General features: G+C 40.5%; 4 protein-coding genes and 1 long non-coding RNA gene across 13 annotated transcripts; 3 read left to right on the forward strand and 2 right to left on the reverse strand.

Annotated features, from left to right (window-relative positions):
• Positions 1–82548: 82548 nt before the first annotated feature.
• On the forward strand, positions 82549–120190 carry LOC118226313 (serine/threonine-protein kinase N2-like). The gene is made up of 22 exons (XM_035415849.1): positions 82549–82930; positions 93271–93571; positions 102175–102329; positions 106113–106236; positions 106619–106761; positions 107455–107668; positions 110738–110923; positions 111986–112095; positions 112693–112836; positions 113102–113177; positions 113844–114003; positions 114504–114627; positions 114830–114966; positions 115230–115305; positions 115420–115511; positions 115613–115789; positions 116189–116251; positions 116524–116600; positions 116769–116911; positions 117197–117304; positions 117818–117898; positions 117992–120190. Exons 1-22 carry the CDS (start codon positions 82910–82912, stop codon positions 118193–118195), a joined length of 2916 nt encoding a protein of 971 aa, XP_035271740.1. The 5' UTR covers positions 82549–82909; the 3' UTR covers positions 118196–120190.
• A 7597-nt stretch (positions 120191–127787) lies between these two features.
• On the reverse strand, positions 127788–139934 carry LOC118226471 (kynurenine--oxoglutarate transaminase 3). 6 transcript variants are annotated; one of them, XM_035416122.1, is made up of 14 exons: positions 139810–139910; positions 135372–135478; positions 135018–135082; positions 134760–134904; positions 134160–134309; positions 133861–133947; positions 133638–133763; positions 132722–132842; positions 132529–132605; positions 131685–131774; positions 130891–131077; positions 129082–129155; positions 128802–128888; positions 127788–128169 (listed from the first exon to the last, which is right to left on the reverse strand). In XM_035416122.1, the coding sequence occupies exons 2-14, from the start codon at positions 135474–135476 to the stop codon at positions 128110–128112; spliced, it is 1374 nt and encodes a 457-aa protein (XP_035272013.1). In that variant the 5' UTR covers positions 135477–135478; positions 139810–139910; the 3' UTR covers positions 127788–128109. The 6 variants fall into 6 exon arrangements, with proteins under 6 accessions (XP_035272013.1, XP_035272010.1, XP_035272012.1 ...); XM_035416119.1 differs by lacking the exon at positions 139810–139910 and adding an exon at positions 138172–138945; XM_035416121.1 differs by lacking the exon at positions 139810–139910 and adding an exon at positions 137428–137565.
• An 8105-nt stretch (positions 139935–148039) lies between these two features.
• LOC118224510 (volume-regulated anion channel subunit LRRC8C-like) lies at positions 148040–158366 on the forward strand. Its single transcript, XM_035411980.1, has 3 exons — positions 148040–148320; positions 151879–152021; positions 154575–158366. The coding sequence occupies exons 2-3, from the start codon at positions 151884–151886 to the stop codon at positions 156834–156836; spliced, it is 2400 nt and encodes a 799-aa protein (XP_035267871.1). The 5' UTR covers positions 148040–148320; positions 151879–151883; the 3' UTR covers positions 156837–158366.
• A 9328-nt stretch (positions 158367–167694) lies between these two features.
• On the forward strand, positions 167695–188011 carry LOC118226175 (volume-regulated anion channel subunit LRRC8D-like). 4 transcript variants are annotated; one of them, XM_035415569.1, is made up of 2 exons: positions 167695–168034; positions 181781–188011. In XM_035415569.1, exon 2 carries the CDS (start codon positions 181783–181785, stop codon positions 184339–184341), a length of 2559 nt encoding a protein of 852 aa, XP_035271460.1. In that variant the 5' UTR covers positions 167695–168034; positions 181781–181782; the 3' UTR covers positions 184342–188011. The 4 variants fall into 4 exon arrangements, with proteins under 4 accessions (XP_035271460.1, XP_035271462.1, XP_035271461.1 ...); XM_035415571.1 differs by lacking the exon at positions 167695–168034 and adding an exon at positions 168708–169171; XM_035415570.1 differs by lacking the exon at positions 167695–168034 and adding an exon at positions 169178–169669.
• Positions 188012–198723: 10712 nt separating this feature from the next.
• Positions 198724–205835, reverse strand: LOC118224545. The gene is made up of 2 exons (XR_004764663.1): positions 205772–205835; positions 198724–199147 (listed from the first exon to the last, which is right to left on the reverse strand). It is a non-coding gene; the product is annotated as an uncharacterized LOC118224545 (long non-coding RNA).
• Positions 205836–288358: the final 82523 nt, after the last annotated feature.

A 288358-nucleotide genomic window follows, 5' to 3' on the forward strand; every position in this document is an offset into this window, starting at 1 on the left:
TAAGGATGACAAATGATGTCAGCTGCATCCCTTCTCATATCAGTTATAACACTAATGCCACTACAGGCTGTGGATTCAAATAATGTACTCGTTTTGATCACATGGTCATAATTGTAACTGTGTTTTCCCTTATGAATGGGTCAAGGCATGATAAGGCACTCAGTGCAAATGACATTCCAGAAGAATCTCCTGCAATATACTCCCTTGTGGATGCACATAAAAAGCAAGATAAAATAAAAAATCAGGACCTTTAGTATAGTATTGGTCTCAATACAGCCTACAGTATTTCACCTATCTGGTGCCACAGCAGAAGCAAAGTCAGCCTCACTTGCTGTTTTTAGTAGGCGGTTTTGTAATCAGTCCTCCAATGGCAAGATGCTAATACAGAATCCCTTTTTTGCAACAGGGTAATGTGAGCTGATTACAATTCCATGTGAAGGAAGTCAGCATGACGTCAGTCATAATGGCAAATGAACGGGAAACTGCTCCATTGACTTCATGGGAAAAACATAGATCCAAATAAAATTGTTTGTATTTCAAGTTAATGGTTCTATTGAGATGCTTTCCTTCTATGAAACACTAATGTAAGTGTTTTAAAAAATTATTTTAAAACTGAAATGCTGGTGAATAGAATTTCTAGTTGCACACTGTCATATGGTGTGCTTCACTTGAACTGTGTGGAAAAGCAATAATGAATAGGAAATGTCCATTGACACTAATAAAGTAGCATAAAATATCATTAAATTATTGTGGAAATCGACAAAATCAATAGAAATATCTAGTATGATCTGTCTACTCTTTCATTCATCATTTTTAGATAATTTTAGGTAATTCATTTAGCTAACTAATGCTAACCTGTTACGATACTAGTTCTCTAGTATCACTCTATTATAGTTCACCAATTCATTCTGTAATGTAAGTGTTACATTGTTTTTTCCGTGATAGTTATTAAGCTAATCCTGACTCAGGTTAACAGGTCTTTTGATATAATTGTTTCTGAAACAAATATTTATTAGTTTTTCAAATAACACAATTTTGGTCTTTTTTCAGCTCGTTACTGCTGCTATGTAATTGTGCAAGTAATGTGTTGCATCAGTGCCTGCATCTTGGCAAATGAGGAACTATGCTTGGTGTTCTCCAGAATTATTCCTATCCTTGGTAAAGATGAGAAAAGAAATATGTATGAAATGAACAATACAGGTAATGAGCTATGCTGCATGGTAATTATATTATTTTATATAAATACATTTGCTCAGGGATAAAGATGTTTTTTTAAATAAATAATGTGTAAGATTTGCACATCTTGCCCACACACAGTGAGGCAGATGGTTTGGGAGGAAAAGAAAAATTAAAGGGAATTCGAGTTGAAGATCTGCACATTTTTGTTACATCCTGGGGACACAAAGTCTCCAAATATACAATCAGATGCCTCCTGCATGCCAATGGGCCTTTTGGGGAGAAAAATGCCTCTTTTAGGGGAAATAACAAAATTTAAAAAATGGATTTTGCTAAATTGCAGTGGAACTTCAGGTGATACGATCAGATGAGACCAAAATGAAGCTTTTTGGCCATACCAGCAAACCAACAAAGAAAGTATTTGTGCAAAAAGTCTCTCAGAGTTGATATTGGAAATTTTTATCTTTCCATCCAGCAGCTTTGTGGTATGTTAGAGATTTCATTGTCTACAAATAAGTTAACCGGTATCCTACGCACACAAGGTACATTATACCCAGGGTTCGAGTTATAACCTGAGCTTTGTGGGGGGTCTCTAAAATAACTAACGTTAGGGGTGGAGATAAATAAATAAATAATAGCCTAATGGGTGCGCTTTTTTATATACAAAAATACACACTTAATTACACATTTAATTTTCACTGTTTGAACGCACACAATTTACAGCCTGCTTCTCTAAGGCCTCTTCCGCTACCGTTCTCTTCTGCCGCTTTTCTTGCTCCGTAGCAGCGAAGCTAGTGCTAGCTGTCATGCTAGCAAGTGAATTCCAGTTGGTAATGTATTAGCGACCCCCAAAGATGTAGAATTTTACTGCTTTCATGGGAGCTCAGACCCCTCCTTATGGGAGCTCAGCTCCCACTGGCTCCCACATAACTTGAACCCTGATTATACCTAACATCCTGCTTTGCCTAATCTGGAATGGTCATGACATGTGTGAACAGGCTTGATGCAGAACATTTCTGCATTGGAGACCTATGAAAAGCACTACCTAACCCAAATAATTGAACCCGACAATGTTGTGGGCTCCATATGTGAAAGAGGCAAAAGTAAACCACTCTTGTGTGAGTCAAAATGCTGGAGTCTATTCATTAACAGAATTTACTTTACAAGCTTACTATGGTTGGTTTCTAGTTAATCACATTTTATTCACAGCTAAATATCTTGTTTTAGGTTAAAATGATATCAGATACACGGACAGCATATTTAAACTGAGCTTTAGACTAAAAACTGTCCAGCTAACAAAGGGCCATACAGACCTTTATTTATTTTTATTTTTTTTATACTGGTCTTGAAGTTATTTCTGCCATCAACATTCTGCATCTTTTGAAATGTGTTTTGCATTGCCTTGCATTTATGCTTGTTTCATTTATCACTGTCATTTTTCTCTGTTGCAAAGAACTTTGAGCTTCTGTCTGTATGAAAGGTGCCATATAAATTTTATTATTTTTAAGTTGTGAAAATTAGCACCTAAAATGGTAGACAACATGCTATGATTGTGCCATAGTCTACACTACTGTTACTATAATTGCACACACATACTGAGACACACACATACCCCCCAAAAACACAGACACACATACACGAAGACACTTATATTACTGCTTTCTCAATTACTGTGTGAATTAACCTCCAGTTACAAAATTTCATAACCTTTACTGCCCTCCTGATCAGGTCAAATCTGACCCTATGGCACTTGTCTTATCACTCTGTTCATGGTGCCTCTCTGCTGAAGTTTGATTACACCTCTCTGTTCTTGGCACAGATTTCCCAGAGGACGACTCTCTTCCAGGGAGAGTAGTCAAGCCCTGAAGCACGGGAGCTCTAAAGACAGAAGAGCAGTCGTGATCACATGACATCATGTGCCCAATCGTATCTTAAGAGGAGGTACTATACTGACCCACTTGGTGAATGTAAGCCTCAGCTTTGCTTGGGTCTGTCCTATCCCAACATAAGTCACCAATACTAATACTAGACAAATATTGTAGAATTGTAGTAGAATGCAGTAAACCAAATAGATATTGTCATGCATGCATGTATGTTTGTTTCCCAATAAATACCATCCAAGTACACAGCCCCTTTACCAGAAAATACATCTTAAATATTTGTTGCATTCCACAAAAATGTACTTACTACTGTACCGTGTATCCCACTGCAGCCCTTCTGGCCTTCTGCTGGAGAAAAACAACTACATCATGTGCAACTGCATTTTCTGCCATTTTTTTGGTCTTATAGTAACAGATGTCCAGACATAATCTGTAAATTGGCCTCTTGGTTCACCAGCTTCTATCACACAAGGCTTCAGTACTTGAATCAAAACATTATGCCTTTGTTCATAATTTAATACCTGAAATACACAATTAACCCATACCTAATTAAGGACTTCTAATGTCAAAATATATTCTTCTAAAATGTAAAGACAAAACAAATCTTTATCATAACACCATTTTGCAAATGAAATGATTCTGTAATAAACATTTAAAGGTTAAGTGATTTTAATATGATCTCCAAAATACTTCAATCGGCTATATACTTTCCCAAAGCCTCATCTAAGAGAGCTTTGATTCAAAGCACCCAATTAGATGCAACAAATTTCTAACCAGAGTAAAAGAGCATTGCCCATAATGGTTAAATAAAGCCTTTTAGATAATGATCAATTTAAAACCAATCCTATTAACATAAATGAGTTCTGATTCTAATTTAATTTTGAAGATGTGAAATCTAATTAGAGGAATGTGAAATTGAACCAGAATGTATTTAACATATTATCAAAACTATTTTCTGTATCAAATTCTCTGACATTTCACCTGGGCCTCAGAAAGGTTGCACATGCAAGTTAAATTCACACTTGACAAGAAAATATTTACGAGATTTACACGAAAGCTTTATTTTCTCTCCTGATTATGACAGGGCATCTATATTCTGATTGTTTTCTACCTGCTATTGTTGATCTTGTTATGTTGTACCAGCCTGTTTTTTGGCTGTTGTGGGTTTAATTGCATCTTTCTCTCATGATGATATTTTCAATCTGGTCACACAATACACCGTTTGAAAGTGTTACACCTCACGATTCTATAAACTATTTTATGATGCCAATGTTTTAGCAAAAACTGTTCCTTATTTTGTAACGTGGGGTGGTAAATCCAATGAACAAAGTGCATGGTCATTTTTAGTCCCAGATATGTGCCAACTCTCTGATAGAAACCTTGATAGAATGTCCATTGTTTACTTAAAAATTCTCCAGAGAAAATATCATTGTTGTCCATTTTGCCATTCCATACATGCCAAAAATATAGCGTACAAAAGAATGTTGTTAGGTCCAGTTTGTATAGATTTAATATATTTTATAGTAATGAACTTACACGTAGCTGGTGCAACCCAGACCAGTTTTCTAATCAAAAATAAAAACATTTTAACAGGGGCATATACATGAAACCACATGCCTTTTATAGCAATGTTTTATTTGTATAGGATTGTATAAAATGAATATAGTTTGAGACCCCAACATGTACCTTGAAAACACTTTAAAACAGGGAGGTGAGCTGAGTAGCATTTCTCTGTCACATAAGATGTGACATTTACTACCACAGCATTTGTCAAGATACTTTACTGCACGAGGACTAAAATGAATAGTGGCTTATGACAACAGAATGAATATTACTCATATTTCAATTGAGCAGCACTGAGGACCAAATAGTTTCAAGTTGTTCATACAAAATATTCTAAAACAAAAACATGCTGTGAAGACCTTTCACATGGGAAGAATTTTCAATGAGGCCCATACTTCAGCAAACTTTATTACATCGGAGCTCCTCGGGCACTGCCTGACACCCTGCCAAATGTATGAACTTTGTCGTGTGTTCCCAAGTAAATTTATTACGGGAAGCCTCAGCAGCCCTGCCCTGGCTTTCGTGTTTGATTAAGTCATGTTTCACGGGGGAGAAAGTTAAACATTTCAGAAAATATGATTTAATGCGTAATCTAGTAGTGACATGCGTGGTCTCCCTAGTCGTCTGCATCGTAATCTGTTAACGTGTCGGGAGAATGGCATAGCCCAATTCAGCTTCGATACAGCCTTGTTTTAACATGTGCTAAATAAGCATCGACGGTTCGTGTTTCTATTCGTATGTTAAGAGAAGCAAAAAAAAAAAAGTATATCCTCAACTTGAAGGGTCTTAGGACTCTTTCTCGGTTTGTTTGGCCTTTGATATTAAGTGGCAGAAAACAAAACATAGTAACATACTTATATTTGTCAAATTCAGTTGAATTAACTACGCTTTGCTTTGTTCCTAACAAACAGGTTTTAACAAACGTTGCTTTGAGTTTCTGCACAATACTGTTTTTGACTGTTGATTTATGCAGTGAAACACTGAAGAAAATTCAGAAGAGCACATAATTATTATTTATACATTATGGGAAAGTATGACCAAAGTAAAACCTTGGGTGACATTTTTTTTACAAATTGAAAATATTATGGACATTTGTACAATTCTTCACAAAATGAAACTATTCCAAATAAATTATGAGCATTTAGAATATATATTCTAAATATATATATATATATATATATATATATATAAGTTAGATATATATATATATATTTTTTAAATCCATTCATCACAGCAGCTTGTAAATATCTGTGTGTATTCTTTTCTGTTGATTTGGCTGTTTGTTTCATCTTGCAGCCCTGGAAGTTGCTTGTCTTAAAATATGTATTTAAAATACAGAGTAAGCAAGGGAAGTTATTCAGCTGCATTTATCATAGCTAAAATCACATTTTCTCTTCCCATCAAATATTAATTTCAGACAGTTCAATAGGGTGAATCATATTTTTACATAAGAAACAGCTTGTGGTTTTATTGAGCCATTTCAAAGCCAATAAAAACACTTTTATAGAGACTTTCAACTGAGATTACTGCCAGAAGATTTTGTATGCTTACAAAAAAAAAGATAATATAATTGATTTGATTTCACAAAGCTCTTCTCTGGATCAGGGACCAGTGTCAAAAGGCACAGCCACAGAGTCAATTCAGGAATCGGGCGAGTGCTACACGGTGTACAGAGGCCACCGCCATGTCACTGGGTTCCCTGTAGTAGGAGAGAAACTACATTGATATCGAGCAATATAATCTTTGCCTTGTAATATCTAAACTATAGGTTTCCTCACTACTGACGCCAAGATGAGACACAGCGCTGAGGGCTAAGTAATAAAATCCCATGGATCCTCCAGCGCAACCATGTGACAAATAATATCCAACTTTTATTAAAGACGGAAACCCAAGGCCTCGCACCCTTATTGATTCCGAACAGATTTTTCGGCACCCACAGCTAAGCAATCAAGACGAGGAGCTCACCCTGGTCATCTGTGAAAGCCACTATTAGTCTCCCTGTGAGCCATCGAGATGAGGCTGACACCTCATAGTCTGGGGTGAAGGGATGTCAGGACCTGGACAAGACCAATCAGAAAATACATCTGTAGGGCCTAACAAGGCTGGACCAGAGGGGATATTTGAGGATGGGAAGGGGGCGGGGGGGGGAGGGTGGAGCAGGGGATCTAAGTCTCCTCAGCGAGGTTCAATGTGCTAGCGGCGCAGGGGAACGCGTGACCGTGGCATGCAGTAAGGACACACCTCCATTAGCGTCTCCGCTCTGCCAGAGAACAGCCCGATACAGTGGGCCGAGATGACAGGGTGATAAATATAAAACCACTATCATCAATAAGGCCAGGATGCAAAAGCACTTAGTTTCAGCCTAAGTAACTTGCGGAAAGTTTGGTTTCAGGGGCCCGTGCGTCATCCATCACCTCTCCTCTATCCGTTGACACAGTAATTGTGGGATATCTGGAATGCAGGTACAATGCAAGCTGACATTTGGGGGGGAGACGGAATTGTATGCAGTGCAAACTCATTAAGGGTACTTTCTTCTTAAAGCCCGCTACTGTTTTTGGGTTGCAGGCACGGTCCGTTAAAGTTGATTCCTTCAACCCTTCGGTGTACTCAGACCCAACATTACTGGGAGTAGGTTCAGTTTAGCTCAGATAGTTTTGGTAATCTCTGTTTAAATGCTCAGTTTTATATGGAACGTTGTCATATGGAAATTCATTCAAAAGACTGGAAGCAATCGCCGTGATACAAACAAACATTTTCTTAGCTGTAGAATCAACTGCAGTTTAAAATGTATTTAAGCATTAGAAGAAGGTGCTTTTATTTTTTAAACTGTGATATGTGGATATGCTCCATTTAGTACACGTGCCGTATGCAAAAGTCCCTGCTAACCATATCCAATAAAGGTGCCAATTACATGTAGGTTAAACATTTCAGATGGGTTGCTATGAAAAAAACTTGTTCATTAAATGGAAATGTGTCACCAAACAGGATGAAAAACCAAATCGGAGCTCTTCAATTAAGGTAATGCTTTGGGTAAAGTTTGAAATAGGTATCACGTTGGGCTGGGGAGTTAGGCAGTATATATTACAATGGCATTAAAAGCCTTTCAATGATTTAAAGACGTTTATTTCCTGTGTAAATCCCTCCTTTGGTAATTGATGGATGTTAAAGTCACTTTACAAGGGCACTGTGTGTATTTTATTGGAGCTTTTTAAATGATGCAGTGTAGGAACTGGAAATATATGTCACCACAAATAATAAAAATGTTGATTTTGGGATGTTCCATTTTTCCTGTATGTCTGTTTACAAACCGGTCTTTTCAGGAACATGTGGTATTATACCTTTTACACAAGATAATTCTTTCCATATGCACAAGCTTAATAAACAAAAGAATAAAGGGCAATATACAATACAAAGAGCAGCCTTTCGTGAAGTGTCATTGGGTGAAAAGTTGACGAAGTTCAAAAAGAAAATATATTTTCTCAAAAATATTTTATTTGCTGATTTTTCTGGCCGCATACTGTACAGAGATGGAGTTATTATTTTCACAGTCATTATTACTCAGGTACTGGTGGTTGAAATAGAAAAGTTCACATAAAGTTCAGTCTGTCAGCAATGTCATTTGAAATCCATACGTCATTTAAGTCAAAGAACTGAACTGCCTGTTGCGCTGTTTTGTTTGCCAACAAATAATGAGCTTGAGTCATTCGCACAAACCATCTCTGGCTGTCACGCCATGACGAGGGGCCGCATAGCAGACATCGAAATGCTAAAAAAGCATTAAGAGGAAACGGAGACATCCTGTGGTATTTGGACTTCATTTCCCCACTCGCAATGCAGCAGGGCGCGCGTGGAGGCAATCCAGGCGCCGCGAAGCCACCGCCCGGACACTACGTGTAATTAGACTTCAATATTGGCGGCCATTTGATACGTAGTAAATTTACTTTGATTAACCGGTCTTGTTTGTTAAAAGCTCCCATAAACATTAGCGCGCAGCTCTCACCGAACAGATCAGTGAAAGATTAATGAGACACAGGCAGTACGCTGATTACGGAGGAGCGCTTTAATAAACCCTTCCGGCTCGAAATTATTTAATGCATTCATGCTCATGGAGGCTATCTTGGTGGTCAACTTGACCATCAGTGTATTAATATTGAGAAGCGAAATGCGCGGGAAGAAGAAAATATTGCCCGGTATGAGATAATTACCTCTCCAGCTTGACAAATGGGGCGATGCATATGTGCGCGCATGCTTTGCAGAGCCCCTCACCGTGCTCCCGTAAAACAGGGCCGCGTTTCGTCTTTCGATATAATTGCTGTGGAGATGTTATTCCGTGTTAAGGCGTGAAAACATGAATTACAGATTGATCACGTGAGCAAATACGGCTGGGCCGGTCGCAGATCACGCTGTGATATTTGGAAAAAGCTATTGGAACTCAAATATGAAACAAAAAAAAAAAAAACAGGGAATTAATTATTTGAGAACTTACGCGCATGGGAGGGGAAATACAAAAACATGAAAATTAAATCAAACGCAGAACGCGGAAAAAAAAGGTTGTCTGTAGAATCCTTTATTGCTGTTAGGTGCAAATTTTTTCATTCGGTCCAGAAATCAATTTGTGTGGCTTGACCTCTATTCTTGGCCATGCAAATACATCTGTGAAGCTCTACCACGGAGTTCTCTTTTGTCCATATTGTGTGTCCCTCCATTCGTCTGCTTGGAGTGCTTTCACACAGAAGGCTGGACATATTCATAGATTTACTGTAAAAAGAATTACACCGAAAAGTCCCCAGGGTTGGATTAAATCAAACCCAAAACCCCCTGTTCCCAATTATAAAGTGCAGAGAACAACTGCCCTTTTTCTAATAATGCAGCACAGCGCACATTATTTCATTCTTTCCCCCAAAGCCGTTCTTCCCTGTGTTACATTTTCAGGCCTTGTTCATTAACAAGGAAAATGTGGCCAAATTTGTTTCTGGTTCGCTATTGGCTCACTCGCCTCTCTTAGCTGCCGACACATATGTAAGCAGACACAGAGAGTGTATGAGCGGTGTGACTTTTAATATGATGCTTAAAAGGGGTCCACTTTTCCCTCGTGGTTTCAGTGGAGCATATTTCAGTGACTATGAACATAACCATCTGCCATGAGGATAAACATTTACTTTCTTGGGAAAAATCCTACAAGATGCAGCGTACAAGCTAATAACTAATATCTATTGATATCTGATGTAACATTTGAGGGAAGTGGTTCGATGCAAATGGATAATACTGAGAATGTCATGAGATCCCCTGACAACTTTCACTCCAATAATCGTTTTGGCCAGAAGGTTTTGGTTAAAAAAAAACAAAAAATAAAAAAAAACATGTCATTATATTAATTTCAACATTCTCCTACTATATCCTTCAGTGTTCACAACTGTAAAGGTGACTCTTGGCTAAGTCTGTTTGCACAAATTGAAACAGCATATACATTTCCCTTGTAGTAGCCATTTCAATACAGTCTTAGGCCCTGGATGTTTCTTTCCCATGAAACCAATGAGCGAATGGTGTGAACAATTCATAGCTAAGAATAATGTGTAACTTGACAGATGCAAAATATTTATGTCATAGATGTAATGACAATGATTGTATTAAACACATTTTATGCACTCATGTCGTAGGCAACATGCACGCTTTTGAGAAAAGAAGTGACAATCTCTGGCAAAAACATAAAACATCAGGTGCCAACCCTCAATTCACTTAATACATAGAAAAGAGGACTATAAATACTATCTGTGTACTGACAGAAGTCCTATGTCCTCCAGAAGTCACTTCCCCTCAGCCTTGCTATTCATATGCTGACAGAAGCTATTGCATTACAGAAAGAGGCCACATATGCATTAGTCTGTGATATGATTTAAAGGTGGTCAGCTTGGTTAGAGAATCCTGGATATAGTATTAAATATGTATTTCCTTCTAACGCTGACCACGCATAGCACATGTAGACTGGCTGGGTTTTGTTTTATTATTATTTTTCTTCATTTTTTGTTTTGTTGATAAAGACAGTTAAATTATTTCCCAAATCTTGTTATTTCAAAAAGAAAGAGAAAGCCATACCATGGTATTTGTTCAACATTCAGGACCCATTTCTGGCTTTTGCCATAAGGGACTGAAGTGCATAAAAATACACACATTCTTAGTTGAGATGCACATGTTTAATTCTGAACTTAGTGATCTGGTCCATCCTGTGAGCCAGAGAATATAATTAAATCAGTTTGTCCCAACAAGTGATTGCAAAAGGAAAATGTGAGCTCCAATTCCACAGTTTTTTCCTTCATAAAACGCTTTATTCAGTGCTGCAAGGCATTGGTGACTTTAATTATAAAATAATTGGCAATATATGCATTTAAAAAGGTTTTTGTTTCCATGTGTGCATCTGTTGCTTATTACAATCTTTTCATTAGGGCTCTTGGGACATACTCGGGAAGTAAAACTATAATCTGCAGCGTTAGCTTGAAGTAGAAAAAACAGCAGTATTTCCACCTCCATGTTTGTGAACCTAATCATGTGATTCACATAATCAAGGTAAGTGTTGCTTTGTGATCATTACATTGACTTTCAGTTCACTGGCTGAGTAGCATTCCCAGTGGTTGCCAGTAATTTTGAAAATTGTAATATTTGCAGTGAAGATAAGACTATTTCTAAATAAATAAATTATTATTTAAAAAATATATAAGAAAAATATTGAAATGTATATATATATATATATATATTTTTTTTTTTTCTTTTTCATTACATTGAAGGGGAAAAAGGAATATAAAATTGTGAGAACGAGACATTTGAAAATTTAATTAAAAGACAGAGTAAATGGCTAAATGCAAACTGAGCCTGCCTCTCTAATATTTTCAGCAGAATGTTCTATATTTATACTTCATAAAAACAGAAGGCCGTTTCAGTCTTTTTGCACATTACTCTTGGTACCTTGAAGAAACTACCAGAGGAGGAGCTACGAGCTCAAGCTATGACATACAAGGAATGTAAATCTGAAATCTAAGTAGATGTTGAGCTATACTGCTTAATAAACAACTAAAGGTACCTTAAAATTAACTCTAAAAGATACAGAAAGCCAGCGTAATTCAGAGAGGATAGATGAAATGTGCTCTGTTCTCCTTGTTTTGGTTAAAATTATGTTTGACAGTGTTTGCGTGCTAGGCTCAATATATGCAATGGTGGACCTTCATTAAAACTTAGTTTCAAGAAGTTGGTTAGGGTGGAAAACTTAAACCAACCAGCTTTTGTTAATTGCATCTTGAAAAAGGAATAGCCAGTGAGGTCCCACAATGTCATTGTACAGCTCATGGACAGCATTCAGCAGCGGTTTGGTACTTCTGGTACTTTTGGTTGAATAGTTCATTCAACTGAACTGAAACAAGAAATGTGGATTGACAGTTCTTAGTCTGTAAAAATACAGCTCTTGGTTATGCCCCTTTATTAATGACTCACACAAGTAGACCCGTCTGTCTCATCTTCAGTGATTGTTCTGGAGTTGGCCTATTAGCCTTGCATGGTCCACAGTGCCTACTTGATAAATTCAAAATTTTAATGTTAACACTTCACATTCATTCCATTCTTTTTTTTTAAGCCAAAGCTGTACTAACGTTTCAGTTTTAGTTTTTTATTTTTTCTGTTGCTCCATTAAATGACTAAATAATAAATATTGATGATGAAGAAGGAGCAAGGACTCAAACCCAGCCAAAGAGCAGAGAATAACACAGTTCACCTTTTTTAAATTGATAACTTATAGGGAAATATCTTGAACCAAGTTACATCTCAAAGAAATATGAACAAAAAAAAAAAAACTTTAGCAACTAGGAGCTTTAACACTTTATATAGTCAATAAGTAATTAAAGTTCAGAAGGGAAGATCACATCCTTTTGTATTTTTTAAGCTTCATTCAGACGGGAGAAACCAAATGGGGTTTCAGAGATGGAATCACAATACAGAAAGTATCAAGGCTCGGAATCAAACCCCCAACCATGGGGGAAGGTGGCGGGTTGTATATGGGTTTGAGTCAGGTCTGCACCACAGTCTCACCGCCAGTGTCCCTTTCCCAATGTATTCCCCAGAGGTCAGTGTCACCCATTTGAATGTTAACGCGCCTGACTTTCATTCCATTCTTTTTTTAAGCCAGTCCTGTGCTAACTTTTCAGTTTTAGTTTTTCATTTGTTCTGTTGCTCCATTAAATGACTAAATAAACATTGACGGCCATGATGACAAAGAAGGAGCAAGCGATCAAACTCAGCCAAAGAGTACAGCGTGTTTCTAAACGTGTCCTTTGCCAGATTCAGATAACCATTGAAATTGTAGGGTTTTTAATTAAATGTACTCCCTGTTCTTTTTCATTAAAATGTTGTTAATTAATGCTCAGCTGCAAGGATATTGAATCCCCCCAGCATTCTGCACTTATAATCAATCTGAGAAAGTAATAATATACAAATTAAAACTGATATTAATATTCAGAAGATTGTGTAGGAGATTTCCACTTTGGAAAAGATTAGAAAATGCTTTTAAAACTAAACTAAACTAAACTGTACACCTGCTTGGATGATCTCAGAGGAAGAACGGACACTTTTTTCCCCTGAAAAGAATATATACAGTAGATCAGCTGCACCAGACCAGAGTAAAATGTTAGATTTTCAAGGATCATTACCTTTTAATATGTGTGTGTGATTAAGAGGGATTCAATTAATTCACATTCAGCAGTGACCAGAGAAGTTGGGGTTTTCCAAAAGGACAAACAGTGCTGTCCAAGAAATAAACATTTACTCGTTACTGAAAGACATCTTCTTAATGGTATGTTGTTATGAGTCACTTGCCTTTCACAGGTGTAGTTTATGTTGTATAACTTGAACAAAATGGTTTCTTTTATTTATTATAGGAAGATGGCCTTCCCTTTTTTTCTGGTATGTATATCATGAAAAGAAGCAAGTGGGGAGAAAGCTGAAACATGTTATTAAGGCTGCCTGTAATAATAAGGCTGATCATATTTAAATTGAATTAATTATCTTTGATGATTTGTAAATGAAAGGTAAGACAAATTACCTTCTTGTACTTTGCACACTCTCCTTTTAATGCCCGGCCAAGTAATTAGGTACACTCTTGAAACACAGAACCTATCAAGTCACATTAATGGTTTTGTTGCCGAAATTAATTTTGATATAAAAAATTACATTTCTGACCATAATCTCCGTTACCCAAATGAAATATTAACCAAAAACAATCCGCGGCTGAAATGAAATTCATCCTTTGAAGTGTTTTTATTAATCTTCTGTGGTGTGGAGGTGCTTTAAATTCAGCGAATGCGCACAGTCCCACCATTTCAGTGCACCACTTACTTCCATTTATTTTGCTGAGCATAATTCTATTTATAAATGAAAATCTTATTAAAAGAAGACAAGAAAAATTAGAGGCTGGCCTTGGATTGGTGGTGTAGAAACAAAATGAGCCGTCTAACCCAAAGTGACACATACAAATTACCTGTTAATTTCAACTGGGTTGAGGGATGACAGGGCTGAGTTGCAGTGACAGGAAAGCACCAAAGGAATGACAGCGAAGTCTGTAGTGACCAGCCGTCTCCTGCAGCCAGGACCCCACCCCCACACACACTCAGGTTCAAGGGGACTGAACCTGCCAGTCCGGTAAATTATGGATTCTGGAGTGCTTGAATTAGTGCCGGCTACCTGTGGGTCGCTGATAAAGTGTAACAGAGGGCACCTGGAGCTAAACGCTGCCGTCTGCCTCACGTGGTCGCGGGCGTAGGCCTCGAGCCTCCCTCGGCTGGACCGGGCCCGCGCCCTCCGCATCGCCACGACGACAAAGGGACGGCGGTTTGGAACGCGGCGCAGGTTAAGCGAGCCCGGCCCCGCAGCCGCTCACCACTTCACGCTGGAGGAAATCCCCGAGCAGACATTATTACACATCATGGTCATGCTGGAGAGAGCCAGATGATAAATAGCAACAATCAGTCTTGTTTTAGCGACCGCTAGCTCCAGAGGATACTCGCCTTTGGAAAAAAAAAGATTGGGAGTGCGCGGCGGCGCCGGAGCGCAAGGTGAAGCTTCGGGCCTCGCCGGAGTGTCACCTTGCGTCCGTCCCCACCTCAGCCCCCGTCTCCACTGATGAATAGCCCGTAGCTCCACGGCGCCAGCTGCGTGGGGTCACCAGAGCCTATTACGAATTAACTATTTAAAAAGGAGCGCCACTCGCAGAGACAAAACACACCCCAAAGTAAAAGGGAACAACTCTGCCAGGCAGGTGACTTTTTAAGTGAATACCTCAGTAATGGGTGCCATCCTCTCTTGACCTCCATTTACTGTGAGCTCCATAATGTTTGGGACAAAGACATATGTTTTTCTTCTTGATTTGGCTCTGTACTCCACAATTTTAGATTTTATCAGCTTTTATTTCAGGATACTTTCGTACACTTAGAACGTATAAATTACATCACTCTTTATACATAGCCCCTCATTTCAGGGCACCATAATGCGTGGGACATATTGGTGTTATGTAAATGAATGTAGTCATGTCTAGTACTTTGTCACACATCTTTTGCATGCAATGACTGCTGCAAGTCTGTGGTCCATAGACATCGCCTGATGGCGAGTATCTTTTCTGTTGATGCACTGCCAGGGCTGTACTGCAGTCATCTTCAGGGGTTGTTGCCTTAAGTTTTCTCTTCAGCATATGAAATGACTGATTTAGCCAGTAAATAATGTTTGGTTTTGGTTTTGAAAAACTAAGTTCTTGCTATAACAGTATGTTTGGGATCATTGTGTTGCTGTAGCATGAAGTGCCATCCAATGAGTTTGGCATTTTAATAGTGTTTCATATCTGTAGGATAGGGTTTTTTTTTTCATTATGGTGAGAATTATTTGGCCATCAACTGTAGAGGTTTTCCTTGGCCTACCAGGCCCTTTTTTTTTACTGAGCTCACCAGTGCTATCTTTCTCCTTAGTGTTCCAAACAGTTGATTTTGGTGAACCTAAGGTTTGGCGTATGTCTCTGATTGATTTTTTTATTTTCTTATTTCTCAGCCTCGCAATGGCTTCCTTGACATTCATTGGCACAGCTCTGGTCCTCATGTTGACGAATGCTAATAACAGACAAAGGCAATCAAGTGTAGATACTGAAAGCACTCTTATACCTGGACTGTGGAAGCAACTGAACACACCTCACTAATCAGAAACACCTGTGAAGCCAATTGTCCCAAACAATGCTGCCCTGAATTGGGGGGACTATGTATAAAGAATGCTGTAATTTCTACATGCTGAAACCAACATGTATAAAAAATACCCTTTAATAAAAGCTGAGAATCTATACTTTGAATTGTGATTTTGGAGTGAGAGCCACATCAAGAAAAATATGTATGTTCGTCCCAAACTTTATGGAGCTCACTCTAGCGGGAAGGAAAGCAGCAGGTGTAGAAGAGCACAGCAGGTCTCCTCAGGTTGACGCCATCATTGGTTCGCACAAGCTTGCATCTCTGGCCTCTTCCTCTGTCCACAACCGCACGCCATTGCTGGGAGAGGATAATGAAATCTCAGTGAGTAAAGCAGACATACTGGTCTGTTCGTGGTGATCACAGAGATGCATTAGAGCAATGGCTAATGGTGGCTAATGGTTAAGGCAGTGTTCTGGTATGCGAATGGGTGCTGTGGCTGGTGTTAGCTCTGGACTGTGCCCGTGACATTTCTGGCCAAAGGCCCCGCATGTGTGGCCCATCAATAACTACAGCATCACTAAGGGGAGGGAGATGTTTTAGTGGGAAAGATCTCATCTCATCCAAATCTCATTGTGCTCCAGCGACCCTCCCCTCGGGTGCCTACAGTTTACCTGAATAAGCTGCGCATGTCTGTGTGAGCTTAACTGGTGGCTTACAGAGTGAAAAGAAGCAGTGATAGACTTCATGTGTTCTATAGGACAGCGCATGCTAGTTATAGACAGAGAGGGTTGCAGTAATCAGCCCAGCTTACAAGTATAAATGGGCATTCCAACATAGCAGAAATTAGGGATGCATAATAATAATAATAATAATAATAATAATAATAATAATAATAATAATGAAAAGTCATACCATAGACCAAAGAAAACAACTTGATACCAAAGAATTCTTTAGGTTTCTTATTGTGCATGTCAATTGGAAAACCCATTCTTCCGTTCTTTGGGTAAGGAATGCGCAGATGGTTTCCTCCGGCCTTGTTAAAAGGAAGTCCTGGTGGGTGGGGCCCTCTGTTCATCTGCCTAAAGGTCACATGGTGCCACAACAGGGAGGCGGGCTAGCGCGGTCCACTCTGGGCCTGTTAGAGAGGAGAGCGGAGGCTCCCCCTCACAGGGAACCGATCCCCCCCCCCCCCGCCCCGTCTCACAGGGAAACTAATGAGAGGGACGCTGTGGGCGAAGCTTAATGGGCGCAGTGGTTTTGCTCTAGGCTGACTGCTGAAAATGAGCATTTAAGCACAGCCAAAGTAATTGAAAAAATGACAAGCCATACATACAGCGCGCGCGCGTGCTCAACAACACACGCGCGCACAGCACAAATTATTGTGATCATCGCTCTCGCCATTACCGCCGCCATTACTCGCCGTCCTTACAAAGCGCCGTCGGCCCGCAAAAACCCGACGGCCCGCCGAGGGGGAACGGATCGGAGCCAGGAAGAGGAGCGCAAGCCAGCGAGGAACGCTCGGCCGAATCTGCGTTTGTTAACGAAAGAATAAACAGCCCCGGTTTGAAAAAGAGATGCCCCTTATTAATGAGAAGTGAGGAGAGAATGAAAAAGGGCTCTGTGTGTGAGTCCGGTCGGCGTGGCTCAGTTTCAGGGCCTCTGATCCACCTGTCACCAGAGAGCACCTTCTAAACGACAAGCAGAAAAGGGGATGCTTCTCTCTCTCTCTCTCTCTCTCTCTCTCTCTCTCTCTCTCTCAAGACGGAACGCGACTACCCTCAGCTTTTTTCCGGGCTTTAACTTTGCTCACAGCTCCACCTGCTTGTCACTTATTGATACTGACTTTCCGTCCACCTAGACTGGATGCTACGTGCTTGGTGGGGTTAGGGCCGCTGTGAGCTTGCTGAATCTGAACTGCCGCTCACAGACAGGGAGAGCTCCCCTGTCCTTTCGTGACCCTCTGGCACACGGTGAGACAAGCTTCAGAAAGACTGAAACCAAGCTCTTGAAAAGGGCAGTAAGTGATTGCAGGGAACAGGATGTCAGTTGAAATCCTCATATTTGGCCATATTAATGGCAGAAGAGGCAATGGCAACATCCTTGATCAAGAGTAAAAATAGAAACTAGAATGGTTTCTTATTGTACCTGATTGTTATTATTTTTTATCGTAATAAGCTCCATCTTTCTAGAACAGTCAAATACATTTGCTAATAGGAGTAAAATGTTACAGAGAGTAAATTATGGGGCAAGAAACATCTTCGGAAGAGAAAATCAGATCAGGCTACACTGCTAAAAAAAAGAAGTGATTGTTTCTCCTACAAGAATGACTTCTAAATGTTAAATGGGGTCCATCAGCAGGCGTTAATCTCCATAGATAACAGACAAATACAAATCAAAACATTTAATCTCCAGAGTGCTTACGGTCTAAGGTCACGCAGCTACACGAGAGAAGGAACTTGTTTATGACACTGAAAATTGAAATTGTTGCATAAACATGATGAAACATGGGAACAAGGGGGAAAAAGCCACATGGCTCTAATGGGACCAGCCTTCCTTCAAAAATACTGTGAATAAATGCAGCTTTTTAAGACTGCAGCTGTTATGACAAACAAGTACAGAGGGGGGGGAAAAAAAGCCTGCTATTTTAACAGGAATGCAATTAAATGAATCAAACTGATCCAGCAAGGCTAATATTGGTCATTCAGGAACCCTGTGCTAAGTTCAATTAGCCTTCGCCTCTCCCCAGCTTTCAGATGTAATTAAAGGAGCTTAGTTGTGCTTGACGATGCGAGCCACTTTATTTAATCACTAACATTACTTTCCCAAACTATTAATGATTTTCCAGGGCATATGTTTATGCAGAATTAGAACAGTAATTACCTTTTCAGTTAATTTGGTGCCTCTGCATTTCACACCTAGCTCCGGTGTCCTTCATTCGCCTGAGTCCTTTCAGTCGAAACAAAAGGGCCCTTGTTCTTTCTGCGTTTGTCCCCGCCAGATTGAAAACTGAATTTTGAAACGTTTAATAAACCATATCGGCCTCCCAAGTGAAACAGGTGTAGCCATTTGGGTTCTTCCTGTTTTAAGCCTCCCTGCCATGTTTTCATCGAAAAGGCTGGCACGCTGTACGCAGACAGCCACCTAATTCACGTTTCTGCAGAACGGCATAATGTTTATTATAAACCGCGAGAGTTGAAAAGTGCATTGTCTCCGTCTGCACTGGTCGGCAGATGCAAATCTGAATTAATAATCCAGAAAATTGAAGCTACTTTTCGACGGTCTGCCTCCATATTGACTTTCCCTCCCTTGCCCTGTTTTTTTTTTTTTCTTCTTTTTCCCTCACCAGCACACTACCCCCCCCCCTGCCCTCAGCAGGGTCTGCATGTCCACAGGATATAGATGTTGCGCGCCAAGCAAACTCTCCCTAATGAGAGAGACTCATCGGGCAGGTTTCAGTTCACTGCGCTTCTGCAAAGTTACAGCCACTGAAATTGTTTTAATATTCCGAGAGAATGCCTATGACTGGGTTGCCCGGGCAACAAGAGGTCACATGGCCAAAGGGTTCAAGCCCACAGTGGTAGAGCCACAATGCGTCTGATGATGATTTATTCAAACGCAGTTTAAAACCTGCAGTTTCCCCCCTCATTGCCTTAATGTAGCCGGGACCTCATTCATAACTGTCAAGAACCTATTCATCTGGACCGCGACTTATTAAGTCAAAAATTGTACATAAAATGTGTTTTTTTTTCCGGGGGAGAGAGAGGCAGCGGCCTCATTTCTGCCGACACGCGCTCGTATTCGAGTTTTATTTTGGGGAGGGCGGCAGATTGGGATCGTCTGGGGATGACCTACGGCCCGCTCCCTTGTCCCCCTCACCAGCTGAGACTATCGGAGGTGCCGCTGCACCCCAGCGTCCCCCTCTCTACCACGTAGAGTGCAGAACGGGTATTGGGGGGGGGGGGGGGGGAGCTCAGTGACAGGGCCATGCAATATTAATGAGGTGTTGAGAAAAAGGACATGTGAAGCAAATCAGCTCCTGTAGATCTTAACGCTTATAATAACTTATACATGAGGACGAGGGTTTGATTGTGATAAAGGATCGCCGCCATCACTCACAGCCCAAAGGAAGTGAACGAGTGTGTGTGTGTGGGGGGGGGAGGGGGGGGGGACAACAACAGAGGGAAAGTTCATCACGGAGTCTGCTGCGGACAGCGACGATGGACCCACCAATAGACAGCGCGGGCCACCGGGGAGAATTGAGTAAGCAGCGAAAGGCGCTTTCGAGAGCACGTAAAACCCTACGCGGCTCCGCGGAGGCGTCTCCGCCGGGTTAGCGCGGTAAAAAAACCATCGCGACGTAAAAAAAAAAAGCACAAGGGCCAAAAGTGATATCCGCGCAGGCCGGTTTCCAAAACAAATTTTTTTTAAAAAAAAACAGCTCTCGATGGGAGAGTGAGACCATCTGTGCCTCGGCAGGTGATCGTCCCGGGACAGAGGATAATGTGGGGCCGGGGCAGGGACAGAGCAGCAGGTAAACTGTCCTGCAGGGAGATGGCAGTGCCATTTCAGGCCCTTTATTCCCCACGCGGCAGAAGAGACTCTTTTGATCTGTTTTTTTTTTTCTCTGCTGGCAGCGGCAGCTCTCATTTCGGGAAAAAAAAATAACATCGACAGCCTTTCCTTTAACCATTACGGTGCAGCTACCACCCCGATTTCCATTCGGTCTTTTGATTACTGTCAATGTGGCCAATTAATATTTAGGTGGATGTTCATCACGGGAAGATGGCACATCGGGAAGATGTTTGGGGAAAAAACAGCAGCGGTGCTGCACGAGTATACTGTTGAATTAGTCATGCGTGACTTTATTTCCACCACGCCTTCTACCCCATAGTTACAACGATATTCCCCAGTGCTTCAGCTAACTCACAGCCAAATACACGGGATTCATACGAACTCCAGCGTTCTCTGTGCGCGTGTTATCATTTTCGTGCCCGGGAGACAGGGAGAGCCGCGGCCCTAATGTTCTTCAGCTAATGAAGTGCTCTCCATGTGCAGCGACCATTTTCTAGTGTGTTCCCTCGCCCGATGTTCCAGTACCCGTATCGGTGCCGGAGTCGTGCTCGCGAAAGAGGATAAGCTGCTCGGGAATATAATTGAGTCATCTAGCTGTGAAACTGACAGCTGATCTAGGCACCGAGCAGGAGCCAAAAAAAAAAATCAGGAGAATAATTAGTGTAATGAAATAGGAGTGCTAATAATTCAAGCACTCTCGATTCAACCTGCTTTCCTATGTTTTGTGGGAAAGATTAAAAAAAAAGAAAAAAGCCAAGCTTGACAATTCTTATTCTCATGGATATCTGTATAAATGCATAAGTGAGGGAACATCTTTCTTTTTTTTGTCCTCAGTAGCACCTTTGGCGTTATCTTCCCACATTTGTTTACCAGATAGCGGTGCTTTATCTCTGAAAGAAAATCGAAATCTAAAAAGCTCTAAATGACCAGAAAAAGGGAAAATTTTGTTCTGTGTGGCTCAAATTGAACACTGTTAATAACAGGGGCTTTGTTTCCATATTACTGTAGCCATTGTCTTTTGTGACAAAAAACCAAATCTGTAGCTATCAAAAGATGAGCACAGCCCAATATTGATCCAGACTATATATTTAGTAAAGTCCTTTGTGCCTGGCCTACATTTCATAACAAATATACCAAAATCAAAAATATACATTATTTTTATTTTACCAGAACCATATGAACTTTCATTCCCTGAAGGCCCTGTAATGTTTTTGTCTTTTTTATCATAAGATTTACGTCATTGTTTCTACAGCTTAATCCGTCCTACCAGGAACGGATGTGTGCTGTCCCTGACCCCATTTAAAGCATTATATGTTTCCAATAATGCGGGTAAACCTTCGATTCGTCATCCATCCTATCATAATACAATAACATGGAACGGAATAGAATGGCACATACAAGCATGACATCATGCAGTACATCACTCTAGCTGTGGGGTTAACAATGATAAAAAATAGTGCTGAGAGGCAAATTCCCAAGAAAAGTTTTTTTTTTTTTTTTTTTGATAAACCCCCCAAAAACTGTTTCCCGTCATTAGCACCATTTCTTCTCACAGTTTTTACTTACTCGCCCCCATGTTCTCTCACATGAAAAGCACTTTAGTCGAAAATATTAATTATGCAAATTGGTGGCTCGGGGTAACATGAAATGAATAGGCCTTGTGCAAATTAGACAATAAAAATTCAAATGGCCAGGAAAAAAAGAGAAGAAATTAACATCTCACTTAAAGAAGATGAAATGATGCACAGGTATACTGATTGTGGAAAAAGAGATCTTTACATAGTTTCCCCAGTTTGATCACGTTTTTCATAGGTGAAAGCAAGTTCATACATGTCACACAAGTAAATCAAATGAGTTCAAATAATGGCAATGTCATTACTTCAATTCGAACTAAAATACAAAAACTGTAACAAGACTGGGATAGGTGCAGACTTCATTCAATCAGGCATCAGTGCCAATGCCTTTAAAGAAAGATATAAAGGTTGATAAAGAAATAAAGCCTCAATTATTTAAATAGCATATTAATTTTACAGAAGGAACAATCCAAATGTGATCAGCCATATCACCTAATTTGCTCACATGAGCAATGCTACAAGTATGTTTGGGTAATTAACCAGGAAAAATTCCGAGCTTTGTCTTCTTTTGAAGGTAGTGCATGTATCGAAATAGCTCATTACAGCCGAATGAGAACCAAAACATCCAATGGGCATCTGCATAGCTAATGCCCTCATTCTGCAACTCACTGTATATGGAGGGAGGAGCTGGTGGAGGGGGAGTTGCCCTGTCCGTATCCACGGCGGCGCATCGAGCCAACCGAGAGCAGACATGGGAGCGGGGAGAGGACGGAGGGGGCGGGGTCCTCTCCACGCAGCATCGCTAACAGGGCTCCCAGGCATGTCTAATTGGTGTAGGAATCATGCCTCACAAAGATTAGTCCCCAGAGCACCCCCTTCACACCCCCTCGTAAAGCGCTGCCAACACCCCCTCGGACATTTCCCCTGGCTGTCAGTGCCCAGTATAGACTCACAGGACTGGGCAGCGGAGAGTAGGGATTTTGCCCCTGCACTTGTGGTTACGGGTTTTAGTCCCATGTGAAACGCTTGCTGCTGTGCCCTTCATTTGACTTCCTCACCTAAACCAGTGGTGCACGATTTGGGTTTAGAATTACATACACCTTTTGCTCATAAAAATGTAATGTTATTCATCTTGAACTGACCTTTTTTTTTTTTTTTTTTTACTTATGAACTACAACCACACATGTAACCTGCATGTTGTTGCTGTGGACAGGAATGAACGAGTGCTGGTTTATATAACTGTAAGCCAGAATATCTAATTGGAACTAAAACTAACATATGCACCAGCCCTCCAGATATTTATAGGAGTTGCATATTGTTTGTGCTCAGTTTGTGAATATATTTCTTGGATTCGTAAACTGCAGGGTAAATAAATAAGAATAATAGTCATATAAAAAGTATACTAATAGCAGCAACTAGGGTTGAAAAAGATGCACTTTTATGGATGTCCCTGCCTAACATTCCAGTATGAAGTACGGAATGCTTTTTACCATCAACGAGCTGCTCTACGTAAACAATTGCTCAAGGCCATTTATACAAACATGTTACACCAGTGCTATTTAGCTTCATTTTCTCACCCTTGAAAACCACCACCTCAGCCTCTCTACACAAATTAACGCTGAAAGGCTCTCCCCAATCACACTTCTCTCAAAGATTCCAGCAGATAAGTGTCTCCAATTTCCCCTCCTGAAGGTTTATAAATCCCAGTCAATTCCAAATTCCAAATTCTGGCCTTCATGTCTGACGGCAAGAGGTCAGGGGAACAGCTAAATCTCGTCTTGACATAAGTGCAAGGCCCTTTAGGAATCTGTGGCGTTTCACTTAATTAAAAGCACAGGGTATGTCAAACAGATAAAGAGAGAGGTAACTCGATCCAAGGCAAACACGGATTGTACTTTCTTCTCAGAGAAGGGAAACATTTTCACATTTTAAAGATTGGTTCTGGTTCAACTCTTGCTCTTTATTAACTTCCCTCATTTTTCTCCCCCTCATGTCAAAACACAGCTGCTAAATAAACTCTGTTTTAGAGTGCAATGCAGTATGGTTCCCTGTGGCGTCATCTCTGGCCTACCAGACAGAGAAGCAGAAGCATAACACTGTGGCCATGCGGCTGTCATTCTAATAATGATGTACATGTGTCGTGTGATTTTGACACATGCTTCAAATTGAAAGATAAAGAGCTGTAGATTGAAAGGTTTTGGCAGTCTAGCGGTGATGCATGACATTATGATGTTAAGAAAACCAAACATATTTCACCTAAGCCCATTACTTTTGTACTTCATATAAATCTTTTTTAGTAATTCAGTATAGCCTGAACTTAATCAACATTTGTCCTGAACTTTAACATAATAAATTGCAGAATTTATTTATTTTTTTCACAAACACAGTTTAAGTATTTAATACAAAAGCACTCACTAAAAAAGAAGTTGCCAGAGTGTTTGAAAAAAAAAACATTCTCATTGTGGCTCAACCTTAATTACAAATGTTTATTGAATGAAGGCAAACATTAGATTTAGATTTAGGGTACAGAATGTTTGGTGTTGGTCAGGAAGCTAGTGAGATTTGGGCAATAAAGGATACTAAGGCACACAAATGTGTGTTTTTCTGTTATACCCTTTCTCACGGTCAGTCCAACATCTAAGGAATGAGGGCAATAACCGCTCAAAAGAACAAGCGAGTAAATCACATATAAGGTCAGGCAATATGTTGTAAAACTTGGATCTGTCAGCACCTAAGTGAAATTACATGGCACATTTTTTTTTTCAATTACATAATTCAAAACAGGTCTAAAGCAAGGCAAACCACTTTTATCCATGAAGCTGGGCAACCAGGAACTTTCCAACCATAACCAAAGATTATTTAGAATTCTCTTGCCTGGGCAAGAGGATGGTTGACTTTGAGATTATTGTTTATATTTAATTATGATTCATAAAGCCTTGTCTTTTGCATGGATCTAGTGGATGTTTTGTGTCTAACTTTGATTTTTTAAAAATCTCACTTGGAATGGCATTCACTCAAAGAGCCAAACCACACCCTGCCAGCCTCTGACAATGGGCCCTGTCACAGAGCTCCTGCAAATTAAGTACGAAAAAAAAAAAAAAGTCTGGAAATTAAAAAGGAACATGCTTTGACGGTTGTGAGAGTGAGAAAAAAAACCATCTCTCTACACCCAATCTGAGTGATTATGGAAATAGAGCGACAGCGTAATAGTGCACTTTGATGGCTTGCTTCAGTCCCGCATGTTAATGCAGTTTACTTTCTCCAACTTGATCGATAGGCAGGGGTAAAGTGCTTACAAATTACCAAAAGCAAATGCGGCTCTATTAGCACACAGTACATTTCACAACATTTGCCTGTCTTTTCATTTCTTTCTCTCCGAACAAGAAAAATCCATTTGCTAAAAGCCTGCTTTTTTCCACCTGTCATAACCTCAAGCCATTTTCATAACGGCTGCTTTTGATCGTGATTAACTATAAGAAATCTAATTCTAATGTGCTGCTACTTTAAAATCTCAATCCCCCCCCCCCCCCCCCATCCTGACAAGCAGCAGTATGCTTTTTATTGGAATTGCAATATATTACCGTGTTTACATTATAATGCCATTAGGAGATGAGGAGGCTCTAGGTAAATGGAGACCAAAACAGCAAAACAACAAACAGAATGCATGGCATCCACTTGCAGCACCATCTGTGAATCATCATGCACACTCACACTAATTCTTTAAAGATAGTTCCATTCATTAACGCTTATTGTTACTTGCAGTGGCTAAGCCCTTATTACTATGCATTTAGGAAATGAGGCAAAGAGCACAGAAATAAGAGCCCAATCAATATCACTTTTCATTTTCCTTCTAATGGGCTGCTTCTGCTTTCTTTTCTTGTTCAAAAAAAGGGGGGGGGGGACAGAAGATCTCAGTGTCACTATCATAAAACGTAATTCTTCTGCAGAAACACAGACAATAATGCTTTCTCTCCTGCATATTTTAATGGCATTTGGCTAAATTGAGTATGGATTTAACATCAAAGGTTTCATGAATTTTTCAAATGAGATATTAAAGTCAATATTTCAAGTGATAGATATTTCAATTTACATGCTTACACAACAATAAAAAGAGTTTCACCAGAAGGAGTTACACAGCAGCCACAGCTGCATTAGTTTACCAAGGAAATGATTCATTTAAAAAAAAAACTCAAATGCAAGGTTGTTGCATAGCAAAGGCATGGGGCAGAACACAGGCAATGCTAAAGGCACTTACATACAGAATATTAACCTGCACTTGAATAATATTTTGGATCAGGTGAAATGATTTGCATATCCATGTTGGAGATTTCTCCTATCCTCCAGAGAGCATTAACAACATTTTCCTAATAAGGTACCTGATGGTAATTAGAATTTGACAGAACCCTACCAGCAGTTTCTGTGCGTTTGCCATTTGTAAACCTTAATCTAGATTAGATCCAATGACTTCACAGTGATCTCACATCAATTAATACATCAAAGATGGCCACTGGACTCAGTTTGAATTTAATAAATAGATTTTCTTTCCCCATTTACTTGTTTTGCTTATACACATTCTGCCACATGTTTTGAGTTAAAGACAATGGATTATGCGTTGTGATCACTGAGAATCATTTAAAACAAGATGATGTTAAAACAGTCCCTCATCAACTACTGGGGTTTTGTTCCTGAATTGTCCCATGGTCATCAAATTTGCACTGGGTGAGGGCTTCAGTTTTTGGGAAAGCGGGATTTGAAGGAGCTACCCTCAAGAGACCTGCCAAAATTCTGATAACATATACATCCAGGTTAAAAATAACCATGCTCATCTTAAAAGCGTGATCACATCCATTATGCAAGAGTACACAAAGAAATCCAGGAATGTACAGACATGCCCCTGGTATGTTGTACATGTACATGTTCTGCTCTTAATATTGTAGCACCCTGTATGTAAATGACCACATATAAATCCATGGAGACACAAAAACATTATACAAATGAAAATATTTTTCCCCCCATTTCAAACCTTGTCACCAGCTAATGAATCAATATTAACATATATTAATGAATCAATATGAACTAATGAAACCTATATCTAAATGTGGATTCATAAAAAATATTAAATCAAAATCACTGTTGATAAATCCGCTATTGGTCACAGGCTATTGGCAAAGGCCTACTGTACTTCAAACTATGTTACAGTGTAGATAATATCAACCAAATCACTACAGAAAACATAAGATAATTGTCCTTTTCCAAGACAGTGTTTGGTTGTAGTACGTAAATCATTAGCTATATTGAAATATTCCGTACAAAAGTCCCTCAACCCATGGAATGCATGAACACCCTGCTCCCAGAACCATTATGTGGGGTCCAAGGTTATGACTCAATAGCTTGGCTCCAGATGAACCGCAGACCAAGTAAGCTCACCAAATTCAGTGCGGAAATATTTGAATGGCTGAAAGTTCCTAATGTCTCTCTCTGCACAGACAGTGAAAAACACAATCTGTCATAAGAAACACATCTGACAGACAGAAGGAGTTAGATCTGGAACCAAAAAATTGGTGCTAAGTGGGAGATCCCAAAAAGAGCAATGTTTTTTTTTCTCTCTCTCTCTCTAAGCCATGTGAATGTATATGAAAGGTTTAAATCATATATCACACCTTCTGCTGAGCTTCAGCAAGTGTTAAAATACTTCTTCAAGGGTACCAGACAGCTTGAACAGGGCTGGAATGACACACTGAAAGATTAAGGACTGAAATTGCCTGTACTACTCGCAAGTTTCAGAGGAGAAAGGTTAAGACACCAAACATTGATCACACTTTCCACAGAGAACAGATATACAGATAGCATATTCAATTATGCATTTACATGCCGTAAGCTAACGTTTGTATCTGGGGTTACTTACAGAGCCTACCTTCACTCATTTTCATTATTTTCAGCTGGAATTTTTATGAACAATTTTAGGTTATGTACCATGCTCAAGGGTAAAGTAATTATGCTTGACCTAGAGTTCAAACCTGTAACTGTCTACAGATTAACCACGGGCAAAATCTACTAAGCAACAAATGAAACATGCAAAACATCACATACAGTAGACTGTGTATTCTGCAACAAAATTTTTTTTTTTTCTTTTTTTGTAGGCTTGCCTTAACTGTGCAATATATACTGTTTCATTTAAGTCTCTCATAATGGCTGCCAAAAGCAATCTCTGCACAGCAATATAGGCCAGGAAAGCTACTATTTGGTGGAGTTGTACGTCATGATGATGTACAATTCTCACCTTTCTCATTTTTCAAGAACAACAATGGGCAGGTGATTTGAATTTGGAGCTTCCCCCCTCTTGACTTCCCATTCTAGACAAAGGGGGCAGTGTATGAACTTCACAGAGAGATTCGGCGTAACTGCTGTTCCAACTGTAAGCAGTATTAGCTTGCAAGCTAGTGTAGTGGACTCGATGGATACAGGAGCACATTAGCAAGGTAGACCGGAGTTACATTAAGGCAGCAGCACCGATCACCGAGAAAATGTCACAAGACACATCACTTGCTAACTAAAAAATAACTAAAATGTGTAGTATTGCTAATCATGTTGCTAACTAGCTAGCTAGCTTCAGCATGTTTGATTCAACACTTTAATGAAACTGCCCGAGCTGTCTAAAATTAGCTTGCTGTTAGTTACCTTTTGCTACCTACTACATCAATATGCTATGATCTAGGCACAGAGAGAAAGTGCTTAAATTTCTCAATTAAAACTCTGAAACATCAAAAAAAAAAAAAAAAAAGTTACTGTATGTGGTAAAAAGAAGGCCAGTAGCAGAGGCAGACACTAGTTATGACTGTCCCCTGTGCAAGACCAGCTGCATGCAGGCTGGTCGAAACGTTAAACAGTCACTGAAACAAACATCACAACTAGCAAGGCCAACGGCCTACACATCAGATCAAAAAGCTCAAACAAGAAGCAGAATTGGCCACAGCAGCTCACTTGTAGTAGGCTAGGCTATTTATAAGCCCACAATGCGTATGTTATTAATTCATAGATTTCCCAACACATTACCGGGCTAGGTGTTTGTCTGACTTTAGAAGACCACTAGCCACAGTGGCCGGTGAGCCAAAAAGTTTATGTCAAGCCCTGATCAGAAGCATGTGTTTCAAAAAGAATAACACAGAGGCTTGACTAACAAAATGCTTACTGAAAATATCTGACCCCATACTTGTGGTAGAATGACAGTGGAAATTGAGATAATTGACTCAAACATCGCCGACAGTGTAGCACATGAAGTGACTACAAACCCTACATTGAAAATATTCCATTTTGAACTACATCTGGTAATACCGCAATTTGATTTGTCAGACCCACACACTTCTTCTCTGTCTTTATCCCATTAAAATGACAAGTCAAGCAGGTTGTGTGCATTTTGCTGTTGATGTGTCAATTCAAAAGCGACAAAAAATGGTAATGAATGAACAAGAGACAAACGTGATATTTTTGTCAGATAATTTACTGAAACGTATTCATATAGATGTGGAGAATATCCATGTCAACTCTCCTATGAGGGAAATTCAACGATGTAAACCATATATTTCTCCTACCCGGGCTTAACGCCTTCAACTCCTCTCACAAATTCTCCCTCACCACTGGTATTCTATGAAAACATCTGTTCTTGTTGGATATGTTATAACAACCAAATATTTCACAAGTCGTGACCATGTCTGAAATAGCTTGCCACAGGTCAACTCCATAAATCGCAACTCCATAAAGCGCTCACCCGTTGTAGTCCATAGTAAAGCAGGTACCTAGAGCATGCACAGTTGTTTGGGTCTGTATCTCTGCACTCACAACAGATACAGAGTTGTCTGAAACTGCAGCTCATTTTAATCAGGAGGAGAGATGCTCTTCTACAAATGAAAGAAAAATCCAGGGTGGAATTTCCCTTTAAGGTTTGCTCTATTAATCTTTGTAATTGGACTAAATTGCTGGTCTGTGGCATTATCATAGAACTGCTGAGAAAAGTACATCATGTTCAATAATTCTAGTTTGAGTTTTAAAACAGGAAGTAAAACAGGAAGAATGAAAGCTAGTAGTACGGTATTTAAGAGTCCCCTTAAACTCCCTTAACAGGTTAAAGTGACAATCTCGAAGATTTCAGTTTCGTTCTCTATGGCGGTGCCAATGGCGAGAAGCGGTAATTGCAGGTGTGTTTTTGGACCTCACTTCCCATAGATCCAACCAGTGTCGCCTGTGTGACGTCAGTCAGTTGGCACGCCAACTATAACACTTACTATTTACTGAATAAAAAACGGTTGTTATAAAAGTAACGTTATGTACATACTCATTCGTTGTCTAACATTAGGGTAACTCAAGATGTCTTTACACTGCCGAGCCGGTTAAAATGCCGTAGCAAACCTGGGGTAGAATTAGTGATGATCAATTTCTGCAAACGTTCTTTATCCACCTTTTGCCCGGTATGAACATCTTTACACTGCAGAGAAGAATTTGCGGGATTCGCTGTGGCTCGTGCAATTATGTATCTCGTGCACAATAAGCAGTCTTTTTCGTGAATGATTGTTGTGTGGTATTTTTGAAACAACTGCCTTGCAAAATGTTACCCCTGGTGTTTCTGGTTTTGCTAGCTAAACTGTTCGAGAATAAAGCTGAGCTGGGTGTTAAATTAGCGATCAGAACAAGAAGAATAAAACAAAAACAAAGGAGATTTCATCAAAAAGGGCATAAAGGCTGAAGTAACATATGAGGAAGCATAATAAAATAATAACAATGCTAAACCCGGCACTGCTCCACATACCCAGGCTTTATTCCGATCATTATAATATATTGATGAACTCGATGGCAATGCAAATAACGGTTAAGGCCAGTTCAGATCAATGATTCGCAACGAGGCGAAACGGTTTTAGAATTGCAGAGAAAATTGCAGCGGTGTGAACTGGCTAGTAGCAGAGCCGTTTCCTGCCCTGAGGTTTTAAAAGACCGTCCTTGTCAAATCGCCAAGTGCAGTTTTAGAACGTTTACAATCGGACGTCTTGGAATTTTGCAAGTTGCACCCAGTCTTGTTGCGAATCATTGATCTGAACTGGCCTTAAGTTAGCTACATTGCAACGTTGCAACAAGGTAGCATTGCATTCGAGAGACGGTTTGCGAGGTCGGTACCGGGCGGTAGCGTGAGCTAGCGTTTTTTTCTAATTGTTAGCTGACATTAGATTGTGTTAATTACATTAGCTAGCTAGCTAACGCAACGTTACCTGATATGAGAGATGGATACTGTGTGCAACGTTGTCTAAACTAATGTTGTCTTTCTTGACATGGTCCGGTAGCTAGCATTAGCTGTGCAAATAGCTATGTAATTTAGTAAAGTTACATTGTCATTAAATGTAATACGAAATCTACATCAACAAATAATATGATCTCTCATGTTACACAAAAACTTTTTAGGGTTCCATAACTCCCCCAACCCCCTTTTCTCTGTTATTGTAACGCATGCAGACACCGGAAAAAACAGCACTCTGCTCACACACAAGTGAGTTGAAGAGCGAGCCTGTTGCGTTAGTTCCGCCTACCCTCTCTGGCGGACCAACCACTGATGGGTGATGAAAAACGCGTCGCTTGTGATTTTTTTCCCGGGAATGTCGCCACAGACACCAATTTTTTAAATCATGAATTATGATAATAATAGTAAAAATTAATATAAGAATAGGCTCAATCACCATTGTGTTACCCAATGCAGCGATAGATAGTGACTTAAAAGACATTTATTTTAATGAAAATCTTTGAGATTATTACTTTAAGACAAATATAGACAGGCATAGAAAAACAAATACTTACAATATTTTTTCTTTTTTTGTTCCAGAACCAGAAGTGTTAAGTTTTACTCTTGAAATCAAAATTTTTCTTTGTAATATTTTTTCTTTGCTCTCAATCAAAAATGTTTTGCTTGATATTTTTGACACTAATCTATGCCAAAAATATGATGTTTTGTTTGATGCTCCTGACACAAATCATATTCTGTTGCAGAGCAGCAGTAAGCAACATAGCTGAGACATCTTCCCAATGGACAAACTACCTCCACGCTACGTAGGAACAATTTCCCTCAGATGGAGCACGACAGAGCGCTTATGTTGGCCCTGTGTAACTGCGCTGTCTGGGAGAAGACGGCTGTGGTATTTGGCATGTGCGTTCATCTTTCAGAGACAAAAATAATTAGAATTGAAAATTGTTTCAAAGTTTCAAAAAATTGTACAACAAAGTAGAAGAGCTAAAATATTTGTTTCTTTGTCTGTTTCTGGCTGTCATTTACATAATATTTCAACAAATCAGTGTTTCGGGGATAATATCATGCAAATTATATACTGTATTAAAATGTATCTCAAATTAACAGTAGCGTCCTTTCAAATACCTAGTACCTCTGACACCTGTCTTCAGCATCAGGGCCTGCCTTTAAGCAGTGTCCTACAAAGACATCGCGCACACACCGCTTGCATTTTCCGGGGTGTGTAATATTCAAAGGACAGCAGCATCAGTCCCATCTGCTGCCTCTGTTGTAATCACATTAATTAGAGCTCTGGGGTTAAACATTGTTCAGTTCTTTGGCCTGTAGTCTCTGTTGTGTTTTTTGTTCTTTTTGTTTTGCAAAAGGGCATGTGGAGATGCTGCCTAATATAAGAAGTTGTCTGCATGTTAAAAAAAACAAACACTACTAATCCAACCTGGTCCAGGTTCGACTGTGACTGAGATTCCAAGATGCAACAACCAAATGGCAGTCGTGTCACTAAGGAAGTGAAGTTTCAGCAAGCGGGGTTTCCTTCACCTTACGCAAGGCCCCTACTGGTCAGTCGTGGGCCCACTGACTTTCTGTGGCAGCTATGTAAAAAGTGTATGTATTCCCCGATGCGGAAACTGCACAGCTCGACTTCTGGAGAGAAAAATGCAGCAGCTGCTAGCACATGCTTCAGAGCACACACGTGCAAGTCTGCACTCTCTGAAATTGATGGAGGACGTTGCAGCAATGAAATGGGCCTACAAATATGATTGTGCATACTATATCAGGAGACAAAAACGGGGGCCAAAATTGTTTATGAAATGGTCTATAAAACGCATATTTATGATCATAATGCGACCATTTCACTATTTTCGTATACAATTTAATCATGCTAAGAGGTATGACATTGAATAACTACACTTATAATTAGAACATGCCCTGATTCTAGAATAAAAATGCAAACAAGCAAGCTACTGAAGAACCGACAGCAGAATCAGCCACACAATATTGAAATAAATCCTAAATTGACCCACTGGGGTAGTTATTCAAAGGAATGCTAAAGGATTACATTTAAACAAAGTATCTTGATTTCAGCTGAACAACTATAGGAATATAGTTATGATAATTTCATAATTTTGAATACCCATGAAAATATGTCTATGGTAAGTATGTTTCATTCAACCTACTAAATGCATGTATTTTGGTGTTTCTTTTTTTAAATTTAACAGTGGTGATTTTCTGGACACAATGTAGTTGAAACACATAAAATAATTTATTTAAAATGACACAATATATTGGCCTGTTTTGCAAGGCAGAAAATCCTATTGATCTCTAACAATGGTATCTAAGATATTACACAAGGTATATTTTGCATATAACTAACTATTCAACAATAAATTATATTAAGAAATATATTTTTTTGTTACTTCAGAAGAATTGCGAGTAAGCACGTAAAAAAACACAAACACATGTCAGGTATAAATCATGAATGAACAGCCATCTTGAATAGAATAGCTAGAGACAATGATATTTATAGTTGCTTTTATTGTAGCGGTAAGGGGGTAGGGACAGAATTTTATCCACCTAGGTAATCACATTACATTAGCTTATATTGAGTTAATGCTTTCTCCATAAATTAGGAAATACATAAAGATGCTAAATTGATAACATACTTGCTATTTTTTCATAGCTGAGGATATACAGTGGAAGGCAATATCTTTAATAGAAGTGCTTGGTGCAAGGATATGGACGTCTAGATCTGACAATGACGGAGAAATTTCAGTACCAGCTCAAATGGTAACTATGGGGTTTAGGTATCAGAAGGAAATGGACTATGAGTAAAGATAATGTTATGGCCATAGATATCATAGTGAAAACGTATAAGGTAATTATTATACTGATCTCTAGAGACACGTGCAAGTTATTTAAATTTAAATCATTAAGAACTGAATTGGCAGTTTAAACCAAAATAATCTTATTTTATGTGAATATATATTTATGACTTGAGAATTCTTGAATATACTTTAGAGCTACCGTATATTCAAGAGATACTTGCATATAACTAGGAAATCATTCCGAGATTGATACAAACCAGGAATGAACTTAATAACTGGACTATAATGTGATCCCTTTAGTGAAAATCATATTAAATTAAGCTAAAATAAAGGTAAGAAAATAAAATTGGAAAAAGAGATAAAAGTTTTCGGATCATGGAGGAGGCGCGCTTCAGGGAACAGCCCGGAGGTGCCCCTCTCCCTGAATTCTCCATGCCTCATCCTTCATCCTCAGCGCTCGTAATGTCCCGTCATTGGCACAGTTACACCTGAACACTCTGCTGCTGCCAAACACCTGGCTTGATCTTCCACTGTCCAAATGAAAAATAAGCATAATCTGCTTTTTGAGGATACAGCAAATGAGGGAGCTCATGACAAATTATCTGGGATATTTTATGTAGAAGAGACACTCAGATACAAAAAAAGGAAAAAAGAAAAAAAACATTAAAATCCAGGTATCTAGTAAGAGAGAGATCAATGTAGAAGAGATCGATGGGTGCATGTACAGCTAAATGCACAGGTATTGGCACAATTTCTGTTGTTTTGTTTTTGGTTAAAGTGCAGACTGTCAGCTTTACTTTAACATCCATATTGAGTGATCCACATAGGAATTACAGCCCTTTTTACACATAGTCCCCCCCATTTTAGGAAAGCAAAAGTAATTGAACAAATTAACATAATCTCAAATAAAGTTGTCATATTTAGTACCATATGAGATGCTGGATATTTTCCCTAGTGATGCTCTGTCAGGCCTGTATTGCAGCAACCTCCAGTTCCTGTTAATTTCTCGGGCATTTTGCCTTCGGTCTTGCCTTCAACAAGTGAAGCACAAGTTCAATTGCATTCAGGATGGGTGATTGACTTGGCCAACCAAGAACATTGCAATTTTATTCAATTCCAAGTCCTATATTGCTTTAGCAATATGCTTGGGGTGATTCTCCTGCTGCACGGTGTAGTTCCATCCGAGGAGTTTGAAGTGAATCCTGAAGGTTATCCTGGTGTAATTTCTCTTTATTTTAGCTTTTAACACTATTTTTGATCTATTCCTAAATCTCCTGTTCTTCATCTTTTCAACAGTTGAAAAGTGGGCTTTCTTCACAATTGAAAGTATTCTTCAGTCATCCACTACGGTGGTTGTCTATGGTCTGCCAGGTTGTTTGCCATTGCTGAGCTCACCAGTGCATTCTTGCTTCCTAACAATGTATAAAACATTCATTTTGACATAACCGTAGTTTGGCTATGTCTATGATTGATTGATTTACTTGTATTTATTTATTGATTTTTCAACCTAATGATGGCCTGCTTTACATGCACATCTTTGGTCCTCATGTTGAGAGGCAACAGCCTACCAGGTTGTTTGCCAAAACCGAAATTGACCTTACATCAGGACCTTTCTGCAGAGTCATGTTGCAAGCATCGAGAATGTCATGGGGTAATCAAACAACTGATAGATCAGGACGCGTTTCTCTGTGTCCTCTATCAGGGCTCCTTGCGTTATTGTGATACCCTGCGACATGCAAACAATTTCATTAAACGGGAGCTTAATGATACACCTAGGTTCACGTAATTCTTTTTCTTGCCATTATTGAACGCTTGATTTGACCATTTTACGTGGAGGTAAGATAAAATGCCAAAACACCATGCCTATAAGACCATTAGCCATTACTTTGTGTTGCTAGACAAATGCTGCCACCCTAAGGATAACAAATGTTTGTAGGCTATACCGTAAGTAACTGGCAATAAAGATTTGGGTCTTTATATAGCCTATGTTTAAACTGAGCCATGCAGCTCTTGGTGCCCTTCGCAGATATATTCAATTTCTGATTCAGTTTTGAGATGTATCATTTCTTACTGGGAGTTCAAATAAACTTTGGGTTTTTGCTGAATGTGTTGGGGGTTTGGCTATGTTGGCATAGGGCTAGTTGTGGTGTGCTTGGTTGGAGATCGGTTCTCAGGCTTTGGCCGTTGGAGTGCGGAGCCATTTTGGAGCTGGAAGGACTCCTAATCCATGAGATGGGGGGTTGTTTTTCAGGTTCTGATGCAGCTCTGCAGTCCTTTGGTCAATCCCATTTTTGTACTGTAATATCCGGAGCTGGGTTTAATAAAACTGGCACAAAAGGCTCATCAGATGGGTGAATTCAATCACCCCACTAAATCAAAATGTTTAACGATTCTGAAAGCATGCAAGTCTTTGCTGGTTTTCATTCATTGTGGATTTACTTAGTCGATGCTCTCCACTCTCTGAATATAGGGAGGGTTTCCATTCTAGGCTGAGTGAAACAAAACAAACCTTAATGCGCTACACTACAAAGTGACATCAAAACAAATATAAAACATCTCTGCACTAACCGGCTACTGCTAAGATTAAGGCAGCTTTAATGAAGTTAAACAAAGCGCGGCTATTGAAACCCAACAGACTGTGAAGCTCTTATTGGAAAACTGGGGATCCGAGGTAAATAAATATTAACTTGAAGAGGACGGCAGACAGAAAACAAACAGCTAGGGAAAATATATTTCAGGAGAAAAGGGATGTTTAAAAGTGCTGACAACTTAAGGCAGATGGATTTGCATAACGCGTGCCTCCATCTGGGAATGGGAAAAACCTCCGCCACAGGAATCATTTAATATTTAATAGATTAGAAACAGTAGCTGCTGTTAATTAGAATTTGCACGTTTACAAATCAGCCCTGATAGCACAACAAATTATGAAATATAAGGCTGTTCCAATGGATACAGGAGGAAATAAGATGACAGACAAAGCTAATGGAGTCTCTCTAACAACAGTACTGTCAGAACACATCAGAGGACTAATCCACTTAGAACGAGACGGCAATAGAAAATCTATTTAAAATATTAAAATGCTGTTCAGTAAAAGCTTTTTCCACGAGTACATTTACTTAAACAGTTGCTTATTGCGCATGGGTCATTAGCTACTAATCCAGAGTCCTTCCAGAGTTTCCTTTTTGAAAAAAAAAGAATTGAAATTAAACTGTTAGAAGTGTTTGTTTCAGTCTCATTTCATTGAGAGAGATCTGAATGTTTTCCACCTCATTGTACTCATTCCCCAACACCAAAAAAAAATGTCTGTGGTTGTTTTGTCTAGGATTAAATTACATCTCGAAAAGATGGCTTGGGGTAAGAACCGTGAAGTCCCTGTCACAAGATTAGGAAAAGGCGCAGCGGAGAAACATTTATTAATGATAAAGGCCCAGGAACATACAGACTGTGAGATTCAGTAATGTATTAATGAGAAAGATGTCATTTCAAGCCTACGCCAACACAAACAAATGGGGGAACACGAAATACGTGATGCTCATATTGTCTGCAGTAAAGTCGCACTTTTTGAGACAGAAATGACTTAGGCCAGAGAGTGTGGTTTTAACAGTTACTCATTTTCATAGAAGTACTTTTTATCAATTTTTTTGCACTTTGCAGTGAAAAGGCTAAATTGGTTTCCATTGAAGTATTTGCACTCAACTGAATGCGCACCTCGCTACAAATCAATTCTTCACAAAAATCTGTTCTGTTGCTTTCTTCAATAGACCAGCAAGGCAGGTACGTTTAGCATACGGTATTGGATGGGTATAAATTACTGGCTTGCTGGACACGATGGATCGGTACCATCCAAGTGGGTCTGCAAAGTGTAAGTTTAAGAAACAGAGACCCTACAGTAGTTCAGTAGGCCCCGGTATTACTAGACCCAGTCCAAGACTTTAGATGCCATGACAATGATTTACATGCAAATGCAGAGCATAAAAGCCCACGTGTTAGTAATGCTCACAAAAAGCATGCCCTCATCAAGCTGACTCAAGCCTGTGGATATTTTATTTTTTATTTGCTTACTTAAATGTTAACAAAACTGGAAGGAAACCAGCCGTCTTTTAAATGTCTGAGTACTCCAGTGTCCATATTCTTCCACTACTGCCTGTCGAGCTCTTCCATCCCTCAGCATTCCAAGTAGTACTTGTCATCAAGTATTTCTGCATAAGTGGAAATTAATTTTTTTTTTTTTTTTGAAAAAATATATGATTAAAAGCCATTTCATTTTGTACACTTGAGTCAAATGCATTACTTTCTATTTTGAATGTGTGAAAGTAGAGTTTAATGGAGTGAAGTGCCTAGAGGATGGTAGTCAGTCAGGTCCAAGAATTATGCCTTCAGACCCATCATAGACCATTGTGCACACAGTGGAATGCAAAGGTTTGGGCACCCATGGTCAAATTGAATTTTAATGCAAAATTACTCATTATTAGCTGATTTTCACGTATTGAAAAAAATGTGTCATTTGAAAAAGTTTGGACACCCCGTCAGTCAGCATTTATTAACACCTTTAGCAGAAATCACAACTTCCAAACATTTCTTGTAGCCTTTACTAATTCCTTTCCCCACCCTTCCTTTCAGAACCCTTCTAGTTGAGAAATATTTGAAGGTCTTCTTGTATGCACTGCATACTTGAGATCTCCCCACAGTAATATCTGGGGACCTTGAAGGCCATTCCAAAATCTTAATCTTTAATTCCTTTAAGTAATTCATGGTTTATTTTGAGGTATGTTTTGGATAATTGTCTTATTGAAATATCAGACCTTCGCTGACTTTGGGACATTAGCTTCGAGGATTTGTGTTGATATTTAGTTGAATCAATTCTTCCTTCCAGCCACACAACCCCAAAGCATAATAGATTCACTCCTGTGCTTACTGGTTGTTATCATTCTTTATGTTTGTTTTGTTTTCCTTATGCTATTACATTTAAGTGCTTCTTTCCAAGATAACAAAGAATCAAAGCTATCCTACAAACTCGTGAACTATTAAACTATCATGTATGAACTCAGACCATAGTGACATTGCTTGTTTGTTGTTCCAATTACTCATCGCTGATGAACCCAATGAGAACAGTTTGGTTGGCAATACCTTTTCAACTCTTCGTAAACTTTTCTTGGCTTTTCCCTCCTTTTCAATTCACCAAACCATATCAGAAAGAAGTCAAAACATTAAAGAGAGACAATGCCACAATGCATTTTTTTTTCGAAGGGCATCGTTCGACCCCTCGCTGCTGCAGGGATGTAAAGGTTTGCTGAACCGCCCTTAATATAGAAACAAAATCTGTCCTTTTTACCGCGGTGGAGAGTGCCAGTAATCCCAGTTATTACCAAGTCCTTTCAAAATGTGACAGTGTGGACATTTATAATGGCAGGCCACTTTAAATTTGATGGAAGAAGGGACCGAGGGGAACAGAATGCACAGTTGGGCCTGGCTGGAGATGACAAGGCCTGAGCCTGAATTTTTTGCAAGCGAAAGAGGAGAGGCCATAGTATTAAGTGAATAAATATCTCATAAATTGCTTTTTTTTTTCCTCAGGAGAGACACATTTATTTATTTTTTCTGTAGGGTAACAACAGAACAAGAAAAAATACCTCCTTTTCCTGGTGAGTACCTACGTAGATCCAGGTTTCCTACAGACAGAAAATGGTGTTACATTAAACTACTGCAAGAGCTAAAAGGCTATGTGTCTGATGTTTACATTTAGTGTTGAAGGAATGTGGATGATTTTCTGTGGTACAGATATCCACAACTATCATGAATTACAGCACAAATTTAAGAACACAGTGATTCTAACATCAAACATCTGCATCTCTAAACATCCTAATCTCTTAAAACCATCAGATGAATTCCTTGACGAGTTTCTGTAAAGGTAATTTCAGGAGAAGGGCATTTCAGCTATAAGTTGGGACAAAAATAATTTGTTCAATTAGGTGATACCCCATTATCTATCAAACTGTGAAACCTAAATTAATGAGAACCTTTGAAGTCATAACAAGATGTCATCTTCTTTTGCTGGTGCCAAAAAGAAGAATTGTAACTCTTTAAATTTAATCTTGCTCATTTACACTTCCTCAACTATAAATATACTTTATTTTAGTTATACAATAACTTTATTTTGTTATTGTTGACAAAATTCTCTGGCATAACTATTATAAACAAATAGTTTCTTAGTGTGTGTACAGTGAGGAGTGGAAAATTCAGGTGATAGATCTGCACTTTGCCTTGCAATTGCACAGTGGGCCTTTTGTGCTGTTTCTGTCCTCTTGACTTCAGGAAGGACGATACAGAAATATCTAGTTTCCCTATATCACAATAGGCTTTCAGCACCTTGGCGGCGAGGTGCCTGAGCTGCCGCGAGGGTCACGTCTCCACAGAGAGGAGTCTGCGGCGGATCAGGGCATAGTCCTATTAGGGCGCGGTGAGAGGAGGCGTCATCCTGTGGCCTGGCTTTCCGTTTCCGCGGCGATAAGCTTGTCAGACCCGAGAAGAGTGCAGAGGCCTACTGTAATTCCCCCTCGGATGCAGCCGTCGCCAGATTTTACCCATATTACCGGTCCATCCCATGTCGGAGTCAGGAGGTATATCTCGCAACAAGATCCAGTTTCTCCAGAGGACGATGCTGTACCTGAAGTAGCACAATGAGAAGGGGTCTGTTTGGCTGAAAGTCACTTTGGCATCTGCTGAAGGATGAGGTGTTTCAGTGGTATGGTCATGAGGTCTTGTTGGCCTCACCGATAGCTCTGTACAGTCAAGGTTTGGACAAGGTCCCCTGTTATACTATTTTTTGGCAATTTTATATTATTCCACAAGGTCTACCAAACAGGGAGAAAAAGGGAGAAATTTAGCAATACTTTAAAAAATCTATAAATCCATCCATCAAATGGTCTCTCACAAGCGTATCTCCTTCATAAGCTATACATATCACATCCATAAACTCTACATAGACATCCATAAATGTTAATGTCAGTAATTGCCAGTAGACATACAGTATGGCAACTTTTTCCTATCTGTTGACCTTGATAGTTTGTATATTGTGGCAATGCCACTTGTTTATGTGGTTACTGGCCACATAAGCATTTATGCATGATTAAGCAGTGCTTCTGAAAGTACTATGTACCTCTTACGAAGCAGTTATGTAGCTCTGCATAGAAATGTTCACCAGCTGCGAGGAGGTTTACAGCTTAATAGCTCATTTAAAAGCTTTTCGAAGAAAGACAGCAACAAAAGCTTTTACAACAGAGGTTTTAAATCTCCGATGTTGTGCAGTGTACTCACTGCTACTTTTTCATGTTTATGTCGCCCGCCTATGTGCAGTGATGACGGTGACACATTCGCTACGGCAAACAGACATTTCGCAAACACGTTCATTATGTGTTCGACTCTGTATCTCAACAGAGATTATCATACATTACTCTTTCACTGGGGAGCTCCACCGCTTCGAGCGGTCCGTAGCACTAGCGCATAATTCTCCAGCTTAGAGCTCTGCATCACCGTGCTCTATGGCTCAGCCTCATTAATGTCATCCCCATCTCCACAGATGCTCATGTGTGTCACTCCCGTGGCACATGACTCTTAAGTACAGAGCACATGTGAATACGCCCTCCGCACACTGAGGAAGCAGAGCCCCTCTGAACTGCTGTCAGTAGGGCCTCCCTGCTTTCGTGGCTTGAAACTTTGAGACAAGAGCGGACAAGGAGGATTAAGACTGCAACTTCGGACTGGTGTGAAATCTACTTTATCGTGTCGGCGGCGCACTTCCCTTCAGATCTGGAGCTCTCGTAATGTCGGCTCTCAGCGTGCCGGGGCCGACTGGAAAAACCGCCCTTTCTCCAGGCCAGCCTCTCAGTCCGTCCGTGTTAGCGTCCCGCGGCGTGACTGGATTTGCACGGCACCAGCCCACTGCCCACTGCCCACACGTCATCCCCACCTCTCTGGAGAGAGCCCACGTTGCGGCGTGCCTCGGTCTTCTCAGGTCCTGCGTCGGAAAGGCCCTGTCCTTCGCCCCCGCCCCCCCCCTTCCCGGCCAACCTGGGAGACGCCCGGCCGAGCGCTCCTAAGATAAATAACGGAGGCGCGGCAGCCTGAGGGGAAGGGAGGGAGGCCGCAATTATTTAAAATGACACTGTCTCTTTCCCTCAGCGTAGGCTCCTCAGCGGGACTTCACCTAATGAAAGTTTTGATGCTAAACGCGGCATAAATAATGCGTCCTCCTCGCCGCCTTTCGCGTGTTTGTTATTTATTAGCGACTCCGGCGTGCGACCGCTTTATTTGCTTAGCATTAAAAATGGATGCCGGAAGGACGCTTCTCTTTAGCTACGGGGGGAAAACGCGCTCGCCGGAGATGATGGCTCATGAGCAGAGCACAAAAGCGGCTGTATTTCTTTCGCGGCCCTCTCCAGATTCTCAGCGCCGTCGTTTCTCGCGGATGAATCGAACAAATGCCGTGAAATGTGGCGCAAACATCCGAGCTAAATTCGTCTCGGCGGCAGCGATGAAAAGCGGGTGCGTGTTCAAAGTTGCAAACATCTGGACAATTCTGAATGGAGACACAAGACTCTCACAGTGAGTCCTTTTCAGATATGATTGTGCGCAGAGTCTGAGCGGTGATGTCATTTCCTCTTGTGAAAGTCTTAAGGCTGGCACTGAGAGTGCAGTGATATAATGCGTGGCGTTGTCTTTTGTCCGCGTAACACATCCAGACATCCTCGTCCATTTACGCTAGTCAGCCTGTAATTTCCTTACCCTGCTAATGTTCCAGATTTATAATGTGGTAATTCACTATTGATAAGGCTGCAATTCTTCAATCCCCTCGTTATCTTATTACTCAGCTCCTGTAACCCTCTGAGTCAGAAATGTTACGGATACCCATTGTTCATCAGGGATAGTGCAGGGTTACCCAAGAGAAAGCTAGCAGGGGCTTTTGAGAGGCGTGCGTTAATTGCAAATATAGTTGGTAATGAAGGTAATTATATACACCTAAAAGCTTTTAGCAGAATTATACAGTGGGCTTTATGTGGGCCTTGGAGGCTCGAGGACGTCAGTGTGGCCCACCAGAGGTGAAACGGACATGCGTGGATGTCCTTGCTGGACGTTGCATTTTATGTGCACTCTATTCTCTGTTTCATTGCACTTCAGTTCAGTGTTCTGACGGTCATCAGAGCGATTAACAACATACACAGTAAGTAAATAATACATTTATTACTCACTAAATAAAAAAGTAAATTATGTAATTCAGGACAATTTCACCATCCCTGAAAGTTAAAGGGACAAAATGTTGTGTAGTTGTGATTTTTTTTTTTGTTGTTATGCAGTACCTATGTAGCCGACACGTTAAATGTGTATACATGATAATAATGAGGCTTACATACCTGCAAATGTGTGAATGGAGTGTAAATAATCCCTCTAAACAATAAAAGTACCTTAAATAAAAGAAACAGCTTGTTATAATTCTGGGATTGCAATTGTGGTTGGAACAAAAACCAGCATGTACAGTGGCACCCCCGGAGTCTGAGAACAGCTGATGTATATAATTTAAAGATGGTAGTTTACTGTAACACAAACAGATAAAACTGCTGATGAACACCGTCAATATAAAATGTATTTCTCAGTTAGTATTCATACTGAAAATGGCGCAAGATTTAGTGTATCAGGCCTGTCAGAATTTTTTTTTTTTTCCTTAGATGCACGAAACAAGCAGAAAACAAGTGCAGTTGTGACATGAGTCACCTGCGTGTCTCTTCGTACAACGTTGGCACACGGTCGCTCTTCATATTTCATTTTTCTCTCTCTCTCTCTCTTCTCTCCTTTGCTTAATGTTCAGAGCTGGTGTGTCAGTCACAGAGTTCTAGAGTTTCAGAATACTACTACAACTCACAGGCTGTCACCTTTTCCCTCAGGCTGAAAGAAATGTAATGACAGTCATCAAAACTGTCTGATTCAATGTTTTGCCTGTATGCTGATGGGCACTGCCATACATAAACAGACTCTAAACATATTCAGCTTTACTCTGTGGTATTTCTAATGCATGACAGACTGTGTGGGGAGCACAGGATAGTGAAGGACACAAAATGGAGTAGGCAATGGGGAGAGAGCTCTAGCTAAAGGAAACTCAAACTAGGAGCTCACTCAGACCATGCTATATTTTCAGTTTTTTTTTTTTTCAGGAAGCTTTTGGGGTCACAAATGTTTGTGTTATAATTAAACAGTTAATTTGGTGAATAATTCAGCTAAGCCATAAATGTATAAAACAATTATGAAAACAGGCAATTCAGTACATACAGGTATTTTTTCATTTTTAATTTTCATTCACACAACTTCACACAAACAATGAATTTGTTTAAAACAGAATTTTTTCTTTTTCTTATTCTTCTTCTGTTTGATCTTGTCTACAATATTTATAGCATTGATCATTTAAATGTTCAGGAAAGGGCATTTCTTTCATGCGAAACAGTGTAGACAGCGTACTTTTCTCCAGAAAAGTCAGAACTGGTAACTCAGGTAAACATTTTATTCAGTCTTTTCATGATGTTTGCATCCACTGGGAACAGGAACCATCTCTTGAAGACCACACCTTTTTTTTTATTTCTGTGCTGAATTGGTTAACAATCTGTCCATATGCTATATGAAAGTAAATACACTGTTCTTAATTCCAGGTAAGTTATGTCACAATAATTTATTAAAGGTATTAAGAAGAAGAAAAAGAAGAAGAAGAAGGAGAAGAAGAAGAATTAGTCAAAGCATTTGTTTTTTCTGAATAGTTCTTACAGCTGCCAAAAATTGCCCAACAGACATCAAGTATGTAAATGACACAGAGTTTTGGCTGATATCCTGACACAGCAAATCAATGATTGCCGTTCACATAGATTTTTGATGGAGTATACCATAGGACAAATACACACCTAGCACTCCGTTATTGTTAAAGGTGGACCTATGCAATTACATGATATAATAAAGGAAATTATCTGATCTGCGAGCACTAAAAACATACTGTAGCAGTTATCTAGCAGGAGGAGAATATGCAAAGAAATGGCACATGTTAAAATGCTATTGTTCTTTCTGCACAATTCCCTCCCCAGTTGTAGCGGATGTTTTTTTTTTTAACTCAAAGGAGAACGAAGTCAATGACAGGTCTTTAAAAACAGCAGTAAGTGCCACCTGCTGGAATACAAAGAGTATTACCTCAATCCAAGGCCTGGAAATCTCTTGGTATGACTCCCGTAACGAGTGCCAGATTTATGAATTATTAAAAGAGGGGCTTAAATCATGTACGTGGCTTTCATAAAGTCATTTTAATAAATTTATTTAGGAGATAAATGTCTGTATATGAGTCTTTAGTAAGCTCTCACAACAACTGCTGTCCAACGTAATCTTATATATAAATGTAAACGTAATCTTATATATAAATAAAACTTCCCTGAAGCCGAACGCAGCCATTGCTAAACTTAAGTGGTTTTGGATTGCCACAGTGAAGGAATGAATACGAAATGACGTCTTAAGAGCTGGTGTCCATCATTTTCCTAATTAGAAAGCAGGACATGATTTACTTTGGCTGGGCCTTTGGAATTTCAGAGAGGGTACTCCAGCACACATCCATCTGCCCACCCTCATCTCACCTTTCCCTAAGGGATTCCTAGGGCTTATGTAATGACTGCATGACACATTATGTGAACCGTGTGCAAATTAGAGTCCAGGTACATATAGTAGCGTAATGCATTTCACAGAGGCTGTATCCGGCACCACAGGCACCACGGTTGGTCGTCATTGGTGATTGGCAGTGTAGGTCACGTTAATGTCTGCCAGTCTTGATGGCGTGGGGGCAATGGCTCCACAAAGATGGCCCCCAGAAAGCTCAAACTTCACGCACAAGTGATGGCAGTTACTTGTGGCCACTCTACTCCAGTCTGGATATATATATATATATATATATATATATATATATATATATATATATATCAGGGATCAAAGAGGACACAATTACACCACAACCATTGAACTTCCAGCTGAAAATGTAAAAAAATCAGTTTAGGGTGTGATGTCACATGAATGCTATGAATACATGCTTGTGCACTTGAGATGTTTTTGTTACATAGGCACAATTCCAGATGTTTGCTGGGTGCAGAAGTCCAATGCAGTTCAGCAACAGATTAAAAAAAAAAATATCACTAGCCTGTTATAATTACACATACCCCCATGCACACTGGTCTTATTGCGTACGTAGCTTGCAAATATCCAGTTAGATTTTACATAGCATCAGTGCCATTTATAGTTGTCATTCATTGCTGGTAACATGACACAAAGAAACGTGTTGGATTCATTGTGCCCTCTATGTCACAGTGTTATTTAGCATTGAGAAGAAATCTGATCCAGTTCTGGGTCTCCCGAGTCCTCCATGCTTGTTTGAGGATCATGCTTGTCATGGCATGAGAACATAAAAACAAAATCTTAATCATAGTAATAAGAAGATCATATTTTTAAAATTTAAATTAAAAGCAGCTCTGTTTAACGTCAATGTGCTGTACTACTTGAGAGAATCCTCCAATCGGAGAAATATATACGTGGAGTGGCCACAATTAAGCAGCTGTGTTTTACTATCAATTTTTTACTACAATGCGCACACGTTGCAATAGTGCCACTCAAACATTGTGTGGATATTCTTCAGCTGGTGAGAAGATTTCTCAATCTGGAAATGAAAAATATTTTTACCCACAGTCTCACATTTAACCTCACTGCTTATGACTCTGACGGGGTATAGGTTTTAGGCAGAGGTTCGCCAAAGGTAATGCTCATATGGCCTCATTAGTGTCTAAGTCAGGCTCTGATCTGGAATGTAACAGTTAGATTCCTGACATAATTTATTCCAGGAAGACTCTAATATTAAATCAGATTTGCTTAGTACTCCAGGAAGCACAACCATAAACCCAGAGGAACCAATGGCCCTTTCAGATGTTGATGCTTCATCTTCACCTACAGGGCTGGTGCCTGTTAATGACTGGGGCAGTGGAACAAAATAAGTGCCCTTAATATTAGACTTACCAATCCACCCCCGCTCAAAAAAAGGATTAAGTTTCTATAGGCTTTTGTACAGTTGTGAAAAGCATAATTTGCCAGACAAACTGAGGTATCTGCTTCTTTGCTTTCTCTACCTCTGTCTCCTTTCTTTCGCCCTCTGCCTCATGCTCCTAGACATGAATTCTGTGGAGATCATCTGACCTTGAAACTTCAGCAAAATACCCAGTAATTGGCACAAGGGAAATAACTATTACTTTTTCAAATGGGACGGGCCTTTTCAATGGAAAGGTCACAAGCCGCAGTCCTGCACAGTGCTCTTAAAGGATACACACTGGAGCACAGTGAGGGGAAAAAAGGTCACTCGGGGGATTAAAGGTCTCAGCCATGGGTGTCAAAATCAGTCGGCTTCAAGGGAAAGCCTTTAAATCATCAGTAAAAGCAATGCTTTGTGGGAAGGAAGTGGGCGCTTTCTGTTTGTGCTCACTGTGGCATAATGGATTAGACACTTCTCCTGCCTCTGATAACTATTGACATACTCGCCATTCAAAACGTCCCTGACAGTGTTATGGTGCACACTGCGACTCTACCATTTCATACTTACTTAAGTGCAAAACCTTCCCAGGAGCAGTACAATTCCCTATATCTAAAGGAGAACACCGTGAGCCATGTGGTCTGGGCAGCACTCAAGGACCACGTTTAAAAGGGGCAAAACACTCTGTGATCGCCTAAGACTTCCTTTGTGATATTCGCTTTCGCTGAACATGACTTCAGTCACATACGCGCTCGATACAGTAACGTTTAGAATTGTGGCTTAAATTGAAGGTGTTAGGACATCTGAAGTGTTTCGGTGGTGGTAGGTTCCTTTAAAAACTCAATATGTAGCAAAACCTAAGAGTCCAGATTGATAATATTTACCATTAGCGAGTGTCTGAAATCTGTATATAATCATATGCTCTGAAGCATATCCTCCCTTTTTGTGGGTTCTGCCCCTCAGAATATTCTCTGATCACACCACAGCTTGGTCAAAGTATATTTCCGATCCAGAGGAAAATTCTCTAGAAGAAAAAATTAAATAAATAAAACATTCTCTTGCTTCTGATGGTGTTTTTTTGATGTTGTGGAATTAAGCAGCGATAAAAAAGAGCTACAAAGCGCAAAGTATGAAAAAAAACTGGGCAACATCAAAGATCCAGCTTTGAAAGACGAGAAGTCGGACAAGCGCTGGGACCTGACAATGTTTGCCTTTCAAAAAGCCTGGGCAGAAGCCACACACAACACCCATTAAAACCCTATTTATTTGATTAGCGGCCACGGCGCTAAGCCCGAGAGGAACGAGGCGTCCTGATCAAAAGGGGGAAGACCGGGATGTAATTACGGCGCCAAGGCCTTCGCACAGGTGCCGCCCGGATCGGCTGCAGGAGTAGAAAGGCCGAGGCGCTAATTAAACGCCGAAATCTTCCTCTCTGGTTCTGCAAAACGAATGTTAATTCGCTAGGCCCCGAGCTGGCGAGGCGGGGCAAACGGCTGCCCCCGTCGGACGAGAGGGGGCCCCGTTTTTCCGGAACGGAGACGCCCTGGCTGAGAAACGGGATTTCGGCAGGTTTTTTTTTTTTTTTTTTTTTTTTTTTGCAGCCAAACGCTCCACACCTTGATCCCCAGCCTGTGTCGACTTTGGAAAGGAGAAACCCTTCTGCATGAGGTGAGATAAAACTCCGCACTTCCGTAATCTCTGTGGCTGAAAGACAGCGACACAAAGCCCGGACGAACTCTCCTCTTGCTCAGGGTTCTCACCGGAGCGGGAAACGTGGGCTTTTGCACAGGCGTTAGCATGTGCGAGGGGAGATTGTGCTTTTGTGTCAAGCCTCAGAGGCTTCTGGAGAGGGGGCCCTTTTGAACATGGTAAACACAGATGGTGTAATGTAATGTTTAGACCTCTGACTGTCCATGATAAGTGCAAAGAGCAGAATCGTGTCTAACCTGTGAAATAAAGTATGACAGAGATGTGAGAGCCTCAATACCTCTGTGTGGTCTGTGTGTGTGGGTATGTGTGAGTGTGTGTACAAACACACAAAATATTTGTGGATACCTAGAAGTAGAGGGGAAAAAATTTTTTACGCTTATTAAAACTCATTAGATTTCTGTCCGAACATTTCATAGGTAAATATGCATTGTGCCCAGGACATAATTTCTCTATTTTAAAGTGTATAGGTTCACCTTTTACGGCCTAAAGACATAGATGTTGGATTCCAGGGACAAGACGACTGCATCAGTATAATTTTAAGGAAGAGCACAAAGGCACCACAGTGTGTTTGTTCTGCTGTAGCTTTGTCTCATTTTTGACATTTGAAACAATGCGATTTTCATTCAAGTTTACTATCTTGCACCAGATAAGTCTGTCTTTAAAAAAATGGGGAACACTGGTGAACTGGAATTTTTTTTTGGACAGATTTCTGACAATTTCTGACGGCATTTTTGATGTTATTCAGTTTTGCTGATATTGTTTCATAGTGGTTATTTATTAGGGGTTGGGAAGAATTATTTATATACCAGGGGGCATACACAGAGCATTTAGCTATGCGATTCTATTGAAAACTGCAGTAGGGACATTGGCGAGAATGTGTACGGCTGTAGATGTGTAGGCCCTGATACAGAGGAAGAGTGTTTGTCCTTGATGTAGGCCTGATTCACAGATGCAGGCTGGAGGCCCCACGAAAATGTGTCAATCAGCAGTAATTGCCCTCCTGGAGGAACAATATCAGACTACAGAATGAGAGCCCATGCTAACCACATGGATTCATTGCAACACCTAATCTGCTAATGAGCTCAGCTAGTTATTTTCAGCATTGCTGCAGACGACCGAGGAAGCCAGGCACAGCTCACAGTGACAGCAGAGGACAGGCTGGTGCAGCGAGTACAAATCATCCCTGAGCAAGCACACACCGGATTTCTGTACAAAGATACAGCCCTCCAGGTCATGCTCATGACCAGCAATGTAGGGCCAAATCCGAAAGCCTCCATCAAATTGGTCTCTTCAGTTGTTTTGTGTTGCAGAAATCACATCAAGTCTGTTTTTTTTTTTTTTCCACATGTACACTATATGAATATATTTGGAAATGCCATTATTGCAGTTGTGGTTCTGAAGTCCTGAAGACTAACAATGGCAACTGCCTTGTTTTTCAGACCAAACAGAATTATAGGTGAACGGACAAATTTGATTGGCTATCGTTGTTTTTGTTTTGGAATATTATGTTTCAGAATAGGCTCCCGCAATAGTTCTTGGCCAAATGGGATAGATTTATTTATGAAAGGAAAAATAAATGGCTTTCTGAAATTCGGGTCCTTTACTAGTTCGCAAAAAGAAAAAAAGAAAAAAACAAACAAACAATAGAAACAATCCTTAATGGAACAGATAGGGGAGGCTTTTTAATTATCTAACTCAATCAGTGAAAGTCCTGTGGATCAATGAATCCCCATTACACTCTGGGCCCAGCACCGAGGTTGCAACAGTTTACATTAGTTCAAACAACAAGGCGTACAACAGCCCAGTGACAGATTACTGTTTGTGGTAAATCTAATGTGGCTCCAGTGTTTGTAGAAAACACATCTTTAATTCAGGCCCTGGACTGCGTCTCTGTGTGCCGTATCACTTAGCTGACGCAACTCCTCTGAAATATTTATGGAACTTCACCATAAATGTGACTTCACGTTGGGTAACATTCATCGGCCACGTGAACGCACGTTTTATTTTTAGTATTCAATCTCTAAATGCCCAGCTGGACAGTATAAGCTGAGTAGCATCAGTTTTTTTTATTATTATTTTTTTTTTTTTTATTGCAAACATTTTTATCGTGCATGTGGAACCTCAGATTCAAGGTGTAAAACGTTGATGATTTATAGAAGATATATGTTTGCATATAAACAAGGATTCTGAAATGATTAATGCGCGGAATTACGAATGAGTGAAATGGTCGACTGGTCGTCTTTGGCATTGGCATTGGGCATGGCTGAATAAACCGCCGTGGAAGGGGGTGGAGGAGAGGAACAGAAAAAAGGAGCAGATGCTACACTAAGCTGAGGTATGCGTATAGCTGACTTCAAGTATTTTCATTGGGTATGCTGTACTGTTCTAGAATTTATTTAGATGTCATCAGAAGCTGGTTGAATATGGAATTATGTGTTGAAAGGTAAGACGTTTCCATTCTTCCAGAAGTTGCAATAAGCAGTTAAAGCCAGTGCTGTTATTTGTGCATGAGAACAGTAAGAACACCAGCAAAGGGCACAATCTAGCTGTTAGATTTTTTGTTTTTTGTAATCCTGCCAGATGAAAATGGAGATAGAGAAGAGTGTGTTCTATAAAAATTTTTGCAAACGTTTCCATGCGATGATGTACGTTGGTCTTTTTAATTGTCACTCTATCCAAACCAAATAATTCAGATGTTAGCATACGCAAAGTTTACAAAGTGCATAATAACTACAGCATTGAAATGTCAATCTGAGCAGCCACTTGCTCCAGAGACTGACCGCAGACATCAAACGCAGGTTCTCTGCTGAGCTGAAGGAGAGCAGGGTTGGCTCACCAGCATCCCTCCACCTGGCTTCACAGGTGCCCTCTCCGTGGTGGTTGCCATGACTCCACGCCGCACATCCACCAAACCTGATTTCCCCAGCCTCGACTGTGCGAGCACAGATGTCCATCTCTTCCCATCCCACAGGTCTGCAGCTGTCGACACCTGACTGGAGGGCTCACTCCAGCCAACGCTAACCACACGCGCTTGCCCGAGGAGAAAGATAGCGCCACGCAATGATGTCGAGCAGACATCTACGGAGAACTCAGGAAATTAAAAACTCTCAATGACATCTGCCAAGATGGGGAACAGCACCTTGAGTTATAAGTTTTTTTTTTTTTTTTTTTTTAATCCAATGTTATGACGGGCTTAATTTAGAAAGTGGAGTGAGTGAAATGGAAAGAACAGGTGGACAACAGAGACGAGGGATGAGTGCGTCAGTGCAGGAGGCGTCGTCTGGCGTTTCGACTGTCGCCAGACCACATGTCGGACCGCTCTGTCTTGACCTGGGGCCCTCAGCTTTCCTCTGCCCAACCGCGTGCTTTTTTATTAATGTATGACCTCACTGTCCCCGCCAAACCCAGTGGGAGTGTCCCCTTAAAAAACAGCACGAGGAGTACAGGGTAGACAGGGGGGCTTTGACAGCCTGTATGGATGAGATGCTTGGAACCACTGCTCTGACTCATGAATACATTACGTTCTATAGGGCAAATCTAGGGGCATTTTAATACAGCCCGTCTCATTCTCAGCCAAGAAAATGAAAACATACATTGTGAATTAATCTCTCAATTGATTTGAGCAGATTAAATGTTAAAGATTACAATAACCATTTTCCTCAACTGCTTTCCTCAACTGCTTTCCTGACATTTATGTAGCCATACTTCAACCAATTAGGACAGAAAAATTAAGAAGAAACTGAAAAAAAGTCAAGAAATCAATAACCATTCACACATTCAATATAATGGCCTTAGTTGGCAGAGCATTGAACATTATATGAACAGTTTATATAACTAATTATTTAGTAGGTTTTAATGTTAGTGGATATTTTTCCCCTGGAAATAAAAGCCAGTTCACAAATTTCAGGGTTACAAATATTATTTTCCACATTACAAAGGTTAGGGTTCAACCTAAAATTGGAGTTAAGATTCCATAAATGAGGTCTGTTAATAATAAGCATGAAAAGAATTATCACTACAATCTGAGAAATGTGATGTGACCTTTAGTCAGAAATATCTGTGTAAGATAATATGATAATAATCAAAGTGACCTTTAAAGAAAGTGTCACAGAGGATCAAAAACCCAGTGACTGTATTCCCCAAAGAGACCCCACAGAGCAGGCCCTTAACAGGCTCGGTGTCTTATGGCTGCACTGTGGCCCACAGGGATGAGGTTTGGGAGAAATACTGTTCAGTTCAAAAACACAGCACCCACCAATTAGCAACCAAGACCCAATAACAAAGCAGGAGAGTGATTCGATCTCAAAAGTGAATAGCTACCTAGCAGCAAGAACCTGGGTGCAGCTAAACGCATCAGACAAACGTCTCTCAATTGCGCGTTATGCCTGCAACGTGTTCATTCCACCAGCCCTTTGGGTACCCTCCGAACCAGCGGGAAAGCTCCACAACTTGTGCCTTTGCAGTTGCCGTGCGAGTCAGAAATGCGTTTGTCACCAAAGAGGCCTTTCATTCAGCGGGAACCGAACACCGCGCCGGAGGCACGCAATTAACGCGACGTGCCTCCGGATGCGTAATTCGACATGAACAATCAACATTTTAAAAATAGCCCGAGTTATGACACGCCTCACTGCCAGCTCATAGAACCGCAGTAGGAATAAATATGAGATAATTCCTTGGCACTCCGGCTCCAGCATGCTCTGTCAGTTAGCATGATGTAAACGCATTTCCAGTCTCAGTGCCTTTTTGGCGTTGGGCTGGACGGAAGAAATCGGTTCATGGGAAGAGGATTCACAAGGAGGCTCACATATGCAGATGATATTAGCGATTCGTCTACTCAGGGGTTGGCCTGTCCCTTCCACACAGACTGTTACTGCCACAACATCTGGAAACAAATGAGCAACTGTGAGTCAGGTGCTCTCCGAAGGCAGGTACAAATCACTGTTGGTATTGAAGGAAGCCTCTGTCTATCATCCGATATGTATACTTGCTAGGGTTACTGACAGGTTACTGAGGTAAATGACGGCCCTATGTTTAGCACAGTGATCTCTTGAGAATGAAGAACAATATGCAGTGACACAAACTCAAGCTTCGGGGTCTCGTCAAAATGGAAAAATACATCAGGGGATTATAGCATGTTTGCGGTTTAGAATGCATTTATTACAAACAAAATGGTGACTGTATTACCTGTACATAATACGCGCTGTGATGTAACGCAAGAATTCTAAATGGAACTGAGTCATATACGTACAATTATTGATCAGTTCACACTGTTTGGAAACCTACAATTACCAACTGCAACAATTAAACACATTTTTTATTTTTTTATTTTGTTTTGTATTTGCACGTCCTGTTTTTTTCTTTTTTCCAGTTTGGAAAGGGCACTCATGTTTGTAGGTCCGTTCAACCATATTGGTTGTCTGGGCATCATGAGACAGGCATAGCAAGCTAGCTTAGACCCTCCCTCCCTCTTTTCCTCATTGATACCATGTGCACAGTGAGCACTGGGGTGCTCATGATTTGATTCCAGACTGCGTTGTTGGGGAGCCTCAAAATATTATAAAAAAATATATTTTTTTGTATTGAATTGAGTTGGACTTTAAGTAGATCTTTCTGTGATAAAAATAAAGCTGTGTGGCCAAGCCTTGTGGCCAAAAGTATACACATCCGCCTTTTTTGGTGTGTTCTTCATGGCTCTAACAGAACACTACCCATTAATGTTCATTTTCAAAAGATTGTCTGTACACTGATCATTTAATTAACTTCATCCTCTAAATATAAATGCCAGCAAATGTTAATGATAATTGTAATGTACTGTATTGAAAAGAATGCACAATTTTGTACCACTTGATTTATATTGTCAATAATATTGGTGGATTAATGAAAGAGTTATAGAACATATTATGATAATATGAATGAAATGGAATAAAATTAAATTTTTCATCACTTGCTGTTAATTTCGGTGAAATTCTTTTCGGATATTTTCTTGAATTAAAAAAATACCACTGTTGAAATTGCATTATAAAAATGTCCAGTGTTCATCCACAACATATTTGAAATGAAGTCTTTGTTTAATAAACACATCCTAGCATGTAATGCTATGTGATGGTGAAAAACAAAGACTCACTCATTTGATTGACCATCGCTGTTTACACGAATGACCTCTGCATATCTTGAAAATATCTTCATGGGTGCAGGGGTTAAAGGTCATTCACGGAAATGATAAAAACCATTCAATGAAAATGAAACGACAAAACAATGAAATATGAAAAAATAGAAGTAAAATGGCTTTTTCTCGTATTTGCATATTTAAACAATTTACTATCATCCCCCGATCTCCGAAAGTCACACATTGTTTCACAGGGTTAAAAATGTTGCTAAAATAGGTCATTATCAGTGACCGCATGTGATTTGCAAAAAGGCGTGAAATTGCTAACAACAGCTGTGCAATAGCCTAGTGAATTATGCGCCCAGCACAGTGAAGTAGAAGTGGCAATAAATAGCTCCATTTGAGAAAAACACATGTGATCAAGGTCTATTGTGTCTGTCATTGAATCCTTATTTTTTATTTTATTTTTTATTACTTTTTATTTGTTAGTGTCGATGCAGATGCAAAAACATCATTATTCATGAAGTTAAATGATTAATTTTCTATAATTTTCCAATTAATAGTGTGTGCACTGATGATTTTGAACCTGTTACTACAGATTTTTATATCCAGGTTTTGAGGTTTGGTGTGATTTTCCATATGTTGCACAATATGTGTGTCTGTGGGAGAGAGAGAGAGAGACTATTTAAGTAGTATGTATGTCTGTATTGTATATCACTCACCCTTCAACCTGTATCATACCGTTTAGCAATCATGCAGACAACATAGCATCTATTTTGTAATTCAAGGTGTTGGATCTAAAGATTCAACATATGGTTTGCAGTATGTGTCAAATCCCTGAACAGGTTATTTACATACATTTGTTTTTCAGAGGGATATTAAAATATTTTCCACTGTACACCAAAATTTAATGAATATAGTTTTGTTCACTATTCCTCCATTTATGCTGTCTAAATAATGCAGATTTTAAAGAGGTGTTTTTGGAAAAGGTTCATGAAAAGCCTATTAATTAGATGTATTTGGGTCGTACTTTATTCAGCCAGCGTGAATAGCCTGTGTGTCTGCTTCACACTGACTCTATACAACCATGTAACTAATTGCTGGCAATTTGTCCTCTATGTCTGGATCATATTTTGCTACCAGAGAGACATCAATTTAACCACGTCAGTCATGTTTGGAGAGTAAGCAATACATTATTTTGCCAATCATAAAGCAGCAGCATAGTAAACATTTGTAGGAGGATATTTTCATTAAGTTTCAAAATGTGGAGGAAAAAAAAAAATCAAGGCTTTAAAGATCAGAAAAAAACTGCTGTTTTTTAGGTCAATATTGTGTGACTTGATGAAGGACACACGAACTATACAGACAGTCGTGTTTTCTAAATACATAACTGACACCTTCCACATTCCATTTCACCAAAAGAGACTGGAAAGAGGAGACGATAACGGATATCAAAATTAGAAGTAAATTAGATTAAAGCTGCCAGGACCACGTTTTCCGTTTTGAAAGAAGACAGACTTGCCTGTGTTTGACGGGAGCTTTGGAGAGCAAGTCCAGCCCAGTCATGTTTGTCATTTGTTAGCCTCGGCATAATTATTTTTGGTCGCATTTTATTGAGTATCTGATTCAGCTAATGAATTCTGCGGATTCGTTTCACTGCAACAATGCATCAGTGTTTCCAGTAAAGGCAGGCAGAGACGCGGAGGAGCAGCGCTTGATTTTCAAGTAAACCGATCGCACTGTACATATACAAATGCGGTCGCGAAGGGGTCCATCGATCCCCAGTCGCCATGCACTGCAATTGCAAATGATATCCGAGCCGCCACTGAGTAATAGTGTACAACCGCTGCCTCTCTCTCCTCTTCAGGAGCAATTTACAGGAGGCAGGTACCAGTAACTCTATTTATAAAAGTGAATTTTATATGCTCCCTTGTCAATGTGGACAGTGAGCCTGAAACCTCAGTGCGATGTTGGTGCCCTGTGTGTCAGTTTCAATCTTTCTGGGAATACAAAGCATGATGGCCAATGACAGTGCATGCTGTAGACAAAGTTATGAGGCAGTAGGTAAACCGAAATACTGCCAGACTGGTACAAAAAAAAAACATTTTAAACCAGAATCAAATGTGATCTTGGACCTAAACAGTTTACTATTTAGTCACTCTAGTTTTATGATGCTAAGAAGCTTCTGTACTTGTTCCGTGAGTAAACATGGTCATTTCCATCACAATTTTTCATTATATTTAGGCCTGCTAGCCATGCACGGCCTGTTCACAGAAAGTTTCTGACAGAAAGACAGCGGTTGGGACCTACAGCAATACATTAATACAAGCTGAGCCGGTGAAATTTGGCATAGGCAGATGTTGGAGAAAGGAATGGCATTATCAGCACCTTCTATTGAAGCAGTGATATATAATACGTCCCCACAATTGTCTCTAGCCAAGAGTCACACTGACAGCCATTACACTGTGCTAAAAGGGACAAAATGACCACGTTCATATGTTGACTAATCACAGAAAAAACTATGGGCCTATGGAACGATGAAAAAAGCACCATTTTGAGAAGGCAGTTCCCCTTTTAGTTCTTACACAGTTTTTTTCTACATCTGCATCTCAAATAAAAATAAAACCCATCCGTTCCTGTGATCTCCACTACCACTCCACCTACACTCCAACTCCGAATCTTCCACTCCAAACTCTGGTGGAGGGAAGCTCACCGCTGTCAGCCCACAATCACCCCATTATCAGACACCCGCATCCACGGCAACCCATGCCAACTCAAATCCCTTACGTGTAGGGAAACAAGTTCTCCGGAAGAGCACTCAGGATTCTGGTTCAGGATTTCCCTGTCACTACGCTACACCACCACCATGTTGTTGATTGTGTTTCTTCTCTTTTTTCAGGTCGGAAGATTTCATTTCCTGGCATTAATAAAAAGTCAATGTATGTTGTAATTTTGCCCTATTATTGCCATCGTCCTTCTGAATTTCACGTTAAAAAAAGTATTGGTGGGAACTGGAAATTGTAACACGCCATTATGGTAAAACAGAAATCTATTGTCAGGAAACAGGCCATTTGAATCCAGACATGGGCCCCCAAGGGGATAAACATGGGGACGTTTACAATGACGATGGCATTCTCAGCTTTCAGCAGTTGTGCCACCTTCTTAATCTGTCACAGACTTCATTTTTTTTGTATTTGCAAATAAGATCAGTACTCAAAACCTGAGGAGCCTCATGGGGCGCAGGCTTACCAAATTGTGAGCTGGATTGACACACTCCCTTCTCGAGGATTTGTTCCAATGATTTGTTCAAAAAAGTGCAGGCTTTGCGGCAAAAAGGTCCTCAAAGTGTCTGAAACCTGGTCTATTTAGCTGTGGAGGAAGAAGATACACCATGGGATAATATCTGGATAATTTTCACTCTTCCAAGAATCCCTGTCACCAGCGTATTATATGATTTGTCATAGAGTGCATTATAAATGAAACAATCAATAAACCTAAACTGTGATTTCTGCCCACTGAATGTGTTGGTAAAGATATGATATGGGACTACTCCTCGAGGAGTCCACGAGTGACATACATTTACTCTGAAATGATAGGTAAGTCTATACCCCTGCACTGTGATTTGCTTTTACTTAACAATGACAATAAGGGTGCTTCCACACCTACCTTGTTTGGTGGGGATCAATCAAATTTTTTTCTAAGTTTGGTTTATTTTGACAGGTGTGAAAGTTCCATCCACACTTTGGTGCACACCAATCAAGTGAACCATGGTTTGCTGAAAAAAAACAGGGGTCTCTGTCCTCTTCCAAGTCAACCCTAGTGCACAGTGCTATGATGGACCAGAAAAAAAACGTTATCCAGACCAATTACGGGAAATGTAGGATGTGAATTGTGGGTAAGGTGAATATTGTAAAAGGAAGGAAAACATACAAAAGCTCAATTTTATCTGTGACAACCTGGAGCAACGATCCATGCTCATGGGTGTATTAGGAGCAAAGAATGCCTTCTAGAAATATTTTCTGAATATCACATAAGAGAGCAGTTGGATAAAACCCATAAATATGCAGTTTCATTTGTGATATTTAGTCAGAAGCTGAGCGAGAGGGGGTTCAACAGAACTAGTGAACAATGCTGCATTAAAACTTTGATTGATTAGCACATCAGAATTACAATTGTGCCTGCCCCTTCTTGGATTTTGACGCATATCATGACTGATAAACAGAGGACCTTTCCCGGACTGATCATCTTTGGAACAAATCAACAATTCTGAGTCACAGTTCTGAACAAAGGCAACATGAGAGCCTGCCATCCTCTTAGCAATGTATTTATAGCAGCACGCTGGCGAATATGACTGTTCAAATCCCAAAGTCTGGACAGACGCTCATGTTGTTGGTGTTCTCCCCATATGAGCTGCTGGTAATGATGCTAGAATAAAATCAATAAAATAATGACACAGTGCATTCGATACTCCATCATGTTTTCTGTACCAAATGTATGACTGCGAACTTGAATCCCCACCAAATTTCTGACCAATCTACAAATACCCATGTGTACACATAAATTACTTTATTTACACATTGGTATGCTTGAATCGTTGCAATGTGAAATCAACCGGACTAATTGAAAAATATACAATGTAACAGTTAACTAAACTCTGGTGCAGACTTTAGCCAATGAATTAGGTGTAAAAACAGCTTAAAATGCTGCTGAATGAAAGACAGTGTAAACTGTGGCTTGCTGCCTTTACAGCAACCAAAGAGCTTTTAGTCCAATGATGGCTTCCACCCACATAACCTATACACTAGAAAATGGTTTAAATACTTTTTTTTTTAAATGTCATTTGTCGTTAGAATTGGTGACTGCTCACTTAAATAAAGAGTGACTGCTAGGATGGATGATTGAAATAATGTAAGAATGAACCTTAGATGTAATTTTTGTATTTTAAGTATATATACTGTATATTTATATACACACTATGTGTTTGAGATCCAGCCAATCCTGGACTGCAGCTGTCTTCTCTTGGTCTGTGGCCACCCCTGATTGGCTAATGACATGCCCCAGGTAGCACACTCTCATGGAACTGGTGGCACTTCTGTGGTTGCAGCTTTAGACCATTCAGCCATTTTGTAGCGGCATCTGAAAATCTGGGGAAAAGGTCATTGTCCAAGTAAATTGACAGTGAGACATTTCCTGTCCCCTTGACACCTCTGCACTAGGTGCTGGAATGTAGCAGGTGCATTATGTAGACCAAACGTAATGTGCTCAAACTGGGAACAGGCCAAGGGGGAGCCAAACGCAGTCTAAACCACCTGCCAGATTGAGCATGGGCTATCACTTATCCTTTTGAAAGCAGGTGAGAGACTCCATGGTCCAGAGAGCTGGTACACCTTCTTGTGGGTGATTGTGTTCAGGAGGTGGCAGTCGACACAGAACCTCCCTGTGCCGTCCTTCATCTAGGCTAGGACCATTTTAGCAAAAATATTTTATTAAAAAAATACTTTGCCATATCTAAAGCAACAGGTGCTTTGGATGAGGAAAAGTATATTAAATATAATTGGACTGGCACATAATGTCTCACTAAGGAAAGACCTTGATACCAAAATGATACAAAATTTCAGTCATTTTTACCTTCATCAGGATAAGGCCCAGATGAATTCAACTGCCCAAGCCCATAACTTTTGACACAAATTCTCTGTTTGTGGCCATATTTCATTATAACATAGTAAAACGCATATACTTGTATGTGATGTTCAATGCATTTATCATGGTTTTTGAAGGCTGCAAAAAATGTATTTCTGTTGGAGCTGTGTCTGAGGATGAATCAAAGGGGTAGCAAGGTCAATACTGAAGCGATCAATGAAATAATGGTCTGTACTTTTCATGACCATCCCAGAATATCTGAAAATAGGGCCTAGGGTCCAAAATACAAAACCTATCCTTTAAACCATCAGCCACCGTCATAGACCTATTCCTCATTACATCTTTGCTGCTGCCGAAGATGAACAGATCAAGCACAGTACAGACCCCGGGTACTTTAACAGTACCACCAGCTACACATTCACAGTGTGAGTGCACCTTTGGTTTCTGCACACGTTTAGTGTCTGGGGGTAAGGAAGGGGAGGGGAGAAATGGAACACGGATACAGCCAGTTGCATTCTAGTATAGTTCTCATTCCTGGTTAATGTTAGCACCTGCTTCCCACAGTATGCAAAATATGCAATACCTACATAACTATCGCGGATGTGTTTTAAGGTGCCTCTTTATTCATGATCTCTTTGAATGGCACCATCTCTCCTGTGCTCAAGGGTGATTGAGTAAGTTAGCTGCGGGATGAAATGACATTAAGCTCTTCATTCCTCCACGGTACCGCCTGATTGGTGCTCGCATTGAGCCCATTGAGTCCCAGCAGATGGGGAATCTGGAGAGACTCCCACAGTTCCATTCAAGCACCAGGGTGTGAGACATACAGACAATGTGATTTCCACACAAAAAGAGGGAGAGAAAATCCGGCCAGGGAGCAGTGAGAAAATGGGAAGAATTCCTGTGGCACTTGGCAAACAATTTCCTATCTTAGTTTTAATAGAAAAAGAACAGTATGATTTCCTTCAAATCTGCCAAGAGGATGAGCTCTGAGTATTAAGTAGATGGAAACCAACAAGGAATTTTCTAATTTCGGCTACTAATTAACAGATACAATATTAAATGAAGGGGAGCTTGCTCTGGGGGCAAATGCTTTCTAAAGATTTCTCCATTCCATTATGTGGCATCATTATCAACACTTTGCTACATGAGAGCGTAAAGAAGTGATTTTTGAACAGTGTAAACTATTAAAAGAACCAGCAGTCAAAATAGCAGATCCGTCTGTGGCACATTGCCACTCAGGGAATGCCTAAGAGAATCCCAAAGACTGCTCTTGTGCTGTTTTTGAATACTATATGTCTTCTGCTTTATGTGGGTAGGGGAAAAAAGTCGTTTTTTACAGAGAGGACAATGCCATAGTTCCATTAGCAACACTGCAACAAGGGGGGTAGGCAAACCCAACACACCCAAGTGGTTTGGTGATCGGAGTTACAGGTCAGCGTCAGCAGGTGTGCATTTACCCTGTTGGTTGCACTCCAGTTACCTGTGCGGGACTGACCTGAGAACCTGAGGACAGCTTCGGGTTTCAGGCTCCAGACCGAGGCAGTTGCTGGTGTAAGTCTGCACTTGAACAGATCATTAAGCTTAATGTGCGTACAGCCGCGTAGGGACGTGCGCCATGCCTTACTGGAGCTGTAATCCTTCATTTAAGGAAAACCAGCGACACGCTGCAAACAAAATGGCTCCAAAGGGGTCACAGTCATATTTTCTCCTGCATTTTCACATGCCCCCAGTCAAAATACGATTTTCAAATTTCCCTGTGCATACTTAGCTGATCATAATTGAATTAGTATGTATTTTAGAGCACATGGAATCATATGGGAGGCAGCACATTGGCTCCCCTTGCGATTCTCTGGACCACCACCGTTTTCTTCCATTAAAATCAACCAAGTTGCTGACAGCCTGACAAAATTCTAGGCCTGGTCCTCGAACTGAGAGTTTTCTGGTCTCTTAATATTAGTGTGATTCTGGAACTCTCTTTGGTATTACATTATTTGTAAACTTCCTGTTACGTATATAATCATGACGTATAAACCCTACTTGTAATGATGCTGCACTGACGAATCTACAGAATATCTGCTGGCACTCTCCAGATTTTGTGTCTTGAATTTCTGTCAAGTGCAAGCTCTGAATTAATCATGCACATAACTTTGTCTACCGCAGTGCCTGAGCCAACGTGAGTACAGCAAACATAACAGTGAAACGGCCAACAATCAGGTTACTGGTTATTGATCTCCAGTCATTAGGAATGAGTGTTGTGCCACTCTGTCACGGGGGCTTACTGTGTAGTGTAACCGGAGCTTAATGAGACGGCACCCAATGACTTTGCAGGCGATTGATTCTGTGCTACTTGATCATAGCATCTTCGTGTTGTCGTGTATACAACAATAATTGTTTCCCAGAAACAGAGCTTTTTTTTACAGCTATTAGTTGAAAAGGCTATAACCGAATCCAGAATATAAAAGCATGTATAGTTTGCCTGTCCTGGCATCCCACTGTATAATGAGAAAGTCAGAATAATACATGCTTCAAGATGACAATTTGCCCTTTAAACAGACTTGCAAAGCCTCCCACTGATTTCATTTCCAGAATTTTCTTTAAAAGAACAACTTCGGTAACTTCACACAAACATTTAACAAATTACTGTGCCTTGAAAATATCTCTTTTCTGCTAGAATAGTAGTCCCCACATGATCCTTGTAGAAGAGGAGCGATTGTTTGGCCTGCAAACTTGCCTTAATCAAACTCTCTGTGGCTCAGCACTGTCTACATTATCCACCAAGTTTGATGATCTTGGAGGTTACTAGTGGAGAATGGCTGCTCTGTGCCAGCACTTCTATGATGAATGCAGCTCCTGTGAACCGCTCCCCTACTCAAGGCAAAAAGGAACATACCGCAAACCCTAGATTATTATTGCTATTATTTCAGTTTGCCTCAGGTGGAGGCTTCTACTGAACTCCTATTTTCGACTCACTTAAGGGAGATCTACATTGACTATATTATGGCTATATGCAGCTTCCACAGCCTGTTCCCATGTTAGATATTTACTGGACGCACACTGTGCACTTATAAACAGTTTCTCTCATCGATGCAATATAATCTCAAGTCTCTGGAAAGGCTAGGTGTGTGTGTGTGTGTGTATGCGTGTGCGTGCATGTGCGTGTAAATTTGTTTCTTAGTGTATTGAGTTCTTATTCATTACCCAGCTGGGTCTGAAAATATTTTGTTGAATCAGACAAAAACAGGAGCTACTTTTTATTCATGTGATTCATTTAATATGTATGGGTAAGTATTTCAGTACACTGTATAATGGCAGCAGTGTTACATCTTTCTTACTTTTCAGATGATAACTTAAGGGTTAAGGGTTACAGGGTTAAAATAGGACGTATGCCTGCAGTTTCAGATAACCTTATCAACAAACGTATACACTACATTTTACATTTACATTTTTACGTATTAAGCATATGTTCTCATCCAGAGTGATTTTCACAGCTTGGATTCACACTAAGCAGTCCTTCCCTGTCTCCGGGGGGTCTCTGAACGCTAACATAATAACCTGTTTTATAACATATAATTTAATTCCATTTTATTGAATTCCTGATGCCACAGAAATGAACTATTTTCAAGTATTTCCTTTTTCGTTGGACCTTGTTTCCCATTGCCAGTTTATCATCAGATTAGACAATGTGATTTTTTTTTTTTTTTTTGGTCTCTGGTTAATTTGTGTTGTGCCAGTGATGACAATCTAATTTCACTGTGGGGGTTAATAAAGTGTCTATCGTTATATGTAATAACGCTTTATAATACTATACCAATTTTGTAATGAGAATAAATGAGACCACTAAATCTCCATTGTGTGTGTGTGCTTGTTCAGTCTGATATAGCAGCTTTTTCTTTAGGAAAGAATTAATCAAGGCTGTTTAGCAGCTGAACAAATACTTTAGTTTACCGGACAGCTCATTTATCTCTGATTTTAAATCAAATGCAGACAGAGAGTTATAGGCATAATCAAGATCTTCTGATGCCATGATTTTTGATCTTATTTGTTTATGCAGCATTTATAATGCCAAATGCTAAAAAAACATTTAATAAGAGGATCATCTTTAGTCCCAATGTAGCATGATACACGTTGGATACATATCTTATTTTCTAATGTTCTGGTGATGTGTCTAGGTGTATTGTTTTTAATTAATATTTAGCAAATAAAGTAAAGAGTCATTGCATAACCAATGTGTCATTCAAAGAGCCAAACAGTAAATGTATGAACTGTTGCTTGCTGTATATGCAGAAAAAGCCTTTGCAGTCATCTGCCACTCATAATAAGGGATTATTAATGTGACTAGCTGTTACTGTATAAGCCGACCTTCAAAATAAGACATGGACAGTTTAAGTATCTACCCCACGAGGGGTTAACTTGACACTTTCAGTGCAGCGTTTTAAATCTAACACTTTTAAAATTTGCTCTCCCAAATGCCAGAAACACATTTTCTGGAGTGCTCCTCCAAAATTACACATTTATCATCTCAAAGATCAGCCAGGGACCACATGTCTCATATTGTCAGAAGATCTAACATTTTGTGTTCTGATAAAATTGATGTCATATGCTGCTTTCTTAAAAAAAAAAAAAAAAAACAGTAGATAGATATTAACATAATGCTGTCACATTTTCATTTATATTATTTGAAGCTTTCCTTCCTTAGACAACTCTTTACCTGAGTGAAATGAGCATTATGGTGTTCAATAAAATTTCAAGCCCAAAATTTTATGATTTTCTAATGAGACAGGTAGAATTGTAACATGCCACCTCCTCTCTCAGAGGTATTGTCCGGCCCTTCTCTTTTAATAGGCCAGCATTTGACATCATTCGCCATTGTGTTTTCCATAAGGCAAATGCGGGGAGTGCAATCTGACCCTTGGACTAATAGCTGCGCTTTTCAGCTGTCATATTAATAGAACACTTTCTGCATAAAGTCCCACAGATCCTCTGGTGGGAGAATTCACTGCATTGTCTTTCTCCAGCGGACACTAATGGTTCCTGTGTCAGACTCTTTCACTTAGTTCATGACACGTGCATTCACTCCACTTTACTCACCCCATTTTCTTTGTGCATTATGACAAGGGGAAAAAAGAGCCTTCCGTAGTTCAGCCATACAGATTATATGCCTCTATACTCCAATTTTATTTGATTTTTGAGGCACTATAGGGACTTTTGCAGAGGCACTTAATGGGCTTCTTTGATTGACCCTCTCTGGCTCATTCTTTAAGAGCTCTCACCATTTGCCATAATACTTCCAGTTTTAGTTTATTTCCCCAGCTTCTAATGCAAGTGGAAAAAAGTAACCAAAGTTTGGAAAAGACCAGCACTTCTGATGGCTGAGTTGACAGTGAGTGAGTGTTAAAAAACTTTGGGTGAGCTACCATGGTTCTATCCAGAAAGCACAAAACTCTGTACCATGGATTTTCTCTCTTTTAATGTCATAATTAATCAGATACTATAAAAAGGAGATTGATATGAATCATTCATTCTTATTTCTTAAGGTTTCAAGTTGCCCAACACATGAGCATGTCTTTCTACCCCTGCATAAGTGGTCCCTCACCTCTGGCTTAAAATAGTCAATGCTGTCCTGACAGCTGAGGGAACTCATCGGTCCAACAGTCCGTCGTTAAAAGTGAAGACACTCATCCTCCAGGAGCACAAAACATAAGCACTTCCGGGTGATGGTTCATAATTGAGACCTCAGATAGCAGACTCAAGGACCAGGAAGGGTTGTTTTTCTTTGTTTGGACTTCGAGGAGTTGTTTCCTGCAGTGTGTTCATGCTGTGGAGACATTTCCAATCATTTTGGAGCTACTGTGCCAAGGCTTACCTCTATAAACAGAGTGGCAAGAGGCAGTTACAGCCTGGAATGTTCCGCTTCTCTTTGCTCGAGCCATTCATTCAGTAGAGCTGTGCCAGCCAGAAGATGCATGCGCTCACCTCACAGGGAAAGTAGTGTCAAACCAAATATAATATTGGACATTTGGACTCAAATGAACTCTATTAGAGTTAAATTAACCCTGTACACTTTAGTCCGTGAGAGTTTCAGCAGTAGTCCAACCTCTCTCCCTGCATTTTTCTTGTGCCACTTTTGTAAACATATAAATTCATGGAACTCTGGAAAGTATAAACTAAGTATAAACAGTGTGAAAGTTTAACAGAATAGAAAATGTAGAATATTGAATATAAAATAAATATGAGTAGAAGTCACAAATTCTATACCAGGTAGTATACTGCTCCAAAGAGATGTTAGAGTAATAGCCTCAAGTGATTAGAAATGAGAGAAACAACCTCATCAGGGGCAAGAGCTTGGATTTTGTTCCACCAATAATGAGAAGAGGTTGGAGGCGAAGGTATGTAGGGGCCTCTGTGGTCCTCGCACTCAACCTTTGACTGGAAGGCAGAGGGGTAGTAAATTAACCTTGATGCATTTCTGACAACTTCCACAATGAAAAATTAAAGATTATAATGGTGGTGATGGCTTTGCGGGGGCGGCTGCATTCCAGGAACTACAGGCCAGAAAAAAAAGAGAGAAACTATTTGTATGTGTGTGTGTGTGTGTGTGTGTGTGTGTGCATGTGCATTAGTGCAAGATTGTGTATAGGTGTGCGTGCATGTGTGTGTTTCAGTGTGTGTGTGTGTGTGTGTGTGTAAATCCCACTGGCCTCCTTTCCCACTGAAAGAATCACTGGCCTTGCCAGCCTATGCACAGTGCTTAGCTGTCTAATGAACCACAAATGGTGGCTGGGCAGTAGAAGGTTCCAGTTTTAGTCACCAATAAATGTAGTGCGGCTTTCAAAATATAAATATGAATTCCACCTCGCCCTCTCCCAGTCTAATTTATTCCATTTGCTTCAACTGAAGGACCTTCTCTTCAAGACAGGAGCCTCAATATCCGCTTATCCACATTAGGCAGCTAAATTAGGAACTTACAAATAAGTGAAGATCACTCTGGGGCAGTTCCTGTAGTTTTAATAGCCGAGGAGTACTTGAGGGCAGCTACTGCTACTTGAATACTGATGATTATATACATTTCTTGTATTAAGAGGGGACTAAGTTGCTTACCATCGCCCGAACTGGATCCAGAGTATCATTGTGTAACCAGGAGGTGGTGAAGGAAGAGCAAGATAATGATGTACCTGTCCTCAGCAATAACGCTAATCATATCTCACCTTGGGGCCATTGGTTTATGGGGTCAGAACAAATTCGTCGGCGCGCGTTTACAACCCAGCATTGGTTTAATGACGGTTTAACGTCCAGCTAGTGCGAAGAGTGCGATGCCTTGCAGGAGACACCCCCATTACCCCCCCCCCCCCTCCCCCCCCGCCCGCCTGGCATACCCATAAACGCGAGCCGAATAAACATACTTACGGCCGAGTGTCGTGCATTATGTGCATTTAATACTCCTGACTGAGGCCCCGTTTCTAATTAATTGCGTTTGTGAAAGTTAGCAGCGTTAGACCAGATTCACAGATATTTTATGAAATGAAAGCCACGCAACACCTTTCCATATGGCAAATTAATGAACTCGAGGGACGTCGCCGATGTATGGAGCGGGAGTGAACATCTGCGTCTGGGGGGCACTGGGGGGGGGGCTGATGGGAATTTCTAATAAGGGGGCCATACAGTATATTTATGTTTCGCCTCTATTACTGGAGCTTTAAATAATAAAGTAAAATAAATAGCATCCATTAAACTGATCACATTGTGGTAACACAAATTGTGTTTATTATGCTAATGGTACATGAAATTAAGAAAAGGACCTTTATGCCAGTGGATTTAATTAATGAGCTTTAGGACGGGCACTGAGATGTAATTCATTTCAGTATAAGTAAGTCTAATTTGCAGTTCCATGGGTCCTCACACCGCTGATTGTGTGAGTTATTCTTGCAGATGTGCTGCTCACAGCATGTCCCTCCATTAGAAATGAACACCTCATTATATAAACTGTACCTAATTAAACATAATACTGCTCTGCATTGACTCATTAATGCAGCCTTTTGTCAACCTCGTCTCAAGGAGAGAGAGAGGGGGGGAAAAAACAGTTCTGGACACAACAGCTACATTATTACCCCTTGAACCTAGACTACCAACACAGTTGCGCACACACAGACGTGCACCCGTTACCCGCAGACTTGCTCCAAACTCCAAATGTGCCCGATTAAAAATGTCAACAGCGACCCCGCTCCACCTCGTCTTCCCTCTGTCTTTCTTCATCATCCTCTTCCTGACACGTGCAGAGCACAGTGTTTTCCCGAAGCTCTGGTTGCTCTAAGCAGAGCCTGGAACGGCATTGAATGAACTTAACCCCCCCTTCCCCCCAACCCCCATTTAATGAACTGCTAACTTAACCCCCAAGGAACGGGACCCCCACAAATCACACCCATGATGCATGAAGGCTCCAAGGGGGGAAAAAATGGGACAAATGTGGGAAACCGCAGGAAGTCACCCAAAGACTGGAAATGGAGAAAATCCAGGCCACTCCTCTTTCAGTCTCTCCCCTTTGCCAACTGCTAACCAGCAATAAGTCAGTGCTAATTAAAAATACCCCAAAATACACAACTGCTTTGAGTGGACTGGCGCCATCAATCCCAGAAGCGTACTGTATTCAGTTCTGCCTTATGCAGATTGGATGAGGAGGGGGGTGGGGAAGGGGACGGGGGTGGCCAGATGGGCCTCTTCTCCATTCAGCAACCCTCCCAGCCTTGAGTCCCCTGGACGGGGGACAGTTTGACAAGGACAGAAAAATCTCAGTGTGTGGCTGCAGGCTGACCTGACTATTGAGCTACCGAAACCAATTTGACTCATTTGTTGAACTAACCCTTGCCATCACAGAACAATATTACAAGAGCATTAGAAATAATATTAGTATGACAGTTTGTTTTTCTAGCATCTGTTACACACACATATATATTTAAAGTATGATTCATGGTCATTATTCCCAACAAGAATAAATATAGACGCCCCCAACTCAGTGTTCAATTTATGCAACATAATTAAGAGTGTATGATACTCAAAGACCAAATAAATAAATTTTTCATGGGAAAATATCCACTTTCCTTTCACCATGAAACCGTTGGGACACCAGAGATGGGGGAGAGCTCTGAAGGGCAGAATGTTCTGGAAGGGCCCCAGTCATTACCCGCTGCTTTTTCAGTGTAATGTGAAACCTTCCTGAAAGCTCTCTGAAGCTGACAGTTTTTCACATGAGTCGTGTTAATTACTGTAATGGCATGCCTTCTCATTAAGTCATTGTTTATGTATCCCGGGGCCTTGTGGAGGAAGCATGTCTTGGGCTTGGCTCTGGTCTGCGACCTCATCTTGCCGCTCTGCCAAACGCTCTCGTTAACAAAAACAGCTGTTCCTTCCAGCCAGAGCCCTCGATCTGGAGGGGGCGCCCGGACAGGCTGCTACTGCTACTGCCCCTGCCGGAATGGGGTCCAGTTGGTGAAGAGCCTGCTAGAATTAGTGGTGTGACTTAGGGAAGGGGAAATGGGCCATTATGGGCCCTGTGATGCTTTGCCCTGATCTATGGATCTACAGGCACCCACCTTGCCCAGTTCTGCAATAGGAGCCGGCTTCAGTGTCTCCTTACCTGCACGACTGGTCAGGTTCCACAACTCCAGGACCATCATCTGCAGGTCCTCCATAACCACCACCAACCCCCCCCCCCCCACCCCCCCCTCCCAAGATAAAATCACAGTTGAATCCATCTCGGAAGAACTTGGTGAGCTGGGTGAGCATGAGAGCATTTACTGCCTCACCAGCTCTCTCTGAAATGGATGACATCATTGGGCAGATGACATCTAAAAAATATTTTGAAAAAAACTGAAGCGTTTGGTTGTTAGAACTTGCATCAGAGCAAAGGGCAAAGAGAACCACCGATTGTGCTGGCATCCCTGGGTGGTGCCAAATTAGCATTGGAGGTTTCCATGAGCACAAAAGAGTCTTTGTTTGCTTCTGGCGGCACATGAGAGCGACCGTGCCGTAGACACAGATAGCCATATTCACTTACTGTCTACAGAGTCATGCATTATGTCGGGGTGCAGTATGTTTTATCTCTTTTTTAAAGAAGCCTTTGAAAATTGTTTTTTAGGAGCAGAGAATATGAGTAAGGTACATTTCAGCCTCAGAACAGTTGGCGGGCTAAAGAACCCCTCCCTTACACATCACAGGATTTCACACACTTCTAAACCTCAGAATGTACGTTCAATTAAGGGTTTGTAAGAAGGATTAATACTCAATCTCAAATGCATGACAATATTTAAATTGCTGGTTTATACGTGTCTGGAAAAAAAAAAGTAGTGGTGGTTATAATGAATGGAAATTAGACTGTCTACTTAGGGTACATCCTCTTTCTTCTGAATGCCTTAACTATAAAAGCTTTAATTCCGCTATCAGTTGACGGATCTAGCTCAAATTGGTATTCTTTATTAGGTCTCTCTGTTGCTGCCAGACACAGCCTTTGAAAAACAAATTCCTGGGAATAAAAGAAAAAGAGATTAATTTATCATTAAGGCACCGCTTAATTGAAGTCAATTCTGAACAAACTTGAATTCAATTTCTGCTCATTAAATTGAATGTGCTCTGCCTTTCTCCCATCATTGCTTTGAGCTCGCATAGGAGAACAAGGGACTAACTTCAAAATTATTAAATTGAGGGGAGTTTATTTGGCCTTCACATGCCAGAGCTGCTTTGATGAGCGCTTTTTGGCACCAAACGGAAGGAAGAGCAGCTGGAGAAAAAAATCAAATTGAAACTAAGCCTTGGAAAATTGAAGAAAATGTGAGCTTAATAATATTTAATAATTAAATTTCCACAAACAATAGCGGCAAATGAAGTAATCTGCGAAGTGCGAAACGTCATTTGCATAATTGACGCCAGTCCCCCGTAAATGAATAATGAAGATAATAAAAGATGTTGCTAAAATTGGCCACAATAACAGCAAAATTTCATCAAGCCCCGCTCCCTGATTAATCTGCTCTTGCAAATCAGCGCGGAGAGGGGGGGAGCCTCGTGATTAACCGCGCCGGGGACCGCTGCGGCAGACAACCTGCCCTGTTTGTGCAGCTTGAGGGCCGCGCGCGAGCTAGCTCTCCGCGCAGCTGCTGCAGGCTCTGTCTGGCAGAGCAGCCCTGAAGGAGCGCAGCCCACTTCCACCGTAATTTGTATTGTCATTAACCCCTCACGCACCGGCTCCCGGCTTAAACACTCATTAGCCTTTTTTCCTCACTCCACCCACCCAGCCCCCCCCCCCCCCCTCGACATCCCCCCCCCCCCGCCCCCCCCGTTCCTCGTCCCTCCTCCTTCAATCATGGTTGAGTACTCCGGTTGCTCAGGAAACTAAGTAGAAAGTGGGAAGGGAAGACATTTTGTGCACGGACCTCTGCCACGAAGAAACTATGTGTCCATTTCTTTATTAGGCTTCAAAGCCGCAGGGCGATCGCTTGTGGGAAACAGTATATCAATCGTAAAACTTTATTCAAAATGCATTTATTTCATGTGGATGTTATGGTTCTACTTAGTAGTGTAACCTTTCCCCCGATCCCCAGGGAAACAAACTGGTCATGCTAAGTAGCACACCTGCTCAGTGGAAGTTTGCAGTTGCGGTCAACCATTGGCAATCAAGAGAGCCAGTAAGATGGTGAAGGTGGGGGAAAGGGTAGGTTTTCCACTCAGCAACAAAGGTTCTCACTAACTATTGGTAAATTGCCTGAGTGGGTAACGAATAGACAAAATGAACAACGGCACAATTTCAATAAAAAATGATATGAGAAATATGATAATAATTATGATGAAGCTTGTCAGGCTTGTCAGCCATGGTCTGCTGATATATTTTGCCAATTGATTGTGGGGCCTAAGGGCTGACACACCCCCAAAAGTTCCTTAGTGATTTATGTTTATTCTTTGCAAGTATGTAAATTATAGATCGGAATGTCTTATTTTAATGTGTACAGTAGTATCTTTTACACAGACACGTAGGGGTGCCTGAAATCTGTACTTTCATTACTTATTGATTGATTTTATTACTAATTGATTGAGGTTTCATTAAATTCCAGGTTGTAGTCCCGCAATTCCACATGCCTGCTGGGCCTGATTCTGGCTCACTACACACCTCTACCGGATTCAGCGGTTATTGAAAAGGAATGAGTGGATGGATTATACTGTAATACTAAATAGCATAATAAAACCGCCTTTGTCCCTGGCGATAGGAAAAATTAAAGATTCTCACTCAAAGCCATAATATCTCATACAGGCCGCCTCCGCGCAGCGAAACTGCGAATTACAAACGACACTTCCGTAATAGTTTTTGCCTCCGCTCCAGGTAAAGGTGGCCTCGCGGTGAAGGTACATCAATCCAGGCTGCAGTTAGCACCGGGAAAGCTCGCCCATTTCCCAGATCCCATTCGTACACCTCTGGAGGCTGAGGTGTCAGGAACAGGGACTCCGGGAAACGGGGAAGAGTGAAACTGATTCCGATTGGCCTTGAGGGGAATACATGCTTACAGATTTTCGGTTTATGCCTACAGGAGCAGAAGAGGTGTCAGATTAATGCTCCTCCACCGCATTGCGGCCTTTCCCCCGGTGTGGAGACTCAAGCGCAAGCTGAAATCGGTGAGGGCTTTGCAGGAAGGCAGCTTGGCTAAACTTCGCTCCAGCTTTTCTCATTCGAGCACTGAAAGCGAACCCTCCTATCTCTGACATTTAAATCAATGGGGCCAGCACATCATAGAGCCCGAGGCTGTGTATTGTGCAGACCTATTATGGGAATGTATAACATGCTTTTTAAAACATACCCAGGATTTTTCCTTAATAGAACCATTCGTGATTGAGATTCTCTGTAATTATCATTTTTTAAATAGCAGCGCTCATATTTTTGATGCTTACAGACTCTAGGAAACAAGGCATTATTTAGATTTGTGCACAGTCTATGATGCCCCTAATTAAGCTTGTATTTCATAGCCAAATTAATTTGATGAAAGTCATATTCATACTCATTCAACTTTGGGAGGAAGCAGAGTTCCTCAATAGCCTCTTAAATAAATCGAATGAAAGTCCAGCAAAATAAAGTGCAGCCCATCCGAGAGCCAACATTCTTTAAACCATACTGTGGCCAGTGTCAGGTTTCATTACATATAAATAATACAGGCGGGTGAACTTTACACACTGAAGAAGCTGCCCAAGGCCCTGTGTGAGTTCCTGTTTTAATGGGATGGGTTTCCTGTGTGCTGGTTTCTATTTTGATTTTGTTTTGTCCTTAAATTAGCGAGTTGATTCATTGCATGTGTAACCGTACGGTCCAAAAAAAAGAAAGAAAAAAAAAGAAATCCAAATCTATCTTACCAATAAAGGTCATTACATAGAACCATCATCAGAAGAACAGTTATATAATAGTGAGTCTGTGCACACTACTGTATATGTTACTATTGGAAACCACAATGAGGGAGTGGGGTCAATGGGAGGCACATTTTATGCTAAATGCTATTGAATGTGTTGTTTATTGTTGTTGAATGAAGCCTATATTACATTGAATTTTTTCTGCAAGACAGAAAAGTAAAAATTCCTCCTCGAAAGAACAGATGGGAGATGAAAGAATGCTCTGTGGAACATTTCAGTGGCTTGTTGTCCAAGTGCTTGAACACACGTTCACATATCTCTAATGAGACCGAGGCCTGAACTAATTGGACTTAAGTATGCAGCCATGCAGTCCATGCATTCTTCTTCCATATAAATCAGACTCCACTGGAAAACAAGTATATTAATATTGTCCCCATTGATTCTGTATGGCAGCATAAAGGTCGGCCTATGTGAAGTATTACTTCAATCGCACACATAACCCGACTCAAAATTAAATGATAATTAAAATGGAAACTTCAAGCTTAAAAAATGCTTGCATCCTAAAAATGTCTAAATTTCTTCATCTTTAATCATTCCTGTCTCCGGGCATTTTATTTGTGTGGTTGCATGATGACCAAGCCTGGGACCACTGAAACATGGAATTACAGGCAATTAGCACTCACTAATTCGCTTTCTGCTGAATAAAGTCAAATCCGGATTGAACTACAGAGAGTAAGAGAAAGCGTTACAAGTTTTAATCATCTTAAACTGCCCACTCGTTAAACTTTCAACGGTGCTTACGGATCAGATGTCATGTTGGTAAATAAATTATGGGATACGGGTTTATGGATGGTGAGGGATTTTTCAAACCGGCCAGAAAACATGGTTCTTAAATTTGTCTCGTGCTTTTCCGTACAAAACAGTCTGAAAAAAAATTGGCACTTTTTAAAAGCCATCATATTCCTTGCCCGGATATTAAAATTAAGTATTTCTTCACGGAGACGAGTGAGTGTATGTATTTCGGAAAGCATTTACTGTAAGGGTCAGCCGCGGTGTTGAGTAGCCGTTTTAGGTTGCTTCCGACGTTTTCCGAATCAATCCTCACAACCTGAGGAGATGGGTCCGGCCGTTCCCGGAAAGGGTGACTCCCCGCAGGTCAGCAACTGAATCTAGGATGTCCTTTGCTCCATGAACACTGGACAACTCTTGAGATGATTTGCTTCAGCAAACTGAAACTCATTGCACGGCATGACTCATTTGCTCCGCTTTTTCAAATGTTTCCACCTTCCCGAGGGCTCGTTGTATAAATCATGCACCCCCACTCTCAAATATTTCTTTGTGTCACTGCTTGTAATAATGGCCACTTTTAAACCACTTATATCTGTTTCAAATCCAGTTTAGGGGTTATATTGAAAACACTATAAGTGTAATATTGCAATACATTATAACTGTTAATGACACATACATACATAGCATTGTTTTTTTTAATTTTTACTTTTGCCTATCAGCACAATCGTGTTTCCCCATGAGGGCCTTGTTAATATGTCTTAACAAATGCCACGTAATTAGTCCGACTTGCATACCCACAGCCATTAATTTGATTTTAACCTCCTCCGTCCAATTAACAAAATGTAGGTTGGAAAATAAATGGCAGACGCCTGAGCAAATTAATTATGTGCCCACCAAGCTGTTTCCCAGTGAGCAGTACGAGGCTAGCGGTGAAGCCCTAGCCCACTGTGGCACATGGCATATGTGTGAGGGGACAGCGAAGCTGCTGTAGGGCACCTCCTCCATCCTCACGGATCTCACAGCTCATGTACGCTCGTACGGCCAAAAGTTACGCGGGGGTCTCTGAAATAATTCAGGCAAGTTCTCTGTCAGACTGGTTTTCTTACAAAAAAAAAGTTCCACATTATCGAATCCGATTCCATCCTGAGCACATTTGTAAATCCCTTAATGGCAATGGGCATTTGAACATCTGCAAGGCTGTAGTTAATTATTCCGTTTTATGTGTAAGCTATGGTGTTATTTTCTTTGCGAACTATTAGATAAACAAGGTCGGCTCGGATGAAGTCCACTTTGTGTGCAACATCGCCCCTCAGAGGTCAAATGATATACATAAGTAATGAGTCCTTTTCAGTCAGTACTTAAAGGCCATCCATCAATAGAAACCATGTACATGACTTTGATGAGATGTTTTGTATGGCATTAAAAATACACAGCTTGACATACTATGATGCCGTGCAAGAAATGATAAATTTCAAATTCCTTTCACCTAGGGAGCAAAATAACATCAAATAATGTTTCTCCTAGGTACAAGTCGGTTCTTTCAAATGCTCCAGTACAAACTTGCTTCAGGTGACACATCTTTGCCCTCCAACCCCGTTACAACGAGAGACATCGCACCTAGACTTTCAGAGTACACCCATTCACACCCACACTTTATTCCATGCCATGAGTCAATCGCTGTAACTGGGGCCAGACTTCGGGTGAGTCAGGCTCTCCTATTACTTACTGCATGTTGTATAAACCTCTCTGAAATCATATGCAGTACATGAAATAAAACGCTACAGTAACCCGTGCATCATGACACGGGCAGGAGCTGTGTCACCAAAAACCCATGAACGTCACTCAGCTTCTGGCTTCCTGTTCCCCTCCAGGACCCGCATTAAGTGTTTGATAAACATGAGTTCTGCCATCTGCTCTGGGCTGAGACGTGCCACAGGTCTTGCATTAAAGAAGCCGGAGCTGAACCCGCGTGTAAGACGATCCTCGGCGCTGACTGTGACGATACCAGTAAAGGCACTCGCAGGCTGTATCCCTTGTTAATTTCATCCATCGCTGGAATCTCAAATTTGATTGCAGAAAACATTTTTTTTTTTCATCGAATATCTGTTAAAATGAAGTCAGGCAATAATGTCAGCCGCTGTGCTCAAGATGCAATGGAGGAAGCAGGTGTTTGTTATTATTTTACGAATGCTCCGTACTATGTGTCGGGCGCAGTGCACCAGAGCATTAAATGAATATGTGCATTGTGTCTGTAACTGGAACTCTGGCCCCCTGAAAGGGGAGAGTACAGACGGGTGAAAAAGCGGCGTTTACATTACCTCCCGTATGTATATTTTAACGAAGAACGGATGTGTTTTGCCTCAAAGGTGTAATTGTTTTCGATCCTTTTCACAGCTGACAATGATTATGCATGCACCCCGGCTTCAAGTTCACAGAACCCGATATTGTCCACCTCAATTTTTATTGAATGCCAGTATTCATTTTCACGGGGTATTACAAAATCATGTCCAGCTACTGTTGCCATCAATACGGCTAAATGTGATGTGGGATTTTGTTTCATGTAAATAATTATGTGTTCGCCATCCAACAAACCTGGGTAAATGAGAAGAAAATAAGCAGAACACTGATAAACAAATATTAAGGATTAAAGTCAATTAAGTTTGTTTTTCCTTTTATTTGCAGTGGCACAGAATGATATAATGTCAGGGTGGCGTTAAGTTTAATTTATATTGCCTTTATCTCTACAATAATATGCTTGACTTGGACAACTTATATTATGGAAATGTTCTGGTATTGGTATTTATCGATGTAGAGTCTGAGTTGGAATCATGGCTTCCCATGATGCAAATTTTAAATACACCAGAGTTTACCTAAACGTACATACATTGAATTACCCAAGATTTTAGGAATATGGGTGTAAGGACATGGCTTCAATAAAATCATAACTCCCTATTTGGTCTTACCATGCTGTTACAGTGAATGGACTCAATGAAAGTTAGGTTGAGGCGTTATTTAGATAAATAAAGTTTTCGAATGGCATTATACATCTGCATTGCAAACAAATAGGCTATACTTATTTTTATTTCAGTATTGAAGAGGAATCCAGCTTTAATGTTCAAAATCTTGCCACACTGTAGTTGTCAGAACTTGCAAGCCTAAGAAATGTGGAACCAGATTTTTTAAATCTATACTACGAGAAAAGTAATGCTTTGTCTCCTCCTGCTGGTGGAATTTTAGTGACACATCTGTAAGGTGTACTTAGAAATGACCGAACCAAAAAAGGATTTCGTAGCCTATTTAAAAGTATTTTAAAATCACGAGGGAATATAACCAAGGACAGGGACAAACCAGAGATGTTTTGCTTACCAGCCTGTTGTGTGGAATTATGTCGTTTTAGCTGAATTCTCTAACTTCTGCACTCAAACGCCTTTGGAGATGCTTTAAAGTGTTTGGCTGCTGGCTAAATTGATGCAGTATTAAATCCTCTCCAATTATCAACCAGCAATCCTACTGGCAAAACCAAAATTGTTCTATACTGCTTAACACATTTTACCTGTCAGTTGCACTTCAGTGTATGTGCACTATGTATCCAATTGATTTCTTATATGTTTGGCGTTTCACTGTTTAAGGGGATAGTTCACTTTTTGAGGTTTTCCCAAAAAAAAAAAAAAAAAATTGATTTTAGTGTATGCTTTTTGATTGCTCCCGACAGTTAGATAGATATTTGGAGAAGTTTCTGAGGCCCTGCTGGCTTTACAATGGCAGGCATAGGGAGTTTGGGGTTCATGGACTACAGCGAGAAAATATACTACAAGTAACAAGTAACTGCAAAACAGCTTGCACAGTAGCAGTATGGCTTCTGGGGTTATATTACCAGTTATTTCTTTGAATAATTATCTTTTTTATTATTTTCAGTTGGAACTATGTTGTATGACATACACTATGCAACCTCAGACAGATGTGCTCAAGGTAATAAGTACTGGCAAGATATAAAAACTGATGTTCATATTTTTAATTATAACGAAGAGATGTTATACCATAGAGTTAATGATTTTGTATATATGGCCTCTGAAAACATAATGTACAAGCTGTTGTGGAATTACCTGAAATGCATTTTCTTGCATTCGACCATGAACCCCAAAATGCCCTATACCTCCGATTATAAAGCCAGCAGGTTATCCGAAATTTCTCTCTATTGAGAAATGGTGCTGCTCACATGGATTAGCATAATCAGGAGAGTTGTAGGGCCTGTGGCTGGGGTCAGGGGCTCTGCATAGCTGTAAAGACAAACAAGGGCAATGCACAGCAAGTGTGATATCTAAGGAGTCAAAGGCTAAATCGTATGGTGCCCTGATCCAGTCGAAGTAGGCATAGTCATCAGTGTGTTAGAAGAGTTGTATAAAGCAGAAGTTCATCCTGACAGAATGATGGAACAGACTAAGCTTATTTGCAGCATGTTTATTTCTCAATCACCCAAAGTCACCGAGGCAAGATAGTCCAGTGCTGACCAATTATCTCCAGGTGGTGAAGTGATGGGCAAGATCCCGTCTGAACACTGGAACCCTGTATAACTCCAAAAACCTTTAGTTCTTTATCTGCACAGAGGTATAGCTCAGTATATACTTTCATGCATGTTAATTGAAATTTCAGATGTGGTTTGAGAAGCTATCGTTTCAAAGTGTTTTGACTAAACCTAGAATATATCGGAGAATTTTATCAGTACTCTGGAAATTATGAGTAGTCAAACTCTATAGAACAGTGTCTTCATTTATAACTTAAGCACTCTTTCAGTGCATTCATGTTTTCTATTTATTTATTTATTTATTTTGCTATCAGTCCACATCTTCTAGCACTTATCTCAGGAAAAACAGACCCTGTTTTTCATGGTTGATCAAGACCTTATGATAATGAAAATGCTTTATAGAGAGGTTGTACTGCCTTTGCCAGACTGAAAAATCTATCATCGATATGCACATTTGAAATGCAACGCTCTGAACTTTCTCCTTACCGAACAGTCCTTATGAAATAGAACAGTGATTGATGGAGGCTAAAGGTTTGACTTTTCATATTTCTCTGATAAGATGAGCCACTCCAAGAAACGTTTCAATTGAATTTCCCCCCCTCCGCACAGAATATTTATGTTTTATTATAAGCATTCTTATTTTACCTGAAGGAAAACGTTAAAGTTGAAACTGACACATTAGACTAATGATTTAATTGTAGTTCGTGCAGGCTGCTTGTGTCTTTGAGTAATCATCATGGCCACTATAAATCTAATCACCTCATTATTTCTATTAACTATAATATTTATTATTTTTTAATGCTGTAGATTTCAAATTGGGTGAATATGCCTTCTGATCAATCAATCAATCTATGTTCATTAGATATTATGATACCAAAATTAAATCTAGAAGATGTGCAACAGTATAAGACCAATCTCAGTACAACAGCTGACATGTGTCTAACTTGTACCCCACCACAGAGTTTTGGGTATGGATACAAAATGTAATGTATTTTGTGTCACTCAGAAGCACACAATTCCCACAGCCTTCTTTTGTCAAGGAAGATATTCTAACCATAAATTTACTGTAATGTGCTACCAATAAAAAAATATTAACATAATTTACATATTTATTTCAGCATTTGCTGCATCTCATCCAAAATCCTTGGCAATCATTTTTGATATTGTGCCCTATGCTAAAGCACAAGCAACCAACTCTTTGCTTAGTGATTGTAGTATTGATTGTTACGAAACACTGGAGGCCAACCTCATTTTGATTCTATGTTTCCACCAGGGGGAGTCCAAAGACACAATAATTCTGCACAGTAAACTGCTACTGAGAAAAGGCAATGATGAACCATGGGAAATATGCCCCAAATATGAATTAATATGTTCATAAACATATTCATATTCATTTAAGAGTTAATGTTAAACTTTTTAAAAAAAAACTCAAACCTAGAACAATGGACCTATTAGCACTTTTTGTCCATCTTAGGCCATGCTATACTTTTTGAACAGTCATTGATGACAGTCATTCACCAGCACTAGTGCCTCATATAAAGAAATATCATCAAGAAAAATTAGCTGTAATTATATAAACGTAAATATACTGAAATTTTCTAAGGTACACAACAGGCATACTATTTTTCCCCACATCATGTGGCCTCTTTTTGTGCTGTGGGGGCAGCTGATCCCTCTGGCCTCAGAATACATTGTTTCTGCCTAGAGACAGGAAGCTCTCAAGGAATATAGATGGTATGGAGTAGTTGAGGAGAGAGCGGGGTTTCATGAATCTCATAAAAGGTGGAGCTACAGGGAGCTGTCAATCACTGACTTGTTTGTAGTAATCAAATCTTTCAGCACTCCATTGAATTAAATAATTGGTTCAAATCAGCGTCATTTATAGCATATAATATCTCAACCCATTTTTGGTTTTATATTGCCCCATTCTTCCATTACTAATGCAGAGTATTTGTAACAAGTTTCTACAGTTTATTGACATACGGTAAGGCAGTAACCTGTTTATTTAAATATACAGCAACAATTGATACATTTTGAAAGATAATACAACTAATAACAGCCATGTTAATGTTGCATATTTGGGAGAGCTATGCTGTTTATTTGAAATTTCATATTTATAATTTTGATTTCAACAATACAATTAATTATACATCATATTATATGGATTTCACGAAGAACCTTTTCCTTTTGTTTCACATACATTGTATAAACAATGGTTCATTTGGCCAAATAATCCAGAGCTTTGCATACATTTTGTTTATCTGTCCCTTCAGTTTAACAGTACACTCACCACACACACACACACACATGCACAAATGCTCTCTCTCTCTCATAAATAAATACTACTTAAATAGTCTCTCTCTCTCTCACACACACACACACACACACACACACATACACAAACAGTGGACCACACAGTCCCTTTCACTGTCCCCTTGACATTGGGAGAAGTTTGCCAAACTAACTAGTCTGTTTTTCCAAGCCACCTAAGGTCAGGTCACTGACTGTGATTTACAGAAGCTATCAAATTTACCATAGCCTTTGTGAGAAAAGGTCAGAACTCAATCTTCCCTAGCAGTCTGCCAAAAGTCTATATTGTGGAAAAACAATGACAAATAAGTCTAATACAGTGGCCATCGTATCAGTTTACCATCCAATTAGATATTTTACTGAATGCTATAAAACCAAAATATCTAACATTAAATAGTGTCAACAAAGAGCAACAGCATACATTGCATGTGTTGTGAACTCAAAGCAACATGCACAATACTGATTGTAGTGAGAACACCAATCTCCAGTCGTCAGCATCGAGTGGCTTCACACAAGGAAAGAAACGTTTTCACTACAGGTGTCTGAGGTTATTATACATTCTAATTAATTGAGATGTTAAATTGTTTAAATATGCCAATATGGCATTTTACTTAGCTTGTCGGTAGACTATGGATCAGTCTATAACCTAATTAATAAATTTGACGATTTCCGGTTTAGGAAAGACCGTGACTTGTAAAATAAATAAATAAATACTAGACAAGTAGGCTAATCATTAAGTAATATATAAAAATAAAATAATTTTAAAAAACACACATAGACAATAAATTATTATTGTTGATGACGTTCTGTCATGGAGCACAATGATTTACTTAATCATGACTTGAAGAGAGGCAGAACAAGTATTTCTGCAGTGTGATCGCACTGCTCCTGTAGGAAAAATCTGTTGGCCTCATATGCTTGCATGGAGTTATGATCACATGACTGAGAGTGCAAGAATTGAATCTGGTTGGGAGTGAAAGGATTTAGGAGCACAGTGCACAGCTAGAGGCTGTCCGGGCGGAGGTTGCAAAGCTAACACGCAAACTACTGCCTTCCAGTTTCAGTGAGGCTGGGGCTCCTAAGAGCTTTCAAAAGAAACGGGCTATTTTAGTTTGCATTATTTTTAATCAATACAAAGGGAAAGCAGTGCCATGGTACATGCGGGGCTTCCAGGCTGACCCATGGTCTGGTTCCTAAAGCAGCCTACCGATGTTTCCCGTTGTACCCGCATGAAGAGAAACAGAAGAAAAGCCGGGGAGTTGTGTAGCACTATTTTTATACGCTTCTAGAGTTTGATTCAAAGTTGAGAGCCAAGATGGCGGCCGATTCCGTGCAGGTAAGGAAACTTAGCTAACTCTTGTAGCTGATGAATTCACAAGAAATGAACGCTGCCGCTGAGGATTCCCAGTTGAGTCAATAACATTATGGGCTATTTTCTGATTGATGGATTTCCTAAGAAGTGTTCCTTTCCAAAGTGTTGCTTTGGACAAGAGGATTGAGGCCTGGGTAGGCTAATAATCAAACAATATTCCAACTGCGGACCAGCCTGCAAATCAACTCGTTGGCTTGAATTTCCCTAGTCACACAATTTATTTGCAGGCTATAACCGAAAAGTAACACAGAAAGTTATGGATCACCGTCTTATCAATGTGAAATCTGACAGACAATATTAACGAAAATATTTGACAAAAAGAGGTTGTCCATGTGCAAGTTGTCAGTTCGTCTATCTTGCATGTAGAGTGCAGTTGGTTGGATTTACTTGATTGGAAAGTTAACTAGTTTCCGTAGCTAGTGCAGCAATGAAAAAAATTCTCAAGCTCTTTTGGTTCGCAGTTATTATTTATTAACTAACAGCTGATTGCTATTTTGTGATTGTAGCCTAGGCTTATCACCGACATGGTTCTTAATAACAATTGTGATATAGTTGATAAATAGTTCAAGCAGTTTTTATACTTGGAAGTGTTGATAACTTTATCGTTAGCGACTGGTGGCTAAATCACATCGTCGTCCCCCTTAAAATGTGCTTGCTTTCGAGAGTGCTGTAGTCATAGCTGCTCAGTGCATTGGCTTTTTGACAGCGCTGTCAGTAAATGCCTGACGCAATTGCTTGACCAATGCGTCTTATTTCTGGTTTCGGCTTTTCTTCGTTTGAGCGTGTTTTCGGAAGAAGATATAATTTTAATTACTTAAATAAATACAAATATACATAAATATTGTGCTGCTGGAATAGATTAACAACAGATCTATATTCTAGTGCCAATCGTTTCTCTACTCTCGAGCAAGGACGGATTTGTACAAATTATGTGTTGCCTACTGTAACTGTAGGCTACATTGCAGGCATTACATTTTTTCTTCTCGGAAGATGGCAACAAAAACGGTGGCGAAGTATCAGTATTGGTGGCAACAATGTCGCTGGCGGTGGCTTTGATCGTATTGATAGCTACTGTTGCTGCAAATTAGGCTACGTTGTTATTGAAGGTGCAGGCAACGTAAGATTGATTCCAGTAACACACATGAACTTTTAACAGTTTGATGATTGCGTGAAACCTATTATTTCCAACATTTTCATTTGTACTAATTGATTGCATTTTATGAGGCGGATTTGGCATTGAAAGTCCTGTTTCACATTTAGCCTATGTCAATTAATTTAGTTCAGTGTCTACACCCAGTTGTACGAAAACAGTTTCAGTCGACTGGTCAAAAGCAAAGCATAGTTCAGCAAAGTCTGCTTATATTTGCGGACTGATTGTTGAGGTGGTTATAGTTGTGGTAGGCTGCTTTATGTGTCCGGTTTAGGAGGTATGGCAGTCATTCCAAGAAACCAGTCACTGATGTGATTAATATGCACATTTTTAGTGGAATACACTGGTGCTCGTGAGTGATATTTTTAGGGAACATGGTTTACTTCTCCTTAAGGCCCAATCCAACCAATGCTTTAGGGTGAATATTTGAATATATTTTGTATACCGTTTGTATAGACTTATAAACGCTAAGACCTGAGTTCAAATGGCATTATAGTGGGCAAAAACCATATATTCATGGCACGGCAGGGTAATTGGAAACCACTTGCTGTGTTGTATTTTTTACCGTTAAGTATAATTGAAATTGTTTCCATGCTGTTCATCAATTGCTTGCATCTGCTGATGGAGATGAGAACTCCATTACATTACATTGCAGGCATTTAGCAGACGCTCTTATTCAGAGTGACTTACACAACTTATATAGCATTTACATTGTATCCATTTATACAGCAGGATATATACTGAAGCAAGGCAGGGTAAATACCTTGCGCAAGGGTACAATGGCAGTGTCCTACCTGTGACCTTTAGGTTACAAAACCAGTTCCTTAACCATTATACTACACTGCTATGATTTAATGTCTTCAAAGGAAAGGATACAGCCACCAGGGTCACCTTTGTGCCTCTTCCTTTTTCCTGAAGATGCACTGGTCCCACAGGGACCCTTTGAGCAGCCTCCATCTACTATTAGACCTCTGTGTTACTCAGATATGTTTGATAGTGCCTAATGAATTTAGCAGGGAGGTGGAAGAGGTTTATGAAGACGTTTCTTTTTTGTTGTGGATTAAGTAGTTTGAGCCGATTTTAGTTTGTTATTGGTGTAACTGCTGTGGGCAGAATTTTAACTGACAGTTCCTGGGATCCTAGGCTCAAAGATTACCTGTACTTATGATGTCACCACTTTGTGTATTTTTTCTTATGAACCCTATTGGAGATTTGGCAGTTTGCAAGTCGGCAGACAATCTGGTCTTACAAGTTGGATTTAATGAAATGGCCTGCAGAATAGAATATTGAATACTCAGTCATTGCTCATTATAGTGAACCATGCATGGGCAGATGGAAATAGGGGTTTCTTTGCACACCCATATCTGTTTTTCATTATGAAATCTTACAATTGGGATAATCATACAGTTTCAGCCTGTGACAATCATACATTTTATTGCTCAACATTTTAAATCTGAATGTAAAATAATGTTGAATGTCTCCCTCTCATTAATTTTATGGACTTGTTATTTGTGGTTGGTGTATTTTGTGGTCTGTGGATTGACTCTCAGATATGGGCCTTTTGAGCTTAAGTTCTTTAAAGGAGAAATGGAGAGCCTTCAGATGGCCTGTTGCCAGAAATTAAGATTACAGAGCCAAACTCTGCCAACATTTAAATCTGTTCCTTATGCAACCCCATGCGTGCATATTTCTCTGAGGATGTTTTTGTCAAAGTTTGTATTTATTTATTTCAAAACCCAGTGTTTAGTGGCCTCAGTTCAGGTTTTTTTTTTTTTTTTTACTTTTGAAAACAACTTGCAGAGCAGGTGACATTTCTTTAACACATCTCATCACATTCAAAACAGAAGAGGACAGTTGACGAGTGATAGCAGGATTTAGTATACACATGTGTAGGCGATGGTACGCTTTTAAAAACATGATTACAGGTTATGTTCTTTAGAAAAAAATAGTCTATTCCATAATAGGGGGTGTGGGTATAATAGGCAAGGAACTGTTAAGCTAAGCTATTTTACCTTCCTAGAAAAAGTAACCGTGTATAGTTCGTTTTTTTTTTCTTTTGCTGTCATTCCTCTGTTTTTTTTTTAACGAAGTGGATTCCAATTTCTGTTTATTGTTGTTGAGGAAGTGTATGGTACGTGATTTCACTTCCCCCTCAGTTGTCTGTAGTTACAGGTCAAAGTCAGATTTGAGAGGCTCTCTTTGCAGGAAGTTGATTTGCCATTTATAGTGCATTTAATTTCCTTGCCTTATAATCTATTTGTCTCTTTAACAGTGTTTTCCCATAGTATTCTCATCATAGGATTCAGTGTGCTTTTGGTAGTGGCTTTTGGTAGTGGCCTTATATCCCTGTGCTAATACATTGTGCTCTCAAGCATTCCATACACTTGCTTTCAGAATCATGTTACAAATCAACAGATTTCAGGTATTCTATTTAGCTAGCTCCACAGCTGTTTATCAATATTGCCAGATGTAGTTGTTAAGCTGTTTTGGTTTAAGTCAGCAGTGGTATGAAAACAGCTTTGGCAGTAACAGTTTAGGTATATGGTGCTTTTTCGTGCAACTTGATTGTGTGAATGGGTTAAATGCTTTTACAATTTGCTTTTTGACCTTGGTGCTCTCAAGGCACATTTTATTTGATTCTTACTGCCTTCTGATTGGGCCTTGGCACCCCGTGTAATCTCTGTTTTGTCAAGGCCAATGTGACCATGCCCCAAAAAATGACTAAATTAAAGGCCTCTAGAAATTCTCAGTTTATTCTTAATCATAATGGTTTTGTACAGTACTGAAGCTGGAAGGGTATGTAAGATATGTATATGTCTATATTGAACTGTCTTTTTTTGTTTCGGTCCATTCTGTTGAATTCGTCCAACCAATGAAGTCATCCTGCAAGTGTCTAATGCCTCAAACTGTTTGACACATTGTATGAGCGCGTGGGCACCTGCTAGGTTTTCTTATGCAATACAGTAGAACACGCTTAGTCTGTGCTTTGACTTGCCAGTTTGCTTTCAGAAAGTGCTGCTGGGTGGAGTTAAATGTTCTTTTATAGAAGAAGGGAGGCCTGACCTCTTTTTCAAGTACTAAAGAGGAGTTTTCTGTCGCTTTCCCTACCAAATGTAATTGTTTTTTTTTTTTTTGTTTTTTTTGTTTGAGAACTTTGAATAATACGGTTCTATTTTATGTTGAGATATCATGAATTTGAATTCAATCCCATTTTCAAGTTCCATACCACAGCATTGTTATGTTTCAGTTAATATATATGGTGTAAACTATTTTATGAAGTAAATTTGGGTATTTAATCTGTTGTATAGCAAAATGTGATGATGAGTATTTTCCCACCAAAAAAATCTGTAACTATAAGATCACACATTGGATGGTTATTGCCAGTATTCCCTCTTGCCCTATCCAAAATTACAAGGATCATCGAACTGCAGTTGTTGTAGATATGTTGCTCTATTCTGTATGATGCAGCAGGTAAGCTGAATCAAGCTTTATGTGTGACTGAGATTTCATAGTAAACGTGCAACAGGAAAATGACCTCCATTTTACCTGTGAGTCATTTCCTCTGAAACTTTCTCCGTCCGGATTACTAGTGGAAAGGAGATGGTATTGAAGTAATTTAAGGAAAACATATTGTAACAGCCGCTATTGTTTTGAGGTTAGATCTAGACTTTTGTTTTCAAGGGGTTTTTCAGCAACAAACACAGTTGTTCTCTAAAGAATAACAAACAAATAGCATAATGCACGGCATTCTGCAAAATGGGTAAATGCTAAAGGGGGAAAATGTAGCTAGTTTTAAAAAGGCAGCTGTACAGAACAGTGATTAAGAGTCATAAGTGAGAACTTCTGTGGTTTAGCTTATGCTATGTGCATTTGTGGGTACTTCGGAATTGTCTGTTTATTGTGTATAACCAGAGATTAATCTGGGGATATGGCTGGAAGTCAGTGGACCACAAATGTGCAGTGAAGACTAAGAGCTGCAGACTTTATGGTGATGCTGCCTGTACTCTGCTTAGAAATAACCTGGAGTGGTAGTTTTTTTGGAGAAACATCATCCACTGATAAGTGGACAGTTAATGATCCCAGTAGGATGAGAAAATTGCTGTTTTTTTGATGCTGCAGTGGAAGTGATGTCACTTTTTACTCTTTTGAATGATGTCTGTTTGCTCATGACATTTTGTGATGGGAACAAGACATATTTCTCTTGAAGCGACCATTGATCGTGACAGTTCTAAATGCCTTCACTATTTATTTTGGAAAACATTGCACAATCCACCGTTGCAATAAGGGTATTGTGGTTTAAGGAGTATCCTATAAGGGGTTGACATTTCATTGAATATTTTCAACGACTTTTTGAATTAAGATCAATGAGTCACATAAGAGAAGGCATCTTCTGTCCTCAAATAAGTCCATGACTGAAATGAAGGTGTGTTGCGCACACTCCTTACATTCATTGTTGAACAGTTGAACTTTAGCTTCCACTTTTTCTCCCCCTTTTCAAAGAACTGTCTCTCCTTTCCTCTCAAAGGGGAATCATTTTTACAGTATTACTGTGTTCCCCATCTGGAATGCGATTCGAGACACCATCCCCTCACGTAAGAGAGTCATGGCACTCTGTGTGACAGCCAACCGGCAGCTGCGGGATGGACCGCCTGTTCACATTGTGCCAATCAGCAAGCACGGCTTCTGCAAACCGTTTTTGATAAACCTGACCAATGTAGACAACGGTGCATCTCTGCATTACTACAGTAAGTGCTGCTTCCGGGCTGTAAGAAGCAACTGCCTTGAGATCAGTCTCTGGTAGATCGGCTGGTTCTAAAACTACTGGATAGGCAAATGGTCGCAAGTCAACGCCAGAGAACAGTGAATCGGTCTGCTGGAATTCTGAACATGGAGTCGTGCCATTTCTAGTAAAATGCTGTTTCCCAAAGTTCTTGGAGATATGCGACGCCTTTATGCCTTTCGTTTTGATGACTTTCTATCAGAAAGAGGTAGCCGAGATGTAGCTGTGTTGGTATGCTTGGTTTTCAACTGACTGGGCAAAGCAAAGAAAATAATACACTGCGATGTGAAATGTTTAAGAATGGTTTCACCTGAAAAACTGAATTGCAGTTTAAAAAAAATCGATTTTCCATAAGTACAATATTTTGGTCACAAAATGCCAGAAAATGGTGTTTCACGCTCTGTGTATCTGCTCAATGGCTTCCCTTTCCTTTTGTCACATGGGATTCAGGGGTAGGTCCACTAAGAAAAACAAAAGTCAGAGCACGGCTTGTGCTGCTTATTGCACAACGGCTGTTAACCCCATATTAACGGCCGATTCACGACAGTGTTGATTCAAATTAAGCAACCACGGAGCCACGCCCAAATAGGTAGCAAGTGTAGTTCACAAGTGAGACAATAAAACGTCACAGTTTCTGTTGCGAAACATGAGGTTTCGCCTGTTGGATCAGCCTTCATAAGAGTTTTTTTTTTTTTTTTTTTGAGCAAGGGTTGCAGCAAGCTTCATCATCTCTGCTGCTATAGTTAACATTCGAGACTGGAGCCTCTGCTAAGTTGTCTGATCTTTAAAAAAATAAAAATAAAAAAAATTCTGAAACCAGTCTTGGTGTCATGCTCCACTTCGAATGTGTGAATAAAGTAAGAGGCTGTTTTGGTCACACTTGTTTTTCGAGTTGTGCAAGTGCTGATTCAGTAACAATAACTGGAAACTTGCCCGTTACTTTAGGTCTTTATTTTGACTTGCTGCACAAATAGTGTTGCGGGAATAATAATGACTTCAAAAAGAATCCGTTGCACCACAGATTCTAGATCGGATTAATTAGATCATTTCAAGTGCATTGTGTTTTAATTTAAATAACATGGCTATTGGAGTTGTCAAGATATGTGTCCCCCTACAATGAAACATCCTACCTAAATTACCGGAGTAAAGAAATTACAGGAAGCAGACTCAAGGACATCTTTGTGTAGCAATTTCGGTACGTGTAACAAATTTATTGGCCTGCAAATAATTGACAGAACTTCCACTCTCTTGAATGCATGACGTGGTAGATGTGTCTTCCTGCAACTAGACTATATGACCAAAAGTATCTGGACACCACTTGATCTGAGGCTGTTTTTTCTGTCCGATTGCATAGAAATGAGTCATTTCAGCACTAAAATGTATGTAGATGACATATTTTAAGTATGCATTGTTGCTATTCTTGTTTGTGTTAGTGTTAATCAGTTTAACCTACAGGGTCCAAGTTAAACTATGCAGTTGTTCCCTGCACTTGGAACGGTACTTCTCTCTTGTTGTACGTCGCTCTGGATAAGAGCGTCTGCCAAATGCCTGTAATGTAATGTAATGTAATGCATGATCCAGACAGTGCATTGTGTAGCTACTTCCCGCTTGTTGCAGAAGTGTGGACTTTCCAACTGCTCCGGGGGTGTAAACCTGTACGTCAGTTTTTCTGGTAGGCTTACCTGCAACTGTTTAAACAGGCATTGCAGTCCTTTGACAGATTTTTCCATTGATTGTTCTTAGCAGGACTCCGTGCATTTAGAACTGCTAAATTGCATCACTCCTCGAGAAATTAAGTAAGTTATTCTGTGCGTGTACGTACGCGAATGGCAAACACGTTTGTGACACAACCGTATGATGCAAGCGTGTTTCCCTCCCAACACCTGACTGTACACACACTCAACCAGGCCAGCTCCTGGCATTTTAATGAAGTCATGCTACTGCGATTGCTGCTACTTTCACCAATGTTTATTTTAAGACCAGTCTTCCCCCCCCCAGGTCAGATTTTGTCACAAACAGACATTTGCTCTGTGCGTTGGCTGTCTGCGTCAGTCTGATCTCATAGAGCGTGAGCCTAAGCAGGATTTGGCTTCTCCAACCTGCTTACCAGTCCCTCTGATTTCAGGAGGGTTTTTGTGAGCAAACGTAACCCCTTTTTTGTGACAGTTTTATACTGAGTACTGCTCAGGACCGACACGCTTTGCCCTTGAGTCGACTGCAATGGCTTTCTGAACCCATGACATTGTGCAGAACTAGGCAAGGAGGCGGAGCTTTTGAAAATGTTAATGTTTTGTAAATGAGTTGTTTCCATAACAGAAGGGGGGGGGGGGGTTGGGGGGGGGGGGCGTTGGAGGTAATGGTCTCCCAATCTCCCCAAGTATTTAAGTCACTGCATTCAGGGATAATCTTTACTTTCAGATTTTCTGGTCTTGGGAATGGGTCTTGGACAGTGATGCCAGATTTTAAAACGGCGAACCTTTCCAAAGCCATTTTCCCCGCACTATAACATAAAAAAGTGGCCCAGTTGGGCAGGAATTTGCCTGATCTGGCAACACTGGTCTTGGATCTGTAAGGTCTGTAATATTTTCATTTGAAATTTTATTATTTGTAATTGTTTCACATTTGTTAAGGTGAAATATTCTCAAATGTGCCTGGAGACCCATAAATTACCTCACTATGCAACATTTTCAAAACAGACTCTGGGACTCCCAAACAATGACGTGAATACATTTGCACTTCCAAACCTGATTCATAGTTGAAAACAAATATGTTGTTCTGCATTTTACGTGAGGAATGTCTGTAGCATGTGAGGTTCATTGTTTGAAGTTGATCTTCGTCGAGTTTTAGAGAATATCTCTTAGTCTATGTTTACTACAGCACAGAAGCCAAAGTACACCCCACTCCGGTGATAGCGGAGGCAATGACCAGCAAGCGCTGTGTTTGGTAGGGATAATAAAGCGCCTTCATTGAATGACTCTTAAATTTAGTCTTTACATTTCCGGGGGTGGCTAGACGAGTTTTAAGAAGGCTAAACATTTCAGAGAAACACAAGTTTGAGATTAAAATGCATTTTTTCAAAACTTCAATGGTAATTGAGTCTGCTGCCATGAATCTGTCTACATTTTATGGGTAAAATAGCAGCTGGTACTCACACTTGTATACATGTTCTATCTGTATTCATCTAATAGGTTTAATTTAAATTATGTAGTAGTATGATGCTTATAAACTGCATTTTATTGTTTTATATATTATGTATATGTATTTTTGTTTTAATTGAAGATGGTATATTTGAAAATTACAACTGAATAATTGAAAATTCGAAAGTACTTCGCCATGTGATTACCCCTTTATAAATGCGTGTCTGAGGCGATTAGAATTGCAATGCACTGAATTAATTTAACTGCTAGTGAATAAATGAATGTCAAGGTGATCAAATTGAATAATTATTTGTAAATAATTTTATCACTGAGGGATTATTTAATTTTATAACTTCACAATTCAATTTAATAATATTTTATTTGATGATATATTTAATTTAATTGAAATTTAATAGCAATGTTACTTCCACCTCTCATACGTGTCTTGTGTCTTTTAGTAGTGATGTAACTGAAAGCATTTTGCACCTGTGCACTTTAGGATTTGTGCTTTATTATATTCTGTTGAATTTAGTTTATTCTTCCTATGTTGGTGCAAGTACCTAACGCACACATTCAGCATTCTCCAATTGGGCACAGGCACCATACTGGCCTTTTCTTATAATTGCTGTTCTGTTCAGTTATAATCAATCTGTTAATGAAAATATAACAGTTAAAAAAAAAACATCCTTGTGTACTTAAACAGCAGAAGAAGTCTGCCATTTTTTCAAGGCTAGTGTTGAGTTGATTTTACTGAAGGCAGCATCAAATTGACCCCACAAACTCTGATTGCTCTGTTTAGTGGCGTATTCCTGACTTTCTGGAGTTTTTATACTATAATTATTTTGCTTGCAATAAGATTTATAAATCAAATTACACAAATATGCAGCTAAGCTTTATCTTTCCATTGATGGAATAATTTTGGAATATACAGATTACTCTGCAGGAACCCACATAATAATCTTTCTCCTGAAACATAATTAGGTCATATAATAATTGGGTAACAGGTTTTTTTTACTTTATTCTGGGATATATTTTGTGTGATATACTCACAGTTCAGTGAGTATATCACACAAGTGGTAGGTTTTTGTGGATGAGAACCCTAGAACTAAATTGGACTGAGAATCACATTGACTCATGTTGATAGTCACTATCCGCGAGGAGTGTTTATGCCCTGACGCTCTTGGCCTCGAACCCTGCCCCCCTTACTGACCTGTCGACTGTGCTTCTCCTAATCCAGGGAGACGATGTGGGCCTCTTGGTCTCGGAGCAGCTGGGCCTGGGGCAAAACCTGGACCTGTCGGACACCATGGTCCAGCAGAAGCTGGACGAGATCAAGGACCAGATCAAGAGGGAGATCCGCAAGGAGCTGAAGATCAAGGAGGGCGCAGAGAACCTGCGCAAGGTCACCACCGACAAGAAGAGCCTGGCCTACGTGGACGACATGCTCAAGAAGTCCAGCAAGAAGGTGGATGACCTGCACCAGGACCTCCAGGAGCTCAACGCTCACATCGTGGTGAAGGACCCTGAGGATTTGCTAGGTAATGCAAATTTTCTTGCTCGGAGTACACAAGTTCTGCCACATTACAGGCTGGTTATTTGGGTGTGAATCTTAATTAGAGAATGACCGTAATTAGTGTTATGTTTGTTGTGTTAACTGATTCAGTGTTTCCCATTCATTGGCTTTATTTTGCCCCCCCCCCCCCCCACCCATCAACAGTTTCTAGTTTACTGCTATGCATTAGCAGTCACCTCACCATCATTCCTCTGTTCCCCCAAGAATGTCATCTTAAACACAGGAACGTGAAGCAATCAGCACCCACACTCATTATTCTAAATCAGAATGGAATGGATGTAAGAAATGATCAGAACACTTAATTACTTAGCAGAATAATATCCTTCAGTTTGGTGGTGACAGGCAAAACGTACATTAGGATACTTTAATGCATTTTTGCACTTTACTTCTTGTGTAGCTTAAAAGTAGAAGCTGAGAAGAAACCGCAATGTTTTGGACCCAGACAAGCTATACTAATAGTTTTACATTGGTTAACATATTTTCTGAAGATTTTTCCCTATTTTTTGTCTTGTGGTGCATATCAAACTGACCTTACATTTTTCTTAAATCATTAACATGATAAATATCCTTAACGTGATAAATGTGTTTCTTGTCGCTACCCCGTTTTCATGAGAAATAATGATGTTAAAAAATGTGTAGATGTGTCTTGAGAACAGTAGAAGGCAGTGTCTTGTATAATAAGGCAATGCATTTTCTTCCCCTTTGTAGGAAAACTATATAATCAGTGTACATGTCAGTTCCAGGGAGTAGATCATTAGGATTTACCTCATGTGCCATAATTCCCGCATTGTGTTAGCTGCACAGCCATGATGAATGCGCAGGGCGTCTGTATTCATATCGAACATCTTCTAATGAAAATAGGGGTTTAGGCCTCTGCGGTGTCTGTTAAAACTAATGAGCGCGCGCAGGAAAAAGGCTTCTGGGATTACTCTGCCGGCCCGTCCGGGGGGAAGCGGAATATTAGTTTTCCCGCGGCGGGGTTAGGCTCGGGGACGGTGGAGGAGCGGGACGTGGGGGTGGGGGGGTGCTCTCGCGTAGCCCAGAGCTGTCGCTTTAATTGGAAGCTCATGTGCGGCGAGCCCCGGCCACAGCGGTGTAAAAGGAGGCCCGGGCGGCTGCTTCCAGCCCCCTTTCCCAACCAGAAGTGAGATTGGGACAGGACGTGGCGCTTGGTCACGAGGCACGGCGGGATGATAAACCTCCCCTGTGGCCTCTGTTGTGCCACAGACAGCCACCTTCACCTGACCACAACCGCTCTGGACATTTTCACATGTACTGTACCTTTTCACCTGAGGCTCAAATGTCTGTTAAAACGTACTTGTAACATTAAGTTATCTACTGTAAATGTGCACTGATGGCTGCATTCAGGTTTAGTACGTTCAGACACAATCAGGGGATTCAGCCTAAGGCACTTACTGTAGACTTTTTAAGGGCATAATTCAATTCAGTCACACCCTCCATGTCACTTAATCTTAATAAATACTCATTTTCTTGCTGTATCTCAATGATGAAAGTAAGAGGTTATGGCCAATGAACATGTGATTTCATAGAATTATTGACACCACGGAATGCTTCTGGTTGGTCAGTTGGCATAAGATAAACCTACATTTCATGTTTAAACCTGTTGTCTGGGTCGCCAACTTTTAGCATGCTAAATTATAGTTAGTCAGTCAGTCATTCGGTCAGTTAGTCCATTCTAAGATACTGTTGACATTTAATTTTAAATAGTTTAAATTAATATGTATCATCTAGATTTTCCTAAAGACCAGTATATATGCTTTTCTGTTTAAAAATCCGTTCTCATGGCTGCGAAACAGCAGTCTGAAAACTGTCTGGATTCAGTTACTCCATTTGAGAGGCTCTGCCTTAAGGGTGTCTGCAGCTGGCTAAAGAGGGTTTATGTGTAGAGCCTGTTTGTTTATTAGAAACCTGATCCAGCCATCTTAAGTTACCCATAGTCTTGTCTGTAGACTCACTGAAATCTCTGCCTTGGAAAATTTCAGTTCTAGAAACCATGATGGAATTGCCTATAAATGTTTTGTTTCTGCGTTACATAATGAACAGTAAGTATACTGTTGCAGTAGAAGCAGGACAGTGTAGGTGAAGTGATGTTGCTGGTGATAAGCAGTTGTCTGTTTACTGCACAGAAGACAATGGATGGCCTTATACCCACCTAATGTCTTCCTGACTGGAGCATTTATGCTGGATGAAGTATACGTTTCAGGTTCCTGGGCCATCTTACTCAGAAACTAGGCATCCATGTCACTTTGTCCAGTCATGTGATCAAACAGTAATTTATTTATGAGATGCACTTGTGCTGTATTGGGTGTCCACTGTGCCTTCTAGAGATTCTGTGTTGTACCAATTAAAGTATACTTCTACAGAACCTCTACAGAAGAAGCGGTGGTAAGCATTGAGACCTGCAATCACAGCCAGATGTTAACATGTATACAGTATGCCTATGCATTGACTCTATGTTTCGAAACACTGGACAAAGGCCTTGATGTTAATAAAGGATTTTATATTTAAAGTTTAAATTCCGTATGCCCCATTATGTAACACGGGTTCCTCCTGCTTTTTTTATTTATTTATTTTTTATCTGATTTATTTCAGGAAGGAAACTGGAAGTGTTTAGGTTTTGCAGAGGTCTCTTCGGAGATAAAGTAGTTACATTTTTAGCTCGCAAACCTAATTTTGAGAAGCCGCTGGTTATATAGCCTGTGCTTCAAGTTAAAGCCACTCATTGAAGGCTCATTGCTAACAGACCAAGGTCAAATGCATGCACAAATCTCACATTTTCAAATTATGTATAAAAAATTCAATTGCATGTTTTTCAGAATGAGAAAAACACATTTACATGACCTTCTCCCCACACTTACTGCCATATCTTAAGTCATTTCAAAGCCACGTGAGATAAATTACTCTTCAGGAATATGAGGATTTCACATTGCTGCTGAGCAATTAGTGCTGTTTGAAAGCTGGTACATGAATGACACTTGGTTTTAAGTCATTTTGTAAATCAGTTTTGATAGCTTCAAAATTGAAAAGTACTTAAAATGCTTAAAGATTTGATGGGTTAAAATTATTTTAAAATGTTCTCTTTTTTTGGTATTTGAGTATTTAAGAATTTCCTGAGCAAATCCTCCATTTTAATATAATGTGTTAAATGCAATTTAAGGTATAATTTCAACTGCAATACCTTGGTCAATGTCTGCTTTAGAAATTGTACATTAATTAGACTGGCCAAAGGTATGGACATGGAAATTGAAGTGAATGTTACAATGTTATCTTTGGTTCTTCTGTTGGTTTCCAATTTTCACCCAGGTTATTGAACTTTAAAAAATATATATATATATATTATTATTATTTTGCTTCTGCAATCTGGGACTGTTCTGGCAGAAGCAAACCAACTCTGGTGCTCTCAGTAGAGAGGAAGTGTGTAGGGTTCATCAGGGCCGGACTCACCCCTGAATCATGTGATATGACTCATAAACTACAAAGGTAGCATACATTATGCATAGGACAGGGCCTGTATAGGACAGGGCAATCTGCCATCGTATTACGGCTCGGTGACTTCAGGTTATTCTGGTAAAAAGCGTCTGTTGGTCCTTATCCAACTGTGCAAACATTAGACATGTCGATGCTTTATAGAGCTGGAAATTATCGAAACCAAAGCAGGCTAAGTATACCTAGCTCAAGGGTACAACAGTAGATTCACGCTACAGATTGAAATTTGCATTCGTGTCACAGGCCTGCAATCACTGCACTACACTGCTCTGCCAGGCTTTGAGAGTGTTTTTCTGTGGAGAAAGGTGCTACTGCTCTGTTTGCTGGGGAAAGTTTTGGTAATGCACTGTTGGGCTCCCTCCTGGAGGGACAGAGGCCTGCTCTGGGACCTGGGCGTCCTGAGGTCCCTTTTCTCAGAAGTAACGGGAAAAAGAAGAAGCCCCTGTCAGTGTTCCAGCGCTGATCTCATGCGCTGTTGCTCAGCTCTTAAATTCCCCCTAGAACAGCAGGGTGTGTGTGTGTGTGTCAGGGGTGGGGGTGGGGGTGGGGGGGGCAGGACCTCCACCCTCTGTTTCCTCAAGCTAATGTTTGTTTTATATGTAAAAAAAAAATTAATAATAAACTTATTTCCATTGATTAGAAATCAGTCCTGAGGCCTCGTTTACAAAACTTTACAGAGGTTCATAACATGCTATGTTATAATGACAAGAACAGGCCATTCAGCCCAACAATGCTCGCCATTTTACTGACTAAATTGTACCTAGTGCTCTGATTATCTACAGACTGGACAGTATCTAACACCGTTCTACAACAAAAGGTTACGTATGCACAAAATAACTGTGTACAGTGGAAATATATTTTGTTTTGTAAAACCGTCTGTACACTCATCTGCATGCAAGTTTCCCGCAATCAACTTGAAATTCTGCGTACGTGCACGAGCCAAGCATCCCGCCCCGTTACCTCTGACAGTTAACCTCAAATGGTTTAATGGAACGCCCAACGTGAATGTGACGCGCATATAAATCAGCTCGTCGTTGCGATTCGTCGTCAGGCACGATGGGGAAGGCAGACCGCAAAACAAAGAAGAGATACTTCCCGGAGTGTGAAATCGAGACGCTCATTACGGATGTAGAGGCCAGACGGGCTGTACTGTTTGGTGGAAATAGCTCTGGCAAAACCAATTAAATGAAATTTGTGGCGTGGCAGTGTGTCGCTGCAGTGGAACCATTTTGATAATTAAAAAGGAGTTGTCGGAAGTGGATTGCTGTACACCGGCAAGTTTAAGTGCCTAGTACCAGTGACATTGGGGAGCAATGCCCCTCTCAGATAGGCATTTGTCCCCTCCCTAAATTTTATAAGGATACACTACCATAGCCAGGAATTAATAATAATTGTTGCAGCATCACCCCATGATGAGACATGATTCAAAATATGATGCAATACTTTGTCTGAGTTGCAAACATAAAAGACAGATGCATCCGCATCAAAAATGCAGATATTGCATCCACCAAATCTCCTTGATTAAACCCCTCACCAAGTCACATAATTGCATATAGGTTTTGCATGGATTCTGGGATAAGAGCACTTGAATTATCTGCGTCTGTACTGTGCGACTCTACACCACCTCCCTGATACAGTAGCATAAGACTAACAGGATAGACTAACAACAAAAAGACAGAAACTGCTCAGGTCTGGATGTTCCTCTGATGAGGGATATGGTTATTAGAAGGCTGTGTACTTTGAGAGAAATGGGTCTGTAGGACATTTAACTGTATTTCACTAATTTTCTGTTGGAGTCGCCAAATCCCACAGTCTCCATAATGTGCATACACAGGGGTCATAGTTTGATTTTGCATGCATAAATGTGCTTATATTTTGGGGTCAAGTTTGATTTTTTCTGCGTAAGCACCATTTATAAATTGTCACCTAAAGATTCACCTGTCTGTAGTTCTAGATTAGTTCAAACTATCCAAGACTGGCCCACCAAAATGTTGAATCACGTAGAAAAGTAAATTACTTTCACTGTTAAGTGACTGCAAGGGAAGAAAAAAACACCCGTGCAGCAATGCAATGTTCATCTAATGTGCATTTGTTATAGTTGCTTTTAGCTGGCTTTGGTGATGTCCTGCCTGTTCATTGGTTTGTAATATTTTAGGTAAGCATCAGTCAATGTGTGCATCTACTCATTATAATAGCCCAGATTAATTAAAAGTGCTTCCTAATCAATCTCTATTATAATGCGCAGCCAGTGATCCATCACCAAAAGTCACTTCTGTGATTCTGCTAGCATCTCAGCTGGAGATCTCAGGTCCATGTGAATTGAGTTCATCCGGGAGTGTGTGGAGGACTGGCTGTTGTTCTGAAGTGTGAAGGCCAGTCCCACAGCAATGGTACTGTAGCTCTTCAGGCTGAGGGCCGGGTCAGATGGTGCTAAAAATAATCTTCACACGCTGTTTGTAGACTGTAAAACCCAATGAAAATGACAAGGGCCTCAGAGTTAATAAGTAATAAAGAGTTTCGCAGTGGTTATTGACCAAGTGTATTTTGGCGTATTTATTTTTTTCTTTCTGTACCAGGAAATACTTGTACTAGGCATAGTTTTAACCAGGAAAAATGCTTATCAACAAGGGGTTAATTTGCATATGGACATGCATCGTGTGGCTTTTATCTTGAACTGTGACTCACTGATATTGTCTCAAAAGAAAGTTGCAAAACCTGCTTTATGTAACTATGGAGATGTAAGACCTCATTAAACTTGGCTCTTGCTTCATTGGCTTCCTGGTAGTGGAATCTTTAGTGCCCATTGGTTCCCAGGCTCCAGAAACTAAAGCGCGTGTGAGTGATATAATGCACTTTATGTATGTGCAGGTACCCTCAAATTATTCACACACTGGTTATTGGTCTTCATAGCTGGTAGGACCTGGTTAATAAGCACTTATTTATATTAATGCTACCAACCAATACAGTTCAGGTACAAGAAATTAAAATATATATTTTGTCTGCAAATTTGCACGGACAATAATTAAGTTAAAAAAAAGAACTGGGCCGATGTTTGGTGCGACGGCTCTGAAGGTGGCGGTGGAGCGGAGAGCAGCGGACGCCCTTTCCCGTACCCTGCCGGCGGTGCTTTAGATCAGCTCATGGGAAAGGGGCAGCCCCCGCGGCGAAAAGCAGCCTTTGAGCGCTGCTCTCGGTCCTGGAGGGATGGGCTGAGACTCTAGCCCAGGCACGAAAATCGTGAGCTCATCCTTCAGGGCTCCAGCCTTCCTGGAATTACAGAGAAAACGTTTGTTTTCGACTTCAGCTGGGTGTATATCAACCCCCCCCCCCCCCCCCCCCCCGGCTGGGCGGAACGGAGGAAACGTGCGTAACCGAACGGTGACGGAGGCGCTTGTATAGCCACGCAAGATCGCGTACTGATTTTAGGTCGCGTACTGAGCCTGAAATGTTGTCAGACATTTACGGTCCTGACGTTGTCATATGCGGAGTTTTATTCTTTTAGATTTAAAAAAAACAGCTTTAATTTGTGATTTTGTTCCTTTTTCGCTGTTTCGCAGGCACCTTATACTGTGAAAAACATTATCATTGATCATTTTCTGTAGGCATTCACAACATAGTATGGAATTGTTGCACAAAGCAAAGAGAAAAGGGCGAGTGTTTTTGGAGGAAAATGTTGATTTGGTCTGAATTTTTTTCCGTTGAAAGACATGCCTGCAACTATTTTCATTTCACCTGGGAAATCCTCACTGAAATAAACCTGAAAACCTGTTCTATGGTTTGGAGTGAAACCGGGCTTGTTAGCACATGCCTCTAGTTGTGCTCCATCTAATTAATCTGTCAATATAATATTTTCTGTTACTCTGTGTTTTCATTTTTGTACTGCTTATGAACAGAACAGGAAATAAATGTTAGAGTAGTTTCGTACTGTAAACTGATTTCGCAATATCTGTCCTTTTTGTGAAGTGTTTTGTCCTATTGCCACATTTACAGTATATTATAGCTTCAGTTACAGTACTGTTGTGTGCACTGTTGCCCAAATTAGATTGCCTTCATATATTTCAACCCTTTGCAAAATTTGAAATTTACCAAAACATTTTAGTTATGAGATGCTGAATGATTAATGCGCCATTGGTGATGAAGTCTGTGAAGAATCCTGCACTTCATACTGAATTAATCATATGAAAAAAATCTGGCCTGAGCTGCTTGGTGGTTCCTGTTGTTAAGGCAGTGGGTTCGGTTTTGTTTGTCTCCCACTCTCTGGTATGGAATCCGGACTGTGCTTAACTGTGGCTGGGAGCTCTGCGGGGCAGCACTTAACTGACTGCATAGTTTCCCAGGGAGGGAGAGTTTGGGTCGGTGGGATTGTGAATGGTAAACAGAAGCGGGAGCTGGCACAACACGTTCGTGTGTTTACACGTTCGTGCGTACTCGCCCAAATGAACAGGATGCTGCAGGGTTCAGACGAGGTCACAAGTACATACTGTGCGCTACACATTAGGGAGAAGAGAGAAATGTGGATTAATTAAAACCTTGGCCTGAAATTGATTTGAGGTAATGAATTTCTTTAGAAATCAACCTAAGCTTTTAAGGCCTTTATTGGTGAAAGCTCTCCAATATCTGGTCACTCTGAACACGATTGAGTGAAGATTGAGTATCTTGTTCTGATGAAGTATCTTGCAATGTCCAGTGCACTGGCACTCCGTTGTTGTGTAAGGCGCACATATTCTGAGTTTGCAGGTGCGTGACAGAGATTCACCACAGGTGAAGGATCTCAAGGGAGAAGACATGAGTCTTCAAATTGACACAAGCAGCGCCTAGGTTCTAGTAACAGGAGCACCGTTGCAGTGCTGATGACAAGCTGCTCTGGTGTAATCTTTCGTAAAGTTTGTGAAAACCGTTCAGCACCGACACGCATATTTCACACCATCACGGTCGCCCTAATAGGTTTTCTCACCGTCGTGGAGCAAGTGCGGTCTGTGTTATCGGTCTCTGAATTCCATATTTTTCAAATCTGTTATTTATCTTTTTGTGTTTTGTTTTTTTTTTTGTCCTTAATTTCAGACTCGCCCCAAACGCCAGATGCCCCCAACAGCGAAACGCGGGCGAGTAACAACAGCAGCCGAATAGCTGCCCTGAAGAAGCAGATCGACATCGAAATGAAAGTGAAACAGGGGGCGGAGAATATGATCCAGATGTACTCCAATGGCTCCTCAAAGGTAGCTCCGCTCCCTCTGTCTCTCATCATACTCTCCTCTGACCACCCTTACTCTGTGCTTCTGTGCATTGCCCTGTTGGGAAGGATTTGGTTTCATTGCTTCTTTAAACATATTTTGAGGCAGGGGCATTGTATGGGCCCCATCAGTTCCCAGAGTACATATGTAAAAAAATTTATAAGCTTTGATATTCAGAGTTCTACATCCAAAATATAAAATAGCTTAAAACAAAAAATGTTGATTCTAGTAAGCTTAAGTCTAAGTAAATGTGACACCAAATGAAATAATTAGTAAATTGTGATGAAGTAAGGGAAATGGAAACAAACAAAAAAAAAGAAAAGGGCTTCAAGTTATTGTGCTTATTTCAAAGTCACGATGCTGAAATGGTTTTGCACTGCTGAAAAACGTTTGAATGGTTTCTTGAGGTCTGATTCACCCCGCAGTGCACGACGTGCTGCGGTAGTTAGCAAGGCCCAAGATGCAGGGCTCGTTTTCTCTCGATGTCAGCGCCGACTTGACCCGAGTCCCTCCGCGGCCACCCTCCCCCACATTCCCGCACTTTTGCATTCTGAATTCCTGACACGGCCTGCTTCTCCTTTATCTGCCTTCGCATACAGTGTTTGTAATAATTAGGAGCGAACTCAAAGCTAATGAGGCAAGCTAGTGAGGAAACTCTGACATTAGTTAATGAGAAAAGCCTCTCTTTAGTGAACAGAGGGGGTGACCTTCAACCAGCTGATTCCTATGGGATTTTTGCATTGTGCAAGACATGACATCACCTCGTGGCATTCTTTGTTCATGTCGACGGAATGCAAACTATGCATCCCCTCACCCCACATCCCCTGTCCCCGGCCTTTTCTCTTGTGCGCTACTTCCGAATACGATCTCTAGCGTGCACGCTTTTAAAATCGGAAGCGGACGGATGGCATGGTTTGGATTTCATTATGTCCGTTTTCAGGAATCTCTCTCAGTAGCGTTTCTAAAAAAACCTTTGGTATTGGACTGGAGCATTTAGGAAGTTTACAGTTTGAAAAATCTGGCATGTTTCAGACCATCAACTGTTTTTCAGTCTGCACCAGTTCCAGGAAGTGTTTTGTTTGTATCATATTGTTTAAAAATGAATACATTCTGGAATATAACAGTCTTAATTTGAGAATCATTAGGAATCATCAATCAAATATTTCCATGTTTAAGCCGAGTGATTAATTAAATAAAATTAAGATAAGTTAACTGTCAGATCTCGACTGTATGAAGTAGTGTCAGATAGGCTAAATGGTAAGAACTTGTGTTTCAGCCTACAGTAGTGTGGTCCTGGCTGCTAAACCACAGATGAAATAGCTCCAGTGCAGTTGGGGTCATGGAGCAATCTAGCCTTCCTCCTCCCTGTTCCCTGTTTAGCAGGCCTGTTGTAATAGCTGAGCAATGTGCATTGTAATTAACATTGGATAGCTCTGCATGCACCTCCCCCATGTAGGGATACTGCTCTCCACACATCACTGACAAAGAAAACTATCCACTCGGCTTGGTCCTAGTCCTTATGTTATTCAAACACTGCGGGGCCAGCGTTTAGAAATCGTCAGGTTAATATTCTATTAGTTCTACTAATTATGGAGTGCTTAAAACTTCCTGTGAGGATTAACAGTGCAAGAATCCTTTTCTAATGCTACTCGGACATTTTATTTGAATTATTACGCTTTCTACTGGAAAGAAAAATGTGGCCCTTCTTCCCCCCCAAAGTAACACTTAATTGGCCTTTATGTTGGAATTACTGCATTTATTCTCAGGAAACCACACACAAGGCTTTTCATTAGTTTGGTTAGTCAGGCCTGACAGTTCAAATGCCGTGGCTGATCCATGACTACATTCCCCTTTTTCTCGTATATCAGAGGTGCTGGGGTCTTTTTTTTCTCTCTTCCTGCTTTTAGTCAGATTTGTCTGTGTGTCATAACACACGCTTGCCCGATCGTTGGCTCTGTTCGTATTGTGTTGGCTGCGGGGGCGGTGTAGTTATAAAGAGTCGGGAACTGGGCTTGTAACTCAAAGGTTCTGACACAGCCGTTGTGCCCTCGAGCGACGTACTTAACTTGACTTGTTTCAGAAAAATATCCAGCTGTATAAATGGGTCGTCTGTAATTTCCGTGTGTCACTCTGGAAAACTGCGTCTGCTAAATTCTGAATTGTGATATATCTTGCAATGTGTCCTACGCCTAGGACCCTGGATTTTGGAGGTTGTAATTCAGTTGAATTCTGCTAGAATCCGCTGACATTAATCCACTCCTTGTCAACAATCTTGGCAGTTGTAGTTTCTCTGTAGTGTAGGGGCAACGCGTGGCATCATTTTTACTGTAGGAAGTTCAGGTAATATAGTTTAATAAGAACTATTAACCTTGTGGATTAAACACATGTAAAAAATTTAAAAAAAACAATTGTTGGAACAAAGGGCCAAACAAAACAGTATTTTTCTATTTTGTGAGGGCTCTTGCAATGCTTTCACACTGAGTCTGGTGTTAAGGGTGGGTAGCTCTTGGCCTCTCTCTATCAGGACTGTAAGCCTCAGTGGGCTTGGAAAGCAACACATTCTATAGGAAACAACCCAAAACTGCTGTCAGCCAGGAAGTTACTGCTAAAGGAAGTCATGCAGCAGCAGCCAGAAATGGCAGGAACATAATCTGGAATTGGACGAAAAAGCAGTCCTGAAGGATCATTTTTTTTCTCCTTGCAATATTAGACACAATAATACAAAATGTATTAGACACAATTTCATTGACTGTAAATGTATTAAAATATGGTGCTCCATTCTAAATCCAGCCACACTTAGATTTAGGGTCTTTACTGAAAATACTCATGAGGCACATCCAAAGCCACCATAACTGATTTATTGTTAATTTTCCTGCTCGAAGATTTGAGTGACCGCAGACACCTTCACCAGGCGTCAGTACTTGAGCAGAAGAAACTAGGGTTTTTTTTTTTTTTTAATCTGCATATGCTTCTTTAATCTAGGCATCATCACATTCAAAATGTTGAGCTTCCAGTGCTTGAATTGGTTGAGCTGGCTTTCATGTACCTTGTGGGGATGGTAAAATTTATGATTAATTGTGATGTTCAGATCAGCATATTAATCAGAGTGATTAATCAACTGATGCATCAATCAAACCAAAGTTTTGAAACGGTATTAAGTGCATAATGTGTTCACTATATAACAGTATAATTAACAAAGAATATTTAAAGATGGGGAAAAAGGTTATTTAAAATAAAGTAGTTAACATCCATTGTTGTGATGCTGTCAACAGCAGTGCTTTTGAGCAACAGTTTGACAGAGTACAGGTCTTTTTAATTTAATTTATTGAACATTAAAAATGATTTATTTTGGTTATTGGGATTGTGTGTCACAGTAAAGAATACTGTTTTCTGGAAAACTGGAAATGGAGCTGAATTTTGTGCACAGCAACTTAATAAACTATGAATTATGCATTCGCTCTCAATTGCATTGCAGCTAACAGAAAGTGGACAGCTTTCTGTTGTCATATTTTCACATTTCAGCAATAACATACTGTGTTCTGAGTAACAAAATCAGGGCAATTCCGTAAAATGTGCTGCTTGGAATTTATGTGTTTTAATAAGAACATTTCAGCTTAAAGAATGATCAATAACATGACAAAATTTGAGTAATGTACCAACTTTGTACTTACTTTCAGCACCAGTAGTTTCATATCCAACTGTTGTGACTGTCATTTAAGGATATGAGGAAACATGTTTCCGATATTCAATGTTTTCATTCTTCTGCAGGACCGCAAATTGCTTGCAACTGCTGAGCAGATGCTACAGGACAGTAAAACAAAGATAAAGTTCATCCGGATGCAGATTTTGAAAGCCAGCCAGACCAGCGAGATGGGTTTGGATAACAGTGACGGTAGGCATGGGTCGTACCCCAACGCTTTGGCTTCTGCCAGCATGCTTTGTGAACCGTTTCTGTTATGTGTGTATGTGTGTCCTCTGTGCTTTGTGTTGATTGTTCTGTCAGGGGGTCTTGTCAGGAGCCAATGACCTACTGTTGAACACTAAGAGCTATAAAAGAGATATTTCCCCTAAGGATTCATGTCCTTTTTAATGATGCTGTATATTGATTGTAAGCTTATAATAAGTCAGTCAAATATTTCAGACAGTTTTGGGGTTTTAGATAATTACCTGGTATCTGCAGGATGGGAAGTTTCTATGGAAGTACCTGTACATATTCAGTGGTAAACTGCATAGAGGAGAGTGTAAGACACCGTGGGCAATGTGCTATTCTGCAGCCTCCACTCCGAAACCCCTCCTCAGCCCACTGGACCTCCGGGTGGAAGAGCTCCGCCATCATCTGCAGATCGAGAACGCCGTCCTCGAGGGCACCAAGAACGTCATGAAGCTGCTGGGCGCAGAGAAGAAGGCGTACTCCGAGGTACTCGCCGAAAAGTCACCGAGTCCCCCCGAATTCACCGCCTCCCGCCGTCAGTCACTGCGGAGCACCTCACAATGCTCACTGACAGGGATCGAACTTATTCTGTCGATATGGATCAGGGATACTCAAATCCGGTCCTCAGGGTCCGACCCGTAGTGCTAATGGTTTTCTCTTCTGCCTGGATAGTCCATAGGCCAATAATATCGCTGAGTGGTTAGAGATTACATTCACCTGGTGCGTCACGTTTAAATCAGTACCTGATTAGAGGGGAGGAATGGAAACCAGCAGTGCTACTGCCCCTGGTATAGATGCTGTTTAAAAACAAGCAACCACAAAAGGAGGATGGTCCCTTTCAAGATGAAACGGTATCACTAGCATTCAAGAGGTGTGGTTGCCTTATCTTTAGGCATGTAGCCCTGTGTTTTTATTGAAGAAGCAAGTTCATATATTGAGGGCACAATATGGGACTCTGGAGCTGTACTGTCAATGAAGTAACTAGAATCAGTGGCAGCACTGCCATGTCACACTTTGTGAGAAGCACAAATCAAGTGCCAAAGAAATTATACGAGTAATCATATAGAAATTATACAATAAATTTTACAAAGTAAACTGTGTCCAAGGAAAGGCCATGATTTTCTTGTGCGCACGTATGCAGCTTTGCTTTGTTTTAAGTCATTGTTTCTTCTCGTCCAGGCTCAAGCCAGATTCGATGAGTCCAGTCAGAAGCTGGACCTGTTGAAATACTCGCTGGAGCAGAGGCTGAGCGAGCTCCCGAAGAACCACCCCATGGCCGACGCCATCATGGAGGAGCTGACGCTGGTGGCGTCGCCCACCCTGGGCCCCCGCCAAAGCGTCGTCTCCACGCACCACCAGTACAGCACGGTCAACAAGCCCGCCGCCCTGACAGGTGAGGCTGAACGGCCTGACTACCGCACGCGACTCAAAACCGAAGGACCTAGGACGGTACCGTCTTTGTCCTGTTCAGTTGTAGAGTGGTGCATTTCTGCAGGCTGATCATCATTGTTTTGTTTTATTTCTTTAATTAGTATTTGATACTAGTATTATACATATTAGTAAAATATATCAGTATATTAGTACTGTATAGTAGAAGTACAGTAGTACCATAAAGAGAATACATTAATACATACTTTTTTGGAATGGCAGGTATGCCATCCCGCCAAGTTACGCCTTGTCGAGGCAGCATGCCCCATACAATAATTAAAAAATATAACAAAAGTGATTTAAAAAAAAAAAATGCTGTTAATGCTGTTTTTAAAAAAAGCAAAAACCAACAGAAAAATGCTGTTAACCTCTTAGCGCATTGCCCCTAGTGGTGGGCACGCCCGCGTGCCTAAATTACTAAACTCAAACATTCGGTGCTACTGCAACCAAAGTGTGAGATGAAAACAGAAACGCGTTGTTTCCGTTTCATTAGTAGACGATACATGACAACTATGCCGAAAACGGAGTTTCGCAGCCCCACCATTGTCGCTCCCGTCGTTCATTTAACACACACCCCCTCCCTGCAGTCTCATCTAAAAAACACCCCCCACCCTTGACATAATGAACAATATTGTCTATCTTGGCATTCATAAAAATATTCTTTCACCACTAAAAAATCGTATTCCGTCATAGCAGCAAGATAAACCCCACAATAGCCCTAAGATATGCCTATACAGCAGTGAAAACGCTGCTCACTGAATAACGAAATAAACGAGAAAAAGTTTTTAAAAAGGATACCATGTCATTCTACAGTCAATATCTGGGACTAAATATTGAATAAATATAAAACCTTACTGTTGGTTTTACGTGTAGAGATGTCCCTTTTGAGACTGCGTGGTCATATATTGTCTTGGACAATCCGTTTGGGAAATATAGGCGCATCTGTGACGCCTGGGTATCTTCCAAAATAGCTGTGCGTAACACCACACCTGTTGTTTACGGCGTCGTCGCCCTTTTTAGTACAGTCTGACTAGATTTACAATTCATTTATTCGGTAGGCGAGAGTATAAGCTTTCTAACGATATATAACATGTCTAATTCTGCTTTCGGAATAGCGTTTTATAGGTCAGCGTAACAGAAAATATTCTTAGCATAGCATTCACTTACGCAATCACACTCTGTTAGCAGACAAATACGATGCACCTAACGAAACATGTTCACGGATATTTCGTAATTTCTTGGAAAATACTATTATTATTGAGGACTTCTGAACATAGCTAAGCCATATGTTTGCTGATAGACCTAGCTGACATCGTTTTCTGGAGCAAAACAGAAGCGAATAGAACAATATAATTGATACTGTCTCTCTGTCTCTATCTACTGAACATAGAGGAGATTTCACATTGCTATGTAAGTATTATCGTTCAAAATATTTCGGTTATATACGTTCTTTTTGAAATTGAGTATTTTTAAATAGGTTAGTGGTGTTATATAATGTAAATATTTCACACTGTAATGTAAGCGTTAGACGGAAGTGTAATAGTTTTTGTGAAGCGTCCAACAGTGATGACGTCAGAGCTGGAACATTGCCAAAACGTGGTGGACGGGTGAAAATTGTTTTCATGTTGTCTTATCCCCATACAATAAAACATACGAGAGTACAGAGTATAGAAATACACACGAGTTAATTATTACACATTTAGGTACTGTACCGCATTGTGTGACAATGTTTTTGCATTATTTTTTTAATCTGATAGCAATGTTTCATCTTAAACCCTCATAAGGGGCTCATTTATATGCTTTATAATGGACAAAAAACATTTTATTCAATTTTGGAGAGATTTTGGATATGTTTCTGGACACCTAGCTATTTTAGACCACTGTACTGACTGAAAGCTTGTAATTCCCATTTGAAAATTATGCAACAGTGATTTTCTTGAGTCAAAACAGTTGATTTGTAGTGAAATACATGGATATGTTATGATTTACAGCAATGCATAATTTAGACATTTTGGATAGATTTGGAGATGCTGGGTACACTGCTTAGTTTTTGCTTCATACATCTATAGTAGTTCTACATATCCACCCTTAGATTTTATGAACTTGTGGTCAAGAAGTTTTTGACCTAGCACATGTATAGTTTAACCTCCTGCATATATTCAATCTCGCAGTATTTCATTGCAAACTTAAAAAGTGCAAATTTATTTTGGATTTTTTGTCAAAACAATTGCATTTGTGGCACTTTATTTCTTCCAAAATTATGAATATAAACTAATCTGTGTTAGTATTGTAAATTGTACAAATGTCTTGCTTCATTTAAGCCATTTTTCAAGTCTCTGTGGTGTTCACGTCTGGAGTTATAAAGCTTTAAATAGGGTACCCCCTAAATGGGCAAGGATTGGCAAAATTTGGCTTGTGCCTTAAGAGGTTAATACGTGCTTTTCTGCAGGCTGTTGATTCGCGTTTCTAAGCGGTCCCTTTCTGCAACGCTCCAATCGCGGAGAACGCTCCGCAGGGGCTCTGCATGAGTGGAGCATCGCCTCCCTGCAGACCTGGCCTTTTCCAGCGGTCAACCCGGGCCGCTGCGCTTCAAAACGCACTGCTCCCGGGGGGCAGTTTACTTAGCGCGCACGCACAGAACGGCGGCCGCCGCGTTAATCAGCGGCCGAGACGTGCGTTAAGACGCACGTGCAGCGGCACATGCATAAATGCCGTGGCGGTCTGCCCGGAGGGAAAAACACAAGCTCGAGGAGTCCCGCTGACTTACTGCTCCTCACCCTCCCCTCAAACGCACCGGCCTCTGGTACCTTATTAAATCTTCACCTTACACAAGGGGACATGCCTTCCTGTGGAAATGCAGCTTCGGGCCAAGTTGTCTGGAGGGATTTACAAATGTTTGTGTTTACATTGGCAAAGCCCTCCCCCCCCAACCCCCCATCCCCTCCCCACCCCCATCCCCTTTGCTTGCCTTGGCATCACTTTGGCACGTATGCCCCATGCTATTCTGACCCGGGCGTCGCTGTGTGCCGAACAGGTACCCTGGATGTGAGACTAATGGGCTGTCAGGACCTGCTGGAGAATGTTCCGGGCCGGGTCAAAGCAACCTCTGTGGCTCTGCCGGGCTGGAGCCCGAGCGAGAACAGGTCCTCTTTCCTGATCAGGGCCAACAAGAACAGAGTGGGCAGCACCCGGAACATCCTGAAGACCGACAATATATCCAGTTGAGTAGCCCTTGAATTCGTCTTTCCAGCGTACGGCAGCGGTCGTTGTAAAATGTGCTCTGTTTAACATTTGTAACATTTGAAGTATTTTCTTGCTCATTTTGTCTTTTAAGAAATGTTTGAAATGCATTTGTCTTCTGTGTTTGTTTTTTTTTCTTTCTTTCTTCATCATATCAATCTGCCAACCTGTAGAAACACTTTGAATGTTCTTTATGAGCCAATTTGGAAAGTGCCCTTTTCTCCTTTTATCAAGACAGAGCCAGGAAGCCAGGGTTTTTCCTGCATTGAAATGTCTTTGGCCGGGCCACCTAAGTGATTTTTCAAGCCGCCTATAGGAGAAATATCGTGCAAAAAAAAAAAACCACCCATAAAATTAGAAATTGGAATAGCCTGTGCATGTACTGGTACAATTTGTCGATGAAATGATACTGTATTCCAAATTTAAGCTTTGGCTGCTTTGAAGTTTCTGTGCAACCTTAGGAATAAGCAGAAGGGGAGTGTTTGTGGCATGGTCCCTCTCCTGAACCTCAGCTATTTTGAGGTCAGATTTCAACAGTGTGTGTCGCTAGCTAGCTAGCTGCTACAGTGGCGGAGGCGAAGAAGCCCAGATACAGCGAAGCAAAAAGACAATCCGACAGGGCTCATTCAAGAACTAGTGTTAACCATTTCCTCTGTGGCATCAGTTGTTGGCTGACTTGATTTTTGTTTGGCCCTGTTAGTAACGTTGCCTCTAGCTATCCAGCTAGCTGTGTTAGGTGGTCGGGTACTGTGGATGAGGATGCGGGGTTGAAGACAGAGAAGGAGACTTCTTTGATTGTAAACATCGGACCTAAACAAGGCTAAAATGCAGTGTCTTTAACGTGGCATTTGTGTGGATTCATTAAGTTAAAATGTTAATATTGTACCCTACATTTTGAGTGAGATAAATGAAATGTATGTCAAGACATGTAAGCAAACCTGGAAGCAACGCTGTGGCAGTTGAACAGTCCAGCGTGCTTTTAAAAAAAATCACTCCAGTGAGCGTAGCAGTTAGCAAGCTGTGCATTTTGTCTCCCTTGCAGATGAGATCAGTGCCGTGCTGAAGCTGGATAACACCGTGGTGGGACAGACGAGCTGGAAGCCAGTCAGCAATCAGGCGTGGGACCAGAAGTTTACGCTGGAGCTTGACCGAGTATGACCCCCGGTGCCCCTCCTGTGCCAAACGCGTCACCAAGCCCACTCACACCTCAGTTAAACCTGGAAACTTTAATCTGGCGACTCGCTTGTCTTAGGGAAAGTTGCAGAAGGAGCTTCCAAGATGAATGAAAAAAGCCGCTATTCCTTATCCCTAAACTGTTTGTTTTTGCTGATATGGTTGTTCACAATGATGCAGGTGTTATTTGCTTACAGTATTGGTCCTCTGAATTATGTGCCAACCTTCACATTTCCCACCAGTGTGGTTCATTTTGTCTGACATTGATATTTAAGGTTATGGTGTGACTTCCTACGTTTTAGGAAGCAAATTATCCTCCAAACTTGAAAAAAGGTAGAGGCCTATCTGGCTATATTCCTCTAGAACCTCAGTAGTATTGTAACACAACTTACTGACTTCCTCTGTCCTATATCTGTTATTTCATGGTTTCTTTGTAAAACTATAAACATTGTATTGGACAATGAAAAATGCTACTTTAGATGCCATTTTGGCTCTTGTTTTGGTACTGGCTGTTAAAGTATGCCTCGTTACACAGAGCGCTTGTAAAGTTTTAATTCGGGCAAATGCATCCTGCAGTCTCGCGAACTGGAGATTTCAGTGTACTGGAGGGACTGGCGGGCACTGTGCGCCGTCAAATTCCTGCGACTGGAGGACTTCCTGGACAACCAGCGACACGGGATGTGCCTGTACCTTGAGCCGCAAGGTACACTCTTCGCTGAGGTATTTCACTTTTTCCCCTCCATGTTCCCTCACACACACACATTTGTACATTCGTCCAGTTACTTCAAGACAGACCTCAACCACATCTTCCAAGGGTTGCAGTGATTTATGTCATCAGGACCCGACCCCTAATTGCCCCTCAACCTTGGTGCCACCAGAAGAGCTGGAGTCATAAAAAATGGGTTGCAGAATTGAGTTGATTTATTAGTATTGCGTTGTGCATATATGTGGAAAATTGTGATTGGGTTGTTTTGTGATTTCACAGGTTACATTTTTTAACCCTGTTATTGAGAGGAGACCCAAACTGCAAAGGCAAAAGAAGATTTTCTCAAAGCAACAAGGTAACTATCGGACTGCGCCTTTCAGCACCTGTAGTTGTTTCCACCGGACTTTAAATTGAGTTGAAAAACAAAACATGAAGCTGCGTAAGTGTGCTGCAAGATGAAGTGGATGGAATAATGAGGATAGTCACTCTTGATAAGCATGTCTGTAGAGCAGTTTAACAGTTGCAACTGAATGAATATTTCTTCCATGCGTCCGTGATTTTTCTAATTACAATTTGAGGGTCCAGTCCAGTGTTGGGCCATAGAAAGCTGTAGCTGGCTTAAAATGATAATAATGGTCAACTTAACGAGTGTAAATGACTCCATTCACAGTGTTCAGTAAACCATGGTTCACAGAGACTTTAAACACTAGAAAACTGCAGGATGCCTCAGCTTTCTGGGAGCAGTTAACTTTTTCCGGGTTTAATGTCGCACACCAGCTGTGGACGAGGCCCGGCCACAACGGATGGAAATGTTGGCTTAGGAGTGTTTTCACAGGCAAATTTTAAATGTGCGGTTGACTTAGCCCTGGAAACGCAGGTGATTTAGCTGTCCCTGCAATCACAGGCTTCAATGAAATCATTCAGATGTGAGGTGGATAGCAAAAAGGGTGCGTCCACAGTCCCCAACGTGCCGAATGTAACCGATTCCCTGTCTCCCCCCCCCCCCCCCCCCCCCCCCCAGGAAAGACCTTCCTCCGCGCCCCTCAGATGAACATCAACATCGCCACCTGGGGCCGGCTGGTCAGGCGCGCCATCCCCTCCGTGCACAACTCGTACAGCCCCCAGGTGCCCGGGTTCACCCCGGACTCCCCCGTCCAGTCTGGTTTCCCCGCCTCCCCAAGGTACCCCCTCCCCCTGTCCCCCACCTCGGGCTTTTCCCCCGTGTTGTTCCTTCCTTAATTAGAGTGAGCTTTAGCCGTCGCGGGAGTAGCCCGCGCCGCGCCGCGGAGGAGTGAGGTCACGGTTCGGCGCCGCGTCAGGCCTTTCGGCGCCGTGGCGACGCCGCTAAATCTTTACGGCCGTGGCGAGAGCCCAGCTGTGCAAACGGCGCGAGGAGGGCGAGGGTGAAGCGTTAAAGCCTCTAAGTACTGTTCCCTCTTTTTTTTAGGTAGCACAGACGGCAGGCTTGTGTGTATATCTCTGGTCAATCTGCCCTTGTATCATACAGTTTTGTATGGTTCTCTATTCCCACGGAAACTTGTATACTTTATATAGTTGGATTATCCTGCTGGAGTTGAAATTAGTATTTCAACTCTAGCAGGAGTATTTCACCACATCCATGCTGGAAACGGCTGTATACACGATCCCTGCCAAATAATTTAAATGGAATAAATATTTCCAGTGACCCTACGGTGACCAAATTGGACTTCGACAAAGAAGCCACCTTTCCGAAGTTTCACTCCACCGCGGACGAGTTTGGAGAGCCCATGGTGCGGAACAAGGCGCCGGACAAACGGGAAGAGCAGGTGAGCACCGGCGTCCAAACACCGGCGCCCAAACACCGGCGGCGTAAGGTCAAAAGGAAGAGGAAAACTCTGTAACGATCTGTTTACATGACGATGGGTATCATTGTAATGACAGCTGCCACACTAGCAAAGCGCGGTGCCTCCGGCTGTGACGGTCTCCCGGTTTCCTCCTCCTAACACTGACTTTTTTTTTTTTGAACAGGATGCGCTAGCAACGTTTGATTTCCTGAACAACAGGAACAGCTCGGCTGTCAAACTGGACAATGACAGAATTGTGGAGAATGAGATCCAGAAGCCAGATCTTGAGCTGATAACTGCTCCACAGACCACAGACACAAGGTACCATCTCCCACACTGTCAAAGTCTTAGCAGTAAATGCATTGGGATTTCAGTAACCATTTACAGTTCTTGTCCTAGTGTTTACAGTAAGCTTTATGGTACATGAAGGTATATAAATCCATGTTTCTGGGGATTTTCAGATGAGTAGGGGTGAGTTTTAATTGACGCTCCCTGAATTGTATGTTCTCTCTCTTTCTCGCACTCTCTTGCTCTCGTTCTCTCTCTCACCCCCTTGCTGTCTCTCTCTCTCTCTCCCTCTCCAGGGAAGAAGAACAATTCCAGTTTAATCTCAAAGATTTCAAGTGTGTTGCAGTTCTCGGCCGGGGGCATTTTGGAAAAGTAACTTGATTTCACATCTTTATCGATTGATCAATGCCGCATCTTGTCGAATTGAAGAAGCTGTTAGCCTTCCCTGTGTAATTCACACATCAGTGATTCTATTTGTTTCGACAGGTGTTGCTAGCAGATTACAAAATGACGGGAGAAATGTTCGCCATCAAGGCCTTAAAGAAAGGAGACATCGTCACTCGCGATGAGGTGGACAGGTAAGGCGACTCTGAACTCCGACCCTCCTTTAAGAGGAGTTTGCCCGAGGACGTTGAGCAAATTCAATTGGTGTTGCCATCTCTCGTTATTTTCCCGTCAGTCTGATGTGCGAGAAGAGGATCTTCGAGACGGTCAACAGCGTTCGTCACCCCTTCCTGGTCAATCTCTTCGCCTGCTTCCAAACCAAAGATCACGTGTGCTTTGTGATGGAGTACGCGGCAGGAGGGGACCTGATGATGCACATCCACGCCGACGTCTTCTCCGAAACTCGAGCCGTGTAAGATTTAAGGAACCGGTCTAGAATCAGTTCCAGCCTTGGCATTCATTTTTTGGTTTTTGTCTTTTTTTTTACCGGTTGCCGGTGTTGTTTTATTTCTTTCCCAATTTGGAATGCCTAATAATATTCGTATGTTCATGCCATCCCTTCGAGCGACTTTCATGGTTAGGATCGGTAACGCACCGTAGTGATGTTCACTGCACTGAAACCAGTGTTTTTTTTTTTTTTAAAGCTCCTGAATTTCTACTGAACCAGTTGTGGCACAAAGTTCAATTGCAGCATTGTTTAAAACGGGAACACCGTGACATTTGAAACAAAAAATGTTAGAACTAGGATCATTTTCCTGTGTGACTTCATTAATGGGCTCTTATAATCAACGATCATGTTGTTGTTTTGTAGTTTCTATGCTGCTTGTGTGATCCTGGGGCTGCAGTTCTTGCATGATCACAAGATTGTATACAGGTAAGGTTGCACAGTCCACAATGCTTTCAGCTTTTCATTGTAGCTCTTCAAGATTTCCCTTATATTTTGCCCCTTTCTCATTCCCTGTGTTTAATACTACTTTAGGGACCCTTGAAGTACCATTGTCCTCCACAGAAAGTAATTTGCAGTTCACATGGTTACAGTATCTTTGTTCACCAGCATGTGTTGCTGCTGCTTCCAAAATAGCCTTCCAGGGTCACTGTTGTCTTCTGTTCCTCAAAATAAAGTCATTGCCCCAATTTCCCCACCAGAGATTTAAAGCTGGATAACCTGCTGCTTGACACTGAGGGTTACGTGAAGATCGCCGACTTTGGCCTCTGCAAAGAAGGTATGAAAAATTCTAAGCGGGCTTTATCAGCAAGGGGATGGTTTTGGTCAACGCGACAATTTAGCCATTTATCTTATCCTTGTTTATTTAAATCTGTTGGTGGTGAGAGGGCCAGTTGAATCATGTCTGATTTGATTATTTAAACCAATCATTTGCCTGCCCTGTTAGGAATGGGATTCCGGGACCGCACCAGCACGTTCTGCGGTACGCCTGAGTTCCTGGCCCCGGAGGTGCTGACAGAAACTTCGTACACACGGGCGGTGGACTGGTGGGGGCTGGGTGTCCTCATCTTTGAGATGCTGGTTGGGGAGGTAGGCATTCAACTTTTCATCTCCTGGGTCTCTCATTTACAAGATCTTGTGCTCAGGGTGAGTTCAGAGGCACCATGTGAAATGCAACTGGATACCACCATCCCCAAAAAAGACCTTTTGTGTGGCATGCTAGGTAGCAGTTAACAGCTAAACTTAATCAAGGCAAATGCAGTCATAGCAATTAATGAATGAGATGTAACCTTCAGAATGATGTCACATTTTAATTATGCCACACAGACTTCTCTTATTTAATCTGTGTCTGTGCCCTTTCCACCTTTTGTGCAGTCTCCTTTCCCTGGTGATGATGAAGAGGAGGTGTTTGACAGTATTGTCAACGACGAAGTCCGCTACCCGAGATTCCTGTCTACAGAGGCTATCTCCATAATGAGAAGGGTTAGTTTACAGGACTCATAGATAATAAGCACCAATCTCTCCTGTCTTGTTCTATATTTCCTTTTACAAATTTACAAACCGCAACTTAAAAACAGGTCAGCCTTCGATATGGTCTGATATGTGCATCTTCAAACTAAACTTCAAATGAATTATATTTTATACATGCATACATAAAGTAGTGTTCATCTTCTGTTGATAATTATTGAAGAATATTGAAGGTTTTTTCTTTCCTCCATTTACAATGTGTGAATGAAGAGTGCATTATGATGACTCTTTTAGTTCAGTTTCTTGGTGAATGTCTAAAGAAACCAGTATAAATGAACAGGTGTCAAGGGTTGTAGAATGAGACCTTATTATCCGTACACAAATGCATGGAGCGCACATGAGTGGGTTAAACTAGCCACACTGGAGCGAGGTGTGAAGCTTCAAGTCACACTTTGTAATAATCATGTGTTCACACTTCTATATTAAGTCATTATTAATGATGGACATCATTTATCCGCTCACATGCAGCTTTTGAGAAGAAATCCAGAAAGACGTCTTGGCGCAGGAGAGCAGGACGCGGAGGAGGTCAAGAAGCACCCCCTCTTCAGAGTACGTCAGCACTCATTTACCGTTGGTCTTCAGTCCAGAAAACGGTCGTCGGGGCAACATTCACGTCCCTTTCTGCTCTCTCTGTTCTCCTAGAACGTTGACTGGAGCGGCCTACTTGCCAAGAGGATGAAGCCCCCCTTCGTGCCAACCATCAAAGGCCGGGAGGATGTCAGCAACTTCGACGACGAGTTTACCTCTGAGGCGCCGATTCTTACCCCGCCCAGGGAGCCCAGGGTCCTGACGGGGGACGAACAGAAGATGTTCGCCGACTTCGATTACATCGCCGACTGGTGCTAGCCCCCCGCTCCGCTGCGCCCCCTCGACACTGTAAACTCGCCATGGCTGACGGCGGCTCGCGACTCCCTGCGAACATCAGCAGCTGTGCTCTCCCGACCTTCCGTTGCTGTCTGTGCCACCCAAAGGAACCGCTAAATGCCTTTGAACCGAAACTCAGATGTATTTTTAAAAGTTGCAACAACAACAAAAAAAAAACTTACAAAAAAGAATTGGTCATTATACTGACAGAAGTGGCCTCAAGCTGTCTGTTTTCTAAAATATTTAGCACTATAGAGAGAGATTTTCAAAAAACTAATTCAGGGAATGGCTCCACTACAGGCCTCATTACAACTAAATTAAGTTCATCCCACAATGCACTTCACCCCCCATTTTTCTGCCTTAAATACAGTTGTCACAATCCTCATTTCATTTGTTGGATGAGCGTGAACTTTCCCCGTTGATACTCGAGATGCTATTTTTAAACAACACTGAACCTTGGGCTCATCAAGTCCAATACAGCCAAGTCTACCACTTTCCACTTAGCATAGAAATGTGCATTTTATTCAAACTGACAAGCTTCCTAAGTTTCTCTTTCAGAACACTAGTTTTAGTACTTTCTTTGCCTTCGTATTTATTTACTATTTACCATGAATTTACCATTTTTCACGATGCCCAAGATGTGTTTGTTAAGGACCTTCAAGCAACAACTGTCTACTACAGTCCTGAAAACCTAGCCAGCTGCCAAATAGGCTTGTGCTTTTCTGATCCCTGTGTGGATCACCAATGAGACCTCGACCATGACTACACCAATGGAGGAGCCTGAACCTTCTTAAAATCTCTCTACATTGATACGAGACTGTATACCTTCCGCTCTTTGTGGTTTTCTGGTTTTATGCATTTTCGTAATTCTCTCCACCGCATACCAGTCGGTGGAATAAAATAAGTTATAGTTTTATATCGAGTTTTAGCATCTGCTGTATAGGAAAACCGTGTGTTTTATGTGGAAACTTAAGGGTGTTAGGACATGTCAAGATCACGAGCGTAGGCCAAATGGTAGAGACCAATTTTGGACTATTGTAAAATGGAATGTAAAAACGAATATTCTTAAAGGATACATGTCGGCGTATACCATAATATGCCAAAGCAGGCCATGTTTTTTTTATTGTTATTTCGAAGTGGCATGTGTAGTGGGGGCTGTGTCGAAGGCTTTAGTCCTGTAACTTAGCTGACATGAGCACCAGTTGTGGGCGAGTGGCACTTTCGGAAACATGGATCTTTGTTTGCATTTTCAGTCAGGTATTTCTTGTTACAGGGCTTGAATGTTTTAGTTTTTTTTTTTTTCCCATTACACTCTGACAAAGTGGATGTCTGTATGCCAACACGTATAACAGAGCCAGCTGATTCAAGACAATCCTTTAGGATGAGCTCAGGCAAGGTTTGAGATCAAGGCGTTTGAAGGTGAAGCAGTGCCAAGCCAAGAATCCCACACAGCTAATTACCAAAATCCTATAAATACACCCAGTGCAACTTGATGCAAAATCTCCATTTGTTTCAGTCCAGTGGATACAGAGGGGATTGCACGGTTACACATGCACACGCACACGTACGCAGGCACACACACACACACGCACACACACACACAACACAAAAACTAAACTGATGATAAAACTAGCTCAGTTACTGTAACAGAAGTTGTACAGAAGGCTTTTAAAGATAAGGGGTATTGGGAGGTATTGATGTCAGGGTATACGTACAAAAGCTCAAAGCACTAATTTTATGTTTTGTTTCTTTTTTTTTTTAATGATGAACTTCTTAGCTTAATTATGGAAATGGATTGTAAATAACTTTTTCTATATACTGTACATAAATTGGCTTCTTAAGCACATTGTGAAAAGTGAATGTTTCTTTCAGTGGTACTCTGAGTTGAAGTTATAAGGGTGCTAATGAGAGAAAGTGGTTGCAGTCATTGATATCATGAATGCAAAAATAAAAAAAAAGATGTAATTGAAAATAATATACTCTTTGTTTATCATTTTTGTTTCATTCTAATGTGTGCATCTCACCCCAGTTTGGTGTTTTGATTAATATCCTCTTCCTGTATAGTATATCTGCAGAGAGTAGGAGGAAGTTTATAGTGTTGAGTGGGGGGCCCCCGTGGGCCTGGGGGGGAGGGGGTTAGCTTGGCTTAGTGTTTGAATAGGCGTCTGTGAACGAAAAGCTCCCCCGCCAAACCCCAGCTGGCGAAAGGAGGAGGAGGAGGAGGACGGCTGAAAAAAGAGCTTAGTGTTCAGCTGTTTACAATTTAACTCCAAACAGAAAGTGGGCTAGGCTAGCCGATCCCCTACGCGGCAAACGCCACCAAGCGACATTTTACTCGTCTTCAACCTCTGCAGAAACTGCTGCTCTGGCAAAAAAAAAAAAAAGGTTTGTGGGTCTTCATGGAGCTGAAAAGAGTAACGATTGTAACGATGGTGGTTTCTGGGCCCAGTTGTGCCTTTTGGGAATCTACGTGTAGGAACAGATGCGCTATGCAGAACGCAGACCTTGCCTGAAGGTTCTGAATAATGACATTGCTTTCTGCTGTGTGGTGTGAACCAAGGAAGGAGCTTAAGTATGCGCTAACCTGTTAAACTCGTCCAGCCGTCCTGAAAGGCCGTGTTGAGGAGGGGAAAGAAGCAGCCATTATATTCTGGGAAAACAAAGGAATGGTGGTATTGGTATGGTTTAATCGAGGATGTGTGACAAACGGTAAAATGGATATGACCGAAACATTCCTGGCATGTTTCATAACAATAGGGACTGATAAGTGGTAGGGCTGTGCGGGAACACAACACTACCTGTATCTGTTCAACCGGCAAAATTATCCGTATCCGGAAGAGGCTAGGGGTTAACTGTTATTTAATAACTGCATCTGCCAGGAATGCATTGACATCCGTGCAATACTTTACCATTGTTTTATTCTATGGTCAATGCTCATTTTCACCATTAATCATATCTTTCAAAATATTCTCAATATCAGTGACCCACTTCCAGGAGGAAAAACCTTGCAGAAATACTGTGCATTATCTGCATTTCCAAATGGTTAGGTTACACCCCTACTAAGCAGATCCCTGCTTCCCCTCAATGACACTAATATATATATATATATATATATATATATATATATTAGTTTACTGTGGCTATCGGCCACAGTCAACACTGGCACAGTCCGGATTCAATCTGAGATCACGGGCTTGTCCTTGCACCACAGCATGGTGCCTTGAATGAACCACCCAGCAGCCCAACTTTGTCCATTCTTAACAGAACCATTTGCTTTTGCTTTTGTTTTGACGCAATGCTTACTGTAATTGCATTGTAATTGGTTATTATGGCTGGGGTATATTTGCTTTCTTTTTTTAATCTTCATCTGTACAGAGTGACCTTCCTTTGTTCTTTTTGTTAAAACACTGAAGGAAGCTTTACACTGAAAAGTTTGCCTCCATTTTTTGTTATTCTGAGCCTCTTTTCTTTTTGATTTATTGCTTTATTCAGTGATTAGCGCCCAATTTAAGTTTGCGCAGTAATTTATGACTTTATATATTTTGTAATCTTGGAATTTGCCATGTACTTGCACTAATTATTAAATAAATATAACTTGACATAAAGCAGGCCTGCCCAATCCTGTTTCTGGAGGCCTACCATCCTGTAGGTTTTCAAAGCACACCTCAATCGACAGCTAGAGATCTGGTTGAGCTGCTAACTAGTAGAATCAGGTGTGTCAAATTAGGTTTGGAGCGAAAATCCACAGGACAATAGATCTCTGGGAGCAGGGATGGGCGGCCCTGACACGAAGGAATGCGAAGGAAAAGCACCCGACGGAGAAATGAGCCAGTGCGTCCTCCGATGTGTCATATCTGAAGATCCGTGGGAGAAGACCGCTTGTGTGGGGGTAGGTGAGTCAGGCGATGATGTCGCCGACTCCCATGGTGTCTAGTTTCCAGAAGCGCACTGAATCAGGTAAGTTTGTCAGTTACTTTGCAAAGAATGAGTGCAGCGAATAAGCACATTGCAAAAAAGCACCGATTGCCCTATAATTAGCAAGGAATGGAGGTTGGGGGGTAAAATTGGACACATCCTCACAGAACACTGAATGCCATTTTATATTCATTAATTGGGTTTCGGTCAATGCCCTGAAGAATCCTTGGCTCTCGTCCCAGGAGAGACTGGGGCACGGGGGGAGGAGCAGATGCCCCTATCTTTCTTGGCCTTTTCAGCATGTATACGGCTGTGCTGAGCATGGGGGCTGTGTCCATACCGTTCACCTCTGCAGCCTTCCTCGGGGGTACCTGGCACCCATATCTAACTGTCTGGGCAGGCCCAAGATGGAGAAGAAATGCTGTCAGGTACTCTGTCATGATCAAATCAACGCTCATCTCTAAGGCCTTAAACATCATTGTGAGGTGCTGACTGATTTCCGTCTCAGGATATTTCTAAAAACAACTGAGGAAGAGAAGGGGGAGAGGGCAGTCTGCATGTGATATGGTGTACTTATTTAAACAGGTATAAATGATGGGTGTTCAGAGAGAAGACACACAGTCGTAAAAAAGGACAGTGGCAGAGATGGAGAAGTTTCACAGTAAACCTGAAATTAAATGCCAAAGAAGTATACGGAACGATACATTATACAATATATTAAACTGGATAAGTTAAATAAGTTAATAGTTGGCAGTTTCTTACGGTCTAACTCTCCACTTTCCAGAGTGAACCTTAATTTTCATTTTGAACGAGTTTACAACATGGTTGCTTAAGGTGTCATCAGAGCATTCTATAAAGGCTATGCAAATGACCCTGATGATATGTATATGAGTAACCTGACATTTAAAAAGGTAAAGGAAATCCTTGAATTGTAGAAGCTCCAATTGCATTCAGTCTAAGTTGGGGAGCCTGCTTTTGAATATGCGTGGGGCCCCATTTTCTTTATGCGATACAGAAACAAGCAGAAGTATTGGCTTCATTACTTACATTAGTTACATTACATTAGTATTTAAGTTTAAAAGACTTGTTAAAATCAGCTATTTGATTTGCCATGACAATTGAAAAGGCGCAATTTACCATCTGCAGGATCCTAATTATCTGGTGCATAAAAAATAGCAAAACAACATAGAATCAGTATGAATGAGTGTTGGCCAGTTTATTCTATTCCCGTTGGTGATGATCTGTTGAACTACTTGTGTTTTTGTGGTTGTTGTACTTGGAGCTGTCAAATGTAGTAAAACTCCTAAGAATATTATTTCCGTTTCAGCAAAGCATGCAAATCTAGTATTTTCACTTGTGACTACATGTTTGTGGAATCCTAATTTTTGCACACATTTGTTATGGTTGCATCGTCGACTTTTTGGAGCATGATTCAGTGATCTAGACATTTGAAAGTGTGTCCAAATAGGCTGAACCAGCTGGTACCATTCGCTACTGTGTTCAAGCCTTTTTGGCAACATGGCAAATAATTTTTTACATAACCCTCAGGTCTCCCTCACTGAGAAGTAGGTCCTGGTTGTCACCTGTACAGGGTGGGCATTTTTCATTACAGAATGTCCTTCACGGGGACCCCATGTCAGTGTCACAGTCACCTGCTGGTTTTTCGAAGACAAACAGGGTCCATTTGTCACATCTGGAGAGTTGCACATGCTTTACCAGCTGCTTCCATATTTCACTGACCTCCTAAAAACACCCCAAAAACACTCAGAAGGAACCAGGAAGGGTAAAGCAAGCTTTTGGAAGGAGTAACAAATCAGTGTAATTTCTCAAATACCTTTTGTATTCTTCTTCTTTCAGGGTTATTCGGCTCAGCAGATGCTTGTGTATATGAGCATTACCTCAAATCTGCGTTTATGATCCCTGAATGGAGTGGGAGCCCTTACGGTGTGCTTCTTACAAACCAGAGCCTGCTGGTGGTGTGTGATGCAATCCTTCATTTTGTCGAGAGCAAGTAGGAAATCCTGTAAACCTTTTTTTAAAAACCATGACTAATTTCCATGTGAAAAGGTGAGACTTGAAAGACAGGAATCTGGACCCACCTGTCAGTAATAGTGGAACCCTCACCTATTGTAGTCAATGGGCAAACAGGAAGGGAGAGCTAGCAGAGCTTGTATACGAATGGACATTCATCTACTGATATTTTATAAATATACAGAGGCCTCCAAAGTTATTAATACCCTCAATGAACTACATGACAAATATTAAATGGAAAAATCTGCTGAAAGTACATAGCATTTGCTAAAATAAATTGAAATATATCCTATATATTTGCAAAAAGCACCAGAATGGTTTACAAACTATTGCATCTTCCAAGAGCCATGATGATCAAAATAGTGCATATCAAATTGTTTAGAAGATCAATTTTAAACTATATTCTGACTTGTCTTCTGCTGTCTGGAAGTTACCAGAAGCTTCTGTGCCCTATGACAACTCTGAGTGATGTTACGCAACAAAGCCTCCCATTAGTAATGTTAACCATGATTACAAATTCAGTATCCTGTTGGTTAAAGTCAGAATCCTATTGGTTAAAAGAATATATATATATATGAATTATTAATGTATATAAGCTCAAGTTTATATAAGGCTCCTGAAGTTCTATGGGAAACATTGGCATTGCCAAAGGCAGGAGGAGGATACAACTACTGTATCACAGTGTGTTGCTGTTAGTTAAGTGACCAACTGAACCTCAAGGGCAACTAGTGGAGATTGCATCTCAAAAAAGCCTGGCATATTCAGAATACTTGTGCAACGTTCATAAACAACCAGTCGATGGTGGCTGTACGAATCTGTGTTCATGACAGATGAGCTATGAGAAGGCCACACCTAAAAGTGGGTTGTATAATTACCAGGGCGGATCTAAAAGGCACTGGGGACTAATGAGACAGAAACTGAAAAGCAACTGAAATATTCTCAGCAACGAACGCAGACTAATCGGCAGTATGTTCCGTTTCAGAATACTGTAGCCTTGAAGAAAAAAAAAATACTGAGTTAAAAAATTTTCTTTTTGGATGTTTGTTCTGGTCCTGGTTCGCCCTGGTTAGAACTGAGGAACAGATGGATAGCACCACACATGTATGGATCATTTAGGATTATAAAGGGTGTGAATACATATAGGGGCTATTTCGATGGGTAGGTTTTTGAATCCTATGAAAGAATTAGAATTTGTGCATTCTATCTTGCAAATACAAATATTAATTAGCATCTGTACTTTAATAACTTGACATCACAATTAAAATCCTTGTTGGCTGCACAAGTGGTGTAAATCAGTATAACTTATAATTTAATCTTTAGTCCCAGTAAATTGAAAGCAAATGTTTTCATACCAAGGTTATCAAGAGTACACTGCCATCTAGTGGAAATTGATTGAACTGGATTAACAACAGGATGCAGAATGCAAAGAATGCATATATAAATTACATGAAATGCAGTGGTATTCAGAATGCACACATTTCATGTGCTTTTAAAGAACACAACCACCATCCATAATTTAATGCAAAAGGATCTGCAGTAAAACTAAAATCTAGGGTATCACATGCCTGTAGACAGCGTGTTCTATCAACCAACAACAGTAAATATCTATCAACATTGCCATGGCCATTGTTAATTATATTGGATATATACAGTACACACATGATGGGCCTGTATCACCAAAGAAGCTCAGCTTATTTGAGCCAAGTCCAACTTAGCTGGCTCAACAAATCCTAACCAAATCGTAATCATGCATCTACGCATTCACATAAAATAATGGGTGTACTGTATCAACAACCCAATCGCACAGAATCATGAAGAGAGCAAGTGCCACGTATTTCACCACTGAAGAGCACGTTATTCTCATGTCAAAATATGAGTATAGAAGTGTCACTAGTCAAAAATGCAAGACAGTCGCAGCTGCCAAGGCACAAGAGGACTGGTGGAAGAAAATTTCAGTATCAATGTGTAAATATGGGGGTAATAAATGGACTGCATTTATATAGCGCTTTTATCCAAAGCGCTTTACAATTGATGCCTCTCATTCGCCAGAGCAGTTAGGGGTTAGTTGTCTTGCTCAGGGACACTTCAACACGCCCAGGGCGGGGATCGAACCGGCAACCCTCCGACTGCCAGACAACCGTTCTTATGTCCTGAGCTATGTCGCCCCTAATAACCACCCCATCTCTCCACATTGAATGTAAAGGAGTGTTTCGCCTTCAGACGTAACGTAGATAGCAGTACCTCCATAAGAAATGATTTATGGGCTAAGCAATAATTCTGTCCACCCTTCTAGTTGCAACCCCAGCAGTGCCAAGTGCTAAATCTAAGAGCATACTTCAAAATGGTAAATGGCTCAAAAGCGTCATTGTCCACTTCACAATAAAAAGCGAAACTTTTGCCATGGCTTCATGACTAATGCCGCCAACCTTGATAGAATAATGAGGCCTAAATCACTTTCTCAAAAGTGCTTTTTTGTATTAATGCCCTGTTTGGTGATTCACTGGATACACTAAAGGCAGATATAGTGATATAGGGTTGAGGAATCATTTATATAAAGCTTTCCTTGTCAGTGGGACTTTGAACCTGTGGCCTAAAGGTGCTGTACAGTGAGTGAGTCTGGTCTTTTAACACATCAAGTAAGGCCCTAAACATATATACAGATGGGTGACAAATCAAAGAAAAAACCTGAAAAAACGAGTAGAAAAACAACGAATCCAGATGCTTCCATACAGGTGTACTGCAAGATACAATTAAGGAATTAACATTCCATCATGCTCTGTGGCATGTATACAAATGCTAAGCAGGCCCAGTTGACCTCAATTTTAGACAAAGATGGAAAGAGGAATAGATCTAAGTGACTTTGAAAGACATCTGCACTTAGACCTATGGGAAAGACATCAGTAAATAGGATCAAAAACACAGTCAATGACCGTGATGCTTATGCATTGGTGCGATATGTAAGGAAAAACAGATGAGCAGCTCTTCCTCAGGTGACTGAGACTGTCAATGCAGGACGTGATCAGACTGTGCCAGCAAGAACAGGTTGTCGACAACTACATAGAGAAGGATATTATAGTAGGGTTGTAGTGCATAAACCCCTCATCACAAAGACAAATGCACTGTGTACTATATATACACACATCCACATGCATGCATGCACACCAGTACTGTATAAGACTGAAAGCATAGAATTGTTCCTCCCACAGCCAAGCGGAGGTCAAGGCTGCAGGATGCAATTTGGGAGTGCCTTCCTATGGGGAAGTTCTGAATCTGTTTAGAGCCTAGAGCTACAGATAATCTCATTTCTCCAAAAAAAGACATCTCAATGCAATTACAGCTTTATCAATTGGCTGGAATACCAAACTTCATTTGTGGATGACACTGACCTTCTGAGCAAAGAGAAAAAAAAACCTAAAAAAGTAAGAAAGAGCAGACATTGTGTTTGTCTTAGAATCGTGTGCAAAAAGTGCATGGTGAATCAAAAACATGAAATAAGCTATAATCAAAGCTGAGAATCTGCACTTTAACCACATGCGAATCACTTTCTGACAAATCTGCAAGTGTGCAAATGACCAAAGTCATGCCTTTCTCCAACCCTGCCTCCATGACAAAAGTCTGTACAACTGAATCCTTTTCAAATGTATTTTTAAAGCATTTCCCATTTTATTTTTGATCTCAACACACATTACTTCACTTTTGATTTTGTTTAGTTTATTTATTTTTATTTTTGTTATTGCTTGATGGTCATACAAGGGTTCCACATATGACATCAACGAAAGGGCATAAGGCCTATAGATGAGATATTATTTTCTTTACTTAAATTACAAATCTGGAGTAGGCTGTTTTTTGTGGCACATACTGCAACAGTATTTTGTCAAAGAACATGCTACGCATTTCTACTAAGAAGTTGCAACCTCGGAAGCAGGGACAGTGTTTCACTTATTGCTGAATTAGGAGTCTTTGTTCCAGTTACGCAGTATAACCTCAGCTGCATCCAAAGTGCTGTCTTGCTGCAGAAAAAAGTACAATATCAGTGTAACATGAAATGCATCACATCCTCACATGTTTCCATACCGTAATTAGTGCACTTATGATTTACGCACAATAAGAATATAAAGATAAATAGTTCAGTGTGAAGCCCTGTAGAGCGAACTTTGTGTGACACATTTAAAACACACCAAGAAAAATTATTTTAAAATACACTGCACAATGTGTCCATACAGTAATACACCCCGACACAGGTCATACAATATCTTGTTAGTTAGTTCACAGCTGGGCTCTAAGAAACCAGATGGTTTCTTAGGAATTTACAATACGTTCCAACAGTAAACCATTAGCCTGATCATACTGCAAAAATAAACAGCTTCCCATTAGAGGAACTGAAGCATTCCTCTTACCTATAACGGTTTCAGTTTCTTTCTTTTTTCTTTTCTTCTTTTTTTGAAATGGTGAATTTCAGAAGCACAAGACTCATAATCCCAGAGTGCTCTATTCTAAAACCCCCTTGAACAACTCAAACAATCTGACTGGCAGGTGAAAGATATCACATGGTGGAAGGGGAGTGGGGAAGGGAAGGGGGGGGTATTCCATTTCCAACGCACACGACTCCAACATCCATTACGGAGACACCAAACCAAGTTACCTTTATGAAGCAAAAGCGGATGTACTTCTCAAACTGCTTCTTAGAATCCTCCCCACAGAAGGCCGTCACTGGAATAGCTGCCAGTTTCTAAAAAAACGAAACATTTTATAGTGAGGAAGGGTGTGTACCACAACCCTGGTCTCGGTGTGTTGTAAATATACAAATTAATACATGAATATGCATAACAGTACCAAGTTATTACAGCAGAGAAGGGTTTTATCATAATGGTGCATTTATTTATGGCCTCTGGTTACAAAAACAAGGAAAATTTATGTGGCACCTTTTCCTGGATCATCCATTTCACAAACTTGTAGTCATACGGCTCATCGTCTCCCATGTGTGACAGATCTTTGTCTGCAAAAAACAAAGTGTTAGTTCCTCGGTTTAAAGAATTGTGCAGTGTATATTTTACTTAAATGCTCAATACTTTTAAAAATCTATATACATTCCAGGTTTCCCTGCACTTAACATTAGATGAGAAAAATGTATAGGTGGCTCCTATAGAGAAAAAAAGTGAATGATTTACTGAGTATCAGTATAGATGTTTCATATTCTATAAAACTGCCTTGCAGTTGTCAGCCTAATCCATTGCCAACATCGTCTGCTGCTCTTTTTCCAGCTGTGAATGGAACAAGCAGCACTATGGGAAAAAAATTACCCTCCATAGTCTCTGCATTAATGACATTTTACCACTAGAGGGTGAACTGGCAAGCAAAGTATTCACAGTTTTTAAAACCGGGACAGGATGATTTAAATGTAGTGCTCTCTGCATAGTAATGAAAAGATAGATTCTCAAAATGAGGGTTAAGGTTGATCTGAGACAATTGTGGCTCCAAACCACTGAGCACAGTACTTTACTTCAATTTCTCCTCCAAAAGATCCAGTTGTATCAAACAGACCTGTGTTGAGGCCGTGCTACAGGCAATTTCAAATAGATTCTGTACACAGTTGTGATACATTATACACAGTAAAACAGTTCACTTGTATACACTTTAGGTTGTATGTATGTTATCAGGAGAAATACTTTACTATGCGTGTGCTGCATTATAATACCAATCTCAATCCATTCAATCTATAACTGCAAAACTAAAACAATGGCCTGTATTCAAGCTACAATTAACCTTAAATATTAGTTTAAAAGTTTCCACTTTTTAATTCAGTAGCACAGTTTAGCAAGTTCAGCAATATGTAAAATTACTCTCCAAACAGTTTGCATTTACACGTGTAACCTGATTTTTTGCATAGTCAGTTATAGCCCCGTCTGAAGAACCTTGCTGTGATCATGGACCCTGAGCTAACCTTTGAGAAGCATATTTAGCACATAAAGAAATCAGCTCTTTATCATCTTAAATCCATTGCTAAGGTACAACCATTTTCAACACAGGAGAGTGCAGAGAAACTAATACATGATTTTATTATGAGCAGACTTGACTCCTGTAATGCCCTTTTTTTATCATTATCCATTATCATTCATTTACAGTTAGTCCAAAAGCGCACATAACAGCACATCACTGGCTACTTATTCGTTTTAGGATTAATTTTTAAAATATTCTTTTAGTTTATAAGTCTCTTCGTGGCCTAGTACCTTCTGACCTCTGACTTGCTTTTAAGGTATGTGCCTAACAGGCCTTCAGATCCACAGGCAGTAACCTATTATTCATACCCAGATACAGGACTCAGACCTTTGTCAGGGCATCATTTAGTGTCTCTGGCCCCAACCTTTGGAATAGTCAGTCAGTATCTAAGGGCTGTTCAGTCCTTCGATGATTTTAAAAAGATATACCTTTTTAAACATTGCTTTTATATGAATTCTTACTGGCCCCGATTTAATATTTTTTAAATGTTTTATATCTTATTTTATTTTAATTTTATTTTTACTTTTGTTGCATTTCTTTTAATTATTTTAATGCCTTTTATGTTGTTAATTTATCTTTTAATTCACTGTGAAGCACTTTGTGTTGCACCAAGGTGTATGAAATGTGCTATACAAATAAAGGATGATCGCTTGATTGATTGATTTAGTATAAATTAAGGACGTTTTGATTGATTCTAGATCATCTTCCGTATGCTAAAGTTCTAGAAAACTCACTGAGGGAAGTGACATCAGCGATCATGAAGTAGCCCCCCTCGGGGACGACGGGGGACATGCCGCCCAACCGGAGGATGGCGGCCATGCGCTCCCTCTTGTCCTCCAGCTCCACAGCCAGCGAGGAGAAGTAGCAGTCCGGGCTGCCCATGAGGCTGTAGTCCCGGAGGAGTCCTTGAGCTACGGCTTCCTGCGCGGCAGACACAACATGCCCTTTTTGCTCTGGGACTTCCTGTGCATCGCCACTGCTCGACATGTCTTTCACCACAGACCGTCACAAAGCTTTGTACAATCGTCAGTATATTTGACCTGAAGGGATTGCAGGGGCTACTGTAAAGGCATTAAAACAATTCAACCTTTGCCACCTTTATTACATGAAGATGCTGAGAACATGGAGGATTCCAGGCCATTTTTTTGAAATTCCTCTTTGATTCATTCATTCAGTTAAAAACTAGTGCCAAGTATGGAATTTTGTACTGGAGCAACTGTTCTTCAAGCTTCTTCAATTTTAAAGCTTCTTGAAACATGTAAGGAATATCCTAGACCAGCACTTCTCAAATTCGGTCCTGGGGTACCACTGTATGGTGGTTTTCATTCAAACCACAATTCAATCTCAGAATTTTAAGACGCTGCTGATTTTTTTTAAACAGCGAATCAAAAAGTTTGGTATGAAAATCAGCATACATAGTGGTACTCCAGGACCAAGTTTCAGAACCACTGTCCTAGACCTTCTTGGAGAGTACAGAGTTAATTTACAGTGGATTTAACTGAAACAAAATGTATTATAATGGATTTACCTGTAAAGGAGTTGGACAGGTATACAATGTATTCTGCATGACTGTCTGAAGATGTTTTACCAAGTGTTCTGGGCCAATGGACCAGCCAAGCTTTATAGAAAAAAGGGAAAGATATGTTAATGTGGTTCTGCTGGGCATAATGTGAACAGTGCATATTAAACACAAAGAACCAAGATAAAAGGGCATATTTCACATAAACAACCATGATACAAATGTGTACTGTATACTATACATTAAGAACCTAGGTATAATGAGTGTATTATACAAGAACCAAGTTACAACGTGTATATTATAGAACCGAGGATCAATGTGTACATTTTACATTAAGAACCAAGGACCGACGCTGAGCACAGGAACTTTAAGGAGCACATGGTATTCATTTGATAGCTTAGAATGTAGTCAGCTAAAGGCTAAACACCTCCACAGCAGTGCAGCAATCCTGCTCTCCCTGTGGTCAGAATGCCGTTTGGTCCATTGGATTTTGCAATTAAGTAAAGTGTACCAATCAAATCTCAATTTGTTGATGTACTTTTCCCTAATTATATAACAAATAAACATGAAAAGAATCTTACAATTATCAATACGTCTATTTTTTTTGAACTTGTAGTTTATTGCACCAATGAGATGCAATAGTCCTACACAGATCCTCCCTGGAAAGATCCCCAAAATGGTCAAATATCCATGTACCAAACTCTACCAGTATATGAATGTTATTCATGCTGTGACTAACATTTTTATTTATTTCATCACTTCCACCAGGCCGCACAAACGGTGTGGCTGATTAAAGGCATCATACTGTACGCCACGCTTTTGAGGAAAGACAGCATCAAGCGTTAGCTCTCACCTTCCATCCAGTCACACTGAACGTCTTCCCAGCACTGCCGATAGTGATGGTTCTATCCCACATGCCAGGGAGAGTAGCTGTGAGAGACACAGTTGAACTTCAGTTCACAGCTACATGAGAATTGCTATCATTGTAATAGATTGTATTACAATAATCAAGACATATTTAAATATACCTAAATAGATAGCAGTACCTATTTTGATGTGCTTGTGGCCTTTGTACACCAGCCACTCGTAAACCTCATCACTGAAGCAGAGCGTGTCGTGCTTGGTGCACAAGTCAGCAATCACCTGCAACTCCTCTCTGGTGAAAATCTGTTGGGGACACGCAAAAGGAGGGTCTAGAAATGTCAATCAATTCTATAATGACTGTTCTTGCCAATTACCATTCTTTTTACGCGACTTATTTAGAGGGAGAAATATCTGAAGACAATAATAGGAACTGTAAGTCAACAGAAAACTGCCTACACCTGGAAAAGGAAGACGGATACAATGCATCCCCTTCTTTATTGGATGGATGCTAGGGGGACCCCCCTGAGAATTGAGTTTCTATAACCACAGTAAAAGTATTCTAAATGTGTAGTGCTTGAACCATGAGACCATTTAAAATTCAGCAATTATAAATGAAACACACACTCACACTCAATGTGTTGCTTCAGGTCAGGCTCATATTCATGACGTTACATGTCTTAAAAGAGTAACGGGAACAGGCACATTCACAAGACACTGCATTACAGACTTCAAGCTAGCATGAACTCCAAAACAAAGTTAAAGGGATAGTACAACTTCTTCGTAAATTTGCTTTTTGGATTTTTACCCATCTTAAAGATGGATACCATTTCATTCCTGTCCACCCAGTACTAAAATAAAAGACTATTTAACGTTGCTAATATAACATTGTTTCTGCAGCCATTCATAGTGGGAGCACAGTTAGCATGCAGCCCATAAATAGACTAATATTTTAGCACAGGACATACATGGATGAAATTATATCAATCTTATCATCTAACTATGGGTAAGATAGGAAAGGAAATTTGCTTTTTGTCTTTGTGTTTCCTTTAAACACATAAAGCCTAACAATTATTCTTTGGTGACCTATAGAACACTCACCTTCCCAACAGGATTGTTGGGTGTGTTGATAATTATAGCCTTGGTTTTTGAGTTAAATTTACTTGCAAGCTCATCTGGATCCAGAACCCAGTCAGCGCTAGTGATGCTAGCCTTGTTTTCAGACTTCTGAAAATTGCAAATAGAAGAAATTGTGAAGCTGTCACGATCATAAGTTGTATTTTCAGGTGAATATGACTTCCACAAAAAAACTGGTCAAACTTACAAGTCTTAAGGGAATTAGAACAGGCTTTGCTCCCGCCATTCGAACCATGGGTACATAGCAATCAAAAAAAGGCTCAATAATTATAACCTTAAACGGATAGAAAGAGTGACAAAAATTAGTTGTTTTTTACTTGCACATTTTGTTTTCAATACTCATTGCCTCCGCTACACTCGTGTATATACTGAGCAACTGAGTATTTTCTCGTCAAAGTAAACTATAAAAACAAAACAGAATCACTGAAATCAAGCTTCTAGCTATGCCTTAAAATAAGAATGGAAACACAGATGGGAAAACCTTACCTCATCTCCTTCATCTACCAGACCTTGCATGATACTGAATAAAGAGCCATAGCCTCCTACTGTCACCAGAATCTCTTTGAATGGGTCAATGTCTCGGTCATATACTTTCCCGTACACTTGGGACAGTGCCTTGACTAGAGATGGATGCCCCTGTTTTGAAACAAATGTCACCAACAAATGGCCATCAGTTGTGCAGTTAGTGGTTAACTACCAAAATTAAGCCATTGCTCCCTTATTTAATTATTTTGGAAGAACGCACCATTAGAATGGTTCTGCACTGAATCTACAAAAAGCAGAGTAATCCACATGTAAGTTTGAAAGAGATGGTAATTTATCCACATTAGGTGTCAAAAAAAATGTATCCACAAGAACTTTACACACACAAACACAAACACACACTGTGTGTGTGTGTGTGTGTGTGTGTGTGTGTGTGTGTGTGTGTGTGTGTGTGTGTGTGTGTGTGCGTGCGTGCGTGTGCGTGCGTGCGTGCCTGCACATGTCCTTATAATAATAATAATTATTATTACTATTATTATTGTTATTATTATTATAAAACTATTGGTCCAAAGTGCATGGAATAGAACAAATAAAAGCAATTACAAATCCTCTTGTGTACTGGTTCAGCCTGTCCAGTGCCGCAGCCTGTGCCAGACCCTCCTTGATGTACGCTGGAGGAGGGATGTCTGGGTTCCCTTGGCCCAGGTTGACAATGGAAGGGTCTGCTGCTACAGAGGTAAAGGCCACCCTGGGGACAGACAAACAGGAACTTTAATGGTTATGATGAGGGAATAGGTAAGAACAGATCTGTAGGTTTTTTAACCTTCCATTTTAAGCTATCTTTGAACGTAGTCTACTCACCAAACATTCTTATCCAGTCCCTCTATTCTCTTGGAATGTTTATGCTTAAAAGACGCCATTGCATGCTTGAAGGGAATGAATGAATGAATTTAATTAAAATAAATAAATAAATAAATATGATTATGTATGGAAAAAAACCCGTCTTTATTTATTTTTAAAGAAGAAAAAAATAAAGTTTAAGTAGGCTTTAATGGCCTCATGCGTTAAATAGAATCATAAATGAACTCCACAGTTTAAAAATAGTAGCCTATGTTATTAAACAACTGTAGGTTGTTACACACTGAAGTAACCTACACCGACATTACAAGGAAAATATCATTCAAAACAAACACTAAAAACATAACTATAACTCACGGGTGTGGTAGAAAACTGACGCAATGTTCTCTTTGAATGTAGGCCTACACTAAGGACACACCATGCAGGCTTGCAGCACCTTAAAGTTTGATGTGCGACGATCATCTCTACAAGTAAAAACACACAGATTAGCCTATTTGCAGCGAAACAGCATGCAACTCCACAAAGGAACTTAATTACAGACACGGTGTCACCAAGTGCGCCAACCAATACAGCAGACAATGTCAGCTATCTAACTTTTAACTTAGTCCTGTATAGCTACACAGAACCGCTGTTCTTATTTGAAAATGTCACTGATCAAAACGTCTAGCTTTTACTGCCGTGTTCTGCTCAGTGCATACAATCTAGTAGTTGCACTTCACTTATAACCGTTGTTAGCTACCTAGACTAACTTTTGTGGACTAAATGCTATATGTACAATAGTAACTAGCTTGGGTGGGTGAACCTGCCAATCTAGCTTCCTTGCCTGACAGTTAACGTTATACCGTTTTCACAAATATGACCAACAATGGAGCTATCAAATGGAGCTTGCCGAAAATCCTTAATCACTCACACCACTAACAAGATCCCACCAATAAAAATCGGATGCGTCTCACTTGAACGCTGAATGTCAAGGACCAATTTCACAACACACTTTCATAGACTGTGCACATTTTACGTACCAAACACAGAGAGCTTATGAACGTCTATGGTGGGCATTGTAACTAGCGACAGTAAATACTTAGGAGGGTCTATAATTTTCAAAATAAAAGTACCAAAGATGACACCTTCATTACGTTCAATATAATTTAATTAAGTTCTTAAATATAAACTATTCCTCTTCTACTTGAACAATATGATAACTTGAATTTTAATCATAGATATGGTAAAACTATTGTTTTTTCTACAAATATAACAAATTACTTTCAAATAAGGTCTTCTCCCCAGTTTATCTACATTTGTAATTGGCACAATTTCTTGTAAAAATTTTCAATTCTGTAAAAAGCTTGTAAAATCAGCTAAACAACTTAAATCAAATAATCATCAAAGAAATATGGCTGGGTATTATGATGATTTTCAAGGGAAAATAAAGTGTATTAGTACATATTGCATTATGCTAACGAATTATAACGAAAAACCGCAGTAACCTACTTTTAATGTCAAAACTTCCAAAAACTACGAGATGCACGTTAGTCGTGCTCGCGCAGGAGTACTTGCTTTTATTCTGAATATTTTCCGCACAATCTGTCGTCAAACCCTTGCTCAGGATCGCTCATTTCACGGTACCTCTATGGTGCCAAACAACCACAGAACGTTCTTTTGATTCAGTAAGATTCCACATGACGTACGCTATTATTGTTACGGCCCCTAAAATGAACCAATCGGAAACAAGCACTGCTTGAAAACACATTGGCAATATTGGTTTAACCCTCCTGTTATGTTGCGGGTCAAATGGACCCTTTTTACATTACATTACATTACAGGCATTTAGCAGACGCTCTTATCCAGAGCGACTTACACAACTTTTTACATAGCATTTTACATTGTATCCATTTATACAGCTGGATATATACTGAAGCAATGCAGGTTAAGTACCTTGCTCAAGGGTACAACGGCAGTGTCCTTACCCGGGAATCGAACCTGCGACCTTTCGGTTACAAGCGCAGTTCCTTACCCACTGTGCCACACTCCGACCTTTTTAAAGTTTGAAAATCTAGGAAAAATACTTTTAAAAAAATTTTCAGTATGAAACTTCTTCTACTGGCCTTAATTAGTGTAATCAACATTTTAAATGAAAATGGTTCATTTCATGTATTTGCAAACCCCCCCTGTATGGGGATTGACCCGGGAACATTTTTGCTGTACCTAAAAAATGAACAGAACAGGAGGGTTAATATGCAAATGTATTAAATAAATAAATAAGTAAAGCCACGGTAAATGCAAAAATGTGCGTATAGTTTTCCTAAAAACGTCAGAAACAAGCATAATTACAGTCTACAATGTCTAGTCGAACGGTTTTATATACAGAGGCCAACTTACTGCAGCCACAATCATAGATCAACTATAGCCTACGAACCTACGTCTCCCGCAGTAGTTTCAAAAGGTTGCAGCCCTGATATTTGCAAGTCGACGCCAATGACGAATCCCTAAAAAAATTTATTTGTCGGCGTTTAAAATTAATCAGATAGGTCCCTATGTCAAGCACTCAATTTCAGGAAACTTGGCCTTTACTGCGTTTTAGTGAGAAAAGCCCAGCTGGCGTTAAGCGATGCAAAAAACACACAGATTAGCCTATTTGCAGCGAAACAGCATGCAACTCCACAAAGGAACTTAATTACAGACACGGTGTCACCAAGTGCGCCAACCAATACAGCAGACAATGTCAGCTATCTAACTTTTAACTTAGTCCTGTATAGCTACACAGAACCGCTGTTCTTATTTGAAAATGTCACTGATCAAAACGTCTAGCTTTTACTGCCGTGTTCTGCTCAGTGCACACAATCTAGTAGTTGCACTTCACTTATAACCGTTGTTAGCTACCTAGACTAACTTTTGTGGACTAAATGCTATATGTACAATAGTAACTAGCTTGGGTGGGTGAACCTGCCAATCTAGCTTCCTTGCCTGACAGTTAACGTTATACCGTTTTCACAAATATGACCAACAATGGAGCTATCAAATGGAGCTTGCCGAAAATTCTTAATCACTCACACCACTAACAAGATCCCACCAATAAAAATCGGATGCGTCTCACTTGAACGCTGAATGTCAAGGACCAATTTCACAACACACTTTCATAGACTGTGCACATTTTACGTACCAAACACGGAGAGCTTATGAATGTCTATGGTGGGCATTGTAACTAGCGACAGTAAATACTTAGGAGGGTCTATAATTTTCAAAATAAAAGTACCAAAGATGACACCTTCATTACGTTCAATATAATTTAATTAAGTTCTTAAATATAAACTATTCCTCTTCTACTTGAACAATATGATAACTTGAATTTTAATCATAGATATGGTAAAACTATTGTTTTTTCTACAAATATAACAAATTACTTTCAAATAAGGTCTTCTCCCCAGTTTATCTACATTTGTAATTGGCACAATTTCTTGTAAAAATTTTCAATTCTGTAAAAAGCTTGTAAAATCAGCTAAACAACTTAAATCAAATAATCATCAAAGAAATATGGCTGGGTATTATGATGATTTTCAAGGGAAAATAAAGTGTATTAGTACATATTGCATTATGCTAACGAATTATAACGAAAAACCGCAGTAACCTACTTTTAATGTCAAAACTTCCAAAAACTACGAGATGCACGTTAGTCGTGCTCGCGCAGGAGTACTTGCTTTTATTCTGAATATTTTCCGCACAATCTGTCGTCAAACCCTTGCTCAGGATCGCTCATTTCACGGTACCTCTATGGTGCCAAACAACCACAGAACGTTCTTTTGATTCAGTAAGATTCCACATGACGTACGCTATTATTGTTACGGCCCCTAAAATGAACCAATCGGAAACAAGCACTGCTTGAAAACACATTGGCAATATTGGTTTAACCCTCCTGTTATGTTGCGGGTCAAATGGACCCTTTTTACATTACATTACATTACAGGCATTTAGCAGACGCTCTTATCCAGAGCGACTTACACAACTTTTTACATAGCATTTTACATTGTATCCATTTATACAGCTGGATATATACTGAAGCAATGCAGGTTAAGTACCTTGCTCAAGGGTACAACGGCAGTGTCCTTACCCGGGAATCGAACCTGCGACCTTTCGGTTACAAGCGCAGTTCCTTACCCACTGTGCCACACTCCGACCTTTTTAAAGTTTGAAAATCTAGGAAAAATACTTTAAAAAAAATTTTCAGTATGAAACTTCTTCTACTGGCCTTAATTAGTGTAATCAACATTTTAAATGAAAATGGTTCATTTCATGTATTTGCAAACCCCCCCTGTATGGGGATTGACCCGGGAACATTTTTGCTGTACCTAAAAAATGAACAGAACAGGAGGGTTAATATGCAAATGTATTAAATAAATAAATAAGTAAAGCCACGGTAAATGCAAAAATGTGCGTATAGTTTTCCTAAAAACGTCAGAAACAAGCATAATTACAGTCTACAATGTCTAGTCGAACGGTTTTATATACAGAGGCCAACTTACTGCAGCCACAATCATAGATCAACTATAGCCTACGAACCTACGTCTCCCGCAGTAGTTTCAAAAGGTTGCAGCCCTGATATTTGCAAGTCGACGCCAATGACGAATCCCTAAAAAAATTTATTTGTCGGCGTTTAAAATTAATCAGATAGGTCCCTATGTCAAGCACTCAATTTCAGGAAACTTGGCCTTTACTGCGTTTTAGTGAGAAAAGCCCAGCTGGCGTTAAGCGATGCAAAAGATGTCTCATTCTCTGTTTAACTCTCGGTAGGTCATTGTCTCACCTGCATTTTAAGCACCTAGCTCTTACTTCGTGTGAGATCAGTAGCGCCGTCGTTCGCAGATGTTAGACAAGTGGGCCAATCAAGCACCGTGACCTCCCTGATTACGCAGCGTCATCGATATGTCATTTGACACTTACTAAAAATCACTCATAGCACAGTTCACATGCACACGGTCATGTGCATTCAATGGCTCAATCCCAAGCACAATAAAGTAAAGCAGAAGCCAAAGGTGTAATGTGGAAGAAAGGGATACAGAAATGACAGGAGTGGTGGGATAGAGACGTGATAGGTAGGCACCTGTACCAAATTCAGAATAAAGTCGATGCAAAAAGAAGAAGCATTATTGGAAACAGGAAAGATGAGGTCATCATTACAAGGTTAGGACTGGGACATTGTGCATTAAATAAAACATTACATTTAGTTGGGAAGCACCCTACAGGTGTGTGTGATTACTGCCAGGTAGAGGAGACTGTGGAACATGCTATAATCAATTGTAGTAGGTACCAAAGGGAAATGGGGAGTATGATGGAGGAGCTGAGAGAGGTGGGAATAGAGGATATGAATTTTAAGAAGATACTTAAGGCAGTAGAGAACAGCACGGGAAGAAGGATCATTTTTAATTTCATAAAGAAAACTGGATTATGGGAAAGGATTTAAATAAATGTTCAGAGACAAACAGTAGGTGGCGGTAATGCAACAATACTGGAATCCAACCGCCGTAAAAAACTAACAAGAAGAAGAAGAGGAATCCAAGTACAACCCTCTCAACTCTCGGACTATGGTCGATAGACTAGACATGTAGACTGTATCTAAAAGTTTATATTTAATAATATAAACAAAAACACGTTTTTAACGTATATTGTTTGATCAATATTCATCAAACCAAATACTAATGATAATGATAAATACTCAAAATGGTGGCTAAGGACAATGTCTTCAAAGCACAAGGTTGTCATCAAAGCTGTCATCTCCAAGACACGAGCAATCAGCTAACAAGAAGATGTCAGTGCAATCAGGATGGTTTTTATGATCCACACATGGAAAATCAATTACCACACTAAATACAATCCCATGGCAAAGTTGCTGGGGGAAAAATCTGATATCTAAATATATTTTGTTTTCAGGGCAATGACATGTCACAAATTGTAATGGTTACACTATCCTTAATATTAATCTTGAAAGAATATTCTCTTTATTACCTGTATTTTTCCGCGTCATTGAAAGCAGATCCAGTTTTTTATGTGGTTGTTCTCGAAGTGTGCAGTAGATGGGGCTAAATGCATGGAAGGAAATGTTGGTTACCTCAGCACAGTATACTTCAGAGGCAACTTGAAATCATTGAAATATTTATGAACAAGCACTTGCAACATAACCATGGTGGCTTTTTTAGATTTATTTTAGTGACTCTCATTTTGAATGTGAATCAATAGTCTTGCATTGTTATATCCTTCTTAAGTTATCTAGACAGTTATGCTGCCTGCTGTTTTCAATAATTATTATCAATAATATTTTACTGAACTTGTATCTTTACCTCAGAATCTCAAAGTGCTATTAGAATGAAGGTGTGAACCCCTATATCTACATGGGAGAACCCCACCTCAATGATCACCAAAGTGTACAACCCAACTGGGTGATACATGGTAGCTATTTTGCACCTGAATGCTTGTCACATGTCAGCTGAGTTAGACAACTATAGCAGGGTAAAAAAATAATAATAATCATGGGGACGATCAGACTGTCGGATTGTGATCGCCAGAATAGATTCTCTAATTCAGGGGTGTCCAGTCTTATACAAAAAGGGCCAGTATCGGTGCAGGTTTTTGTTCTGGCCCAACACAAACACAACTGATTATATTTATCAAGGTTTTGATTGGATACATTTCCGTATACACTCATATTCCAACAATAATCTGAATAAGACAACATCCTTGTCATGTAAACAACATATTCTTATTAAATACCCTAAATAAGACCTTATTCCATTTTTCACTGTTTTTCACAATTTGCACACACGTTTATGTTCAGCACTGATGTTACTAGGCTACCCAGTGTGGTTTACTATAAGCCATACAGTTCATGAGGTGCAAGGATGGAAGGCCCTGCAAAAAAAGACACAACATTTTTTGATGGAGGGGGAAATTATCCTGCTTTAAAAAGATTTTGAAAGGTAGATAAAGAGTGAAAGGACCATGATTTTACGTGGGCATTTTGCGCTTAATCAGGCTAATATAAACAGGAATATAATTAATAACATTAATTTCTCAAAAGCCATGTCAGTCATGAATACTGTCTTATTCGGAAATAGCTGTGATGATAAAATACATGACCACTAGTGTCTAGTAAAACCTTCAATGTGAGTTTTTAATTAGAAACAAATATGAGTACTGAATTGTATATTAGAAGCTTAATAAATAATGCACCTCACCAATAATTCATTTATTCCCCACACACTCATTTTAATTTATTGCTGTACAATTTAAGCCATATTAACAATTTAACTTACAATTCTGCACCTTATATTTTTCCAGTAAAAACCAAAATAAGATTAAAAATTCAAATTTGAAGATCACTCAGGTATGCCAATAATTTGTTGTATGTACACTATTTTTCATTGGTTGGTTGGCTGGTTTTGCTATTTCAATTATTATTTGTCCAAACTAGAATAAACTATAAATAACAATCAACGAGCGATAAAGAATATTAAACAAGCAAGAGTTATGTAGTTAACATAACTGTAAAAAAAATTAATCTGAATGAGTGCTGTAATCAAGCAGCACACCAAGAAAGACTGGTACTGTGAAAAGGATTATAATGAAGAGAATACGGATTAATCATGGGACTTTGGTCACAGGCCATTGATTTTTAATGAGCCCACAGGACATCTCAGCCAGAACAACAAGCTGCATTTATGAAGAAGGACAGTGTGGAAAAATAAGACCATACCCTGAGATTTATTTGTATCTGTAGTTTATAAAATATTAACTAATTACAGTTTAAAGTTGTTACAAGTCATCAGTGCAGTAACTGTACAATGTAGACTCTAAGCATGAATATAATTAAATGTAATTAAATGCATGCACAGAGAAGAACTCTGGGAATGTCAAAATGACATTCTCCTAGGTAAATGTTGTCAAATCAAAGGGAAGTTGAAGGTTGTGAATTTCAGGATGAATTAATACCCCCCCCCCAACCCCCACCAAAAAAACAAACAAACAAAAAAAAAAAAAAAAACATACTGTGTACCAGAATTTCATGGTTTTTTTTTTTTTTTGGTTTTGTTTTGTAAAAGTATATTTTAATGAACGGTATCAACCCAGTCAATTTGTATTTGCGATATTCATTATTTTCCCCCTGTCCAAAGTTGTAACCAAGTTAAATGGACAACTTTTAATTAACAGTTATTTTTTTGTTCATTAACTTACTGATTTATTTATGACCCAAGTTACACATTAAATATGAACCCTAAAGGATGAGTTTTCTTAGATTATCTCAGCAGTATGTGCCTTTTGGGTCTAATTATCCAAATTAAAGTGAATTTATAATGCATCCATTTTTTCACACTATCCTTGCAATTTAATTTTTTATGGGGTTCTTCTGTTATGAATTGGAAAATTTCACTCTACAGAGAAGAGCCGACAACAAGTACAATAAAAAGCCTGCAGCAAATTCTTTTCTTTTTTTAATCTTGAAAAGATTAAATATATTTTCCTTTTCCCTTTGGTATTTTCAGCCTGCTAAACCCTTACATTTTAATAAATATTGATTGTGTGCTTCTAAAATGCACATGCTTTTTTTCCCTGGCAGTTTGTTAATATGTTATTTAGCTGATTTGATTGTGGGCTTTGGGCATTTTGACCTAGATTACATAGATTTCTTTCTATTTGTACTCTCCAGTCCCCAACACTGGTTAGAGAAGAATTGCATAACCCATATATTCTTTCAAGCATCCATATTCCAAGACAAATGATGATATTATGTTGGCAAGACATTGACCCATCTACTAGAATGCCAGGCCAATGCTTGTGGCAGATTCCCTTGGAGCCAGAGTCATAAGCTTCCTGTCTGATACCAATCAGGGAAAAAGCAGGAGTGTGGGTCCACTTAAATCTTCATGATCTGATTTGTATATTCTGCCTTCTGGTTTATCAAACAAAATAAACAAATTGTTAATAGCTGACTTATTTTGAGGGAGTGACACATAGTCACAAATGTGTCACAATTATGTGACACATAAACTGTCACATAAACCTTGTTTCTTTGTAAGTAGTTATCATATGGATTACAGTGATATATGAGATCAAATAAACCATCTTACTGTATATTCAGAAGATATTTTGATATGTAAAATGTAATAAAGGTCTTAGGTCACTTGGAATTAAGATAAAGAATTAAATTAACTGCCATTTCCTAAGTTTAAACTTTCCCGAGTAGATACTTTAAATGTGTTTTTAATGGTTTCATGGATAATGCACTTCAGTGATTTCCTGGTAAAGATGGACATGCAATGTGGCCGTGCAGTTATTTAAAAACAGCTTATAGGAGGCCTACCTTTAAGAGGTTAATTCATACAAATGATGTTGCATTAAAAAGAATATGGTGTCTCATTAAATTATATTTGAAAACAACATTTTTCATGAAACAAAAAGTATGACAGAAATCAGCTGCAAATGACAGAAATCTTAAATCATTAAGTTATCTCCAGTGTTTAAATTAAGTGTTTAAAGTTTGTTTATATTATTTTATATGTTGAAAGTCTGTCTAATCAGTTTTGTTATTATTATTTGTTAGGTCTCATACAGTAAAGAAAGATAGTTGTACACAGCATCCTCCTAAGTAATCTATTACAAAAACCAAGGTTTCATCCAGTACAATTCCAAACAAGTTGGAACCCCTGTAGTATCTAAGATCTGTAGTAGTGCCCCTGAATCACATGGCTGCACGGCCTGCTCTTTAGAGTATTATTTGCTAAAGAAGTAAACCATCATAATAAATTGCAGGTATATTAATAACCAAAAGATCAAGTGCAATCATTTTCAAGGGGAAAAGCAGTTAAATTTTTGTGAGCATTTGAGTGAAGGCACAGTCAGGATTCTGTTTCCTGTTCAGGTGCCAAGTGTCATGTGGCAAGATGTTCTGTTGATTTTAACCTTTTATAATTCAGTTTATATTAAAATAAACAAATAGAATGGATCAGATCATTTAAAATAAAACTCAGTTCAGTTCAGTATTTGATAAGCTTATAAACTGAATTGAGTAAATAAGCTTATCAAATAACTCATCCCTAAGTCACATTAAATTAAAAACTGTGTAAGCGCATATGAACAGGCTTCATTTTAATGTCATTTTTCTCATTTGCACCCCTTGTAGTGGCACTATAACTGTTGACAAGAATCTATCTAATGAACAATGTCTGCTTATTTTTTAATTCAGATAATGATGAAATGTGTATTGAAGTGGTCTTTTACTTTTGAAATAGCCCTGTATAGATGTACAAAATACAAAGCACAGATCTGGTTAAATCGGGTTCCCTATTTCCCTCCAAAAAGGGGGTGTTCCTTGCCCCAAACTGATTCCTAACTGATCAAGCAGAGTGTTTATTGCAGGAAGGGGACAGGCACTTCACTATGCCTTGGTTAACCAGGAAAGGTTAATGGTGAAAGTGACTCAGCGGAGGATCAGTTTTGTGGTCAGGAGGCCACAAACGTTCCGGTGTATGGTTATACACCCTCACACAGGCACAGGGCTGGCACAAGTGACCAACTTTCCAGCTTGCATTTCCACCTCCGGATATGAAGTCGCCTCCTAGTGATACCTGAATTTTCACTCAAAAAGCCTGTTTTCCCATTGGACTCCATTTGTGTTTGACAGCAAATTAAAAATATTTCTGCTCATATTTTGGGGTTCAATCTATGCAACATATTTTCTATATTTTTTATTACCATTATTTTTTCAGAAGTCAGATTTTTTCCCCCAAACACACAGACAAAGATATAGATGTTTTTATTTCCCAGATAATGCTATTACATCACATTTTTGTACCCTTGTTGGCAATTGCACGTGTGTGTTGTGCAAGGAAACCTTATGCTCATAAAGCTGAAAAAAATAGCATGCGACCAAGTCGTATAGGCCTAAACCCTTTAAGAAAATTAAATAATTTAAAAAAGTCAAAAAGTTAACACAGCCGTGTCATTGTCAGGATACACAGAATAGAAAATCTCTCCCAGACACCATTAGCTCCATAAATGATGCCAAATTGTTCACTATCTGTAGTAGACGTGCTCAGTTCTGAGATGAGCAGCCAGCAATGCTATTATTACATTCTAGAGAGATTGGCCCGTGCCCAATTATACACTTTTCCCCTGTCTTCTTTATATCTAACTTAACTGACCCACCTATCCAGACGAATAGTTTAATAACACAATCACACATGCCTTACAATACAGGTCAAACATTTAAAAAATAACTCTCCAAAAGAATGAAACCACCCATTTAAAACAGAAAAGAACCCACTGAGGACACTGCTGGACAAAAAGATGATCAAGAGTTTGAAATTGAAAACAAAAAAGACAACGCTCCCCCACCCATCAGATCTAGATGCACCAGATGTCTATTTATAGCTATAGCCCTGTGAGCAATCCTCCAAATGGAGACCAGCAGCCAATTTCTAAAATGGATGCTTACACACAGACCTCCAATGGCCTCTGCTGGAAGAGCCTGGACCCAAACTTGTCCCATTTTGTGGCAATCACCTTCACACAGGTGTAATACAGGCCTTTCTCCCCTAAAACTCCTCAAACTCCCTCGGCTCAGGAGTATTGAATGACAGCTTGAGCCCCTCCTCCTGCTTTCACAGTGACAGGAAGGGAGGGGAAACAATATGCATACTGATTATCCTGAAAGTCAGACAAGGTCCCGTTCTCCAAAAAACCACCTGTGGGAGGCAGGGAGGGATGCACATCTGCCACCTTCCTTTGCAACAGACATGATGTCAACTGAGCAACGTCAGCCACTGACCACCAAGTGAGCCTGTCCATGAGATGTCCAAGCTTCACACAGCCCACATTTAACAAGCGCGTGTGCAAGCTGGCGGGAGATAGTGCTCTCTGACCTGCCATGTTTTCTGGACAAAGCGCTAGAAAGTAGTAGGACTCCCTCTTCTTCGCTCATGCAGAACAGGTGCTTGCCCAGCTGTCCAGTACTGTAAAGCCTGTGCAGTGTCTGTCTAGCTCAGGGTGTGGTGGTATAAGAGCCTCTGGGCCACTTTCAGGCAGGGAGTTGCCACTCCACCAAACCCTGACCCTCCTCCTGCAGAAGCAGCGAAAGGACAGCTGCTGAAAGCCAATACTGGCCCCACTGATAGAAGTTCTCCAGCATTCCCTAGACCTCCCAAACGATGCCTCCTGGTAGCTCAAACACAATCATCCTGCGGCACAAACTGGATGGGGCATTGGGGCTCCATCATTATCCAAAATTGTCCATCTGTTGAACAGCTGGTAACACCCATTACCAAATAAACAATCTGGATGACACTCTCTACATTATACCCTCTCAATTCTTATTAATGAAAACCTCAGTGCCAAAAGAAATCCTCAAAAACTTGAGCCTGGCCCAGACCTACAGTAAGTCCTCTAGGAGCCCCCTGCCACTAACTGGCTGGAAAGGCCTCAGACCTACCCCAGTTTTCCTTAACAGATGATGCCTTAACATACAAATGTAAACACTCCCCAAGAGCCCAAACATCCTCCGCCCACTTAATAAACACAGTGACATCATGCAACAGCAGGTTGACCCAGCAATCCTGTAACAGAACATCCAACAAAGCTTCCCTGTAAGTGGTTCAGTCGCTGAACAGTAAAACTGCCCAGAGACTGAACTACTATGTCTATCCTCGTTGAAAAAACTGACCTTCCCAAAACTTCCATGTCAAACTAGTGTACAGCAAGAGAGAGAGAGAGAGAGAGAGAGAGAGAGAGAGAGAGAGAGAGAGAGAGAGACCTAAATTGACTTTTTTAATTTTTTTATTACATTTTCGGACCACGTCTGATCTACAGAATCGTGTTATCCCAATTTTCCTGAAGACAGTTGTGTTAGTCCCCGAAGTTGTTATCATTCATGCATAAATAATTAGGCTTATAGGAAGTATTCTTCAAAATTGTTACAGAACGGAGAGTATGTGTCAGAGACGTTCATATAAATGCTAGGGGGAAAAAAGCAGTAACGTCCAACTTACTAAGAAATGCGACTCGACTCGTCATTAGTTCAGGGCATAGTTTACAGTGTCCTCCTTCAGCCGTCCAAATTTTGTGTAGTCCCCGCCCTGCCAGCCTCAGTCAGCGCAGTAGTTTTTCAGCTCCACACGATGTTGAACTACAGAAATAACGGAAAGTAGGAGAACAATACATAGCCACACTGCAACAGCAAGGACATGAGGTCACCTTCGAAAGTAACACATTCCCAGCCGTTGTAAAAAATAATAATAATATTTAAAAAAAGGCTACAGACGACATACCGGTAAGAATAAATCTAAAACTATTTTTTCATGTAGAACTCATATCTCGTTTTCTGCGTGTTGCTTTGCTGCTTTAAGCTGGTATAGTAAACCTAGATTGGACTGTTCGCTGCTAAAATAATGTTCTTCGTTATGGGATGAATCTTAAACTATCTAGGATGCGAAATACATATAAACCACACGCAGGCTAGCGTGGTCACAATATTGCTACAGTTTCTAACCACGAGATTACACGCTACGACTCTCATGTGGATGGAAAAGTACGCTAGCATGCTAGACAGGTATTATGAAGGAGTCTATTAAAATGTCTTTGACCATTATGTCGTTTTTAATTATGTAATTAAGGAAAAGATAAAAGAACGCATGGGATGTGTATGACAATATGTGTTCTCGGTCACAGAAGATTACGGAAGTTTGTTGAACTGTACTTCAATGACTTGGATTGAGATGATTTTATTAATGTGCTCATCGCTGCTCTGCTTTCTCCTATCCACAAGTATCTGATGCCTTACGTTCTGAAAGAACTATTATAGATCAAACAATGAGATATATTTTGAACGTGCTATAGAAATAAATGATAAGCTATTGAATAGATCTTGAGTTTTTCCTGAGTAGAAACAGTAGTGTGGTTTGTATTTAGAATGGACAAGAACAGTATAGGGCCTATCCCAATGTTATATTCAGTATTTTAAATGACTGACTAGTCATGATATACCCTGAAGTATTCTGCGTATATGAAAAAAACGAAACAAAGAACAGTTACTTTTATTACACATATGCCAGAGTACACTATCCAACATCTAGGTGACCACAGAAATATGTTTGCACTGGGAGAAGGTGATGGTAGTGCTATTTTATAACATCAAAGTCAGTGTGTTTATGTACAACAGGTCTTCAGGGAAACATTGTCCTTGACACTCACAATGATGCAGTTGTTCATTTTCTTTTGGGACATATCTTGGACAAGATTTGTACCCTGGGACTGGGTGTGAGTCAGACATACATTGTCTCTTTTGGGTTGCTGTTGAGCCTGGCGACATTTCCTGACAGGAAGGGGGCAGACACGGGGTCATGAAGACTTGGCAGCTCACTAGAGTAAAACACTGAAACAGAGGAATGATATGTTGGTCAAATCAACAGTCCGCAGCCACATTAAAGCAAGGTTTTTGTTCTGTGCTTATGAGAAATCGTGCTTCTCTTTCACTTGTCAAGAGTTGTTGGTTTAATATAAGTGAGGGAATTATTGAAGCTTATGGGGATGTCCCATACCAAAACAGAATTAGACTACACTGATGGTGTCTGATATGGAGGCTGAAGTCCATAGGCATTCACAGGACGTTGCGCATTTCTCAGCTGTACGTAAACATCCCGCTTGCCCCAGTCTGTTTTATATCCTTCCTCCCCAAAGTACAAGCAACAAGTTATTTCCACTTAGCTTGCCAAACTAAGAAGGCTGTGTGTTTGTCCAGTTCAACACAACACACAAAATTAGAAGCCATGGTGTCCAGGAAACAGATATGAAGAGTCCCTCTCATGTCGTGACTCTTGAAAAGTGGAGACGAAAGCTATGATGATGGTGTGCAGCCGACATAGGGTAAACACAATTTTCATTTAAGCTTGCCATGAAATACATATCTTTTCTCATTCTTTGTGCATGAAGTTATCTTTTGAATAAGAGTCGAGGTGTTTGGGCATATTTGGATTAGAACACAGGACACAAGAAGTTCTGTATTTATGCCACATATATACACTTCTATTTCTACAGTCAAAACAGCAGACACATCTTAAGCATAATCGCCTTGGTGATGTGTTTAATAAAAACAGCTGGGTATCTTCACAGTGCAAATGTTTATCCATGTGTGCTTCTGGATATTGAAGCAAAAGATCTCACTGCACTAAATATGTATGCTGTTGTACAGTAGATTAAACATGTACCCTGGATATTTTCGGTAGAAAATAATGCCACGTTATGTGAAGACAATTGCATAAATGTCTGCAAAGAGAACATAATTACAGCTTATTTAGCAGCAATTATCAATTAACAAATATTCTTTCAAAATAGGTTCTGTCCAATGTTTGGATGCCGATAATACCCACACACAAAGGGGAAATAACTGTAATTTGGTCTTGAGCGAGGCTGTGAAATGAAAGGCATTGTTTAGAATTTCGTAAGCTGCTATTTGTTTTCAACAGGGGCTATAATTAGCACACACAGCAGTGTTCTGTGTCGCTAGAGAAGGTCAACAGTTGAAGGGGTTGGAGTCAGGATAGCAATGAAGTTTCATTTAAAATATAGCGGGGATATGAAATAGCTTGTGCAATTAACGTTAATTGTGTGAGCACTCCTATGAATGTACAGCATTTATATGAGTGGTCTTAACGCTTGAGGCCGCAGCAGAGGGCGGGAAAAAGGTTTTATTTATTTTCTTTTTTCAGGGGCCCATACTGAAAGGTATTGCTGAGAAATTGCGTCATTGTGGCTGGGGGGGAAGTCAACAGGGGCAAGAGAGCTTTTGTAAGCAGTATGCAGTAGGTGAACAGTGAATTAAACAAAACTGGTACTTCCAATATATGAGTCACTGCAGATATGACAGATACAGGCCATGACTGTCCTGTATACTATAATATTGTTGAGTCACACTTTCAACTTAAGTGCGGTCCATTTATGACCACACTGCACTGTAGAAAGAAGGAATATCCATTCCCACAAGCCGGTTTAGGGTTGACCAACCAAAATTATAAACATGACCGATAAGCCATCAAGAACCACAGCACTCCATTACACCCTCTTCATTAATAAATCAAATAAGTGGATGCATTGTACGATCCTTTGAAATTATCTGACTGTTCCTGCATTAGACAAGGTCCATGTGGGAGACTAACCTCCTTTATTTTGTAATGGAAGAAAGAATCTGTGTACTTGGCATAATTAGCGATATTTGTGAGAAGGTAGGGGACCAGTTGAAAGTTTTCAAGGTAGAGCCTACATTCCATATGGTAGTAACAAAGCAATGGTCAATCACATCAGAAAGAAGCAGTCACAACAAATGAGTGACAAGCCCCAACCAATGTAGCACTGCCCTTACAGATTCCACATGCCATCATATTACAAATACAGAGCAGATTACCTAGTCAGCTAGCTGTGGGAACCTGCTTTCATTGATGTTCTGAACTAGACCTCAACGGTCGGGTGTCAAAAAAGGAAAAATATATCTGACCATTATGCGTGCTTATTTGATGATATGATGTTTATTGGACACCGCAAAGCTAACCTATTCGCCTCCATTAGAATGGATCATAAATCTGCTGCGCCACACGGTTATATTATTCAAAATACTGATAACTGAGTTTGCATGTTGACCAAATTTAATGATCAAATATTTGAGCAAAAAACAACATCCCTAATTACGACGTTTATTTCACTCTCCACTGAAGAGACGGCATTTCTTAAACAGCAGTTGTTTCACTGTCACGGAGACCACAGCATCTGGCAGATTCATTTGGAGCCACTGTGGCCCGCCCGGCTGAAGTTGCTGACGTTGCCTTTCCCGTCCCCACAGGAGCCATGATTCCCCTGACGGAGTTCCGCCAGTTCTCGGAGCAGCAGCCAGCTTTCCGTGTGCTGAAGCCGTGGTGGGACGTGTTCACGGACTACCTCTCGGTGGTCATGCTAATGATCGGAGTGTTCGGGTGCACCCTGCAGGTCAGTGCCACCACTGCCCGGTGTGCAGAAAAAGAACCTGCACACACTGGGACCTACTTATGGGACCATCGTCTCTCGAACGTCTGTGAAACACACCCCTGAGTATACTAGAACTTGTGTAACATCAGGTTGAGGTGTCTAAGGCCTGTACTCAGTCCACGTTTGTCTTTACATATGACTCAGAAATAAATGTGAGTCCTTCTTTTTCTCTTTTCAAACAAAGCTTATTGAGGTCAGGTCAGGTCAAAGCATTTTCCAAACTTTGTGAAGACAGGAAGTAAGTAACTTGTATTTATGTAAGATTCAAACTTAATTGATTGTATTGAGGCATGTAAAACATCATATTGCACAGTTTTAGAATAATATTTCTGATATTATAGATAATTAATGAATGTTTCTCAGCCATGAATAATTCTCAGCTTTGCAGCATGTGATATCTTCAAATATAATTGCATTTTAAAATATATTGTACAAGAATAAATTAAATCACAATCCTGTTCATGTAAGTGTCGTGAGATTTATGGCAGCACATCACCTTTCTACTTCCTGATTAAAATTATTTGAAAGGCCATTCATAGGTAAAGTCGACGTTATAGTCTGCTCTTATTATACACACACATACAAATATAAGTTTTATACAAACAAAATACGTGACACCAGAGAAAGTGTCCTGCCGTTACTGAAGTCACAAACAGTACAGTGTTGACGAATGAAAGCCTTGCTGTGTGCTTGGAGTTCATGAGTGGAAAAGGGGGTGGATTTTAAATCATTGCGCTATGTACTCAGTCCCGCTAACAAACAAACATTGATTCCAGCTCTCCAGGACACAGTTGCTTTGCCCCTGCTTGACTAGCTGAAGCAGGTGGAGCCTTGTTTGGTGCTTCTTATCTTCTTAACACAAACACCCTCAGCATATTAGGGTGGGAATATCCCCTGTTCTCCCATCGGAATTGCTTTGAGAAATAGACTGTTAAAATACTTTATTACAGTTAATAAAGTATGTTCAAAATCTGAAATGCAGGACATGAGATTGCCCACAGGTTTAAATCTTGAATGGCAGCCTCGTCCGAACAGCCATTATTGTTCTAATTAATACTTTTTCCTGGGGTAACGGAGCTCCATAGCAAGTTAGATTCAAAGATGTAAACATGTGCTTATCTGTGTAAATTTATTGCTACTCAAAGTCACACTGTGTGCAGTATGTAGCTGTTTGGATGACTTAATTGCATTTTGGTACATCTTGTATCTACATCGACTGCACATCTTGATAAAGTGTGTTGAGGTTGAGAAAAGTACATTTTTGCCGATCATATCTTCTGGGGCCCACTCAGCGGATTATGGCTCTCGCCCCTTGCCCCTGAAACCAGACAGTAATTAGTACATTTTCTATTATAAGTGGTCATTCATCCTCAGGAAGTAGAAGTGTCAAATAAATCTGCTGCCTGAATCAAACGAATGACTGCATCTGAAGTTCTCTCCAAGCACTACAGGAAAAGAGTTCAAGTGCATATCCTACTTGAAAAGCCAAAATTGTATTGCTAAACAACCAGCAATTATTTTAGATTATTTCAGTTTTTAATTGCACCAAATTACAATAGTCTTTGTTAGAGCTCAGGTAGACCAAACTGAAAATTACAAATGTATTTAAAGAAACACAACAAGTGATTCTGGTGGCAGAAATGTACATGTACAAAATTAGTAATTTAAAACTGATTAATGCAGTGAGGCATCCCGCATGAACTATCAACTGAACCGGTTATTAAAGTAAGAGTTACTCCTACTCATGTACATTTTTGGTCAAATTATGGGGTCTGTATTTCACTGGACGTTCCTAGCCATCCCCTCCCTCTCTCAGGGATAACTGGGCTCTTTTAGCATGAGAAAAAAGACAACTTCAATGAATGATTTGTTGTGGTGGTATAGTTTGTAGGTTGTTCTTTTGTGCTTACATAATTTTGTGTGGTTTTATTCATCACAAAACCTCAATTCTTTGTTGCAAACTCCGTACAGGATTTGGATGGGCTCCTCCTTTCCTCTGTGTTTTCCATAACAAAGGGGTTAAATACTTAACCAATGAAGACAATCTTTTCTTTTTTTCTTTTTAATTAGTTATTTATTTACTTCTATATATGAATTTATTTTTGCTTGTTTGGGCAGTATGTAGTATATTGTGTTGGTTCCTATTAAATAGTGTTTCGGGGGGTGAATACTGTGTGTGTACATGCATGCTTTCATGCGCGTGTGTGTGCGCGCGCGCGCATGTGTGATACAAGTGTGTTCATGTATAGGTATGGCTTCCTGTAGAGATTTCAGATGTCAGATATACAGCTCAAACAATCCATCTACAGGCTTTGATAGAGACGAAGGGGTGAGGGGTTTTCTACCTCTCTGAAAATGTATAAAAGGTAAAAATGTGAAAATTTCTTGTAATTTATGTTTTGGTGATTTGCATTGTTCAGTGTTTATTATTCTAGTAGAGATACTTATACATTAGCAGTGTTACAAATTTGTTTTTATTTATGTAACACCATTATCTTTTCCATTATATTTTAGGTAATGCAAGACAAAATTATCTGCCTTCCAAAAAGAATGCCTGTTGTGAACCAAACAATACCGTCGATAAACCAAACAGAGGCCTCGGAGTCCACATTATCTCCTACAAACACCTTGCCAATTGTCCATGAAATGAAGGGTTTAAAGACCGACCTGGACCTGCAGCAGTACAGCTTCATAAACCAGATGTGTTACGAAAAGGCACTGCACTGGTACGCCAAATATTTTCCCTATCTGGTGCTCATACACACCCTCATCTTTATGGTGTGCAGCAATTTCTGGTTCAAGTTCCCAGGGTCCAGCTCCAAAATAGAACACTTTATTTCCATCTTAGGTAAGTGCTTTGATTCGCCTTGGACTACCCGGGCACTGTCTGAGGTGTCAGGGGAAAACCCTGAGGAGAAGGACAACAAGAAGAACAGTGCCGCTAGCCGGTCCAGCCTTAACATTGCCACTACGGAAGGCAATCTAGAGAAGTCACAGTCTCTCAGGTCCATCCCGGAAAAGCTTGTAGTCGATAAGCCTGCTGCAAGCGCCTTGGACAAGAAGGAAGGAGAACAAGCTAAGGCCTTGTTCGAAAAGGTAAAAAAATTCCGCCTCCATGTTGAAGAAGGAGATCTGCTGTATATCATGTATGTTCGTCAGACTGTTCTTAAAGTTCTGAAGTTTCTCTTGATCATTGCCTACAACAGTGCCCTGGTGTCAAAAGTGCAGATAACTGTTAAATGTGACATGGATATTCAGGACATGACCGGATACAAAAACTTCTCATGCAATCACACAATGGCTCACTTGTTCTCCAAGCTGTCTTATTGTTACTTATGTTTTGTTGGTGTTTATGGATTCATATGTCTTTACACTTTGTACTGGTTATTCTACCGCTCTCTCAAAGAGTACTCCTTTGAGTATGTTCGGCAGGAGACTGGGATTGATGACATCCCTGATGTAAAAAATGATTTTGCCTTCATGCTGCACATGATCGACCAGTACGATCCTCTTTACTCCAAGAGGTTTGCAGTGTTTCTGTCTGAAGTAAGTGAGAATAAACTGAAGCAGCTGAATCTGAACCACGAGTGGACCGCAGAGAAACTGCGGCAGAGGCTGCAGGTCAATCCAAACAACCGGCTGGAGCTGCAGCTCTTCATGCTCGCTGGCCTTCCGGACACCATCTTCGAGGTGATCGAGCTCCAGTCCCTGAAGCTGGAGATCATCAATAATGTTACAATACCGGCCTCCATTGCCCAGCTCGAGGACCTCCAAGAGCTCTCCCTTTACCAGTGCTCCCTCAAAATTCATAGCGCTGCCACGTCCTTCCTGAAGGAGAACCTGAAGGTGCTGCGGGTGAAGTTCGATGATGGCAGGGAGTTGCCCCATTGGATTTATAGTCTGCGCAACCTGGAGGAGCTCCACCTGATTGGCTCCTTGAGCTCGGAGACCTCCAAGAATATTATCCTGGAGTCCCTACGTGAGCTGAAGTCCCTCAAGATACTGACCCTGAAGAGCAACTTCACTAAAATCCCCCAGTCCATTGTGGATGTGTCTAGCCACCTGCAGAGCCTGTGCATCCACAATGATGGCACCAAGTTGGTTATGATGAACAACCTGAAAAAGATGATCAACCTGACCGAACTGGAGTTAGTGCACTGTGATCTGGAGCGCATTCCTCATGCCGTGTTCAGCCTCGCCAACCTGCAGGAGCTGGACCTGAAAGAAAACAATCTCAAGTCCATTGAAGAGATCCTCAGCTTCCAGCACCTGCGCAAGCTCACCTGTCTCAAGTTGTGGCACAATGCCATCACCTACATTCCAGAGCACATAAAGAAACTGGGTGGCTTGGAGCGCCTCTACTTCAGCCACAATAAGATCGAGGTCCTCCCCTCTCACCTTTTCCTCTGTAACAAGCTTCGCTACCTGGATCTATCCAACAACGACATCCGCTTCATCCCGCCCGAGATCGGAGTCCTCCAGAGCCTCCAGTACTTCTCTGTCACTTGTAACAAGATCGAGAACCTCCCAGACGAGCTCTTCTTCTGTAAAAAGCTAAAGACTCTCAAACTGGGGAAGAACACTCTGTCACTGCTCTCACCAAAGATTTCATACTTGGTCTTATTGACGCACTTAGAACTCAAGGGCAACCACTTTGAGGGTCTACCGGCAGAGCTGGGCTTCTGCAGGGCTCTGAAGCGCAGTGGTCTTGTGGTGGAGGATGCCCTCTTTGAGACACTGCCTTCAGATGTTAGGGAACAAATGACTGTTGAGTGATCCTCGACTCTCTCAAAAACACCAAATATCTAAATACGACAATGCTAACTGCTGCATTGTAGCAGTTACACCTGGTTTATACCTTTCAATAGTTTTATTTACTTATGTGTCATTTGGGTTTTTTTGGGGGGCGGGGGTTTTTTTGTTAGGACATTTTTTACTTGTATCATCTTTTGAAAATGATTAGTCATTTTTTACAAAAACCTTGAAACAGGCATAGCCTTATAGTTGTATATAGTTGACTTAAACTAAATAGAAAGGGAAGCATTTGGTAAAAGGAATTCCTGTTGTAAGGCTTAGGTTACTGATGCACTCAAACAGAACGTGAGTTCTTGGTAAATGTTTAATGTTCACTATGTGCGTGGTGTAGTCTGCACAGCTTAAGACAAATACTGTGTCACACTGGATATGTTTGTTTCAACTACAGTTCTGTTCATACAAATGTTTTTCTTGTTATTTTGAATCACCATATTCCAAATAAGGGATTATGCTTATCTAGTTGTCTCCCTTTACTGATGTTACTATTCAAACACAATATTACTCATATTACTGCTGCTACTACTCTACAATCACACTTTCAATAAAGCAACACAAGTATTATACACGCCATGGTGTACAATATGCCTGTCTTTGAAATGATTGAATTATTAAAATATATTATTGATATAACGTCTGGTCGTATATGGACCTCACCATACATTTGCACTGTAAAACTACTCAAAATATATGTATCTGTATTCATTCAAGACCTACAATATATGTTTGTTGTCAACAGTTGAATGTGATTACATCACTCTTTCTGTTTTAAGGCTTTTTAAGAAGTTTGTTCACATATCTATGTGCGGAACATCACGCTACAACCATTGGACAATCAGCGATGCTGCTTTTGTTATTTAACCGACTACCTGATTGGTCATTTGCTCCTCTGACACTCCCAATGCAAATTTTACTCCAGGCCATGTTTCAATATCCATTGTGATAATGGTCTATTTGGTTTACGGATGAGACAGAGAATATAATGGTCTACTATGATCCCCGCGTCTCAGGTTGTTATTATATTAAGCTAGCACATTTCTGATTGTTATGCTTTATGTTCATGTTCAAGACAATCATATATCCCTGCAGCTATTGATTTGTCAGTCTGTGATTCATTCATGACAGTACTGTACAGAAACATTCCCAACACCAAGGGCAGTATTAGCAGACATATATGGGATTGGCCTTGTAACCTAAAGGTCACAAGTTCGATTCTCAGGTAGGACACTGTTGTTGTACCCTTGAGCAAGGTACTTAATCTGCATTGCTTCAGTATATATCCAGCTGTATGAATGGATGAAAAAAAGTTGTGTAAGTCGCTCTGGATGAGAGTGTCTGCTAAATTCTTGTAATGTAATTTATTGCCTTGCAATTTAAAATCAAACCATATGATTGCCAAAATGTCTACTGTCTACCCTGTACTGTATCTATTTGGCATGCTTTTTTCATATACTGTAGAAGATTGAAGGAATAAACATTTATTTTTAGAAATCTTATGGACTGAGAGGTAAAGTCATTCATATATATGTGAATTTAATTTTGATTTTACAGAGCAGAATAAACAATGCTATTGGGTTAAAGGCCAGCATTTCAAACTTTCTTTTGCAAATTAAGACCAAGTAAATTAATTACATTTATGTTCCCCCCTATGGTCCCTATCTCCCTAACTGTCCTATAACATTTTCTAATTAATATGCTACATTTGAGAACTCTAATTTCAGTTGAAATTCAGTTGAAGTATTATTCCCCATATCAATATATTCAGACACATCAAGGACACATCCACAGTTTGCATTCCATTGCTTGTTTATCTAACATGGCTGTGTGTGACAAATAATTTGTGTCATATAGTAATACGTATATATTGTATATGTCATTTTGCCTTTTGTATGGTGTGAGGCTTGGTTTCCACAGTTGTACAGTACAGCTGTATATGCATTCTTGGTGGTCAGTGGACAGAATGACTGGATACAAAAGTTCAAATAGCAGATCATTCACTGCAAGATCCTATCACTGTGTGTCGTTACTCAATAACTGCGACTAAATGAAGCCCAGTTTGTTTTGCTGGCCAGTGTATACAGGTCAGCATATACACACTAGCCTTGAGACATTGCACGAAAATCCACTGCTGCTGTCCTGGTGTGTTCTCACATTAAATTGTATAAGCTAGAGGAATTTGAGAAATACTTGAAGCTGTTGCTAGGTTTCCTGACATGAAAGCAGGATATAGTTGATGGACATACAATGGAATTAAAAGTAAGGTGATTCATACATAGAGTAAACCTCTATCATAGCACATATTTCCAGCCCTGTGATGCCAGATTTGGGGTCGTTCAGCCTTTACTGGTATCTCTGGGAAAGAGTAAATAGGTCCTTGAATGTTTACCTTATACCCCTAAAAATCTTGATTAGGTATAAATAGGTCCTGGGAAAAAATCTAGACGTGACTGTCTGAGCTAACATGGATTTCAGCACATTTCCTCCAGATTTCCTAGTAAAGGCTTTGAGTTTGGCAACCATTTGGCATTCAGTACAAACATGTCACTAATTGTAGTATTTGATAATTGTGTAAATGTTCATCAGTGCAAAACAATTATTTTTCTAATAAAAATGCATCCATTCTTACTCGAATAGTCTTTCAACTTAGCTTGTAATGTTTTCCATTTTGACGGTGCAAGACTGACAGTTCTTTTGTGCTGTCAGTTCTCATCTACTGACAAGTTATTCTTGTGCAGCATAAATTAATCATATCACGCCCACTCTTCAATATTGGAGCATCACACTAATTTGGGAGCCAACATACACAGGCACGTTATCTGGATCTTCAAGTTATCCAAGAGGAGGTGCAATATTAGAATGAGATGAGGGAAATATCTTCGCAATGTTGCTAAAGAGTACAGTGTGGGAAGTCAACAGTGTTCGGTATGAAGAAGAAAACAAAGTATGTATGCAAAAAATAGCATTAAAGGAGACATAGGCAGAAGCTGGCATAGAAAGAAACAATTAAGGTTCTAATGACGTCCTGCTTACTGTTTATTTATGTGATTATTGGTTATTAACTCAAACTAAGATGTACAGCTACATAATGAAAATAGTATGTTTGAAATAGCTGAATGAGAGAAAACCATGGATCACTATGTAATACTGTTTTACTTGTATTTGAACTTATAGCAGAACCTATGTAGTGTGCACACTTGAGACATGGCAGTTGTTTTGAACCTTGCAGTGTTTGCAACTTACTTTACATTATTTCAGCCATGTATTTAAAGTTATTTTAAGCTAAATCCCATTTCTGCATTGTGTGTTTTTAATCTTTACACAGAAAGGTCAGGTTTGCATGCCTAAGGATGCATACTAATTAAGTGTTAGCGCTTATAAGCATAAAAGCACAGTACCTGGAAAATTGGACCATGCATCTGCCCACATTTAGATAGTAATGCATGCGTTGTTAGTGATGGCCCTGTATTAAACTTCTGTCATGATAAATAAAAAAAATGGCTTTGCTGCTTGAAATACTAGGTATAGATGTTTCATAAATATCTCGGCTACCGTGTATAATAGACTTGCTGTTTTCATTTTACAGCTAAAAGCTTTGTGCCCTGTTCAAGAGTGTAACGTCTAAAATCCCCTGAAGTGTGCCACCTGAGGGGAGAAGAATGTTAAGCTTAGGGTTGCCAATTCATAAGCGTTTGTTACTTTCAACAAGCAAGTATGGAAAGTTATTTTTCCTCTGACAAAAGCCATAATGTTTTGTCCTACAAATGATGTTGTTCTTTTGTTCTGCACACACGCACGCGCACACACACGCACATGCACACACGCACGCACGCACACACACGCACAGAGGCACGCACGCAGGCAATCATGCACGCACGCGCGCACACATTTTTAAAAAAATTTTTTTAATCTATGCAGAAGTTATAAGAAATAGAATCCATTTTGAGAAGCACTCCTGCTTTTTGTCCTCATTCTAATTACAGCCAAATTTAATTCAATGATGTCCAGGTAGTCAGGAATGCACTTGTTGAATGAAATGGTGAAACTCTTTCGATTCAGATTCATGCCGGGTGCTGCCTGGGCATCAACATGGGGGAGCAAAAATAAAAGTTGTTATTTTATGCTTGGAACAATAAATCATATTTTACAGTTAGGTGAGTTGCTATAAATGTACAGCTGAGAGTATTATTCATAAATCATAAAATAGGTTTGGCAAAAGCGAACAGTGGCATTTGACAGAACCACATCTCCTGCTGACAGCAGGCTCACTGATTCGGTTGCTAGGGAACCACCACAAACCAGTCTACGCTTGCTTACCAACTAGCTAGGTAGCTAGCTGGCAAACAAACTTAAACATTAGCCAAATATTTTGTTAACCCGAAAGATATAATAGCCCCTAAGGAGGTAATGATCTGGGGCTGTTTATCACGGTTTGGCTAGGCCCCTTAGCTCCAGTGAAGGGAGATCTCAATGCTACAGCATACGATGACAGTCTAGAGAATTATGTGCTTCCAACTTTGCGCCAACAATTTGGGTTAGGCCCTGTCCTGTTTCAGCATGACAATGCCCCTGTGCACAAAGTGAGGTCCATAAATTAATGCTTTGCCAGATCTTGTGTTGAAGAACTTGAATGGCCTGTATAGGGCCCTGATGTTAACCCCATCAAACACCTTTTGGTTGAATTATAATGCCGACTGGAAGCCAGGCCTTACAGCCAACATCAGTCCGCAACCTCGGTAGTGCTCTAGTGGTTGGATGGAAGTGAATCTGTACAGTCATGTTCTGAAATCTAGTGGGAAGCTTACCCTGAAGTGTGGAGGTTGTTATAGCAGCAAAGGGGGGACCAACTCCATATCAATGCCCATGGTTTTGGAATGAGCACATATGGGTGTGATGTTTGGGTGTCTATATACTTTTGGCCATTTAGTGTGTCATCATACACAGGCCTACCTTTGTAAAGCAGCATTGAGCTCACATTTAAGTTGTTTGTGCTACAGAATATTTAAACTGAATTGTTTACCCTGGCCTGCTACTCTAAGTGCTACATTATAATAATCAGTCACTGGCTATGCACAGTTGTGATAAGGTTAGATTTCTATAGAGTAATGCTTTGGTTTTTTAGAATTTAATTCTCACAGTTTTTCTGCAATTCCAGTCAGTGTACAAGAGAACTTGGGTTAGTAGAGAAACTAAAATGTAGTTCATGAGCTTGTCCACACTCAAACTGCTGGTTAATCTGAGGAAACTACACCAGCCTAGGTGGCAGCCTTGCACAGTAAATGCTATTACATGCCAGAACCCATTACTAACATCATTATACATTTTAAAGGAAATGTTATTGTTGCATTCACACTAGACGGCTTTACTGCAACTAATATTACATATATTAAATAACTTATAGACAGTATTTGGATGAGAAGCAGGATACATTTAAACTTTCAGATCAATTTTAATCTGCTACAGCCTCCAGCCAAAGAAATAAAAATAGAAATTTAAATATTGAAATGTGGTATGACTCTCAAAAATAAGGGTAAAGTGGAGGTACATGTTTGCTCTTTAAGGAAAAAGAAATTGCCAAACATACCCTGAAAATACAATGATGTTCTATTTGGGTGTAAATAAATACAATTTTCAAGCAAAAAGTTACAAATTAAATATATTACTAGCAATGAGGTACAATTATATGGGGTGTCACCCCAGTGACAAGAGTTTGTATCTTTTTAGGGACGTTTCCGTAGCTTTTTCTGATGCATTCAGTGTCTCATTTTTACGTGCTTTATACTGAAATAATATCTTTCAGTTTATCTCAACTTTAAATTTGACACCTGTGAACACGAAATGAGCTAGGTGGGGGGTGTCTTTGTCTCCCTTCCATGAAGAATGTGTCTCAAACTCCAATTTCAGCCACTGTTTACTTACCTTAGATAAGCGAATAAGATGCGTAGAAAGTACAACTGTCAAGTGGGCCTGGTTGAGTTGAGAAATGTGAATGTTGATCTTGGATGGGGCCACATGGACATTCCCATCCGGGCTTTTATCTAATACATTTGACCAGTCTAGCTCTGATTGAAAAGCAGAGAATAGTGAGTTGCAAACCATAAGAATAGCAGAAATATTGCACCTGAGATATACCATTGATGTCTAATGTGGGCCTAGAAAGTTCTGGACAAGAATAAAACAATGAAAAAAATGCATACCATATAGCACTGTCTTTAATTTAAGGTGAGAAGATTGATTTATTTTTTGCTATTTATTTCGCACAGTCAGTTTATTTGTATTTTCCACACTCATTAAGCAAATAGAAGTTTTAAAAATTGTGTCAAGTTCCATACCTGCCAAAGCTCATGAGCTGCATTTTAGTTTTTGAGGTTTTTTCGCAACTCAAGGCGACCGCAGTCTAAATGCACTGCAGGAACACAGTCTGGTGTTGTACTTTAGTGCACTTTTGTTCTCACATAATTAATTATTAATTTTTTGTACTCAACAAAAACACAGTACAGCCCTTCTATCAACATTTGTTCCATTCTGTACATGTTTTTGACTAAAATAGATTTTAAAATTCTACAGTAAGTGGACATATAATTTGGCCAGTTAACACTAATGAAGTTCATTTTAAAATGTTTGCTGGATCTTACAAGGTAAATAATTATCTTATGTAATAAAAGTTTGAGAAGTATAAACGTAAAGACTAAAAGTGCTAACCTCTCTGTGTTTACGTGTGTCCCACTTGCTTCTTGAAAAATAATTCTGAGAATAATTAATTTCATCATGTAACTGAATTCAGCTGGACATTGTTTAGTATTAACTTTTTAAAAGAATGTTATACGGTTATAGATTATAAGGGGGAAAAAAGAAACAATTCTGATCTTTGTGGAAAAGATGAGTTTATTTCCTGGAATGGCATTTGTCAGGAATACGTGAAACGCACCTTGGGTTCAGCGTGGAGAATGAACCCTGATCCTCTCCATTACCTTCTTCTTATACATTTCCTAAGCTTTGATCAAGACTGGTAAACTAGACCAATACACAGGATGAAGTAAATGTGTGACCCCTCATAATCTGGCCATAATGTACTGGTCATCCTTCTTATTGAATTAGCAAGTCTTTTGACTTGTGTAGTTCCTAATCTGTCTTTCCCGGTAGCCATTCTACAATTAAGTGTACCAACTGTGTAGTAATCGTGATCAGATATAATCAAGGGAATATGTGGCCAGTGGACATAATGACATCAGACACAGATATTTCTTACAACAGCAAGAAATACCGTTAAAAACAGCATAATATAAAATAGAGAATTAATAGAGATGTCATCAACAGATCTGGCCTTCATTGGCCTAAGGCAGCCAGCAACAGAAAAACGCATAATTTAGAAACACACTCTCTCTGTTTATAGCCTTTGTTCATTTCATTGTTCTTAAGGCTTTGTGTCCTGTAGCTGGCTTACTCCCAGCTTTTGGACAACAGCTACGCTTGTGCCTGTGAGAGCTTATTTAGCCATAAACAAGCAGCTGCGAAGGGCCCATTATAAAGACGCCCGTAACACACAACAGGAAATGGTGGAGTGAGGTATTCATAAGCATTTTAATGTGTCATAAACAGAACACATTTTAAAAAATGTTCTCCAAATGCCATAGATCCTGCCCTACCAGCTTTAATCTTCATTTACATGGCTGCAATCAACACTCCCTCAAAAAGGGAAGGGCTAAGACCAGAAACAACAGTACTGTAGCAAAGAGGGACGCGGCTAAGATGCAGACAACACTTCCTGCATTTCTTTCAGGCGGTAATTGACCAAGAGTGCTTTTAATGGCGTAATGTTTCCTATGTTACCACAATTAGGAAAGGTCGCTTTGTCATCAGCTGTAACCTTTGAGAGAGGACAGGCTAGAACTGTTGGCTGCTTTCTTATGGCTTGCAAAAATACTGAACGCTACTATTAAACACTAACATCATTATACATTTTAAAGGATATGTTATTGTTCCATTCACACTAGACAGCTTTACTGCAACTAATATTACATATGTCAAATAACTTATTGACAGTATTTGGATAAGAAGCAGGATACATTTAAACTTTCAGCTCAATTTTAATCTGCTACAGCCTGCAGCCAAAGTAATACAAATAGAAATTTAAATATCGAAATGAAATCAACAAAACACTTTCATAGAATTAAGACACAATCCATTAGAAATCTGCATTTTGGATAATTTATTTCAGTGTTTTTATCAGTGACTGTTTGGATGAAAGAGCACTACATTCTCTTCTTCAAAACTCATGACGGTGTGTATTTGTCCCAGCATGAATTCTGGTGAGACTCCATATGCCTGTGCTGCTTGTTAGTTTAGCTGCAGTGGAGTGTTGTGGTCTGTGCATTATTGAGAGCGTGTAACAGCTTGGGTAAGCACAACCACAGTTTATCCTGTCATCAGATAGCCGGGCCAGCTGTAGCTCCCCCCTAGGGACAGGCATGACCTTGAGGAATTAACCCCCTCTGAGGGAAAGCATAGGGGAAAACATTGCTAGGGTGTCTATCAGTGCTTACCACTGGGAGTCTACTGATATTCCACCTGAACTTCACACTCTATATACAATCATAGTGTATTAATTTTGAAGGAAAGACATGCTGTGACACAGACCAAGGCCATTAAATAGGCTGATGCAACACTGATCCTACTGTCAAGGAATTAATGTTCCACGGGTGTAATATATTTTTTCTTCTTTGTGATGTGGGTAAAACATACAGTGCCATCCAAAAGTATGATAACAGTAGAGTGAAATTTTTCCTATATACTTAAGACATTTTGATTTGAGATGAAAAGATGGGACAACAGTACAATCAGCTTTTATTTCATGGCATGTACCTGCATATGTTTTAGCATTTTGCAAAAAGACTGTTTTTTGTGTGGAGTCCCCCCATTTTCAGCTGTGCTAAATTAAGTTAACAGATGACTGACAGGTGTTAATTGTTACTGAGGCGTTACCTTCTGCATAAATTGTTCACACATCAAAGAACAAAGAGCATTTAGTCTTGGTTTTAGCCTTCATTTGTATTTGGAGAATGAACACTAGAGAAGTAACTATGGCTGAAAAAATGAATCTGTAAACTGAGAGAATAGATTAATTCATTAAGAAGGATAGCACAGAAACTGGGTATATCAGGTACATTGGTGCAGTTGATGAAAGGCAAACCCTAAGACCTGTAAAGAAACACCCTAAAACAATGACCAGTGACATCACCAGCCGTCTCCAGAAGGCGGGTTGAAAATATCACAAGCCACCATACATAGAAGATTTCTAGAGCAGAATTATAGTGGCTACACTGCAAGGTGCAAGCCTCCCCGAATGGCAAGTACCTCCGGGCTGGATCTGTATCAATTCCAGCCCAGCAGGGCCTACTTTGGGCCACAAGAATCAAAAGGCCAGATTATAATTCACCAAAAACAAAGACGAAAGCCAGAAGGGTTTTGGAACAAGGTTTTATGCACAGTTGAGAACAAAGTAAACCTTTACCACAGCAGTGGAATGCTGAAAGCGTGGTAAAAGGAACAAAAAGCCCATGATCCATTTATTGATGATGTAATGGAGAATGGCAGCAGTAGGATGAATTTGGAAATGGACAGACAGATTTTATCTGGATATGTACAAAGAAATTTGTCCAAACTCATCACGCACACTTCATCCTGCAACAAGACAACAACCCTTAACACACTGCCTATGCAACCAAAGCATTCATCAATGAGAAAAAGTGAAAGGTTTTGGACTAGCCAAGGCAGTAACCTGGTGTAAATCCATCTCAGCATGCATTTCCCTTGCTGAAAAAGAGACTGAAGACAGAACCACCCCCCACTCTACCCCCAGAAACAAAGATCAAGTAAAGTTGAAGTGAAGGCCAGAAAATACCAAACGTTTGGTGGTGACAAGGGGTCGTAGACTTGATGACATCGAATTTAAGGGATATGCAAAAAAAAAAAATTGCACTTTATTGCTTTTATTTACTTTGAAGTTTATTTGTTAACTTAATTTTGCCTGGCTGAAAATTCTCAACACAAAAAGATGTTTCTGTAAAATGGCAAAACATACACACATAAATACCATGAAATAAATGATCGCTTGTAAATTTGTCTCATTCATTGTTTGATCTCAAATCCAAATGCCTTAAATAACAAAAAATAACAAAATTCACTTTAGCGTTACCAGACTTTTAGAGGGCAATGTAACTGTGCCCACAATATTATTCTCAAGCCATGGCAATTTGCCAGAATACCTGAAAGGCCAGCTTTCCCCTGTTGTACTGAGCCTTTCACCCTTTAAAAAAACACATCCTTCTTTCTCCTTTTCTTTCTCCTTTTTTTCTCAAGCACAAGGGTTGAACCCAGGCAGGCCCCACTACGCTCATCATCTAGTTTGAACTGGCTGAAACCTGTACTTTCAGAACAGAGCAACCAAAAGCTCAAGTGCCAGGAAATCTGCCCGACATTCAGACACTGTCAGCAGCTTGGGCTGGAAGATTGAGAGAGGGATCCACCTTGTCATTGTGAGTTTTAATCAAACCTTTTCCACCAGCAACTTTTCTTTATGTGTCCCTGAGTAGCCTTCTCAGGGACAACCGCAGTCACAAGCGGTGGCAAAACCCACTTCTTCCTTTAAACAAACCACATTTGTCTCCACTATTTTGGCCACACAACAACAACAGCAACAAAAACAATAATAATAATAATAATAATAATAATCCTACCCCAACCTACATGTTTCTGGAAATATTTTCTTTAAAGTCAGAGTGCTTACTCGCTGTTGACATTCTGTACAATATACACATATAGTAGCTTAATGCGCAATTATGTAGGTACCTGATACCAAGCGATGGGGATCCCTTGTGCAGTTTCATGTGATCACTTTCGTCGCTAACAATCTGCTATTGGCCCATAGCCCCTCTCATGGACCGAGCTACAGAACGTGCAACCAACCTTTGGCCATAGCAAGCTCATTCAGAGGGACAAATGAAGCGAAGTCTTGTTAATCTTCTTATTCGCAGTCATGCCATACAGTACGTTTAGCTCCTTGGGGAAACGTTAAAGGCTTTGTTTACATTTTAAAGCATGGGACGTACTGCGGGATCGTTTTTTTCAGCAAAAACACCAAGGCGGTGGATCTCAATCAGTTGAAGGTTTGTATGCTAACATACTCGTTTTTGCCTTTTTGTGTTATTTAGGTCTAGTGCTCACTATTTTTCTATTTATAAACGATATCTGTTTGTATTGAAAATAAAGTACGGTGCAGTATGTAGGCTACTTAAATCTGTGTGTTTGCACTTGTGTGGTTTAAACACCCCTCATATTCGTTTGTAGATGCAGATATTTCAGTTTGTTTTTGTGGAATAAATAGGCTACTAACGATAGGCCTTTGCAAAGCTAGAAAAATCTGAGATCAAGGAACGACAATAGATAGCCTATAGGTTAAGGCATCGACATTATAGGGAAGCAATGTGACCTAAAAAAAATAGAAAAATATTCAATGCAAACATTGTACACTGAAAGTGCGGTAAATTATAAGCTTAATCGTATGTAAAATGCAGACTGTTCGTCGGCAGGACCCTGTGTTTTCCTGGTTGAAGAGTAGTCTATTCGAAGGTTTTCATAATATGCCACTAAAATAAAATGTTTGGCCCTGTATAATCCATTAAAGGGTTAACACAGATCGTAAGAGAATCTGCTGACATTGTGCTTGATTTGTAGTAGCAACAGTGACTTTGTTTCAAAGGTCTTCAGTTCGACATCACTTAGCCTTCAAAAGCAAAGTTCAAAACACTAAAACAATGAAAGTGACAATGATTACAGATACACTTGATCACTATAAGGTATTTTCTACACATTTGTAACACAAATAATCCGCCCAGGTATATTAGCCTGGTTTAGGTTACCCTGTAAACTCACGGACTGTCATTTTGCACTTCCTGTTTCGGTGATAAATTGTAGTTGTTATTTTATTTATTTTCATGCAGTAGCCTAACTATAACGGAATGTGGATAAGACTACGACGTTGCGGTTTTAAAAATTGTTCGTGTTGCGGAGGATAAACGCTTCTTTCCATCATGCCTTAGTCTGGGAGAGACGCATCTTGCAAAATGTTTTGAGAACTGGTGTAGACTGGTTAGCCGCGCGCGAGGCACCCATGTAGCCTTTATACTTAGTGTACAAATGGGACGGAAGTCTTACTCATTCTGTCACCTGGAACGAAAGTGGAAACAAATGGTCTTTCGTCTGTAGTCAGTTGGCTCATACATTGCACCTGAACACTTAGAAAGGTATACAGCGTTTCTGTGGTTTGATGCTACGCATCATAGGCTACTGTAATTTCCAGAACGCTCTAAAGCGTGAAGTTCCTGTAGGAGATCTTGCAGACCTTGCCCGAGCTTTCCCGAACACTCCGGATTATGTTTTTAACACTGGACCACGAGTAGCCCGGTTTTTGAATCTCGCGACCATACTCTCGAAACAGGTTTTTATTCTAAGGCTTTAGATAACGAAAGTGCGGAGAAGTAGCGTACGGTGTCACATTGTATGAAGCTGATTCACATGCCAGCTAAAGCCTGTATCACAATGGCGCTGATGTCTATGCAGCAGGCAAAGAAATACAAAGCAAAAACCACGATTCATGTATCGCGAAATAAACGTTTTCATGGCCACACAAATGTATAGAGCTGGGTTGTCTTTAATACTATACGTGTAGAAACAGAACGCTTATTCGGAAGTGTTGGTTTGGATATATGTAATTTCAGATGTCCGAATAACGTCTTGTCACAGTAAGTACTATTCTACGATATTTTGTTCCATATTGGACAGTTAGCGTATACATCCGATACTAGACGTGGTTACATTTTATAATAACATTTATTTTACTGTGATAGATTGTGGTCTTTTTGTATCCAGCGGCCACGTTTTGGCGTTTAAGCGTGGTTAAGTGCGTATAGGCTACTTGCCGCAACATGGCTTCGACACTTATCGTGGGGGGTTGTGGAACAATGAAACTTACAGCTAATTATGGATTCGTACGTCTTAAGACTGGATGGCATTCTGTTAATGCATTGTAAATGAACAAATGAGTGAATCAGAAAAATGAGAAATGTCGATTAGTGGAAATGTCAGAAGTTTAGTCTTGTTATTCTGAATTGTATGTCTTTTTTTAAGCGCAGATGTCACCGTTTATAAAAAGTTGCTTATGATTGCATCTCATCTTTAGAAAGTACGTGTTCTTGTCGCCTGCAATTGAACTTAAAATTTAATGTGTTTATGCATACTTGTCTAGGCTAGTGGAGTTTTACACGTTTTAGCCGCGTGAATAATTGCATACTTTACCGAAGGCCTCATTGTTCTTCACGTGATTAAGATTTGAAATGTTTATTTTTCATATGTTGGGTTGCAGTAAAAGGCAATTTAACAATAATACCTAAAGTGAATGAAAAGGAAGTCGAGGTTATGCTTTCAGTTTTTCAGAGAACAGTTTTATATGCCCATATTTTGGTATCATAGTTGGCGATACAACCAAGTGTTTCACTATATTTACTCATCAGAAAGAGACTCCACTGTATTTCCTTTCACCAATGGAATAACTCTTGTAATGCTAAGTCTGGTGGGTTCATTGTACATACTGAACTGTCCCAATAGTGTACTGTACAGTATTTGGACTGCAGTTATCCTACGGTCTATAATTACTTGTAACAAGTTGTAACAATGATATAATTTAACAATTAAAGTCCGTACTCAATAATTGTTGCTGAAAAGCTTCTTTGAGTTGAACGCAGACTAATCTAACTTGAAAACCACTGGAGAGACGACTTTTCTCCGTGGTGAGTCCCAACACAATCATTCTACAGTTGCAGATCTCTGTAATTTTACGTCATTGTGTATTACTATCCATGGAAAAACTATTGAAGAGGATATTGTTAATGAACTTGGCAATGAAGTTCCACGAAACAAGAAATACATTTTTCCCATTAATTTTGCAGTGAGCAATTTAATTAATATCCAGTAAATGGTGTATTTCTTGTTTCATCCACAACCTGAGAATGAAAGTTTAGTTTCACTCATTTAGTTTACTTTGCTCTCAAAGTAATCTGTGGAGTTGGGGGTTTCAAGCATACTGTCCTTTCCGTTGCACATTTTGCTTAGAGCCTATTATTAATCAGTTCATTGAGCCACACGTCCATTCTTGAATAATGAGGGGGCCTGAATACTGCAGCTGTTGTGGCACCTTTATTCAGATGATAATTATGTAGCCATTGTTTCTGAACAGCCATCAGTTCCAAACTGTACAAATCCGTCAAGTCCTTGGGGGATTGCCTGTGTTTATCTGGCGTTGCTGAGGCTTGCTGAAGTAGCCTCTTAATTCACTTTGATCAACGTAGAGAGAGTGCCTGTGTGTATTCGATAGCCACTTTTACAGAGTATACCGAGGCTAAATCGTACCTTTTACAGGGGCTATGGACAGGGTAATCCTTTTATAAAGCCCTTTCCAGAGCCTTGCTGGATGTCCTGATCCTTCAGTGGGCCATTGTTGCTAAGGTGGTTTTGTTGCAGCTACAGTGTTTTACCTGTTTTAACCCTGAGCACAGTTTCTTTTTTTCTGTACAGCCTCTGGGGTTTTCTGTTCAGATTATTGCCTCTAGAAGGACAGTGTTTTAGTAGATTAGTTTGTTTGCAAAAAATAAAAACATTGGCTTAAGATAGCATTGGAATTAAACCATGTGTCCCATAAGACTGCAGATGAGTGGAAGGCTGCCCCAACGACAGTTGCAGCTGATCATGGAGAAAGTGCATCTATAGATGTGCCCCCAAAAATAAAAACAATGAAAAATATAAATTGTAGGTCTATCCATTAATCGTTGAGCATGTTTCAAAACGTATAATCATCTAGCTCTGTTTGTAATGTTTCATTGTTTTGTTGGTTATTTTTTGTTATGCAAATATCTTTTCTCTGACAATATGGAATGTTTTGACAAATAGCTAAGCTAACAGCTTGGCTGTCACAGTTATAGTGAGCTAGCTAGATAAAAATGGGGAAGCTTGTTCATATTTGACCTGCATAACACTCAAATGAAAAATGGTTAAACTGATGTTGCTGTTCCATGAAAAAGTAGCCAAAATGAAGATAAAATTTAAAATTAAAATAAATTTTTTTTTTTGTACTTTCAAAAGCTTTAAGGCGCTCTTGATTAACAGAGGAAGATGTTTGGAAAACCTTAATTTGGTCACACACACGCTCGCACATAGCACACATGCGCACACACAGTGTATATTAAGATGTGATGACAAAAAACAGCACTGCATAGGCATAGTCAAATGCATAAAGCAGCCTTGGTCAACTTGCCATGCATTACAACAGCATTGTGCATCAAAATGTGTTATTTATTTATTTATTTTTTGCACTTTGGTCCCTACAGCTGGAGTTAAACAAGATATGAATATACACATCTCTCTGGCATATTCCTTTGTTCCTGTATGCTATTTGGCTAGCTGCAAGTAGTGAGGAAAGAAATGGAAATGCAACAGTGATCCTAAAGGGAAGAGTCCTGGGAGTTCCATAATGAAGCAGGTTACATTTTTACAAAAGTGTAAATTTGGTGAACTTTTAACCTTGGAAGGCACGGTCGATAACAGTTGTCACTTAATGGCATTGGGTTGTCAATCATCACCGCATGTTAAAGCACTTCCTGCAGAGAGGAGTGTCCACAGATTATGAGTAGTCTCCATGGTTTGAGTACACGGCTTTCCCATAGTACATATGTTAGGGCTTTCCCAGTCACCAGATTTGAACCCAATAATGTATTTATTGGATATTAAGTGATGCCTAGTGTGAACAATATTTTCTGTTTCCTTCAAATTAGCCTGCCTTTCTTGTGGAACAGTGGGGTCTAGATGCTGATAGACTATGCTCCATATTGTGGTCCTGTTATATGACTTTAGATGCATTTTTCCATTTTGTCATTCACTACTTGGTTAGCTGATTAGCATTGGAACTTAAACACACTTTGACGTCTTTAAAATCTCTGCGTGATCGATCATAAAGCTTGCACAAGCTTAGGTCTTCATTCAAAAGTATTAATCTCAAAAGTATTCCACTCACAGCCATGACAGTGCTACAGTGGTCATGTGTAGATGGGATATAGGAGATTTCAGGAAGTGGTGTCCTGTTCGACAGGTTTACCGTGATAGAAGAATTAGAGTGAGTAAAGTTTGACCTAATTTGTAAGCCAAACTAAGGATAAATTGTTGGGACAGAAAGCAAAAAAAAAACCTTTAAAAGATAGGGAACCTGGTAATGCTTGGTAGCCATATTTTATTTTATTTTCTGTCAAATTTTTTATCTTAATTTGGCTAACGTATTAGGTCAAACTTTCCCATAAAGGCAGGATTTAATTATTTAATCGTGATGAACCTATCGGATAGGACATCACTTTCTGAAATCTCCTGTATCCTGTATCCAGACACAACCTGCTGCCACCGGACAGTACAGTGATGAAATGAACAGGAAAATAAAGTTGAACTCTACCCCCCAGCCAGTCAACCATGATGCAACCAACCATGTGATATTTTGATGGACCAATTGCAGACAAGGGGATGTCTGCAAACTGGTGGGCTGTTTGTGAACAGCTCTCACTGAGGTCTTGCACACACTGTGCCATACAAACTCAAAACACTTTTTGTCTTTTTGTTTGTCTCTTGTTCGAACAATTAGTTGTTTCATTTTACGTGTATTGGTGCCTTTAGCCTTGTTGCACTCTAGCTTGGCTCAACAATGGGAAAGTGGCTGCTACCTTTTAAAAAATAATAATAAAGAAAACTACATTGTTAGGACTCATGGATTGTTGTCTGATGATTTATAGTGGCGTAAAATTAAATCTTTTGATTTTAGTGAATTGATTTAAACGTGTTTAGTGAAATTTGAATGTTAGAGAAAACAACCCATCAAAGTTGCCGGTAAATTACCAGCCATAAGTGAGGGAAAGATGTTTATTTAAGTTCCTTTGAAACATCTACTACAAGGCATTTTTCCTATTTTGTAAAATTTTGCCTGCATATTAAAAAAATAATAACATGATCTGAATCTTACAGCACAGCTGTAAGCTGTAATGCACCAACAACCAGCAGTGTGGTCCAGTGACACCCATGGAGCGTGACACCCGTGCTCTGCTGTGTCTGGACGGGACAGTTTTGTGATTGTTTTTTCTCAAAAACAATCCTGCAAAATAATTGGTGTTACTCAGTTATAGGGGTGAGTTTTTTTTATCCACCCCTCTGGTGACTTGTACTAACTCAAGTGTACGCCCCCCTTTGTCGCATCATCACTTCATCGCAGTTCCTTGATTATCACCAATCACAAACTCTGACTTGTATTTATGCCCCCCCCCCCCCCCCCCCCGTGTCTACTATTCAGTGCAATATTCATTGCATCCTTTCTCTGAAGGCACTGCAGAAACTTTGATTAAAGACTCATGCTAATTAAGATTGCCTCGTCTTGCTGCCAAAGGAGTACAGCAGAATTGAGAAATATGAAATCTGGTCTGCAGCCTGCAGTTTTGTGTAGCTATTTAAGCCATTTCAAATAGTTTTAAATTTTAAAAATTTGGTTTGCATAGTAATCAGTTTCTTTCATGCTTACCTTTTTCCCCCAACTATGAGTGTGAATATACACTGTCTGGTTATTTAGTTGGCTTGTTAGGTAATGTAAAGCTGGCCAAGCAAGGTTCTAGACTACTTTCTTCAAACTAAATCGGCCTTGCATTAACACACCACTGTTTATTCTTGGATATTCAAAAGGTAAGCTTATAGTCGTGTAAGTAGTTCGCAAAGTTGTCCCATTGATTTCAGTATATAATTGGCTGTTGATGATTTGAAGGCTATTTCCTGTTACACTCATTTGTTCTTTGTAGGCCAAAGCAAGCTCGCACTTAGTGTGGTAGACTCGCACGTTATCTAATGCAAGCATCACACGTTTGTCTTCTCATCTGTCACCCTCTCTTTTTTTTAATTGTTTTGGTTTGGAACTATTGTCAAGTGTAAGATGGTTAAGTGCCTCGTTTTATTGTTGTCGTCCTCCATCCCCTGTAGTGCAGTGCACATGAGACTTAAAACTATAGGCTTAAGGGAAGATGTTTAGCTACGTTAAGCCTTGAATTCTGAGATAAAACTTTTATCAATGTTTGTAGCCTGTCTACTAAAGTCTGATAATTGGTGGAAACTGTTCGCTGTTGGGTGCTTATTTACCAAAGGTGGAAATTGCAGGGGTCAGAAAGTAAAAGTCCTGCCATGCATTTATTCCATTTATTCATGAACTTGGCCAGCTGATTTCACTAATGAGTTGTACCTCCTGGCAGAGGAATTGTGTTCATTAGCAAACTCAGGTGATTGGAACAAAATACTGGGGAGGACTTTTACTTTCTGAACCCGGTCTTTCCACCTTTGTTATTTACATTACCTGTTCTGGTGTTGTGTAAAGGAAAGAAAATTCTCTGCGATGCCTTTAGGTGGGTCTGCTGCTGAAAAAAATGCTTTAGGCATCAAAAATAAATAAATAAAAATAGTATTCGAGTAACCACAAGGACAAATCAACTTATCATCTTGTAGAGAAAATAGTGAAATGTCTAAATTTGAGGGAGAGGGAGTGTGAGATATTCTAAGTGTCTATGGAACATACCTACATGTTATTGGGTAAAACAAAGGATTTTGGTCTAATCCTGAGCTGGAGAGGTGTTTAATTAAAATATTCTCTAGTACTGTAACATTCTTTCCATACCAACAGCAAAGGGAAGAGAGTCAACTTAAATCCATTAAAGCCACACATTCTTTTTCAGAAAAAAATGATGACAATGAGTTATACTTGCTAACTTTGCAATGCAAGATAACTGGTTTTTCATACTTTTATTACAGTAGAAGGCCAAATAGTTTTTTCTTTATCTTTGGATGAAATGTGTTTAGATTTTAGAGCCTGACTGGAAAAACTTGTGACGCAAGTCATTTTTGAGCACACTTATGAAAGAGGTGGTTCCAGACACATGCTTCCTCTATAACACTAACATTGGCTTATTTAAAATGGATCCTCATAGTGGGGAACTTTATTTGAGGTGGCACTGGAAGGAAAAAGCGCAATATTCACATGACTAATCTGCTTGTGGCAGTAGAATGTGGAACCTCCACCTGAATGTTTATTTCATTAAATAGTGAAATGTGATTGATCCGAGGATTTTTAATAGTTCCCACGTATGCTTCTTCCATGTCCTCTTGTATGGAAAAGTACTCTGAGAGTTGTATTTAGTTAGTGACAATGTAGGCCGCTGGATGTTATTGTGGAATTGTTGCTGAATTGATTTTTTTTCGACATCCAGCCCACCAGCTGTCAACATTTGATTCAGGACATGATTTGTAAGATGTCACAGAATTTACTGTGCATCCTAAGTAACTGTACATTATTTTTAAAAAAGGACATGTTTAGGGAATAAACAATGAAAAGCTGAGTGGGCGTAAAGAACCCTGTTGTAGGGCTAGGCGATATGGCCAAAATAACATAACATAATATAATGATGAGAAAAGGCCATTCAACCCAACAATGTTCCCCATTTTCCTGACTAAATTAGTGCTGTGATTATCTACAGACTAGATAGAGTATTGGATACTAACACCTAATCATGTCTAGTCTCGAAAACCCCCAGAGTTTCTGCCTCCGCCTCGCTAATATCTATTTATGTCCACTTGTTCTACTAACAGAACTCAACCTGAACAATCTCTTGTAGTTCACTTCATTGATCCCCTTTATGTCGGTATTGCAGTGTTTGGCTGTGTTTGGTTTTTCAGTAGACCTAAACATTAAGTGAAAATTAAACTGATATATGCTGTAACTCCAGAAAAATGAGGATTAGTCAAAATTGAATAATAATCCATCAATTTCACAATTTTTTATTTGAAGCATGAACACTTCTCGGTGTGAAATATTTAACAACATTAAAAATGTTTAACATAAACATGTTGGCTTATCTGGTGTTAAAGTGATAACCATTCAACAGTGAATGATAACAGCTTGCTGTTATGCTGTTATCATATAACAGCTTGCTATATGGTACCCTTAAAGCTGACAGTCTGCACTTTAACCTCTTTCTTTTTCATTTCGTGTCCATTGTGCTGGTGTACAGAGCTAAAACATCAAAAATTGTGTCACTGTTCAAATGCACTGTATATATTTTAAATTGCTCTGAAATATATTTACATTATATTTTTTGAAACCGCACATATTTACAGTGAATGCCATACATTCCTTTTTTGTTAGTCGTGCTTTTGGTTTCTTTGGTTAAAGGTAGGTGTCAACTCATATCTATGACTGATATTGAAAACTTCTCATGTTGTAGGTCTATAATGCATTTCATACTGATTATGGACAGGTACTATAGTACTCTAATGGTTTGGCCATCCTAATAGGTTTGGCTTGTGAAAGGGTATGTTTGTTATTTCACTTTGCCAATAACAAACAAAAAGATTATTTTGAGATTGTTCCTCTTCCCTAATTCCTTAAGTTAAAATATGAGTTGCTTGCACAGTGAGTATAGATGATATAATTCTTTGAGCAGTTTGTGTTTAGACAGCCATAGTTTAACTGTAACAATAGCTACGAAAGCATCTAGAAATACGAACTTATGTCATTATACATCTCAAAAGAAAAATGCATGCAAAAAAAGGAAATGGTGTCTAATTGGCCATAGCTACACCTAGGGAGGGGAAGGATTTCAATTGGTGAGTCACTTCTGTCCATTGCACACCATTGACCTCCTCTGGGAAATCCTACCACCTGGAGCCATGGATCAGAGGACGCGTCATGTGTGACTGCCGCAGGCTTGTAGCAGAAGGCTTGGTCTTGCATGATGGGACAAGAAAAAGCCTGCCAATTGAAGCCATTTTTTACATGGCTGCGAACCATGATTTGGACTGTTGCCGCTGGATTTGAGACCATACTGTGTGGGGTGTCCTAGCAGAAAGAGCCATCTAACAGCATTATGTTTAAACTTTTGAAAGAAAATTTAAACTGAAAATACTCTGATGCCTCCCATGAATCCATTTCTTGTTTTCTGATTGGCTACTCTGACCATATTAATTTATTACTGGCATATATGAAATGTGAAACAACTGGACAGAGTTCTGAATCTCTTGTCAAAACTCAGATATCTGAATGAGTTATTCAAACATAACATAGTTTTATGTATTTTTTTAACCAAATGGCAACATTGTAGTGGCTCTTTATTGATGATGTGACTGGTGACAGCAGCAGGATGAATTCTGAATTGTACAAAACTCATTGGAGAGCACCTTGCACCAGGACTGTGATCCAAAAAATACTGCTGAAGCAACCAAGGAGTTTTTCAGGGTTAAAAAGTGGAATGATATTGACTGGCTAAGCCAATCACCTGACCAGAATGTAACTGAACGTGCGTTTCACTTCCTGATTGATTGACAAGATTGAGAACAAAGAGCCCGTGAAACAACCCGAGAAATGAAAATAGCTGCAGAACGGGCCTGGCAGAGCATCACCAGGGAAGATACCCCGTGTCTGGTGATGTCTATATGTTGCAGACTTCAGGCAGTCATCGAATGCAAAGGATTTACAACCAAGTACTAAATATGGTGACTGACTGAGTATATTAATTTATCCAATTACTTTTGGTCCCAAAAGAAGACTGTATAGAAAAACATTGCTGTAATTCCTACACAGATCACCTGATAGGGATGAAAATAATCTGGAATTAAAGCTGACAGTCTGCACTTTAACCTCATGTTCATTGTTTCATTTCAGTAGTCTGGAGAAAGTTTGTGCCTTTGCCTTATCCACTTAGATCTAGAGCATCAAACCAGGTGCGTCGGTCAAATGTGATCAAACAAGTGGGAAAATGTGAATAAACGTGCACACTGGAGTAAAATGGGGGGGAAAAAATCCAAAGAGGGGGCTACAGCAGAAATGTAATTTATTATGAAGTCCATAATGCTCAAGTTAGCAATAAAACCACAAACATTTCAGTCTCAGACATTTATCAGTGTCTGAATGTACAAAGAAGATTCAAGGTTTAAACCACGCAGTGCCCAACAATGTAGGTGGATGTAATTAGTAGACTACAGCTGGTATTGAAGAGAGCACCGATAAATTGTATGAGTCATGCAAGCCTAGCGGTATGTATACAAAGTGTTATAAATCACATAACAATCAGGGCACAAGCACAGACAGCATCAGTTTAAATTTCCTAGTATTGCAAGGATTAAATACAAAAAAATGAAGAGATAATCACCCCTGACTGATTGACCCTGTGTAGGCCGCCTAAATCTACAGAAAACAACTCAAGTCTTCATGAAGGCCGTCCGGATGTAATGTTTTCAAGTATAAAATCCATTTACATTCTGCTTGTAGCAGTTTCTGTTCAATATTGGCACCTCTTCATGCTTTATTAATTTTTTGGATGGCACAAAAGGAGTGGAGTTGAGATTGGATGACCCGCTTGAGTAAATTGTCTGCAATAGGTGAGCGAATGTCATTGCTACAGATAGCACTTATGCTCAATAATGCATGTTTTTAACTGTTTGTTTTTCCTACATATTTGTAATTTGCATGGACACAAAATCAAATAAATTGTGTTAGTTGAGATGCAGGTAATAAATGATCTAACATTGTATTCCTAAACTAGTAAATGTTTTTTCTGGACTGATCACAGGCTGCACAAGATGGCATGGAAAGAAGCCAGTCACCTTGTCCAGTCAGCCTCTAATTTAAGTTTTTGTCCTTGTTTTGTGTTTTCTATTTAGGTGGCCAGGGGTTTATCAGTCCTGGATGATTATCTCTTGCCTTTTTTGTATTAAAGCCTTGTAATACTAAGAAACTTAAACTCCTATTGTTATGTGATTTGCAATAGTTGGCAATATTGTTAGGCTTCCATGACTCGTACAGTTATTGGTGCACTCTTCAATACCGGCTGTGGTCTGTTAACTAATTACATCCACCTATATTGTCGGGAACCGCATGGTTTTTAACCTTGAATCTTTTTAGTACATTCACGTTGAATGTCTTCATCCTGATGAACGTCTAAATGTTTGCTGTTCGATTGCTATCTTTAACCTTATGGACTTCATAATAGATGAAATTTCTGCTGTAGCCCACTCTTCGGATTTTTTGCATTTTTTACCAATGTGTGGGTTTATCTGCATTTTTCCACTTGTTAAATCCAATGTCCTGGAATACAAAGCCTAAACTACGGAAATTGTGTCGCTGTTGAAATACTTATGGACTGCACTGTGTGTGTGTGTGTGTGTGTGTGTCAGAGAGAGAGAGAGAGAGATGTATTTTTGCATATTTGGAATGTAACCCTACTGGTAAGTTGGCCAGAAAAGGAGTTATAATGTGTGATTAACAGAACGCATTACTTTGAGATTTGCTTTCTTTTATACCCACCAAGGGTACCTTTTAAAGAACTCCTACCATTGGATTTTTCAAAACCAGTTGAAATCAGGAGTTTCCTTTTGGTGGCGTTTCCTAAAACTTTTTAGTCTGGTTCAGGTTTGCAATTTTCAATTAGCTGGTAGTCATGCTTTTACTCTCAGCCTAGATGAAAGTCAAAATCATTTAGCTGACCCCAGTCTTCAGCGTGAAACTAGACGTTCTAAATTCTTACACTGACATAAATTCCACTGGTCAGATTCCGATAAAGCTTTCCCATTAGTGCCTTACGGTTGAGATATTAACATCAAAGCCAAAGTTCTGTATTAGATTATGACTGGTAGCCTTGTTGAAAGACCTGTCACTAGGGAAAGAACTGTGTTATTTTACAAGAGGGGAGAAAAAATATACATAAATATGTGTACATGCATACATATGCACATGAGGTTTAATACAGAAAACAAAGTTTTTTCTTTTAAACAACTTGAGTCTTATTTAGTTGTTAAGAAGCTTTAGATCCAAACCATACTTAATATGCAGAACTTTATCTATTGGCTCATTAATTAATTAGGATAGGTGTGGTATGTGTTCAAAAGTACACAAAAAGTGTGACTGTTCAGGTGTGTTAGTGGTATTTGATTAAATGCAGAGACAATGAATTGTGTTTCTCAGCCAACTATAGCAGCTTAATTGAGGATCTGCTTTCAAGGCTAAAATGAACCAACACGATAATACAATTATCTTTCATTAAAACCGTTTAATTAAAAAAATTCTGCTGCTCTCAGTAGCCATACACTTGTTCAGAACCATCGCACTGGAGAAACGCCTTTTGCCACAGTTTTTAGTTCTATGCTCAAGATATTATAACATGACAGGGTCATTCATTGTTGATGATCTTATGGTGTTGGTTACAGGAATGTTCCGGTGTGGGGTCCAGCACTCGGAAAGATGAGAAGAAGGCATTAATACTGGCTGTAGACATTTCAAGAAATGGAGCAGAAATTGCAACTTGAGGCTTAATAAAACATTGTCTTTGGCCGCCATTTGGATTCTCGGAGTATTTTTTTTCATGTGTTGCAATCATGATTCTCAGTGATGGGTAATCTCATCAGGACAGCTAATGTATTTGCTTTGTTATTCTGTATGAGTGCCTTGGTAGAGATGGCACTGTTCTGTAAAGTGATCATTCTAGTTCATGCTCTTTCACTCCCCTGGAGATTGTTCTGATGGGCATAGGGGGAGTTGAGCCTAGTGTTTTTGTGTTATCATCTGTGGTCATTTATTTGAATCAAGACTATAATCCATTTATTAGTTCTGAGAATTTAAAAAATGTTAAAATACGTATTAACTATTGCATATCTGTTTTCAGGTTTCTTGATTGCAATAACTTTCAATGTGTATTTTAGTATTAAGTATATTCGACCAAACTTAACTAAATTTTCTTCTTCTGTGGCAGGAATGTTTACTCTCACAGAAGTAGCCTCTCTCAATGATGTCCAGCCAACTTACCGAATTCTGAAACCATGGTGGGACGTCTTCATGGATTACCTCGGAGTCGTCATGCTGATGTTGGCAATATTTGCCGGGACAATGCAGTTAACCAAAGACCAAGTAGTTTGCCTTCCCATTTTGGAATCCGGAGAAGGGCCTGGAAGCCCAAACAGCTTCACCACTCAGAGGCCAGCAGAGACTACAGTTGCCTCAGGCAATGGAGAGAAGGTCAACAGAGTCACACTGGCGGCTGCTCCACTGACCTCTAAAGATGTACCCGAGAGTGTGATTCGGGAAATCGCCCAGCCAGCTATGCTCACGGAAAACAAATATCCCGGCCAGCCAGAACCAACAGGGGTTCGAACCAACCTAGATTTTCAGCAGTATGTCTTTGTCAATCAGATGTGCTACCATGACGCCTTGCCCTGGTATTCCAAGTACTTTCCTTACCTCGCTCTCATCCACACCATTGTACTCATGGTCAGCAGCAATTTTTGGTTCAAATATCCAAAGACCAGTTCAAAAATTGAGCATTTTGTGTCCATTTTAGGGAAATGTTTTGAGTCACCATGGACTACAAAGGCATTGTCTGAGACTGCCTGTGAGGACTCTGAAGAGAACAAGCAGAGACTCACAGGTACAACCTCTTTACCAAAGCATTTTTCAACCAGCAGCGAAGAAGGAAGTCCAAATCAGTCCACCCCTATGCTAACAAAAGCTGGGGTAAAATTCTCTGCAGAGAAGCCTGTCATTGAAGTCCCAAGCATGACCATACTGGATAAAAAAGATGGAGAGCAGGCCAAAGCTCTTTTTGAGAAGGTGAGGAAGTTCCGCGCCCATGTGGAGGACAGTGACTTGATCTACAAGCTCTATGTTGCCCAGACCATTATCAAAACTGTAAAATTTATCATGATTTTGTGTTACACATCAACCTTTGTAGCTGCCATTAACTTTGAGCACCTGTGTCAGCCTAATATCAAACATTTAACTGGGTATGCTAGATTCCAGTGCACACACAACATGGCATTCATGTTGAGAAAGCTGCTCATCAGCTACATTGCCCTCATGTGCGTGTATGGCATGGTGTGTATATACACCCTCTTCTGGTTGTTCAGACGCTCCCTGAAGGAGTATTCCTTTGAGAAGGTTCGAGAGGAGAGCAGCTTCAGTGACATTCCCGATGTTAAGAATGACTTTGCTTTCCTTTTGCACATGGTTGACCAGTATGACCAGTTGTACTCAAAGCGGTTTGGGGTTTTTCTCTCTGAAGTCAGTGAGAACAAGCTGCGGGAAATAAGTTTGAACCATGAGTGGACCTTCGAGAAGCTCCGCCAACATGTGACTCGCAACGCCCAGGACAAGCTGGAGCTCCACCTTTTCATGCTCTCTGGAGTGCCCGATGCCGTATTTGACCTCACTGACCTGGAGATTTTGAAACTGGAGCTAATTCCTGAGGCTAGGATCACAGCTAAGATTTCCCAAATGATCAACATTCAGGAGCTGCATTTTTATCACTGTCCGGCCAAAGTTGAGCAGACTGCATTTAGTTTTCTCCGTGACCACCTCAGGTGCCTTCATGTGAAGTTTACAGATGTTGCGGAGATTCCCACTTGGGTATATTTGTTGAAGAGCTTGAAGGAATTGTACTTGATAGGCAACCTAAATTCTGAAAATAACAAAATGATAGGTTTAGAATCCCTACGAGATCTGAGGCATCTAAAGATCTTGCATCTTAAGAGCAACCTCACTAAGATCCCCTCAAACATAACGGACCTGTCTCCGCACCTCACCAAACTGGTGGTGCATAATGATGGTACTAAACTGTTAGTACTTAACAGCTTGAAGAAAATGCTGAACTTAGGTGAGCTGGAGTTGCATAATTGTGAACTCGAGCGAATCCCTCATGCTATTTTTAGCTTGACTAACTTACAAGAGCTGGATTTGAAATCTAATAATATTCGTACCATTGAAGAGGTCATTAGTTTCCAGCACCTCAAGAGGTTGACTTGCCTCAAACTGTGGCATAACAAAATCATCACCATTCCATTGTCCATAAGCCATGTCAAAAACCTTGAGTCACTCTACCTTTCACACAACAAACTAGAGTCTCTTCCCACGCCCTTATTCAGCCTCCTTAAGTTGAGGTACTTGGATGTCAGTCATAACTCCATTGTAGTCATCCCACTGGAAGTGGGCTTCTTGCAAAATCTTCAGCATTTTTCCATCACAAGCAACAAGGTGGAGGTGGTTCCCAAGCAGCTATTCAAGTGCATCAAGCTAAAGACTCTTTGTCTGGGGCATAACAGCATCTCCACCATTCCTGAGAAAATAGGCCAGTTAGTTCAGCTCTCACATCTAGAACTGAAAGGAAACTGTTTGGACCGCCTCCCATCCCAGCTGGGGCAGTGTCGCCTCCTACGGAAAAGTGGCCTCTTCGTTGAAGACCATCTTTTCACCACTCTGCCACCCGAAGTTAAAGAAAGCATCAATCAGGAATCCAATATGACCTTTGCAAATGGGGTATAGGTACGAGTCGCACAAAGCTAAATAGTCACTTCTCTTGGTCTGGTTATGATGTCATTTTAGCCTTGTCTGATGGTATGGTGATATGAAGAGGGCACAAGTTCACATTCACGCAGTTCTGGGCACAGTGACCATACTGTGGAAGGGCTTGGTGTATGGATGATTCTAATTGACAGGATGGATGGTTTAACTTACAGGACAAACAGCCATATGCTGAACAGTGCACTTTCCCACCAGCTATGGGAATTATCAGAACATTGGCACTTCGGGCTCTGCTGCTTGTAGTTACACTGATTTGAAGACTGCAGGCTCCACAATGAGGTTTTATAGGGAAAATGCAAACATCACTGGAAAAAATAAGTGAACAATAGGAATTAGAAATACCAGGGAATTTCTCCAGTTCTGAAAGCAGCTTTTCTTATGTTAAATTATATTTATGATATAGTTCTACCTAAATACATAGTAATTCAGAACCTGACCTTGTAGCCATTACAGAATTTGTGATGGAACTCTGATTTATCAGTAATTCAAAATATATTGCACTGAGCAAACATTTATACATACAAACAAGACTAAATTGTCTGAACAAAATTCTCTTTAAAGCATTTCAAATTCTGTTCCCTGGTTATCGTGGTGGTGTAGTCTTTAGCCCTTTACTGGTCTTGGATGAAGACATGGAAGGATATATACAGTCAACACCAATTTAAGAGCACAATGACTGAACCAAGAGCATGTTTTAGAGATGCTACTGCTACATGCTAAGGAGTTGGCCCTCCCTGCATGGTTCCCTATGCCTATATTTGGAGCCCTGGCTTACTAGACAATCTTCCGTGTGTATTTGTAGGCATGTTGGCAGCACGGTGGCACAGTGGTTCAAAAAGGAGGTTCCGGGTTTGAGTCTTGGCCGGCTGGATCCTCTCTGCTCTCTGCTCTCTGCTCTCTGCTCTCTGCTTTCCTCTGGGTACTTCGGTTTCCTCCGAAGACATGTAGTCGAGGTTAGGTATACCCTGGACCAAGCCACTGGCCTCTAAACTGGAGATGGTCCTTGGGCACTGTACTTTGGCTGCCCACTGCTCCTAATAAGCTAGGGTGGGTCAAATGCATAGGACAAATTACCCTCCAGGGTCAATAAAGTTCAATTTCACTTTCAAAATTCCTCGTCCTCTCAAACCTGTAAAAAGGAGCCAAGTCAACCTACCTTGATATCTTGTTTAGTTCCAAATTTACTAGTGATGCTACAGTAGTGCTGTGGAAGCACAAGGTAAGATGGGATTTTACCTGGAGCTTACTAAAAATTACCAGAAGGTACTTCATCAGTTTGAACGCCTCTACTTTTCTTTCACTTCAAATTCACGAGTGGGTTTTTCCCAATTTTCTTTCTATTTTCTGAATTGTAGTGTGAATTGTTTATTGTTTCAAGTTCAGTAGTAGTCACTCCACTCCAGTCCAACTCCGTGGTTTCTTAGTTTTTTGTTTTTGTTTTGTTATAGCAGCTCAATCAGTTAACAGATTCAAGTTTAATTTACCATTACTGCATATCATATGGTGCTCCATCACGGTACTTCTACAAATTATTTTTGTATTATGTTAAATTATTTAAGGTCCTGCATTTCCTTGTGAAGACAAAAAGCAAAAGTGTGTTTTAAAGCGAGTTCTCTTTCTTGGGTTTTTCTCTTTTTTTTTCCCAGTGTTTGTGTATGTTTTTGATTGGTCCATACAGTTATTGTGTGTGATGAAGGATACATTAAATATTTAGAGAAGTTTCTTATGACCTGTCGAATTTACAGTGGCAGGTATGGGACATTTGGGGTTTGTGGTCTAAAGTCTGGAGTTACTTCATAACTCCAAAATGGTTTCTATGGCTCCAAAGGATGTGCATTGTACGTACATTAAAACTGAAATAACCTAATGAAAAAAAAAAAAAAAAACCCAGAACTTAACTATGCCTTTGTAGACTGTAAAGGTATAATCAATTACACACCGACAGAATTACACATTAAATAATGTAATGACTATTTAAGGGAAATTAATTCAGAAACATGCAATAAATGTTAGTTATGCAGGCAATAAAAATGACTGGCAAGGGACATTTAGAAATGTAGGTCAGTAGCTTTTCCAAATCAATACGGCTTAACTTGCAAAACCCATCTGCAGTACTGTATTTGGCAGTTCTGCAATGAGAAACATACAATAAAATCAACATGTCCCTATAGATAGAAATGTTCGTATTAGGCCACTGTTTAAAGGAGATGTTCTCTCAGTGAAAGCTCTGCCTTCTGAGCATGCTAAAAATGACAACCAATCATGTCATTGAATGTCACAGAATCTCTTTGTATAGCACTAAATGAGGAAGTATGACTAGTAAAACGATGGTATTCCACATGCAGGTGTGTGTGATAATGTGATACATTGTTATGAATTTGAGAATGATGATATATTCATGACAAATGGTATACTATGACACAATACTGCAAACCATGAATACAAAATTGTTCTGTTTGCTCACATATTTGGGAAAAGGCTGAATGGTAGAAATCCTGTCTCCATTCATCTTTCTCTTCATTTATACTGTTATATTATTTTTAATAAATTAAAATTGTGATGTTAGGTTTATAGGCCATTATAGGAGCTTGTAGTAATTTTTTCATGTTTTTAGAAGCAGCAGAATAATTGATTAGTCAGACAATGTGTTTTTCTTTTTATATTTGTTTGATATTACCAAATGTTGAAGTATGAGCTTTATATGAATATTTAAGGAAAATGGTGAGAGTTGTGAGGGATGAAACTAACTAAAATGAGTTAGTCTGGAGAATTATTCATTGGGACAGTGAATCCTCATTAAGCCATTTTCATTTTAGAAAACAAAAGCTCTATTTCTGTTTGAGAATGTCACTGTACTTTTTTTTTTACATTAGCAAACTGTAACTGAACTTACTCAATGCAGTTTTAATACAAAACAGTTTTCATTCTTTACTTAAACACTTTACTTAAAACTGGAATCTCTAATATGAGGCCGCCTATGAAATGTGTTTGTTTTTAATTAGGTCATAGTGCATGTACTGCTTTAACATGAAACATTTTTGTTTGTTGGTGTTTCTTAAATGCCACTGTTGCTAGAGAACAATATGACACACAATTTTCATTTATGCAGTGTTATTTGGGAAACCTCTGTATAATGTTCATGTGTTTTTTTTCCCTTTTGAAATGGCATTTTTAATTTCTAACAACTAACAACATGCTATTTAATAACTGTCAATGTAACTCAATGACATGAAAAAATCTGAATAGATTTTTCTTCAATTTATACTGCTTAAATGATCATGTTTTTTAAGATAAGCCAAATATTTATTTCCAAATAAATAATTTCACAAATGTTTTACATTTGGTTGACATTGATTTAACTTACAAACTGTATTGTGTGTATTCTACATGGCTCAATACCAATCCAACTGTGTTGCAGGTGTCATGTGATAGCCACATATAATGCAGTTTCTTTTCCATGTGTTGTAAGCCCACTTGTGAATGAACACCACGATGCATTAAAATTGGGGACAACAATCATTGCTAATTTATTTCACAGAAAATATAAATCACTCTATTAAGTTCCTACTCATTGTTAGTTTGATTTTGAAAATGCTGTATTGTTTCCAACAATAAATACAGTGAAATTAGAGAGTTTGTGTTGTCTTTGGTAGATTTCAGTGGGTTCTGGGCAACCTTGTCAGTACTGTTGGAGAAATGTGCATTTTCTATAAAAATGTTACAATATTTTGTATCACAGCTCTTAAATGCATTATTCTGAATCCAAAAACATTGGGGATGAATTCAACTACATCATAGCACAAAGCACAGTGAATTAGCCTTTTGTTTTGTCAGCACGTTCTGTTTTTTGGTTTTTATCCCTCGTACTATGCTCAAATTAACTAATGACTTATGTTTGGAGTCAAATTGACCCCAACTATGTAAACCTACAGCAACTGAAAGTTTCTCTCTCAGCTATTTTAGCCCTTTCTACTGACCATATTAATAGCCCTGTAAATAAAACATGACTCCCCCAACCCTCCCCTAATACATACAGTATTGAAATGACCCAAAACTACACTGATCTGATGTGTACAATATTGAAAAAAAAAAAAATTATATATATATATATACCATGTTTTCCCCATAAAATTAGGAAAAGTCATGAAAAATTTAGCTGAAGAATTGTGTTAACCATGTTTTTTTAGAGTTAGTAAACCTTGAATGGGGTCAGATTGACCACAAACATAATAGGAGGGTTAAATGAGTAACTAATTTGGCTGAAGTCCTGACAAGGTCTTGGATATGGGCTACTCCTTTTCTGACATTTTTTAAATGGGTCTCAGTCAAGCTCAGACATTGGTCATTAGCCATTCGTTTTTTGTGCATTGAAGTGCAATATCCACCTCAAGGTTTGCCTGTATTTTGTCTGATGGTATCTGATAGCTATCACAGACTGAAGTCCATCACAGACAATAAAATTATCCTATGTTTTCCTCCAATAATAATAACATCCCCGAAAGTTAAAAATTCCAGTTTCAGAAATTATTTGGATCTTTCTATTTTTTATAGACTGTTGTGTTCTTTGATTGGCAAGGCACTGCTCCCTCCTACGGTGGAAAAATGTTACTACATACACCATTTTCTGAACAAAGACAAACCATGCTTTGTATTTATTTATAATGATGTTTTGTGTCATTTCCAAATGATTTAACACTTCAGTTGTTATAGTATAAGGCATATGCTCTTTGATCTTCAAAAAAAAAAAAGAAATATTACAGTCTTTGCATTTAATTTAGCTTTGGTTGAGAGTGAGACCAGTTTGCTAAGCAGCAAATCATGTTGGAATGATGGGTGTTGACACATAAGACCTTGCTATTAAAACCAAATGTTGATTATGAGTCTATGTTAATTGTTTACTGTAGCGGCTATGTTGATACAGCCAACCCTGATGACTTTTTTCAACAAAGAATGGAAGCTTACGAGGTCAAACGTTTTAGGAAACAGGAATGCATGCTGAAAATCAGGCATTTTCAACAGAATCCATTCATACACGCACTATAGGCCTAGAGCTCCCTCTAGAGGACAAAGAAATGTATGCTTTCAATGTAAACATGGAGCAAGATGAAAAATACAAATGAAAATGGAAAAAAGCTAGCCAGTATTTCAAATTAATGTTTTCAGAAATTGTAGCTATTGGTAGCAGACGTTTTTTGCTTGCCTTGTTTAGTTACACGTAGTTAATGGATATGCAAAGATTAATACAGACATATTGAATACACAGATGCGTAAGTATAAACGGTGTAAATTCCCTGTAACGCCGTTTGATCAAGTGGAACAAAATACCGAAAAGTACACTATTCCAGCCGGACTGTACTCTGTGAAACACCCAAGACTGAACAGAGATGTCAGAAGACGAAAAGATGCGAGGTGATTACATTGAAATGTGGATGATAATGAGTTTCTATTTATTTTTAATTTGCCTGTTTTTTTGCTCGAAAGTTTTTAATTCCGCCATTAGTGAGATTTTCTAAACATTGTATTCCATTTGTGATGTTAATTCAACCTTCAAACTTAAATTGTAACAACGAACACATTGATAAGTTCCAGCACGCACCTTAAGGCATTAGCGACCTTCATCCAACTGAATATGCATTTCATTTGCTGAAGAGAACACTTAAGGCAGCTTGCCCCTGAAACAAGCAGCAGGTATAGATGGCTGCAGTACAGTCCTGGCAGGGCTTCACCAGAAAAGATACTCAGCACCTAGTGATGTAAATGGGTCGCAGAAATTGAGCCCAAACTAACGCATTATGGAGCTCACTGTATAACATGAACATGAGCTGCAACTAAATACAACATGCGCACAAAGTAAAACAAACTTATATGTAATCAGAATTACAGCATTAAATCTCAGATATAGTTATCGGGCTTATTAATTTGTGTGTTGACCCTATTAGAAGGCCTCTTGTTCCCAGTATAATGAATGAATGAATTAAAGAATTAATAATAATAATAATAATAATAATAATAATAATAATAATGGGATGCATGAGTGAATCACAATCGTTCAAATAAAAATGAATGTGGAGAATCTACAATCATGACTTCACAAAAAGGAAATAGCCACTAGCATCGTATAACATACTGTGCCGTTTCATTCATTACCTTCCTCACAAATTTCAAGGTTTCTTTGCTAAGTTTTAGAAAAAAAAAATCTTCATGGTAAATCAATCCGACTAACCAGGTGTGTTTAATATTGGTCATTAAAAAGAATGTAAAAAGAGAAAAAGACAAACACATGGTATCGTTATTACTTTCTACTTTGCTAGCTCATTAAATACACTGACTGCTGCTAGTTGCATACCTTTAGATATGTCATTTAAGAACTATTTTTATCTGGCAGGCTGATTACTTTATTTTCATGAGCCTTTTTTAAGACATATTAATGATGTAGATGACTTTGTTTGCAATATCCAGTGAGAAGACAAGGTGTTTGAAGTGCTGAAAGCGAAGGATACTTAAGGACAGATCATCAATTAAATAAAGGGGGGAAGGAGGAGAGGGAGCTGTTTAGTTCAAGTATGTTGCCTAGTTTAGTTATGACATTTTCCCAATAGGAGTGGACAGGTGTCTTGAGCCAGACGGCAAGCAATTAACTCTGTATCGTATTACTTTGCTCTGGAAAAGTTGTAGACTTATGTTAAGCTTTTTTTTTTCTTCCCAAGTTTGTTTTGGCAAATTTACTCCACCCCAAAATAATAAATTGGTACTGTATGTCCTGTCTTTCCACCAGAATAATTGGTTTGGACATGGTAATCAAGGCCTCATGAACTGATCATGTCACTGTGATATAATTGCTATGGTGATGTCTTTTGAATTGGAGAATACTGTGTAATCGCTAAGTCACAGTCACATGATTTAAGATACAACTTCTGAAACCTTTGTCTACAATGGGGGAAAGGGGAGGGTTTATGTCTGGGTATGGGTAACAATGTTTTGTTGTACAGTCAGCACGTGGACCATTTCACTCCCCCTTCCCGCCGAAACTATAAAAAATTGGCGAAGACTTCATTGCAAGCCCATTTTACTGCAGTCCCCAATCTCACAAATTCCTTCAACCGAACTGGTGGTTGGCGTGGGCGTGAACTGCAACTGGGGGGTGCTGATGGTCGTGAGCTGCTGCAGGTGGGCAACTGTAGGCTGCTTCTGCTGCTGCGGCTGCTGCTGCTGGGGTGAGACAGCTGCTGGAGTGGCTCCTAGCCCCTGGCCCCTTCTTTGCTGTGCAGGCGGCAGTAGCTTTCCATGTCTCTGCAGCACTACTAGCCCCAGTAGAACTGCTGGCGGAGCCTGTGCAGGGCGTTGTTTACCCCGAAGCTGCTGACCTCGGGCGCCCCGTGAACACACTGCAGCGCTCTGGACCGGAGGCTCTGCGGCACCACTAGCTGCCCTGGGGTCTCTCCACTTCCTGCACAGCAGCAGGCCCCGGTGCAGCATCAGGAAGTCCCACGGACCCAAAAATGCCCTCACCGCTATAGAGAAAGCGGACTGGCGGGACACAATGCCGCCACCGCAAAACTGCCGCCCTTCTCGTGGCCACTGCAGCACCGGATCCACTTCCAGGTCCTGGTTCTGTCTCTGAGCCTGCAGAAGCTGAGCAGGCTGCATCTCTTCTGTAGTGAAGGTGGCGCTAGCCACAGCTGCTAATTAGTTTAAGTGCCATTCTCTGGGGATCCTTGCATCCAATGATGTATGTGTTCTTTTAACCAAATAGAAATTAGATTAGATTTTAGTTACTGTTGCCTTTCTATCAGCTCAAACCAGTCTGGCCATTCTCCTCTGACCTCTGCCATCAACAAGGCATTTTCGCCCAGAGAACTGCCTCTCACTGGATAGTTTCTCTTTTTCAGACCATTGTCTGTAAACCCTAAAGATGGTTGTGTGTGAAAATCCCAGTAGATCAGCAGTTTCTGAAATACTCAAACCAGCCCATCTGGCACCAACACCCATGCCACGTTCAAAGTCACTTAAATCACCTTTATTCCCCATTCTGATGCTTGGTTTGAACTTCAGCAGATCGTCTTGACCATGTCTACATGCCTAAATGCATTGAGTTGCTGCCACGTGATTGGCTGATTAGATATTTGCGTTAACGGGTGCAGTTTACAGTTGAACAGGTGTACCTAATGTGTATATAAGTGTATATATTTCAGCAACAAGCTAGAAATTGTCCCACCTAAGAACTTGTGTAAAGTCTTTCAGATAATGGCTGAAGAGCTGCCTCCTCCTCCTGCAGCACTCTCTTCTCCTCTCCATGAATATTGCAGTCACACAGCCTTGAGCCTTGACACTCAGACTTCCTAATGAAACAAAGTTAAGCGCAAAAGCTTTGTCTACCAGCAGATGACATGCCAGCTTGCTAATGCGGAATATTTATGGCTTTTTTTCTGTAGCACCTCACATAATACTTAATCACTTCTGCTACAACATCTGGCATGTACCTTTATTTAAATCCAGAAGGTTACTTTATAAGCTCAGGGTTCATTCAAATTGCAGGCAAGCGTGCCTGGCTAACTTGACTTTAATGTTTTTGAAAGTTCCTGATATTTTCAAGATCTAAATAAATTAATTGAAAGAGCATAACCTTCAAGTACTAACTCCAAGTTCATCTAACCAGAGTATGTTGTTAATTCCCCCTGCTGTTTGACGATCATTATTAGTGATCAACAATATAGGATTTCTGTCACATATCATACTCATTGCTACAAAAGAAGCCAATGATAAATGATCTGTGGTTTTCTTGCTCTACAAAGCATACATGTTTACTGTGTGTTTTCTAAAGGTTTCTGAGGTTGAATAATGTTTATATTGGTCTTTATACTGTATATTGGCAACAATCTGATAGATCTTTGAGGTTATTTCCACATTGTACACCATTGTCTGTTTAAAATGCTACTGGCTATAAAAAAAGTGCATCACAGTCATGTGATTCTTCTTTTCAGTGTCTTAAATGGGTTATACCTGTAAATATCAGAGTACATTGTTCAGTGCTCACCAAAGCAGGGCTTTATTTGCTGTAAAATTGTGGGCATGCATCAGATTCCAAGATTTTGCCTTTGGCACCCTTTAGGTTCTTCTTCACTCTTCTTCACTGTTCTGGGAAATGTATTATTCCGAGCTGCCAAGTAAGTCATTGTGACAAGTGACAGCTTGATGCAACAGCAATGAACACACCTGAATGAGTATTTGCGTGATTGTATTGCTGATATCGCATTTACTCTAATACACACCTCTCTACAGTTTGCATACAAGCCTTCCCTCCCCAACAGATAAGTTTGTGTCTGTGTAAATGGCCTGATTGGGCAGAAACACCACATGACCCATAGTCTGCACTCAGCGCTAATTTAGCAGGACGTTAAGCATCTCTAGCATAGTTCTGTCTTCAGGAATGAGTCTTAGTGTAACAGATAGATAGATATCATATTTAGAAACAGCAGGCTGCATGACATAAGGGAATGTTTATATGGAATAAGAAATGTGACAAGTTTTCTAGATATTTGCGACAGATACTACTCCGAGTAGGTGGAAACATACCTTAATTTAATTTTTGAACCGCCCCTTTAAGTAACAGCAGTAAGGATAGGTCTTTATATTTGTGTCTACTGTGTGTTTAATAGGTTCCATAATACATACTGTACAGATATTTTGTTAATGGCCTGTAAAGTATGTTGGTTCCTGTTATTGGTTCCTCCAGTAAAACCCCAAGCTCAAGGTCTAACTAAATCATTTCAGAAGCCAGGGCTTCTTTAGAAACACTCAGCAATAAATTGTGTTTGGGGAATTGGGACTTTGCATTCTTCTGCCATTATAAAAATATTTTGGGGGCTTTGGCGCTAAATGGCCTACCTGGTCTATAGGGCAAATAGTCTGAGAAAAACCATATTAGTCACAAGCATAATATAGTTATTTCAGCATTTTAGATTGTTTTGAGTCAGGATCAGAAACACACCAAAGGCTATGTGTCCCTTTTGAGAACACTCCTGTTTGAGAAATTAAAGGAGCCGAACCAAATTGTATTCAAGGGAGCACTGCGTGTATTGATTCAGGTTCGATTGTACAACAGAGCCAGAGAGGCTGTTCAGTCACCCAAGGGCCCTCAAAGCCTTTACTTAGCCATCATTTTGAAGAGTGCCAAACACCCAGTTAGCTAACAAACAGTCCTGTAGAGAAATTGACTCTGTGTCATGCCATTCAGGATATGTTTGGTTCAAGATTGCTAAACTTTATTGAGGACAAAAAAAGAATACATTCCAACTACTTTAAAGTAAAAAATTAGTTGCAGTTTGTCTATGTTTGCATACTAGGCACACTATTTATTTTGGCTAGCCATTTTATTTTGTTATGGATTCAGCAGTTCTATTCAAAGATTTTTATTTCTAATTGTATTTTTCATCGAGAGGCACAACAAAGTGAAATCATGTTACTCAAATTGCAAGGCTGCTTTACAATATTGAAAAAATACTATGGGAAACATATATTCACACACTGTGGATAAAATGTGGCCTTTTTTCTTTTTAAAGAAAATTCTGTATTGAAGACTGTATTAAACATAAACAAGAGACATTCTATTTTTCCGATATGCAAGTAGTTTAATTATTCAATATGCATTTTAATATTAATGTAATTTTGATCACTGATTTCAAAGAGGAGGCTTCAAATGATAGCCAACAAGAGAACGATCAGGCTGATGTTCCAGGTGCTGTACTTAGAGCAGCTGAACAGGAAATGGCCCCCCTGTGATCTTATCAGTTCTATGACATGGTTGCCAGTGTTATGTTATAGGTCAGGCTTACAATGTTGTATTTTTAAGGGCAAGGCTGTTGCTTTTGATGAATACTAATTCATAAGGAAACTGAGGCCAAGGAAATTAAACTAAAAAAAGTTAACTATGTGCAACATCAGAGAAATTCTTTTTTTGAATTACAAGAGAAATTAATATATCTATGCAGTACGCCTATTCAAGGTAATGTTTCTCAGGGGGTTTTATGAATAAAATTAATAGTACTTTAAATGTGGTTTCATTATCAAATACATGAATTTTTATAGCTGTAGCTTTTATTTTATTTTTAATAATATACCCAGTGCTTAGTGCCTTAGTGGTTTAATGATGTTGCACATACACAATCTCTGGTTTGTTATATTGTTAGCCCTGCTGGGTGCACTTATGTTATCTTACAATGTATGTGACCTTGGATTGTGTCAAATTAATACATTCCATATGTATAGGACGCATGCATGCATCCATCCATTCATCCATCCATCCATTGTCTAACCCACTTATTTCTGGTCAGGGTCGCGGGGGGTGCTGGAACCTATCCCAGCATGCATTGGACAAGAGGCAGGAATACACCCTGGACTAGTCACCAATCTATCACAGGGCACACACACCATTCATTCACGAACTCGTACCGAGGGACAATTTAGACTCTCCAGTTAACCTAATCTGCATGTCTTTGGACTGGGGGAGGAAACCAAAGTACCCAGAGGCAACCCATGTGAACATACAAACTCCAAACAGAAAGGCCCTGGCTAGGATTCGAACCCAGAACCTTCCTCCTGCGACAGGACCACTACACTACTGTGCCACCATACGGTCTATGACAGTCAAACACATAATTTTCCTTTGTTATAATCGTATGAATGTAAAACAAAAATTACACCATGAGTGAATAATTTAATGGCATGACAACACTGTATGTGAGCACTTTAAATGCAGTTAGCCTGTGTTTTGGAGAATTAGGAATAAGCTTTATATTGCTTGCAATTCTTAGGTATAACCTGTGCTTTTGAAAGTACCCTAACCTCAAGTGATCTTGCTTTATGCGAACATGTTTAAGTCTATTAATAAACTCTAGCTCAATATCAGTTGGTTGGCTGCACACATTTCAAAGCAATCAAGCGAATCTACAGTTGCAATTAGTCACCCTTGTTCTGCAACATTCCCTGCCAGTTCAGGAGAATGCAGTGAGTGCATCCTTAAAAAGCACACGCAGACAGCTTCTGCCCTTCAGTCTGCAGTGACATCGCGCACAGGTTGGACTACACTTCTTGCACAGATGGCAGACATCTTGCAAGTGCCTGTTTGTCCAGAGGAGTCATTAATATACAATGAGGTAGTAAGACTACCATGAAACCCAGCCTTCTTAGTTATAATCGCCCCTCAAGCGCCAGGTCTGATTTGGCAGTGATTGGGATTAGATACTGGACTATGGAAACGTTGGTGCAGTTTGATGGAGGGAGAGGAGAGATAAAATCCTCCTCAAAACTTGAAAAGCTGTCATCTTTGTAGAAAGCTATTGGCTTGACTGCTGTGGGAATCTCATATAAAACCTCCAGTTTTTAGTGTAAACACATTATAATCTCATAACTTGCATTTATTCAGGTTTGCCAGTTCACATGACTTGACATCTTGTTCAGATTCTTCTACACGATCTAGAAGTATGCCATTTGCCAATTTTATTCAGCTAACTAGATCAGTGAATTAATCTAAAACTGGCATTGCTGTTAATTTACAATCTTGTCCACTACTTTTAACTAGCCTTAACTAAAAGACAGCTAAATCACCATCAGCTAGCAAAATACTCATCCATTACTGATTGCATAATACACTGCTCAACCATTCTGCTTAGATACTAGTAACAAATTGTTGATCTGTTTATTTGAAACAATGAAACATGTTCACAGGGCAGGACATCATTACAGGCATTTAGCAGACGCGCTTATCCAGAGCGACTTGCACAACTTTTTTACATTACATTTACATTGCATTTATACAGCTGGATATATACTGAAGCAATGCAGGCTAAGTACCTTGCTCAAGGGTACAACAGCAGTGTCCTACCTGGGAATCGAAGCGGTGACATATAGGTTACAAGACCAGCTTTTTACCCGTTTTACTACACTGCCGCCCACATCATACTAGAAGAATGTGGATTGTCTCTCTCATCAATATAGAACGAGTTCCCAAAGAAACCCACTGATTATAAGTTATATAGGTCATCATGAGTTGTTATAAAATGTTAATGAAATTCAGCCAACTCGTCAGACCTGGGACTCGTTGGTTATCACATTGGTATAGTGTAATTTGAGCTTCTGACAGGTGAGGGTTGGACTTGCATACCAATGTTTTCTCAGAATAATAGTAGTAATAATTGTTGGAAAAACATGTATGGAGCATATTGCATAGATTTTAGCACTTGGATATGAACATCCAAGCTTTTTAAAGTCTTAGAAATCTTAGTTCATAAATTTCCCCTTTCACAAATATTGTACAAATTTTGACCTTACTACAGTGTAGTGAAAACCTACAGTACGGTGCCCCCTTCTTGATTTCATTTATTATTGCACATTTGTCACACTGAATGGTTTCAGATCTTTGGACAAATGTAATATTAGAAAAGGGAATCTGAATAAATGCATAACACATTATTAAAATTATTATTTCATTAATTGATTGAAAAAAGTTTTCAAACACCCATAGAATGAAGAAATTTACGGAGTTAAGAAGGAATAATATAATTTTGCAATCATTTGAATTGTACAGAATTCATTGTAACTGAATTAGGACTATGCAAACAAATGTGTGTTACTCTGACACTAACTATGAATTATGCTTATCCTTCTATATTTAAACATAATTTCATAATAAAGTTGTGTGTATTAACATCCAGAGAACAAGAATCGTGAAGAGGTCTATTACCAAAAATAGTAGCTCTGATTTTAAGTATTAGCAGATTATTTATTTATTTTTGCAAATTATTTGAATGAACATATTAATATAATGCATACTTCACATAATATTAGATATTATTGACAAAACAATGCACCTGGACATAAAGCATATTCAGATGATGAGGATGCTTCCTTTTTTAGGTATTACTATTTCAAATACTGTTATTTCCACATTGTGCTTATTTTGGTGTTTAAAAAAACAATAATGCACGCACCATCCTATCCAATTAATACAAGGCCAGTGCTAATAATCTGTATGTTTTCTTTTAAATTTTGTTTTCTATGTTCTAGTCAAAGATTTTGCTTTGTCTTATATTGAGGCTCATCAAATATTTATACCACACAGTGCATGATGTCACTGACATGATGAAGATGGATTGCCAAGATCATACTGAGATTCATGTTTTAAAATACAATGAACAATGCCACTATTTTCTCTTGGCACAGGAGAGGGTGTTGCGGATGTCATATATTACGGATGTTCTAGATGGCAAATCTATTTTGATTTTGGAAGTCATAATTTTATATGGCTTTATTTCCGGAAAAAAGCCAGACGCCTTTTTCGCCGGGATGGTGAGGTCTACTCTGCAGAAGCTGCACCCTCGACATGAGACGGGATAGCCTGTGACAATCCAGCGATGATCGTCATGGGAAGTGACAGAGAATGATATGCCGCTTGCCCGGGCCGAAACCCATTAATCCTTGTCGTGCTTTAACCAGCAGCTTCAAACCGCGTGACGGTGAGCCGTACTGACGCCAGGGTTATTATGACTTTCCCATCTGGTCGACTAAAAAGGCCTCCCCGCGCTCGGATTCTCTCGCCGTGACGTGGATCGGACGACGTCTCGCCGGAACATCATTATTTCCTTCGGAATCAGGGAGATGGCCCGTTCGCAGTCACTCACGTCCTCCGCACTCGTCCCCGCCACAGACGGCTGCCATCTTTGCGGCACTCCCGTCACCGTGACGGCAGACGTTTGCTTTACTCCCTTGCGCCCTGAGACAGAGATAACATGCCAAGTGTCCAAGTTTACCAAGCAGCACTGGCAACTATGTCTGGACTCTATTAATACAGGTATAGATGTTGACGTCCTTCTCGAGAAGCAAAGTCATTGTTTTAACGATTGAGTTTAAGCAGCAGCCCCTCCAGCTTATTACGGGAGGGGATGTGACATAGACTGACAGTGGCTACTCACCTGTTCACTCCGAACAGTGCTTTCAAAGGGAAGTGTGTAGGAGTGGGATGGCTGTGCTGTACACGGCCAATCAAAAGGCTCGATCTTTGTGAACAAACTCTAAAACTACTTCCAAGATCAGCTAAGACCGGGCGCTATCACTAGACTTTGGAAAGGCTGTTGGAGAATATCCAAATTGAAAGCTGTCAGATGAACAGACTGCTTCAAATTTGAAAGAAGTTACCGATAGGGCCAAGAAAAATAAATGGTTTTATAAGTACATAATAACTACGGAAATTACCATGTTTCTCTAAATGACCCTTATTTTTTTAGAATACACAGAAAGTTGACAGGTTAGCTGCACACGCCAAAAAACCTAATTCAAAATAACTTCTAATTTGAGGATTTCTTTCAAAAGAAAAAATACAGATAAACTGTGGCTGCTGTTCGGTTGAGCGAAGGCATGTGAAATCTACGGTGTGATTGTCAACATTCAGTCACAGAAGCACAAGAAAGTTTAGTCAGCACTCAACAAATGTAGTATGCAACATATGAACAGCTACTGACAAAGTACTTCATGTACCTCAAAAAATGACCATACATTTTTCATTGGCTGTCCACAGTCTTTTTGTGTTTACAAATGTTTTGGTGAAACCTTCAAGCCACACACTTGAGCTTCTGGTACAGATTCCTGAGCACCCCAAATTGCACATATGGATGCAGCGAAGAACCTCCTCAGATGACCTTGCGGCTTTTACCACTTGGAAAACAGAAAGATCTCACATTGCTTATTTCATAATAGACTTCCATAGTTCCTAGTTTTTAACTGTTGGGGGAAAAGGCAAGCGTAGTTGACCTGGCGGAGTTTCATGTAATTGTCAGATAAGCGGATCACTTATGGCTTCATGGAGGTGAGTGGTGGCAAGGCTGGTTAAAGCTAATCACCATGCTAATTGGCGTCATTGCCCGGGCTGAGGAAAAAAGTGGCAGCGTTTGGAGTGCAACGCGCGGCCTGGCGCCGCGTCAATGCCTGGAGGAGACGAGCTCAACCTCCACGACGGCACTTTGTAGGGCCCGCGCAGCTGATGAGCTGTAATTACGATTTAATGATTTCTGTAGGGCATCTCTTCCCTGTGTGAACCCAGCCCCCCCTCCCTCCCTCCCTCCTTCCCCACCCCCATCGAATTAAGATGTATTTTGAAAACATTTGCCGATGAAGCGCGTCGCTGTGAAGTCCACTAATTACCGGGGAACCTCGCGCGGCAGCCGCGGATGGCAGCTTTGATGTGCGCCCATTCCGAACCTGATCGTTCCGGGCATCGATCGCCGCTGATTGGGCGTAATTGGGACAACTTGCTTAAAAGGGCAACGCGCGCTGCCCCTCCGTCGCCCCGAGCCGCAGAGCCCTACCCGGTGCCCGGGGCCGGGGACAGCTTGTCACTTATTAAAGGCCGCCGTCGTGGTAAAGTGACAGATGTCTTGATAAAAACTGGCTTCCTCTTTGCCCCTCCCCTGTCTTGTTAGTACACATGGTTCAGGGACTGCGGGGAGTGGGTGTTGTTCTTTAATAACTGTTAAATTTATTCTTCTGAGACCCCCTTCTTTGGAGTTCGGTCCCGCCGCTCCAGCGGCGCTCCCTCTGCGAGGCACAAACTGCTTCATCTCTGCCTCCAAATTTAGAGATTTCCCCCCGGCTCCCAGTGGCTTTGGCCCTGCCATTCTGGGTTCAGTGCGGCTGAAAAGCTTATAAATCTCCATTTTCGCTTTGCTTCGCCTCCCCGCCTGGCTTATGAAGATGAGGTCCCCGATCCTGGAGCACACACCCCAGCCTCCCGTGTCCCTGTCCCCCCAGGGAGAGCTGAGTCCAATCCTTTTAGCTTCTTCCACAGGTACAATTGCAAGGGACCTTCTGAGCCCCGGGTCCCTTGGAAGTAAAATCTATAACGGATTTTTGATTTGAGGTACGAGGGCCTTGAAAAACCGACTTATTTAACCATGCGGCTGCACTCCAGAAGGTCACACCAACTCCGGGTGGACAAAACAGCGACACACACAGCAGCAAAAAGGGAAGAAACAACAAGGAACAGTTTTACTCTAAAAGAATGACCTGCAGCTATAGTTTCTCAAAAGGATTTTCAAAGACACATTGCCATTTTTAAACTCTGACATTTTGAAATGAATTATTCAACTTACAAAAGTGCTGAGTTGAATTGCGGGCTAATAGTAGCCAAGATATTGCTTTGAATTTCTTTCAAGACACCTGGAAGTATTTTAAAAATATATGTATATATATATATATATATATATATATATATATATATATATATATATTCCAATGACATATTGGTGAAGTATTCATGAATTTCATTTTTAATATCGGTTTATATCAGACATCCATCTGGATAAAGGTGCAATAGTTAAACATGAAGTAACATGTGAATGTAAGAAACTAATTAATTAATGTATTAAAGCACATGATCATTTTGCAAGTATAATTTTTAATTCATTATTTTCTGTTCTGAAATGTCTTCATTAGTGGGAACAAAACATTTGCAAGTTTTCAGTCACTGTCTATAATTTCTCATGCAAAAGCTAGAGGGCGCTCAAACCACAACTTTAGAGTCGAGCCTTGGAGTTGAACTGGACTTAATTGCTGTACAGATTTTTATCTTTTGTTTCGTTAATGATGTTTAAAATCTAACCGTTACATAATTGCTATCTTGCCCAGTGTTTCATGAATTTATGAACCATTCTCAATTATATATATAATTTGTATTTGTTGAATATGGGAAATCTCTTTTTTTTCTGCACAGAGAAAATGCCATATATAATGATATGAAAACTGAAACCTCATTTAGCTATACTCATATCCCACTATTTAAAATTATGAATTCTCTGTTTAAAAAACACAACTTTTTTTGATTTATGTTTGATATCTATAGGAAAACAGGGAATCTTATTTCCATCCCAGCGATAGTCTTTGCTAATCACCCCCATTTAATGCACTTGGCATCAGTGTTTCATATTCAAATGAAGTTCCAGCCCTGCTCGTATTAAAGGCCCGCTGTCTGTGAGGAGCGCCCTGAGCTTATTTGTGCCGGCGTAGCGTTGTCGAATCGCCAGGATTGGTCATTGCTTCCTATCGGGAGTCTTTGAAACCTAATGCCGCCTGACAGCTAAAGTCTGCATCTGACAGCACCAAACTTGTTGAATTCCCACAGAAGTTCCCTAAATACTTGCTGTTGCAATCAGTTAAACATCCCCCCGGGGGGCTCGGCGGAGTTCTCTTTGAGTGAAAACTCGAGGGACGCCATCCTGGGACCGAGAAGGGACCTAGGGGTCTTACGAAGCGGGGGGAAAAGTTTACCTGACGATACACTGAGTAATTTATCCTGCCATCACAGAGAAGGGAGAATGCGGGAGTGCGGTTTTAAGAATGAATCTTTAACCAGGCTTAATTTCCCAAGCTTGAGCAAGGAGTGGGGATTATATATGATATATAAATATATATAAATACAGATCTCTTTGTCAGATCCCACCTACCGAAGAAAACCCAGGGGCGTTCTAAGAACATATGCATCACCTAGATTTGCCTCCCAGCTCCCTCCTCTCTTGTGTTCGCTCCATCTCCCCACTGGCTTCTTTGTGTAAAAGACGAGCGAGTGTTTTGGAAATCAAATCACAGTTTGCCTGTGTAAACCAGGAGCAGGTTTCAGCATGAAGAGATTCACAGCTGCATAATTGTTCGATGCACCAAAACAAATGGGCGGGTGGCGTTCATTTGAATTAAATAATAACAGCCCGAGTCTATCACAGTGTTAACGTGCGGCGGACACAGGCGTAACAATGGTGAACGCGGTCTCTTGGTCTCCCGGATCGTTGAAATTGCACTACAATTTTTATCGTGCATGATGGTGCTGGGCTATTCCAGATTCAGGTGAATTCTAGATTCAGGTTTTTCCAGATTCAAGTGAATTCTAGATTCAGGTTATTCTAGATTCAGGGCGCTCGTGCCGGAGGAGCTTCCTCCAGTCGACCCGGCGGTAAATGAGCGACCGCGAGTACGAGGGCAGGAGGGCTCTCGTCGCAGCGGCTCAGGGGAGGGCCGCGGTTTGCGGTCCGAAGGGACGGCGTGTCCTGGCGGGGCGCGGGGTGTGGGGGGGGGTGGGGCTGGCGGAGAGCGGCGACGCGGGGTTCGCGGAGCCGGTGAATCCCACGGCGCCCCCCGCCCGCGATGACCGGCGCGTCCATCAGCGCGGCCTCGCGGGTCCCGCAGAACAGCAGCGCCGGCAGAAAAAATCCACCCGGGGAAAGTGCTTTTTCCGCCCGCCGACGGCGAGTGATGGATTGGGCTGGCGGCCGCGCACAATGCATTTGTGACAAAAAAGAAACGCAGTCTGGCAGAAAACATCTCCACATTACTCACAGTCGGCCCTGAAATATTTAATGGCGTGGCAATTATTTCATTATTTCTCGTGTTTCGTTTTTTTTTTGTTTGTTGTTGTTTTGTTTGGCGGGGGGCAACGAAATGATTGTCTAGGATAAAGTATAAAGGGGGAAAATATCACATGTGTATAATAACATGGACAGCTCACTGGAAGTGAGTGAATGAAGAATATTTGCTCACACAGACTGGCTCAGACTTCTCCCTGTGCTGACTGCTTCAGTCTATTCTTAAATGTCTTTTGTATTTGAGGTTTTGATGGTATGTTTGACTGTTTGTTTTGAGCATGCTAAGGACGCCTGGCCTTGATAAAGGACATAATAAAAAAAGGAGTCTGCATAATTTCCAGTGCCCTTCCTTTGTTTTTGCGAATGGTGAATTGCCGTTGCCGTTGACCCTGAAAAGTGGGAGCATTAGTTATTGAGGAGACTGTCCATGGAGAGATACCTGATGGCCTTAGGTATGAATACTGCTGTCAGAAAAAATCTCCTCTGATAGTCTTTGCCATTTCCTTTGAAGAAATGAATCATCCTTGATGTTCACCAACAGCATATTTAGGGAGTTCTTATTTTCTGTCTAGGTTGTATTAATTAATGCATACTTTTCTTAAATTAGCCCTCAGAGGAGCTATAACTCAAATTCTTGTATTTATATAAGTAATAGGTTGGAAAAATGCTAAACTGAAATAATTATGCAGTCCAACACTTTGCTTTGAGAATAAACTGCACGAAAAACCTGATGAAATATGAATGTGTTTAGGGTGCAAAGTTAGTTAAATATTTACAGCCCCATGTTAGTCTACAACCTCAGTAAATATTCTAGTCAACTGCAATAATTGCTTTGCTGCAAAACTTTGCACTTAATTTATTGGTTTGCAACACACGCGGAAGTTGTGAATGTAGTTTTTTCTTTTTTTGCTTTTCATTGGGATTGTTGAGAATGCGCTAAAATGGAATGAGTCATTTCATAACTAATGAATAATGCATATTAACAATGTACATGATGGTGAGATTTCAGATTTCTTCTATCACGCTCTCTTGCAGGTATGGAATATATCCAGTGTTTTTAATCTGAGCGTGCTCTCCAATCCAGTATAGATGGGCTGGGTGAATAGTCTCCACGGAGGTCCATTTTATATCAGGAGATTTCAGGTTTTTTTTTCTTCTTCACTAAAGGATCTATTCAAACGCACTGAGATATTAATTATTAAACTAGCTCTATATTTTTTTTCGAAGACTTGATTTAGCTTTTACGGAGAGGATACATCGAAGTCAAACTCTGGATCATTCTATCCGCTTCCTCTTCAGGTTAAATGGCCCTTTGCTTTCTAAGCATGCTTTTACAGCCTTTGAAGAGTTATTTTTGTTGACGAAAAGGATACGGCAGCTGGTAAAGTGAACCACGGCTATTCGGATGCTTATTTAATCATTTCCCAGCGTTGTTCATAAATTTCTTATTCGTAAAGTACACCTGGCGTCTCGTGTCTCGTGCTGCCTGGAGCTCAGTGGTCGAGTCAAGCGGTTGGAGAATCGTTTGTGGTGGGTGCGTCCTCCTATGCAGGCGTCTGAGGTTTAAAATCGCCAACAAACCAACAGGCCCATTACATCAATGCTTTGCTTGATTCAAAGATACAGTACAGAGGGCTCACTTGTTAACAACTTGTATGCTAATGTCTTGAATTAGAACTGATCAATCCACTCAGGCACACGTATTCCCATCCCTTTGAAGTAGAACCATTGATCGAAGTGAATATACAGGAATTAAATAATACGTTGACTGACATCTGAAGGAAAGTACATCTCAATGAGAAAGGCAGCTTTCATTCACTGAATGAGAGACAGACATGAAAGAAATTGAACATGCCAGTTGAACTGGGCAAAATTTCTCCCCAGAAATTGAATGCAGTAATCTGTTACATTAAATCATATTTTAACAGCCAATGTGAAGTCATATTTTCAGATCACTAAGAAGTAAAGTAACAGGACAGAGCCACTGTACCAACCTTCCTTGGTTGTTGTAGTGAAGGGGTGTCCAATCGTATCTGAAAAGGGCCAGTGTGGGTGCAGAGTTTTGTTTTAGCCCAGCGCTAAGACAGATGATTCCACAAAACATTAATTGAAGATCATGATTACTAAAATAGTTAAATCAGGTGTTGTAGTGCTGGGCTAAAACAAAGTCTGAACGCTCCTGTCGTAGTGTTATTAAACCACTCATACTCCATGAATATGAGTGTGATATGAATATAACTGCACAAACGTAGTTATCGTTTGCTGTCATACTCTCAATTAAGGTCAAGGAAAAACCCTACTATACGAAAGAATGAAAAACCTAGCATTTTGTATGACTCCAAAAATAAAATGTTGCCAATTTGGCGATCATTTCTTGGGTTTGCAGTTGCGCAGTAAGGGTGTTTGGCGAACATGGTCTGAGCATGAGCATAGTTTGGCAGGAAATAAATTGCACTAAATTGATGAGGAGACAAAGCCAATCCCATGGAGGGTCTCCCACTAAGTTGTGACTTGTTTCCCAGGGGCTGGAGGTATTTAAGCGGGTCAAACAATTCCTATTAATTTTATAAGAAGCGTTAATTAATATAATGAGCGTTAATTGATAAATGCCTCCCACAGGAACTTTATTTAAGGTGGTGGGATACTAAGGCAATTTGCAGAAGATTGATCTCAATTAGTCAAGAGAATCCGTGTGGCCTTTTCAAAGAGGAGAACATTTTGCACCAGGGGACTATTGGGATTCGCCTTTGTAGTCAAGACTCCTTTTCAAAGCACTTTTTTTTCAGTAATTGCATGGTGCAAAAGTTAGTCATCACACTAAACAAGCACACCAGCAGCGAGGACTTAATTACTGTTGTTATTATTTGTGAGTACCAATATAAAGTGGTGGGTAAAGCACTTTAGTTGTGTCTATGAGCATAAATCCTATACTGGGACGTTCTGCTGTCCAATAATCCAAACTATTTTTGGATTTTGTAAAAGGTGAAAATACGTAAAGGGTTTATTGCAACACTTATTATGATTCCTATGTCCTTGAGTTATTATTTAATATTTATATTAATGCAACTACTGATCTTGTATTCACTCACTCAAGTCCATTAACATTGATGATCGCTATTACTCAGGGCAGAATGAATCTGGACAAAACAAATTAATTCTGCCCTGAGACATTACAATTAGATTTTTTTTTAAATTCTCCTTAATTATTTTTTTAGGGTGCAATCACAATGAGGCATTTAGTGATGTATTTATCCAGGAACAAAAGTTATGCATCTTAAAAAAATAAATGAAAAAAAACACATTCTTTTTCTGAATTCTATTGTTATTCTATTCTATTTTATATATATATATATATATATATACACACTGTATCAAGGGAAAGGCAGCAATAGAAGCAAAATGGTTTTAAGTTACCGCCCGACGTGCGAGAACGTACGCGCGTATCTGGAGTCTCCCCTTCCGTCCTTAACGATGCGGTCGATGTCAGGCGGGTGGTAATTAAAGCAATAATGCGAAGAGGATGTCATTGATAAAGATTGGAACAGAGGCATCCTCCGCAGCGTGTCAGCAGCCGGAGCCCTGTCCCCAGATCCCATCTCCCCCCTTTCATCTCAGCCTCGCCATAAAAAATTCATCCAAAGACCTAGAGAAATATTTATTGAAAACTTAGTAGAAGTGGTAGCTCTGAAAAATTAATAGCCGTGTGGTTTCCAACAGCTGTGGACCCTTAATTAATTTGATTGCTCACATTTATACAATAAATTAATTTATACAATATTTATCTGGATTTACCAGAATTGATCAAATAGGCACATAAGAAGACAGCCTGGAAGCTTTCTAACTGCCACATTCCTGCATGTTTCGGCTTCCTTTTTTTCATATGGAATCGGCACTTCTCTTTTGGTCCAGAGGATCCTTTTATCATCGTTTGCATGCTTCCAACTAATCTCCAGTTTTAATACATAATAGGAAAAAAATGCGCAGTTCTTTTTTTTCATGACACTAAACATGCATGTGATCACGTGTACTGCCTTGCCAGAAAATTCCCCAGGATTTGAACATTTATAAGTGACTACAATGGTGTTCAAATGCTACTGTGCCAGAAAATGTCCTGGGGAAAAAACATCTCTATGACCTGTACATGCCGAGATTTAACAAGACCTTGCCACAAGGCCCTTGTCATCCAACTCCCTTGTGCATTTAAAGGACCAGTCTGTTGACAGATGTTTAAAAACGAAAATGCAGATGGTACCTTGCTAAAGCCAATCAAAGACTATGTGCAGACATTCTTTATGGTCCTTCTCTTTTGATAATGAAATAAGCTGACTGAATTTAAGATCAATTTAGTCCCTAAAAACTGAACCTGTTCAGAAAAAAAACATTGATAACATTGCTCTAATTGCTCTTATATGCGTATCACACATTTCCACCAGCCCAGAGGAAGCCAGTTCATGCGTTAGCGTCTTTGAAATTCAGCTTCTCGGGGCTCGAGAAGCAAAGGCTTTTTCATTTTTTGTACGCCTGCGAGGTACGGCCCAGCGCGTTTCCCAACGCGCTCAGCGTGGCGCGATGTTCAGCGCTGGCCGTGCCCACTGAGACTTGGTGCCAGTCCAGTCTTGCAGCAGATGTGAGTCGGTGGGGAGACCCGCGAAGGGTTAATGGGATGCTCCTGAAACATGTTCCGCACAGCCGTGGTCCTCTCCCTCATCCAGCTAGGGGGCTGCCAAGGCCGAGGCAGGGTCAACGTGGACATTAGTCTTGGTTCTTTTTCTAATTAGCCTTGTTAAATGAGGGGATTCAACAGGGGAGGTTCCTAATGCGTCATCCGCTGCTCTGGCTGTACCTGCACGGCTGTCTAACCACTGGCAACGGCGTATATTGGTGGTTACCAGACATGCATTGTTTTTTTTTTTGTTTCGTTTTTTTTTGGTTGAAATGTAGCGCATTATTTCAGGACTTGAAAGGGCTATGTGGAAATTTCAAAGCTAGTGACTTGGCTTAAATACAGACATAGACTTGCTGCCAAGTCCTGTCATGGGAAGTTGGAGAACCAATGTGTCAATAGTTTCCATGCATGGATATACACACACACACACACACACATACATACATACACACACAATATCATGTACACTTTTTCTCACCCTTTCTGTCACACACACACACACACCACACACACACGCACACACACACACACACCCACACAAACACACACACACACACACGCGCGCACACACACACTCAACCCCGGGCCGATACCCCATCGACAGGCCTCGTTTTCCGCTTGCTGAAAACAGGCCCGGCAGATTCACTGCGCTGTCACGAGCAAAAGAACGTCCGGCCGCTTTTTTTTTTTTTTTCCCCTTTTTTTTTCCCCTCCCCTTCCCATCAGCGGCCTCGAGAAGGACACCTTTCCGCACGTCGGCGACCTCCTGACGCGCGGCGCTACCTGGAGGGAAGTGTTAGAGCGATGATTGCTTCCTGACCTGGGCTGCCTTTCAATTACAGCCGTAATAAAGTCCACTTCGCTGACATCTGCCTCTAAATGGGACGGCGCCGCGCCGCGTGTCGCCGCCTTTGATTCCACATCAGCGTTGGCATTTGATCTTTAATGCCTCGCTTCCCCCGACAACGTGTTTTCGGCTCCTTCCCCGGGCCGCCGCCGCAAATGGCGGAGCCGCCGCCTCCCCCGGAACCCGTGCTCTCGCGGGCGGGCCCGCCGGAACGCTTTGGTGCTCTCGAAAAAGGGCCCTCTCTGGCCTTTGCGTTCTTTGATGAGGGCCTTTTGACGAGACGAGGCGAGTCCCATTTTCGGGAACTTTCAGGGAGCTTTTTTCAAGCGCGTGACCCGTGACCTCAGTGCGGCAAACTACTGTAACTACCATTTCTTCCCCTCCGCTGTGTGAGCTTCTGGTGGCCATAGCTGTGAAAAACAATAAAGACGAACAATTACAAGAAGGCTAAAGTAATACCGTGACACGGAGAAGGTGGTGCCAGAAAGGTATAGGTCAAGGTCTTGGCTGTTATGATGTTATTGATTCAGGCCATTGCCAATTAAGTATACAGGGTAGTCAAATTCAGTGTTTACTTTGTGCTTCAGAAGTTGTGGAAAACAAGCCATTCCACCCATTTCTGCTGGTGTTGGGTACACATCTGACATTTCTGTTCCGTCAATATCTGTACATTTACATTACAGTGGTTTCACAACTTACATACTGTAATACATTTTTTTTTTACATAAAATCTATTTATAATGGTGGATATTTTTAGAAGCTGGTCAGGTTAAGAGCCTAACTGAATAACATAGTGACAGTGGTCCAGCTGGAATTCAAACTTGTGACTTTAAAAGTTCCGTTTCCTAACCGTTATGCTACACTGCTGCCCTGAGCTGTTTTCTGGTTATAGGACAAATGTTTGTTTAGCCATAATGCCTCCACATCCCACACTAGCGACTACACACCAAAAAAAAAGAACAAACAAGAAATGGATTCAATTTGTCCACTCTGTGTCATAGATTTGTCCTCTTAATCCTCGCGGAGTTGGGGAGGGGGGTGGCAGCGTGAAACAGTTTGGAGGCAAAATCCAATAACTCCCACTCGCGCTCGCCGGCGCCTCCTATTGATCGGGGCGGAGCGCGTGACCCACCGCGTCTTTTATCCCGCCGTCACGCGGCCATCAAGATCAAATCCTGCAGCTCAGCTCTCGCACGGCGCCGGGTCAGAGGGGGTTTAAAAGTGCTTCCGTTCTGATACCCTAACCCAGAAACGGAACGGGGAGAGGAGCCCACGGTAGAATTACTCTGTCTGACGGGAGTTTTTTTTTTGCTATGACACCCTCCGATCTACGCCGGGGTCGCCCTGGTCCTCGCCTTTAGGGTCAGGAGCACGCACGTCTAGGAGATGGCAACACTTTGCATTCAATCACTTCCTCATTTTGTGCTTTGCTCTGCGCGACACAAATGAACCAAGACTGATAAACAGATCTCCAGTCGAGTTCCAGACAGCTTTTTGCCCCAAACGCCGTGTGAATTTAGCTTCGGCTTGTGTGACCGCTGGGTATGATGAGACTTATCGATCATTTAGATTTTTTCCAAGGAGTCTTCATTCTGGAGGAAAAAGAGGAATGTTCACCTGTGGGGAGTGCACGACTTTGTACCACTCAATGTCAAATGTGAACATGCAATTTATGCAAAACATAAAAAGACAAGAGGCAAAGTGGAGGGGATCCTTGTGTTAACATATCATGCTGTGGCTTTCCAACAAAAGATTGACATTAGCCACATACACTATGTAAAAATAATGCTGTAAAATCATTATCTATGTTGTAATTAAGCCAAACACTTCAGTTACCAAATTCTGTAGCTAATCCTAATAAATATAGATACAACAAAAGCAGTTTTTTAACCTGCTGAATTCAGATTTATGTAAAGGCTGTATGCATGCACAAGCTGTGCTGGTTTTAAGTGAATGGTGATGTACAATTAATGGGCCATGTCTGCAAATTAGATCTGTTCCCTTTGGAAAGCAGCGCATGGGTCGACAGGCAGAATTTCTGCAGAAAATGTTCTCTTGGAGCTGTGCGTTCCCTGTGGAGTGCTGTCAAAATGTCAAAAAACCTCCCTGGCTCCACTGATCCCAGAACTAGGTATAAGTCCCTCCCGCGATTAACTTCCTAATGAACATGCACAAAAATGAGAGGAATATGGGTCAAAAAGCACTCATTAGGCATTTGATAGACTTTTGTCCACAGTAGTGTTTTGTGAATTAAATATTATTGGGTAGCTCCCTGAAGACTAATATTTGACTAAAGGATCTGGCCAAATAAACAGCTGTGCTGTCCTTCTCATGCTGGTTTTAATAGATTGAGTTTGTGTCTTCAGTTCTGTCTAGAGGTTCCTACCACTCCATGGACAGTTTGAATGGTTAGCCTACAGATTAAGAAACCACAACAGGATGTGAGAGGGGAAAAATAAAAACACGAGCTTTGGTGTTTTCCACATGAATATTACCATGTACTCAGACATCAAATAAGATTCGGGGTGGAGTCATGATAAGCATCCATAATATATCCTTAATCATCTGTAGTTGTCAGTTAACCAAATGTACATTAGTACAAATTTGTATTAGCAACAACTATTATTACTATGTATGATATTGTATTATTGTATTATTATTATGTATGGTGTCTTCAGGCCCAATTAGATGAGAGGGCTTGTTCATTTAATATTTCATAATTAAATTATAAGATGAGTAAACAAATTAAGCAATATAGGGAAAAGGATGATATATTTATCATTACTTTCAGTTTTTTAGTTTGTTTGTTTCCACAAGGGTAGTAGAACAACAGATTTGCCGTACGAGCCAAATCTGTTGCTGTACGTGCCGTATTTGCTGTACGATGTGAATTACTACCATACTACTCTTGACGTCTCCTTACCGAGAGTGCTGTGTTTGCTGACAATAGGCAGGATTGGTTTTTACACTAGATGTCATCAAAAGAAAATCAAACAGAGGGATTGTTGCTTTTGATGTGAACAGATTAAAACATCAAAGATTTTAATTGTTGCTAAAATGCTTTCAGATCTTAGTATTCCCTTTGCAGACACACACTTCCATCTGTCTGCGGCAGAAGAATACATCGCACAGGTCGCACTGGAGATTTTAAACACCCTGGGACTAATGCAGAGACGTATGGGTACAGTGTTGCTCAGTTGTTTTTCTGTGGACTGGAGCCTGTGGTTCAAATGTAGTGCATTGACAAAAAAACAGGGAATGTCGGAATGACGAGTGAGGCATCATGGACCACTTTTAATGAGCTGAGTCACCAAACCATGTGATCAGCCGGATTTCAACCCATCCTTTGGCCTCTACAGCATATGCTGATGATCGGTTCCTATCTGTCAATCACTTGGAAGTTAATGACCGTTTTATGCAATTACTGCAGCCAGGCTTGCCTTCAAGCCCAGAATGATTGGACTGCTCTCGCTATATTACCTGTGAAATCCAGAGAACAGTGGAGGAACCCCAGTGAGCGAAAGTGTCTGGAACAGAAGATCCGTTTCATCTTTAATTTTTTTACAAAGAATCCAAGACCGCATCAAAGAGAGGGAAGAGAACCACACGCAAGCCTTCACTCCACAGCGAGAGCTGCGCGGTGATGGTCTGAAAAGCTAATATGAAGCGTGGATAAGCTGCAGTTGACAGCGATGTATCCTCAGTGCACCACAGCTCCAGTGGAAGAAAAGTGGTAGGAGCAGTCATAATGCCTTTTTTTTTTTTTTAGGGGGGGAGCAAGGTATTTCCAGGTAAAGCTGGAACAGCGCCATTTCTGCCCGTCATAAAAAATGGCAACCACGCAAGACAGGTGCATGAGAACAAGACAAATACGGATTCATAGCTTTCATTACCCCCCCAAATAACCTGCAAAACAAGAGAGGGCAGAGCAGAACACCCTGCTCCATCCTACCCCAGGAAAACACAAGTAAAGGCAGAATAAAAAGACAGAAGTTGCTGGAGTGGGAGAGCAGCGCCACAACTTCTCGGCTCGCTGTGAGTAATCTCTGCCTCACAGTCAGAATTGGCTCCGGCTTCAACCTCCTGCTTTTATCTTCCCTTTGTGGAGTGACTGCACCGAGACAGAGGTTCTCCCACCTCTCCCCCTCTCAGTTGTGGCTCCAAAAAAGATGATTGCCTCCTGGTAACGCCCTTCCCCCCACCCCAACCCACCCCAACCCACCCCACCTCCCCCCCCCCCTTCCCTTTTCCTCCTGTACCCGAGCTCTGTGCTTAGCAAACATCAAAGGGACCTATCATACCCTGATGGTTTAAATCTTTAAACAGGGAATAACAGCCGGAGTACATCCAGACCCCTCACATCCTACAGTCATGTCACTGTGTGTTCCTGCGACAATTACCAGGGGAGAGCCGGGCGGCTGGCTGGTTCTGGTAGCGCGCGTTCTCTCCCCGGACGGGGAGCTGGCGCTCTGATCAGGCGCTGGGCGAAATTCTGTTTGAAATGAGAATAGGCTAATTTTCATCAGCTCCTTCTCGGAGGAAGTCCCAGGTGCCCCGGCGTGCCAAGGGTCATCATTAGAAACGCTGCCTTCAAAAGGCGCCCGCCGTCTTGTGGCGATGTTTTCTCCCTTTGTTAAATTTATAAACATTAATGAAGAAAATTTACACTGCGTACGCGCCCCTTCGCCGGGGTCCCGAGCCCCTTTCTCTCCGTCCCTCTCTTTCTCTCTTTCTCTCCTGCTCTCTCTCTCTCTCTCTCTGTTCTCGGTTTCTTCCACCGGCCCTCTCCGCAGAAAAATGCCGCCGCTGGTCGACGAGAATCGAACAAACAAACAAACAAAAAAAAACAGTCGCAGGACGAGAGGAGAGGACCAAGGAAAAGGGGGAAAGAGGAAAGAGAGAGAGAGAGGGAACGGGAGAGAGAGACGAAGAGAGAATGAAAGAGAGCGAGAGAGAGGCAGAATGGGAGAAAGAGAGAGGCTCATTTCTGATTCAAAATTCAGAAAGATTCCATGATCAAAGCAGATTCAATAACTCCCAGCTGTTCAAAGGGACTTGTATAAAACAAATCAGATGTGACCGAGAATAGAACAGCTCTCATTAAGAGCTAAAGTAGATAACGACAGGTGAGGAGCCAAGACGCCACGCTGCTGTAATTCTCTCCCCCCGCACGGCTCGCGTATTTGTTTTGTTTCGCTTTTTTTAAATTTTGCCTACCTCAGAGTTGTTGTTTTTTTTTTTTTGCGCTTGATATCGATTAGGGAGGGAACTGAACGAGCGAAAGGGTGGAATCTCTGAGACGGTTTCCGCGTGCCGTCTCGTGAAAGGCAGCCCTCGTGTTTTGCGGTTGCCTGCTTGGCGTCTCCCGTGTCATGAAAGCGTAGCTGTTTGCGTACACAAAGTCAGGGGGGCGCTAAACGCTTCCCTTCGGGCCTTAGGAGCTTCGCTTCTCTCTGCCACCCTTTTTTTTTCTGTCGTAAAACGACAATTACGCCGGCGCAGAACAATGGCCGCCAAACCGAGGGCTTTTTTCGAGCGAAAAGAAAAGCGAGCGCATCAATGGGGCTCGCTTGTTCTACCGGCAAATAAAACAGAAAGACATTTTACAAATGATTCACTCGCTTGCTGAACTGCTCCGGAGGGCCCAGAGAAAGATCTAGCCGTTCGTATTCACGTCTACTAACCGTTCTAAAACACGCCGTCTCCACTCAGTGCGCTTGGCTCTTAAATCACGGGCACCATTAAGTGGATAAACATGCAAAAGCACACTCAGAGAGAAAGACATAACCCCCCCCCCCCCTTCTCAAAAAAAGAGGGGGAAAAATCTACCATTTTTTGGTATTTTCATAGACATCGCTAACAACTTATTGTTTTAGTGTCCCCCAGGCGAGACTTGCATCTGCTTCTCCACCCTAGGCTCTGACCTTCACCGCGCACATTCTTCCAGCCGCGCCAGTCGGGTTTTGTAGTCGCGGTGCGCTCGGAGGAGTCATGAAAAATTCAGGTACGATGTTTCCCCGAGACCGGGCTGGTGGCGGCGGCTTTGTTACGGTGGGCCGTTCCCCTCCGCCGCGCCGCTGAGGATGCGCTCCCCCACCGGCGGCCGTCTCTCGGCGAACCGCGGGTTAGCAGCGTGGCGTCCCGCGCGCAGGCGGCGGCCGACCCCCCCCCCCCCCCCCCACCACCTCTACCCCCCCCCCCTTTCTTTTATATCACTAAAGTTACTCATTTGTCTGTTGTCGCAGAAATTTTGCGTCTGATGGGATCGTTGTTTCACGCTGGCGGGAGACCTGGACATTTTGTGGGTTATGGTGTTATTAAAACCAGACCGTGAAGGAAAAGGGGGGGGCTGGGGGGGGGGTATTAGGTGAGGGGTTGTTTCGTATTGGTCTGCATCGACCTTGTAAATTCACAAGCAGCGGAAGGAACTTAAATAATACACTAAGCCGAACAGGAGATCTCGGTCTGTTTTATTCAGGGCCTCATGCATTTTAAAAGCTTGCTTGGGCTGGAAATAAAAATGAAGGCAAAGAGTTTCCTTGCAGATCTTTAAGATTAGTGTCAGGCATCACACAAAGGAAGCTAAACATGCAAGTGCGATGTATCTACATAACACAAGCACATATCTGTGACTAAAGAGTGCTGCCTTAGGCTCCTCTAAACACAACACATGGCCATGTATATTGTGATAATTCTATTTTGAATAAGGGGATAACAACTGGGATTATCTGGAAAATCTCATTTGTTTTGGCAGTACAAGATGCCTGGAAAGATAACTGAACTATCATCGCATGTCCTGAAACAGATCTTTGTTTTTCCTGTATTTTAGCAAAACAACACTCATAAAAAACAACAAGAAACACAACCTCTCATATTGTACAAAACATCTCCTTCTCCTTCATCAACTTCTTAGAATTATTCTGCAGTAAATTGGAATAATGGTTCCGGTCCTTTTTTTCTGACCTCTTTGACGAACTCTACCCACACACCTGGCTCCAAAGTGGTGTCTGCAGCACTGAGGGTTCGATGGACGACAGTGCCTCTTCACCACAGCTCACCTGGAGCTGATGAATTGTACCTTTTGGAAACATGTCATCGCCCTGTCACTTCTGAGCTCGCTGTCACCACCATATCCTGTCCTGTCTCTTTGCGCGATTCTCTTGGCTGGTGCACCCACTTTACCAGCATTCCCCCCCCCCCCCATTACAGGGTGAGCATTCCTCCATTGTTGGGCGCCTGCATTCCCCGGCGACCATGACCACAGCACCACCCCATCCCCCCCCACCCCCCCACCCCCCTCCACCCCCACCCCCAGTCCCCCGTGCGGTTTACCCGTCGGGAGATTGATGCGGCGATCCCGCTGCACGCCACACCACGCCGCGGTACGCTCGGCGCCGAAAACCCGCCTCTTTAACGTCTCCTCCAACCTGACGCGCTGCTAATCCGCCCCGCGCTCCGGCGGTTAGCGGCGGCGTTCGGGAAGCGGCGGGCACCCCCAAATCCTCCCGCGCTTCCCCCAACCACCCACCCCCCACCCCCGCGCGGCGCGTTAGCCGTAAGTATTACATTAACCCCAGTCATAACTGTCTGAAGAGCTCAACATGTGTAAATCAGTATGTATGTGCTGGACTCTTCCAGGCAAGGTGAGTGCAGAGACGGTTCTCCCCCCTCATGCATTATTCCTGCCAGCTCCTAATCAACATGGAGATCCCTGGCAGTAAACAATGCCGAAGCCTCTTATTAAAGCCAGGGTCTGCGCTTCCCCCTTTACCTGGACTGATGGCGCGCCCACTGCCATCCTTAGTCAAATAGGAGGGGATCCTGGGAGTGGGACGAGGCACCCCTAATTTGCTGGGAGACCATTTTACCTTTGGGGTCAGTGGAACCACCTCCATGATCTGCATACTGAGGCTTCTGGATAAAATAAATGCATGCATGCGCACACAGACAAGGAGGGGTACAGACACGCACACACACACGCACACAGACGTGTGCGCAGTCACAAATACACACACCTGTACAAAAATAAATATTTTAATATTTAAAATAAAATAAAAAAATGTTAGGAACTGGATAAGTATGAATCATATTCACAAGGGAGAATGTCATGTTTTTTAAATATTTATCTCACCAACCACATATGGCCTTTTTTATGTACATAATATAGATAGTTAATTTATCCAGTGAAGATGAAGAATTTAAAAAAAATCCTTCATCTTCTATTTAATTGTTATTACACAAGCCAAAAACTGATAAAACCCTTTGTCAAAACATTTCTGTTTACTTTGATTAATAAAAAAATGAAAATGTTCTAAAGGCTTAAATTCTGTTGGTACCTGCTTCTATTTTCATTCTATAGACAGGAACACACACTCACAGACACTGATGCTTTCTCTCAAGCAGCAATATCAGTGTCAAAACCCATCCATGTCTGCTTCTAAGCTTTTTAAATTGTTTTGTTGATTACTAAAAGAATGTCACTCTTTAGATCAGTGCATTTGTAAAGCTACACAGATTCTCTCTTTATTGCTGAATTTCCCAGAGGACAAACTCACCAGGCATACAGAGAGGGGAACAGATTTATGCTTGCTGACATGCTTCCGCACACTAGGGGGCAGTGTGTGACTTAAGTAAAACCAGAAAACACTCATTGAGACCTTGGACAGCGCCACTACAGAAACAAAATAGACAGGCCTCAGTTTTACGACAAAAGCAGTATTTAGTGCGTTCATTTGTTGGATTACCATGAGTGGACTTGCAAGTTAAGTCCATAATTAAGCATCCATAATGACCTCGTATTTATCGCACAGAACTGTGGCATGCGCATATTCCGGAGAACAAAGATAAATGATGTAAACCAGCGTAAGAAAACGTAATGCTTCGCATATATTCAGCACAGTGCTATATTCACAAAGTGCAAAAGGTCTTTCAGAAGGTACTGGGTGTTATTTATTTTCTGTGACTGCCTCTTATGCTTTATAAATAGTGTACAGTCTGTTCATCTATTATTGAGATTCTCAAAGTTTCCCAATGCACTGTTCTTAACAGAACGGAATAAACTTGAGGCTCATGTTTCTGGGTCTTGCGGAGTGTTAGGGATAACCTTTTAGCAATAGTGCCATACAAAATACATAACCCCACCACTAAAAAGCTTTAATAGCCTAGAAAATGCCCTGGTGCCCATAGAAACCCTGTATTTGACACTATTTGACAAGGCTTTACACTTCACCAGAATACTTGCAGGCCCAGTGTTGAGGACTAAAGAATTCCACCAGTGAAGCAGTATACAGTATACTTATGCTCATATCTTTCCAGTTTGTTCACTGTAGTCCCAGACTGGGACTAATATTTCTGCAACAAATAATAATAATAATGATAATAATAATAATACTATGGTTTAAGACATAGCTGTTAATATTTGAATATTTTATGTCACCATTTGAAAACAAATATTTAACATTTAATATAATGTGACTGTGACTGTTTGTTATATAGTGAAAGTATTAACCCCAGTCCAATTAAATATTATGACTAACCATTCATGAGATGTATGTGTGTGAGTGTGTGTGTTTGTGGATGTGTGTTTTTGTGTCTGTGTACGCATGCCTGCACATGTAGACAGTATTACATTTTTTATGATTACTTCATTGCAATATTTTTATTGTGTTGAATATTTCTTCTTATTCTTTTATGATTATCAATTCAATAATAGTTTAATTTGAGATAACCATGATGTTTTAGTCAATTTGATTAAAATCTTACTATTTCATATTTAAGCATTTTTTAATTCAATTTTGCATGGGCAAAGCAGCGCTTTAACACTTTATTGTAATTTATATAACCAGGAAGGGCGCAGATTCAATGACCAAAATTTTAAAACAACAATAAAATGTTTATCTAAAGGGATTTACATCTAGCCACGGAATGGCAATGAACATATTTCCTACAGCCATTTGGAAAAAGCTGGTGTTTTTTAAAATCAAGGACTAATTGCTGAGTGCAAATTGTATTTACGCGTTGATTTAAAATGCAAGCAGACGTGACCACTAGCTGACACAGTAATGCTCTATGAATAGTGTCAATTACGGTGGGTGTAAATTATTTGTAAATTAAATAGGGTACCTTATACACAAAGGCACAAAAGCTCACACCTTACAGTGAAACAGCTGCCAGCCTTGTTCTGCCTTGGAAAGGGCTGTTCATTAGACGGGGGATATCTCTCCTGGGTCTGTCCACCTGCCTTGATCAAGTTAACATTAATAATGCATCAGCGATTGCAGTAATACAACCATTACATTCTCTCTTATTCTCTGTCCTTCCCCGCCGTCTCAGCCACCACAACACGGGGAAAATATAATCTCCCCTTTATCTCCTGTGCCTCTGGATATTGCCACCAAAAGCATACATCTCCCACAAAAAAATGGGTTTACCCTTTCCTATTTGGGTTCACTTCACCTTAAAAACAATACACTGACTGCAGCATGCCAGAGATGAAAGTTGTCAATTTGAAGTCACTGAAACTAAAGAATGCTCATTTCTCTGCAATTTCCTTTCCCCCACAGCACCGCAGTATCATAGGAGAGCAAGACCTTTTTTTTTGGGAGAGAGAGAGAAAGAGAGAGAGGAAGTGAATGAGAGAGAGACAGAGGGGGAGAGAGAGGGAGAGAGAGAGAGAGAGAAAGGAAATAAGCCAAGTAAGACAGAAATTTAGCAGATACAGACATGCTTCTCAAAGCAGTTAAGATTCTCAAAGTGACCATAAATTTTAATGTTAGCTGAAATAGTTTTGGGAGATTGCCTTAAATTATTGGATTTGGATGTTAAGATTCGAAGGAGAGATTTGCATAGATTTAGACCATCTCTAATGCAATGTGAAAATTGTTGCGTCCACTCTTTGAAACAATGGGTTCTCTGAGAAGAATAAATGGGAGACAAAACTAAAAAGAAAAAAAAAAAATCCCTAGATCACTTCCTTTTTAAAAATTCATATAATAATTTATTTTATGGCAGAAGGTCTTCGCCATCAATACGCAGATTTGAACCAGTTGAATGTAGGCATGACTGCCGGCTGGTTCGGTAAATATTACTTATTATTTTTCAATGTAACGGTCCTAAGCCCGAGCTCAGGTTTCCATTAGGAAGCAGACATTAAAGGGATTCTGGAGTCATCCAAACGGCCAAGTAATTAATGTTACCTTGCACGCCCAGGACATTAAAATGTTAACAGTGTTGGAGTCGTGTGATTCGGAATACCGAGTGAGAGCTTTATTACAGCGGAGGAGACAGGGGGTGACATCCTCTCTAATTGGGGACATCAGGGTTCCTGCTGCCGGTTCTTATCTCCAGTTCAGATCTCCTTTTAATTTATTCATCCCTCCCCCCCACCCCCCCCCCCACCCCCACCCCCACCCCCCCCCCCCCAATCCTTATCGCGGGAATCTGCTCTCATTACCAGTCCGCCGCGCTCCCTCATTTGCATTTCAAGTGCCCGGGCTGAGCGGGAGCGGCGTGCGCTCCTGTTGGAGGAGGCCTCTTCAGGAGTCGGCCCTATCAAACGCCCGGCGCTTCATCACCGCGCGCCTGACATCTGGGCTAGCCTATTCCCACGAGCGCCGCGGTGTCATTAACAGGATTAATCTGGGCCTTAATTTCATAATGATTGCTGTTTTAATGTATGTGAACGAGCAAAGTCTCTTGACTCATTACCGCCAATTTGCCCGGGACACATAATCAGACTCTTACGTCCACCAACATTTATTTTTGGTAATGCATTTTAAAACTGTAGATTAAGCAAATACAGTTTAGTTCCAGCTGAGTGGATACCTAAGAAGCCCTTATTTATGTTTTATCGGGGAGGCAGATTTGCAAACTTGCGTTTCTTATAAATGAGTTAATTACTGGAGATAGTATCACCGGGGTCATTGCTGCAGGAGGCTAAGCTCTTTGCTAGCATAAAAAGCATCTTCATCAGGGGCCCTCTGGAGGTAGTGTCTGCCGAAGGTGTATATCATCATAAGGTAGGGAAAGGCCGACAAATCCCTCTCTCTCTCCCTCACACAATTCCCGCTCTGTGCTTCTCACACCGGACAACTTCAAATAAATGTAATGCAGGACCCATGCCGGCCCGGTGCAAATTTTTGAGGATAAACGCAGCGGTAGCTCCAACGAAAGGCCCAAAATCCCCGTTGCATTTTAACCATGGTCATCTGCGCCAAGCCTTGAGCTATTGTTTAGGTTATTCTTGGTTTTAAAAGGTTTGTATGCAAGTATACAATAGTGCTGCAGGAGCTATGAATAAGTAAAATGCAGATTTAATATCATTTTACCACTTGGAATCTGAGCAATTCTGTTAAAGGTGTATTTTCTTTTTGGACAGTATGTGAACCTTGTTGTGGATTGTTTGGTGAATGGACAGCAGGAAGTAGAGGAATGGAGGATCCCATAAAAGAGATTTGGAGCCTTCAAGCAGAACATGACGGCAATAAGAAAAGCCTTATTTTCTAGCGAAGGTAGTTTTTACCCACATATCCTCAATGCCTAGAGACGCACAACTGGTTTGAAGGCTTGCTTTGGAAACAGAGATAAATGACAATTGCATTACCATGAACAAGGGGGGGGGGGGGGGCCCAGTTTTATTTCTGTACTGCTCCAGCTCAAGGACCAAGGAAGACATTTACCAACCCTTGCTCCCCACACCCCTGTGGCCTCAACTGTTGGATGGTAATAGTTTGTGCTAACGCTGCTACAAACCCTGGGCAATACATTTGTGCCTCCTGTCACCCAACGCCTCCTGGAGCACCGCAGTCCGAATCAGCCAGCTTCCCTTAAAATCAAAGCCAGGGGAGGCAGAGGCCATCGTGGCACGGGAGAGAGGGGGAGAGAATCACACGAGAAGTGCGGCTGGGAATGGTGCTCTGACACCACTCTCCACGAGCAGAACTACATCATCAGAAATACATCATACAATCATACAATTCAGTCCTGCTCCGGGGCAGTTTGGGGGAAACTCTGTGAAACTGTGTGGAGAGTGTCATAGTTTAAGGAAAGGTTTCCACACTATGGCCTCAGGGATTCTCTGAGGGCCAAACCCCCCCCACCCCCCCCACACCCCCTTCACTCCCCGGGCAGTAACCTCCCCCCCAACCCCCGCCCCCATCCCACACTCGCTCAACCGTTGACGCCAGGCCCCTGATCTCTAGTGCGCTAGTTGCAGAAGCCTCTGGTCCTACTCCATCAGGTCAGATGCTGATGCAGTGCTTGGTAAAGAGCTTGGATAGTCTGCTCTATGCACTGATCGTATTATGTGGCATGAACATGTGAGGTGGAGTTGACTGGAGTCTACTGGCACTGGTTCGGTGGGATACTGATTTGAAAGAATACCGGTCTGGCAGAACATTGGTTGATTGGCCAGCAGGCTGGAGGTGGTGCTGGTTTCACAGGTCAGTTTTTTGACTATGTGAGGCACTGAATTGGGTTCTCATGCATGTTGTGTTCCTCTGGATATGTTCATTGCAATAGACTAATGAAGGCCTTACATGTTATAGACGCATTATGAAACATTGCACCGCATCATTATTTACAAGTATAATAGATATAAATGAATTGAATAAAACATGACATTATATTGCTTGGACAGCTGGTTTTAATTAGTTTGCCTTTAGTTGGCATCTATTTAAGAGAAGACTGACAGGAGGTATTAACATTAGGGAAGACATAATAACAACAATTTATCAGTCATGTCACCATGTTTAGACCTGCTCATTCAAGAAGCTTCTAGAATTTCTATTTCCTTTAATCCCTGTCAAATACCAACCTATAATTCAACAGAGGTATTTATAGTCAGCAGAGTACAGGCTGACTTTCACCATCTAAAAGTGAAGGCCATATTAAACTATTAAAGTTTTTGAAAATTGGAGAAAGAAACTTAATCCACAACCAGAGGAAGCTACGGCACTACTTCCACTGTGTACTGGTTTTGAACAGTGATCCACTAGCCAGACACTAAGGTGGAAGGTGGGACCACCCCCAATCATCAACCCTTCCCCAGCCCAGCTGCAACATGCCACTCGACATTTGATTACTCATGCCTTTGAACACATCCAAAACACGACAGTCCATTTCATTTGTGACAAAATATTAATTAAACTCTTAAATGCCAGCTCGATAATTGGTTTGCACCTGCATGCAAGGAGTAGGTATTAAGTTTTTTTTTTTTTTTCAATTGAATATTAATTTTTTCTTCCCTGGGTGTCTTCATAATGCTCCAAAAAGACCCTCATACTAACACATGGGCACCGAGTAAATATTGAATCTGCGACTAAACTCCTGGCTGTACATGCAGGGAGAGAGACAGGGGGAGACGCGGAGTTGGGAAGCTCCTAATTAAGTAGCTCTAATCAGGCTGTGTGCACAGGGGTCAGTCCCTGAGAGTAATTTGTGATATTAAACTGCAATGTTTTTCTCCCTGTTTGTTGTGCGTCGCCGGTTAAAGTTGATCCCTTTTTAATATAGCCGCAAATATGCGAAGGGGTGTTTCAATATATCAGGCAATCTATGGCGATCTCCTCTAATTCAACAAAAGGACAAGAGTGAGACCTTGTCACTCAAGTCTCTCCATCCTTCCTCCCACCCTGCTGTTCCGACATTACTTTGAGGCCAACTAATTAAAAGGAAGTTTCATTCGAGGGAGCTGCCTTCTCCCGGGCTGAACAGAGGGTGGGATTTTGAGTCTTGTACTGTTATTCTGAATGGCTGCAGTTGCAGACTCGGGTCCCAGGTGGGCGAAATGGCACAGCTGACCACGGCATATTGAGCCCGTGTGTGCGCCCATCTGCAGAGAGCTCAGTCTCCAGGCTCCCAGGGGCCCACAGAACTCTGGAGGAACCGGTGGCGCAGATTACTGTCCCTGGGAAATTGGACCAGGGAGAGCTCCGCTACCTACGCACAGCGCTCTACCACAGAAGAAGCACGTCGAAGAGAGGCGTGTAGACCTGCGCTAGAACATACAGGTGAGTAAACATAACCATATATGTGCATGCTGAAGTGTGTCAGTAACGTGATACGATGTGTTGCCCCAGATTACCCTGCTACTTTTTGCAGTCAGTACGGGAGCAGTAAACTCTCCCTCAACGAAGAAGCATTATGCTTTGTGATCCTATTTCTTTGAGCATTCAGTATTTCACCCGAACCTCCAGAAGGTTCTACATTCAAGAGTGAAGGTGTGTCCTCTTGTTCCAAAACCTAAGAAGAAATGAAGATGAATGATTCTCAATGTGATGCCAGAAAACTATTGACTAAGGTAAGTTATTTGTTATTATTTAAGAGGTCTTGGCTACTTATATATAATAAAATGTGTTTTAGTTAAACAATTAGGGTGTGCAATATGTGTCCTCTCAATTGATGACTTAAGCACATACTTATTTAATGGATAGATGTAAAATATAGAACCTTGGCAACTGGCTGTATGCATCCAGCCATTCTCAAAAAGTGAAAACTGAAAGGTCTGAGATGAAACCGTTTGTCCTGACAAAAAAAACCCTTGACCTAGATAGGGTTCCTCTATGGAGACACAGAGGAGCATTTTGGAACCATTCTTATATAAATTTCATACTGGCAAAGTTAATATTAAGCGATAATAATATGTAAAGTGGTCTGTGTGTTTGTGGTACATTATACATAAGTACATACATACACATAGGGGAACTGCACTTTATAACACTTCTGCTTCTCATGACTGATATTATCCTTCTAATGAATGTGTCGCCCTTGGTTTTCGATTGGTTATTTCATTTTAAATGTCTAACGTCAGAAACAAAGACTTTTTTTTTTTTTTTTTTTTTAGCGCAAGTCCACATAGTAGTACGGTTTCCGGTTTTTTCTTCTTCTTCGATTTCGTTTCGCGGCTAACCGAGAAGAAGCGAAGCAAAACATTCCGTCAATTTAAGAGTTGAAATTGAACAAATTAACGTCTGCTAGTTTTTGTTTGATGCGATATCGGTGTAATAATGAGGTGCATTGTACCCAGTTGTTATAATGCCCCCGTTAAACTTGACTTGAAAGCACATTTTCATAGTTTTCCAAGCGATGCAACTTTGTGCCAGACATGGCTAGATGTAATCAGACACCCCAACATAACCGAAGAAGTTCGCAAACGAGGACTAGGATATGCAGCGACCACTCTGAAGGCACCGACTACCAAGGTGACCGTCTGAAGCCTGGAGCTGTACCTACCGTTTTTCCATCGTTCGTCGAACCGCTCGAGGTAGGTACTATGCGGGAAGGCTAACGCTATCGCGTCTGTCTGTGATACATACAGGATGTCTACCACTAGTTGCCGTTTGTCCTGGGAATAGCTTGTGGTTCCTTAATCTCGGCCCGCTCTCGCATGATCAGCCTGATAATTAGCCAGTTCTTCTTATGTGTATTCCGGCTCAAATCGATAGCAATCCCATGATCAAAAACAAAATCTCCTTCGTCCTCAGACATTTTCGGTTTCGCTAGCTAGTAGTCATACAACATTACTTGTAACAACACTAACAGAAGTCGCGCAATGATATGCATCCTCGAGTTCGACGCTAAACTGCCTGGGTCTACTTCCTGCATTTGTAAAGGAAAACAACAATACATCGTAAAATATAAACATAATGAAATAACTAATCGAAAAATGAAGGGTGACACATTAATTAGAAGGACAATATCAGTCATGAGAAGCAGAAGTGTTATAAAGTAGTGCAATTCCCCTTTAAAAAAGATTTAAACAGGCAAAACTGTTTTTAACATCATACAGTGAGCTAGCTGACTAAATAGCTGTCTGGAAAATCATTTTCATCAACACACAAAAAAATTAAAAAGACAATTCAAATGCAAAATACTTAATACATAATAAATAATACATTTTAATAGCAAATATAGAATGCAGTTGATAAGGAACAGACTGAATTTGCTGAAATTAATGAAGTGCCCTGTATAACATGAAACAAGCTTCAAGAATTCCACCATGGCAGTAATATCAGTACCATCAGTGCCATAAGCCAGGGAAAGTATTTTTCTTAATTCTTGGTATATCCATACAGTTCAACATGCTTGTCACATGGATTTTTATTACCTTGCTTATAACGCTGAAAAGAAAAAATTAATAGGAATAAGTATCTTTCAGTTTTCATCAGAACATCTTAGTTATTCTAGGATTGATATCCTTTCGAGTGGCTGCTCACTGTATTTTTTTAATGAATGAACTTCCAGAAGATTCTTTTGTTAAACTTCCAGCCCACCATCCTACTCCACAGAAATAGCGGAGCGCTATCAGGTTTTTATCTGTTGTCGTGTACGTCAGCCCACTTTTCATCGAGAAGCCTTTGACATTGACCTCCCACAGATCAACCTCCAACCAGTACAGATGCTTGTTATCTCCTACGTCGCTCGTCACAGCAACCTCCACATTATAACTTCCCCAAACTCCTGCAAAAAAAGTGACAACAACTTTTTTTTAGATACATTCTGCATTATCTGAGCATGGGGTGTAGGAGGTTTGGAGCCATAGATATAAGAAAACATCTGTAGCCCATGCACGTCTCATCCATATATAATAAGGACACACATTCATATATAATGCATGGATAGGTTGATCTTTCTATTCCTTATATTTACATATCATGAATGAGTCATCCATGAAGTCATAAAGAATTGTGTAAGGTCTGTTCTGTCAAGTCACAAGCCAAAGAAGGCAAATGCAACCATGGGAGAAGGTACTGCCAATGGGAATCTCGGTCAAGACAGAATGATGTTCTCATTTGCATTGGGGTGTATGAGTCCAAGGAACTTATTCTAATTCTGTAGAATGTAAAATTATGCCTAAATGTATGTTTATGATTATGCTACATGTCAGTACAGTGTGTAGTATATTGGATGACTGAATTGCTGACATCTATATTCACTGTCAATCATTTTGTTTATTATTTATGTACAAAAAGCAGGAGGTGCGCAGCATTGCCAAAAACACAATGGAACAGTGGTCCTTCCGAACTGAGAATGTAGTTCAGCCTCAGGATTCAGTCTGCTCCTCACCTGAAGCATTTATCTTTAATCATGTTGGTGCATTGTATAGTTACCAGGAATGGAGTCACTGCGAGAGGTAGAATTCCAGTCCAATGACCATGGTATCTGCTGGTGTGTGACCCCAGCTCAAAATTGTTAAAGCCATCATTCTGATTGGAGATGAGCTAACCTGTTTGTCCAGGTGTGCATTTATTTTGGCTTGAACAGTTCAATAAAACTTGAACTCTTTACCCCATTGTTAGGAGAACCAGAACCCAAGATGGCTAAAATACTTTACTATGCTGCATTCTGTACCCATTGTGATTTGTTTTGCGAAGGAGAGGATCCATGTATGTCCTCCAAGGAACTCATAGCCACATACAAGATCCATTATGAAGAGAATTCATTCTGTTCAACTCCGGCTACAGGAGGACAACCAGATGCAGAGCTTGTGGTCAGTTCACTTTAGGTCTGACCGGATAACTCTTCCTTGTGTCTCTAGATGCAGGGAAAGAAGAGGCCCAGCATGGCATTGGCATCTATTACTGGTAAGCAGGAACACGACTAACAAGAAGATATACATTGTACCACTGGAGAAGAAAGTTATCATGGTCCACGTTATCAAGTAAGCCTTCGAAAGGAAAATATTGATTGAGGGTTATTTTCCTGTATATTTTCCATGAGAGATGAAAATATGGGCCAAAGCGTGAATGTGGAACAGGCCTTGTAGTAGGACTGCACAATATGGGCCAAATGTGCATACTGGTCATTGTGATGGCCAAATGAAACACGAAGAGACAAATATTTCACTGTAGCATCTTGATATGCCACAAATGTAGACCTTGAAAATAAAAGATCCTGTCAGCTGCGTAATGAAATCAAATTATGTTATTTTAAAGGATTTATCAAACAACCATAAAAACACCAGTAAAAACCTAAATAAGAAGGTGTAGCAAAAAACATATCGTTGGCTGTGTTCCGAACCACATATTTCAATGCTTCAAGTTCACATTACGAGCACACTCCATGTTGGAGTGTGGATCCAAACCGAGGTACGGTAGTGCAGAGCATGGATGAAGTACCCGGATGCGTACTCGGTTTGTTAAAGTTCTCAACCATGCATCGAAGAGTGTTCATCACACTGGCTGTACATCACTCTGCACTGCGGTGTCTGACACATAACCTGGGTCCAGGGTCCTGCAACACATTCTTCAGTTGAAAATACATCCTTTTTGTGGCAAGACACAATATTGTGCAACAAAGTATACATTAGGCTGCACTTATTGCATTGTGGGGGAAAAAAGCCAATAAACAAAACCACTATCCCATGCCAGCTGTGAATAACAGAAATCCATAACCATGATGTTAAGATTCTCATAAATTTTTCTTGAGTAAAGAAATGTGCCTTAACTGAAGGTAAAAAAAATAAATAATACAACTTCAATAAAAACTGAATTCCAACCACAGTTATCTAGGTCATTTGAACTAATTGCACAACGGTTATTGAATTATTAAATATAATTGGGATACCTACTTGAAAAGCATAAATTAAGGAATTTTAAAATTCTCGTTAATAAGTAAAATCAAAACCAAGAAACCTAAATACACACACCTTTAGAGAATTTAACTGGAACATAAAGAAAACGGTTTTGTGTGGAAAATATTGTCCTGGATAGTACAGACTCTATCATTTTTCATTTCCCTTAACATGAATCATGGCAGTCATGGAATATGAAACTCGAATTCAGTATAATGACACTGTACCAGGTCAAAACCAATATATTTTGAAACACCGCAACTGGCAAGATGCATCCAAAACACTTCATTGCCATTTCATTGTTTTCCAAATTCCCTTTGTGGAGGGAAAGGTCAGTTTAAAACTAAGAATTTTTAAACCTTTTTCTGAGGATGTTCAGCAGCGCTCTCACACCAATAGCCATAGCGAGAGGGTCCTTTCAACAAGCAAAAGGGGCTTTTTTATTTTAATAGGAGGGTGGAATGGGGGGATAAAATGAAAAATATTCCCCCCTTAACGTGCTGCAGGTTAAATTGACTTGAAAATGAGATTTTAACAGCACATGATATAATAGCGGGAAGCATAGGTTCGGCATTGTGCCTCGTTAATGGAGTGAGGGCACAGGAGGATTTGGTGTTACCATGTCAAAGAGGGGGGGCAGGTGGAAACAAGGAACCTATGCATGATCAGGCAGGAAGTCAATTAGAAGTGTGGAAAAAGGAGCAAATGTACAGTAGAGGACAAAGAGTCCAGAGGGGAAGCGAGTTGGAGAGACTTACGAAAATAAAGGGCAAAAGCAAACAAGAGCGAAACGAGTCGCTTTTAACATCTGCCTGTATTATTCACACGCGAAGCCGCCTAAACAGGGGATGGATATTCCCTTCCATTTTATTAACAAAGGGAGACTGCACTGGAAAGTAGGAAGTCTGCTAGGCTGGGAAGGATCATTTTGGGGATAAGCAGGTGGAAAACCAAAGGATAGTCCAGAGAATCATGGGAGATCGAGCATAGAGGTCTCGCTTCCAGACTGCATGGAAGACTCAGCAGAGGTCATGAACTCTGTGACCCCGGGAAAGCGACGCGGGTGGAGGGGGGGTTGGGGGGGGGCGGGAGTAGACAAAATCAAAAAAGTAGCACCGAAACAAAAACGTCAGGCCCCATTGCTGGTGAGGGCGTGCAGCTTGTCCTCACTGCTCCCATTAAAGTATCAATTATGCGATTAACCTGATCGCTAAGCCGACTCCATCTTGCCTGTGTAAGAGACGATGGGGCTGATCAACATTTCTGCACCCCCCCCCCCCACCCCCCCTTTGGCTGGAGGTACAAACATGCAGATCATCCCTTGCCTCTCTGCACGCGCCGTCCTGTTCTCCGAGCTCCAGTCCCCCATTAAGGCTATTCCCAGCGGACGGCCATTTCCCTGCATTACACTGTAACGCGCTTGTTAATAATACATTGATGAAGAGCCGCTCCTCCAGATTAGACGGCGTCTTCTTTTATAATGGGCTTGGGAGAGGGCCAGCCAGCCGCCGCAGCGCCGCCATCTAACCTCAGGTTAAATAAGCTTTTGTTGGAGAGAAAAAGCTCCCCTATTCCGGGGAAATGTAAATGACTCTTTTGTTGCAGACACAAGTGAAAATATAAAATCATGAGAGGACGTGAGAGGGCTGCGAGGGGGGGGGGGGGGGGGGGGGGGGCGGTTTGGTTGGGGGAGGCGGGGGGGGGGGGGGCGGGGGATGCTCCCTCCTCTCTTTAGACACTCGGATTTCTCGTACAGCCGAGGCACAATTAGGAGATGTTTTGCGAATGACAGAATGCAAACGATCACATCTCGGCTGCCTGTTTGTTGCCGCGGCGGCGAGGCGGCGAAATGAAATGCGACCGTATTGACAACGCTGACAGCGCGGCGCGAGTCGGCGGCGTTGCCGGCGCGGTGCCGTGGCACTCGCTTTCATGTTTTATTGTCATATTTCCCGCGCGCTTGAAATAATACACAACATTTTGATACAAGGGATGTTGCTGAACGCATCATACCCACGCATTCAAAAGCGTACCAAACGTACGCCGCGATGCCTCTGGAATAGCTGAGCAAAAGCAAAAAAAAGAAAGAAAGAAAAAAAGAAAAAGAAAAACAGTTCTGTGTAAATATTTTAAATGGCTCCCATTCTTTTTTGGACAGCCTCGCACAGGTAAAATGTGTTTACATTCATCCCATTACCTGTCTTGTAGGCTTGGTGTTTTGGCAGCCTTTCCAGCAAACACTGTCTCTTAATATAAATCTTGATAGAAATATCTAAGGAAAATATTAATCACAGAAGTGTTGCGCACACTTGCTTATCTGAATCACAAAGGAAGAAAGGGTTTCAAGCCGATGCTGTCACCTTCGAATAGCATCCCTTGTCAGGAAAAAAATGTGCTTAAAGAGACATTTCAGATTCCAGCTATGTAACACTTGCCAAACTGCAGCAAACTTAACAGCAATTGAGAACAAACAGAATAAATAAGTGCAGGAAAATAAAATAGGACGAAATATTTCCAAAAGTCAAGTAAATGTAAAGACGCTTCGAGGTGAACATTTAAACATAAACATAAGGATATCCATCAGTTTCCTACGGAGGAGTACAGAGGGACATTCTCTTGCCTCTTTCTTTCCTGTCCCTTTTATTCTTTATTTTTTTGTTTTCTGGTACTTTGGGTCACAACAGATCTTTAGATCTGTACAGGTGCATTTGAGTGCCTGAACTAAACATTATTAAGAGCCATATTTGAAAATATATGAAGGAGAAACAATACAACGCAGCCTTAAAAAAATTATAGTTCATGATTTATTAATACATTTTGAATCTGTGTATATTTCTTTTATTCCTTTTCATATTTTCTGTGTATTAAACTTTTTTTTGGCCATGCAAATGAATTCTCTCTGCTATCATAATTTGAAACTCTATTAATAAAACTTGAAGAAAAATGAATGTGAAGTCCTGCATTTTTCTGTGATAAATAAATGAATGTGCAAATAAAAGTTTTGGAGCCGATAAAAGGAGCGGGTCCATCCGAGTTAAAACAGTCATGTTAAATTAATCCTAATCACCACTGCCGTCTCAAAAGTTCTGATAATTTGAAGCTCCGTGAACTTCTCAGAAATCACTTTCTACTCATCTCCACATGAAAAAGGGTATTTCAGAATTTGTTGTCCCAAAGTAAGTTCTGAAAGGCCTTCAAATCATTAAGCATGAGTTTTCAAAGAGCTGACGATTGCAGGCCAATGGGAAAGTCCTCTCACTTTAATCTTGGGCGTTAAAGAAAATGATGAGGATCTTGAGCGAGGCCTCTAAGATAAGTGAATATATTTAATTTTGAGAGAATCACAGATTCTGTGTCTTTGGTCCTCCATGCCTGTTGGGACTGAGCCATGATGAAGTCAAGGTTTCTTTTTTTTCATAACTGAGGTTTCATGAAGGGGAATAATCCCTCAGACCGCAGCAGGCATCTAAGTTGATTTATTTATCAGGTTCTGAGCTCCGCACAAGGTCCTTGTGAAGGATGCCCAGGAGCCAATCTTCATGGTGTACCCCGTGCTTCAATGCGGCACCAGTACCACGCGTAGCAGACTTTGTGGCAGACATTTTGTTTTGCTTAAGTATGTGCTTATGCATGGTGGAAAATACTATAAATGTGAGAATGTGATCAGGTCATTAAAGACGGTGCTGCCTTGGTAGCCGGGCTTAAAAACATCCCAGTGTTGAATTCAGAAGAGACATCTTCACCACGGCTAAACTACCCTTGCCCATATGTCCACAGCTGTTCGTCAGCCCATAGAGACCGAAATCTGGCTGCCATTCCACCAAAGCCCTCTGTCACTGCTCCAAGAGTGATTCTCAGGAACTCCTGCTACACATTTGCAAACCACAACATATAATTCCCTTACTGCTCCTGAATCATGCTATTGTTTTATAGGGGCTGTGCCAGCAAGCTTCAAAAAACTTGAGTCACGTGCGAGCTGGAACCTCAAGTCTTCCAGAGCTAAAACCCGTTTAGGAAACCAACAAGGTTTTTTTTTTTTTTTTTTTTTTTTTTTTGGTTTATTCCAAATATCTCTTGTTGGTAACAGCAAACGGTTTTTTGAACATTTCATTTATTAAACATGTTTACAGTGAAAGCATCAGCTGATAAAAGAACATCTGGCTTTTGTACAAAGCTGAAATGGTAGGCATGCATTATGCATGATATTCTGTAAAACTGCCAAAATGCCCTGTCATGCAGCCGTGTTCCACAATCAATGCTAATGTGCACAATATTTCAATGTTGCTTTGCAACTTGGTCTCAAAGTACGTTGTGAAAAAGTGCACACCAGAGATAAAATTAAAAATAAATCTTGTTTTGTGTCACAAATGTTCACTGTAATTATTTTGCAGGAAGCAAATATGAAGTGGTATTACACCTTTGACAGCTAGTTAGATTTAATCTGGAATTCGTCCCAGCTTTGCCCTGAAAATTGTCTAGAGGCCACAGTCAAATACCATTTTTCCCAATTATAAAATCAATCTACCGGTGACAAAATGAGAAAAACAGATGGATCAATGCAAGTGAGAGTTAGCACTTCAATACTTACACTTGGTTCAGATTGGGGGGTGAAATATTACTCATTTCTTCAGGTTTTTCTGTTTGTTTTACTATAAAATAATCTTTATCGCCTGTCTTAATTGTTGTTTTGACATGGCACATATGTTCCGGAAATACCTATTTCATCACGGTTAATTCTGTTATTTTACTATTGAGCTCAGAAATAATGACGTACCAACAGAGAAGTGGCTGTTTATATAACATTCCCATTACAAAAACATTCTGAGCGGATTTAACCTTTCAATTCTTGGCACAATTTGTGAGGTTTTGGTAGTCTCAAAACAAAAAAAAAAACATGCCAGAATTTTTCATACTGATAAGATAATCTCCTTCTTTATAATCAATTTATACAGCTGGATGTTTAATTAGCAATTTAGGTTAAACCACAATGCCCCACCTGAGAATCAAATTCACAACCTAGGAGCTCTAGTTCCCCAACCATTATATTAGACAGCATCATTAGCGATGTATTTTTAGAAAATCCATATCTTGCCAAATAAAGCATCACACTGTATTTTATATTAAAGTAAAGCATGGATTTGTATTATATAAATGACTTCAGTAGCACCTGTACATATGTGCAGATTAATCCTACTTGTATCATGCTTAAGATGGATTCTGCAATATGCCTAATTCACAGCATGTTTTTAGTTTTACTATACTACACAAAAAGTATACTTCATGGTTTATTTTTATACAATTAAGTGTATTGAATGATTGGAAATATTAGATTAGAATATTCAATAATTTCACACTCAATAACTGCTTTTAATTTTTAACTTTAGGATGTCGTTCATAGTTTCCTTACCATTGAAACATGTCATATTATTTTCAGTGAAGCTCCCAAAAATATGTAGGGGTGTGATTGGTCTCAACCAATCAACCAACCAACCAACAGGTGAATAGCATCCTGTAATCTCCTGTGTTCGAATCAGACAAGTTTTCCAACAAACTTTCCATCAGAGGAGTTTGCCATATTCTCTCTTAAATAAAAAAAAAAAAAGAAAAACATTGTATCAGTAGTCATAGCCAACTGCTCCATCACTGTCATTATTTGTCCCAAGACTCCCCTTGTCTTTCTCTGTGACCAAACTGGGTGGGGTGGGGGTGTGTGTGTGTGTGTGGGGGAGGGACATCGGCGGTGGCAGTAGCCGCTCACACACACAAACACACAAATGAGCTTTCTCCCGCCCAGGCCAGAGGGGCATTGGGGCTAATGACGGCATTAAAAAAGGCCCTCTGCAAATAGGTGCAAATAGACAATCTAAACAAGCCGGCGGTATCTGAAGGCGGGCCGTGTCATTACCGGGTGAGAAGGCTGCCCCTCAACGGCGCTGTAATCTGCGAGGAGCCCGCCGCGGCGGGGACCGCGGCTGTGGCAGGGCTCCTTGTTGCGCCTCGCCTTGCAGGCAGCCGGGAGCCTCGCCAAGTGACAGGAAGGACGGCGCGGCGCGCGAGGTGTGAGCGCCTAAGTTGCACGCCGCCGCCTAATTAGCTCGTCCCGGCTGGCTGGCAGCGCCGCCGTCCTGGGGCACGCCGGCTCCGCGGGCTACGAGCGAGGAGGCACCGTTGCGCCCCTGTCACCGCTGTTTGTTCCTTTAACCCCCTGTGCCGGTACAGCTGTCCCCTGAGTCATGTTTGAGATGTGGGCTGAAGCCACCTGGTGGAGCGTAATTGCCCTCTCCTGGGCAGCCATCACCGGTGAGGGGCCCTCTCGGAGAGACGGAGTAAACAATCGCCGAGGTCCGCGGACCAGTCACCATCCCACTTGTTAGCCATGCGGTTGTGTTTGTGCCTTTGCCGCGCGCGCCAATTGCCTGACAGAGATTTTTAATGACACCTTCGCACGCGCTCAGTGGCAGCATTGTGATCTCATTTCCTATTCGTGCCTCCTGTGTCAGGACCAGTGGGCTCCACAGGCTTGTTTTCCTCTGTGATGGCAGTCCCAACGACAACCCTGCTATTAAAGTCTGTGAGGTGTCCAAACAGCAAACCCCGTGGTCATGGCTCATAACCCCGCAAGAGCGCTTCTCAGGTCTCAAGAAGCTGCCCACCGCCTCGGGGTCCTGTCCTGTCTGAAGCTGGGTGCAAGCCTGATGAGATTGCAAATGCCTGCATAACGAAAACAGCGCTGTCCTAATGAAGATCCGCCATTTCGGTTCAAGGCTGGGAAGGAAGGACGCTGAAGACAAATGCAAATACGGGGGGAAAGATGAAATGCATGCAACGATGGGACAGACAGCCCAATGAACGCAATGGCTCAGAAAATGGCCTTAATCTCGCGTTCCCCCTTCCCACCCGTTAGACAATCAGTTCTGTAAATTATTCAAATATCATGAAAAATAAATAGCTCAATAAATTATGGTTTTCCAGCCCTATCATACCTTTAATCAGCATCGTTGCAATGCAACCTTCTTTTCAAAAATATTAAAAAAAGAAATATTCTCTAGTGCGACCCAAAGACTTGCCCAAGACATATGTCAAAAGGAAAAAAATTAACAGAGCACTATGCAAGCTTTAAAACATACATGAGTTCAACACACGTTACATGCATGTTGTCCAGGAATTCAGAATAGCTAAGATTATAAACTAGGTGAACATGGCATTATACATTTTTTAAGAATTAAAAACCCATTAACAGCATGTGCTGACACTGAAGTAGCACAGTCGCATTAGCGGAGAAAGAACAAGAAGAAAAAGTCTGTTAAATGTTCATTGTTTTGACTGGCTCCCTACGTCCTCAAGTAGCAACACTCAAAAGAGCAGCTTCTCAGAGGCCTGTCAAGTCCAAAGAGTGAGCAGCGACGTGCCTCCTCCTCTGGTTTTACATGCCATCTCCTTGATTTTAATGAGGCCGTGCGGACCCCCTGTCATGCGCACGGAAGGTCCGAAGGGAACCTAGGGGGTCCCGGGGCGGGAATCGCGGCAGCGCGTCGGCGGTTGCTACGCGCGCCCGAGCTCGGCCCGCGCTCACCGCGGCACTAATGTTTTATTAACGGAGTTCACGGGATCGCCTCCTGAAGAAAGAACAGAGATCTGTCAATCATCCGCTAAGCGATCTTTGTCCCTCCCGCTCGCATTAAACGCAACGGACACGTTTAGCGGTTCAACCCAACGTTCGCGCCGTCCGGATTCAGATTAAGGGTCTGATTTGTGCCGTCGTTGTGCGGCGTGTGTTTTACGCGCTGGAGGAATGACCCGTTTGATTACCGCTGAAGATTTCTGTGGAAAATATTAACATGCGTGTGGGTTGTGAAAAACAAGATGTGGAAAAGAAATAAAATAATTTCTGGACTGAATACTGTATATACCTGATAACCACCTTCAATTGCCTTTTGTCAAAGTGAAACTTAAGCATCCAGCAAACGGTAGGTAATCGTCAGCCCTCTGAAACAGACTATTTTTGAAGGGACGTACAAATACAAATAAAGTACATTGTGATGTTGCAGGGAAAAAGCTCAAGGTCCCAAGTTTACTTTGCAAATATTTTTCCATGTCACTTCTGAGCATTTTTAAGTTAAGGTTTTAGAAACACGCAATCTGCGATAACTTCATCTTGAGCATGCAGAGGCTGTGGTTATCCAGGCTGCACTAATTAGCCCTGTCAAATTAGTGTGATGAAACTCTTGTAATTACTGTTTTGAAGGATCATTTAGTGTATTAGCAGCGCTGCTACGCTCTGTTCCTGTATGGAGCCACGAGCTCGCCGATGTGCGGAGGGATGGGAGACGGGGCTATGGCCATGTGCAGGTGATCTGCTGCTTTTCTATTCTAGTAAAGGCTTTTTGTACAAGTGTATGTCCACCTGCGTGTGTGTGTGCATGTGTGCGTGTGTCTGTGTATGTGTGCAACTGTTCCCTTTGTTGCATTTCTTTCACCATGTAAGTGGAAACCTGGGTATAGTCTTTAGTTGTATGCAGTTGTGTTTATAGTTGTGTTTTTTGTGTGTATTGAGCTTCATAATCTTATATATATTTCCTTGACTTGGCCGAGTACTCCACAATTTTAGATTTGTGATCAAAACAATTCATGTGTGGGTGAATGTGCACTTGTAACTTTAGAACTTTAGAAATGACAGAACTTTTATACATATACCCCCCCCCCCCCTCCTCAATTAATTGAAACTCCTGAAAGCATGCTAAAAACTGCCATGATTGTGAACATAAAAAGGCCAATACTTTTTAAGATAAATGTAAGCTGTCTGCTACTGGTCAGCATCCTACAGTTATTCCCAGTTTAATTTTTTAAAACAGCAAGGGGTCCCACTGCCCCTCCTCTGTCATTTTGGGGAAGCTCACACTTGCACAGGTTTCAGCTCTAGCTCTGGGGCACGTGCTTCTCCTACCTGGCAGTCCACCAGCTGAGCTGTACAGTCTTTGATTGCACAGACGGACTGTACTTCCGGCAGACTTGATCGATCAGAGGAGCCGCTGTTGCAGAACCCTGCCAACTGAAATCCTCCCTCCCTGGACTTATCACCACTGTCAGCATAGGCATGTGTGATTTCAGGATTTTATTCCAGACTGGGATATCTGCACTGAGAAAGACAGCTTTAGCTCAACCTCTGAATGACAGCTTTAGCTCAACCTCTGCAGGCACCATCAGTTTTCATTTCTAAAAACAATTCAACCAACAGTTCCCAAAAAGGCAATCAAACTAATGGAAGAAAAGTTGGGAAAGAAAAAAAATGTAGATTTACTGGGCTTAAAATGCAAAAAAAGCTAATAACAAACCATGGAGTAAAGAAAGCTAACTGCACTGGGCTGGTAACACGTTTTGAGACCAACCTCTCTTCCTCAGGCAGCATTGCAGTTTGTGCCTTTAGCTTTCTTAGCTCCATCGCTAGTTGTTTGCTTTCTGCATCCCAATTAATCTACCTTTTTTTTAAGCAATTAATTGTTTTCCCAACTTTTCTGTTATCAAGAACAATTCGGAAAATAAGGTTTTGTGTGCATATTAAGCAACATTTTCTCCAAGTTATGTGCCCCGGTTGTTTGCAAGTTCTGTGCGATGCGGTCACGCCCATGCTGGGTGTGTTTCCCCCCCCCCCCAAGCCGGCTGCGTGTTCCTGCGCACGGGCACACGCGAGGGTGACAGGTGGCACAGAGTCAGAAGTGACAGGAGCCCCCCTCGCGGTTGCAGGAAGGAAGGGGGAGAGGCAAGAAGCAGGCAGCAGAGAGGGAGTCGAGACGACGGTGGCACTGCACCAGGGTGGTCGGCACCTCCGCGGCGAGCCCTAGCCTAGCGCCTCCTCCACTTCCTGGGAGAAACAGCCCAGACAGCGCGGGGAGGCTGTTAAATATTCCACATTCAGCGCTGCTCTTGTTATCAACACAGAACCGTTCACTCAAGGACGGATGCTTTTCAATCAGGGCCAGTACGCAAACCAGCCAGGCTGACATTTCACTAAAGTAAACGCTAAAGTGGAGAGTATCATTTACCCTACTGAGATTACCCAAGAGGAATTAGTAAGCTTTCCTTGAAAGCTGTGATTTTGAGTCCTGTACATATCCATCACATCGTATGATTTGTAAGATCATAGATGCAAAGAGAAAAATATAATAATAAAACAGTACAAAAGTGTACAAATGTAGCTTGGACAGATGCTGCAGGAGTTCAGATCTGTTTCATTCACTCGCTATTGTATTCCCCTTCATTCTTTCGCAACACTAATTTCAGAGAATCGTGCATGCTGTACAAGTTGTTTAATGTTTTATCTTAGAAAATAAACATACTTTCTATTGCTAGAATTCTGAGGTCACCTTCAAAAACAGTAAAAATTGTTCTTTGTTTCATATTATGAACACATGCCCCACATACTTATTACTCACATATTTTACATTTTTATTTTTTACCGAGTACTTAAACAACAGATTATTGTCTTTTGTTTTTAGAAAGTCAGCCCCCAATTGAACACATCTATGATGTTACATATTCAATCCATGAAGGAAAAGTACGGGGAAACTTCTCTTTGTGGCTTTAATGATTGTTTGTCATCTGAGGTCAATGTCGTCTGGAGGTTCCTCCAGAACATATAATTACAGTTTATCTCTTGTTGACAGTGGGAATCAACTGTGGCTTGGTTTGGGCAGTGGAGGGCGTTAAAATAATTATAGACCTTATTGAATTTTAATCCATTCCAGACAGGCAGATTTATTCTGCGAGGCAGAGCAGAGGATGAGGGCTGAAGTCAACCACAAAGCCTTCGTGGCAATTAGGTGGCAGCCGCGGCGGAGAGGCGGGCTGGGGAAGGTTCTGGAGACGGCAGGCACCGCTCTCCCGGTCGCCATTCCCGCTAATGTGTCCTATCGTCATTCACGGGCATGTACAACAAGACCCCCAAGTCATTCTAATGCGGGTTGTTAATGCGCAGTTATGGACAACGTTAACATGGTCTCCTATATTCAGGGGAGCGCCGAGCTGTCTGCTCCCTCCCCACCGAAGGCACCGCGACAGGCCATTAACAAGAGGAGTCTATATGGAACATCTGTTCCGGTCATGCCGCTGATTTCGGAATTAGGGCCTCTGAAGCCAGACAAGTGATCTTGTGCCTCGGGAGCGGCGTTGCGCCCCTCTCCGCTCCCCGCTCGCCCGGTGTGCGGTTCTCCCGCCGAATCACGCACCTTCGGAGGACGGATTAATAACGCGGGAGGAGGAGGAGGAATTTGACTTTGTAATGCATTCTAAGCATGTGCCGGTGCTTCACTGTGACGGGCCTGGGCACGCGCAACATCGCTGGGCTACCATCTCAATTTTCAGAACACGACCGTTGATCCTGCGTTATGAGTCTGATGGACAAAGAGTATTGTTCAAGCGGGGTTTTCAAGCCTTTTTCTGTTTCACCTGTAAACACAGCACCCTATTTACAATGTTATTGTGTGTACAAGGCCACAAAAAGACAGAAATTGTGAATTATGATTAAATATTGCGGCTTTTCTTTAAGCTTAAGCGAATCTGAAATTGTACACTAAGCTACTCAAAATAATCATTGTTTCACAGATGACGTGAATTTCAAACCATATGTGTAAGTCGTATATTCACGTGTGTTGAAAACAAGATACAAATTAAATTGTGTTAAATTCCATGGAATTACAGGTAACTCCATTTTCCAGGGAGTTATATACTGTGACTTTGAGACTGGCAGGTCAGGTAAGATTTCTTCAAACTTCTTATATAACTAGAAAGAATGCACTCAGCCAAGTGCAGACCAATGATCTCTCCTTGCATGAATGTGTACAGCAAATGTCTTGGTATTCCAGTTATTATTTTTTGAGATATGTTTGGCCTTATGGTGCCATTAGAGGAAAGGTTACAGGGTCACCAAAATCAGCAGGTTTATTCCTCTTGGGAACATAAATGTGCACAGCATATTTCATGGCAATCTGGCCATTACTTTTCCAGATATGTCGGTCATGGACGAACAGACAGACGGACAGATGGACGGGCGGACATCATTACAGAACCGTTATGCCAGAGGTAAACATAAAACTATAGTAACATTATATGGAGGCAGAGACTATAGTAAATATAGCTAGCTTAGTGTCTTTTAATTGTGGTGTTTATTTGTAGGTTGTTTTTACCAGTGGTATGGCACAAGCGTAATGTAATGATGCACACAATACCATTCTTTAAAATAGTACTGGAAATAATAAAAATGAGTAAAAAAGTAAAATGTACTCTTTCAAAGTTTATTTAGCACTGAAAATGTTCTGTGTCCATAGCAATATTAATTATCAAAAATAATTAATATAGAAAAAAATGTTTCATTGTAATGTCCCATTTTAAAGTTAGGTAGAGCGCCAGGGCTTCTGCATAGTAAAATTGGATAAATCACAAACTACTAAACTGCTGATAAAACCAAGGCGACTCCGTTAGTGAAGACAACATAACAAGTCTTTCCAGCCAGCTAGAAGCATCTCTGCTCCTTCTGCCACCCAATAAGGGCCCACTTTGGAAAAGTTTCGAAGTCGCATCCGGCCGTGCCCTGTTGCGGTCAAAATCGAGAGGAGAAAGCCACATTTAGGGAACAAGAGACAATAAACCAGCAGTCTTTTAATGCCGTGTCAGACGTCTTCTAAACACGGCTTTTCCATCTGCGAGCATCGGCAGGCTGAGTCAAGTGCAGTAAATGTGCTTGAAAGAACTCATCCCTTCAGGACCTGACTGCCTGATACCCACATGAATAAACTGGCCTTTAACTCCAGATCTGCGCAAAACAGAGGAAAAAAAAACCCACTGGCCACAAAGCCACTAGTACCAGTTTTATACAAGGCAAAGCAGATGAATATCACACTGCATTGTGCTTCTGTGGAGAAGTCCTAACTATAACTCAGTCCCGATGAACTCATTCTGCAAGTACAAGCCAGCAAATATTCTCTAGATAAATCTATTTTCTTTTCTATTCAGGCACAATGGCATGCATGCAGCACTGATCTAATATGTTTAGATAAGTGTTTTAGATATTATATAAATTAATATAAATATACATGACTGCTGCTGGCTATATCTCCTGAGTGATGCTTACAATGTTCATATGAGGTTTTTTTATTTTTTTTATTTTTTTACTATGGGTATACTGTAACTATGTGTATAACATATACCCCTCTTTTAATGGGGACTGAACTGAACCCATATGGAATTGCTGTAACAGGATTGAAATAGAACGAAAACTGTCAGCAATTACCAGTACAGAATGCAAACTTCCTCCTCATCTCCACACCCCCTACTACTATCTATCTGGTCTTGGCGCCAGAGAAAACAAATAATTTTACCAAGTGGCAGTGGTTGTGAAGTAAATACGTCCCGCTGCTCAGATCTTACATCCTGTCACATTAATGATTCAAGGCACTCAATATAAATATTAAAACTAATAGCTTCACTATTCAGCTATTACTCCATCATTCCCTGAAATCATCATAAAACATTCAGAGCCTTTTAGAAAATTTACACACTTGAATTTGATGGCGGGGAAAGGAGGCTGTCAGAGCAGGGGCCTGGAAGCTTAAATAATAGTGGAAAGCTGTTTATGGAACATGCTTTATTTATTCATTGTCTCAAAGTGAAGGGTTCAATTTAGACAGAGACTGAGAGAGACTGAGAGAGAGAGAGAGTGAGAGAGAGAAAGAAAGAGAGAGAGAGAGAGAGAAAATCAAAATCAAAGTACAGCTATCAAGGGAGAAAGCTGAAACATAACTCTTCCCACACTGTTCAGTGAAAAAAAAAGAAAAAAAAAAAAGACAGCAGTCTATGAGAATCTCAGTGCAAGGTCAATCAATGGAAGGACTTTGGGTCCAAGAGCAGCTAATGGATTGTGAAGACACATACCGGAGTTATGAATTTTTAAAGAGGCCTCCTTCAGCCAAGACCGCCATAAATCAATGATGACTTATTGGGAGGATCAATTATGCAAACTTTAAAACATTTAATGACAGATAATGAAGAGGTCTCCCGGGGGCCCCCCCTCAGCCGCTGTCCCTATTCGCTGGTGCAGCAAACGGCGCGGCGTGCTTCATGGAGAACTTTCAACGCGAGGACTAAAGGACTCTGCCAGCCAAGCGTGCAAGCAGACTAATGCGAGAGGGGAAAAATACATTTGCACAAATCGTTCCGACCCGGGCAATTTAAGATCATCGCTATTTGTGAAAATGCAGTATCCTCCTTAATGAGCCTACTTTAAATATTACAATAATCACACCATCCAGCTAACGTGAAAAGCGCTATTATTCAGATGCTTGGCTAAAAAAGGACCAGGCACCACAGCAGCCAAACACACACACACACACACACACACACACACACACACACACACACAAAAGCACAGACGAAGCACCCTTGCTTTCTCCAGGTGTCGTTGAAACACAGAAAGCCGAGAATCATAAAAATAGATTTTTGTTTTTGGATGTTGTTTTCAAAAGAGTTAAGTACTTGCAACATTTTTAAAGCTCATTATAAAAACACCCTCAGGCTATCCCATGTGGCTTATATAAAATCACTGAGCTCCAAACAATGTTTAAGCAGGGCCACATCGCATTAAGACTCATTGAAAACCTGCCCCACTACCCCGGGTCCCCATAACCCTGTCTTCTCATGTATACATTAAACATTTGAAAGGGGCTTTACTGCTTTAGATGAATCTTTGTTTATCATCAATTAACCCATTTTTTAAAGAGGTTACTCGTGTTGCATTTTTAATCAAACATTTTAGTCATCAGCCTATTGGAAAATGCCACAGTAAATGCAGATGTTCAGCAGTTCAGGATTATTTTGAATAAACCGATACAATTACCATGCTAAAACAAGCATATTGACTAAATTCAAGGTTTGTTTTCTCTCCACATACAGTTAACTTAATGAAATTCAGTACAATACAGTTAACATAATGAAATGCCCATTGCCTCACATTAGCTTGTGAATGACAGTAATGAAAGATATTTCCCATTCTTGGCAGTAAATCAATTTGTTCTACATTTTGAAAGCTATTGTTCTTTTTGTAACAGCTGATATGAAGACTAAGTTGAAATAAACAGTCTGCTAAGGGGTACAGCAGTATGTCTGAAACAAAGGGAACATCAGTTTTTCTCTTAGTGCTTTTCGGTCCATGACAGTGAATCCCATCGCCTTTTTATCCAAAAAAAAAAAGGCCCTCATTTTGACACAAGGAACAAAAAGAATCACGCTCACAGACGAGGATTTTCTGGGGCTGGGTCAGCCTGCGCGTTCGTACTGTGTGTTCATAGGGTGGCAGATTCATTTTTTATTAATTGCTCTCGTTTCTGGATCAATCCCATTGACGATTCTTTCCAGATGTTTACGTGCCTCTCAGGAGCGTCTCCAGGGCCACGCGAGGACGCATCGCAGACCTCACATCTGTCCTGCCGGCATCAATCAGATCGCGGCCGCTTTAACAACTTCTTTACCGCGTCGGCTGAAAAAGGGCTCTTTCATACCGAGTGTCATTTGAAGCCTTTTTTTATGCATATGTACTGTACATATAAAATGCACTTTGAAGACTGGCCACGTCATAAGTATTCCAGCAGGGTATTTAAAGGCATTTGTGTTTTTCCAACCATAATGCCAAAAGGCCATTTTCCTCCTCTCATGTGAATAAAGAAGGTAAAAAGCACTTATCCGCTTTTTTAAAACGGCCTTCAGTGATTCTGCAATTTTTCCTCTTTCAAATGTACCTCTGAGATTTCAGCTCATGGATATGATTTAACAACATTTTCCAGCTATTTTCATATTAATGAAAACTGATTGCCTATCCTTATTTATTTTCACAACTCTTGAGTTGAGTTCAACCTTGTGACACAAACATCGTGACAGTTTAGTACTTGCTGTGGACCTACACTTGCTTATTCTTGATCTGTTCCTCTTCTATACTCCATATATGTCTAAATCTACACTGCAAAAAAATACTGTACATTTACAGTAAATTATTGGCTACTAGTTGCAGTACCTCTACAGTAAGCTTCACAGTAATTTACTGTTAACATATTCACAGTAATTTACTGTAACATAGTCACAGTATATTGCAATTAAATTACAATAATATATTCTGATTCATCATGGATTACTGTTATACAGTCACATGCTACTGTAGAATTAAGGTAATTAGTTTCTAAATTACAGTAATCGCATTTTCACATAGCAACTGTAAAAGTAATGCAAATTCAGTAGCCAGTAATCTATCATAAAAGGACAGTTAACATACTGTAAATTTGACAATTTAGTGTCATTTATAATGTAATTTATAATAATAATAATAATAATAAGGGGGGAAACTCACCTCAACCACCACCAATGTGTAGCACCCATTTGGGTTGAGAGCCCAGTTGCGAATCTGGCTAGGACATCAGGGAACCCCTTACTCTTTGCAATGTGTGTCATGAGGTCTTTAAGGGCCACAATGAGTCAGGACTTCAGTTTAACATCTCATCCAAAACCCAGCGCCTCTTCCAGCACAGTGTCCTGATCACTACACTGGGGCATTGGGGATTTGCACCAGAACGCTCACCGCACATCAGCTAAGGTGGAGAGGGAGTGAATAAACAACAATGCAGCTATAAAACCTCCAATGTAAACATAGTATATCGTTCAGTCAGAAAAGTATGTCTACGCTGACATCTGTTCAAAATCGACTCGTTTTCTCAAAAAAGTGCAAACTCTCTGGTTGAAGTCCGCCCTCTTCTTTGATTTTGAGCCCCTCTCTGCTTGATGCCCAAGAAGCACCTGTAAACAAAAGGCCAATACAAAAGCTTTCACTTTCATCGACGTTTTTGGCATTGTTTCTCCAAGGTACATGCAACAATGGCCCTTACCTTCAAAAACTGAATATAACAAAGAAAATTACTGAAAGCCAAGTGAGGCTGATGCCACAATTATTTCATCACACAACACAGCCTGAGAAATATGACTTGTCAGAAGCATTGCAGATGTAAAACACCAAATTAAACTGGCTAATAATTTCAGTGTAAAATAATGTTAAATCACACAATGTCCTAAATTGTTTTATATTTGCATTTGGTTACACAAAGCTAACTCATATTTTACTTAGACCCAAAACATCATTCCTTTGGTTATCCATTCATTGACGTCATGATTTCTGATAGCTGGGCTAATGTGAAGCTAATGTTAACAGTTACCTCCATAATCAGACACAACATACTCCAGTTACAAAGCCTTATAAATGAAAGCACAACCATTGCAGTTACAAGATTTAAATATAAAAACATCAACATGAGGAAGCAGGACTGCTGTAATTATCTAGTATAATGCTACAGAATGTTTAAAAACATACAAACAGCAGCCACATTGAAATGCTGCCTTTAATTTCTGTGTTTGGTATTTGTGTGTCTGCGTATTTTCCTTCTGTGCATGCTCCTGACAGAGACAACTGAGGCAAGCCAAGACAGTCCAGGACACTCCTGCTTAAGAAAATTACAAAGATAACATATAAAAGGCACTGAAAGATGTTGGGAAAAAATCTTGACATACAGAGGGAACTCCATTAAATGTTAAGGCCAGAGTTATGGACAGAAAATTGTCCAGCAATTAACTGAGCAGCTAGGGGGAAAAAAAAGCTTCAGTCTGACTGACAGAGTCCGAGGCCTTGTGCAGGTAGAACCTCATGCCTCACTGAGCCCAGATACGAAAGATGACCCCGAGCAGGGCCAAAATGTTTACTAGCAGATGCGTTTTAAGAAATCTTCCTTAGCTGGTCATGGCAGCGGAAAATTCCCTGCTGTTAGGTGCATCTGCAATTCACCGCTCTCCCAATCCACCTACAAAAATCCTGACCTTTAAAGAAATGATGGAGAAGCTGGTGGTACGTTTTTTCTCTCCCTCCCTCTCCCCCTCTTGCTCTCTTTCTCTCCCTCCCTCCCCCCATATATCTCTCTCTCTCTCACTCTTTCTCTCTCTCTCCCCCGTAGCATTGACGCTTGCTCTATTTTAGGCTGGGAGGCAAATGCTGGCCCCCTTTGCTCCCTATTTCGGATCGCTTTTAAGTCTAGCTCTGGCCACGGCTAGCCCCTTAAGCACTTGGCTACGGTGCCATGGCTCACGTCAGGAGCTACGATTTTGGATTTGCGGATGACATGGACTTCACCTGGCTGATGGCTGCTCAGTGGGTTAGCAAACCAAACTCAATAAAGCGTGAGACAAAATAGACCAAATCTGCCGACATCAGACTTAAATGCCATTTTCCAACATGCTAAATGAATTGGATGTTTTCTCATTACAGTGATTGACAGATATTGCAATGTGGCATTAAACATTGTGTGTCTAAAGTATGAGTGCATGTACATATATTTGTGTGTGTGTGTGTGTGTGTGCGCGCATGTGTGTATTGGGGTGTGTGTAAGAGGATGGTTGGATGCATCACATTTGGTTTTAATATAATTAAAACTAATCACAAGCTGCTTTCATGATAACCAACATTTCCATTGCCGTGGTTACTAGACACTTCAGTGAATCTGATTATTTCTGTGGCAAAGAATTTTAAAGCTAGAGATCTTATTCGCATTTCATCAGTGCCGCTGACTAGGATAGGAATCACACAGTAACTCACAATGTGATACTATCACGATATGTTGCCCACGATATGATAGTATCACGACACAGGTGACTCTGCACTACGGTACATATTGCATGACAATCATATAGAAAACGTCACGATATCTGTGCTACTGAAGAAATATATTTTGCAAATTATATTTGCTAAATAATTTTTCAAAAAGCAGGAATAAATGATATACTGTATTCATTCATTGCATTTTTAATTGGTGTTAGTTTTACAGAATTTTAGACAAGCAAGATGTAAAACAAAGTGAGTCTCAGCGATTTAATACACACACCTGTGCCATCGATCAAATGTAAAACAACCGCAAGCATGCCTCGTCGTAACACATCTTCTCAATCTGTGCAAATGAAGTTCAACGGAAAACTCTATAATTACAGCAAAGAAGCTAATTACTGTGCAAAATCAATTTAGAATGTAGACCATCTGAACTTTCAGATGGCGCATGTGTTACAAGTAACAACACTTGTTTTACATTGGATGTCTTACCCTGCGTTCACGCAGCGAGCAACTTGGTTGATGGGTTGCTCAAGTATGCTAGTCTGAGGGAGGGGCAGGAGCTTCTTGCTGTATCCTCTTAGCGGTCTTGTGCAGCTACATATTATTGAAATATATAAATAATGACATCATCAAAGACAGACAATTTTCATATAACCATATATCATCTCCTTTAGTTTCTATATTATGTCAAGACACTGATAAATATTATTTGTTGCTGCTATCTCGCTAGCCATATAGCCTATCTTTTTATCTTTCTCACTAGCTAGTAACCTGTCTATCCTTATCACTAGCTAGCGATCTCTCCATATCTCTCTCACTAGTTAGCTGCCTAGTAAACGATCTCTCTATCTCCCTCACTAGCTAACTTGCAAGCAAGTTGAAACTACCGTCCAAGCGTCTCTTTTTAGATGCGTGTCCCTGTATTCTTAAAAAAAAAGTTATATAACACCGGGTGCGATTGTACCATAATGATAAGTTGTTCCTCTTAACGTAACCTATGTTGAATTTTTTATTTTGTTTTGGGGGTGTATATAACGAAATTATGGCAACACTGGAGATGGACATATTTTCACCTCTAAGGATCGAGAACTGATCAAGAGAAAGCAATCCGACAAAGCAAATCAAACAGCCGGAGTGGCCGAAATGAGAGAGGAAGCCTTGCAGATCATTTAAATAGGTCTATGCCTACGTAACAATACTTTCATCCACCTGCTTTCTGTTAATTTCACCACACTGAAATATTAAAATATATTACTTTTCAGTGCACATCAGCTACAGAAGGAGCTGGCAGCAGAACAAAGTTACATTTTAAAATATATTGCAAACTTCTTTATTGAAATTCTGTATTTTCTACCAGGTAATGTAGTGGTTAACCTCACAAGACATTTGGAAAAACTATGAAAATATTTATTCATTAGTCATTATGTAGGCTAAATATTACCAATGTGAAACCTTCTTGAAAATGATACCTGCATAGAAACCTTTAATAGCATTATACAATATATATATATATATATATAAAACATGTTATTTGTGCATTTCAGAATAGGGTATGTGGGGTCAGATACACTCCTTATGTCTATAAAGTCAGAAATAAAGAAACAATGATGGTCCATCTGTAGTCAGTATGGGCTTGAAAATGCTATCCTGGGATTTCCTTGTTTTGTCACACCAACCATACCCAAAGTCATTAGCCCTGTGTATTCCATAAGAAACACACGAAGGCATTGCACCCCAAACCACAGTGGACAAACTGAAGGTGAGGTTTACGAGCGTATCCTGACCTGTTTGGCTTGCTTACGTTGTGCCGCAATCCGTAAGCTCATGTAAACACACATATCATTTTCATAGGTTTTACTCGACTACATTCTGTGGGGTAGTGCAAGGAATAATGAGGTAGCATGCATGGTAGCAGAAGAAATGGCAGCTTTTATTGATCACTTAAGGAACAAACGCATGAAGATACTGGTTTGACATTCTCAATGACGCATCCAAAGGGACACAGATAATCCTCATGTGTATAACAAACTCCTTCAATTTTTCCTCTCCTCACTAGAGCCTTAAGGACTCCTGAGCTTATGCATTGTTATCTGACAGTTATGAAAGCCTTTTTGGTGGTAGATCAGAATGCCATGGCTATTGGTTAGGGAGTTAATGTCAGAAGACGCTGATACAAGTCAACCTGATGAATCCTGGTTGGCAGTCGTCAAGAGAAATCTGATGTGGCATTAATTACAATGTTATTTATCTTTGGCAAACTGCAGCAATGGGAGTAAGGAATATTTATCATTGATGAATCAGTCAATTGCCTTGTTATATCAATTTACTTGTGTATCAATTCATTTTTATGTCAAATATAAATATCACAACATTAACCAAACCAAACACCACATTATTTACTGTATGTGTTTCTTTTTACTGTTGGCATACCAATGCCACATGTCTTTTTAGCATATTGTCAGTTTACCATTCAATTCCCTCTGACCTTTGCATCATTCCACTCTTGTTTTGTCTCGACGGCAGGCTCAGAGTCACATTTTCAGCAGTATGTCGCTGTGCTAGCCGTAGCATGATTACACAACCCCAGAACTTCCACTCAAATGATCAGCATTGCTGGGTCAAACCTGTCATAATGGCTTTATGGGTGGTGTCAGTTCCCAAGTGGATAACCGACTGAGTGGTCAACCGTACGTAAGAGCGAAAGGTCTGTCAGTGGGCAATCGGGCTGATTAATCAGGCAAGCATGCCTCCCAGGCAGGCACACCAATCAATCAATTATTCAATATCCAAACTATTGCAACAAACTCAAGGCAATCTCAAACACAGCAGTTGTTCCACTTACTCAGGTGCCCTGTCACGATATAAAGTAATAGATAATTAATTTCATAATATCCAGATTTTTTTGTTTTAGAGACAAAGCCTCTCCTTTTCTTTTACTCACAGTAACATGTGGTCCTTTTCCAGGAAGTGGAAACCCGCTCTACGGTAATCTGTTAATGTATAAGATAATGTTTACTCGCGACTCATTTCAGCACCACGGTGTTATATTTACTGGACGATCGCATGCTGTGGCCAGCTTTTCTCTTGAGGGATAACAGGCCCGGGGCATTGTTTTCCTTTGAAATTTCCCATATGAGCAGCGGTGGGATGACACAACCCCTTTCACTCTGCCTACCTTAAACATGCTGGTCCACTTGTGTCTACAAGCAGCCCAGCGGCTGCTCACACACCGGCCAGTCGTGGTGTGCCAGTCGCCAGTTACAACCGCGCACACTGAGAACTTACTTTTCAGATGCCTGTAATGTGTTTTCTTAGAGAACACAACCGCTGCTCTCAATAATTCATGAGAAACATTCTATGGTCCCAAACAAAGGCTAAAACTGCTGAAGCTGACTTATCTGGTCACATGCGTAAGGAACAAAGCCACTCCAAATCAGTTATGGCATGTTAAAGTGATAAAATATAGAAGCTGGGGAATAAATGTAAGAAGAAAAAGAGCTGAAGGAAGAGTTCAACATCATATACACATAACCTGGACAAAGACCTATTTGTGGGAACAGTTTTCATTCTCACCAATGTTAATGGAGTAATATTTATTTAATAGGATGGCTTTTAGTTCTCAAACACCTTTGGATCCACATTTCTCTTAAATTCCAGGGGGTGAAGTGGTATTTGAAAACATAGCTTTTAAAGCGATGGGTCTTATTACACAACTAATGGCTTTCAGATAGAGGTAGGAATACAACTACAGCCATAGTTTAAGAGGAACTTCATGGCATTCACTGCCTGCTCCAGGACCTTCTTGGCAAATCTAATACAAGGAGAAGCATGACCTTTGAATTTGTTCACCAAATATCTAATCCTGGAATTTAATTGAACTCCTTGACAGTTAATTATTGACCTTTAACTATTATTTCAGGTGTTACTCTTTTTTTGTTTTCCCCTTGTTTCTGATCACAAAATTACCTAAATAAATGTTATACAAAGAAGAGAAATGTAATGCCCCACCCTGGGCATGTCGAAGTGTCTTTGAGCAAGACACCTAACCCCTAACCGCTCTGGCGAATGAGAGGAATCAATTGTAAAGCGCTTTGGATAAAAGCGCTATATAAATGCAGTCCATTTACCATTTAATTCTTATTCAGATTTGTCATTAAAGTACAAATAGGAGTGCCATTACATTGGATTGGATTAATTGAATTATTTCAGGCCATCATACTGTATATTTCGCTCCTTAGAGGATGTGATCTTTTCAAGATGAAGTAATGGGGAGAATTAATCATTCAAAGTTGGCCACTGTAACTGTGGAAATCGAATTTAGAATACACAGGCTGGGTGTGTCTGGTAAATATCTCAAAAGAGCATTTAGAATTGGAGGGTCTTCTGTTCATAGGGACGGCTGAAGGCATTGTCAAACTGTTTGTACACTTTGATTCGGAAGATTTTTGTAATGAAACAAATTTTCAAATTTTCAAAGAGTAAAATGATTATTGGATTATTTAAATGAGTGACCTCCTGTCTCATTAACTTGCTGAAGCTCAGAGACTCTGTGCAGTATGAATGTGATGACAAGGCACAGTCAATGGCTGTGTTGGTGACACACATGCCCTGGGGCGAGGTCAACGCGTCGGGCCCCTGCAGCCTTGGGCCCGGCCCCTGGGAGCCCTCGGACACACGACTCCGTGCTCCGCCGACGCACCCCCCAAATCCCACGCCGCACTTCAGACGAGATGCTAACACCACCCTCCTCCTCCTCCCCCCCCTCCTCCCCTTCGTCCGACCGTCTCCAGGATCGGGAGGGTCGGGCGAGGGGGGGGGGGCGGTATTGACTCCATCAGTCTGACCCCACTCATCCCGAGAGTCAACAACCCCCTCCCCCCGACTCGCCCGCCAACCCGAACCCCCCCCACCCCCCCATCAGCTCTTTCTTGCCCCGCTATCCTGCACTGAGCTGGAAGGCAGCCCAGCACGCCCACAGGGTTGCCCTTCCCCAAATAAATTAAACTGCTGCAATTGAGGAAAATAGCAGAGGAAAGGAGAACCTGTGTGTTGGCAGTTACGCTTTAATTAGCCAACTGGGCTTTTGAGGCCTTGAGAAACAGAGGCCTGATCCGGCCTCCTTAATCCCAACCTGCCATAAACAAGTCCCTTCACTCTGCAGCCCCCTGTCCGACCTGAGCAGGGGGAGTCGGGGGGGGTTGGGGAGGGGGTGGTGGTTGGTCCCAAGCATACCTGTCAAATGAACTAAATCTTGTTTCAATCTCCCCCCAAAGGCTTTGGTGAAACCATTTTTAATCCTGCACACCTTATTAGATGCATGATATTATTGATTTTTCCACCCCTTCCTTTTTTATGGACAGGCAGTTATCTTCCAAAGGAAAATAAAAAGGGCTGTGATTTAAACTGGCTGTGGAGAACATAGACAATAGCCATGGATACAGAGCGGCTCTGCTGCTCTGATGTGCCTTTAGCTGCTCGTGGAACATGCCATAAAAATGATCAAAATCTCTCACCGTTGCATTTCCCATTTCATATTCAATCAAACTGTGTTTCTCTTGGAGGACATGAATAGCAAATATATGTCTGCATGGTCACATAAAACCACGAATAGCTACACATTTTCACTGTGGTTGTGACACATGAATAGACACGGAATCTTGCTTTGAGTTTCAGTGTTTCCTTTACATAAAATCAGAGCCGGAAAAAGAAAAGGAAAAAAAAAAAAAAACAACTGTCAGTTTAAACAGGGTCAGCAAGAGCAAAATTAGTAATATGCATTTCTGACAACAGCTTACACTAGTAAGATCAATTTAAAACTGTGACAGGGACAAGAAAACCTCGCACAAAAAAAAAAAAGAAAAAAAAGTTTCTGAACCCGTGATCACAAAATGGAAGCTCTAATATATCGGGGAAACGTTTTTTGTACTGTCATCCGGCTGTGAAACTGAGGAAGGTTCCACGGACAGAAAACAAAGAGACACCTTGTCTGTTTGGAGCCCAGCAGAAGGTATGCATGTAGTGACAAGCCGGCATCACAAGGTACAGCGATTTTATTGTTCAGGTGTCAAAGCAGGCCGCCTATCAAAAGGGACGGACGCGGGAAAACATAATTTCCGGGTGTGAAAAGCCGTCACCTTCATCGGCGTCCCTCTCTCTCTCCGTCACCCCCAAAGTCCCTCCCCCTTCGGGCCTGTTTCGACTGGGGAAGGTGAAACGCGCGGCATCCATTACGCCTGTCCGTTTAGCCGGAAAGGATTAAGTGTTTTCCCTGATACCTGATTGGGACAGACGTGGCCTCTTCATCTTGCCGCGGAAAGGAAGGCGAGCGCCATTAATCAACATTGCCGCTACGGCGGATTTGCGGAAAGGCGCGGCAGATGCTCTTCCAGGGAAGACTCCCCTTTTGGCATCTCTCGTGACGCCGCGCTTGACAAATACGAAGCCCGCGCGAACCCCGGCTCGCCCTCGTCCGCGAACTGCGTTATAATTATAATCGTAATTAGTTTCGTCGGCTAACTTTTGTTGTCGTGTTCTACTGCGAGGTAAATACTTTAAATAGGGCTGCTTTTCCCAACATGAAACATCGTGCATTTTGCGCATCCCAGATACCTTTACTATGTTCATATTCGGAATGTATACTCCTGCCGAGGCCTTCTAGTAAACGCGGCATCCTTCTGAGCGAGGCTGACGTATGATCCGCTCAAAATGCGGTAAATATGCGTGAGTTCCTGCCAGCCATCAGGTCACCGTGTAGACCTCGGTGTTGGGTCTCAGGCTGCCTTGTCGAAGGTGTAACCATGGGGGGATGAGCCATCCCTCGCTGCCATTGCCCTGTCACCCTGGGCAGGGATCTCAGTGTTTCGTCCCTTTTGTGGAGCGACAGAGGCTCAACTGTCGGAACCTGCCCAAATTAATGCTACATTGAATAACCTAATAGTGGCTGTATGTATCTGCAGTACACAGGATGTGTCACTGGCCACTCCCTGCTGCTGGGGGTGGTGGGAGGCTGGGCGTGGGGGTTTTCATGGGAGGGGGGATGGGAAATGGGGTTCTGATTCTCCCTGTATACGAGGACTTTGGCCACACATCTGCGGTGCCACCCATGCTATCTCTCCGTTGTATCACAGAACTTTCAAACTCCACTGGAGGAATCTGCCCAGCCACAAGTTCATCCCTAATTAGTCCTGGCAGGCCTTTTTTATATTTCAACCGAAAGACAATATTTTTCAAATTAAAAGCGCCCTGCTCTTTTGGTGGGGGGGGTATGAGGGAAAAGAACCCCGGCGGTAGCGGAATCCAAACCGTCACCGATTCTCCGACCTTCGCTGGCCGAATGAATTCCGCTCCAGCACACTGATGGCGGGAGAGCCATTTTCATGGTTTATTTAGCAGAGAGTCAGTCTGATTAGCGAGAGCAGGGATACTTCGCGGCTGCACGCAGCGTTCGGCTCCGGCTCGTCATAGGAGGGGGCAGTGTCAGCAAGACGGGACAGGCGAGGGACGGGCCTTTCGGTTTAAGGACGCCGCGCCAAGCTTCGAGAGCGGCCGGGACTCTCGGAATGAATCGCACGCACGCCCCGTTTATTAAAACGCACCGGCGGTGACATTTGGGAGGGCCTGTTTGTTCAGAGGTCCCCCTTAGCATTAGCAGAGCCGAGCGTTTCATCTCAAGGTCACACGAGGCCGAGGGCTAGCCGAAAGGCACGCTAAGCTACTGTCTGTGATCTCTGCGGTTACGCACTAGGTCACGCGGGGGAAGTTGCCTCCCTCTGTTAGTGGCCCCCGTCGTTAGGACAAAAACTCCCGAAACCGGTAAGAGGAACGGTTTGACCTGCGGACGGCGAGTGCGTCTGCACCCCCTTCCTGCCGGCTCCTCGCACTGCAACACGTCGGAGGCGGATCGGGGACCCTGACATTAATCTGCACATGAAGCAGGTTTCAGCGGTGGAAGGACACAGCGACCATCTGTCCGCGTAAGAAAAGGAACACACTGTGTTCTAGCAGACCTCCCAATGGCGAAAAGGTATTAAATTTTCATTTTTAGCTAAACCCTTTTTATTGCCCTTTATTAGCATCAGGCTGGGCCGCTGAAGAAATATCGCATCGCGGCAACTTGGAAAAATATGTTTTTATTCCTTAATTCCCCATCACTCTCCTCTGAAAAATAAACAAAAACAGATTGACGCCCTTCTCCAATGTTTGTCATTCCTCCAATTGATTAATTTTTTGCCCTTGCTGGCAAAAAGTCGGCGTTCGCGCGCTTCGCACCGACGCGTTCGCCCGCCCGCCCGCCGATCGATTCCGCCCCGGCCCGATTAACAATGCACGCGTATGGATCGCGCGCTGAAAGGAACTTCATTGATCACGTCCCCGTCGCCGCGGAGAGAGCAGGTGGGCTCTCACAACGTGCCACAACAATTTGAAACATCGGTCGGTGCAGGGCCAGAGATGTTAAGACAGGCAATTCATGGGCAGTACATCACCTGTCAGAGGCAGACAACAGCTTCTGGAAACACATCAGTTCTGACCCACTGTCACCCCGATCGCGAGCAAACACCTTCCCCCAAACGACAGACTTAACACATTTTCGGCTTTCCGCTTTCAGGCTTCCACTTGGGAGTTGCTTAGAGGAAAGTAATTTCTCCCTGATATTTAGGGAGGAGAAACTGAGGAGAGCTGGTGCTCAAATGGCTGGGAGAGGTCAATTTGGCAGTTTGAGGTGCGCTGCAGAGACAACCAGCAAAAACCCACGAGTGCCCGGGTCTCCCCATCATGCACCATCACGAGAATTAAGTCACAATTAAGGGGGTGAGGATTCTAAATCAGTTTTTTTACCGTGCGGCCTTCATGCTTTGGAAGGAATTGGAGTGGCTTTTTCTACATTTACAGGGCAATGAAACATTAATGTCACATGAAAACAAGCACAGAACCGTGTCTCGTATATGTTTTTATAGCAATCTACATTTTGAATATTTATAAGGCGATGAAAGCATTGTATTGTAAGCAGGAGCTCTTCCCTAATTTAATAAGCAGTTTACAGGCCTATAACATTAATTTGGGGCACACTCACTGAAGCATTACTGGATTCACTGGACACCTAATTGGTTTGGCATGCTGCAGGGTTTTAGTTGGGAACTTCAAACTGTGATTCTGATGATTCAAATATCATTCTTACTGCAATTACTTAACCAAAAGCATGTTTGCAAACGCATTTGCCAAGCAAAGTCTCTCAAACAGAATTTTATTTTCAGTAATCTTTTACAAAAGTAAAAACCTTGCTTATTTAAAATTTCTAGATTGTAATGTGCATGTAAGATTTTAAAATATAAACATGACACCATATTTGTCCTCACATTTGCATATGGATTTTAGCATCACTTATTATGGTTTTTTGAATGAGTAAATGCCCAGCCATGAAAACCATGCCCATTGTGGACAGTGAGTCATTGCTAGTTGTGACACCCCACATTAAATGCAAAATACTCTCAATTAGTATCCAGTTTGTTTAGGATTTAGGTCAAGTTTTGAAGTTATTCCAGCCTTAATTGCTGTATCTCACCTTAACATTGAGGTTATTTTGAATTCTAGTACGCAGTGTGATTCACCAAACTACAAAGATGCTGTCAACTTGATCTGAGTAACTTCAAATGCTCCCCTTAGTAGGTTATAAAGACAAGCACATCTCATTTTCTATTCCTGGTCAACCATAGGTTATTTCTCCAAAGAAGACCTGGCAACACTGCCCTTGTTAACTCCATAATAATCATTTTTATGATGGAACACTGTAGCCGTACGCCCACTTGCATGCTGGGTACAAAGGGCCAAGTCAGTTCAGGTTTAAAATCAATTGAAGTGCTAATATGCTCCACAGAGAAAGACCAACCTATGTGTTCGACCTCATGCCAGACCTCGTTTGCATTTCCAGGGAGATAATCTCTACTTCGGCTTTCTTCAGGCAAAACAGTGATACAGCGGGCAACGATAAAGAGACACGGGGCCAGGACGAGCTGCCCGTTGTTTCAAATCGACTTCCCTTTCTTGCGTTTATCCGTCTTTCATCCGTTGAATCCCGGCTTCATCAGCCAATGTGGATAAATTCTGATTCATCTGTCATTCTGATAACTCATATAGGAGAAAGCTGGATATGACACTTTGGGCTCATTAATGGTTTTTAGCGGGGTCAGAAACACATTTGTGTCACAGGTCTAATTGTGTCACAAACACGGTTTAGACAGAACTGTGCTTATCTCATCTGGGATTCCTACTGTGGTGTCTGCATAGACCACATTAGGGTGTTTACAGATGAACTACAAGGAGACAACTTAAACACCACTATTCTGTGAAGAAAGATTCTGTGCCTGTTCTTCTTCAGTTCTAACTGGGTTCTGTAGTGGATTTCATGCATATGGACAGTCTCAGAACACAGAGGCAATTGAATTGATCATTAAACCGTTAATGATTTATCTTTGAGAATGGTACACTGATAAATATTAGGGACAAAAAATATGTAGGCCATGAACTGATAGCCACACCAGGATGGAAATATAGAAATGTAAATTGCTTCTGTCCATAAGACAGTAGCCTCCTGTGCCAAATTGCTAGGCTGGTACAGTGCCAGGTGTCAGATCATTTATGTCAGAGCTGCCAGATTCTACCACCTTGTTCTCACAATAGTGAAAAGAAAGACGAGACCCAGAGGCTCACAGATGCAATAGCAATAAAAACCGTTCTCATTTAAAATGTCATTCATCGGTGGGAGAAGATCCTTTCACCACCAGTTCCGCTATTTGAAGTCTTTGTCTCTGACTGCATGTCTAATTCATATAAAAATCATTCAAATGAACTGTTTACCCTTATATTTTAAAATGTATAATTTACTCTCGCTCAGTGCGACAACGTGCAATTACTGTGGGCTGGCTGGCACTTATTCGTTTAGTGTATTTTCTATAATAAACTCCATTAATCAGCTGACAGTTCAAAGGCTGACACAGCAGAAGAGTTTTAAATATTTAAAACTTTGCTATTCAAATCTTATCACAGATCAAAGCATTTAGCTTTAATTTTGTAAGTCATTTTACTGGTAGAAGCGAAGGCATACACAGAGATGCACACAAACTCCAATTAAATATCCTCGATTTTATAAACCACCTCTATTCCTATTTTCATATTTCATATCTGAGTATGCCTTTCATTTTTTGTCGTTGAACTGCATATGAGAGGTGGATGCAGAAGAAATGGATAATTAATGAAATAAATTGTTTGTTTGAAATGTTTTTCAAATAAAAAAAACTTAACTAATGTGAAAGAGAAAAAGCATATCTGTATATATTAGAAAATAAAATAGCTTATATCATGTATTGCATTCAGTATTTGAATATTTTTTCTCACAAAACCCTAAAAAAATTTGGGTCATTTCATCAATGGCGGTGACTTTTGCATCCATGTGGCAAACTTTCACATAAATCTTATATAAATATTAATCACTATTGTATAAAGTAGATTTCTCACTGTAATTGTAAAGTACAATTACACTCGTCTATCCGAAGAAAAAATGTCTTTTTGACTGAGAATCGTCATCTTGGCATGACCCTGATTATGATCATTTAAGTTCTGCATTAAACGATAAATGATAAACTCCATAAAGCATCTAAAAATGTTACCGTTATTGTTTGCCCCACTTGCAGTGCCGTGAAAAAGTATTTGTACCCTGTCCCCTTGATTTCCTCTATTATTGCATGTCTGTCACACTGAATGGTTCAGACCTATAGACAAAATGGAATATTAGACAAAAGGAACCTGAGTAAAGAAAAAACACATTATTAAAATTATTATTTCATTTATTTAATGAAGAAAGTGAAGTTTAATGAAGAATGTTTCTGTCAGTTAGTAGTGGTTTCTACCTTGCTACCTTGATTCCATGAATCACATTTTTTCCAAGTTTCTTATTGTGAGCACTGATCTTAGCTGAGGCTAGAGAGGCCTGCAGTTCCTTGGGTGTTCTTCTGGGATCTTTTGGATGAGTTGTTGCTATGCCCTTGGAGAAATTTGGCAGGCCGGCCACTTCAGGGAAGATTCAGCACTGTTCCAAGTGTTTTCCATTTGGAGATAATGGCTGTCTCGGTGGTTCGGTGGAGTCCCAGAGCCTTAGAAATGGCTTTGTAACCCCGTCCAAATTGATAAATTTCAACAACTTTTGTTCTCATCTCTTCTGGAATTTTCTTTGACCGTTGCAGCGCGTGCTTGTAGAAGGTTAGCTTTGATTGTTGGTTCAATTCACTGTGATGGTCAGGTTTAATATGAGTGAGGTTTAGATTCAACAGGACTGGCTGCAATCAAACCTGACTGTGTTAAATCAGCTGAATACATTTTTAAATTAAATTTGGTTAATTGAGTAATACGGGGTAAATAACTTTCTCATGCCTGATATGCATGTTCGATATACATTGTATTACTTAAGCATAACATAAACATTTTTAGAGTATTTATAAATCACATAAATAACCCCAATGAATTGAGAGACAAATAATTTAACAAAAAAATCTTTCAGTTATTATTAGTACGCAAGTACCTTCCAGAAAGTTATGAGTGTCTAGAACAGGGTTGACATACTGAATGTGAATTTAGTTTACATTTTAATAATTCTACCCTTGTGTGATGACAACTTATATTACGCATTTCCATTAGCATGTACTCCTATCCAGAAGATCCAGAAGTTTTTCTGAAGCATTTCACATGAACTAGCTTGTTCAAGGGTACAACAGCAGTGCTCCAGTGGGGAATCCGCTCTGACCATTACACTCCCCAGCCAACCCCTTATGTTTTTCGCTAGCATCAAAACTTTTCATTGATGGGCTGCTAACAATAGGGAAACAACCCCTAAAAGCCACCCTGTTGGTAGAAGGAATTATTACCATTAGCACATACAGGCTGACACATCAAGTATCTAAACACTTGCAACAAAAAGCCTGGAGTAAAAATGTGCCTCTCCATTAAAGGTTTATCAGCTGAATATCTGGGGTGAAACAGATACTTTGAACTCAAGCACTTCTGTAGTATGAATATGTAACACAAAGCTTGTGCCAGCTGCAAGTTCAAATTCACAAAGGCCAGTGCAAGTCCGGCTTGCATTTCATTTTATTCTAGATGTTTGACAGTGAAAACTTGTCTGACCTGGAATCCCATGACTTAATCTATCTCTGTTGCTATTCTGGCTTCTTTTCTTTACTTGTTCATACTCCGTTAATGTAAGGCCAAGGGGATGACAAAATGATTCAACCTGAAAGAAAAAAAAGACTTAATATACACCTTGGCATACCTCTCCTTCAGAGTAAATTACTTTTTAAAAGGTGAAGACATGACAGACGATAATTGGTCCCAATCAAATTGGTAATCTCATCCAATTAAACAATGGCACTGCACTGGTGGTGATATAATTGGGGTTTTAAATCTGTCTTAACCTGACAAGTGCCTCATTGCACGCCAGAAGCTAAGTTAACTCATTTTAACTGTACATTGGAATTCAGACAAACAGACCACAGAAATGGCTGGGAATAAGTTGGGTTAGGAATAAGATAAAGACCTCCCACAAACAAACAATAAACTAAGAATGACACACCTGCAGGAAATGGTGCAATTTGTGATTTCAGAATATGCTGAAGAGAAAAAACTGAAAAAGGGTAGAGGTTTAGTCCTTAACTATTTTTTCAGGGAACACAGCAGTATTTACAGCAAGAAAACTTGTTGAAGGCAAATTGCTAGCCATGCCTCTCCTATGTTACAGTACTTGATATAATTGGTTTAACTGTTTGCACGATTTTCTTGTTTTCTCTAACAGAAAGGGAGAAGCACGTCTTTGGTGGATAAGGAGGTATTCATGTGAAGCCAGATGGAGGAAGATTTATTGACATTAAACTGCTCTATTTTTAAGGAGTTGCTGTGACAAGGTGAAGTACCTATCATTCAAAATAACAGCTGTGTACTGTTTACAAAGTTGCCCAAAGCAAAATTTGTTTCCTTCGAAACCATGGAAAACTATTATTTTATATATATGAACAACGTGCTGGTTTTAAACATTCAGGTTGTCTGTGCAGTTGAGGATTGTACTGTGCATTATTATATTATTATTACTGTTGTGTCAGTTGCTCTTCTTCTGATTGTCTTCTTACTTCTTATCTTTTTGTGCATTCTATTCGGTTCATTTGAGTATGAACTTTCTCTTTGATTATAACAAATATGGATTCAAGTTCAGCTAAGCAAACTCAAGTTAACTGATCGAACCCCAGGGAGATAAAATAATGATTTGTCAGTGTGAACTCTCCGATGGCTAGTTTAATCAATGAGCTGGTCTAGTCTCATAATTACTGCTCCTTTTGCCAGTCTAAGAAGAAATCAATAAAGTCAAGTATACAAAGTACGAGGCAATGCAACTGCAGTGTAAACAAAGAGAGAGCATTCACCAAACAGACAGATAGATACTTGGCATTTTCACAACAAATCTTACTGTATATCAAATACAAAAACAGTGTGCATGCCTCTTATACAACAGTAAGCACAAAAAAACATATCAAGTTAATATATAGCCTGAGACACACTAACCGTAACATTTATACCGGGTGTACAAATGTAAATATTTCAGACACTTATATTATTTTACATATTGAATTGCATACACAGTAAGATATTACTAATGCAGAGTAATTCCTTTATGAAAGTTGAATTTCTACTTGTGTGGCACTGCTTTACAAAATACAGACCAGTAAACCCCCAAAGCAAAGAACACAAAGATTGGAAGGTAATTATTATCCCAACTATGGCTTTAGGGTCATACTGTATTCATGCTGCTTTTCCAGACAACCATTGGCCTTGACTTAAAAAATGATTTGAACCACAATGGTTATTTTGTAGGAACATTTATTTTTGGGAAACTAATATTTTAGTTTGATTGATTTCTCTCTATAACTAGAATACCTCAGATTATTTTACATATAGTTGAAAAGCACATTTAACTTAAATATAATATATTTAGACATGCTACAATGTCAATAAAAATATAAATAAAACAGTTGTAAAGATCTGCACAAAACCAACATATTATATTAGGAATCACTGTAATCTATCTTTTTTTTAGCTACTTTGTCCATAAATGTAAATATTGCCCTGGCTTTAGACAAAACCTTAAAACTGAATGGCTAGGTACGTTACTCTATTAGTTGTAGCTTTTCTTAATAAAGCGCAAATAATATGAGTAAAACACATTTACATAAAGCAATAAGACACTGCTTGGGAACCCGCATCCCTTCTGACTCCAGAACCACATAAACTCTTGACTGGGCAGGTCTGGCTTTGATCTCTGATCCGGTCATTTGGTTTGCCCCCCTCATAGGCTCGAAGCTCAAAACTTCCTCCACCAAAGTGCAGATCACACCAACAGGAGGGTAGAAAGAGGCATCTTTCATCTGACAAATGGTAACACTTTCCCCCCCTATCGATGAAAGTGTCTCTCCTTTCGCAGGCTTTGCAGTGACAAACCCCCCAACGCCCGCGCTCGCCTGCCCGCCCCCCCCCCCCCCTCCCCCCCCCCACCGGCTTACTTAGGCTCCACTTCTTACAAATCGGCGCACTCCTCTCCACATACCCGGACAGCTTCTTCTCACCACAGACGCTCCTTTCATCTTCACTTCCATAAATCTGAGCCGCATCAGCATCATGTGTCCGGGCGCTCTGACACAAACAGAGTGAGACATTTGCACTATAAACAAGTGGCAAAGAGCTGATTTCTTATATAATGCCACTCGCAACATCTCTTCGCGTGCGCCCCCCGTCTCCTGTCTCTGCGCACATATTCGTTAGTCAAATTGCGGAAGACTTCAGAGGGACGGGGATATTTTATTCATATCCCTTATCAAATTCCACGCCAAAACCTTTCGCGGGATTGTCTTGCGCTAATTATTGGGGCCTGAGGAAAGAAGTGTGGCAAAGATGGAGAAATGTACTTTGTCCTCCAATGGGACATCACAACTAACTGCTGGTAAGAATGGTGCATGGTACATGCTGTGGTAGCGACTGTTAGCGCCATTGTAATGCACATATTTTGCTAAAGAACGACATTGGAACAACATGCAGGATAATGTTATCTCGGCACACATGCTTTACTATCAAATGAGTGAGTATCCACTTCCTACCAGTGGCCTTCATTTAGGAAAAATGAAAATGAATACTCTCCATCAACTACATGTATAAGTAATAGTAAAAGCTGTCTGGACTGTTGACTCTAGTTAATAAATAAAAGTCCTCGGTCACTATATAACTATCCAAAGCAACTGAATAAACTGATTTTATGCCTTTGATGATACTGCGTCCTATTCTGCTAACTAAAAGCATAATTAAAATTTTATGTTCAGGCAGCACTTTATTTATTTATTTTATTTAATTTTTTTGCTGTTCTCTATTCAATTGTCTGATGGCTATTTTGCATGGGCTTTTCTGAAGCAGGGATGATTCTCTGAAATTTTTATGACAAATTCATTGTTCTGCTGGTACACCAGGCCCTGCTAGGCGGAAGCAGAAAGCCCATAATGTGCATTGTATCATCCGCTTTCATGAATATATGCATTAACTGATCCCTGTGTGGAGAGTGCTCTTCCTTGGTAAAACACTGCTCCACTACAAAGGAATAAATAATTGTAATGCGATCCCTCGCCTCGACCTTATGTGTTCCGCCAGCTCGGGGTTTCCTTACGGGGGATTCGTGTCCGGACGGAATGTCGGCGTTTTACTGATGGCGTACAGTTATCCGCCATCATCATCCCTGTCCACCACTGGCTGATCAATCCAGGTGTGGTTCATCAAGAATTGTGAAGCTGCCTCTTACCCTCTTATCTGGCAACGTGTATCCGCTGAGCAAAACAACAGAACTCCAAGCACGTCAAGCTGGAGTCGCCGTCACATCGTTTGTGGCAGCGCAAACTATAATTAACGCTCCTTGATGCGCGACGAGCGTCAGCGATGCAATTGGCATTCTGCGCACCGTGCGCCATTATGAATACGGCTAATCCCTACGTGCGGCTTGAAGGAGACGACGACAAGCAACGAAAATCACTCCACATCTGAGGACTCCAAACGAGAAAAATGAAAGGGTGACCCAAATAGGAGCGGTAAACAACCGAGATGGCGAGTGATTTGAGGCACCGGCACGGCGACGAGCGCGAACGCGCCCGTCTCTCCAGCCCGGGCGTGTCCTCTCCCCGACGAAAAAAACGGCGGACGTCTCCATTACCCGACGAACAGGAATTAGAGGCGCAAATTATTCATTAACACTCATCAGCAAAAATAGTGCTTACTGGGGTCAGTGCACTACTGAGTGCTAAAGTGCACTTACTCACTTCAAAGGAAATATTTAACGGGCTGGACTGGCGTGGATCTCAAGTGGTCAGCTGCACTAAACTGCTGGCATAATTATCAAAAGAGGAGAAGGAGGAGGGGGGTAGAAAATGTTGCCGCTTGACAAATTTTCATCTTCTTCAACGCCCACCCTCCCTCTCACACCCACCCACGCACACATAAATGACACGGCCACATTATACATACGTATCTCATCCATATCTCATTATGTGTTATTTTTATCCCGGGCTGATGGACTTTCACACCACAGTTTCTAGGATATTTCTCTCGGAAGTCGAGACATAGGAGGAGGGGGGAGGGACAGCGGCCTAGAATCTCGCCGTGACTTTAACCGCAGTGGGAGCAACCGCGGTCAGGCATTGAACCACTGCCTCTCCCCAACAAAGAGGTTAACATTGTACTTTTGAACCACTGCATTTGCCTTGTTAACCCTTTATGTGGGAGACCACGTGTGCACTGGCTTTGGCACTGGAGGGCCAGACTAGAAGGACTCTCGAGGTTCAAGAAATAAAATTAAAAACTAAGGTGCCGCAGCAAATGGCTTTTGTACAGAATTATATTTTTCCAGTTCAACCAAGTGTGAAATGATTTCCCCTTACTTGACCGAACATATATTTATTTCAACCGGTATGTTATTTACACACAAAAAAAAAATGTATTTTAACATACATAAAAGAAGAAGATCTGGAGAAAAACAATCTTATTGCTGGTGCGTCCACACAAAGGTTTGAATGCAATCTCACCAAACATTATCTAATTCTTTTTCTTTATTTTTGTAAAATCAAAGTCTCAGCAACACTCTGCTTTCGAATGGGACTCGTGTACCTCTGGCCGAGAAACACTCAGAGTGTCTGACACTGTCACGGACTGTCAAGAGCCAGACCTCTCTTCTTCGGCTGCGGTCCGCCCGCCACATCAACGCCGGTCGCCCTTGGCATGCCCCGGCTCGCCTCTCATTGACTTCCACCGACAGGCGAGACCGGGGCCAAAATAATTTGTATCTGCTCAATAAAACATTAAAGACTGTCATACCACGTCCTGCTCCTTTCCCTTTCTCATTCAGCCGGCTCTCAAAGGTCTTGTTAATGTTTCAAAACCGCACATAAGACAGACCAGCCAGACGATTAATTTGAAGGATACCCACAGGGCACCTGCAGGATTTTTTACTCTTCCCGCTTCTGTAGTGTTAACACCTAGCTCTCTTTGGGAAAAAAAAAGGAAGGGTGGAGGGAGGGAGGTGGGGGGGCAGGGGTAAAAAACTGTACAAAGCATACCCTGCAGAAATATAGCAGTGAACTCTTTTCAAAAACAGCCTTTTGATGTGTGCAGTATAGTAAAGCAAAATGGGTTAAATGTTTTAATGCAACAGTTTTTACTTGTGAGGATGCAAGGACTCTGAAATCTAGGAAAAGTAGTGAATCGCTTTATCTACTTTTTCTGCAATCTGTTTTAGTCTTTTAGTCTGCTTTAATGATATCATAAGATGCAGGTTATGAAATGATATGCAGATGAAGGTATATAACTGGCTGTCTGCACCTCCTGTAAGCTTTCACTATTTTTACTATGTATGTTGATATCAGCTACAGTTCTGCTCACTTCCTACATTTAAACTGCCTAATAAGTCATATACTGTTTCATTAAGATGTTATTGCCATTGTGTTTAAATTACTGACAAAATGTTGTGAGCTTGGGATCCTCAGTTTGGTTGGTCCAAAACAATTAGATTCCAAAAGTGCACTGAAACAGCTTTTCAATAAAACCATCATGTCACTATAATGTGCTTGCTGGCTCATGTGAACGTCTTGACAAATCCATTAAAGATGCACAAACTAACGAACTGCAAAAAAGCTCTTGCTGCATTAAATGCCTCTCTGAAATTTGTCAATATTCTTAAAAAAGTGTAATGATTTCTTTTCAGTGCTTGAATGAACCATAAAACTGCCTTTTGAATTATTGACATTTACAGACCTATGAGCACAAGTATGTTTTCTCCAATACAAAAGCTGACAGTTTGCTTTACTTATGATTTCCATGTAGACATTGACATTCACTCAGAAGATATAATTTTATGAAATTTTAAGCCAAAAAATGTGAAAAAAAACAAAATCAAGAAAACTGTGTAACATGTACCAAGCATCCAAGTCAATTGCCCTTACACAGTTATATAGTTATATATAATTGCACTTTCCCTTTTAAATGAAACAAAATATCTTCTAAATGTATCCATTGCAAATAATTGTTTATACCTTGACACTGTAATATTTTATCCAGCAAAAACTTTTTATTTAATGTAACCAAAGACTAAGGTAATATTTCATTAAAGTCTTTGTGATAAACTGTCACTATGTTTCGCTGGGTTTATGCCCATCTCAGTAGATATTGAATATGGTAAGTGCTTAAATCACAATCCATAGATAGCATACGATACTCTCCAAGATGTATGCTAAACCCAACTTAATGAGATGTTACTTTTTTCAATACCTGAATGACACCATATCATTAGTTTGGCAGTCCTTGAAATCTGTGAAAAATGTTCAGCAGAAATAGGAAACTGACACTGATTTAAATGTGTTTCTCGGAGTTAAGGATGAGATCGCACCGCATTTAAACTGAACCGCGTTTAAACTTTAACTGCAGACCCTGGCGGAGGCTGCCTGATCTGTTTTGTGTGGCACAAATGGATAACAAGCTGTGTGAAGAGAGCCTCGGGCTCTGCCCATTAAGCCTGCAGTCAAGGTTAAGAGTAGCAAGGCGGCCTGCGTGAGATGCAGTCCATTAGTATGAGTGGAGCCTCCGCTGTCTCGATGCCAGTGTGCCCAGGGCTGGGCGTCGAATCGCGGATGGTCCGGTGGGTCCAGGTGAATTACATCTTCTGACGTGTGCCCAAACGGTGCTTAGCCAATGCTGGGAAGGCTGTTTGCTAAGGTTTACAGTATCTCCATGGAAAGCTCTGTTGTGGCACGTCCCGTGATCTCTGTGGTTTTAAATTGATACGCCATCGCCGGAAATCCCTTCCCAACTTCAAGAGGCTGACCGGGAGAAGGACAGGTGTCGTCATTGAAGGTTTCTGAGAGTGTTGCTTATGCCTGGCTGACTGACGAGAAATCAAATATTTCGACGTTTCCTCCCGCCCCTCGGCCTGGTTCAGAAAGCGATGGATCGGTCAGTTCGCAGCGAGACCCCAGGTGTGTCTCTGATGCACATGCACAACCGAGGCCATTTTAGCAGGGAGGAGAGGATAATGCCTTTGCATCCACAAGGTTTCCCGTGTAGCCTCAAACCACTCACGACGAGGGATGCAGCATTGCGGGGGTTTTGTGAGTCAGATTTGGAGCTTCACTCCAAGGTTAGCCGCTTTGAATGAAGTAGCCAAGGGAAAGATTGACAAATTCAGCACAAAACTGTTTAAATGCACTGCTTATGGGGAGAATCACTTTTGTTACCAGCTGACTTAAAATTAGAACCATTGCTCCTTCCTGTCAGGTCGTTCTTCATTATCCAAATGAATTTATGTAGCGCTTTGAGATTGCCAACAAAATGAAAAGCACAGAATAAATTTAATATATTATTATTATTATTATTATTATTATTATTAATACATGTATTTATCAATAATTGTACTTTTTCTTTTTTTCCCTTACCGTACACATCTTAGAAATAAATCATTAAATTAAATATCAAGTACAATTTTCACTGAGTTGCATTATTCCGTGTATCGTATTGCTTTTCTTTCATGTCATAGTTGCAGGGTTTCCTTGGTCTGCTAAAGTAAATTAACAATTGATGTCTTGCTCTAATCAATGCTGCTCATCATGTTCTCCTTAACCATCTGCATCTTTGGTATTCATATCTTCTTACCACTGAGTCTTTCTTTTTCCGTGACTCTTTTGCTCCTTCATGCTCCATGTAGCCGCTTGAAAATTCTTGAATGCTCACCTCTCATCAGCTACTGACATTCCTGTATGTCAGGCTGGCTGATGTACAGTATGTAGTACTGAAAAACACTACCAAGAGCCTAAATACACTTAAGAAGCAAGTGGAAAGACTCAATGTTTTCATGTTTTTAAAAGATAAATAACCAGAGCTCATTAATATTTGGCTCACTCCAATATCTATCTTATTAAACCACACACAATATCCACATACCCTTTCCTAATTTAAACACAAACCATAATAAACTCAATGAAAACTGTATTAACTATTGTAGTTAAATTGTGGCTAAATGCAGTGTAGGCTACCCCAGAACATCATAACAACCTATATTACATCACACATGCAGATAAATCAGCATTTCCTTGTTTATGTATTTATATTCTAAACAGTAATGTGAGTTTTAAGATTTAACTGCCGTTGTAGACACAACACATATTTTCTTGGCAGAGAACCCAGAATCACTTTTTTACGCTTTTAATTTCCCAATTTCCAGCCCAGTCAAAATTATTGTTAGAAGCAGGTCTCCAAACACTACTTGAAGAAAGATATTTCACTATTAATCTTTCACTATTTTAAAAACACTGTGCTGTATAACTACCCGGCTGAAATATGTCTAGTAATATGCAGAAAAATGCTACCATATTAGCGGTATAAAATTACACAACAGGAGCCTGTACTCAAAACTTGTTCTATCCTAATCCTTTTATATAATCTTGATATATATTTTGTTTGTAGTTAAGAGCGGAGGCCCACATACACGCAGGATTCTGCAACGTTCTTTGTAAAAGCTCTCGGAGCATTTGAACTGTACACAAAAGGCTAAATGTCAAGTATTTTAAGCTGCGGGCACTCAGAACGGATGGCAAAAGGAAAGAATTAATTATCCGGCAAAGTAAATTTTTATGGCAGGGAGAAACTGACACGTATTGATTAATGAGTCCGTAGGTGTTTGCTCACAGGAATATTAATTAATTTCTTGTACACGCAAGAGGAGTCATTAAAATGGGTGAGAAGACCTTGACTTAGCAGTCCTGACAAAGACACTGGGAGTTGGAGAGCGGTTACAGAGCAACTGGCGCAGCTCCTGGGTCACCGGAATCAGACCCTAATGTCTTGTTTATGAAGCACGCCACATCAAGCCCGAGGCCCGTGCCAATTAAATATGGCACTTCTGAGCCGGGGCCACGCACTCCCCACATTTATTTATATTTTTAATGAATAACAATCATCTCCTTAATTTCCTCTAAAGGGACAGAGGCAGAGGGGAAGCAGAGGGATTAATGCAAATGAAAAAGATGGTGAAGAACATGGTTGAAACAATACCCCCCCCCCCCCCCCCCCAACAAAAAAAATAAAAGACCGGACAATATGCAGCAGCTCTCCCACCAACTCCCAGACCTACTTGATCCCATCCACTTGGCCATCTTGCCAGAGTAACAAGATCCTTCCCATCATGCAGTGCTCTGATTGTTAAAGACTGGGAAGCATCAGTTTAAGGCTGCACTCTGGGAAACATCAAGCTGGAGAAATCTCAAAACCCAGTTCAATTATAACAGAGGATGTGCAAGAGCACTGGCCCGGGGAATCCACAGGGGGTTTGGATGCCCAGCTGATGGCAAACTATGCAGGTAACAGCCTGTCTGTGCTTGCAGGCCTCTGCTTCAAGCCGTTTCACCTGCTGAACTGCCAAGAGAAGCCTCCTGCCATTACACACTTCTATACCATAGAGACAGATGTTATCAACAAGACCTGACCTGATGCTGGTTTCACTCCAAATCTTCTGTAAAATGGCAGGGAAAACATTGTGTGGTCCCACCTTTCCGTGATTCCAGAAGAAAGAATATGAAATCAGCCACCAGCGAATATTGGAAAGTTTACCGATGTTTGAAAATAGTAAAATATAGCTGATATATAGCTACAGTAAATATAGCTATAGTTTTTACTTAGCAAGACAGTAATAAGGTCTGTTAATAATTTCACCTGGAGGATAGCTTTTTTTTTTCTTTTAATTTCTAAGGGGATAGTTTGGAAAACTGGCATGAAGGCCGCCATTTTTAAACAGTTTATTATAATTTGCCTCTTAACAAAAACTTTTTCAAAATAGAAAGTGTATACAAAGCAAATATGCCCCATACATATGTGTAAAGACACAGTTCCTAGGAACTTTACATGACAATTTATTGCTACCAAAATTATGCGTAACTATGGCTAGCATTGCTAAAAAAGGATACCTTGGTATTTTAAAAGATGAGTAACTGTTGAGATGTGTTTGGCAGGAGCTCCAGTGACCAAGACAACTTGTTGATGTTTCCGGTGCATGATGTCTAAGGCGATGTCAGCATGCACCTCAGAGGGAACGACATCATCAGCAAAGGGCAGCAGTGGAATCACACACTCCTGGATCACGATGTTCCTGTATCGATTCAAAGTGCAGGGAAAAACAGGTGAGCACCCATAGATCAGTCTTGTGTGACTTCACCTTGTGATTCTCCATCTTGTCCTCTTGAAATGCTATGTATCACCAATGACATTAATCACTGAAAGTTTATTTAAACTGTATGCAAAATCACCTTCATGATTATCACCTCCCTATGATGTTTCATTTCCCTGCTAAGGACACAAAGGTCAACATAAAGGAAGTGTGGACAATCAACTAACTAATATAGAGGATATTTTGAAGCAAACTCAGAGCCTCTCACATAAGTAAACCCACATTGGTGGAGGTTTTATTCCATAAACAGCACAACACACCCTCCCCAAAAACAACAATTTTCATTGATTTATATGCCAGTCCCATTAGCCAATCAGAATGTGATGTTTACCCACAACTGTACAAATGATTCACTTTTTAGAAAATATAAACAATCCTAACATGGTGTTCATTCACTACATCATGTTAAAACAAGAATACCTTTGCCTTCAGGACCACAGTTCTTGTTTAACAGCAAGCAATCTTTAGGTTGTGTGGCAATAGCAAGCTAGCTACCATGCTTCCTCATAGTGGAAGTAAGTAGAAGCTGGATAAATAACTAGGAGACCCATTCTTTTGTTTCATAAATAAACATAACTATTAAAATGCATTTACTGTCATTTCAAAGAACAAAGCACAGGATCATGAGCAGGGTACTAAATGCTAGCATTGCCAACAAGCTGGAAGTGCAAGGTAATCATTACCCTGATGCTTTATCTGTGGACCATTAATTGGGTGCTGTTGTCAAGGCTAGCACTGCCTGAGCAACAATAAATCCATGCCTGTGATAAAAAATTTCATTGTAAGCTTTTTTTGTCCATTTTGCTTACAGGCTTACGTTATTGAGTTCAAAGCACTATTTCAAATTTTTTTGTGCAACAATAAAGGGTCTCACTCAGTATGAAACTAGCCCAACATGTTGATTTGGTTTTCTGAAATATGACTGTGGCTAGTGTAAATTGTTTATCTGCCTGGCACACTGGTTGGATCTCAGAAAACTTTCCTCTCAAGCTGTCCACGGTACATTTTTAAATTGATTGTTCTTGTAAAAAAAAGATCGAAGGGGAATTTATAGGACATTCCTCTGAAAACTCACTTTCTCAGAGACCATCTGCTTCCCCAATGGAACACTGTGGACAAGGCCACCGCTATGTGAGTGGTAAGATTAGATAGTTCACATGAATTGTGGTGAAATGATATATTAGGAAAATTACCTGGAAAACTGCAAGCATATTCTACCACCCCTTCAGCACTGGCGTCCAACTGAAGGCACACCCAGCAGCCTGTGCTGCTGCAGTGGTGCTCTTCCCCAACCCCCTTGCTTAGCTGTCATTTTGTTAGCTAGCTAGCTCCTTCCCCAACCCCCTTGCTTAGCTGTCATTTTGTTAGCTAGCTAGCTAGCTAGCTAGCTACAGTGTAAGAATACACATTGATTATATAGGCTGGGAATCAAACAAATGATTAATTTTTCTGAGACCCTGTGTTTGTACAAAATAAAATTTTAGAAAGTGTGTCTCAAAACTGACCTTACCAAATGTGTAATACTCAGTTCCATGCACACCTCACACCTTTAGTTCACCTCAAGCATAAAAAATCAATAGATAAATAAATACAATGAACAAAATTCATTTTGAGAATATCAGCATAGGGAAAGAGATTATTTGTAAAATAAAAGCCAATAATATGGCTAATTGTTAAATTGATCACTGACTATTATATTTTTTATTTTATTTTTTGTGACAAAGCATTACTAACTACTGCCCTGTTTTGTCAAGACATTTATAGGGCTAATGCGGCAGACTACATCTAAGCAACATTACTTACATGCTACAATAGTGTAAAGCTCCCTTAAATAACCTGCTACTTTAGCTGGCCCTCTGTGCTGCTGCAGATCATTATTTTGTGGAAGAAAAACCCGGTTTGACAGATGAACTGGGGCCACAGAAAAGCACATCACTGACAGGGCACATAACAAGCTCTCCGAAGAGCGTAACATAGACTCATTACTATGGTAACCTATATCAAAACAGACTTCCAGGAAGGATTTCTTTGTTTTGTACAAGAGTGATGATTCTATTTGATGGGAGCCAGAGCCATGCTCAAGACAACAGTGGGTTCATGGGTATTAGTGGTGGCTTCGCTGATGAGTTAAATAGTCCAAGGCAAAGCTATGATTCCCCCAAACTGGGAATACTGTGGGATCAGTGGAGAAGAGGGAGTAATTTAATGGGTGAGTTATATTTAGGTCTGAAATCACTCCAGGACCTCTGGAGGGGGTTGTTAAGCACAACCTTCAAACTTCAAAACACCATCAAGGTTGGAGGTTTTCTATCCGTATGTAGTCTGCGCAAATCTCTCCATACAAAATAATGATTTCTCGGACCTCCTCACCTCTAAGGCAGTAGGTCTGTTTGTGCAGTTTTCTAGGATTTGCCACTTTCTATTGATGTGTTCAGGTGTTCAGAGATAGTATAAAACATTTGGGCACTACCTACATTGAGTTTAAAATGTGTGCATCTAAAATATCAGTTCCACAGGCAATTTGCTAGACAATTTCAGCTATTATTGATAAGTAGCTGAAAACATCTGTACCCATATCCACAAAGACACCAAGTGGCAAGTAACTGATAAACAGACCAAGGTACCATCAGTGGGGAACTATATTTCACTGTATGATAATAGTATAACAACTACTGGGATCGCTACCAAGTTACATAACCAATGTATAGAAATGTGGGTAAAATTCCTGTGGAATAGAATTTCTTTAGTTTCTGTGAAACACGCTGGTCAAGTTCAGTTGTAACTTCATTGAATTATAATTAGCTTAATGAGGTCATTTGGCATGGCAGTGTAAGCTTTGTACATGCGAATAAATATTAGTCATTGCTGAGTATAAATGAGAATGTTTTACAAAGCAAGCAACAGTAAATTCAACAGACGAGAGCAGAGAAATGAGCGGGAAAACCCGTGCTGCCTCTTGCTGCATGACCGTGTATGGCTGTTAACGAGTGGCGCTGACTCGAAGCACAAGTTCACTCATTCACTCGTCTAAAGGGTGGGTTAGTCTTAACAGACTTGTTCAGAGTGCCACTCATCTGCAGAAGAGACTGTGCCGATGGTTAATTACACACAAGAATGCCTCAACATTGCACTTCTACCACAGTTTTAAACGAAATGCAGCAAATAGAACGTGTTTCACCTAAAACACCTACTAATTGCATACAGTGAGACAATAGTTTGAGCCAGTGGATATACAATATCGTTTGTGCAGCAAGCGCAAATCAAAGTTTTATTCCAGTAAATCGTAGAAACATATTCATGGCTTGAATGTTTTTATTTTGACTAATAACAAAAATAAAAACCTTTAATGTTACATTTTCAGGTATGTCAGTAACTGAGAAAAAGAGCCAACACAATTAAAATGAAATTTTGGTGCAGAAAACTGATATATAGCCTAGTAGAACAACACAAATCTGAGATAATGCAAACAATACATAGAGACCCTTCGCATTCTTATTGTGATATAGTGTAAAAACAATGTGTGCTTGAATCATAGTACAAGTAAACAAAATACAAAACAACCAATGAAAAGTCACTTAGTTGGGTGTTGGTCCACCGCATGTTGCCAGTATAGACTAGGAATGAGTACACAGAAATCATTGAAAGGAGATTTGCGGCCCCACCCCATTATGGAGCCACCTGAACCCTTCATTGCTGGAACATTGTTGTATTTCCTTTCTTTCTTTCTTGTTCTGTACATTTAGGCATAGCTGCCATCTGAAGGAAAACAAGAAAGCAATACATTTGCAAAATGACAATGTGTTTGTGCCACAAATCAGCAATACAAAATAAAAATATTTTAATGTGAATTAAAATTCAGTTTCTGAATGGGAGAAGCATCAGATGGCTCCAAGCATGTTATCTTATGACAGGGAATCATCTTCTGAGAACTGAAAATATTATTTATTAAAAATGTAAATACTTAACGCTTTGCAAGGACAGCACTAACATATTGACCATGAAATGGCCAGTGAGAGATAGGATGCAATTGGCAAAACAGCAAAGTTATGATGTGTTTTGACATGTCCAAGGCTGCTGCTGTCCAAGGTCCGGTAGTCCTCTCTGGCAGTGGTAGGGAACAGGTACAGCTAACAGCAGCCAAAGAGGAGGAGCAGTTTCCTGGTGCGCACACACACACACACACACACACACACACACACACACACACACCATATGCAATATTTTTCTTTACTTGGTTTGATTTAGCTCTCTACTCCATTATTTTTGATTTGTAAACGAACAAATGGAGAAATGTGAAAGACCTGCACACTAGTGTATAAATACGGAAAAAGTCAGAAGAAGAGGCTTCAGCAAGAATATAAATTTATTGTCCACAATGCTCAAAATTCAGAGCAAAACAACAATCAAAAATGTTTTGGTCACAGACCTTCAATGATATGCTGATGCCAAACATCCTGTAGAGAAGTCTTTTTCTGTTTGAACCCAACAGACAAATATTTGAGACCTCAGATTGCAGCTAATACACAGAATTAGGTGCTCTATTGTGTAATTCTTATAAAAATGTTCGTGATTTGAATGGTTACTTTTAATTTTGTGTGGTAAGTCCAGGTTAGTATGATGGATAGAAAACAATCTTAACATCAATGTAAAGAGTTCAGGTTAGAAGCAAGTGAGTTTCCATTGGCACTTTGCTCAACAGATATAGAGAGAAAAAATATTATGAAACTATGTTAACCTGGCAACAATTACCATGCTGCCTTCCACTGTTTACCATGCCAGATCAGATTAAGGAATGTGAGGTTCTATGCAGATTCTAATCAGGTTCAGTGTAGATGCAGATGTAGATAGTAGTTCTGATTGGACTATTAATGAATAGAAAAATAGTTTAGAAAAATAATCATTTGTGTCCTACCTGCTCCTTTTTTTACACAAAATTCTATTTCTGGCTTTTTACTCTCTCTTCTCTTTTCAATGAAAGTCATGTCAGTGCTTTCATTGAAACACACATGCAGGCTTAAGCCACACAATTTTCAGCCTTTGAAGATATCCAAAACTGTGACCAGCCTAGCTGAACCACTTGTTATAATATGTATATTCTGCATAACCTCCTCCAAAATGCTGTCTCACACTGGAGCACCCCACTTCCAAAAAAGTTTTTATGTTTTAAGTCTTAAGGCCGACTCCATAAAATTTGGCAGTCCCTGCTTCTGTGAACCAAGATTGATGGGCAGCATCAGTATTTTTTAGACAGTTCTGCAATTATTATCCTGCACAAATGCCTTGTAAAACTGGCCCAACATAGTCTAGCTGTCCATATGCAGCCATATTCCAGGTGACAGCATGAAAGAAATGTTTAGTGAATGTACACTTTATGTGTTTGTATTTGTATTAGTATCATAATAAAATAAAGGTGCTCATTACAGTTCACAATTCAGGGTGCATTTTGTTTTAAATACTTGTCTTTAATTCCTACTCCTCCAATTGGTCATTTTTAGAGTGGCCTCACCAGGTTTGGATTTTGATTTGTTTGGAGTTTTTTGCACAGGTGTCCTAAATCATAAAAATAAGGGCAAAAAATAAATAAATAAACACGTTTATATGTTTCCCCAGTCATTTACAAAATTAATGTAATATTTCATAATGTAATGTAGCCTTGGCAATGTCTTGATGTAGTTCTGCATGAATATTCCATCTAAATATTGGCTGCACACTCCCGTTGAAACATACACTTTTAAAAGCCCTTTGTTAGCATGAACAAACCCACAGGGGAAGAACTGATTTTAAAGGAAAAGGTTGGCTGAAGAGTCAAGATTGGACTTAGCACAGATTTGCCACTGCTGTGCTGATATAAAACAATGGCGGTCGTACGCCATGTTAATTATAGGATTAGGCTCGTGGAGCCTAATGTGGGTCATCTCTGATGAATGTCCTGTCGGAGAGCGGCAGCTCTTTCAGTGTTTTCCGCTCACCCTCCTGATTCTCATCAGAAGTGACTGCGCTGGTCTTCCCAGGGTCAGTCCGCAACCGCAGTTTAACCTTGTTTTTACTCTCTCTTCTCTTCTCTCGCCCCGACGATCGCGCTAAATTTCATCCCACCGCCCGAGAAAAAATGGCTGGGATTTGATTGAAAGAGGAGCCCGCTTGGTGGTCAGGAAGGGACGGGTCTTATTTCAATGCCTTGACTGTATGAAGGTCTTTATCAGCAATGATAGGTGCAGTAGCACAGCCATAACATACTTATAGTAAATGTTTGATGATCTTTGTGTCCTTTGCTTTTTATTTTTTTATCACATACTACACAAAATAATTACAGAAAATTACATTTTCTTACATATCTCACCTTTTCATTGACATATTAAAGTACAGATCCTATTTTGCTTCTACAATATAACTATAGCGTTACATTCAAATTGAGCATTCTATGAAAACTCAAATTGGCTTTCATTTTAGTTAACCTCTCCTTAATTCTGAGCGCAAATGCTTTTAAATATGTCCCCTTTCTTTCATTTGTAAAACAACTAATAAATTATTTGCCACTGGATACACAGGAGCCTGGTTGAATCAAAGTGTATAAATAATGAACTCTAATTAGCAGCATGTACAAAAGGTGTTGTGTCTGTCTTGGTAGCAAGGCTCTTTTCTTCCTGAACCACTCTGTTTTGAGATCATCCACTGTGAAAAAAAACAGGACACATTTGACAGGGATTTTTACTGCTATGACAGAGAGAAAAAAATGACTCTCCCCCTTACAATTTATAATTAAATCTCAGATACACACACATGCACAAACATCTGCACACACACACACACATAGATATACAAACACACACACAAACACACAAGCACACGCACATACACACACACGCAGAACTTGAAAAGCTTTTTTCCACACCTGAAATACTTCACTATTACTTTATATTAACCCTAGCTGTTTGGCTTTGAAGAGCTGCATAATTTTTATATGCAGGATGTTAACTTTCTGGTAAATGAGGGATGCTGGGCTTGAATGGAGAGTTAATTAGTGAAACACTAGGGGTGTGACAGAAAGGCAAACACACAACTTCCCTGACAGCAGGGCTACTCAACCACTGGAGGGGCGCTCCTGCAGTTGAAGAAACATCCTATTGCATTTCATTGCATCATATTGCATTATATAACGTATATGTGTGTCTTAATATCACTAAGCTAAAAACATTCCCTGACTTCGAGTAAACTGACCCACCTCGTAACGCCAGTGTGAAATTTAAATTAATGATAACAATTCTCGCTTCCTGGCAAAATCTTTGTATTGTTGTTTGTGCTTTTGAGTTAAAGCTCAAACTCACACTTTCTCAGACATGTCTGGCCTTACTGGTTAATTTGTCTCTTGGAAAATAAAAAAAAAGTTATTACGATTTGCGGCTCAACCTGCTTTCTGTGATAAATCATGCAAGTCACTTATGCTGATTTTGATTTATCATTGTGACCTTTTCTATGCAAAGGAGACATATTCTGTGTACCCATAATGTGACACGAAAGAAAAAGAGGTCATCCCTGAGAAAACACAAGCCTCTCCCACTGCCTCTGATGGCTCTATTGTTTGCCTTGCAGTGGCCAACACTGCGTTGAGACGTATCTTTTGTTTGCAGGCATCTGAAATCCATGCCGCTCGTGCTAAATTAAGAAAATTCTACTTCCACGCGCTTCAAATCATGGCAGCACATCATTAGGGTAAATCTAATCATACTGGTAGGCAACATAAATATTTATTTTTCTCCTCTTAGTGACACAATAAAGCACATTTCAGTGTTATTTTTGAAGTCTTTTGATCATTCTTGCCATCAGACTCAGTCTTATAGCTTTCTGGAATAAGAAGTGCTCCAGTTCTGAAGGTAGGCTTACCTAACAGATTTAATTGCTTCTAATTCCTCTACTGTTAATCCAACTTATAATTAGCACTAGAGAAACACTAAGGGTTGCCTGCTGGTTGATTCCTTTGTTTCAAGGAGATAACTGTGTAAATATCGTTATCATTCAGATTTTGCGAGATTACCAGACATTTGCACTCACCACTGTGCATTTCAAGCGACAACACCTGTATTAAAATACATACATAAATTACGTTCTCTTATCCTGAATTCCAAATCAGCCAGAATTGAGCTGGGGTGCTTTAAATATTAATAAATTCGCTATACTTCAAAAGGGCGATAATGCGGGCTACTCGAGAGGTGCCTCATCTCCAAAGCATGATCTACTGAGGAAGGTAGAGAGGGGCCCAGCGTAATTAAACATGCATGTACATTTTCAGATGCGTTGCTTTCCGCTAGTTTGAGTTTTGACAGGACTCCAAACAAGCCCAGGTGGAGCCAAGCATGTAAACAAGCTTGTGAATACAGGCAGAATACACACAAATTAGCACCTCGACCAGATGAATATGCAAGTACTGAGATGCGGGCCAGCATTTTACCCACCTGGCCTGTATCCTATTTCTCTGAAGTATAAGTTCTATGCAACAAAAAAAAAATGCTGTAAAAAACATAGCTACTCAGAAATATTAACGTCTGCCAGAAAGTTCGGACGATACTTCTAGCAATTATTGGCAGTATTGTTGGGGATTTCCTATGGGGAATAATATACGTTTAAATTAGTCTAGCAATCATTAATGTGTACTTTGAATGATAGAAAATCTAATAATAATAATAATCATAATAATGTTGGTATTATTATTATTCGTTAAAAAAATATGGATTGAAACACTGAAATATTCCATATCTGCTGTATAAATACTATTTCAGTCGACACAATCCTGAGCAATCTCTTGTTCATTCAGGAAAATAGTTAACAATTGCTGAACATGGTCACAGTAGAAACACAGAAAGCGGTTAACGAGGAGTGATGCCGCGGGACTAAACTAAACTCTCGCTCGGCTCTTGACAACCAGCAACTTTATTTCTGTAATTAATACACAGAAGCTGAAACGTTTGCCAACAGGCCAGTTGCTGTGCACGAAAGGCTCACCAAAGACCAACAGAGTGTCAAAATAACCAATGGGAAACCGCAGGAGAGAAACAGAAAATCTGTGCACGAGGAAGGAGGGTGGAGATGTCAAGGAAACACAGATAGGAGAGGAGAGGAAGAGAAATAGATAAAGAGCAGAAAAGAGTGAAAAAGGAGAGACAGAGAGAGAGAGACAGAGAGAGAGAGAGAGAGAGAGAGAATAGAAGTGGGCACCAAGTCCCAGAAGAGGACTTGTAAAGTAAATCTGAGTGAGTGAACACCTCCAGTTCGGGGACGTCTCTGAGGTTTTCAAACTGGACACTTCGACCACATGTCAGGTCCCCAAACGCCCTGCTCTGGGCTCTTTCTGACATAAGTAGCCTTGGAAAGATGAACAACATCACCTCAAGTGCTGTTAGAAGGTCGGGAAATTGCTCCCATTGCACACAGTGCCTGCTCCCCTCCCTGGTCACATGACCCGGCTTCACCATGGCGATCCTCCTCGATCCTCTAAAGGTAGCTTTTACTTACCTTAACTCTTCCACTTGGCGAGACACAGAGCCCATTTCAATACGGCAGACCTTTTTCCACTTGAGTTTACCCGTTAGAGCTGTTATCATAAAGCTCTGTTATTTACACATGAAGTGACAGTGAATAATGGATGGGCCACTGATGAATTTGCAGGATATTTTAGTGACACCCAACACATCTCCCCATAAGAACCAGCCGTCATGAATTAACTAGCGCTCATAATTAAAGTGAAAGAGAACAACTTTGATAATTAATAAAATATCACAGATAGCACTGATTCATTTACAAGCAACATATAAGCTCGCGCCACATCTTTGCCGTATTGCTGCCGGTGTTAGATATGATACACCAATAGCAGAGAGACAGAAAAAAAAATCACTGGGTGCTACATGCAGAATGTTACCCTTATTTTATTCAAAGCCTTTTAGCCAGGGTTATCCATATTTCTGTTTATTTCGTATCATGGAAGGGGCTTTAATGATTGCAGTTGGTACGTTAAAGCCTTTTTTTTTCCCTATACTCTGATACCAACTGCTTGGAAAATGTACTCACATGGCTATTGCTCAACTCAGTACCGCCATTAGGCTTTCTAGGCCTCATCAATTTTTATTCAACAGAGAATACAGCACGAGTTAGGGAAACATTGTGGGAAACTCTAATCTACGTCCATTTATCCGCATTAAACGAGAGCTTTAGGGGTGCGCCGAGAGAGATAAGAGTTTAAATGGGACTGCCCTAAATAAGTTTGTAGTGTACACTTCAGCGCCAACATCTAACATTCATATCCCTTTTTAGGCTTTTATCACTTTCAATGACGGCTGGCCAAGTGAACCATAAACTTCCTCTCCTATCTGCCAGATCGAGGCAAATCTTTGGGCGTATTCAAGTAAATCAGATCCAAGCAGCTAAATACAAACCATGGCCTTTCCGCCATAAACAGAGACACTCCCTATTCCCCCAAGTGCATTTATGGCAAAATGGAAAACAACTACACTGGAAACAAAGGCCCATTTCTGCATTCTTCTTCTGCAAAGAGGGTTCCTTTATTGAAGACAACCAGCCTGCTAATGTTCATGCCCACAACGAAACAAGGACATTGCAGCTTTTCAACATCCTCCATGGTTAAACTGATGAGAACACTAGCCGAAGGAAGTACACTCAATCTGGAATTTGAAGAATGCATATATTTCCAGATTCAACTTGGCTTATCTGCGCTTTTCAAATTTAATTACTGCAACACCCTGTCATAAACTTGTCATCATCTTCTGAAATCATTAACGAGGTTAAGAAGAGAATTAATCACAATCTATAAATGGCATGGGTGACAGTTTTGACCAATTTCTCACTAGACTGTACCTGCCTTGTTTTATCTTTCCTTTAAACACTTTGAACAGCTGTATGAGAAGCACTGTGTGAATAAATAGTATTATTATTATTATTATTATTATTATTATTATTATTATTATTATTATTATCATCATCATCATCATTTAGAAACGTCAGTGCTGTCAAGAAAGCTTGTCAAGGAAGATGCAAAAGGAAAGTTAACAGTAGGCTGCACTGCCTTGGGGAGAGAATATATACTTGCTAAACTTAATCAGAAATCATTCCCTGCCAGAAAGAACAACCAAACTGCATGCAGGACACGACGAGCCTACATTAGAGAATAATGTTTTTCTGCACGGGACACCGTTTCTATTAGGCTCAGCATGTGAGAGGAAGAGGAGTCTGTCACTGCGAATTAAACACGAGGACGAAGCCGCACAAACGTATCGTCTGTAATTGGAGGAAAAGAAAGGACGGGGCTTTTAAAAGTAATCCGCAGGTTCGCCCCGTTCGCATATACACACGGCCGAGATTTCATGTTACCGACATAATGAAGCTTTTAGCGACTGTCAATCCGAAGGCAGGAGCTCGCTCTGCCTTAGCCAGTTTTTAACTCCTCTGCGTGATGCTCTAACTAACCTTTAAAAAAAAAAAGCCTGGGCTGATTAGCCTTTGGCAGACGCTTAGCTGCAGTGTTGAGAAATGACCAGGGCGCTTGATTATATTGACAGCTCTACTGTAAAACCTGCTGAAATCATAAGGTCAAAAAGAACCTTTTTTTTTTCCTCGGGTTTACTTCTATCCAGAGGAGAATAAATCTCAGAGCGGAATCACTTTTTCTGACAATAATTTATAAATTATGCACCGCCTGTGTTTGAATTGAGAAAGGCTTTCATATCCCTTCCATTAACTCAGATTAAGTTTTCATACAGATGCTGGGGAGAATGCTAGCAATATCCTTGGCTCATTTCTATGAAAATTTTATCAGTTCTTTTTTTCTGTACAACACTCCTATTGGGATGTCTGTGAATCTGAAGCTTGGCTTTGGACATGAACTTCTCTCAACCTGCCCGGCTGCGGCTCTAAAGGTTTCAATATTTTATGGGCTCCGGCTAACTCAGCCATGAGATTCAAGCTGCAGAGATTTAACTCTAATGTAAAATTGTGAACGGATGAAAACTGGAATGTCATAAGTAATACATCTTCTCCGAGCGGGGGCAGAGTTAGCATTTGAAAAAAGAAAAAGAAGGCATTTCAGAGGGAAAACTGCACTCTCCCCTCTGTCTTTATGTCCCAAAATGAAAAGCCTTAAAGCAATTGGGTTAATACATAACCATTTTTTTTCTCTCCACTCGCTCTTCCTTCAATTGATAGTTAATTGTGGGCGCTTTTTCCCCCTTTCGCCCAACCATCAACATGAAAGGGCCCCTAATGTCATCCTTCTGGTGAAATGGGCATCACATCACTTAATGTTTATAGGCCAAATCCATTTCTTCCAGCACCGTGCCTGCTTCTTTTTTTTTTTTCTCTTTTTTTTTGTCTCAAAACGGATTTAAAACATTTGGAAAATCTGTCTATTCAGCGCGAGCGTTCTGGTGCATTCTTCCCCCGGAAGCGGCGGAGGTCAGATGAGATAGGTCTGATGGACTTTTCCGCTGCAATCTATAGCCGTCTCCCTTGAGCCGTACGCCGCCCAGCACAGCCAAGTGGGCCAGTAATGGCCCCGATAACAATGCGCTCTTTGTCTTCAAGAAGCCGAGGAGAAGCGCCGGGAGCTGGTCTGGGAGGTGGAAAAAAAACACTTTTAGTGCTTGCGCACAGTTTCATTATATAAGTGGGGCTTTGTTGGAAATATTTGTCCTGACAGTAGTTTAGCATCCCCCCCCTTAACAAAAGATTAACAATCCCAATTGTGATATGTAAAGATGCTTCTCTTTCCTTTTGTACACAGTGTTTTTCACATCCCCCGTCATCCACGTTCTTCACTTTATTGATCTGTTTGCAACAATTTTAAGGATTTAGGATTCGGGCGGAAAGAGAGACGTTTCTAAATCTCAGAGGGGCCTGCATTGAGAGGGCTGCATTCTACAGTGACATCGGAGTTCCTGTTGCTGTATTTGTTGCTTTTTATTAGCAATAATAACATTGCTCCTCTGGGAACTAGGGGGTAAGTATGCCCCCCAGCACTAAAGTCCTTTAAAAGAATACCCGGCAAGCCGAGGCATACGAGCCTTTCAGTTCCTTCACTCTGTTGCAAGCGCGCGCTGCACAAACGTTAGGTTTCTTTTACAGCTGATAAATAAAAAATCATTATGGCAGCGACTTTTCATTCTGCCATATAACTGCAAGGTTAAAAAGAAGAAGAAAAAACAGCAAAAGCTCCATGCGTGTCTGGAATTTTTCAGCATGGCTATGTTTTGTATTCGGTACAACTACTGCACTTTCAATAATATCAATCAGCATAAACAACTGCTACTACTACTATCTACTACTCTTTATATAATTTTTTTTTTTTAGTAGTAGTAGTACAGCTACTACTAGTAGTAGTAACTGTAGTAGCATCAGTATGTGTTTTTAAAAACTTCACTATATCATTTTACATGAACAAAACATTACTGCATTTAGAAAAATCTCTTACAAGGCAAACACAAAAGCAAAAAAGCACATATTTGCTCTGAGACTGTGGCAAGCCCACCACATATCAGTATTTAATTTTTAGAACATTATGGTCTTCTGACCAACTAGTTACAATTTCCAGTTTAGCATGCATTTTCAAATAAGGGGAGAACATACTGTTCACTGTTTTTTTTAAAAGGCTCTATGACCTGAATCATGTTTGCCAGTTGAAATAGGCATTAACAGTCTGCGCAAGCAATCACCTGCATCAATAAAAAAAACAGCAAATCAGAGAAACCTATGTATATCAACTTATACTTGTTATTTTGTATGGAGAAATGTGCCATGGTCTTCGGCTTGTATTATTATTATTATTATTATTATTGGTGGTAGTAGAAATGGTAGAAGTAATGTTAGTAGTATTTTGTTGTTATTATATCTAATATAATTATTATTTATTTATTCTTTATAAATTGTGATATGAAATACCAGAAGCCTTTGTGCAGTACAATGACACGATATCATATGATGAGATACAACACATCCTAGATAAAATGTCTAAATACATGAAGAACATATTACATATGTGAACATGAAGATACATCCAGTAAATAGTTATGATTAACTATACCAAATGAACAATACCCTGAGTGAGGAAAAATCTTAATGTTAATTACAAGAGCAAGCGCAAAGAAAATGTAAGACATTAAGTGAAGTCTGCCTGGTCATCCAACAATCCTCTAAAGTCTGGGATAAGAAACATTTTAAAACATGAATTAAGTACACAGTGGCAAAACACCAGTGTGTTCTACATTTCCCTTATGCCATTGACTTGTTAGTCTGCGAACTACTTAATAGAAGAGGGGAGACCGCAAAGGAGATGAGGTATCATTTCAAACAAGACACCCTGCAAAAATGAAATAATACATGCAGTCAGAGTGAGGCTGCCACATTTTCTAAAATTTCTAGCTATCCAGAACCAAACTGGGCTTTCCTGAAGCCATATCCCATACAACACAGGTAGTGTCAAGAAAGAAAAAAAAGTGCACATTTCAAGGGCATTGAGAGTTTTCGAAAAAGAAAAAAAAAACTTAAAGGCAACAAGAGCAAACCAACTACTTTAGCAGATCGCCTTATTCAAAGCAATAGATCCTTATGATTCATGGGGACTATATTTGTTCTTTAGCAATCAACATATCTCGATAACTTTGTTCTATCACTTTTGTGAAGGTTAATACTCACCACCTCTCTCCATACGAGTTTGTTCCTGAACTCTGTGGTCTTTCTAACTCTACATGCACTTTTTAGTAAGCCCTAACCTGACCATTCTGTTCTTGTGGCTTACCAGTCGTTTTCATCTTGTGGTAAACCATCTGAGGTTATGCTGGTGTGGTCTTTTTATGGTAGTATTTGACACATCTATGCCTATATCCTGGAGTGTTCTTTGTCTGTCTGACAGTTGAAAAGGGGGTTTTCTTTACAACAGAATATTCGTTTGTCATCTGCTACAGTGGTCTGCCAGGCCATTTGCTATTGCTGAGCTCATGGTGCTCACCAGTGTATTCTTACTTCTGATAAATGTATCAAACTTATTTTGGCACACCAAATATTTTTCCAAAGTCTCTGATCAGTTAATTCAGATTTTTCAGCCTTGTGATGGCCTGCTTTACTGGCATTGACACATTTTTGGTCTTCATGTTGAGAGACAACAGTCTCCAAATGCAAACTCCACACCAACCATCAACTGTCAATCTTTGGCTAGTTTTCTTGAGCATGAACACTGACACAATTACAGACAGCTGGCCAAGAAACAACTGAGCAGTCAATTGTCCAATTGTACTTTTGTTCCTCTAATATAGAGGACTATGTCTAAAAAGGGTGGGATTTTCTAAACAAATCACTCTATGTATATTCATATACCCTCAAATTAAAGCTGACAGTATGCACTTTAACCTCATATTCATGACTGTATTTTAAATCCACTGTACTGGAGTACAAAGCAAAAAACAATATATATATATATATATATATATATATATATATATAGTGCTCTCCGTAATGTTTGGGACAGAGACATTGGCTCTGTGTTCCACAATTTTAGATTTGTAATCACACAATTCACATGTGGTTAAAGTGCACATATTTATATATAAATATTCATATTGGCTTCACCATGTAGAAATTACAGAACTTTTTATACATAGTCCCTTCATTAATGGGGACCATAATGTTTGGGAGAAATGGCTTTATATGTCTTTTTGATAAGTCAGAAGTGTTCAAATGCTTACTTATTCGGGTATAAGACAGCTTTCAGTATCTAGTCTTGATTGCCTTTGGAGTCTTACCAAAATCAACCTTATCAAATCATCTTACCATTAGGCTAAACAAAATCAACGGTTTGGAACATCATTAAGAGGACAGAGAGCACTGGTGAGCTTAGTATTGACAAAGGGCCTGGTAAGCCATGGAAGATCTCTACAGTCGATGGCCAAATAAACATCCCCAAAACCCCGGAAACACCTGTCCAACAGAAACATTCAGAAACACTCTTCAGGAGGCTGGCATGGATGTGTCCACAGAATACTTCACAAACAGAACTACATAACCACAAAAAAGGGCAGACTATGGTTTGCTAAGAAGTACCTAAAGAGCCTGCAGAGTTCAGGAGAAAGGTCTTGTGGACAGATTAAATCAAGTATGCACTTGTATTAGAGGGATGGCAAGAGAAAAGTGTGGAGACCAAAAGCAACTGCCCAAGGTCCAAAGCACCACCCGCCCTCATCTGTGAAACTTGGTGGTGGGGGGTGTTATGGTTTGGGTACAGAAGCTTCAAACAAATTCCTCCAAACTCAATTGGACAGTGCTTCATCCTACAGCATGACAATGATCCTAAAGATACTGCTAAACCTATATATATATATATATATATATATATATATATATATATATATACAGCTTGTACTTCTGCACTTAGTTATTGGGCATTTTTTAAAGATTATTTCAACAGAGAAAAGTCTTAATGTAGAACCAGTGGAAGTGTACTATACATATTTTTAAAACATCTTCTCATTTTTTTATAGTACAACTAAAACCATCTTCTTTTTACTCACTACTTGCAAAAACCTGTGGTGCCTTACCTGACCTTCTACCTGCCTAGGAAGCAGTGGATATACCTGGCAGGGATGGGCATGTGGATGATTTTCAGTGCTTAAGTACCTGAGGGAATGTCGATAAAGTACTCGTTTGCTTTTGCAATGGTGCTCGAGGGGGTGTACAGAGACAGTACTCTATGTGTCTGTTCAACCACCGAAATGATCCGACTCTGTATTAAAAATGGGAGTGGCGTAAGGAACTGTCGACTGGGATTGGTCGGTTGAGTGTTTGAATGTATTGTTCATCCAGCACTGTAATTTAAAAAATGCATCTTGCATACAATTGTGTCGAAGGATGCATTCAAATGCATGATTTATTGCGCACAACAAATTACTGTTGCTTCATTTCTCATTTGACATCAAAAAATATTATTTTGTTTGCAACGTCATCCCAACC

This window comes from Anguilla anguilla, chromosome 4 (assembly GCF_013347855.1).
Source record: "Anguilla anguilla isolate fAngAng1 chromosome 4, fAngAng1.pri, whole genome shotgun sequence".
Taxonomy (NCBI): Eukaryota; Metazoa; Chordata; class Actinopteri; order Anguilliformes; family Anguillidae; genus Anguilla; species Anguilla anguilla.

Excerpts from the sequence above, each read along its gene's own strand:
- LOC118224510 (XM_035411980.1), top strand. The coding sequence starts at position 151,884 with ATGATTCCCCTGACGGAGTTCCGCCAGTTCTCGGAGCAGCAGCCAGCT. Across the intron at positions 152,022-154,574 it reads TGTTCGGGTGCACCCTGCAG|GTAATGCAAGACAAAATTAT; the intron begins GTCAGTGCCACC and ends ATTATATTTTAG.
- LOC118226313 (XM_035415849.1), top strand. The coding sequence starts at position 82,910 with ATGGCGGCCGATTCCGTGCAG. Across the intron at positions 114,004-114,503 it reads GGTTTCCCCGCCTCCCCAAG|TGACCCTACGGTGACCAAAT; the intron begins GTACCCCCTCCC and ends AAATATTTCCAG. Across the intron at positions 115,790-116,188 it reads TTCTCCGAAACTCGAGCCGT|TTTCTATGCTGCTTGTGTGA; the intron begins GTAAGATTTAAG and ends GTTGTTTTGTAG.
- LOC118226175 (XM_035415569.1), top strand. The coding sequence starts at position 181,783 with ATGTTTACTCTCACAGAAGTAGCCTCTCTCAATGATGTCCAGCCAACT.
- LOC118226471 (XM_035416119.1), bottom strand. The coding sequence starts at position 138,208 with ATGCCCACCATAGACATTCATAAGCTCTCCGTGTTTG. Across the intron at positions 133,948-134,159 it reads TGGTAGATGAAGGAGATGAG|GTTATAATTATTGAGCCTTT; the intron begins GTAAGGTTTTCC and ends TATCCGTTTAAG. Across the intron at positions 129,156-130,890 it reads CGCTGATGTCACTTCCCTCA|ACAAAGATCTGTCACACATG; the intron begins GTGAGTTTTCTA and ends TGTTTTTTGCAG.